The sequence below is a fragment of the Callospermophilus lateralis genome, chromosome 11 (assembly GCF_048772815.1).
Source record: "Callospermophilus lateralis isolate mCalLat2 chromosome 11, mCalLat2.hap1, whole genome shotgun sequence".
Classification (NCBI taxonomy): domain Eukaryota; kingdom Metazoa; phylum Chordata; class Mammalia; order Rodentia; family Sciuridae; genus Callospermophilus; species Callospermophilus lateralis.
This window is the reverse complement of record NC_135315.1, coordinates 37,322,216-37,609,578: the sequence shown is the minus strand read 5'-3', so window position 1 is coordinate 37,609,578 and position 287,363 is coordinate 37,322,216. Positions and strand designations below refer to the sequence as shown.

Here is a 287,363-nt window from a genome sequence, read left to right as displayed (position 1 = left end):
GATCCTGCTAGAGGGTGGGACCAAAACTGCATGTAGATTAGTGAACCCACACTCCATTCCCTCACCCATAGGTAGAGATGGAGATGCCTGACAGGCCCCCATGGACACCTGCTCCCGCGAAGGAGAACTTGAACCTCTAAACTTTACTTTGGGGCAGGGGGTGCTGCCGATCAAACCCAGGACCTTGTGCATGCTGGGCAAGTGCTCAACTGCTCAGCTTTACTCCCAGCCCCAGAATTATCCTATCGGGAATTCTTTTTGACTATTCCTGCCTCCCCACCCCAAAACCGTGCGCTTGTTCTGCTTGTTCCGTACTCTTCACAGGCCCAATGTCCGAGTTCAGCATTTCACATAGAGCTCACAAGTTTCACTGAGCACCAGCTCTGGGCTCTGCATGTGAAGGCTTGGTTAGGGGCAGTTAACTTAAAGCACTGTGCCGCCAGGGATAGAAATGAAAATAAAATATCTCCCCTCTCTTGGGTTGCTCCCAGCAAAGAAGGTAGATTTGTAAACAAAATTTGTCAGTGCCACAGGCATCCAGCAGATGACAATGGGTGCATAATTTCTCCAGGGAAAGTGGCTGTTCTTGCCCAGTGGGTTGTAGGAGTCATCAGATGAGAGGGTTGGAATTTGAAGACAAGATGGGAGACATTCCTGGCCCAGGCTTTTGCTCGTACAAAGACATTTAAGATGATCAGTGTGCCGACTTCCGAAGATTGTTAGCAGACGTGTATTATTGGAGTGTGAAATTCTTACGGTTTTGTTAGAGAAAAGAACGACTGGAAACTCAAAATTCAGGCAAACGCCATCCACGGGAATTTCAGGAGCCAAGCCAAGAGGTTCACATTGCAGGTGTGGGTCACAGAGCACCTGGAGAGCAACAAGATGTGTAACCAATGAGTCACCATAGCTGGGATCATTACTGACATTTACTGAGCGCCTCCTTATGTCTAGACTGGTGTGAGCATTTTATCTAGATAACCTCATTTACGCTCCATCCAATCAGATGGGTGTTTTCGGGTCCCCCCTTTAATAGATGAGGAAACTGACATTCAACTAGCCCAAGGTCGCACAACCAATAGGTGATGGGAGCCAGGATTCTCACCAGAAAAATCTGCCCCAGAGCTCTTGCCCTTATCCGAGACATTCATGCTAAAATTCCTCCTCATTGCTTATGTAATGAGATGTGTAATGAGATACATTGCTTTGCAACTGCGCTTTAGGTCATTCCATATGTGGAGGTGGGAAAGAGGGAGATGCAGGATGTTTTGCACAAAAGACATTTTTCAAGAAATATCTGTGGTCCAAGAGAGAAATTGAAGCCTACGGAAACATGGGATTCTAGATGGCTAAAGCTAAAACGCACGTTAGAGAAAATACCGTCCAGCTCTCTCATATTCTCAGGGAATCCACAGGCTCCGGGGAGGAGGAGGGCGTCATAACGACCGTGGGTGTGGGGTCTCTCCGGAGGCTGACGGATATTTTTCTTACACTATCAGGGAAAAATTAGCAGTTGCCCTGGAGTTAGTCCTCACCCTTCTGCACATGCCGCCGCTGTCTTTCTAGAAGGACTGGCAAATTGTACCCCCTTTCTGGAGGTAAGAAAGCAGCTTTGTTCTTTTTTCTTTTTAAACAGCAGAGGTCCCAGAAACAAAGGCAGAATTGGCTCTGAGACACGCGACAAGCGGAAGTCTGAGCCAGGAGGGAGTCTGGGGAAGAAAAAAAAAACAAAATTTCCCCCAAAGTCATCCTTATGGGGAGGACTTTGGCCGCCAGAGAAAAGCAGATTAACTGGTCAGATAGAGAGCTCTAATTCAAGTCCTCAAATCCCAAAGTGAGATCAAGTGAGCCTGCTCTGAGCAGAAACTGCTTATCGCCCTGGTCAAGGTGAAAGTCAAAGTCAACAGGTGCCCAGGGTTACTACAGGGCAAACTGGGTAAGAACTGTGCACTCACCTAAGGCAGCTTTTCTGTAACTCACACTCACACACACACACACACACACACACACACACACAGTGCCTTCCCTCACAACCCCAGAGGGTGTCCAAGATCTTTCTAGTGTCTCCAAAAAGAAATGTCCTTAAGATGCAAGACATTTAGAAGGATGTGAATAAGAAAGGTTTCTTTTTCTGTCCTTGACTAAGTTAGTCAAATGTCTACTCCATGCTCTGTATGAATGGGTAGCTGGTGGCGCAGTGTACAGGGAAGAGTACTAAACAGAGATCCAGTAGGTTCTGGTCCTCTTAGCATTTGCTATGTGAATTTGGGCTTCTGTTTTCTCCTTTCTGAGCCTCAGTTTGCCAATCTGGAAAGATAAATGAAAGGTCTTGCCAGTTCTAGGATCCTATTATTAAACAAGATGGACCAACCTCTTCACTGTACCCATCTAATAAACATCAATTGTTCCTGCTCTTACTGTTGCCTCTACCAGGCATGCCCCCCTAGCTCCCCTCACCAACCCAAATCAGAGCACCATGTCCTCTAAGAATCTTCTCCAACCATGTGTTCCTACTTTAGAGCACCTCGGCAAAACTGCAATTGCTCACACACATCACCTTAGAATCCTTCATGCATGAGCATATTCTCTCTCGACTGCACGCTCCTTTGAGGCACTAGCCCCGTATCAGTCCCTCTCCCCCTGCAGAACCTATGCCCCCAGGGGTAAAACATCTCATCATACCGCTCTACCCGTCAACCATCTTCTGTTGGCTGAAGTCTAGGCTCTACTTTGTCTATGGGATGACGTCACTCATTTACTCAACAAACATTTGTTGAACACGTACTACATGCTGGACGCTGTGCTGGATACTGAAGATGTCACAGTGAATCCGACACAACCCAACTTCAAGGACCTCTCAGTCTGACACTCAGGGTCCCACCTAGTCACTCCCACCGCCTGCTAGTGATCTCCTCCCAAAGCCTCTCCAGCTCAGGATGCCCCCAGTCCCTTGCCTTCCGCCCCTTTGATTTTATTCATGCTAAATCCCTGGCTGACAATCACCTTCCCAGCTTTGTCACCCTCATAGATCCTAGAGAATAAAGAAGAGGAAGAAAAGGAGAAGAGAGAAGAGGAAGTAGAAGAGGGGAAATCATCTACCAGAAAACAGAAAGCCACTCCAACCTTCAAAGGTGTGGAAAACTCTACCAAATTCTGTCCTGTGGGTGGAGATCTAGACACCCATTGTCCAGTGCTGGGGTCAAGCGATATAATGTGAGTCCAGGCCACCTTGCATTCATCCCAGAGGTGCCTCCTCACCGCCACGTGCCACTTGCCTGCCCTCTGGCTCACCCACCAGCCACCGACTGCCTCCTCTCCCTGCACTTATTGCCTCAGTCAACTGAGGGAGCAGAGCAGGAAGCCCAGGCGCGTGGCGGGCTGAGCCAGTGAGTCACACAGACCTGCCATTTTGCTTAATTGGATTAATAACAAAATGCAGTTCCCCTTCTTTTCCTCCTAATGCACGCTGCAGATCGCTACAGATCCGTGTTCCTAAACAGATCCCTGGGCCTCCCGTGCAGGAGCCCAGGGAGGCCAGAGGGCTGTACCTGGAGGCAGGCCTGGCAGCCCTGGCCCTCTCCCTCTCCCTCCCCAGCCCTGCATCCAGGACCTGGCCTCACAGGAAGGATGAAAGCTCACCCTGCAGGGGACCGAAGAGAGGCATCAGGCTTTCTGTGGGACACTCACTTCCCCTGACCTGTCCCCATGTCCTTGGGCTCTTGGAAGGGAAGACTTTGTGCTGGGACCTACAGACTCCAATAGCTCTTGGCTACAGTGGAGGACGCCATCAACACCCCCTGGAGATTCAAAACTTTCTGTGCCCTAATGCCCAGGTCAAACTTGCCCTAGCTGTCAATCTGCTGTGACAAGAGGGCTGGATCTAAATTCTTCCCCACCTGGTCGGGACTTCCTGGTGGAGGACTGTGCCCATTCCTGGTTGACCATGAGCTCCCACTGGACAGAGGCTGTGACTGACTCCTTTTGCCCTCAGATTGGGGCTTCTGTGAGTTGAGACCTTTTATTCCTTTCCAGACTGAGGTCCACCTCCCCTGTCAGGGAAAGACCCATTTCCCCCCGCAGGCTCCAGACTGCAGCCCACTGGATTGGGTTCATCCGGTATTTACTTACTCCTTGCTATGTGTCTAGTACTTTCCTGAGCAAGATGGAGACCCAGCTCCTGCCAGACCAAAAGGGGAGACCCAACATCCCCCATGAAGCCAGCACTTTCAGTGGAGCCTCAATACTTCTGGTCCTAGCAGCCATCTAATGGAAATAGTTCAGAAATGTGTGTGTGCAGAAGAGGGCAGCAGCATCTGGCCGTTCTGCACTGGCCGGGCAGGTTCTGCACTGGCCGGGCAGGTCCCAAGACCTCAGTTCCTTAAATCACACTATACAAGTAACAGAGCTTGCCTCTTCAGGGTTTTGTGAGGCTCTTGGGATAGCACAGCTGGAGCCGGGATGTTGGGAGCTGATACGAGCACTGGACTTGTAGCATGTGCCCATTTCCTTGATTTCCACACTACCACCCTGGCCCATTCCAACCTAGCAACACGACGTCACTCAGAACAGAGCTGGGAGAAGAGGCGCTGAATCGGCTTTCAGGAGCAGGTAGGAGGCGGTTTCTAGCACGACACCACTTAGGACATGACGCTCAGGAAGTGGGGAGCTCTTATTGGTATATGGTCAGAACACACCCGCTCTCTATCTATTTGAGCTTCACTGTTAAAAGGGACATGGACAAGCTGGGGCATTTTGGAGAAGGTTCACCGAGGGATGGCAAGGGAAAGGCTGCCTAGCTACTCTTGGGCACATCACTAGGTTGTATTCCCAGAATCCCTTGCAGTTAGGGCAGCCATGAATGGATTTCTGTTGAAAAGAGGGTGGGCAACAGTGATATGCACCCCCCCAGCCCCCCAGATTCAATCCAGAAGCCTCCCTGGCAGCCTCCACACTCCCTTTCCCATTCACTGGCCACCTGGGAGGAACAGAGCCAGCCCCCGTGGAAGGGAACAGGGGCGTGGAATTTCCGCAGGGGGCTGCCTGCTGAATATCTGCACCAGACACTAATAGATAGAGAAGTCCAACTCTGGTATGCTAATGAGGCCCCTGAGATTTGGAGATGGCGCGGTATGGCAGTAAGCCCACCCCAGCTGACACAGATGAACTCTAAGCCCTGTGACAAACAGCTGAGGAATGGCTGCCCTGGGGAAGAGGAGTTTCCACAAAGAGCATTACACATTGTCCTCGAATATTTTATGCACCACGATGGGCACATTGGTCCCATGTGACACCAGACAGCAGGATCAACGGGAAGAAAGATCCAGGGATGCAGATCACAGCTCAGCACACGGGCAGGAAGATGTGAACCGAGTTGACAAAAGGCACAATGGGTGACCCTAGGGGACAGCGGGTTCTGCCACTGGGGCACGCAAACATGGAGATGCCGCAGTTCCTGGAGCATCAGCCAGCAGCTAGACCTCAGCAACATACTTGGAAAATACCTCCACTGCCTTAGATTCTGTGATGTTACGGGCGGTCATTCCCAAATAGGATGCTGCCTCCTCCATGAGCCCAGGATGTCCTGCTTCGACTTTTCCATGAGACTGACGCCCTCAGGACGAGTTCCCCTTGAGAAGCCCCCTCAGCCCCTCCTCACCTCAGCATCCATCAGGGCCCATGTTCAAGTGTGGGGACCAGACCCAGTCTCTGGGGAAGACATGATGACTAGGGAAAGCTGAATATGAGCCCCAGAAATCTACATTCCTGAGCAGGGAAGGATGGGGACCCAACAGAGAAGGTCTAAGTGGGAAGAGGTGGGCGGGAGCAATTGAGCTGAGCAGAGAAGGCTGGCTCCGCCCAGTTCCAGCACCGGCAGCCAGGGGTGTCTCAGCTCTGCCCAAGGACAAGGCTCAGCAGGGATCTCAGCAGCAGTATGGGCTTGTGAGGGAGGTCTGGCTTCTAGACAGGAGAGTCTGGAGAGTCTGGAGAGTTCCACCAGCGTACACTTCTGTGCAGGCACATGCACACGCATGCACACCCCTTCCCACCTCCATTCTGGCCTCCCGGGAGAGACCTGCTATCTTTTCAAATATTTCCCAGAGTCACGCTCCAAAAAGCACCCTGGGATTTCCAGGAAATCTGGGGGGCTGGGCCTGGGGGAGTGGCAGGGATATCATAGAGAAAAGGGCTTCAGTCTTTTTCCTGTAAGAGTCATTAAGATGTATTAAATCCTGGTGGCTCCTCCCCTGCCCACTCCCAGCCTGACCTCCACCCGGGGCCTCCCCATCACCACGTACACCACATTAGGGCCAGATTGAATTAGAATAATTAACTTTTGGTCACACTTTTAATTTGGTGCAGGAAATAAGAGCGCTAATGGAGATTAAACAAGGCTTTCACTCCAGAGACCAGCCTGGATACAGCACAGGGAGTCTCCTGGCTCTGGGGGAAAATAAAGAGTCAGGGAAGAGAGGCTGAGACAGATGCGTGTCGTGTGTGAACCGGCACGAATGGAGATGCATGTTGGTGTATGTATTCATGCTTGTGTGCACTTATGATATACAAAAGCATGCTGTGTGTCAAGTAGGCACATACGTGCTCGTGTGTGCATGTAAACATGTTTGAAGGTTTGCACACATGAGTGTCTCTTTGTGTGCGAGGGCCCATGTGCTCTTGGTGTGCACACATTGCTTTAAGTCCTGGGTGGGTAAAGCTACCTGATTTTTACAGCATCCTAGCAGCTCTGACTTAAAAGGGACCTTCATAAATATCTTCAAACCCAGTACCTCCCCACCTGCTGCCTGAATTTCTTCTGCAACATTTTCCCAGGAGAGCACACAGCATCTGCCAGCACTACCCCCACTGACAGCACTCACCATTGCTGAAGGCAGCCCATGGAGCTCTGATGGTTAGTTAGGAAGTGCTTCTGTCCATCATTCAGCCTTAGTCCTCCATCTGCCTGCAAGATCATCCCTCATGACGTCTCTTGAAAGTGGTGATTTGACCCTCTAAGCAGATACTTCTCTGGTTAGAGCACCCCTGATTCTCCTATGGGACTTCACATGACACATAACATTGGCACACAGTACCTAAAAATCAAACACCAAAGCATGAGGGAGTCAGGCCAGGAGAGTGTGTCTTAGTCAGCTTTCTGCTGCTGTGACAAAATACCTAAGGAAAAAAAACAACTTAAAAGAGGAAAGATATATATTGGCTCATGGTTTTAGAGGTTTCAGTCCATGATTAGTTGACCCCCATTGTTTCTGGGCCTGAGGGAAGTCAGAGCAACGTGGCAAAAGCACTTGGTGGAGCAGAACTGCTCACCTCGAGATGGCTGAAAAACGGAGAGGAGGCTAGGGACAAGACACACCCTCTCAGGTCATACCCCAGTGACCTGCTTCCTCCAACTAGGACCCACTTGCTAAAGTCTCCATTGTCTCCCAGTAGCATCACCTGTGAATATTGCTGCGTTAGGGATCAAGTCTTAGACCTTGGGGGACATTTCAGGTCTAAATCATAACAGAATGCTAATGCCAGAGGGTTTCAGGGTCCTCTGCTCCAGCCATGGTCAAGTCCAAGTTCACATGCATCAGAATCCTCTGGCGGGATCCATTCAAACACCGATTCCCAGGCCCTACCAGGAGTGCTGGTTCCAAAGGTCTGTAGAGGGCACAGGTCCTCTACATGTCACACACAGCCAGGTGGTTCCAGTACAGGGTCCGGTGAACCATCAATTGAGAATCCTGACATAGTTCAACTCCTCAACTCACAGATGGGCAGACTGAGGCCCAGAGATGGGGAGAGGAGCTCAGAGTGAGAACTGCAGCCCTGTCTTCCCACCCCTGATGCCATTCCTACCACCTAGGATGAATGCACAGCAGCCCCCAAGCCCGTCGACCCGGAGGGAGCCGGTCCTCCCCCTCCACCACCAAGCAGGCCCCTGCAGGTCTGGAAGAGAAGCACCCTTCCTTGAATCTGGGGTTTGCATCTGTTCCCACACTGATCTGGCCAAGGGGTCAGTAAGAAAGAGGCAGGGATCTCACCTCCCTTCTGCTAAACCGAGTGTCCCCAGCCCTGGAGGAGCTGAGAATCATGGAGGCCGCCGCTAGGCTAGAGGGAAATTCCCATCAACGAGTGAGAAATGGATCAGGGTCAAGACCCCACTAAGGATGCCAAGGCGGAGGAAATGAGCCAGGCGACGGCGGGCCCGCCTGGACTATCCCTGTGTGAGAAGCCCAGACTGGCTGGGCTGGTGGCGCCAGCAGCCTCACACCCACTGAATCCAGAGATGCTGCCCAGGGTGGTTGGTCCCACGCACCCCAGGGCCCCAAGGCCCCTCTGATCAAATGCAGATCTGCAGGCTTGGGGCCAGAGAGGAGTGAGGGCCTGAGACCACCCCATTTTTCCGGCAAGGCTCAGGCTCCCAACTGCTGGCTGGTGTCCCGTCTGCCCTCTGGTGCCTGGCTACAAGAAGCCAGCACCAACGGGAATGGTCGCGACACTACGAAGAGAGAAAAACTACAGGCAGGATGCCCAATGAGGTCAGGCAGAATCCAACTGGCCGATACCAAATCAGGAAAAATTGTCACAACCTTGACCTTCCTCATTACCTGCAACCGATATCAACCTGGCCTGGTGGCCCAGATACTCAGACACCTCCTAGGATGACATGAGAGGAGACAGGTGCCTTCAAAATTCAGAGCCCTGTGGGCACTGAACATAGAAAAAAGAAAAGGAAAAGGGGAATTTCTCTTCTCCTGGGCTGGCTCCCTGACTTCATTGGGCCCAAGTTCTGGTTTTTCCTAAATCAGGGAGACAGTGCCGCGCGGCATTTCAGAGGCTGTTTTGAAGGTGAGATTCCTCCCAGGGGAGGTGGAAACCCCTGCCTGCTTCTCAGTCACTCTGTCACTATCACCATGTGCCACCTCTGCCAGTGACACTACTGCCTCATCGCCTCGGTCCGCCAGACCCCAGGATGACTCAGCCTGGCCCCCCAGCCCTCTGCTGGCACAGTGTCTCCAGCAGGGCTGGGGTCACAGGGAAGATTAGAATAGGGAGGCCAAGGCAGGCCCCTTGCAGAGGAGCAGGACGATGGCCCCTGGGTGTTGAGAGCCACAGCCGAAGGGGCCCCAGCAAACTTTCAGACTGCCAGCTGATGAGCTGAAGGGGCCCCAGCAAACTTTCAGACTGCCAGCTGATGACTGGCTCACAGCGGCCCCAGCAACATCTAGCTGATTGGCTCCTCTGCGGTGAAGCTCATTGGGCTGTTTCCCTGCCCTTTCGGGCCACGGAGCTGCTCATTGGGGGACTTTTTGGCTCCACCCATGCGACCCAGCCAATTGGCCTCAAGAGGAAGAGGATTGTGGGAGGTGAGGAGGCTGGTGGTTGGGGAGTGTGGCTTGTGGGAAGCCGGTGGTGGCAGTTGGGCTCTGAGGGTTTTTTCCTGAGGAGCTGTTTTGTTTGGCTTGTGTGGTTCTAAAAATAAAGTTAGTTTCTTTTGACAAGTGGCTCCTGAATTGTGCCCAGCCAGACTGCGGCACCTGGGCTTCCTCTTGGGGGCTGCTGGGAAGGGTGTGAGTGAAGGGGAACAGGGGCCCAGCCCACCTATGGGAACTGCTGGTGGCTTAGCAGGAGGGGGACGCATCGGGAAGTGGACCCATGTACTGTCATGCAATGGCTTTTCTGCCCAAGACCAGCCCTCGCCACGTGCCTGGGAACAAATATGTCACTTTTCCAAGGCCTCACTCCCAAAGGGAGCCACAAGAAAATAGGAGCTGTCCAGGACACCTCACTGTCCGGAGTCAGGGCGGACCCCAGGTCCTGCCTGCAGCCCACTATGTGTGGCCCCGGATAGGTCCACTTGTCCTGGGAGCCAGCCCTCCCCAAAGTCATCTTGGTGGCCCATTCCTGGCCCGCTGTGCCAATGCCCCATGTCCTGTTGCTCCTTCCACAGACGTTTTCCTTCCCTGCCCTTCCCATCTTGCCCCAGGATGAGCATGGAGGGAAAGTCCTGGAGCCCGAGAAGGCAGAGGGCAACACTGACCTGGACAGGGTCGGGAGACCTCCCCGAAGGTAAAGCCATCTGCTATCTGAGACTGGGAAGGTGGGAAAGGTGACGGGCAAGGAAGAGGTTGCTTAGGCAACACCAGGTAGGGAGACACCCGACCCACTCTCTCCAGGACCAGAGATCCCCCAGGGACCCAGGTGTGCAAGTCCTTGAGCAGGTGGCCAGGTAGGACTTCATCCTGAGTGGCTAGAAGACTGGGGGGTTCCAGACCAGGGTGGGGCAGGACCAGATCCAATCTAGCTGTTGGCTCTGGCTGGGTCCCTGGTAGGAGGCCAGCAGCAATCCCCGAGAGAGAGCGTGTTCCAGTGTAGCCCCTGGCCGTGGCAGGGGACACAAAGACTACGAAGGGACCCAGGATGCTGCATACAGAGCAGCAGCTGTCGGCACCTGTGGTTCTTCTGTGTGGAGTGGGGATCGGTCATCCAGGGCAGGCATTGGGCACCAGGCGGGCTTTGCAGGTAGACACCAAAGCTCCCACTTTCCACCTAAGCTCAGTCAAGCTCCTTAAGTACTGTGAGCCTCGGGGAACTTGTCTATAAAAAGGGAAAAATACCTCATAAGCTGGTGTGCTGATTTCAATTAAACTGTATTGATATGAACCATGCCTAGCACCTGATATGGACTTAACAAAATTGCTTCCTCGCCTTCCCTCCTGAAGGGCCAGCTCAGAAGCTTGCTCTGCCCATGCAGTCCTTTCATCCTTTGGGGGTGCGCAGTGTGGAGGGGAAGGTCCCCTGTCCCCGAGCACCTTCCACCAGGTGCTTCTCAGTGAGAGCAGACCCTGAGCTTTCTCATCTTGTACCCTCGCCGAACCTCGCTGGTGTGGAAAATCAGGGCTCCCTGCATGAGCTCTCCCGCTTCCACACCAGACTTCACCGTCAGAGCGACCCCGGTGACATGTGAGGTCATGGCGCCACTCCACCCTCCAGTGGCTGCTCCACTCCCAGTAAAAGCCCGAGTTGGAGCAATGGTCCGCAAGCCCCAGATACTCTGCCTGCGCTGGAGCTCTGTCCTCCTCATTGACCACTCTGGCCTGTCCTTTCTGCTGCCACCACCCCTGTTCCTGCTGTCCCTCACCTCAGCCAGTCCTGCTCCTGCCTCCAGGTCATGGAACCCTCCTTGTGGTTGACCCTGATGTCATCCGCCAGGTGAGGCTTTCCCCACCTGCCACCTCCAAATTGCCCCACTAACACCTCGAATCTCTCCCCCACGTTGTGCTTTTCTCTCTGTGACACCCACCACATTAATAATGCTCTATATCGGGGGTTTGTCTGTTCTTGTCTCCCTCCTCTAAAACGTCAATTCCTTAAGGGCAGAGATTGGTATCAGTTTTGTAACTAGCTGTGCTCCTTGATACCCAGGATGGTTGCCTGGCACAGACTGAGCAGTGAAAAATGAAGAAGAAAAAGGGAACAATTGAAAAAATAAATAAATAACATTTGTAAAAGGAATTGGAACGGGAGGGAGGGGAGGAGGGAGCTTGCTGTTCTCAGGGGACCCAGTGGGGAGCCCTGAGCTTCTCATTTCACCTGAGGGCTGATGTTGGCTTGCAGCTGGGATTAGGAGGTGCCCAGAAACCCAATGCTCAACAGCGCTCAATGCTCAACAGCAGGGGGCGATCTGACTCACAAAGGGAAAAGGTGGGTTTCCACCTAGGGACAGGCCCCCCTGCAGAAGGCTGGGGAGTCTGGATTCTCTGTGGCCTCCCCAGTGCCCGCTCCACTCCAGAGAAGGTGGGAAGACAGCACCCAGTCCAGCACCCATGCTCCTCATGCTCCTGGCCACTGGGGCCCTGGCAAAAGGTCTGGGCTCTGTGGAAGCTCAGGGTCCTTATCAGGCCCTGGGGTCAAACTCCTCCCGGGCTTTCCAACTGGGGCCCTTCCCCACTTGGAAATGGAGGTGGTAATAGGCCCTGTTCATTCTACCTCACGGGCACCTGGCAAAGCACAAGTGTGAATGAAATGCAGAAAATACTTCTGCAAGTATGTTCCTCATCCCACTCTCCTCCCACCCAGGCCACGAGTATCTGAGAGCTAAGACTTGCCGCCCATCACCTGCCACCCAGTCGACTCTAAGTTTTACGAGAAAGGGAAACTCAGCTTTCTAGATCCCTTTTCTTGCTTTATGTCTGTCTTTGTGTCTCTTTGTTTATAAATTCAATTTCTATATCCTCCTAACTGGGGCCTCCCTTTGGGTTACTGTGGGTCCCCAACTTCCCCTTTTCTCCGTCTCTCCATCTCTTAAGTACCCCTTGGCCTGCTTTCCCCCTGTCAGGGCCTTCAGTCTCTGTTTCTCCCTCTCTCTCTCTCTCTCTCTCTCTCTCTCTCTCTCTCTCTCTCTCTCTCCCCCTCCCCTCCTCCCTCACCTAATTGCTTCTTGTCTCTGCAGATCGCTGGGAGGATTTATGTAACAGGGGGACAGCAGTGGCAGTAGCCAATTTGAAAGGCTGCTGGCAGACATAAGAACTTAATGCTGCGCCAGCTTCAGGAAAATGAGCTGTGATCCTTCCCCAGCTCCTGCGCTTCAGGCAGACTGGGCCGGCTCCTCTCTCCTCCCCAAAGGGCACAGCAACTTTTCACACAGCCCCTTGGGTCCCTGCTGGGCTGGGACCTTCCTATGGCACTTCCGAGCTGTCTTAGGCTCCCAGGGAGGAGGCTCAGGCTGGGCTCCCCTCCGCCCACCACAGTGGAGAAGGCCTGGGTTCTCCCCCACCCCCACGGGGGAGCAGGACTCGGGCAGACCACAGCCCCAGGCTGGCCCTCTGTTTCCCCATCTGGAAAACGGCTCCATGCTCTAGGACTCTAACAAAGCTGGGGCACCCTGCTGTAGGGGACTCCAGTGACCCCACGTCACACCTGGGAAGACCCATCAGAGTTTCATCAGAGGAGGCTGCAGAACTGGAACACCTGGGTGCAGGAAAGGTGCCAAGAGAGCCACCTGGTGACCTTCGTCCACCCATGGCGACACCCACCTGCTTCTTCTCCCCGTGCACCTGGCCAGGTGCCCCACACAGCTGATGGGGTGGGTGCTGGGCAGGGGTGCCGCTGACCCTTTCTCAGGCAGCAGCCAGGGAGAAAGCAGGGCCGGGCGGGCTCTGAAGGAAGGCATTGGTGGGAGAAGTAACTATGGAGCATCTCCACCGCCGCTGGCTCCATACCAGGGCCCAAACTGAGCCTGCTCAGAGGGGTGAAGACGCGTTTGTCCCTCAGGCCCCCACACCCCTGCATTTTCTGTAGCTACAGGGACTTTTAAAGGGGGGAGAAGAACCTCAGCAAAGGAGTGGAGCAGAAGCTGTCCATTTCCCCAGCCGTCCCATCACCTCCAGTGAGGGTGGGCCAGGGGAGGGGGTTTGCTTAGTCTGCAAAAGAGAATCTGGGAAGTATCTTGAGGGAGGAGTTCAGTTCCTCTTCTCAGGTGCTTCCAGAGTTGGCATCAGGGAAGCAGAGAGGTCCGCAGAAACAACAGACTGAGACCACCCCAAGAGAGACTTGGAGCAGAACTGAGGAAGGACTTCCTACCTACTAAAAAACGGATACAAACTTGTGAGTTACTTGAATAAAAGTAAAAGATGCTGGGCATCCTTTGGAAGGATGTCAACGTGCGTGGACACAGGGTTGGGCCTGATGACTTGATGGAGGCTTTATGACCCTGGGGGTCAGCAGGTGCAGGTAAACAAACACACCACCACACGTATCTAGGGACACACAACAGCCTCTTAGAGGCCTGGACACCAGGCTCCTCCCCCCGGCCACCAGGCTTGCCAGTCTGCACCCCGACTCTGCCTGAATGCCAGGGACTGCGTGGGGAGAGACGGGCAGGAAGCCGGCAGAGCAGACAGCGCTATCTCCTCATCACTCCAGCACCTGGAGTCCTCTGCCTCTCAGGAAGCCCAGTCAGGAAATTAACTGGGAGCTGAGAGGCCTCCAGACCCCTGCCTAGAAGTGCAAACCTGGGGGCTGGCGTGGGAGGAGCGGAGTGAGCACCACAGGGGTCCCTGCAGAGGGCAGTGGGCCACACAGGGGGTCCTGGCCTGGGCCCAGCCAGCTGGTCTGGGGAGCCATCAGTCTGCACCCAGCCGCAGAGCTCCTGAGCAGGTCAGCACCACAATAACCCGGCGGCTTCTTCTCCTGCTTCTTTACCTGCGAGCCCCAGGGGATGCAGACCCAGGGATCAAAAGGTGGTAAGCCTTCTCTTAAGACCAGAAGCTACAAAGGCTGTGCTAGGCTAGGGCCAGCCCAGTTCAAAGCCACACCTTGCTGCTTACAAGTGCTACGCCCTGGGTCTCGGTCGCCACGTTGATGACGTTGATGACGTGGGCATCCCCACAGCGAGGTAAGCCCACCATTCTAACACGTGACCCTCAAGAGCTCACCAGGTAGCTCCATCACGCCACGTTGCTTTTCACCGATGACCTAATGGAGAGGAGGTTGTATTCCATGGGGTTATTCGAGGTCACAGGCTCTTCTCTTGAGCCCATCCCAGGGCCTTGGATACACTCCAGACCAGAGTTTCCTGATTTCCACAGTGTTGACATTCCGCTGGGGACTCTGTTGTGGGGGGCTGTCCTGCACGGTTAGTGGCATCACTGGCCTCTACCCACTAGACACCTACAGCACGGTGCAAGTCTTGACAACAAAAACACCTCCAGACATTGCCACAGTCTCCAGGCTGGCAAAGCTGTCCTGGTTGGGGGCGCTCGAGATCCTCTGCAGCTAGCCAGCAGGGGAGGAGAGGACGGGCACCTGAGGCTCCACGGAGGTCTGCAGGGTGGCCTGGAACTGCATCAGCCCATTTTCCTCTGGCCAAATCCCTACCATAGGGAAGGGCAGGAAGGGGTGTCCACTGTATGGGAGAGTGACAGGAAACCGGGGCTGGGAGCTCACGCCCCCCTCGGCCACACCACCTCTCTGCACTGGGGTAATTAACGAGCTGAGGATTTTATGAAAATGAGATGCACCCCCTGTGAGGGTTTGTCATGGGGCCCACACCCTGCAAGGCACTGGGGACTCATGATCTCCTTGACCCCCATTCACTGATGAGGAAACCGAGACACAGGGAAGGAGGGAACCCGTGTGAGGTCATAGAGCCCGCCGGCTCTGGATGCTGGCTCCAGCGCCCACCTCTCCTCCTCTGCCCCCTACTCTGCTGAAGGCCACCGCCTTGCCCAGAACCATCGCTATGTCACACTGTGACATGCCACACAGTCACCCACACCATCCTTCTCTGCACAGAGGAGGAACCAGGGTGCCCAGGAGATGGAGGTCAGGATCACTGCAAAAAAGGGGCGGGGCCAGACTAGAGCGGGGGCGGGGGCTACAGAGCCACTGGAAGCATTTCTTTACCACCTCCTTCCCTCCATAGCACTACTGATAATAATGCTTAAAATTTGTTTTTATTTTACTATTACAATAAAACTTAACATTTAAAATATTGCATATATTTTTCCCAATACCTAGCATTTATTAATAACTGTAATAATACCGTGTACCAGGCATCTAGACTCATCGCATGTCTCGTTTAATTATCGTAAACTATGGACAGTTTTTTTTTATTATTATCATTTATTTATTTCTTTATTGGTAGTAGGGCTTGAACTCAGGGGCACTCAACCACTGAGCCACATCCCCAGCCCTATTTTGTATTTTATTTAGAGACAGGGTCTCACCGAGTTGCTTAGCACCTTGCTTTTGCTGATACTGGCTTTGAACTCTGATCCTCCTGCCTCAGCCTCCGGAGCTGCTGGGATTACAGGCGTGCGCCACCATGCCCATCAGACAGTGGTTTTAAACTGTCCCTTCCCTTTAAATCTGGGCAGGTTTGCAACTATTTCCACCCATACAGTGCAGCGGAAGTGTTGTGACCCGGGTTCTGAGTCTGCTGCTGCCAGGAACAGTGGCACACACCTGTCATCCCAGCAACTTGGGAGGCTGAGGCAAGAGGATTGCAAGTCTGATGTCAGATTCAGCAGGTCAGCAAGACCTGGTATCAAAATAAAAAACTGAAAAGGGTTGAGGACATAGCTCAGTGGTAAAGCACCCTAGTTTCAACCCCCAGTACCAGAAAAAATAAGAAGAAGCCATAAAGCCTCTCAGAACCCTCGCTCTCTGGACATCTCCTCCCAGGATGCTACTCTCAGAACCCACTCGCCACTGTGGGGAAGTCTGAGCTGCACAAAGAAGACAGAGGTACTGTGTGGGGTGCTCCTGAACCCAGCCTTGGAGCTAGACATGAGCGACATGCCTCAAGCCAATCACATCACTTACATACTCACATCTTCCAGAAGCTCCAGATTCTGTGCAAGGACAGGCTATGCGCTATGCCCCTTCCCAGTTCCCAGTGGCTGACCACAGAACCTGTTGATGCATGGTAAATTCATGGTCATTTCATGCCACGGAGTTTGGGTTATTTTATGCCCAGCAAAAATAGTCCCACTGTCTCACTGTTCATCCCATTCTACGGATGAGATGACTGAGGCAATGCATGGTTAAGTAATTTGCATGAGTTCCTGAAACCAAGAAGAAGGAGCCAAGATTAAACTCAGGCAATGGGATTCTAGGGCCAATCCGTGGTCCACTGTCCTCCCGACCAGCATGCCATCATAGTTAACTCCTTGGCTGCATTGCGGGTCTGCACCAGAAGCCTGAATATCTCGAAGCAGGGAGCTCCTGTCTCCTCTCTATTCTCGGTGCTATCACAGAGCCTGGCATGGGACTGATGCTAAGGACAGGTTAACAGAACTGGCATGACCTTATAAGGGGTCCTGTGGCAGGCAGGAATGGTAGGGGGCAGCTCTGGAGCTGAGCTGAGCCTGGCTGCGTCATGATGTCCCCACACAGCCTCTCATGCTGCCCTGCTGACCCCAGGCCTCACCCCACCCGAGCCTCTGACTCATTATCCGGCTACACTGATGGTTTCCTGCCTGGCCGGCTCCCAGAGTCCTGGTGGCCCAGCTGACAGCTTCATTAAGAACGGTTGTGGTCGGCGCCTCTCAGTCCTGCAGAGCTTGTGGGCATGTGTCATCGATGACCCCATATCCCCAGCCACCTCCCCAACCCCCACCAGCAACAGCACAAGACGACTCAGCTTAGCCCTTCAATTTCCTCTAGTCCCAGCCACGGGCTCCTGCAGCTGAGGGTCAGGGCATCCTCCTAAGTCTGTGGTCCCCCAACAGGTGGGTCCAGATCCAGCAGAATCACTGCAGAGCCACTGGGCCCCACCAAGCCTCCCCCTCCTCATAGGCTGGCCTCAAACAAGAGGCTGGATCTCCCTGGGCTTCGTACCACCTGGCAGAGAGGTCATGCAGGCCCCTGGCCAGGGCCCGCTCAGCTGAGGCAGAGATGAGATAATCAGGATAATCAAAGCGGTCACGTTTATGGGCATTTTTCCAGATCCCAGCCACACTTCCGTGGCTTTACCTGCATGGGTCCACTTATTCATCCCAACAGCCCTTGCGGGGGGCAGTTGTCATTCCCATTTCACAGATGAGGAAACTGAGCCACAGAGGGATCGAGTGACTTGACAGGTTCTCACAGCTTCCGGTGGAGGAGGCAGGAGCCCAGCAGAGGCAGGGCAGATCCCAAGCCCATCCCAGCACGCTCACACCAGGTGCGTAGGTGCACAGAGGTGGCACTCACAGCTAGCTACCCTCCCACAGGGCAGGGAGAGGGGCTAGGACACGGGGACCCCAGGAGGAGCCCCAGCCACCTCCAACAGACCTCCCCGCCTGGTGGTGGTCATGCTGAGACCCCAGCACCCTGGCACCTCGAGGATGGTGAAGGTGTGGAGGCCATCTCCAGCCTGGAGTGTCCTTTTGTCCTCCCGCTTGCACGAGAAAGGGATCCAAGAGCTATTTACTGCGGAGATTTCATCGGGATGCTCTCACCCTTACTGTACATCCTTTAAAGGTGAAATAAAAATATCTAAAGGGGAAGAAAAGCCTTTTTATTCAGCATCGTAAAAGCTGTTGGCAGACGTTCCCCAGGAAGGGGAAACAGCATAGAATTCTGCAGTGACATTGTTGTGGGCGAATCTCCGCAGCCAGCCCCAGAATCTGGAGGGGTGACTGGAGGTGGGAGGCTAACAGGGGCCCACGTGGGGCAGGGGTTCCCCAGGACCCTGGGGCTGCATCCCAGAGCTGGCAGCTTGGGGGGTGGGGTGGGTAGGATAAATACCCCAGCGCATTCCCGACAGGCCACACCCTCTCAGGTCCTCTCCTGTCCGGCACCTCTGGCTAGAGGGGTTTCAACTGTGGCCACCAGCCTCCATTTGTCTGTCCAACATCAATTCCTCATTCCCAGTCTTGACCCCTGAGGACCTCCCTCCCCCTCCCCCTCCCCTCTCCTCCCCTCCCCCTCTCCTCCCCTCCCCCTCCCCTCCCCCTCCCCTCCTCCTCCCTCTCCTCCCAGGCCAGGCTCTTGCTCCTCTGGGGCTCTGCACAGTATGTGGTAGGTGCCTGTGTCTGTCTCCTTCAAGCAAACAGGACAGAGACCCCCACTTGGAAATGCTCCACGAGTGTTTCTCAGATGAACCAATGCTGAACACAGGAGCAGCGTTCGCCCAACTCCTGACATTGAACACAGCATTTCTCACTTCTCACGTGCAGCTCCAAGGTCTCCCACCGCACTCCTTCCGTGTGGGAACAATCAATCTCATTTTACAAATAAGAAAAAGAAATTCGGAGAAAACAAGTGGGTCACCTCAGACAATAGGAGCGTGGGTGCTGTGGTCTGAACATCTGCCCCCCTAAAATTCTTAGGTTGGGATCCTCACCCCCAGAACCATGGGAAGAGGTGGTGGGGTGAGGAAATGATGGGGGGCCCCTAGCGGGGAGGGATTAGCACCCTTCCAGTTTGTTTGCCTCTGCCACAGTGTGAGGACACACCCTGAGAAGGTGCCACCTCTAAGCCAGAACTATGGGATGTAAATGTCTGTGGTTGCGGGGGCCACCCAGTTGGGGCATCTGTCATGGTGCCCAAACAGACAAAAAGCAAGGAGTGTCCTTCAATCAGACCTGACCCTAACCCCAGCTCTTCCCACTGTAATGCACTCAAACTCACCCTTGGTCACACAGACCCCCACCATGTGTGTGCACTCCCATCCACAGAGGCACGCAGGCTCATCTACAGATGCAGGCACAACAGACACACACGCTCATGCGTGTATGCAACACAGGTGCACACACGTGAGCAGGCATGATAGTTCTGAAGAGAAAAGCAGGAAGAAGGGGGAGGGGGCGCCCAAGGCCTCCCTCCGCGCTTTCCGACCAGCATCAGTCTTCGCCTTTGATTTTCAACTTTTAATTTTCACATCATCAGTTACTACATCAAAGCAATCTTACTGCAGGTGCCCTGGACTCAGGCTGTTTCTAGCAGCCCTGATTCCAAAGCCTCCTTCCCACTGGGCCTTCATTGCCAATGGCATTTCACTTCTCATTAAATTCCACGTGGGGAGCATGGGGGAGCAGAGGGGGCCGGAGGGAGGCACCTCTCACCTCTGTGGCCAATGCTTGTTCACTTATGCGTAAATGCTGCCCCGGGAGACAGGTTCAGGTTTCTGATTAAACACGGCAGAGAGAAACTTCCTTCTCTGCTCAGGCCACCGGTTGGCAATCCAAGAGGCTGGATCTGGGCGGGCAGTGCAAACACTAAAGTCCCCTGCACTCAGAGGAGCTCAGATTCTATATCCTCCCTTGAAAACAAGAATAGAAGAGGGACTTAGGAAGCCAGAGAAGCTGAGAGGTGGGTGGACTTGAGGGAAGCCCCAGGAACAGACTGGCTCCTAGGACAGAGGCCCAGCAAGTCTCAAGGCAGCTAAAAAGAGAAGGATTGACTGAAAGTCTGCTCAGGAAGCAGGTCCACCCCCCAGATGACACCCCCACTCGCCAGCAGAAGGGAGAAGAGAAATGGGTCTGTAGGACTTCAAAATGCAGAACCCAAAGCAGGCCTGGCTGAGAGGAGGTGCTGGGTGGAAGCAACCACTCCACACCTCCTACTCCACTCAGCCTCCTAGAGGCCTTCCCAGCTCCTACCACCCTGCTGCAAAAGGAGGAGGCCTCTGCAGAAACAGCTCAGACTCAGAGTCAGCCTCCAAGCACCTGGAGCTTCCAGACAGCCCAGGCATACAGCAAGAAAGATGGAGACACAGACATACAAAAAAAAAGGCAGGATCCCGTCACACAGTGGCACATGCCTGTAATCTCAGGGACTGGGGAGGCTGAGGCAGGAGGATCCACAAGTTCAAGGCCAGCCTCAGCAACTTAGAGAAACTCTGTCTCCAAATGAAAATAAAAGGGCTGAGGATGTAGCTCAGTGGTAAAGCACCCCCCCGGTTTCAATCCCCAGTCCAAAAATAAATAAAAATTAAAAGAGCTTGAGGACGTAGCTCAGCAATAAAGCAACTCTAGGTTCCATCCCCAGTACCAGGAAAAAAGTGGAGTTGGTGGGGTGGGCGGGGAGAAGACTCAGATTAAACAGAAGCAAAGCAGGGAACAGCAGGATATTTAAAATCCTAAAATTACCCACCAAGAATTAAAAGAAGATACTGCATTTATGAAAAAAAAAATACCAGGCTTCTATTAAAAAAAAAAATCCAGGGAACAATATAAAAAAATAATTTAAAAGCTCTGGGAATTAAATAAAGGGAGTTGGTGAATAATATTGAGGCCACGACAAAATAAATCCAAAAGAATAACAATGAAAAACAGGAGGAAAATGATTAGAAACTCAGAGCATCAGCCCAGGAAACCTAACAGCTGGCTAACGGAGATTCAGAAAGAGGGGAAGTGGAGGCACCCAAGTATCACCAGAGAAACTTCAGGAAATGGGCCAGCCAGAGGGAGATGGGGTCCAGCCCCGTGGGCCCCTGATAACAAAGGTCTTCACTGGGAATCTGCAGAACACCTTGGATAAAGAAAAGGTCAGAAAGCCACCAAATAAAATCCGGTCCCCTACAAAAGATCACTGAGAGCCAGGGCAAAACCTAAGCTGAACAGCACTGAACTTCTCAGAAGCTGTCTTGGAAAGTTGGTGTCCCAGACTCCAACAAAATAAGGGCATATCCTGAGAAAAAAAAAAAAAGAGATGGAATCCAGGAAACACGATATCCAAATAGGAAAAGAGCAAGAAGGATTTCTGGGGTGGTGGGGAAGGAACCCCAGGTTTGTAGCTCTGCCAGGGTGTGGGAGAGAAGGATGGGGGACCTCCATCCCCGAGAGATGCTTCTGAGAATGAAGCCAGAGGTCCACGGAGGCCATGAGCACCTGGAGAGCAGGTATCCAAGTCAGAAGAAGGGCTCCAAAGTGCCACCCAGCCCCGTGCTGAATTCCCTCCCCTGCCACCCCATCACTAAAGCAGTCTGAGCTTATCCCAAATCTCCGCTGGTTGCTATGGAAATGATCGTACATCTAAACAGAACAGATACCTTGGGCACTCATTTTCTTCCAAAACTGGGCAAGGAAAGCTATTAAGATTTCACTTACTTGGATAAGATGTAGAAGACATTATATTAGGGTTCAGAGAAGATGTTTACTTATTTATTCAGCATTCTCTGCATCAGAGTGAGGCTGCCCAGTGGCGGTGGGAGAAGCCGGGATTGGAGGTTCAGGTGTGAAGCTGTCTCCCAGTGGAGACAGAGAGAGGCCTGGGCTTTAGGATGTTGGCCATTTGTTGTTGTTGTTGTTTTGTTTTTTGTTTTTTGTTTTTCCCCCTTAAGGGATAAAAAAATTCCCACCGTGAAATTTTGAAAAGTCCTTGCTACAAAGAGAAGGTGGAGAATGAGAGATGGTGGTTGCAAGGCTCTCTCTACACAGAGGGATGCAAGTTAGCAGGAAATCCTAAATTAGAACCAGGTCTCTTTACTCTTCTGGCCAAATGCTTCTGGAAACTTCTTTGTGGTCACCTCCCTCTCATTCAAGAACTCTGCAGAATTAGAATCAAGCTCTTGGGAGTACTTAGGTCAAAAGAACAATCTAGAAGTGAGAAAATGCCTAAGCAGAGAAACGGGTGCAGTAAGGGGCCTTGTGGCCTAACTCGGATTCCCTTGGGTGAAGGCAGAGGGCGGAGGCCAGAGGAGCCTCCCAGGGCCTCCAGGGTGGGGAAGTGCCATTCAAATGAGGGCACAGGCTGTCCACAGAGGTAAGACCTGGCCTTCCTTTTCCTTCCCTTGGCGGGAGTAGGAGGTAAGAGGGAGGGTGCAGGCTGCAGAGGCAGGCGGGCCGCTCCGGGTCTGCATTCCCATCTTGCAGAGCCGCAGCTGGGGAGGGATGAGCTGATGGAGACCCAGAAGGAAGGCCGTGGGACCCGTGGAGGGGCAGTCCTGCCTGCTGGACAGGTTTGCCGGATGCCAGGGAGGAAAGGGGGAGCTGGGGAGGGGAGAAGCTTCTCTCAGGCCTTGGGAGAACCCAGAGGGTCTGCTAACCTCTTGCCCCGCCCCAGGTGTTGGCTCCGCCTACCTCTCTTAAGCCCAACCCCCGGGCCACGCCCAGACCACCCAGCCCCAGCCTGCAAGGTAATTATAAAGAAGTTAAACCGAATTACACACGCAGGGTTTATTTTGTGTTTTTTCTGCTGCTGCTGCTGCCAATTATGGTGCAATTAGACTGCCTTCATTAGCAAATGAGATTAGAATTAACATTGTTAATTACTCCTTCTGTTAAATGGGGGAGCCGGTGAGGTGGGGAGGGTAGGAGTGGCAGAGACCCCCAAGGGCTGCTGGGCCCATGGGAACTGGAGGCAGCTTGGATTTATCTAAGGTCAAGACAGGTGGGTGAACAGGGTGGAGTCTGCCTCATGGGAGAGGGGGGGGCTTTGCTTCCCCCTCCCCCTACTGGGGCTGCCTTACCATTGGGCTACACCCTATTTATTAATTTATTTTATTTTATTTTATTCTGAGGCAGGGTCTGGCTGTTGCCCAGCCTGGCCTCAAGCATGTAACCCTCCTGCCTCAGCCTACAGGATCCCTGGGATTAGAGGCACATGGTTCAGTGCCCTTCTCATTGATAACAATCACTAGGTGTCATTAAGGATTCAATGAAGCACTTCACAAGCATTACCCACATTACCTCATGAGAAGCAGGCCTTATCATCCCCATTTAAAAAGGAGAAAACAGATACTCAGAGAAGTTCATTGATTTTCCCAACGTCACACAGCAATGACAAAGGACAGAATCAGGCACCTCTCCTTGCCCAAGCGCCAGGACCCTGTGTACATTATATTTTATGTAGTAATAGTTTTAAATCAATTCCTTTGGTGCTCTAATTTGCCCCGTGAGGTAAACAGAAATTATTAGCCTCATTTTTCAGATGAGGAAGTTGGGAGTTTAATGAGGGGCTGGCACACCGTGGCCTACGGGCTGGATGTGGCCACCACCCGCTTTTGTAAATAAGGTTTATTGGAACCCAGACATGCCATTTATACTTGTGTTATGAATAAATAATACTTACTTGCATATGTGTGTTATGGCTCACCCTCCACTAAAGGACTTTAGCTTATAAACTGTGAACTAAACCAAGTGTCGAGTAGTTATGGCAGTGACCACGTGGCCCATGTCATTGATCACCAGCAAAGGACATAGGATTAGTGAACGTGGCTTAGAAAACTCAGGGTCCACTCCTGGGGCAGACAGGACCCCAGCCTTGCTCCCTGGTGGCCCCAGTTCCTGAGCTCTGACAGCCAGAGGAACGGGGGGCGGGGGGCATGAAGAGAGCTATGGGACCCCCATTCCAACCCCAGGCCTGGGAAGCAGGCAAGGCCCATGTCCGGCATCTCCCTTCTGTGCCCTGCGGCTTCTAACTGCTGGTGGGTGGCGGGTGGGCTCATCTCGCCAGCGCTGTGGGCATGAATCCCCCCCCCCCCCCGGGAGGCTCGGAACCCTGGGTCCTCCCTCCCAGCCCACATCCTGCCCTTGTTCTCTTGCCACAGTGGCCAATGCCCCCATGAGCTGTGAGCCGCCCACCACGGAGCGGAAGCTGGAGTAGCCCAGGGACTGGGCTGGACCCACCAGGCCACCCTTCCCGAAAGGTGCTGGGACCCCGCCCACTTGTGCCACTGAAGTGGCAGCGCTGATGGACTTGGCCTGGTGGTCAGGGAAGGTCCTGCCCAGATTGGCAGCTCAGCCCCTCTGCCTCCAGGTTCCTATTCTCCCCCTCCCCCTCCCCTTCCCTCTCCCTTACATAGACTCACAGCCCCTGGGCATCTGGGTTCATGTACCTGGCCAGGGCTACCTTCCTGCCCTCTGGGCAGGATTTGGGAGGTGGAAAGGGGGTGCCCAGGCATTCAAAGAAGGTTCAGGGAGAAGGCATCAGGCAAGGAGGGTCTCATCTGGGTGCACTCCTCTTGCAAAGGCCCAGGGGCAGGTTCCACAGTCCTGCCTTAAGGCCAAGAGCCGTTGGGGAGCGAGAAAGAGAGGTGAGTGCGGGCCAGCAAGGGAAGGCCCGGCCTCTTCCTGCCAGCCTCCCTGCCATGGGTGCTGTGGCTGGGCTCCCTGCTGGTGGTCAGCCCAGGCTTGGTTGCTGATAAGCCCTGTCTTGAGCGATCCCCACTGTGCAAGGGCGGGAAGCATGCTCCCCACCCCACCCCGCCTCCGGTCACACAGACGCTTGGCTCTGCAGTGCAAGGACCTGTGTTGCGCGTGTGCACGTGAGCACACACACACACACACCCATGCACACCCATGCACACCCACACGCACACCCTGCTGCCTTCGGCTTTTCCCACGGCCTGCACACCAGCAAACACTTCCTCCTCGGGCAGCTCCTCCAGCTTCAGGCCCAGAGCCTCTAGATGGCTCTGAGCATGCCCAGCTTCTCCAGCTGGGTCTGGGGTGGGGATGGGGGTGCCTCTTCCTCCTCTCTCTGGGCCATGAGGACTTGGATTGTTGAGGAGGCCCCCCGAGATCCATGTCCCTCCCTTCCTGCCGACCCTAACCACACAGGAGTCACCATAGGGGGCCATGGAATGCACCCTGGGTGCCTGGCAGGCGGGAACCCCAGAGGGAAAGCCAGACCCCTCCCCAGGGGGAACGGCCAGCCCCGGGGATTGGGCAGATGCTTGACAGATCCCCAAGAACAGGAAAAGCAGAGGTTCAAATGACATCCCCCGCCAGCCCAGTTCAGAGGTGGAGAGGCCAGTTCCCTGCGGAGAGGTCTCTGGGCCTCTGGGGTCAGGGTTGGACTGTGCTGTGGGGAGAGGGTCCCTGGAAAGTGACCCTGGCTTCTTCTTCTTCCCTCGGGGTGGTTGCCCCCGAGCTCGGCTTCCTGAAGGGCTCTTGGCTCCCCACAACCCTCCTCTGACCTGCAACGCCCCACGGGCCCCAGAGACCCCGGAAGCCAGGTAGCCATGTCACAGCCAGCTCCCACGTCCGGACTGCTGGGAGACTTGCAGTGTCCCCTACCAAAGGGTCAGCGATCCTGGGTGGAGGGCAGTGTCTGCAACAGGTCTGCAGACCCACAGCCTGGGCCAGAGGCACGCAACGATGGGGAGGGGGGCCCAGACCCCCCTAGACCCTCCCCGCTCTCCCTGCCCTCTGGCCCCCTAAGTCACCCTTTGTCAAATAGAGCTTTCTCTCAAACGCCACGTGAGACTTGGAGGTCCCAAGCTCCAGGCCCTGGTGCAGGCCACGTGGGCACCCTGAAGACGTTCTGCCTGGCCCAGCAGAGAGGTGGAGGGGCTTGGGAGAAGTGGGGGACAGAAACTTGGAGGTCAACCTGTGTGTCAGATAAAGGGGGACAAGGAACTGAGTGGCCAGGACTTTAGCTGCCTGTTTCTCCATCTGCTAAATGGAAAGAGTAACTGTCAGAAGGCTGAGATGACGGGGTTGGGGGGCCATCACCAAAGCCGAGGAGGGACCCTCGGTACACAGGGAGAGAAACAGGGGAGTCCAGAAAGGTGAACTGGGGCCACACACCACAAGGCCAGGTCAGGGAATTCTGGGCTGATCTGATGGGCAATGGGGAGCCCTCAAAGGTTTCTTGGTGCCTAGACCCTAGCAGAGACATCAAGGGAACACAGGAAACAGATGCAAAAAATAAATAAATAAATAAAACCTCCCAGAAAACAAGAGACAGAAAGAAAACAAAATAAACAAACAGAAAGCAATTTATTCTCTGTCATCTTGGTGAAGAAAATACTCCCGGCCCCAGGCAATGAGCTTCCACGTTCCAAGGCAGGAGCAGGAGTCGGGGAGCGGGGAGCAGATGAGGTGGCGTCTCCCGGCCACTGACAAACGCTCTCCCGTAGGTTGCCTGGATGTAAAATGTCAGCTTCGGGCCACAACCCATCCACCTGACATTCCTGTTAATAAGGAAGCCTAATTAGCATGGCTTTTAAGCATCCATTACATTAATTTAACGCGAAAATCTAATGGAGCTTTATTGGAATTTTTTTTTCCGGCAAAATTAACCCTGCGGGTTTCTTACACATGTTTTCATTAGGGTCTGTGAGCAGGGGAGATAGTCAGAGAATTAGAATGAGCCCCAGTGGCTTTCCCTCTAATCCAGGTCCCCTGTCGCCAAGCCCGCGGGGACGTAGGTGTTCTGTTCAGCAAAGCTTTTACCCACCCACCCCCCCACCGCACCAAATAGTTCTCATAACAGGGGTGGGACATTTGCACCATAGGTGCTGGGGGCGGAGCATGTCTGGTTCAAAGGCACCCCACTCCATCCCACAGGCTGCAATTCTAGGACCCCGAAGAATCTCAGCTCAGGATCTCTAGACAGGAAGACAGTCACCAACGGAGGTTTGACCCAAGCCCGCCTCTCTACTTCCCTTCCCCTGGCTGTCTTCCAGTTACGAATGACCATGCAACTCAGTTCTGACCTAAGACAAAGAAGCCTCTGGGGATAGCATCCTTCCCTCAATAAAAAAGCTGAAGTAGAAGAATAACTTCTACCCTTTCCTCCTTCCCTCTTCTTCCTGCCTGGAACATGGATGTAAGGTACAGAGCAGCAGCAGCCATCTTCTGCCAGGGTCAAAACACCAGGCTAAGGAACAGGAAGAACCTGGGCCACTGAGGCAAGGTCGAGCTGCTGTGGTTCCAGCACTCCCACTGGACACCTGGGCTCCTTGTTGCTCCTTACACCAATCTTTATACCTGGATTCTGGCTGTCGATTCTCCGTGGTGTTGGGCGGGTCCCTGCCCTTCTCCAAGCATCAATTTCCTCACCTGTAAAAACAGGTGAGCGGAGTGAACCATGTTTTTCCAACACTTCTTTTGAACACTGAGCCCCACCCCCTCCAATGACACGGTGTCTCAAGTGAGATTATTGAGACCTAACCCAGGTGGGCATGGTGTCACGTGTCCTGCATTGATAAATGCAGACCCTGATTCAGGTCCCAGGCGATGCCCGCGTTCCTGGTCCCCGGGGCCACACTTTGCCTAGCAATTGTGCTGTCCTGGGCGCTGGGCCATCCATCTCCCCGCAACGCCCCCCACCCCGTAGCGCATCCCTGGCCTGGAGCAGGGAGGAGACCGTGGCTCCAAGCTGCACAGATGGCGCCAGAACGCTGACTCTGCCACTCCACTGTGTCGCTGGGGACAAGTGGCCCAACCTCTCTGAGCTTTTGTTCCTTTAGAAATGACACATCAGAGTCACGGTGCACCGTTCTGGGTGCTACGAAGCTGAGTCACACTCTGAAGCCGGGTGGGGGTGCACCCGAGGCCCAGCAGTGACCCCGGCACACACTCTGCCACCCTCCTGCAGCGAGGCTACCCAGCTGGCTGGATGGGCCAGGGCTGGCACTGCTTGGGGGTGGGACCTGCAAAGCAGGGAGACAGGCAGGGGGAGGAGGAGCCTGGAGGGGGCATGTCAGAACATTCCGGCATCCAAAGAAGTGCCAATTACATGTAAATAGCATCTCTCTCTAAAGAGAATAGAACTCACCAAAGTCGCCTCTCCCTGAGGACTCTCTCCTCTGGGCAACCTGGCTTCGGAAGAGCCGCAGGCCTTGTCTCCCCGCCGCCCTCACAAATGCTGGGCCTCATGATGGGAAGGAAGTCACCCTCGGACCTTTGCCACATCTGCTCCAAACCCCATCCTCGATTTTTTTCAGGTGGAAAAAATGAAGACCCAGAGAGGTTAAGCAACTTGTTCAAAGCTCACACAGCAAGTTGGATGAACCCCCGGGTTGTACTCCAGGTCTCCTGTTCATGGTGACAGGGAGTGGGGGAAGTCCTTGTGTAGTCCTAAGGAGCCAGCCTGAAGGAGGCAAGAAGAGCATGACAAGATACTGTCACCGGGCCAACTCAGACAAAGCCCTTTTGTAGGCCAAGCAGCCAAGACAGGAAATAGGAATGTGGGGGCTCTGGCTCCCCAATGAGTGGCAGCATTCCTCTGTAACCCGCGCCCTGCAGGTGGCCAGCCTGGCTGCCTTGGGGAGCCCCTCCTCACCAGATCCCTGGGGGGTTTTGACCAAACCAACAATGTCGGGCTTGGAGGTGGGGGTAGGAGCCTGCCTGCCACCTCTGCCTGCCACCTCTGCCTGCCTACACGGTACCAGAAAGGTGTCCAGACGGGTGTCACCTGAGCCCAGCTTCCAACGCCATCTCAGCTCCTCCTGGCTGTGTGAGCTTGGGCCAGGGCCTCCCGACTCTGGTCTTTTGGCTCCTTGATTATAAAAGGCGACAGATATTCCACGCGCACCAGGAGCGTTCAACCCCACACAGGTAGAGCTTGTGCCTGGCACGGCCGGTCCTCCACACATGGGGCTCCCTGCCATCTGATGACCAGGGCAGACCTGATGACCAGGGTTCTAGCCTGACGGGGAGAGAAACGTCACCTCTGAATGAGTGCCTCGGGAGCCGTCTGCTCTGGAGCCTGGTATGAGGTTTCCCCAACGCCAAGGGATTTCGGTTTCCAAACTGAATCGCGGTTCGCTCAGGCCGAGATCCAAATGAGCTCACCCCGGAGGACAGTCGGGGAGAGGAACCGCCCGCGATGTAGACTTGGAGATGACCGAGTCAAACTGGCGCTGGTCAGCAGCGGCTCCAGCCACCTCCGTCCAGCGGCGTAGGAAGTGACAGCCAGAAAGCGACCCAGGGAGGCCACTGTCAGAGCCTCCGCAGGCCTCAGAGGCCAACGAGGAAGCACCGGCCAGAGGACCAGGGCCTCCTCCTCCTCCTTGAGCTGGGGGACCTGGGCAGCTGGTGGCAGGTCCATGCCTCCCGGGCTCTCCCTGCCTGGGAACCATTTCTGTGTCCCGCCAACCTGCAAGCACCTGCTCGCGGGCCCCAGGGCCGCAGCATCTGGACCAATCTGCACCAGCCCTCTCTGATCAATGCCTGCCCTGCTCCTCCTCCACCAAGCACGGGAGTCTCCAGAGTGTGGCCTGACTCTTGGTCTTCCTGTGTATACATCGCACGCACACACACACACACACACACACACACACACACACACGCTCGCTGCCCAGACCATGTGGGCCCGTCCACACTCGCGGCTTCCCCTTCCTCTCCATTCCCTAGCTCAGGGCCCATCTGGAAACACCAATCAGGGCAGCCCCCGAGCACGCCCAGCTGAGCCAACAAATGCCCTGCATGGGGGTCGGGAGAGCTGGTCCTCTCCCTGCCCAGCCTTGCTGCCACCCGCTTGCTGTGTGATCTTGGGCTCTCACTGGCCCTCTCTGAGCCTTACCTGTAAAATGTAGGAGTTACACCACGTAGTCCAAGGTCCCTTCTGGCTCTGACATCCCTCACCCCTTACCAAAGAGGGAAACAGAAGAGCCGGCCTGGATGGCCCTGGTCAGTGGGAGGGAAGCGAGCAGAGTGTCCACAGGGCTGTGTCCCTGCTCAGGCCATCTAGGGAGAAACGTGGCCACGGGCGTAGGAGAGGGAAGCACCACACCAGGCTTAATGGCACAGAAGCCGACTGGAAACTGAGAGCCCAGAGTTAGCTGAGAGGAAAGAGGGCTGCTTATCCGGGTGGTTATGCCACTGGTTGCTGCAAAGGGCTCTGGGAGGCCTGACTATCCGCCTGAGAAGTGAAACCCCATGTGCTGCAGTTCCCAGCACACCCCCCTCTGAGGCTGGGTCCTCTGTCCTACCCGCCCTGCAAACCAGAGCATGCTCTTCCCACCTCCAAGGTGGCAGAGACCCGCCCTGCTGTGGACCCAGGAAGCCCTGCCCTGTTAGGCAGGGAGGCCACCTTGGCTCTCGGTCCCACTGCAGGAGGGGGACTGTGGCCTCCAGCTCCCCTGGTGGCCCGCAGCGACCAGCCTCCCGCAGTTCATGCCCCTGCATGATTCTCCCCCAAGATGTGGCACCAAGGGGACCTTGCACGCATGTGACTTCTGGGGCTGGGTCCTTGAGGACTCTGCTGCCTCTGCTCTGTTCCGTCCTGTGCACTCTGGGGAAAGCAGGGGCCATGTTGTGAGGACACTCAAGCAGCCCTAGGAGGCTGGGGCTGCCCCCACGGCAGGGACCCTAGGAGGCCCCTCACCACCCCGGCACCTCCTTGCCAGGCCTGCGCGTGAGGCATCTGGGAGAGCGGCCTCCTGGGGCAGATTCTGCAGCCCTCGGCAGACCCTCAGACGCCTGGGCCAGCACCTGCCGCTCCCCAAGAAACTCCAAGCCGGAGGCTCCCTGCTGGGCTGCCCCAGATGCCTCGCTGGAAGAAGCCGTGAGAGACCGAGCATTGCTGTCATCGTCAACCACCGAGGTCGGAGGGAGACTTGTCAAGTGTCAGTAGGTAACGATACGAGGCAGGATCTCTAGTGACGTGTCGTGATTCTGTGTGGGAGGCCAGGCCACGCGGGGCAGAGGGACCACGGGGGTACCTGTGAGCAGGAGGCTTGATTGTGGTCTGCAGAGGAAGGAGGGGGTGAGGTGTGGGGAGAAGGCTCAGGGCTGGCCAGGGGAGTCATGTCAGTGAGATCTGGGGTGCAGGGTGAGCACGAGTCTTCCAGTGCTGGGGCCTGGGGAGAGGGCGTCCATTGGCTCTGGGCTCTGGACAGGGTGGTCTGCATACAACAGGCCCCCCACCCCCCCAGGTATTGGCAGCTCTAAGAGGGCAGCTTCCCCAAGGTCAGCAAGGCCCAGAGGTCAAAGCATTGGAAATTCAGGAAGGAAAAGAAGTGATGGGTACCGGGGAGAGGCCAGAGCTGCAGGCTCTCTGCACTCCATAGCCCCATAACACAGCTTCCTGTTCTTTAGAGGCCCTGAGGAGGCTGGGGAAGGAGGCTAGGGAGAGAGGCTGGGTCCTCATAGTGGCTCCACCTAGGCCCATCCGCCCCTCCTCAGCCACACCCGATGGCCCTGTAGCCTGAAGACCAGGCCCGCCAGGCCCTCTCTAATCTGTCCAGGCTCTGCCTCTGAGGCCTCATGGCCCTCCCACGGCTGCCATGACCTGCCATCCTCTCCCGGGGCTCAGGCTGCACCCGGAATTGTTGTCACTATCACCCCTCCCGTGGCCAGGCAGTGAGTGGAGCAGAGGGCATGCATGCCGTGCACCCACGAGGGCCCTGCTCAGCTCAGGGGCCTCACGGCATGGCCATTCTGAGTGGCCACTCTGTCCCCCAGCCCAGGTTCCAGGGACCTTCCCAGGCGAAAAATGGCTTCTCTCCCGTTTTCACCTCCGCCCTTCCTTAGAGCGCGTCCCCGCCAGCTCCTCCCCGAGAGGCCCCTCCAGCCGCGACCTTCCCCCTCCCTTCCCTTTCTTCCCCTCTCTCTGTTCAACAGGCAAACTGGAGAAATGGTAAACGTTTTTCCCATTATTCAAATGGCATGGAAATTACCTACTTGGCATTCCTCTTTGACATGGAGCCTTTAATTAGCCACTGGCTGCAGGTCCCTGGGTGTTTCTCTAGCTCCGCAGCCACCCCCCAACCGCCTTCCCCTCCATCCGCATCCTAACCAGGGATGCCCAGGCTTGGAGGAAAGAGAGGGAAGGGCGTGGTTCCCAGAGAGAGCCCCCGGGGGCTGGAGGGAGGCGTCTGGTTCCCATCTCTGCTCGTCTAACCAACTGTCCAGGGGCCTTAGACTTCAGTGGGGTCCCACACAAACTGGGGGGACAGAGCTGGGCTCCCGGGGCTCTGGGCCCATCCAGCTCTCCATCTCCTCCCCTTCACATGTGCCCCTCCCAGACACCTGCCCTGGGCTCCTGCCTCTCCCCGATGGGGGGTTCAGCCCACTCCTCCCTTGGCCATTGCTTAGGGCGAGGCCCTGACCCGTGGGGTCAGCTCTCAGTGAGAGAGGGCTCGGCTCTCTGGCCTCACAAACCGATGACAAAAATCCCAGCTGCCACTCACAGAGCACCTACCTCAACGGGCCCAGACTTGCACAGTCTCTGCTTCTCAAAAACACCCTGGGAAGCAGCTAAGTGTCTTAACAGATGAGAAAACCGAGGTTCAGAGAAAACCTCTTGCCCGAGGGGACTCAGCAGGCAAGTAGCAGAGCCAGGAGCCGGCCCTGTCCCCAAGGGCCTTCCCTTCACTATACTGTTGTCTTCTCCAGCGGATTTGACGGAGGCCCCAGCTCTCCTTATGTTCCGTCCTCCTAGAACTGAAGCCCCCCAGTGGCCCACTCCCCCCTTATCCCCCGCACAGGAGGTGCCTGAATGTGCAGCTGTTCCTATCAACAGCGGCCCACAGAGACAGAATCCAGGTTGCACAGCAAGGAAGGGGCTATAAATCAAATCTGGGTCCAGCCTTAGCTACACAGGTGAGGGCCCCAGTGCCCCCGGTGTCAGGGACCCTTTGGGCTCCATCAACTTTGCAGCTCCATAGCCTCTTTCCTGAGTTCACCTCATGGCCCAAAGCGGCTGCTCCAGTGCACTCATTGCATCCACATTGTACCCAGCAGGAAGCAAAAAACAGAAAGGGAAGAGTCCCTGACCCCTTTCTCTGAGGACACTTCCTGGAAGCTGTGCATACCATTTCTGCTTCTGTCCCATTGCCCAGAGCTTGGTCATATGGCCACACCTCGCTGCAGAGGAATCTGGGAAATAATGTCTTCATTCTGGGTGGTCTGACGCAGGACTCTTACAAAGAACGAAGAAAATGCACATAGGACCTGGAAGTCTCTGTCCCAGAAGCAGTTGGGCTCAGCTCTGGATCTGAGCCCCCAAGGGCCTGAGACAGCCCTGCCGGAGATGGATCTGGCTGTGGGCTTGGTGCAGGCCCTAGATAAGAAAAGAGGGTCCCCTGCTGACTCCTTCCTCTCAGGAGCCCTGGCTGATATTTCTGGAAAGAACTCAGCCCCAGGCTGGTGACTAATCTCCAAGGAGGATTATCTGTGTTCCTTGGGGAGCCAGAGGGCTTGGTCTCTGCACAGAATGTTGAAGAGGCTCACCCCTCCTTCACCAGCTCCCCACAAGCTTCTCGTTGACAGGGTGAAAATGGGATCCACTGGAGGATCAGCAAGTCAGAGTCCTGGTGCCAGCTCCGCCCTCGACTGCGGAGCCGGCCCAGGGCCTGACGCACACAAGTGATTAAGGCGCCTGAGCCTTGGCATCTTGTCTGGGACCCTGGGCCATGAAAACTGTCTTGAGAGGTTGGGGTAAATATTGGATAAGTCAAAGTCCTGGCACGTAGTGGGTGTCAGTCAGGGGCTCCTCCTCCCGGGTTTTTTTCCTTCCCACTGGGTACATGGAGATGTAATGACTAGTACGGGAGCAGCCACTTTGGGCCATGAGGTGAACTTAGGAAAGAGCAGCAAAGTCCATGGGATAAAGCCCAGTGAATTGAAAAGAACAGGCAGTAGCCATATCCCTCTGGCCAAAAGAAATCACCTGGGTTTATTTATTCACAAGCACACCAAGGGACATAAAAATGAATGACCCGCCAGTACCAGCCCAGGGTTTACACATTTCCCAAATACCTTTTCTCTATTTTGCTCCCAGGGGCCCGCTCCCTCCTTAATTCTTGCCCACCTAGAAGCATGGCAGGCTGGGTTTGTTCAGGGCGGCATGCACTCTCCCCCGCCCCACACACCCACCCCAAGGCGATGGTGCCGTCCACCCCTAGAGTTGATCAGGATTCTGTTCTTGCACTTCCCAGGGCTGGTCTGGGACCCAGGTTCTCTGGCTTAAGAGAGAATCGGGAAGAGCCGGAGAGAGGCCAGGCAGGATGCCTTGACCCAGCGCGGTGGAGACTGAGGCTATGCAGGCCTTCAAAACTCGAAGACGCTCTACCCCACTCGGGGGACAGCGCCCAGGAGAGAGGGCTCTGGTCCTGCTGTATCACTGCTACTGGCCAAGGCCTCAGTTCCCTCCCCTGTGACGTAAGGAGGAGAAACTAAGTGACCTTCCCCGTCCCTCCCGGCTGACCATTTACCTCTGCAAGAGGAACATCCAGGCCCACACCCCTGCCTCTCAGCACCCAGCCTTCCTGTTATGAAATCCCTGGGCCTCACCTGGGCCTCACCTGGGCCTCGCCTGGGCCTCACCTGCGTTGGGGCCTCCTGGCCGGCTGCCTCCCCACTCCCCATCCTGCTCTGTGATGGTCCCATTGGCTACTGTTGTCCCCAAAACTCACTTTCCAGCCTCATTTCCTATAGGAGGCGTGGGACCCTTCCACTGAGCCCCCTTTCTGTTAAATGACCCAGAATTGGTTTCCACCACTGGCGGACCAACGCCTGACCCTTCCCACACCCTGAGCATAGGCCATTGTGTGCCCCGAACACAGCTCTCCAATATGGAGCACGCGTCCTGCTGCCCACCTGGAGGCCGTCCTGCCCCTTTCCCCCTATCAGTCACCAGTGCCTCCTCCCTGTCTTTTTTTTTTGGCGGGGGTGGGGGGGCGGAGGTGAGCAGGGATTGAACTCAGGGGCACTCAACCACTGAGCCACATCCCCAGCCCTATTCTGTATTTTATTTAGAGACAGGGTCTCACTGAGTTGCTGAGTGCCTTGCTTTTGCTGAGGCTGGTTTAGAACTTGCCATCTTCCTGCCTCAGCCTCCCAAGCTGCTGGGATTATAGGTGTGAACCACCGTGCCTGGCCCTGTCTTTCCTTTTTAGCACAGGAAAAGCAGGAGTTGCTAACCCAGGATGCACAAAACTATTCAGAGGTACGACCCCCAGGGAGCTCTCCCCCTCCCACATCACAACCAGCCAAACGGCTGCAGGCGGAATCCAGTTCACCCAACAGCCCTCCCTGAGCTGGTGCCAGGCCCTGGGCTAGGCACAGGAGACACACAAGTGAGGACTTCTGTGCAGCCGCTCAGGGTCTAGCCTCCCCAGAGAGACGAAAATGGAAGTTGCTGGGCAATAAGCGTCTCCATGTTTTATGAGACTTTGCATCATGTGAATTTGACACTGTGATATAAAGATATTAATAAAGCCTCACTTTATATGCAAAATTTGAAATAATATGTATCCTCTCACATTTTTTTTTTAAGCATGAAGAATGTTGAAGCTGTCAGCCTGGTGAATTGCAAGCCCTGTCTGCACATTCCCCGCACAGAGACACCACTTTCGCTGATAAACAGAAACACCTACCAAAGTTTGTCAGGATTTGTCCTGAATTATGCAAGTTTTTGAATTATACAAGACCTTCTGGAGCATGCGTCTCACCCATGATCGATCCGACAGGTCAGATGCTCAGAGTGCCGGCTCTGGGATCAGAGCAGGGGGTTTTACTCCTGGATTTTCCACCAGGGGAGGGGGGGACCCCTGGTCAGACAGGAAGCCTTTCGGTGCCTCAGATTCTGCATGCAATGCTCCCTCCAGGGAGCTGCTGTGATGTGGGACACAAGAGGCTGGACACCCAAGGAATTTTCAGGAAGCAGATTGATGGACAGCAGGGTTCAGCTTTCGCCTAAAAATTCTTCCTCTGAACAAAGATTTTGGAAATTCTTTGAACTTTATACCCAGTGGAAGGAGGGGCTCGAAGGTTTACATGACAAGTGCTTTTTGTTTCATTTTTAATTTAGACTGGACAGAGTTGGTTTTATTTTTTTTTTTACAAGTTATTTTTTTACCCCTACAAACCTGGCATTTATAAAAAGAGGAAACTACTCTGAATGTCCTTCTGCAGTTTTTCCTGACATCCTGTGCAAAAAACCAAACTCTGATAAGAAGAGGAACTTACATGCCACAGATACAGTGGGGGTTTCCTGCTTAATTGTGCTAAGGGTCTTCTGGGTGGGGGTCTCTGGCCTGCATCAACCAGGGCAGGTGGGTGCTGACAGCATCTCTCTGAGCTGAGGGGTGGCAGAAAGGGGCCATTGGCATATGGCAGACACACTGTGGATGGCACACACACATGCCACCCATTGCTGTGTAGGTCCCCAGTCCCTGGGTCTAGTCAGCACCCCCTCCTCCACACAGGCAGCGTCCTTCTGCCCTGGGGATAACACTGTCCTTTCATGCAGAAGGGCTGATGACACCCACCCCCCCCACCTTGACCCTGACACTCTCTGAATGCTGCAGAGAATGTTCCCTGACATTCCAGATTCCTAAGGCTAACCCCATGTATTGACAGGGCCACGTCTTCATCCAGAGGAGAATGCGGAGTTGGTGGCCGGGGGGTCCCAGCACCCCAGGGTCCTGGAAGACTGCCTCTCCATCACCCTTCACTTGTCTCTAAGCCAGCCGCCCGTGATAGATGCCATTCTGGAGCTCACCCTGGGCAAGGACTGCCTCATCCAGCCTGGGGGGACCGGGGAAACTCTCTCAGAGGGACAGAGAGGCACCGCACTTCCTCCATACCAAAAGGTGGCAAGGAGCCAGTAGTTGGGGGCAGCAGGCCTGGCCAAGAGGCAGCTGGCACAAAGGTGTGAACTTGGCACATCCCAGGAATTGCCAGCAGCCCTGGACAAAGTAGGAAGAGGGTCAGCCCAGGGCCGAATTTATTGACTTGCAAGTGAAATGTTTTCTGGGGCCAGTGAGCAAGGCCCAGAGAGGCCTCCAGATCAGATCTGTCACCTTCTTTACACCGTGGCCGCCTTCGGCATTCTGGTGACGCCTACGAGATCCTTCTCAGAACCAGGCCTTTAAAAGCTTAAAATATATAGGATTGCAAAGGGAACTCGATTTATCAAAGTATCACCAAAAGAGTTTTTAAATAAATGCCTGTTAGAGTGATAAATGTGCCCATTATGAACGCAGAAGATGACAAGATCGAGTGGCAGGAAGTCGTGATGAGCAAATATTTTTTTTTAAGGTATTAAAACATCTGTAATAGGATACGGAAATGCCTGGGATGTCTATCAGTGATAAACCCCAGTTCTGCTAATTCTGCTGGCGCCGTGCTTTTCCGGCACAGTAAGGAAAGGAGATACTCAAAATCAATGGGAGTTCAAAGAAAATGAAGATGTAACTTCTTCCCAGTCAAGTTCATGGATCCCCTGAATTCCTGCCACATTCCCCTGGGGTCTTCAGGATCCCAGGAGAGAAACCTCTACCTTACACCAAAACCCAGGTGTGTTCTCGTGACTCGGCCGTCAAGAGCCCCGCGGCCAGACTGGCCTGCTCTGTTACTGCAGCAGGACAGAGCCTCACTCAGCCTCAGTTTCCTCAAAATTGTGAGGTCCCAGTGAGTTTCACCAAAAGCAGTTAGGTGTGTGCCTGGCATGCTGTCAGCACCTGCTACATTCTCATTCTCAGCCCCCAAAGACAACTGGAGGAGAGAGCCCCAGACCCGGGCATTATTTACTAACGAGAGTCATGTTAATAAGCACATGGAGCACAATTAGCAGAGTTATTTCAATTCTGAGGTTTGCGGCACGATAAAAGCTTCACATTCCTCCTTCCCTGATTTCTCTGCTAATTACAACTGCCGCCGTCCAGCGCAGCTGCCATGCACGCCCGTGTTGGCCGCAGCTAAAGCAGTTAAGGCGGCATAATGGTGTGCGGGCTAATTGGCCATCATGCCCAGGATGAATGGAGTCAGGCGGCAGAGGCTGGCTAAGACCTGGCCCTGGGATCCTGAGATGTGTGACCCCCAGCAAGCTCCCCACACCCACTGCCCCATAGGACCAGGCCAAGAAAAAGTATAGGGATAAGAAGGCTGAACTGTGAGGTTCTGGGGACCCTGACTGGGCCAGCCCTGCCTTGAACTTGCTGTGTGACCATGAGTTAGCCCCTGAGTCTCTCTGGGCTGCACTTGAATCATCTATAAAATGGGGCAAGGTGGAAATAGATCTAGCTGCTCTCTGGGGTCTTCCAGCTCCCACCTACCATAAATAAGTAGTCTGAATCTTGCAGGGCAGGTTGTCCTTCGAGTTTCTTGGCAGCTATCCCCCAGCTCCCTGGGGCAGCCTTGCTTGCTGAGGGTAAGGCAGGGCAGAAACAGCTGCACTCACCAGATATTCCACGCGTCACCCCACACTTCCCACCCTGTGCAGTCCGCTGAGGCGGCCACTGTCTAGCTCTGACCAGTGAGCCGGGGACAAAAGTGACATGCACCACTTCCGGGCTGCCATATGAAGAGCTAGGATGTGACCACCCTGTAGCTCTTCTCTGTTGTGACCCAGAAGGGCTTGTGGTGGGAGGTGAGATCCAGCTGAACTGAAAGCAGCCCAGATGCCCAACTGCCACCAGCAGGACACTTTGCAGGCCTGTCACACCTATTCTAGCTATGTCCCCAAGAAGGACTCAAAAAAAATGGGATTTTAATTTTGTTTTATTTGTTTATTTGTTTGTTTGTTTGGGGTACCAAGGATTGAACCCAGATGCCACATCCCCAGCCCTTTTATTATTATTATTATTTTTATTTTGACAGGGTCTCACTAAATGGCTGAGGCTGATCTCAATCCTCCTGCCTCAGACTCCCAAGTCGCTGAAATGACAGACATGCACCACCAGCATCCCTGGCCAAAAAAAAAAGGGATTTTAAAATAAAGAGTTTGGGAGGCAATTACTTCATCATCCTACTAAGGAACACAAGAAAGGGTGTGGATTTGGGACAAGGAAGCCAGCTCAATGACAAGATGAGTGGTCTTCCTGAGATCTCTCACCAGAGGCACACAGTTCTTCAAGTGGGGAGTTTAAAATCAAGCCTGATGAGACAGAAACTCATACACAGTGCCCAGGGCCAGGGACCAGGGTCATACATCTCAGGATCCCAGGGAGAGGTCTCAGCCAGCCTCTGCTGCCGGACTCCATTCATCCTGGGCATGATGGCCAATTAGTCCGCACTCCAAGGGAGAGGGAGATCCTGGACATTCTCAGGCATCCAGAGCAGGGCTCTCACACAGCAAGTTACCAAGAGGAAAACAAGTGTGGGGACAAAAGACTCACGCAGTGATTCCAGGATTGGGAAGAGAACTTCTGTGCCGCGGTTCCCTCTATGGAGAGATGTTTGTGAAAAACTAGGTTCTCCTCTTTCCCCACAGCAAATTTTCACCCTTGGACGGTTCTGGCTCCTCTTTCCTCAGGGGCTGCCAGACTGTGGGCAAGAAAAGGATCCCTCCTCATCTCTACAGAGTGGGTGAATCTCACAGAACCCACTGGGGGAGTAGGGCAGGGGACAGGAAATGGAACCCAGGGCCTCGCTCCTGCTAGACAGGCACTCTACCACTGAGCTGCATCCCCAGTCCCCCCACTTTACAAACAAACAAACAAACAAACAAAAAAAAAAAATATATATATATATATATATATATATATATATATATATATATATATTTTATATATATATATATATATATATATATATATATATATATATTTTAAGACAGGGTCTAGTTAAATTACCTTCACTGTCCTCACACCTGTGACCCTCCTGCCTCAGCCTCCTGAGCAGGGGGCGGTGAGTCACAGGCATGCATCACCAGCATGGCTCCCACAGAACAAATCCAGGCTGGGGTTGAGGCTCAGTGGTAGAGTGCTTGACTAGCACGTGCGAGGCCCTGGGTTCGATCCTCCGCACCACATGAGAATGAATGAATGAATGAATGAATGAATGAATGAATAAAATAAAGGTATTGTGTTCAACTATGAAGAAGAAGAAGGAGGAGGAGGAGGAGGAGGAGGAGAGGAAGAAGAAGAAGAAGAATTTATTAAAAAAAATCACAAATCCATGAGTTTGATCCTCTGTCAAAGACCCTGGCATGGATCCTGGAGTGGCTAGCAGCAGGGGATGCCAGCATCCCAAGGGTCAAAAGAACCAAGCAGTCCTGGAAAGAAATGCAAGAGCCAGGCCATCCATCTGCCGGGCCATCCAGACCCAACCCACTGGGGGGCCGTGGGCGGCTTCTTCAGGAAGCCCAGATGAAAGATGCCCAGCCTCCCCTCCTCCAGGCCCCCAGCTTCACGCCCCCACGGGGCAGCTGGGAGCAAGCTGTCCTCCAGCGGCAAATAAATAAATGAAGAGCGTGACTTTGTGTTTGAAGGACGAACGCCGAGTCCCCTCTCTCGGGCCCTCTCCCAAACCTCCGTATATCACCGCCACATGACCAGGTTGTCACGCCTGCCACCCGCGCGCGCTCCGCGGTGATGGACGCCCGAGACCAGGCATCGCCCTCACCCTCGGCCCCCCATCAGGGCGGGGGTGGAAACATCCACCCAAGTCGGTGCAGGATTTATGTTTAAAACTGTTTTCCTTTGTCAGGGGAGAAAACAGGCAGATGTTCCTAAAGGTGAACCCTGTAAATCAGTGCACGTGCGCGGGCGCCCGGTACCCTCGGCGGCAACCCCGCGGGGCTCGGGTTTGCACCAGCATCGGAGCATGCCTCCCGCTGAGTACCCCGCGGGTTATCTCCTTGGGGAACTCAGCGTGGACTCCTCTAGGACGTCCTCCCAGATTTTATTCCGTTTTCCAACTCTTCAACACAAGCTCTTGCCCCTTTTTCAGTCCCCCGTGAATGTAGGTGACTCCTGGAGAGTGCTGGTTGCCCTTCCCCCATCAGGCCAGGCAGTCCCCTAGGGCAGGAACCCTCTTTTCTGTTCACCCCTGGGACAGAAAGCATGCCTCCCCAGCTCTAACCCTGCCTCAAGAAGCAGGGGGAGCAATGTGGCCACACCTTCCCAAGCAGGCGTTCAGCTTGAAAGGGACACTCACAGAGCCTGCAAGTCCACGCAAAGAGTTCCTGGGTAATTGGAATTCCCTGGGAAGTCATCCTCAAGTGATCCTCAGATGGATCTGTTGGGCGGTGGGGAGAAGGACGTGACTTTGAAAGCCCTTAAAAGATTGTGGTTCTGCCCCACCACGCGGAATTCAAGTTAAAAGCAGGGTGGAGCTGTAAACTAGAAGTTTCCATGGTGCATGAATTCATCAGGGCTCAACACCTCACTCTTGCTGATGCCCTTGTGGGTGCTGTCTCCCTAGCACATAGGGAAGCCTGTGCCCTGGCCTGCTGGGAAGGGAAGGGAGAAGGATATTGCAAGGGGAGTTTGGAAGCAAAGCTGGTACCTCACAGAATGGGGGGGGGGGGTGGGAATAAATGTGCTCCCCGCCTTCATCCCGAGGCTCTGAAGGTTACGTCTACCTCTGGAAACTTCTGCTTCTCCAACTGGGGCCGGAGCCAGGGGGCAGGGTTGCCTCTGTTTTTGAACTGGAAAGGGATACCGAGAGAGGGAAATTCCATAGTATGCAGTGGGCTCTGCTGATAGGCAGGGGGACCTCTGGGACCTTCCAACCCCACCCAGGAAGGCCCCTGTGTCAAGTCACTTTTCTGTTACTGTGAAAAATACTTCAGATAGTCAACTTGTAAAAGAAAAGGCTTATTTTGGCTCATGGGTCCAGAGGTTGAGGCTTATGATCATTTCGCCCATTACTTTGGGGCCTGGGGCAGTACATGCAGAGGAAATCCCCTCAGCTCAGGGCTAGAAAGCAAAAGAGAAAAAAGAAGGTGAAGAAGAAGGAGGAGGAGGAAAAGGAAGAGAAGGAGGAGGAGACACCCCTGTGAGCAGAAGACCTCCCCACCTCTCAAATGCTCCACCACCTAAATCCTCCACCACCTTTGAAAAGCCATTGGTGTGGTCGCTCCCACACACCCCAACCCACTCTGCCATGGCCTCACCAAACACACCCCATGCACAGCTCTGGAACCTAAATCACCCATGGCGAGAATCAGGGCTAAGGCTGAGAACTTGCTTCCCAGTCCCCGGGCTTGGAGGTCAATGGGTGCTGCACAGGGGATGCTGGACAATGACTGTGCTCCAGGAGGGGAGGTGAAAACCACTTCCGGTTCCCAGCTCTGCAGGCTGTGCTACCTAAGCACCATCCCTACTCTCCCTCTGCACCTGTACTGTGAGGAGGCGTGGCCACCTGAGCCCGGACTAGGTGTGTCTTGGTTGGAGGTGTACACCCCACAGAGGGCCTGGGCCAGGAGGAGTCACCTCAGGGGATGAGTCTGATCTTTCCACTGTGGGGAGTGGGGGAGTGGGGGCGTTGGCTCTAATCTAGCCTGGTGGGGGGGGGACCTGACTGGTCAAACTTGCTGGGCAGCCTGTCCGCAGCCCTCTGGGAACTTGAGAGTCATTCCTTGGGGTCCTCAGGGATCTCTCTGTGGGCAAGGAAAGAAAGTGCTGTAGGAGAAGAGGATGTGGGAGGAAGCTAAAGATCCGAGGTTTGGCTAGATGCTCGGCCTGTGGATGGCCTTGTAAATGTCACTGTGATCCCCGTCTTACAGGTGAGGAAACTGAGGTGGAGAGAGGCCAGAGGACGTGGCCAAGATCACACAGCTAGGAAACGGCCGGGCCAAAGTCTCCAGCTACAAGTCACCTGGGCTTTCCATGCTCTGGTACTAGGGGCCTCGGGCCCCAGAAGAAAGCCTGGCCCAGGCTCCGCTGGGAGGAACTAGAGAGTAACCACTGCCCTACATCTACTGGGCAGGGTCCTGTCCCTCTGTCACTTCCTGTCCAGCACCAGGAGTTCCTTACAGCCCAGCTTGTCCCTGTTCCCCTCAGCTCCGAGCCAGACACTGGGGAGACCAGCAGTGGACACCTGGCGCCTCCTCCTGGAAGTTCAGTGGCCACGGGGTTGGGCAGCCCCTCCCTGCCCACCCGCTCTGCCTCGCCATGCTGTGCCCACAACCCCGGGGGGCTCCTGGCTCCCAGCTGCCTGACTGGTGCCCACCTGCACAGTGAAGTGAGCACCCCTAAAGACAGTCCTCCACCACCAGGACACAGGTGCAGAGGCGGGAGGGGCACCAGAGCGGGAGTTGGAGAAAGGACAGGGCCTCCTCCCCATTCCTGTACCCGCAGAGGACGGGAACTGGGCCCAGACTGCAGGTTTAAGATCAGGGGGAAGGGGGACAGGAGGGCTGGGGAAGGCCTCTGGCCTCCTGGGACCACAGAGCTGGGATCCTGCAGCCAGCAGATACTTCAGCCAGATATCCAAAAACAGCCCAGTAAAAAGAAGCAGGCCGCCTGTGCAGAGCCAGGTCAGCAGAAGGGCAGGGGCCTGCAAGGCAGGAGCACTGGTCTTGAGGACTGGCACCGCCACCAGCTTACCCTGTCACCCTCATGAGTCATGATCCCTTTCTGGACCTCAATTTCCTTGTTGGGGTTTTATTCAAAATTATTCATAAAATAAACCATGCACACTAACCAGGCACCAGGCCCTGTGCTGGGTCCTAGGGTAGAAAGTGTACTAGAAAGACATTGGGGCCCTGATGGCAGGGAGCCTGCTCCCATACACCCCAAACCCACCCTGCTGTGGCCTCACCAAACACACCCTGTGCACACGTGTCTGGAATCTAAATCACCCCCCAGCGAGATGCAGACAGAGCACATACTGTTTGCCAGGTAAAGTACCATGAGATACATACTAGTATTAGTTCCATTTTACAGATGAAGAAATTGAGACTCAGAGAAGCTCGGTCACTTGTCCTATGACACACAGCTGGTAAATTTCAGAGCTAAGACAATTAGTGCTCTTATCCCCTCTACGGTGCAGTCTCCTTGTGCACAATGAACTCTAATCCACAACCGATTGTGACAAGGCCCATGACTGAGCAAAGATCAAACACCATGGGCATCCAGGCTTCCTGGAGAAGGTGGCTTCTGACCTGAAAGAAGGGGCCACCTTGGACACGCAAACATTTAGGGAAGGAGAGATAAGAAATTCTATTAACTGAAATTCCAGCCGCACTTGACCCTCTCTCCCTGCCAACAACCACGACGGCATCCCCGAGGAGCAGCCGATCCCAGACCTGCCTTGGAACAGCGGCCTGGCGGAGGGGTCAAGGCTGAGAGGCAAAGCAGGAGGGAGGAGGCCCGGGGAACAGAGCGGCAGGCCCAGCCAGGTCCTGGCTCAGCTCCCAGAATGGCTGCGAGGAGAACCCAGGGGGCAGCAGGAGGTGGCAACAGAGCAGGGAGGAGGGCGCGCTGCACCTGCGGGGAGGGAGGGCAGCCCCCCTCGGCAGCCCCAGCGCCCTGAGAGTCAAACCCCAATCCTGACCACACGCAGCAGGGAACGCTGGCGCCGTAAACCACAGCTGGGGAGGATATTTATGGACGTGGGAAAATGCTCCCATATATTCCAAGTGAAAAGACAGGTTGCAAAATAACAAGTCCTGTATGATGCCACTCTCACGGGGAAGAGTGTCTTTCTAGAAGTCTGGAAAGATATACACCCAAGACTTTAGCAGTGGTCACCTCCAGGCGGTGGGTTGCCGAGTTTCATCTTCTGTGCACTTACCTGTATTTTCTAATTATTCTACCGTAACAGGGATTATCCATGTAACTTTTTAAGGCTTTTTTTAAAAATAAAATAGATACATTGAGAATTTTGGCAGGGTGGCTGTGGATAGGAATAAGAATGGGCTAGCCACCTGGATGTAGGAGGTGGGGGAGGTCTCAGCCAGGGTGGGGTGGGGAGGAGGGAGGGGAGGAATCAGCCAGAGAGGGAGGACAGAGGGGAGGACTCAACCAGGGTGGGGTGTGGAGGAGGGAGGGGAGCACGTGGGGTGGGGAGGAGGAGGGGAGGACTCAGCCAGGATGGGGTGGGGAGGAGGGAGGGGAGGACTCATCCAGGTCGGGTGGGGAGAAGGAGGGGAGGACTCAGCCAGGATGGGGTGGGGAGGAGGGAGAGGAGGACTCATCCAGGCAGGGTGGGGAGGAGGAGGGGAGGAGGAGGGAAGGAGGAGGGGAGGACTCAGCCAGGATGGGGTGGGGAGGAGGGAGAGGAGGACTCATCCAGGCGGGGTGGGGAGGAGGAGGGGAGGAGGAGGGGAGGACTCAGCCAGGATGGGGTGGGGAGGAGGGAGGGGAGGGCTCATCCAGGCGGGGTGGGGAGGAGGAGGGGAGGAGGAGGGGAGGAGGAGAGGAGGACTCAGCCAGGATGGGGTGGGGAGGAGGGAGAGGAGGACTCATTCAGGCGGGGTGGGGAGGAGGAGGGGAGGAGGAGGGGAGGACTCAGCCAGGATGGGGTGGGGAGGAGGGAGAGGAGGACTCATCCAGGCGGGGTGGGGAGGAGGAGGGGAGGAGGAGGGGAGGAGGAGGGGAGGAGGAGGGGAGGAGGAGGGGAGGAGGAGGGGAGGACTCAGCCAGGATGGGGTGGGGGTGGAAGTGGGGGGAAGGACTCAGCCAGGGTGAGGTGGGGGGAGGGAGAGAAGGACTCAGCCAGGGTGGGGAGGGGAGGAGGGAGGGGAGGACTCAGCCAGGGTGGGGAGGGGAGGAGTGGGGGAGGACTCAGCCAGGGTGGGGAGAGGAGGAGTGGGGGAGGATTCAGCCAGGGTGGGGTGGGGAGGAAGGAGGGGTCGATTCAATCAGATGGCGGGGAGGAGGGAAGGAAGAAAGCAGCTCCCTAATCAGACAAAGGACTTATGAAGACTGACTTGTGGGGCCTGCCCCCTGCCCCTTCAGCACCCCCAGTCTCCTCAGAACTGAGGGGTCCCATCTGGAAGCCACACCACTCAATAGATGGCAGAGGATGGTGGTACCCCAGTATGGAACCCCTGGGAGAGAGGGCTTGGAGGGCTAAGCTGGGTGTATAAGATGCAAGCAGAAGCCACCGTGGTGACCATGTATCACTTAGGTATTTGTTATTCTTTTTGTCCCCATTTGTTTCTGCTCTGTCATTAGCCATAAAATATTTAAGATGGCCAGGACTCTCCTTAACTGGATAATAGTCAGAGCTCCAAATACATCCATAAGCTGCCTTAGAAGGCAGTGAGCCTCCCATCCCTGGGGGTATTCAAACACTGGGCCACTGACCTGGCCTGTCTTCAAGGGGCGTGCATTGAAAGGAGTCAGACTCAGGTCTTCCATTGCAGTGCTGCCTCGAGTCCATGACAGCAGGCTTCAGAGGCAGTGACCGGAAAAAGGCAGCTGGCCCAAGACAGAGTGGCAGAGGCAGACTTGCCACCCTCTCCAGTCCTCTCAGGCCCCTCTGTCTGTGACTCCCAGGGAGGATGTTGGGCTGTGGGAGAGCAGCCTTGCCCTGGTGCCCACCTGCTGGAATGGAAGTCAGGGTCTCTGGTCCTCCTTACTGGATGTGCCTTCCAGGTTGAAGGACCTGGAAGAGATAAAGCTGGCCATTAAGAGAAGCAGAAGTGGTTCAGCTCCAGGCCATTGGTGGCTTTCGCGAGGTCACAGGGGACTTTGCATAATGCAATCCTGGACCTGTTCTATTAGCCTCAGAGCAAAGTCGAGGGGTGAGGGCACAAAATAGCACTTAGTAGTGCAGAGTCCGGGGGAAACCCCAGCACCACTGTCCTGAGACAGAGGGGACATCAACTCAGTAATGGAGAAAAGAGCTAGCAACTGGGCAGGTCAGGCATGGCTGACCAACACCAAGAGCAGTCCCCAGCTGCCCACTGCTTGCCTCTCTATGGGCCTGATGATCACAGTGTCTGTTGTTAAATGGGAAGGGATCAACAGGGAAGTCGACTTGGGCTTGCTCACGGGAGGCGCTCAGTCCTTAGGGTCACCTAACAGTGCGGTGTGGGACCCAGGGAGGTGCGTGCTACCCGAGGTGACCGGGTCAGGATGGACTGGCTATGATGAGGCCAGCCATCCTCAGTCTGCTGTGGCTTAGACCCCGTAAGGGGCCCTGCTCCCTCTGGCCCTGGTGGGGCTGACCCCTGGGGAGCCATGCCCGGGAATCAGAGAGAGGGGAGGTGCTCCTTCCCCAGGCTCCCCCCCTACAGGGTCACCTTCATTCAACAGGTCACAGGGCCTCGCTGAGCAGCCTTGCCACACTCTGGCTTCCGGTGGTCCCCACTCCCTCCTCTTGCCCCTCACCACCTAAGGAGCCCCCACCCCCCAGCACACCTGTTACTAACCCTGAGGACCTGCCCCCCAATGTGGTGTCCCCATCCCCCGTGTGGTGTCCCCCCCATGTGGGTCCCCACCCCCTGCCCACACCTTGACAAATTGTTCCTCTGTTTAAAACCCCCCCGGAATTCTCCTAATGTGAATGCGCCATCTGGTTCCTGCTGGGATCCTAACTGATACCCGGGGATTCCTAATCAGAAAAAAAAATTAAATGATATGTCCGCTCTCTGTCGCACAATTAAGTCAGTAGTTCCATGAAATGACAGTCAGATCTGCTCTGTCATTGGCTTTATTGCATTACGGTACTCAACTTGATGTTATCAGCCATAATTGGCTGTGGCTTGCAGCTCGTGACTTCCAAAACCATTGCTGCCCAGGTCCGCTGGTCCTACGGAGAGGGAAACTGAGTCCCAGGACCCTAGCCAAGGTCACCATCACCAAACACAGAAGCCAGGAGGTGGGGGGGGGACAGCCAGGTGCCTACCCTGAGCACAGCATCCACTGGGGCCTCGCCATCCCTCCCTGGTCCCCTCCCGCCTCCCCTCCCCTCTCCCCTCCCCTCTCCGCCCCTGGTGGGGGAGGCTCTGGGGAGGATGACGAAGTTTTTACAGCATTCCACGGTAAGTACTTAAGAACTCTCCAGGCATAGATCTGTGCCTCGCATGGGCTGGGGATAATTCACAGTAAAATATGACTTTTCATTTATCACACTGACGGCTAATAAATACTTCCCAGTGAAGCTTGGGCACAAACGCAGGGTGGAGTGAGAGGCTCGGAATTGGGCATCGGGGTTCAGGTCCGTGGCAGGGGGACTCAGGATGAGCAAACTTGAGTCTCAGGGGGATCAGAACCTGGGACCCTGGACCCCCATGACGTACGTAATGGGAAATTCCTTCAGGGCTGTCCACCAGCCCTGTCCGCACCTCAGCTCCCCCACCATTCCTTGAAGATCAAGTGCCTTCCTCCGGGAGCCAAACTCCCCCCAAGGACAGGGGCCTGTGTCCACACGTCCAGGCAGCTGCCCTCCGCCTCCCTGGCAGGTCCAGCACCTTCCCACTGTCTTGACAAGCTCCCTTCACCCCTAACCTTTCTACCTGGCATTGTGCCGGTGATTGGGCCTGCGGGCTGTGTTCAGATTTTCCACAACAGACAATAATCCTAACAGCTGCCATTAACTCAGCATCTGCCCTGGATCAGGAGCGTTTGCTAGTTCAATTCTCAAAGACAGGAATGCTACCTCCAGCTCTCGGGTGGAGACAGTGACATGGGGGGACTGAGTGACTTACCCAAAATCATACTGTGATGGCCAAGTGGCATCCAACTCCTCTGCCAACCTAAATCTGCCAGCTATGGTCCCCTTGTTTCGGTGACCTTGTGTGTCTGATTGGACTCCCCTGGAAGCAGATCCTGAGACAAGGATTTGAAGAGGTTTATTTAGGAGATGACCCCAAGAGGCATCAGGAGGAAAGGAGGCTGTGAGACAGGAACGCGGGAACTGAGGAACTCAGGAAGGTGTGGGACAGACCTCAGCCAGAGGGAGCTGGGGGACGCATTCACTGGTTCCTGTCACTCCCTAGCAGAGGGTTGTTAATCCACTTTGCTGAGATGGCCGAGCAGGATGGCCAGAGAAGGCCTGGGGCCAAGGGTCTCAGGTTGCAAGCTTGCAGTTGGCAGCGGCAGCACCCAGGTGCGTGGAAACCGTGAGTGCCAGGGACCTGGGCAGAGCACTGGCGGGCAGTGTCTGCCTCCCTGCTAGCCCCAGCCTGCTGTCATTCGCCTGCACAGTCTTCTCCTCGCTGGTCTCCCCATCTTGATCCAGTCCCCTTGGATGCCCCCTCTAGCTCAGACAGGAGGCATTTTTCCACCTTAGCCCCAAAGCAAAAAAAAAAAAAAAAGGTGGGAAAGCTCCCCCCTCACCAAGAAGGTGCCCCCTGAGGCCTGGGAAAGTCTCCTTGACCACACCAGGGCTGCGCCCACCCAGCCTGGGTTATGTCTGACTCCTCACGCTGGGTGCAGGGCGGGCTTGATGCACAGCAGGTGTTCGGTGACCTTCACCGCACTAGAAATCAGCCTCCCCAGCTGCGTTTTGAGGGGTGAGGGGTGGGCTCCTTTCTGGGGGACACCCTGATATGTGGTCCAGTCCTGCAGAGACAGAGGTGCTGCGTTCTGAGTGCTGGCCCAGTCCCCTCCACCCCCTGAGTCTGTGAACTCCCAAAGACTAGAGCACAGGGAACACACGTGGGGAACAATCTCACCCAGAAGAGCCACTTGGAAAGCAGGGACAGTGACCAAAGTGACAGAAGCATTGTGCAGCGGGGGGTGTGGAGGCCAGAGTTTCAGTTCTGATGCAGTCACTTGTGCCATGTGGTACAAGGACCCCAGGGGGCTCCTGGAAGGGAGTGTTAGGAGATAAGGGCCAGGTTCCAGATGAAGAGCCCCGCACACAGGATGGGAAGAGTTTGGTCTCACCTCCCAACTCTACAGTATACTTGAAAGATGTGGCCACTTGGTCCTCGCAGTAACTACTCTGTAACAGTTCTGAGAAATCTGTGTACTATGATGATCCTCAAGGCGTCCTGTATGACATGAGGATCCTCTCTAAGCTCTCCCTGATAGCCCTCTCCATCATTTCCAATGAGAATGGACCAGGACCTCCTCAGAAGTCTTGCTCTGTCCAAGGCAGGCTGCCCTGGTGCAGAGTGACCTCCCCTAATTAACCAGGAGGCCCTGGGGGACGGAGTCTGAACCACGTCTCAGCACACATAAGTGGCATGCACGCATGCCACGCACACACACAATGCTCAGAGTCTGACTCAGGTGGGGCTCGCTACCTGATAGGTAGTGCATGTCTCAGTGATTACACTGATGAACTGATTAGTGAGTGGGGCCATAACCTGACTTGAGAAATTCTTTGGACCGGCAACCAGATAAGGTGGCTAGAAGACAGTAGAAGAGCTCAGCTCAGCCAAGTCTGCAGGCCAAGGACCGACCTGCTTATTTCTCGTCCCTCCCTCTGGCCGCTCTGGCTGGCCCAGAAAGTCCCCAGCTACTTCCTGCCATCTAAGCAAGACCCTCTACGGAGATGCTGCCGTGTCTCTCCAGGAGCCCATGCAAGAAGACAGCTAGGAGGGTAGAGGTTAGTCCCGGAAGGGAAGGCTGAGCCTCTGGCTCCCCTGGAAACTCTTGGGACAGGAGCAGCCCCTGCCCATCCTCCTGCTGTGCTCTCTCTTTTTACTCCCCTCCCCCCAGGCCCCCCAGGGCAGAAAGTCAGACAACCCTATCACCAAAGGTATATAACTTTACAATTCAGAAAGTCATCCAGGTCCTCAGCGGTCTTCATAAATCACTGCTCTTACGGGGCAAGATGTATGGGAGCCCATTTCTCAGAAGAGAAAGCTGAGCTCCAAGAAGAGCTCTTCAAAAGCCCTCAGCAGGTTTGAGGGAGTGTGTGGGCCTGAGTCGTGAGACTCTCCTCCTGGCCTCTGAGCCATGAGCCACTCTGCTCCTAACTCAGCCAGATAAAATAGGATCGTTTACACCCAAAGGCCCACAGAGACTTGCCTCCAGCAGCCAGAGACGCTGCCAACCCCTACCTCCCACGCCAGATTCGAAGCAAAGAGCAATAAACAATTTGTGGCATTTCTCGCCCAATGGAGTGGATTTCTTGCTTACAAAAGATATATGGGTTTCTGAATAATTAAGTACGACACTCAGCTTCCAGGACCCAAGACTCCAAAAGCACAGGAAGGATGAAGCAGAAATTTTCCATCAGCAACTAAGAGAGTCCAGGAAGCAGGCGCCTCCTATCCAGGGACCAAAAGACGGGGCTCCAAAGGCCCAGGTTGAGGGAGCTCAGGGCCCAGTGCCTCCATTCCAAGGGCCAGAGAAGGGGCTCACGGGGGTCACCCAGAGACAAATGCCAGGGCTCAGATAGGCTCCCAGGAGCCAGGGTGAGTTTGGCTCTACTTCTTTCTTGCCGTCACCCTGAACAAGTCACTGTATGTCCCCAAGCCTTGATTTACTGTACCATGGAGTGGAAATAATAAAACCTTCCATAGGTAGGTAACCCCCACTCCACAGATGGAGAAAAAAGATGGTGGTGAGTGTGGAAGCGACTGGCGCATTTCAGATAATAATACAGGTGGGTCCTGGAAGCTGGGCTCCTGCCCGGGGCTCCGGCACTGGGCACGGGCTCTCTGGTTTTCTCTGCTTTCCTTTTCTCCTCCTTCTTTCCCTGCTAAGGAAAGACTGAAGGACACATTCTAGAAGCAGCAGCAGAACAAGGTCAAGTTAGAATCAAGCAAGGTGCTGGCTTCCGAGGAGCCGCAGAGGCCACAGAGGTGGCTGGTGGCAAGGTCTCCAGGAAGAAGCTCGGAGTGAAAGGAAGCCAGCTGCATCTCAGGGCCAGGCGTAATCGCCAGCACTAGCACTTCTCGGCTCCTTACCAGCTCAGTGCCGAGCTCCTTCCATTCTCTGTCACCTTCTGTACCTACAGCAACCCCATGAGATAAAACTATTGTCCTCACCTTATAGGATGAGGACGCGGAGGCACAGAGGGGTTAAGGAACTTCACTGAGGTCACAGTGGGTGAGTGGGGAGCCAGGGTTCAAACACAGCGGTCCACCTCCCGGCCCCACTCCTGAGCCCTTTGCCTTTGTGCAAAGCATCATGGGAGGTCTCTCTGAACCTCAGGGAATCCATGCAACTCAAAGACGGCAGAGCACTGGGCAGGTGTCCAAATTCATAATTTATAGAAGATGGTTAAAACACACACACACACACACAAAAGAAAACTACTCGCACGCCTGCCTCCAGTCCCAGGAAAAGGTAAGGGGGAAAGAAGAAGAAAGAAGTTGAATAACTTTTCCCTTTCGGCCTCACAGGACCATAAATGCAACCGCATAAATCGGCCCAAGGCCAGGAACTGCCATAATGTAAGGGAGGCTGGGCCGCTATTCATCACGGTCCCTGAGAAGCCGTGAGTCAGCCGCCCTTCTCCTGCACAGCCCCAGTGCTCTGCTCTGGGAGCAAGGCTTCTGCTCAAGAGGTCTTCTTTCTCTCCACCCACCCAGAGGGGATAGAAGAAGACCCCCAGGAGAGCATGAGTATAGAGGAATTTTAGGGGCCAAGTTAGGACCCTCACCAGCGGCTCAAGTCCCCAAGGCCAACAGGACAGTTTCTGCTCTGCTTTCAATCCCTCCCCATACAGGGGCCTCCTGAAGCAGAGGATCCACCTGGAGCGCAGAGGAGACAGGTAGGAATGAACCTGAGTGGGATCCCCAAACGACACCCCTGTTTCTCACACAGACAGTCAGAGGCCCAGAGTAGGAAGCCTCTCAGAGGTCCCCAGGCTCATTAGGAGCAGAGCTCAGTTGAGAACATGCCTCCCGGCTCCTGGCCTAGCATTCTTCTCTTTGCCATTCATTCCTCCAGCCTCCCGGCTGAGCTATGTCATTGTCCTGAATCCCACATCTGTATCCCCAGGTGCTCCAGGGCCCGCTGACTGCAGAAGCTCTGCCAGGCCAGGGCTGAACAGCACAGGTGGGGAGAGGCAGCTGGCACAGCAGAACCAACCCAGAACCTTAGCACCACACAGGCCTGGCCCCCGAACCCAGCTTGGCACTGTGTCAGTTACCCCCAAATGCAACCTAAAGCAGCACACATCTGTCATCTCAGAGTCTGTGGGCAAGGGATTTGGGTCCAGCCTGGAGGGTCCTCTATAAACTATGGTTTCTCACAGCCCTGGAATCAAGGCGTCGGCCCAGGGTCTGCAGTCTCATCCGATGGTTTGACCAGGGAAGAATTGACTTCAAGCTCATTCACATGACTGTTGGCAGGATTTTGTTTCTTGCAGGCAGTGCAATGAATGAGCCCCAGTTCCCTGTTGCCTGGGCCTCTCTGGCATGGCAGCTGCTTCATCTTAAGTGTGTGGGTCAAGAGGGCAACATAGAGAGCCTGCTAGCAAGACAGAAGTCATCTTCTTTTGTAACCTAATCACAAAAGTGACATCAATCCACATTCTATTGGTTAGAACATGTCACTAGAACTAGCCCAGAGTCAGAGAGGCAGAGTTACACATGGTCATGAATACCCAGTGATCCCAGGGGTCACCGGGAACCCTCTTGTGAGTCCACCTGCTGCAGCCATGGCTACTTGTGCATCATTGGCCACATTCCTTAAACTCTCTGAGCATCAGTTTCCTCTTCTGTGCTCCTGGGGATGCTCAGCATCGGCTGTATAAAGAGAAGCAGTGGGTAATAATAATTCTTCTATTGCTATTAATAGGCTGCAGGCTGGAACAGATGTTTCAGCTGATGAGCAACCAGGCAAGACAGGTGAACCTGAATGCAGTGCATGGGCCTTCCCCGGGCCAGAGAGAAAAGATCTGCTTGAAGATCAGAGGCGTGTGCTTAGTTGGAGTCTAGAGGCAGAGTAACAGGAAGCACTTGGGGTATAGGAAAAAAAAAAAAAAAACAGGAAACCTGCAGGTGCTGGCCCCTCACCCTCATCTGAAAGTGAGCCACCCAGAGCTCCCCAACATCACAGCTACAGGAAGATGGCGAGAATCACCTCCCACAGAGACAGGGCTTGGGGTCCCGGGAGCTGGTCTCCTCCACAGGATGGGAAGGAAAGCAACATCAGGCCTCTGCCATGCTGGCTGGCTCGTCATGCAGGACGCTCCTTGGTGTGACATTAGCCAGCCTGCAGAGCACCTGCAGCACAGCCAGTGCTTGGCCAAAGAGTGGACCCATGGAGAACAGGGACTTCCATAGAGAGCTCTGCTTTACCCTGTTGACCCAGTTACCTGATGAAGACCATAGCCAGTCACTGCAGTCTGTGAGCCATGGAGAAGGAAAAGAACAAAATCCTACAGTACCCAAACCAGAGTGACCCTAGAGGATCACAGATAGGCACCAGGGATCCATGAGCTCTCTGAAACTATGTGCAAAATTGTACGTTTTTGTTGACAGTGAAAAATCTGCCCAACACCCCAAACAGATGAGCTACATGCATCCGGCCAAATTTCCCATTGTATAATCGAAGAGACGGAGGTCCAGGTGTAGCAGGGACTCTCCCAGCCATCTAGCTGTCTTGCATGTGATTGATCCCTGGGCCTCGGACACCTCGGCCAGCCTACTTCCCACCTTTCTTGGGCAGGACTGAGGCCCACCCTTCACCTGCAGAAGCTTAGACTCTGTGTCCTCTTAATAAACAACCATGTCGCCAAACGATGCTTAATTATTTTGCAGAATCGCTTTAATGGCCTGCGTGAAACTTACAGGATTTTTAATAAAATCTCATGAGCTCTGGGGGCCTCCAGCCCCCTCTGCGTGCTCCCCTTTGTTATTTTTCCTGATCCCATGAAGATATAGCATTTGTCACTGTTTCATTAGGCTCTGCGGTGCCCCGTGTTATTGATGAGCTTGCTATTTATTGAAAATTGTATTTTTGAGGGGGAAGAAGGGGGGGGATAAAGTTTATCATAGAAAAGCCTTGGCAAGAAAATTAGTGACATTTCAAAGTACCCAAATCCCTGCTCCTGAAAAGACTGAATGCGTTCACCGTGCCCGGATGTCAAAGCAGGAGCAGAAGCCTTGTTCTGAGGAGCCTCTCCAGGCCTCCGTGTCCTTAGGAAGAAAGGAAGCCTTTCATAATCACCTCCTAGATCTGACCTCTGCTTTTCAGGAGGATCGCAAGTTCAAAGCCAGCCTCAGCAACAGCGAGGTCCTAAGCAACTCAGTGAGACCCTGTCTCTAAATAAAACACAAAATAGGGCTGGGGATGTGGCTCAGTGGTCGAGTGCCCCTGAGTTCAATCCCTGGTACCAAAAAAAAAAAGGCGGGGGAACCCTTTTCATTCCAGGTAACAGATACATAAGATTAAAAACAGTGTCCTGCTAAAGAACCGCCTACCCCCACTCTGTTCCCCTCAAACAGCCACATCCAACTTTTTAAGATGCCTTGTCCTATATTTACCTCCATTTTTCTCAATATTATGCTTCTACAGATATTTCTTGATTCATCAATTTCAGACGCAATCTATTGACTTCCTGCTCTAATAGACAAGGATTTATCTCCCACACGCCACCTCCACTGGGCTCCTGCCATATCTCTATTTTTGGTTCTTCTGCTGGTTGCCTTTGTGATCTTTCATCCTCCAAAGATGCACATGGTTAAAAGAGGATATTAATACACCCACCCTTCCCTTGACACCACCTCTCCCAGTTTCACCTCCTAATTGCTTTATCTATGTTTCATTTGACATTATCAAAATGGAAAATATGTGCTTTTAAGCTACCACCAGAATAGATCCCTCAAGTTGGTTCTAAGAGTTGAAGATCACTGGGAAGTATTTCCATGGTTGTGCCTCGGGAAGGACGGTCACAGCTGAGCCAAGCAGTGTTCTAATAATTTCAGTTTTCTTTGGGGTGTGTGTTGGGGAGTGTGATTGTGTTATAGATTTTGAGTTGTCTTTCTTTATTCTTTTGTCCCAATTTGTCTTTATCACATTCTCAATTCTTTTTAGAAGTCTTTATAAAGTACATTCTCACCAGGTGTGGTGGCACACTTTTGTAATCCCAGCAGCTCTGGAGGCTGAGGCAGGAGGATCTCGAGTTCATCACCAGCCTCAGGAACTGCAAGGGGCTAAGCAATTCAGTGAGACACTGTCTCCAAATAAAACATAAAATAGTGCTGGGGATGTGGCTCAGTGGTTGAGTGCTCCTGAGTTCAATCCCCAGCACACCCCCCAAAAAAGTACATTATCTTTAGGTTCCTTCTTTATCAGGGACCACCACTCCCCAGGGCCCCCCATCCTCCAGCCTCTACCTGAACTGGCTTCTCTTAGGGCTGTGACCAACTCTTGCCCTGAAACTCATCACTGCTCTTCCAAGGTCTATCTACAGCAAGGTTTATTGTTTTATTTCATTCTCAGTCTTCTTTCTTGGTTTACTCCCTCACTTACAGCAACACATTTTCAAGTTACCTCCTTAAAAAAGGATTTATAGGAGATAAATTTTAGGAGTTCTTGCAACTTGAATAATGGGTTGGCTGGATATGGAAATCCTAAGCTGAAAATCATCTCTTTCAGAACTGTGAAGGTATCTGATGTTGCTGAAGAGAGTCTAGCACCAGTCGGATTCTTTGTAAGTGTCCTGATTTCCCTCTTGGAAATCTTTAGAGTATTCTTTTCTCCTGTTTCTCTTCTGACTCATAATGATGTGCAAATTGGTATGGGCTCTTTTCGTTTATTATGTTGGGCACTTAACTGAACCTTTTCTTTTTCAAGTCGGAACTTACATGAAGTTCTGGGACTTACACATTGTGAACTATACAAATGTAGATCAAGATAGAAATTGTTTTAGTCATCTATTTCACTGCTGTGACTTAAAGGACCCAACCAGAACAACTGTAAAGGAAGAAAAGCTTATTTAGGGGCTCACAGTTTCAGAGGTCTTAGTCCATAGAAGGCAGGTTCCATTCCTTGGGGCTCGAGGTGAGGCAGGACATCATGGTGGAAGAGTGTGGCAGAGGGAAGCAGCTCATATGATGATCAGGAAACAGAGAAAGACTCCACTTTCCAGATACAAAATATATACCCAACAGCCACACCCCCAATGAACACCCCACCCGCCTCCAGTTACCACCCAGTTAATCCCATCAGGGATTAATTCTCTGATTAGGTTAGGGCTATGATCCAATCGTTTCTCCTTCCAACGTTATGGTATTGTGTCACACATGAGCATTTGGGGGACACCACACCTAAACCATAACAGAAATCTTTCCAGCACTCCAACAAACCCCCTGATGCCTCCTCCCGGTTGATAGCTTTTCAAAGGAGCCACCACTCTCACCTCTACCATTGCTTAACATGATTTCGGAACATTCACCCAATGTTCCACATAGAGGTTGCTGGTTCTTTTTCATTCGTGAATAATATTTTATTAGATGCATAGACAATGACACAAACGTTATTGGATGTTTGGAATTGTCCCAGTTTTGGGGGGACAATGCTTCTCTAACAATGTTGTGCCTGACTTTCAGTAGAAATAAGTATTCCTTTGGCTTCAGTCTATGTCTCCAGGTAGAATTGTTGGATCAGAGAAGGCATGCATCTAGTGTTTGTAGAAGCTGCCAAACAGCTTTCCAAAGTGGTCGCACAAAAGCTGAGGGTGTATTTCAAGTGGAACTGCACTTGCTTAGCATGCACGAGGTCCTGGGTTTGATCCCTGGCATTGCAAAAGTAAGTAAGTAAATAAATAAATAAATAAATAAGTGATTGTGTGAATTTAGGCTACAGCTAGCAGAGTTGGAGAACTCCCGTTGCTCCCTAACCTTACTTTCAGACCTCTCCTCTCTGCAATTCTAGAGCAGTGTAGTAGTATATTCTGTTGTGGTTTTAATTAACATTTCCCTCATGACCAATAATATTGAGTGCCTTTTAGTATGTTTGTTCACCAATTTGTACTTCTTTTATTGACATATTCTATTAAATGCCTATTCAAATATTTGGTTTATCCTTAAAAGCCAAAAGAGTCTTGTTTTCATGAACTTCTGAAATTGTTTTATATATTCCTCCCCGTGCTCATGGAGACAGAGGTACGATGCTCAGCATCAGGCATGTAGAAGGGGCTCAAGAAGTAGTGGGTATTATTCTTCTAAGGGCTATTCATCAGCTGCAGGCTGGGCTGACGCGTGGGCTGAGGAGCAGCCAGGCCGGCACAGGTCGACAGGTGAACCTGAACATGTGTGCAGGCCTGCCCAAGCAGGGAGAAGAGGTCTACTTGAGAGGCAGAGGAAACCATTTGCCTTTGCTGGGTGTATAGATTGCATTTATTTCCCCGGGTCTCTGACTTTTCTTTTCAATCTTTAATATTATCTCTTACTGAAGAGGAGTTCTGAATTTTAATAGTCTTATTTAGCAATATTTTATTTTATGGTTAGAGGCTTTGTGTTCTTTGTCTATCCCAAAGACTTAAAGGTATCCTTCTGGAATTTCTTTCTCCCTAGAAACTTTATTTTTCCTGTTTAGGTCTATGATCCATCCTAAATGAATTTTTGGCATCTGGCATGCTCTCAGGATTAAGCTTCATCTTTGTCACATGGATGTGCAAGTGCCCTGGGATCAGGCCCTCCCAGACAAGTCATTCAGCCTTAGGGAATCGCCCTCCACCGTGGTCATCTTCACCCCTCTGTTTTGGAATTCTTCTTATTCCAACTTTAAACCTCCTGCTGGACTTCCTCTGAGTCTCTCTCTCTCTCTCTCTCTCTCTCTCTCTCTCTCTCTCTCTCTCTCTCTCTCAACTTTTTCCTTTTGTGTCTTACTTTCTGAGAGATTTTTCTCAACTTGACCTTGAACTTGATTTCAACAGTATTTTGTACTGCGCAGCGTTGTGTCTTTCTCTCCGACTGTTCTTGCTCCACAGCTCTGCCCAGCTGGTGTCTGGGGGACGTCCCCCCCGTGCCCTGCAGAGCCTCCCGCACTGCAGAGGAGGGCTATCATCTGTCCTGGTGGGAGTTCCAGAGAAGCACCCAAGTCCTTGGAGGTTCCATCTCCTTTCCGCCTTTATTCCTGCCTCCCATGTTTCCTTTCTTCTCCTCCCTGTTATCTAAGGTTGGATTCTCTAGGGAAACAGGTTCTGAAACAAGAGTTACATGCAGGAAATCTATGGACGCATCAACCCCAAGGAGAGGGCAGAGCAAGTCCAAGTGGACAGAGGAAGAGCTGAATTGCAATGCGGTTGCTAAAAATAGGCCTCAGTTCACCCAAGAGCGCTCCCTACTTTCTTGCCTAGTCATCGGATCCAGGCTGCCCTGGGCAGGGGTGATCTCAAACCATGAACCCAGGGTCACTTACCCACTGAGCCACATCCCCAGCCCTTTTTTTGTATTGTATTTTGAGAAGAGTTTCCGTTTCACTAAGTTGCTTAGGGCCTTACTTTCGCTGAGGCTGGCTTTGAACTGCTGACCCTCCTGCCTCAGCCTCCTGAGCTGCTGGGATTACAGGCGCGCAACCATCGCACCTCATCTGAAGGCGATTATTCAAGAAGAATTCAACCAAGAACTATGAGCTGCCAATACTCCCAGAGCTGAGGCAATGAGTGTCTCTTGGCCCCTTTGCACCAGCACCCTCAGGATCTGGTCTATCACATTCTCACTTTGCTTCTGCTGAAACGTGTTGCCTGGGTCCCACAGCGTGAGGGTCTACGCAATCCCTTTCCCTTGATAGCAGGCCCAGCACCTTCCCCAGCCAGGTTATGTGTTGAATTAACCCTCGTTATGGGTCTGGTGACCAGAGGAGAGGTCGGGGAGCACCTGATGGGGGTAGTGCATCTCACCCTACTAAGCAGAGGCCTCTGCAGCATCGTCCAGCAAGGGTGGAGCGGGGGAGGTTGTTGGCCTTTAACAGGGAAGAACAGGCCACTTCTTCAGGCCCAAAGGCTCCGTGGGCTTGTGAAGATTCATGAGTTTCAAGTGCATTGACCCTGGCCCCAGCAAAGTCTGGGGTCTCACTCTTTCTCAGCCTTGGTTCTGATCTTGGAGTGACAGGCTGACCTTGATATTCAGGCCTTTCTGCCCCTCAGTTCCAAGATCATTTCCAGTCCTGCCTCCTTGGGCCACTCCAGACACTAGCCTTCTTGGGTTGACTAAGGCCGACTTGGAGACAGAAATCTGTGTTCGGAAAGTTCACTGGGGCCAGGTCTGGTGGCGCACCCCTGTCATCCAGTGATTTAGGAGGTCAAAGCAGGAAGATGGCAAGTTCAAGGCCAGCCTGAACCACAGAGCAAGACCCTGTTTCAAAAAAAAAACAAAGTTGATTGGGGACTTCTTACAGTCACTGCCCATGGGGGACAATCCGTGCTCTCCAAGTCCTTGAGGCCCAACTCTGTGGCTGGGTCTGCTGGGTTTGTTGTTGGCTGTGATGAGGAAGACCAGACACCGTGGGGACCCGGGGAGCACCTTAGTAAGAGGGTGTTAGAAAAGACACATGACATCCGAGCTCATGGCAGGTGATTCAAAGAAGGGTTCAAGGACGTGGTGCTTGGTTCTGCTTTGGGGAACCAAGGGTCAGTCTGTGACTGGGTGTGATAATCACTTATCTAGAAGGAGGGGGACACCACGTAAGGCTAACACTGGGCACGGGAAAGAGGCCCCATCATTCATTTGGGAGAGGGGTGAGGTAAATGACAGGAAGGACAGGACCCAGGGCTGTGGTCCTGACCAGAAATGGCGAGTGGGAAATAGAATGAAAATCCCTTTTACGCCAAAGCCTCCCACCTCAACCCCCAGCTCAGCCGGGTGTCCTCCTTCGGCCTCCTGGGAGCAAAATAATGTAAAAGATCCTTCCAAGAAAGCTAATCTGCACTACAAAGAGAAGCTGGGGGAGAGGCTCTGGCTACAGGAAAAGATTCAAATTGAAAATGCTCAGGGGGCCCCATTAATAAAGCCAACAGTTCAGCTCCTTCCTAAGCAACCCCGGAACAAAGAGGCAAAACTGCTGAGTCCCTAGCTGAGTGAGGAAGAGGGACAGAGAGAGAGGTGAGACAGGGACAGTTTGATTCACGAAGCTAGAACCACAAACGCCCCTGTGAGTTTCTCCAGAAAAACTTACAGATCTGTGATTTCAACAAACCCAAACGGAACTTTTCCCTGGTTTGTTCCTGTGGCAATCCTCCCAGCTGCGATGAAAAACAACAGGCCAGAGCCCTGGATCCAATGGGGGTCACATGCTCTGCCCATGCAAGAGAAGAAGGAGCAGGAACACGGGCATCACCAATTACAAGCCAGGAGCCGTCCGAGCTCCACCGTCCCTTATCTCATATAATCTCCAGGAGTCCACTGATGGTAATAATAAAATAATGAGCATTACCGAGAGCTCATGATGTACTAGATGCTGTGCTTTATCTCATTGACCCTCACAACAAAACCGAGAGATAGAACCTATTTATAACCCCATTTTTCTTTGGTAACAGCTTTGTTGAGATATAAATCACAGACTCTACAGTTCCCCCATGAAAGGGCACGACTTACTGGCTCTCAGGACTGTTATGGGCTTAGATGTGGTGTCCGCCAAAAGTTCACCGGTGAGACGATGCAAGAAGGTTCAGAGAAGAAATGATGGGGTTGTGGGAGCCTAAACCCAATCAGTGACTTTATAACGGAGCGGAGTGCTAGGGTGTGGCTGGGAAGGTGGCAACTGGGGCGTGGCTATAACTGAATCTGGAGGTGGAGTCCTCTCTCTGGTTCCTGATCACTGTGATTGAGATGCTTCCCTCCAACACACTCTCCCCGCTGGCTGTTCAGCCTCACCTCGAGCCCTGAGGAATGGAGCCGGCCTTCTAGGGACTAAGACCTTTGAAACCGTGAGCCACTTACTAACTCTTTTTCCTCTATAATTGTGCTGGTCGGGTCCTTTAGTCTCAGCCGTGAAAAAGCTGACTAAAACAAGCACATTCCCAGAGTTGTGCAACCTGTCGCCATAATTTCAGAACATTTCCATCACCCCCCCCAAAAGAAAACCCGTTCCCTTTATTTATCACTACCCACCCCCAAATTGTCCACCTGCCCAGTCCCATCCTTGACAACAACTTATCCACTTTCTAAGGGATTTGTCTCTCCTGGACATTTCCTGTATGCAGACTTATAGGACATGTGGTCTTCGGTGAGTCACCCATGTCATAGTGTGTCACCAGTTCACTCCTTTTTATGGCCAAATCATGTGTCGTTGTGTGGACACCACATTCTGTTCACCCATTCAACCACTGATGGACATTTTGGGTTGTTTCTATCTTTTGGCTACCAAGAATGAGTCTATGAATTTCTGTGTACAAGCTTTGGCGTGGATGAGTGTTTTCATCATTTGGGGACGTATCCATAGGAGGAGAAGTGCCGGATCCCATGGATAAGTTTGTGTTTGATTTTATGAAGAACTGCCGACTGCTTTCCAAAGTGGCTGCATCATTCTACCCTCTCACCAGCAGTGGAAGGTTCCAGGATCCCCCACATCGTCCCAACACTTCTTATTATCTGTCTGCTTTATTATAGCCACCCTCCTGGATATGAAGAAGTATCTCCCCTGTGGTCTCGATTTGCATTTTCCTAACGGCTAATGATGGTGAGCATCTTTTCATATGCTCGCTGACCATCTGTATGCCTTCTTTGAATAAGTATCTATTCAGCTCCTTTGTCCACTTTTAAATTGGGTTGTCTCTTCATTATTGAGTTGTAAGAGTTCTTTCTATATTCTAAGTAGAAGTCCTTTATCAGATATGTGATTTAAAATATTTTCTCCCATTCAGTGGTTGCCTTTTCACTTTCTAGATAGTATTCTTTTGAAGCACAAAAGTTTTAATTTTGATGAAGTCCAATTTATCTATTTTTTTCTTTTGTTGCTTCTAATAACCCCATTGTATATGTGGGGGGGAAAAAAAGAAAAGCAAGAGATTGAGAAACTTGCCTGAGAACACATCATCGTAACTGATTCAAAACCAGGTCAGCAGATGCCAGAGGAAGGCCTGAGGATGTCACCACCAATGGGGACTGTGCTTCTTGGGAACACAGTCCAAGCCCTGGGAGAATGCTCCTTCTGCACCCAGGAGTCAGGAACGGCCATAAAATAGTGCCACCTGGTCCCAACACTGATCGGCAAGTCTGTCTCAGAGGGTCACGAGGCACAGAGGAGAGACCCTCCCTGATGTTCCAGAGAGCATCTCCTGGGACAAGGAGCGTGGGTAAAGAGGACTCTCAACCTGGGGCCCACTGGCTCACCATAGGCCAGGAGTTCAGCCAATCATGTTAAGAGATTCCTTCCAAGTCCTTTGTGCTCCAGTTGAATGTCCCCCCACCTCACCGCACCATCCTCAATGAACAGTCCGACCTTCAACAGACGTGTATCAGGGTCCCATCTGATGGAGGGCCCTAAGCTGAGACAGTGTGGAGGAGGAAGCGTTCTTCTCTTGAGATCACCCTAGGAAAGGGGAGAGATCGCTACGCTTAACCCAGAGAGGAGGAAAAGAAGCTACCAGAATATTCCAGGACTTGTCCAAGGTGACAAAAACCAAACATCAGACACTTACTAGAGCGTAGACCTCTGGGCCTTGCATCATGATGAACGCCACCAGTGTACGTCCAGCCGACAGGGTCAAACTCAAGATTACCTCTGCCTCGGTTTCCCCCTCTAAGAATGGAACTCACCCGTCAGACAGAAGGTAAAGGCAGGAGCCAAGAGGTCCCGCAGCAAGTTCCTCCTGCCTCTCCACCAGAGACACCATGGCCACAGCTTGCGAGAGGAGCCCCTGCCAGGAGCTGACTCGGCAAGCCGGCCTCCTGCCTGGCAAGATGGGGCCAAACCTATCTTTTGATTATTATTATTTTACGACTAATTTTCCGGGCAAATCTTTCACTTGGTGTAAAAGCCCATCCAGCCTTAAGCACATTCCTCTTGTCTTTGAATTTTATCTCTCTTTTTAATTAAAAAAAAAAAAAAGTTCTCGCATAAGGAGACACAAACTAGGTCACCATCAAAGACTTCTTCCCCCTCTTAAAGAGCAGGTCTGCAGATATTAACCCTCACACTGCTACTGACTCGGGGCTGAACATCCAGGCCACTTCACCTGTCTAGGCTGCTTTATCTCCTCTGCAGGAAGTAGCTTGGGCTCCCCTCTCCCAAGAGCCCCCTCCAGCCCTGCCCTTCTAGGGCGCTCTCTCTCTCTCTCTCTCTCTCTCTCTCTCTCTCTCTCTCTCTCTCTCTCTCTCTCTCGTTTCTAGGACCAAGTCGCAAATACACGGCTCTATCCAGCCAGCATGGAAGGGGAGCCAAGACGCACAGTGACCTCACAGGCAAACCAAGGACACACTCCACCTGTTCCCGAGGATGACAGGCCCATTTGTTGAGCACCTGTTGTATGTCAGAAACCTCATCTTTAATCTTCCGTCGCCAATGTGAGGGAGCAGCCAGAGGAATTCTTTTTAAATATATGTCAGATCATATCAGTTCTCTGCTCAACACCCTCCGGGGCTTCCTTTTCACTTGGAGTCAAAGCCAAGATCTTAACGATGACGTCCAAGGCCATCCGCCATCTGACATCCCTCAATTCCTCTCGTCTCCTCGGCACCCCGCTCGCTCCACTCCAGCCACGTTCCGCCAACACACCAAGGGGGTGCTTCCCTCTTGGGCTTCAGTCCCTCAGCCTAGGATTCTCTTCCCAGTGGCTCTCAACCAGGGTTGCCCCCAAGGGACACGTGACAAAATGTGAGGACATTTTGGTTGTCATAAGTGGGGAGAAGGTGCTAAATAGAGACAAGGGATGCTGCTGAATATCCTCCAATGAAGAGAATCACCTCCTACAGCAAAGAATTGTCCCTTTGGAACGTCGACCCTGATTCTGAAGGCTTCCTTCAGGTTTCTGTCCTCTTCAAAGAAACGAGAAAGCTCCCTGTCTCATCCGTCCCGCCTCCCAGTTATCTGACTTTTCTCTGTAGAAGTGAGAACCCTCTGGCCCTAGTCATCGCTCTTTCCTGTGAAGAGCTAGAAGGCAAGTTCCCTGGGGACAGGGCAGGGGATCTGTTGTCTTTGCTGCCATATGACCCGCCCCCTATGTGGGAGATGTGCTGAAAGAAGCAATCAATCCTCGTTTCACAACTGTGGCAGCTGAGGCTCGCTTCTGCGTCTCATCCACAGTAGCTGTGGGCGGGCTGTGGGTGCTGCCCAGGGACCCCCTGCAGGGCTGAGGCCTTCGCTCCCCAGCCGCCTGGATGGCTGTCCACCAAGGGCTGAGTCCCTCTAAAGCCTTCAGCCCAAATCTGCCAGGTCCTGGCTGAGGCCGCTGCCTTGGGGAGCTCACCTGCAAGGGCGGCTGCATGAGGGATGGGTAGGTAGTGTCCTCTTGCCTTGATCTAGGATGAGTCGGCCTCCCCTAGAACACCCCAGAGGATCCCTGGGGCCTCTGTTGCCAGGGCTTGGATGGGAAATTCCCCCTCACCTCCCCCCCGCACACCGATTCCCTCACTTCCCGTGGGGGTGGTTCCTACTGGGAGCCCTCTAAACCTCCTCGCACCAGCTGTTCACCAAATCAGCTCCCAGGAGACGCAGACCTTCGATGTCACACGGCGTGAAAGTCGTGGAAGTGGGTCCTCACCCAAACCCAGCTGACAAACAGCCTTACTCTTCCTGCTCTTCCATGATGTCTCTGCCTGGACTATGATCAGTCGTGGGTGGCCTGTGGGCCGGTGGTATCCGAGTGACGCTGGCAGATTGCCTCTGTGTGAGACGTCGCAGTCCCCCAGGAAGACAGTTCCCCATCCAGCTTACCAGTGCTTACCCCCACTGGCTCAGGGCCCGTAGCACCACCTGCAAAGGTCAACAAGACACGTCCCCTCTCCCAGACTCGGGCACGGTCACTGCGACCTCCAGCCAGCAGGGACTACAGCAGCCACTGGATATCTCTTGGGGTGAACTTGAACAAAGGACCCCTAAGTGTCTTGTGTTCATGGAAAACGGTCAAGAGTTCTCAGTCCCCGGCCGGGTCTCTCCAGGCAGGCCGAGTCTGGTTCTTGGCCCAGTGAAGACCCTGGGATTCCCTCCCCTGCCTCTCCTGACACTGGGCTCCAATCTGATGACTACCTTGCTTCAGGTAGCTTTGGGGTCACTGTGATCAAAACACCTGACAAGAATAATGTAGAGGAAGGAAAGTTTATTTGGGGTTCACAGTTTTAGAGGGCTCAGTCCACGGTTGGCCAGCTCCATGGCTCTGGGCCCGAGATGAGGTAGAACATCATGGCAGAGGGCTCAAGACATGGCAATCGGGAAGCAGAGAGAGCTCCACTCACCAGGGACAAAGTATACACCCCAAAGTCAAGCCCCAGTGACCACCTCCTGTTGTCACACCAACCTCCCTACAGTTACTGCCCAGTTAATCCATATCCATGATTAACCCACCAACTGGGTTACAACCTTCATAATCTAATTATTTCACCTCTGAATGTTCTTGCATGGACTCACCCATGAGCTTTTGGGGGACCCCATATATCCAACCATAACACACTTCTGCCTCTTCTCCTGTATCCCTCTAGTCTTTGCTGTGCCTCCCCCACTTCCCAAGGCTCTCAAGAAATTCTCCAAATATACTCACCCCTTTCCATGTGATTCTATCGTCCAGACCCACCTCCCTGTTCTCCCTGTTGTAGGTTTTTTTTTTTTTAAAGGTATTAGAGATTGAACCAAGGGGCACTCTGCCACTGAACTGCATGCCCAGCTCTTTAAAAAAAGAAAAAAGCTTTTTTTTTTTTTGAGGCAGAGTCTCACTAAGTTGGTGAGGCTGGCCTCCAACTTGCAATCCTCCTGCCTCAGCCTCCTGAATCATGGGGATTACAGGTGTGTGCCACTGTGCCCAGCCCTGGCTTTTGGTCTCCGATGCTCAACAAGTGTCATGAATGGATGGGGAAAGGGAGGAGAAAAGAGAAGGAGAAGGAAAGGGAAGGGAAGGGAAGAGCACTTGTGAGAAAACTGACAGGATGCCCCACATTTATCTGTTTGAAGGGACTGACAGGTTCCAAAGCGTCACCTAGGGATTTCTGCAACACTCTGACCCCCCGACGTAGGTCCCTTCCCTCTATCTTACAGCTGGAAACACTGAGGCTGGAGAATAAATGAGAAAACTTTCCTGAATACACTGAGAGACAGCAGCGGGAGATTCAGATCTGGAGCGTCCTCAATGCTGGCAGGGCTGAGCCCCGTGTGTGAGACACTGAAGGTCAGCTGTCCCCCAGGGTGACCAGAGGCAGGCCAGAGCCACCTTGGCTGGAGCAGGAGCCACTCCAGGCAGTCTCCACACCCACTGCTGGCTTCAGGTATGGCCGCTGGGCCCCCAAGGTGCACCGGTTCTGGGGACACAGCCCCGGTGCCTTCAAGGCTGTGATACTCCACCTTTGTCCTCTGTCCCCATCACCAGCTTCGGAGGCTGCAGAACCCAGGCCCAGCTTCCACGCTGCCCGCTACTTGCTGTGTAGAATTGGCCACGTCCCTTTGCTTTTCTGACCTCCATTCCCTGCCCATAAGATGGGAAGGCTGGAGGAGATGGTTTCCAAGAGAACGTTCCAGAAGGAAGACCTCCAGGGTCCAGGGCACAGCAGGTAAGAGACATCCAGCACTGGGGCCCCCACATGGACACTAGCTCTACCCAGTCCCCCTTCAAGGGCTTGAACGGTGGCCTCCACCAGCCAGTCCATCAGGGCGGCCGGAGCCCCTCCAGGGAGCACACCCAGCCTCCCTTGCTTTCTTCAGGATTCTGCATCTCAGCCCCTGGTCCTGGGGCTGAGCCCTGAACCTCTCACAGCCGGAGGGGAAGAGGGGAAAGACCAACACTTGCTAAGCCCCTTTTCCAGGCCAGGCCCAGAACCCTGGGCTTTGACCCACACTTCTTGTTAGGATTCTTCCAGTGAGTCATCTTCTCCTTACCTGAGAACCCTAAGGCTCAGAAGTTCAGTCACTTGCTGCACATCCCACAGCTCTTGGTGGCCAAGGCCAGAATTCCATCCTCTGCATCATCAAAGTCACTCCCTTGAGAACCCATCCCCTCCCTCCTCTAGCCAAAGAACATTCCACGCATTTTGTTGCTGTCGGAAGCCAGGTTTCAGGACTCATGTGCCAAGTGACCAGATGTAATGGAAGAAACCCAAAGTCTAACCTTGAGATTGGACTGTGACCTTGTCCCTTGCTAACTGGATGAACTTGAGCACAGTATAACCTCCGTTTTCTGATCTGGAATGAAAGGTATTCATTTTAATCCACCTCATTGTCGCGGGCATTGAACCTGACAGTGGATGTGAAAATACCTGGCATAGCGTACGCCGTGGATCAATACGACAGCCCTGCCCTTTCCTCGCAGCCCTGTTTCTCTTAGGCTCAAGCCCTGCTTCTCTCTCATATGCTAAGTCCTGAAAGATGGACACACATGCATTCACCTTAGCAATCTGCTTCTGTCATAAAGATCTGCTCTCGGGGTGCTTCTTCCCCTGCCCTCACCCACAGAGCTGCATCAAGGAGGCACAGCCCAGGCAGTGGCCACAGCAGCCTGGGGGCCGGGACAGGCTTGGCCTTCCTCCCCTCCAGCCTGGGCGCCTGCCATCCCCCCGCACACCTCTCCAGCTGAATGCTGGCACACAGGCGCCACGAGCCAGATGTTTGAGTTTTGTTAAGAGCAGCTTAAATGAAGCCTTTAAAACAATAATTCTCAGCCATCAAAGGGACCGTTCTCTTCTGGCTTCATCGTTCTGACACACACAGGGTGTTTTTAAAAGAAGCAAAGAGGGAGGAAAAACAAGGGCTCTACAAAGCAGGAATATATTTGAAAAGCACACAGGTTTTGCTCTGGCCCTTCTGATAGCGCCCACGAAAGAAGAATGGAACTTTGAGGAGGGACCAATTTTCTCAGGCTCCCGGTGCACACCTGCGGCTCCAGAAGGTGTCTGGGGAAAGCTGATCAGGTGGTGGCCACTTGACAAGGCCCCAAAGGCAGCGTTCAAAGAGACCTACACTTGGACATCGCTGGCGAGTTGGGGAGTCTGCCTTCTCCCTCCAAGACTGCTTCTCCCAACAGGGACAGTGCCAAGAGAGTGTGTGCTCAAGAGAGGGACAAAGCCCACCTCTCAGCTCCGTGCATGAGGACACCTGGGTGACTTTAGGCTAGATGCCCCAGCAGCCCATGCCTTCTTCCCCAGGAAGGACATTTTGAAGGGGACATCCAAAGGAGGCAGCACCACCCAGAGGGTTGTCATGGACACAGTCACCATGCTTCCAAGAGCCAGTTGGTGACAAAACAGCAGCATCTTGGTGTAAGTACCTATGAATAGGAGTTGGAGACCAGATTTCTTGAGACTCTGCCGGGCCTGTTGTGGTTTTAAGAACTGAGCCCAAGCTGAGTGCAGAGGCACACGCCTGAAATCCCAGTGGCTTGGGAGGCTGAGGCAGGAGGACTGCAATTTCAAAGCCAGCCTCAGCAATTTAATGAGGCTCTAAGCAACTTAGTGAGACCCTGTCTCAAAATAAAACATAAAAAGGGCTGGGGATGTGGCCACCTTGGGTTCAATTCCCAGTTACCAAAAAAACAACAAAACAAAAAAGTAGAAACAAGCGTACCTGCTCAGAGCCATGGAAGGAACTGTCCACTTCAAAGTTGAGCACAGCTTTCAATAATGGCCAAGTAGCTCCTATTAGACCTGTCCTCCCACAGATAACACCATAAACTCTGCGTACGCTGCTCCAAAGGCATTGGTAAAACAAACAGCAGGCAGAAAATCAGAGGGGAATTGATACTTGGAAGAACAGCAGAGGGTGTATTTTATGTTTTAAAAGCTTTTCTCTTGTGGGCAGATGTCATATAAGGTAGGGGAATTTATAGGAACCCACAGTATTAGAAGATTGAAGAACCAGAAAAAAATGTGAGTACATTAGTTGAAGAGTGATGATGGAAATCCCATAAAGAAGAGAGTCGCAGAAACCAAGTCATAACTTCTATATATGAACTTTGCCCAGATCTCTGCCAAGCCTTCGGCATATACTCCCAGGAAGACTGCAGACTCCCCGGCTAAGATGAGATAAACTGAACTGAGATTTCAGCTGGGGTCTGCCAGAGGGGAGATGGAGTTTGAAGTTGAGTTCGGGCAAACCAAAAAAACTAAAAAAAAATCAATACCCTTCAGAGGAATATAATGGAATCCAGATTCTCTCCAACATGCCCTTCATGATGGCCCAGTCACAATCCAGGATTACTAAGCCTGTAAAGAAACAGCAAAGTATCACCACACTCAAGAGAAAGAGGCACTCAATGAAGACCAGTACTGAGATGGTATTGTGGCTTCAATGGATACATAAGTGGGTCTGGAATAAGGAATCACTTCTGGGAAGCTCCCATTCTGAGGACAGATGGCCTGGGTTTATGTCCCTGGTCCACCACTCACAGATGTGTGACCCTTGGCAGTTTAGTCTATTTCTCTGAGCCTCGGTTTTCTCATCTGCAGAAAGAGACCCACACTGTCTTCCTTCATGGAACCAAATGAAGCAATAAATATAAAAGTGCTTACATTGCATTGGGAGCATCATATGAACCCATATAACTTATTTGTTGACTCTCAATGATTCCCCAGGGCATCCCTGTCTCCATCTCAAGAATCTTTAAGCTCCTTGACATTCCATCTCCTTCAGCCTTGAAAATGCAAATGTTTTGCTTTGAATAATAGGAGTTCTGGGACAATCTCTGAGCCTCATTTAGTCATTAGAAGGCATACATCCAGGGCTGGGGTCATGGCTCAGCGGTAGAGCTCTTGCCTAGCACGCGTGAGGCCCTGGGTTCAATCCTCAGCACCAGATGAAAATAAATAAATAAAATAAAGATATTATGTCCCTCTACGACTAAAAAAATATTAAAATCAAAAAGAAGGCACATAGACAATATAAAATATCTTCTTAGTAGAGCCTAGAAGATATTTTCCTCACCCATCACAAGATTCATGGCTGACGTCTCACTAACGAATGATAGATTACTGCCGCAGTCTGGCTGGGCACAATTCAGGAGCCACTTGTCAAAAGAAACTAACTTTATTTTTAGAACCACACACGCCAAAGAAAACAGCTCCTCAGGAAAAAACCCTCAGAGCCCAACTGCCACCACCGGCTTCCTACAAGCCACACTCCCCAACCACCAGCCTCCACACCTCCCACAATCCTCTTCCTCTTGAGGCCGATTGGCTGGGTCGCATGGGTGGAGCCAAAATGTCCCCCAATGAGCAGCTCCGTGGCCTGAAAGGGCAGGGAAACAGCCCAATGAGCTTCACCGCAGAGGAGCCAATCAGCTAGATGTTGCTGGGGCCGCTGTGAGCCAGTCATCAGCTGGCAGTCTGAAAGTTTGCTGGGGCCCCTACGGCTGTGGCTCTCAACAGATTACCAAGAGAGAAGACTTATAAAGTTAATGTAAGTTTTATATGATGAAGAAGCCTTCGTAAAGGAAGACCCAAAGACCCCTGAGAAACCATGTGTTTTTATGATCATGCAGAAGTGCAATTGGAGAACAAGAGGGATATAACTTAATGGTGATAAACTAGGGGGGATTTAGCAAGATCTACTTGCAGATTCTTCTTGACTCCCAGGTATATGGCAGGAACCCTCTGGAATGAGGGTCTCGATGGCCTGCTTTCAAGTGAAATAGGTCACATAAAATTCTTTTATGACAATGCTTCAAACGGGAAAGGTAAGAGAAAGAGAGTCACCTTCTTGTCTCTGTGCTTGTCTCAATTTCCTTCAGTTTAAAGTACCGGGTCTATGAAAATACTGCTATATATGGGGGGGGGGATTATGTCCTGAGCCCCAACACCTCCTGCCTAGAAATCATTTTAGTAAAATGCCTGTCCAAACAAAGCTCTGCCTCTTCCAAAATTCTGCATGTCCCACTCTCAGCAGGAGACATGTCAGTCAGGAACCAAGGTACCAAAATAGTGGTAGGATCAGAAGATGTTTAGAGAGGACAAGGACCAAAAGCTCATTTGTCTTAAGCTCTGGATTTAGACATGGGGACTCTGAAACCAGGAAAAAGCCGTGATTGGAATGGATTCCTGTGGGAAATTAACCAAAGAGTTCATCACGACACAACCCATTACAAGATAACCAGCACGTGATCACGATTTTATTTAATCTATGCTCAAATTTTATTTATGAGATATGAAGACGGCTAATGGAAGAAAATGTTAGTCCCATTTTCCAGGTAAGGAAACTGCAGCCCTAAGAGGTGATGCGACTTACTCAATGCCACCTTAACAAGGAATGTCTACTTGGGGTCCATCCTGGCCTCTCCATCCCCGGTCCTCAGATGCAGCCCTTTCTGTTAGATCGTGTGCCTGAGAACGCTCTTCTGGAGTCCGATCTAGTAGAGGAACCTACGTAGAAGTTGGGACGATCCAGAAGGATCCATGATGGTGAGAAGGTAGGACCAGCTTCTGCGGTTTGTAATGGGAACAAGCCGGTCAGGTGCCCCCACCTCTGCTGGGCCAGGAAGTCTCTGGGGCCTTGACCCTGGGGATGGCCTTTGGCCTTCCATGGAATGTGTCACTACCCTCACACTGACAGTCCCTCTGAGAAGACTGGGGAAGCCTCAGCAGCAGCTGCCTGGGTACGTGGGTCTCTGTCACATACTCACACCTGAAGAAGGGCTGTTTGCCTCCCAGAGGCGCTGCTCTGACAGTCCAGCCAGGCCTCTGGATTCTGTCTAGCCCCCACCCCTAGGCTGAGAATAGCCCTCCGTTCCCACCTCATCTCTCCTCTTGCCCTGCCCAGACCCAGGCCACAGGGGTCACAGCAGGGTTTGCTCTTCCGGGGGCCTGACACACATCCTGGCCCGCTCATTGGACCCTCCTTCCTCATTTTTCCTGAGCACAGACAAATTCCACCAAGCTGGTGGCCTGGGTGATAGAGCCCAGGGTCCCTGTGCTCTCTTCAGCCCCCAGCCCACCTCTGCCTCCCAAACCCCAGGGCAGCCCCCAGCCCTTCAGGCGTCCTCCTCCCTTCCCCTTCCCACCCCAGACTGCTATTTTGAGCTGCTCATAAATTGCCAAGTTCGACTCATTTTTCTTCATAAATCCAGAGCTTCCAGCCTCCTGTTTGATTTGTGTTACTGAATTATCCATGAAATTTTCAATGGCTCAGCAAACCGCCAAGCGGAGGTCCCCCTTGGCCCCGGAGAGAAGCACTGGGGGCCAAGACAAGTGGATGGAGAGGGTGACAAACTGGGGAGAGCTCCAGCCTCTGGAGAGACAATGAACTTCGGGGAGCATGACCAGAAATTTCTGGAAAGTTGTAATGGGAGGCCACTGACCGGGTCTGGAGGAGCCACTTTCTGCCACCACCCAAGGGGGCAGAAGGCAAGAGGGAAAGGGACTTTCCAGAGCTCTACAGTCTGCTTCTGGAGTCCCCTCACCTCTCTTTAAATCCAGGATCATCCTTCCACAGAACAAGACGGGAAGGACACTTCAGATTAAACTGACTTTTAAGAAGGTTTTTTATTTTATTTTTTATTGCACTAAAATATATTTAACATAAAACTTACCACTTTACCCATTTTTAGTCTATAGTTCAATGAGACCAACTCTGTTCACCTTGCGCAGCCATCACCACCCACGGGGGGGTGGGGGGGGCTATACCTGATCCTACAGACGGAGCAACTAAGCCCAGAAAGACAGAGCACCCCACCTCTGCAGCACCTGCCAGGCTAGAACCTGTCCAGCCCAGTGTCACCCACAAGCAGACCCCTGTGGACACCAGCTGAGCCTACACTCCAAGAGAGAAAGGACTCCCCCAAACCCCACCCTGCAGGAGCCCCTCTTCTCCAGCACCTGCTCATCCACTTCCTCTATGAACTTGAGAAATGGCCCCGGCTGCATCTGAGCAGGCAAGTGCAGTGGGGTCCAGGGCCCTGAGGGTTCCAGAGGACATCCATCCCCAGCTGAGAACACAACCACGTAATCAGCTCTCCCTCACCCTCCTGCTGCCACCCGTCTTCCCGAAACCTCTCTGAAGCACTGGTCCTTCTTCTTTTCCCTTTCATTCATTCATATATATATATATATATATATATATATATATATATATATATATATATATATATATATTTTTTTTTTTTTTTAATTGAAAACATAAATGGGCCCAGGGCAGACCAGAAACCCTGCCTGTCACCAGCCCTCTACCCTCCCCTCTGCCAGTGGCAGAGTAGAGTGGCCTCTGTTTAGGCCCAAGTCCCTGGTGTGGCACAGGTGAGTTCAGACACTGGGAGGGGACCAGTAACAGAATCCATCTCCTGAACACACACACACACGCACTCACACACACACACACCACTCCAGGCACCCCGCATACGCCCCAGGGTGAGCACTCCATCATCCCAGGAAATCGCTTCCTGGCAGTGAACACCCCCGGTGTCTCTCTCTGCTCTCGCCAGACACCTTCCACTGGGACACTTGTCCCCATAATAAGCCCTCAGCCTCCATCTGAATAATCCATACCTGGGCAGGGCCGGCTCTTGTAGGGAGGTTTGGGATGAAGCAAGAAGCCAGGGGGAGCCCGAGGGCTGGCAGAGGAGGGGGCTCAGGCCAGTTACCAGCATCCCTCTGAGAAGGTGGCATTTAAACGGAGGCTGAAAGTGTAAGAGCCCCCCCCGCCCGTCATGGGAGGAGGGCACTTCTGGCAGAGGAACCCCAGGCCTGCCCGACGCCTGTCCTGTCCTATCTAGTCCAGGGTGAGCTCCCCTCTGCCCTGCTTCTCTGGGTGAACCCTGAACAGCTCCCCCCAGCTACAGACCCACCACGGGCGTCCTGAGAGTGGGTCAGGGAGACGCTTCAGAGAGGAGGAAAGCCAGGCTTCAGAGGGAGTGGCTGCTCAGGCACACAGAGGCCGGGACAAGCCTGGCATCCTCCCTCCAGAGCCTGTCCTACTTGCTTCCTGCTGGAAGCCCAAAGAAGTGGAGCGGAGCGGTGGGGGCCAATGTGAGTCCCACCTGCTACCTGAGCACTCTTAGTTTTCCCTCCTGCTGATGACAGGGCAGCTTAGCCAGAAGGACACAGGCCGCAGAATCAGACTGACCAGCCTCACACCCCTGTGCCTCCAGCCAGCTCACCCTACCCCTCCAAGCCTCAGTTTCCCCATCTATAAACGAGGTCAGTATGTTTCCTAGCTGGCAAGGTTGCTCTGTGAGCCTTTGCACAGAGCAGGGATTAAATCTGATTAGCATTACTCAGGTTCAAAACCAAGACAAGTTTGGGCTCCTTTATTTGTCTTAAATAAAGGGCCGGGGTACAACTCAGTGGCAGAGCACTTGCCCAGCGTGTGCCAGGCCCTGGGCTTGATTCCCATCTCTGGAACAAAAAAGATAAGGAAAAAAAAAAACATGAAAAAATGAAACGCACACCTCCAGCCCTCCCAAGCACATAGTTTCTCTATAAATCAACAGGCTCTCTCTCCCTTTCCTCCCCACCTGCTACAAAGGGCCTAACTATTGACCTTGGCCCCCACAGCTGGGAAGCACAAGGGTGCTGTCACGGTCTATGAGCACAACGTGTGGCTTTGCCCACTGGAAGGAGCTGCACAAATGGTCTCTGTGGATTCACCTGCTCCTAAAGCACCGACCTCATTATCTGATGCTCCTGGCTCCTGCTGGTCCCCCTACTTCTGTTTTTCTGTTTGTGAGCAAGCAGCCGTCCAGCTGCACCCTACGTCTGGAGCAGACTTTTCTACGTTGTAATCAAATAAAACTTACAACAAAGCTCATCAGCGCAGTGCGTCCTGATGATCCTGCCACTTGGAGATAAGCTCCCAGCGGAAAGCAGCGGCTCAGAGAGGAAGCGTTTGTTCTCCTTTGGGGACGCTTCTGAACTTTGAAATGGGGTGGTGGGAGCTTGAATCCATGTCGCAGACACATAGGCTGAAATGCACACTCGGCAAATTCCAAAGACCCCGGATCCCAGCAGCCAGGGTGTCCTGATGCCCCTCGATCCATCCAGCCACTCCCAGGTGGTCCCAGGTGTCTGAAGTACCCAGTGTCGATCCAGGCAGGTGCAGACTTCCAGTCAGTGTGCTCACCTTCAAGTCCCATCTGTGCCACTCACTAGATACAGGACTGAGGTCGGTACAGGGATGTGTGAAATAGCACGTGTCTTAACGTAGCACCACACCGTGCGGGCTCTGGCACCAGACGGCGTGGGTTCAAATCCCAGTTCCTCCATTTATGAGTAGAGACCTTTGACCTCCCTGAGCTTCAGACTCCTCTTCTGTACAATCGGAATAGAAACGGTCCCTGCTGTATAGGGTTGTCGTGGGGATTGACAAGGACATTACACAGCAAGTGTTTGGAAGAATGCCTGTTTTGCAGCGAGCACGGAACAGATTGTCATGGTGGCTGGGGGCACTGTGACTGTCCTTGTGTTTGGCACATCTTAGGTACTATTATCCAACGCGTATGTTCTCTGCTCACACCCAGAAGGGAGAGACCAGGCGTCATGAGCAACAGTCTTGGAACCCAGAGCCATGGCCGAGTGGCTGCAAGGTGGCTTTACTGGGCTTCACCTGGGGTTAGGTTGGGGCTGGGGTAAGAATCCAGACAGGGAAAGATTGGGGAGGGGTCAGCGGGCTGGATAGGAGACCAGGGCTTAACAAGACAAGTTCCAGAGCTTAGGGCTATGGCTTAACACTATTGATGAGCCTAAAAATGTGGGCCTTCACCCTCAGCAATTCTGGGAAGACATGCCCAGCAGCCGTGGCTTTGAAATGTGCTGCATTCCACGGTGAATGAATAATTTACAGTCTTTGATCTTATATTGCTGAGAAGACCATGAAGGCAATGGGTAACCGAAGATGAGAAAGGAGAGAGGAAATGACTTCACCCTCTCTGGCCTACCTGGACCGTCAGTCTCTGGAGGAGTCAGTTCCGAGCATCTGGAAGTTGGAAGCCTGTGATTCCTGCCTCACCAGGAGCCCATGCAACTCCCAGACCCCATCCCTTTCAAGAGCCACGAGAACATGTTCAGGCTGGCTCGTCACTCAGGCCAGGGGGGGAGAGAAAGGAGAGGTTGCTAACGTGTGAGTCACAAAGGTGGGCACAACTATCAACATTGCCACCGACTCCAGTCTCCCCCACAGAGATGCCTGTCCTGTTGACAAATCGCTTTCTTCGTGCAGAAAACATTGATATGGCCCTTTCTCCACCAGCCGGTGGGTGTGAATGGCACAAACACCCAAATGTCACAGGCGCCAAGCACCTCGCTGCCGACTGGAGATTTGGATCCTTTGCAAAACCTACTCCCATCCTTGAGAGCCCCTGGGTCACCTGGGTCTCAACTTGCTAGACTGCTCTGCGGGGTGGCTTTGTCCTCCCGAGACCCCTGCAAATTGTCCAAGACAAAAGCCGTTCATTGAATGAGCTTTGGGGACTTAATGGGAAGGGAGCATTACTTTAACCAAGAGTGTCTGAGCACCTGCTTTGAAGTGGCTGCTGTAAAGATTAAAGGAAGGAAGAAGGCTCCCTCGGTCCACCTTGGGTTCAGGTCCTGAAGGAGGGGGTCCCCTGCAGCGCTGCTTGGCCCCGGAGGGTTAGAGAGTTGTAGAAACAATTCTTTCAGTCCCCACACAGTTTTTTTTTTTTCTCTCTCTCTCGGGGACACATAGGCCATCAAAGTCATTGGGTTGGGAAGGGTTTGATGACCAGCCACATGCCATTATACCTGGTCCTCTGGTCCTCTGCAGCCACCAAACCCAGGGCCAGACCTCTTCAGGTCCTCATGATGCAATCTCTCCCAGGGACACCACTGTCCCACACCATCCTGGCTCCCACTGGCCCTCCCTCTAAATGCATGACCCCCGTTGTGGTGGACAGAGGGAAGTATTTAGGTCCCCTCCTCCCCAAAGGGTCACTCTCCGAGGAATCAATGAATGCCAACAGGCCCTGGGGGTAAGAGGGGTCATTATGACATATGCCAGCTGGATCAGAGCCTTGGCTCAGGCCTGGCCAGACCCGGAGGCTGCCATCTCCGTCTCTACCATGGGCTCTGTCCTGACTGGCAGCCCCTGGTGCAAAGCAGCCACTGAAGCCCCAGGCTGGAATGAAAGGCCACTTGGCATGGCCTCTCCTGCAGAACTGGGCCTGTTCTTTTCTGAGTCTGGCCACATAGGAGCCTGGGACATAAGTGTCCCTGATATGGACAACTTCTTTTGACCCTTCCAGCTAGGACTCAAGGTAATCGGGAATAAGTGTCAGGAAGAGACTAAAGGAAGAGAGGTGGTGGTCAGCCCCAGCCAGCTCCGTGCACACACCCCAGGAGGACAGCCCACGCAGGCGGGCACCCAACCTGGAGGTTCCAACCCTGACCAACACGCAGGTCCTGACCCATGGTTTACGTGGCCTCCTGCCTCCTTCTGAGGCCAAGTCCCACTCGAGGCTCCCATTCTGATAACTGCAGCCCAAGCCTTGAGCCTGAGACCTTGCCTCGATCGCAAACTAAGAATAACTTCAAGATCAATAAGGATAGCTGATATTTATTGACACTGTGAGTCTTACACCATGGCTCTAGCGCACTCAGCCTTCACACGACCTTGAGAAATAAGTGCCCCGTTTTTCAGATGTTAAAAATGAGGCCCGTCCCCCAAGGGCTGACGGCCTTACCTAGCCCCCCATTCACCTCCAAAAGGGCCTCCCAAGGCTGACACCCTCTCCCTGCATGACATCATCCAGCTAGCTGGTACCTTAAGTCATCTAATTTCGTCCTTAAAGTTCCAGATGGTGAGCTTTCCTGCCCCACTTTGCAGATTCTAATACTGAGGCTCAGAGGCTTGAGGGGCATACCCCAGGTTGGCACAGCTGGGGAGTAGCAGAGCTGGAATGCCTGTCTCATGGCCTCCTGCCACCAGTGCCCCTTCTACACACGCATCCAACATTGGTGGTTGCTGGCAGGTGCCCACCCTTACTTCACCATAGCTCGGTTTCAGGGGAGTGGGGGGTGGTCTCCATTCCAGGGGAGATGAGAGGCAGGAGGAAAAACCAGGCCAAGCACACGCTGCAGGCAAGAGGACCTGGGGAACCCTCTGGGCAGCTGCACCCCTCTTCCCTCAGCCTCTCTTCCCCAAGGAATCTCAGTGAGGAGAGGCACTCAGACCTGGAGGCCTCTTGCAAAGTGATTAAAGGTCCTCCAGCTAGATGAGGGTCCTCCCTGAACACAGCCCCCAGGCTCAGGGCGGCAGGCCCCGCAGCCACCAGGAGTGAGTGTTTCCTCCCACCTTGCTCACCCTCAGCCCAGGGCTGCAGCCCCAGCCAGGTGTGAGGAGTAAGGCCCCTCCACCTCAGCCCAGCCCAGGACAGAGAGAGGGCCAGGTCCTACCTTCCTCCTCGACATGCCCCCCCCACCCCCTGCCCCTCCATTTTACTTTGGTTTTCTTTGTTTAAATCAATCTCTTTCTGCACAGGGAAGAGCTGCCTCCCCACTCCCTGGTTCTGTTGTGGGCCTTATGAAATGTGGCCTCCCGTGCCCCCCCCCACTGCCTTCCCGAACAGCCCCGCCCAGCTCTGTGCCACCCCTCCCCACCCCCAGGATGGGTCCTTTTGCTCCAGTTGGGGTGCACTGAGTGTTCTTGGGAGCTGGAGGAGCTACGCAGCTTCTCTCCCTCCCGGTCTTTGAAATGCTGTTTCTTCTGTGAGAAAACAACCCTACTCAGCTTGCTCTAGAATCTGGCTTTTGCCTCATTGTACGATGCCCATGTCACCTCCTCTGTAAAGCCATCCACAATCATGCCCTGGGATTTATCATCCCCTGAACGATCCTTCCCCGTCACCCTGTCACCTAACCGTGGTCCCAGGAGCCTGAGAGCATCCGAGTCTTACCTAGCTTGCACAGGGTCAGCACATAGTAGGTGCTCAGTAAAGGCTAAGCAGAGAAGCAGCTCTCCCTATCCCTGCGGTGGGCATCCTCGGGAAAGGCAAAGGCAGCTCTCAAATCTTTGCAGATCTTGCACTGCAGCGGGGCCGCGGGCAGGATCCAGCTGGGGCAGGGCTCCTCGGGCCTCAGAGCAAACCAGGATGGCAGATTCTGAGTATAGTGGACATTTAACCGGGCACTCGCAGGTGTTGGGTGCTGTGCTAAGCACTTTACTTTCATTATCGTATTCATTCCTCACCATGACCATGTCTCGTGGACACCATTAGCCCCATCTTCAGGTGGGCATGTGGAAGTCTAGAGGGGTTCATCAAGCTGGCCAGTGACACAGCGCCTAAGAGGTGCAGCCAGAATTCAAATCAGGTCCAATTGCCTGGGTGCCGGCTCTTACCCCCCAGCTGTCCGCCGGCGCCAGGGGCATCTGCACCCCACTCCCGCCAGGCCGCTCAGTGCCCCACCTGCTGTTTGGGCTTCTCTGAAGACAGAAAGGACCAGAGGCTCTGCTGAGACCAACAGTAAACTCCATGCCCCTCCCCGTGTCAGGACTCAGACTGCCCAGGACATCAAAGGGGAACGTCCTGGTCATACAGAGTCACCTCCAACCTGGGAGACCGGCCTCACCTGTCAGATCAGAGGTCCTACCAGGCAGGTGCTCGGCCACCTGCATGTGCTAATTAAAGGGAAGCCGGGGCTCAGATGCAGCTGAGCCAGGAAGCCTGGCAGGCTCCCTCTCCCTGCCCTCCCCTGGCTCCAGCCACCCAGGGCCCCAGCTCCCTTCCGGATCTGGGAACTTTGCAGCAGCCTCCCTGGCTCCACCAAAGGCCCATGCACTGGCCTCCCTCCCCCTGCCCCTGGACAACCTGGGGGAGGAGACGCCAGTCTCAATGGTCAGTGCTGGGGGCTGGCAGGACTCAGGGTCTGGCTGCTGGAGGGCAAGTGGGTCCTCAGGACCATGCACCTGCTGGAAAGAACTTAAGGGTCGCCTTTCAAAGAAGGGACAAAATGATCCTGAGTAGGTCTCCTCATCTTGGGAGCCTCTGGATGCTCATCCATGAACCCAGGAGCCTCCTGCTGAGCCAGTCTTGAGGCAGCACTGGGGGCTTCAGGCAGGTCCTTGGGGATAACTGTAAGGAGCCAGGGCTGGGCAGACATGTGACTGTTGATGGTGACAATGATTCCCACTCTTACAGAATGCGCACATGGGGCAGACACTATTCTAAGCACTTTATGTATATTTTATCATTGGAACCACCCTCTGATGTGGAGCTATTATTGTCCCAATTTTAGAGATGAGAAAAGTGAGGCACAGAGAGGTTAAGTTAATTGCCTAGGACACGCAGCTGGTGTGGGTTCAAGTCCTATCTGGCTCCAGATTGTCTCTAACCATTAGGTATTCCTGCCTCTCTAGAGTTGGGGTTGTGGGTCAGAGACAAGATCAGGGAGTCTGCCCCTTTGGACAAGGTGGCCAGAGGGAGCTGCCCCTTGTGGACACTTCCTATGTGCCAGGCACTTTCCTCGCCTCCTTTATTCAGTAGCTCTGAGGGACAAGCCCCGTCACTACAGGGAGACTGAGATCTCCAGGGGGCAGGATCAACCCACCAGGTCGAATCCTGCTTCCACTGCACCCCAGCTTGTCCTCCTGAGCCCTGCATTCCTGGGCACTGGTGACTGCACACCCTGGGGATGGGCAGTGAGGTGACCAGAGGCTGGACAGGGGTCACACCCAGCCCAGCACATCCCAACAGCACTTGGTCTCTCCCCACCCCGCAGCTCAGCTCCCGCCTGCCCCTTACTGCCACAGCCCCGCCACCTGCCCAGGCGCCCAGCAGAGCCCTGCGGAGGGGGAAAGCCTCAGGGGACAGCACTCGGGCACCAGGGAGCTCCCAGTGCTGGAGGACCCCTCCCCAGGCCAGCCTAACGTGGGTCCCCAAGTCCCCAGATTTCCACCCACGTGCCCAGCAGCCCAGCCTTGCCCTGGCCACCTGGGGCCAAGGTGCCCCTCCTCTCCCCTGGAGGCCCAGCCCTCCTCCCACCTCCTCCTGGAGCCCCTGCCTAACCCTGGAGCCGGCGGCCTGGCAAGCTCCGCAGAGGGTGCGTGGGGCAAGGCTGCCCCCCGCAGGCAGTCAGGGGAGGAGGCTGCTGTGCTCAGAACCAGAAATCCCTTTCCCAGAAGTGGGGGAGGTTGGGCGTAGGGGAGTGGCATCAGAGTCTCTCTGCTGGATTATCTTCCCGATCCTGAACCTCACCCCTAAGACCCAGGCAGAGAGAAATCCATTTAAAAGGGGATCAGAAGCAGATTCAGAGTAGGGGTGGGAGTGGAGGGGTTCTAAACCTAGTGGGACTCAGGGTAGAGAGAGAACTCCAGTGTCAGATCCTTCCCCTAGCATGTGCCCTCTTCCCTCACCTCACCCCCTTCACTGTCTCTACTGCTGGCTCTGGGCTCCCTTCCCACAGCCCTCAACTGTCTGGAAGTACTTCCTCAGATCCAACCAGAATCCCTCTTGTTGCAACAGAAGTGCAGGTCCAAACGCTGCGGTCCTGCTGGGTCCAGCGTTCGGGGTCATGGAGTGGAGGGCAGGCTAAGTGGAGAAGTGGGCAACCCGGTACTGCAAAGGAGCCAGGGAGGGGGAAGGCCAGGGGGAAGCTTCAGGCCCAGGGCAGCAAAGCAGCGCTCAGAGCATCTCATGACGAACTCTGTGCTTCCTTCAGCCCCATTTCCATAAAGACAGTGTGCGTCCCGCTCCTCCACTTAATTGGAGCGTGTCTGCAGCGCGGAGCTTGCCCACACCAGCTGCGGGGGGAGAACTGACTTCAAAGCCAGCTGAAGAGGGGCTGCAGAGGGTGCGCCCACTGCCAGGCCAGCGGGGACTCTCGAAGGGGCAGTTTCTTCTTGGCTTTGGCCTGGGTGTGACTCTCAGCCCTACCATCCCCTCTCTTTGCCCCCTCGGGGTTTCCTCCTCTGTAAAGGAGGGAGGCCATTCTGACCCCGGGGGGTATTTGGGAAGACCTGGGAGGTCGTTTCCAAAGCCAGTGCTTGCTCCGTGCTCCAAACATTCAAAAGCAAGTCCTTCAGAAACGACGGGCCTGCCTGGGTGCCAAACCCACCTCGCCCCATTTCTGCAAGGACTCTCGGGTGACGTGCAGGAACTCTGGTCTGTGCCGGGCCAGAATTATTGGTAACCAAATGCCACCAGCGAATCACTGGTCGAGGCAGAGACAGGAACAGGTCAGAGGGATCTGGAAGCCACCTGCAGGGTGTCCTGCTGGCCCCTCCTCGGCTGGGTTTCCCATCTGAACGGTCAAGCTCAGGGCACTCAACACCAGGGCCACAGCCCGTGGCCCTCATCAGGAGCCGCAGGACTGCTGGGTAGATGATGGGGACCACCTTCTCGCCCCAGAGCACAGAAGTCAGCTCCCTTATTGCCCCTCAGCTCCACCACCAGAGCGGGGTCGCCCTGAGGGCCAGCTCGGAGACCCCCTCGCATCCAGAACTCGCTAAATCCTCTGCCTGAGCTCAGGAACCATCAAGAGGACAAACGGCCTGGGCTTCTTCCTGTCCTGTCCTGGGGACCCCCAGCACTGTCCTGCCCTTGGCCCGGGAGGCCTCTCAGAGCCCCATATCTACAGCAGTAGGGCTACGGCTGGGGAGGGGGCGGGGGACACACAGGCCTCGGCTGGACAGGGTTAGGACAGGGAGGCTCAGAGAAGGGGAGGCTGGCCCCAAGTCAAAGGGAGAGTCATCAGGGACAAGGCTGAGATGGACTTCAGGCCAGCTGAGCCCTGGCCAGGATACTGTCCCTGAGCCCATCTTTGTCCTGGGGCCAGCAGTGGCTTCACCACACCAAGGCAGGCTACCTCCACAGGACAGTGCTGGAGCAAAGGGCCCGAGTTCCAGGTCCTGCTGTCCCACCTCCTGGCTGGGAGGACTCAGGCTCCAACTCACAGCCCTCTGATGGAGATGGGTCCTTGGTGGCCCATGAAGAGCGTCTGATACAGGGGAGCTGTTGCCCACGCCACCACTGCGAGCTCTCTACCTACACGCACACATGTGTGCACACATGCAAACACACCCACTGACACACACACAACACATGCTGCAAATATCAATAAAAGGAACAAAATAGAAGCCTCGTGCCACAACCTGGGACATCTTCCCCTCTCTGCACACACCTGGCCTCGAGGCACTACATGAAGCCAGACGGGGAAGGGACAAGAGGCAGTGGCACAGGGCCCACCAGGACGCAGGGATTTACCCAGAAGCTAATGAGGAAAGAGCCCAGGTTTTCTACCTCTCCTCACGGCCCCTGCTGGTCACCTAGCAACAGCATCTCCCAGGTCCTTCCTAAATTGCCAAGAGCCTCCTCTTCTGCAGGCACCTGGAAACCCACCCCTCACACATCCTCCACGGTCACCTCCCAAGCAGGAGAAGCATTGCTGGGAGCCACGAGGACAAGGTGCTTGGTGTCTGACATCTGGATATTGGTGACAGGAGAGGCAGCCAGCCTGGGATGGACGAGGGTGTCTTTGAAGCCATTAGGCACATTCCAATGGCCTGTGAGAGACCCTGGGACTTGAAGGAATCCTTGTCCCCTTTGGGAACACTGGGGAAGCCAGTCACCCCGTGACTCAGCCCTGGGCCACTTCAGGTTCCTCGCAGGGACCTCTGCACATGGCCACAGCTGGCAGCGTGGCTGGTGGCTGGGGGCTGCACAGAGAGGTGGCCATGGTGTTGCGGTGGAAACTGATCAATCAAATCAGTAAGAGTGCAAGTTACAGATTATAGATTTAGTAAAAATATATAGATTATTGATATGATTTTGATAAGTGAGATGAGACCATTATAAAGCAAGAACTGTCGTAGACACGCCTAAGACTCCATTTTGCTGCCTCCTATAAAAAACTGTTACAAGAGTGTTTCTGAGAAACTGAAATGAAAGCTGCTTTGTCATATTGTTTTCTATACTTTGTACCCCACAAAATGGACTCGACCCAGGAGATGGTGGTCTTGGTGACCCAAGACTTTGAAGACTCACCCCCACTAATCACCTGCTCGAACTCAGGACACGGCTGCTGTCTAACACCTGCTCAGACCTAAGATGCAACTGTAAGTTGCTGTGCTAAGGAAAGCTCCTGAGCTGTGGTTTTCAGCTTGAAGTTCCCAGGACACAGGCCAAGAAGTTGCTGTTCTCCCACAGGGGCTTCAGTGGCTACGGGTGGGTGACAGTCTCTGTCCAGGTAATTAAAGCTGTCTTTGATTTGAATTCAGACTTAGAGTGCTCTCTGAAGCAGCTCCCAGGACAACGGGAACAGAAGTATCAGCAGAACCTGCCCCTTAGCAAGGCAGCCAGCTCCTAGGACAGGTGTTAGGCATGAGGGGGGGGTCCTCCATGCCTGACACCTGTCCTAGGTGGACCCCCTGCCCAGGATAGCAGGACCTGGGTGTGGGGTGTGTGCCTGATCCACTGCCCTGGTGGGAAATTTCCATCAATGGCTCCGGGTGGCCAGGCAGCAGTACTTTTCTTAAAAAGCCCCCAAAGAAATAGAACCTAGGGAACTTGAGGACCTCTGGGGGAAGGACTGATCATAAAATGTCAGCTCAGAAGTCACCCCTCCCAGGAAGCCTTCCCTGACCACCCCTCCAACCCCTTCCACTGTGCTCCTGGGACTCCTGGCACCTCCAATGAGCCCTTGTCACAGAATGCTATCATCGACTTCGTTTCCAGTCTGTCTTCTAAGGACTGAGCAACTCCAGGGCCAAGACGGAGGCTCATTTATTTCTGCACCCACAGCACCCAGCACGGGCCTGCCATGGAGAGGAACTTCGCAAACACCTAGTGAGTGAAGGAACCCAGTACTAGCACCTGGCCGCTGATGTCTCCTCCCCTCTTCTTCAGACGAGGCTCCCTGACTGCAAAGATGCCCAAATCCCCTCTCTCTTGTCATCTCAGACCAGCTTGCTAGCCCTTGTCCATGGAGAGTCAAGCGTCCAAGTTGTCCCTGCACTAACCTGGGCAAGCCTCGCAGGTCATTCTGGCAGTTCCAGGAAGCCCCTCAAGATCAACCAGATGGACCCCAACAATTCTTGGCTCAGAACACTCTTGGTTACTTTCCCACCATATCCTCCCTCCAGGGGTGGGGGGATCTGGGAGTCTCAACACTAAACTGGCCACAGATGAGACCTGGGGACAAAGAGTCAAGAGGTTTGGGTTCCTGCACCAATTTTCTGGGTGACCTTAGGCCAGTCACTTAATCTCTCTGTGCCTATGATGTCCCATCTAGGAAAGAGAGGAAATAATAGAACACCTCTCACAGACTGGCTGCAAGAATCACAGGAACCCGTGGGCCTCAGCTGGGCCAGGCACTGGGGACTTCTGTCCTGGGCGTGTTCACCAGCTTCTCTCATCCAGGGAAGGAGAATCTCTGGGCTGGAGCCTTTCAGCTCCACATTTTACCCTAGCATCTAGCCAAGGCCCCAACCATGGGCAAGGCCACCAGCAAGGGACGGTGACAGGCCCCTGGGTCCAAGTCTGCTGAGGTTTTTGTTTCTGTGAACACAGTCATGGCCCGGCTGACACCAGAGCTGGAGGAGGACCCCACAACATGGCGGATCTCAGCCTGGGAGTGCAGATCTGCCCAGCGAGGCTCAGAAAAGGACCTTTGCAAAATGCTGAGGCCACAGCAGTGAGAGCTTGTTTTTCCTACTCACTTCCAGCCTTCCTCTCCCCTGATCAGGCCCAGTTCGATTCCTCTCGTTCCCTCTCCCCTCTCCTTAAACAGACGGAAGCATCAAAGCGCGAATAACAGCGAAATTGCCAAATGCAATTTCTCTCCAGAGACGACGAATTTGCTGCAATTTGTATCTCCAAACAGGAACTTCGGCTCCTGAGCTGAGCGGCTCCCAGGCAGGTGCCCTGCCCCCACCCACTGTGTCCTCAGGTGGGCTCCCCCCACTCCCTCCACCCATGCAGAGGAGGGGGTGCCCACCCCATCTTTGCTCCAAGGGCAGGGGCCCTCCTGAATCTTGGGGAGGGTTGTCTGGGCAAGGGCAAGAGGCGGGAGAAACAGCCACCCCTGTGTGCACAACTCAGAGAGAACCCCCAAGAATCCCAAGACCAGCTCTGCCTCCAACAGAGAATGACAGTCCCCGAGCATCACCAGCTGTACCAATCCTGTCACTTAGAAATCCTCCTGTGGCCACCCTGACAGCCAGTGGTTTTTCCCCATTTTTATCTGAGGGGAAACCCTTAAGAGGTGTCATGGGGCTGGACCAGATTTGAAACCCCAATTCTTCCCATCACCTGGGGACCTCACCCCTCTCTACACTTCAGTTTTCTCATCTGCAAATTAAAGAGATTGAACAATGACTCTCTTTTTTAACCTACGCCTTTTGAGTCTGATCATTAATTTTAATAAGTCAACTTTGACAGGGCCCTAGGGTGCTCAGATATTAGATCAGACATAACTCTGGGTGTTTCTGTGAGACTGTTTCTGAATGAGCTTATCAGTGAAGTCAGTAGACTGAGAAAAGCATTTTGTTCTATCATGGGTGGGCCTTGTCCCATCAGTTGAAGACCTGGCCAGCACTAAAAGCTGACCCGTCCCTGCTGAGTAAGAGAGAATCCCTCCTGCCTATCTGCTATCAAACTGGGATCTGGGCTCCTTCCTGCCTTTGGACTCCAAAGAAACATGGACTCTCCCTGGGTCGGCTGCCTTCTGATGGAACTATCCCATCAGTCTCCTCCTTCCTGATAGAGAACCTGAGCCTGCAGACTCAGACTGCAAGGAAACCATTGGCTTTCCAGGGGTCTCCAGCTGCCAGACACACCCTGCCAGGCTGGGGCCTGCCTGTCTCCATAATTGCATGAACCAATCAATTCCTTACGATAAATCCCCATGATCAGGCAATGTGTACTGGGGAGCTGTTGCCCACCCACCACTGCGAGCACATCCTGTGCTTCTCTCTAGAGAACCCTCATACCCTAACATTAAAATCCCATCCCCCTTCTGTGATCTGTCTTATGAAAAGCAGGGTTGTTGTTTTTTTTTTCTTTTCCAAAACAAAATTCTGTTATCCAAAGGGAAAGGGAAGATTGATCTCCAGAGATGCTAACGCTGCCCCCCCCCCACCCCGTGTTTGTTCACCTGCTGCCCCTCTCCGCTGCGGGAGGTCCCGGAAGTGGGGGGGAGGTGGGGGGGAGGTGGAGGTAGAGGGGAGGTAGAGGGGAGGGGGAGGGGAGGGGAGGGGAGGGGGAGGGGAGGGGAGGGGAGGGGGAGGGGAGGGGAGGGGAGGGGAGGGGGAGGGGAGGGGAGGGGAGGGGGAGGGGGAGGGCGGGGCTGGAGGCTCCGTTGCCAGCTGCGCACAGCACCTGGTTGAGTTCTGGGCTCCAGCTCCCGGTGCTGTGGCATCTCCCACGTTGTCGGAGGCCGAGGAGCCCCAGAGCCCCACTCTGCAATGAGAGCCTGTGCGGGGACCTCTCTGCTCCTTAGTTTGTAACCTGGGAATAATAACAGTTCCTAGCGGTGGCGTGAGGACGCCACGAGCTAAACCTGCAGCGCAGTGAGAGCGCGGCGGGAAGCGCTCGGGGAGGGCTCACCATCCTTGTGCTTGACGGATGCTTAATTCCCAGAGCCCCTTCATTTGCTTGCACCCCTAGAAACCCCTGGAGCCGCTGCCCGTCCCCTGGCTGGGTCCCGGGAAGTCACTGTGGACCTGTGTGATTCCGGGCGTGATTCGGCTGCAGCTTCCTGGCGCTCCAGGCTTATTGTGGGCCTGAGGATCTGCAGGGACCCAAACAAGTCAGCCTCTCTCCAGATTTTTCGTATTTGAGGAACTAGCCATCTGGGGGAAATTCGAAGTTAGATCTTTACCTCACCGCATACACCAAAATAAATTCCAGATGGATCTCAAATTTAAACATAAACAATGAAAGCAAAAATGTACTTAAAAAAAGAAAGCGAAAGCTAAAAGAGAGCAAAATCCTTTTCTAAGTAGGGCACAAACCAGAAACCATAAAAGGAAAAGAAGGATAAATTCAGTTCCATCATTGTTTTTTTCTTACTTTATGTGAAAAACAATTATAAACAAAATGAGGAGGGAAATGGTAAGTTCAAGGAAATACACCTTAGTTCATATTTCATAAATAAGGCTAATTTCTTAAAGGAGAACTGCAAGTTAATGAGAAAACGAAAAGATCCCATTTAAAAATGGACAAAGAACAGCTTAGATGATTCCCAGAGATAAAAATGGCTCCCAGACATGTGATCAGGTGGCTAATCTCATTAACCAGGAAAACACAAATGCTGGGATAGGTTACCTATGGCTTTTCATCTGTCATTGAAAAAAAATTCAGATTTGCTAATACTCTGTTGGGAAACAGGAAGCCTCAAGCTCTGCTGGTGGAGGTGGTAATGGACAAAATTTCGGGGTGGGGGGGTCGGAATTTGGCAGAATTTGATCCCAGCACTCCCACCTCTAGCAACCTGTCCTTTCCACACATGCAAAAGGACCTAAGTACAAGGATATCATTGCTACATAATAAACCCCACACCCATGAGCATCATCAGCCAGGCATAGGCCCTTCTCTGGGCCTCAGTTTCCTTGTTTGTAAAATGGGATACCCAGGGAGCTGACCTGAGATTGTTGTGTCATGTGTGTATATAAAATTCCTAACACAGTGGCTGGCATGTGGTATAGGAAGAACTCAGTGACTGTCACCATTCGTATTATTACTATTGATTTTGCTGTCATCAGTGGGACCCCATCCAGAGACGACTCCAACCGTGTAAGTGAGGGGCTTGGGAACAGCCACTTGCCTGTCATCCTCCCTTAAGAAGGAGGAACCTGTGAGGCCAGGCAAGATTGCAGCTACACCTGAGCAGATAGAGACCTGGTCATTGTCCCTCTTGCCTGCAGAGCAATGTAAACAGCAAATGGCTTTTCCAGAAATAAATCTTGACAGTGCCTCTGCTCCAGCTGGGAAAGAGCATTTTGGTTGAGGAGACTGGACCCTTCCTTTCTTCCTTTCTTAGCAGCTGTACCCAAGTGAAAGCTCAGCTTAAGTAAGACCCTCCTTAATGGTTCCTGATCATCACACTAAGAGCCAACATTTTGCGATGTGTTTTCTGAATGCCAGACTTCCCCACGCCCTCAGCACACAGCAGTTCATTATTCCTGACTACAGCCCAGTTGGGCAGGTACCATTTTTCTTCCCATTTTTACGGAAGGGGAAATCGAGGTTCCAAGTTGCAGGGGTTTGCACAGCAGGTAAGTGGCAGAGCCCACATTTGGACCTAGATCTCTTGTGGCATCACTGGCCAAGGTGAGCATTCCCTCCACTTGGGCAACTGTATGTCTCTTGATAAACCATAGCATAACTGGGCATGATGGTGCCTGCCTGTGATCCCAGCTACTCAAGCAAGAAGTGGAGGCAGGAGGATCGCAAGTTGGAGGCCAGCCTGAGCAATGTAGCAAGACCCTATCTCCAAACAGGAAGTCTGCAGGAAGGGGGTTAGGAAGGCCCATAAATAGGGCCAGCAAAGCATTCCTGCATCCCATAATGAGGTCCCTAGAAGAACCAGAATCCCATTCAAGGCCATCAAGCCCCCTCCCCTCCTGCAGGAAGGGTGGCTGAGGTGTATGCTGCCAGCTGTCGTGGCCTCCCAAATAAAGGAGAGGTGGGCTCTGGGGAAGAGGTGGCAGTCAGCATCTCCCGCAGGGCTTCCAGGAAACTTTGTAGTCCCTTTTGCACAAGATAAATTGTTGCTTCAGATTCAATTTCTTTCTCCCTCACCCCTGCCCCCTGCAGTTTCCTTAAACAATAAGAAAACACATTCTTCATCCCCCACGTTTAATCCTTCAGGCCTGGAACACCAGCCACACATCCTGTTCTGAACATCAAATAAAGTGGGAGGGAGAGGCCATGGGAGGGCTCGGGGAAGGCAGCTCGCTGGCAGTTCTTGAGCAGATAGGGTGAAGCTCGCCTTCCTGTGATCATAGTGAGATCCTCATGTTGTATGCTGGAGAGGGAAAGAGGAGAAAGACAGACCAGCTGGGCACGGTGGCGCATGCCTGTAATCCTAGCAGCTCGGGAGGCTGAGGCAGGAGGATCGAAAGTTCAAAGCCAGTTTCAGGAAAAGCGAGGCACTAAGCAACTCAATGAGACCCTGTCTCTAAATAAAACACAAAATATGGCTGGGATGTGGCTCAGTGGTCAAGTGCCCTCAAATTCAATCCTTGGTACCCCAAGAAGAAATAAGAGACACAGGCCAGGGTCCATGTAGTGAGGGCAACTGAACTGGAAGCCACTAACTAGATTAGAGCATCACACAATCTGATAGGGGAATGTGCTGGGTCCTCTGGGAATATGAGGGGAGGCTTCACTTTGCCTGTGGAGGTTTTGCAGAGGGTGGGGCATTTGTGTTTCCCGCCCACCCTCACCCCCAACTCTGCCAGGCAAACGACCCGGGGAGAAAAAAACGCCATTTCAGTAATAGCACCTACTACTACAGTTCCCTACAGCGAACACGCGTACAGGGCCTCACAGCTGGCCAGGTGCTCTTGCACACGTCAGTGGGATTTCCTCATGCCTCATCCCTGTGAAGCAGGGACTGCCCTGTGGTGCCCATTCTGCAGAGACCCAGGTGGGTTGTCTGACTCTCCACAGCCAGTGAGTGGCAGAGCTGGAGTTCCAACTCAGTTTTGTGTGACTGTCAAAACCATGACACCATGTTCTTTCTACATCCTTAGAGATGCCAGTCTGTCCTCTGGCAAAGGGTTTGCTGGGGAGGCATCGAAGGTGGAGTGGGCCCAAGGTGGGGTTCAAGAGGCCTGGTGCCCATGGAGGACAGATGGCCAGGAATCCCTGAAGCCAGGCAGCTGCCAACCCCGGAATACAATCCATTGCACACAACTTCCTAGGTCTGAGGTGAGAGGACTCTGGTGCTCAGGGTGACAATTCTCACCCAACCACAAAGTCACGGTGGACCTGCATGTGGGTAGTTTTTGTTTTTGTTTGTTCATTTGTTTTTTAAGGAAAGATGTCTGGTCTGTTGGCGTGGATTTGCTCTTGCCTATAATATGGAGATATATATGTCCAGGTTGAGTGTGTGTGTGTGTGTTTGTGTGTGGTGTGTGATCAGCTGCTATTTTGAAAATGGACTGAAGGAACAAGAACACGACTTTTCTTAGCACCTAAAATGTGCTAGGTGCTGTGCTAGGCTATCTATCTGTCTCACCAGGCCACCCTGTCAACCCTGTCGAGGAAAATACTAAAATACTGCAATCCCACCATAGAAATCAGGAAATTGAGTCTCTGGTGAAAGTGTTTGCCCAGAGTCTCTGACCTGAGTCTGGGCAGAGGCTAATTCCTCTGCACCCTAAATCTCAGAAAAGGAGCAGCCAGACTTTCTCAGAGCCTGAAGAGCCCTGAGGGCCACCAGGTGGCTTCCCCCTGGATTTCCCAGGGGCCTTCCAATAATCCCCTCACCTTCATTTTAAGATGATCAATGTCAGTAACAGGAATTCCCAGTGCTACCATTTGTTTATCAGAGCAGGCTCCTGAGAGTTTTGACTACAAGTTAACTAAAGCAGAAGAGAGCACCAGAATTCCAATGGAGACTGTTTTAATATCTAGGAAGCGCCACCCTGAGAAATGGAAAGAGCAAGCAGAACCTCAGCGTCCCCTCAAAGCCAAAGGCTTCGGCGCCTGGAGACAAGAAGCCATCGAATGGCAAATCTAGCCATGAGTGGCAGTGGCCTCGGAGAAGGTCACCTGTACCTGGGACTGGCCTGAAGAATTGCATAACAAAGGAACAGGATTAGGACAGAGCAGCTGCTCCTTCTTTAGTTTATGGAGCCCCTGAGAGAGCTCCAGCAGAGCTTAGCGGGTGCCATCAATGTCGCTGTAGGAATCCTGTCGAGTTGCGATGGATATGCTGAAGATTTTGCAACCGCAACTGTCTGAGGAGATGACCCCCCAAAACAACTTGGGAAAGTGTAATTATCTCCTCAGTGGGTAAGGGTTTTCATCCTTAAATGTGGAAATGTTTGAGATACTTAAAGCCACAGGATGAACATTTTTAGATGTTAAAGAATCTGGGCATATTTGGTGCCCTAAGAATTTGTAATGAATAAGAATTGGACCTATTTCAGCAGCAGATCAGCTTCTAATTCCAATCTGAAATATAATTGAATAATAAAATTAGATTTATGATCTTATGTTTTTAAAAAAGCCATACTGATTTCATATTAACTGTAAGGTTCTCTAAGATTTCTAAGAATTATTCTTAACTTCTTGGGAAGGTTTAATCACTCAGGAAGTAGAGAACTTAAAAAATGAAATCTTAAATTTATCAAATGGTATTTTAAATATTTGAAGATGTGCAAGTTTTTGAATGGGACAGACACCATCCAAAAGCCCCTTTAAAGTGACTGCTAAAATTTAGTAGATGATTGACATGTGGAATAAGAAAAACTAGGGGCTAGGGACATAGCTGAGTTGGTAGAGTGCCTGCTTCACATGCACAAGGCCCTGGGTTCAATTCCCAGCCCCCCCCCCAAAAAAAAAAAAAAAAAGAAAAAGGAAAAGAAAAACCATGGGGCTCAATTTCAAAAGAGAAGAACTAGATCATTACAAAATGCATCACTTAGATCAATTAAACATTCCTTTCAAAATATTTTTTCTCTGCATTAAAAAGCTATCTCTGAAAACAGAAAATACCTCACGCCTACATAGAAGATTTAGCACAAGCTAAGAGCTAATGCTTCACATGAATGATCTCATTTAATCCCTGCAACCATTCTAGAAGTAGGCACTATTCTCATCATCCACTGGGGACCAAGTGCCGGAGATGGGGTTCTGACTAGACAGCTAGAATTTCAGAGTCATCTGTCTTTTTTTCTGCTTCTTTTTTTGGGGAAGATACCAAGGATTGAACTCAAGGGCACTCAACCGTTGAGCCCCATCCCCAGCCCTATTTTGTATTTCATTTAGAGATAGAATCTCACTGAGTTGCTTAGCGCTTTGCAGTTACTGAGGCTGGTTTTTCCTCCTGCTTTAGCCTCCCAGTCTGCTGGGATTAAAGGCATGCGCTGGCACCTGGCTTCAGAGCCATCTATCTGTCTTAATCCCTAGTCTAATTCTTGCCCCCCCCCCCCCCCCCCCCCGCCGTTGGACTGGCTTGGAGCACTTTTCAAACAGCCTGGTCACTGGCCTCTTCTTTCCCTCTGATGAAACTAGATGAGTCCACACTCTTCATGAGCACTGGGCCACAGCTCCTGTCCTCACCGCTGGACTTATTTCCACAGCTTTGCTCCTCGCTGTGTGGTTCAAGAATTCACAGCATGGGTGTCACCTGGGATCTTATCAACAAATGTGGCATCTCAGCCACCCCAGGCCTTTCTACATCAGAGTCTGCAGTTCTGGGTTGCCCAGGTGACGGGCGTGAGTCTGGAGAAGGCGTGCTCAGGGGCCTTCGTTTAGACCTGCCTTGCCCTACCTGGCCAAGCAAGTTGCTGTGCTGCTGTTCCTGTGCACTTTTCCCAGGAAGTCACCAGCCTCCTGGGGGAGCAGAGAGTTAATGAGAAAGGTGGCAGAGCCGGCTGGCCCAGCCTGGGGCACATGAGTCCATTTCCACAATTTGAGTTTCCTCTAAAACCAGCTGCCAAGAGAGGTAAATTTTGTTGAACTGCCCAAGGCCACACTAGTCTTTAATTATCCGGATTATGTCCATCTCCCTCCAGGTCGTTGTGACACCTGCAGTTACTGTGTTGCTCTGGCTTGAAACAGCTTGCAGATTTCCTGACAGTATTAATGGAAGTTTCACAAATTGATTTGGGGAGATTAGGTAGAAAGAGCCTGGCTTGACTGGATGTGAAGCCCATTCTAAGCAGATCAGAGCCCCATGTCCTTGGTCCCTGCCCAGGGCAAGAGGAAAGAGCAGGCATCAGGGATGAGGATTCCAGGCTTGGCTCTCTTCAAGTGTGTGACCTTGGGCCTGCCACTTCCTTCTGTGCTTCTTCTTCAAAATGAGCACTTTGGACTCCTTTAGATTCACTAGAGGGCTCTCCTGGCTTCCGCTGCTCTGATGGCTAATTCTTAGAGGCTGGCAGAAGGGCTCCCCTTAGAGAGGACCAGCCGCCTCCTCTTCTCCCCATTCACCCAGCCCCCAACACACATGACTGAGGACAGGGCTCCGTGAGGTTCTGCAGGTGGGCCAGCCTGGCACCCAGGTGCTGCTCCAAGACTCAGAGGAAGGCAAGGACCAGGACCAGCAGCGCAATGGGGCAGAAACATAAGTGGCCTTGGTGCCAGAGGCCTGGCTGCTCCCACCAGGGCTGTGTCATATCACCCCATGGCCTTGAGGAAGTCATCTTCTATTTATGGCCATCATTGCCGTCTATGCAAAATGGGGAAATGGGCACAATAATCCCGTCATGCCCTGCCTTGCTACAGGAAAAACCACAGTTAGTGAGTCCTTTAGGCCTTTTGTCTTCAGATGAGGGGAGAAGGACCTCATCTTTCAGTTGCCCAGGAGCTGACATACCTACTTCCAAAAAATCCCTCATGATAGGGTATCTGGAGGCCAGGCCTTTACTGAAATCTCACTGCCCTGTGCTCCTGTCTCATAAGTGACAGTGGCCTCAACACTTTTTATTTTTAATATATTTTTTAGTTACACATGGACGCAATATCTTTGTTTTGTTTATTTATTTCTATGTGGTGCTGAGGATCAAACCCAGTGCCTCACATGTGTGAGGCAAGTGCTCTGCCACTGAGCCACAACCCAGCCCTGAACACTGTTTAAAACATTCCCATGAAGACAGGCAGGGCAGGAACAATGGAAAAGTGACCCAGAGCAGGGGAAGCAGAGTCAGAGCCAGAATAAAGGCCAGGGGTGTGACCTGCTCCCTAAGAGGGTCCTCAGTGGGGGACCCGGACACTGAATCCACATCATAAAACCATTCCATTGCAGATGGCCAGAGACCCATGTCCCACCCCAGTATCCCAAAGACTAGGGGAAGTGTCCCTAGTTCCACATCCAGTGAGGTGGAGTTAAGGCTCAGGCCTCCAGATTCCCCAGGCCCAAGGCCTATCCCTCTAAGCTGGGCAACCTCTGTGTCTCTGCCCTTGTCTGCCAGCTTCGGTCTCAGCTCCCTCTCCACCAGCAGGCATCTGCATCTTCTAACAGGCTGGCTACCTCCAGCCTCCGGATTTCTGCCAACACCACGTCCCTGACTCCAGAGCCTCTGTCAGCTCTGGCTGACAGACTCACCCCTGTCACCATCACAGCCAGCAACAGCAAGAAGGGCTTATGGACCTGGGGTTTATTCTAAAATTAAGTTTTCAGTTGAAGTATGAGAAGTATGAGAAAACGCTGCCTCAGGCAGGCAGCCCCCCTCCCTGGCTTCCTCAAACAGATGGTTTGTAGCATTTTTAATTAATGCGTGATGGTGCAGATGGGGGCCCCTTAATATCCTGCAGCAGAATGTAGAAGCTGGGGATGGGTGGACGGGGCGGCCCTAGGCAGGCTCTGGACTGGGGCTGGTGCCAGGGCAGGGGAGGGGTACTGCCCTTCAGCCCTGTCTCCTTCAGGGCAGACCTGGTGTTTATGGTAGCACCTTGCCAGGCGTGGCCAGCTCTGAAGATGGGAGAGCCACACACCTTAGGTTCTCTGCCCTGTCCCAGCACGTGGGAAAGGAAGGAAGCAGAAGGGCAAGCTACTCTGAACAGAGCAGAGGGTCCTGGAGGGCCAAGCAGACCTGGCCCTAGACGGTCCTCTGCCTGTCTCTCCCCAGATCTCTGACTTGAGCAAATCATATAATTTATATCTCTGAGGAAGATGAGGATGGGAGACTCACACCCACAGGCCTGAAAGGATCATGAAGTCTCTGCAGGCCACCATCAGGGCTGGCACACTACCAAGACTCCCCTTCCAAGAGGGGGCCCAGGCCGGGGACTTCACCACCTCCCAGAGTCACACCCAAATCACTTTACCTGTGGTCAACTCTTAATTTGTCTTTAGGTACACTCTGCTTCCCTGAGTAGATTTTGATTATGAAAATTAAGAGAAGATGATACTTTAAAGCTGCTTTGAAAATGGAGTGAAACTACCTTGAATTACTGGCGCAGGCAATTGGGGGCCAGGAGAGGAGAATACAGGGGTCAGCCAGGAGAAAGCTGAGGATCAACACAGGATCCTAACACTTGCCACTGAAGCCCACCAGGTGACAACCAGCTCCCCTCCCCTATCCCAGCCTCATACTATCCCCACCCCTTGGAGTTTTTGCTCTTCCCTCTAAAATGGGAAACAAGACCAGAGAACGTGGCCCTCAGTGGGTATCAAGCAGCCATTCATTCCATTAGCTAAAGCCCAGAAACCCCACTACATGCCAGAGACTGCCTAGGCACCAAGGATCCCTCCAGGGATAGGAAGCAGTCTGGTTGAAAACGAGAGGAACAAAACTAAGTCCAGCATTTTATTTCGTTAAATATCAGATAGTGATGAGTGATCTGAAGAAAAAGCAGAGGACAGAAAACGTGTCAGGGGGAGAAGCATTTTTTTTTTCTCTAAAGTGTAACTAAATTAAATGAGGGTCTGAGCCATGCAAGGGTCTGTCTAGGCTGAGGGAAAAGCCAGGGCCAAGTCCCCAAGACAGAATTAAGCTTGGCAGGAGGAACAACAGGGAGGCTGATGAGGCTGGAGAGAGTGAGCAGGGGTGGGGGAGGGAGAGAGAGAGAGAGAGAGAGAGAGAGAGAGAGAGAGAGAGAGAGAGAGCAGGAAGCAGGAAGCCACTGTGATGGGGGCGGGTCCAGGAGCTCCTTCCTAGATGAAGCCATCTCTCACTTCCTGCCACAACAGCAACCCCATTTCCATGATCTGTGGCTGCCCACGGTTCTGTGAGGACAGGGAGGCCCCAAAGTATTTGTCACCCACTGAGGCATCCCAGATGTGAGTTGGCAAGGGAGGGTTGAGTGGCTATGGGGACAGAGGAAGAAGTACTTCATTATTCATAAGAGAAAAGAGATGTGAATCTCTATGGAAAGGGGGGGCACCATGAAATGTAGACAAATCAGGCAGAGAGAAGGAAGGCAACAAATAATAATATTAGTGGGTACAATCTACACCAGGCACTATTCCTAAAACTTTATAGTATCTCTTCATCTTCCATCAACCCTATGGGGTGGCTACTATCGTGATGTCCATTTTACAGATGAAGAAACTGAGAGGTGCAGAACAGTTAACTTCAAAAGTCAACCAGTGAAGTGGCAGGGCTGGGGTTCTACCCGGTGGGCTGATCTGAGTTTGTGCCTATAGTTAGGTAGGATGCTCGGGGCAGGAACCTGGCTCAACAGAAGCAGCCTGAGTGCTGACAGGGGAAGCTTAGGGAATGAATGTGGCCTGTCCTACTATTTTCTCCCCATAAAATTCAAAGGTGGTGCTATCCATTCAGTGCCCGGGAAGTTCACACAGCGTCCTCCCAGTGGGTCCTTTCAATGACTCTGTGCAGTAGGTGTTATCCCCAATTTGAACATGAGGACACTGAGACTCAAGAGGTGAAGTGAACTTACTAGGGAGGAGGAAAGATTTCAAATACAAGGTTGCCTACCTCCAAATCCTGTGCTTTTTCATTCATTCAAAAGGCATATATGGGATCTTGAGTGGCAGGCACTAAGTATTCAAACATGGCAAAGAGACTGCCTTGGAAGAATCCCTGGGTTAGTGCCCGTGTCACCCACAATCTGTATACAGCTGAAGCACGTGAGCTGGGGCAGGGGTTTCATCAGCCTCTGCTCGGTGATTGGCATGATGTCACTCACTGCTCCTTTCCATCAGCTCAGCAGGGTGGGTGCTTTACCTATCCAGTGACACTCTCCCCTACCTCCACAGCATGAGAACTCTGGTTTTATCACCAACGCACTTAACTAAGCACTACATTTTAAAACCTCTATTACAATTAACTAGCCATAGGGCCAAGTTCTAGCTAATGAAATACAAGAGGTAGTCACCGTGTGGGACTTCTGGAAAAGCTCCTTAAAAGGAGTTAGACTGTTGAGGTGGGCCCTTTCTCCTTGTGTCCTGCTCCCCACCTGTGATAATGGCTGGAGTTCCCACAGACATTATGGATCATAAAAGCAATCTTTAGGTCGGAAATCATATCCTGGAACAAAATAATTAAGGCCCTGGGCCCCAGATGATGGGAAACCCCACGTCCTGATCTCTGTGTCTCTGAAAATGAGTAACCTTCTGCATTGCTTATTTTAATATTATTCCTGATCTCAGTCACTGGCATGAGTTTGTTTGTTTTGCAGGGGGGTCTGTTTTAATTTTTTTTGTACTGAGGATTGAACCCAGGGGTGCTTTACCAGTGAGCTAAGTCCCCAGCCTCTTTTCTTTTTTTATTTTGAGACAGGATCTCACTAAGTTGCTTAGGGCCTCTCTAAACTGCTGAGGCTGGCCTCAAACTTTCGAGCCTCCTGACTTAGCCTTCAGAGCAAATGCATGTCAGAAACTAATACAATTGTTTTACCATCATCCCACTTAATTGAGGCTGACATGTTGCCCCAAATCTCTGTTGAGAGAACAGAATTCAAACTTGAGTCTTTCTGGTTTCCAAATCATTGGTAAGAAGCCTGTGGAAAATTCAGTCTCAGGATTCATGTGGGCACAGGCACTGCAGTGGGGTTTAAAGCAGCTGACAACTGCTACATCCCCTGCTTGCCTTAGAAATGCACATCACAGCAGATGACCTTCCCCTGTCTCTATGCACTCTCAGGAAGCAGACTGTTCATTTCTCATTTAACATCCTCTCTGCCTCCAAGTTTCAAGTTGCCAGATTCTTTTCAGGGGGCCCAGAAGAAAGACCTATGAATTAATTATCATGCAAACTTGGTGATGTACTTTCACAGGAATACCTGTATTTATGAATTCCTTGTAATTTCTGAAGACTAGCTCATGTTGTCTAAAAACAGGTTTACTTCCTTTCTTGCCTGGAGACACTAAGACCTCTAGTGCCATGTTGAATTGAGCATCTTTGGTCCTGATCTTGGGTGGAAGGCTTTCAGGCTTTTGTCCTTACATACGGTGGTGTTTCCTTTAGTTTTCTCTGGATGCCTTTTCATCAGATTGAGAAAGAAAACTATTATTGAGTTTTTATCATGAATTTTTTCATTTTTTTTTTTTTGGTGTATATATTGGGACAATTTGTGATCTTTGTCCTTTATTCTATTAGTGTGGTATATTATATTGATTTTGAACATTTTAGACATAAACCAACCTTGCATTCCTGGGATAAATCCCACTTGGTCATAGTGTATAATCTTTATATGAATGTTAGATTTGGTTTGATATTTTGTTTATGATTTTTTCTCAGATATTGTTATGCAATATTCCTGTGATGTCAAGAATACTAATCATACTAATCATTGAACCCCCTCAGGTTCAATGTTTCACTAGGAAGACTCAGGACTCAGCACAGGGTCACATTCATGGCTGTTGTTTGTTGTTAGAGTCTGTAAACAAGTCAGGATGGTGCCTGGCATTTTGCCAGAGAAATGTTAGTCTGTAAACAAGTCTGGATGGTGCCTGACAAAATGCCAGAGGGAGTGGTTTGTGAAGTAACCCCAGTGAGCCATTAAGTGTGGAGACTCCTTATTGGTTGACTGCTGTTTATGCTAATTAAGATAAGCTGTGTGGAATGTATAAATAGCTCTGTTGTCCTACAATAAACGGCTCCTACTCCTGCTGTTATCAATCTACACAAGTTGTTCGTCACCCCCCCACCCCACCCCCCACCCCCAGGTTATTTTGCCCAGCCAGCCGGGCTGCAGCAGTTTGTTTCAGAAATAATATAATAGAAAATCAGCAAAGGAAAAGGCACATGGGATGAGCCCAGAGGAAACTTAGTACAAGCTTCCGAGGGTCCTCTCAGTATAGTCAAAATGTTCTTAGTTCTTCCAGCAATAAATTGGAACATGTTGAAATGTTGTAACCAGTTAAACTCTATTAAGAGATAGTACCCAGGATCTTATTAGCCTTGATTCACATTATGCCCTACATGTACCCAAATTCCAAATGCCCAAAAGGAAAATAGGTGTTCGGCATAAACTGTTTTTTAAGTTTCAACACAATGAGATACTCTTATGAGGGCAATGGGAACACTTCCCAAATCCAAGTTTCCAGACGCCAAGCAAGGACGTACTTGATAACTTGAAACATTCCCTTGCCTTTCCCACTTATCTGTGTAAAGGTTAACCCTGCTTCTCTAGAAAGTTTAATTTGGAATGACAGAAAAGGGCTCTCAGTTCATGTCATACAGTGCATAGGCAAATCTTTTCCCTGCACTGTAGAGAAAATGACTTTAAGGGCCTGTGGTCTTTCAGCAACATGAGGCCCCCCCAGCGCTACAGGAGTTTTACCAGTCAGTCACAATTCTGGGGCACAGATTGGGAGAATACCAAAGGGGAACGCAGCAAAGCAAACACTCATTTGGCACACCCCTGGCATGCTCTCCAGGCTGCTTCCAGTCAGCTGCATCCTGTTCTGCCTCCAAAAACACTTCTTCACTGCTACAGCCAGAGCCGGCAGAGTTGTTGTCACTAGTTAACTTTGTTTTTTTATATATTAAAAACCGCAGAGCCAACCCTCCCTCTGATGCACACAATTAATGATAATAAAAACAATAACAGCTCAACAGTTAAGCACAAAGAAGAGATCAAGCACTGTGATGCAGTTTACACATACCAACTTATTCTCACAACAATCTAAAATAGATAGGTTATTAGTTTTCTTTAAAGAAAGGGGAGGAGGAAACTGAGGTGCAATAACTGGCCAAGGTTGCACAATGAATCCACAGCAGAGATGGAAAAGGATCCCATGTCTCACACACTGTGGTCCCAGAGCTGGCATTCTAAGCCACCAGCACAACCACACCACAAAGACAACCCCCCAAGACAGAAGAGGTTTCTGTCACTGGCCTCCTCATAGAATAGTCCCTCACCTTCTCTGATCTGGATTAGTGAATAAGGTAAAAAAAGAGTACTTTTGGGCTGGGGATACAGCTCAAAAGTACTCTTTTTTCACCTGTGCTTGCCTCACATGCACAAAGCCTTGGTTCAATCCCCAGCACCACAAATAAATAAATTAAACTAAGGTATTGTGTTTATCTACAACGAAAAAAAAAATTTAAAAAGAGTACTTTTGAGATTGAAGTTTAGTGAAGACAAAACACAAAACAAACAAACAAAAAGAACAAGTAATCCAAACAATGATACACAAATGGGTAAACCTCTAAACAAAATTCCCTTCAGTAGTTAGCATCCTCCAGAAGACATGTAGAAATACAGGGGCCTTTTTTGCTGTCTCAAAAAATGGGAGTTACTATTGGCCTTAACGCCTGGACACCAGGATGTAAAACCTCCTAACAGTCAAGCATAATGAGCCATGCTAATAAACAGCACTCCTGCTAAAAAATGCTGTCCTTATATATATATATCTCCAGAGCTATAGAAGGAGGCAACAGGAAAGATCCCTTTAAGCTCACTGCTTTCAGAGCCTTACTTTATCTTGAGCTTTTGTGAAATACATGCTAGGCAAGCATATGGCCCAAACCTTCCCTAACCTCTGCATATAGATTTATTTCCAAGGCATGGACAGGAGCCAGATTTAGGCCCACAGGCTATTTGTCCAACAAGACATTTGGCTCCTTCCTGGCCCAGGCAGTGAACAGACATAGGGCTACACCAGCTGATTCTTGGACTAAGCAATTGGAAAACAATAAGAGTCTCAGAAGAAAGCAAACTGTGGTCATTGCTCATCAAGACTGTCATCAGCTCAGTTCTGTACTGGCAAGGACTCTGTTGAGCATGGAGAAGGTCTTGGCGAGTCAGGCCAATGGGAAAACCATTCCTTACCATCTGTGGGTTCTAGGGAAATGCCAGCACCCCATCTGGTACTTCCCTTCTCTCTGTCCTTGACCACAACATCCCTCAGTAGAAGCCCAACTTAGGTCCCCAAGTTTCCTCTTTTAAGAAGGGCTAATATTTATGAAATAATTAAAGAGCAGAATAATCAGGAATGTATGATCAATTCCATATTATAAGTCATTTAGCAGTATGTTTTCCACTAGAGTCAAACAAAACTGATCTTCCAGTTTCCCATCCCTATCCCTTTGCTATATAGATGTTTCTTGACTTACAATAGGTCACATCCTGATGAACCCATCATAAGTTGAAAATATCATAAGTCAAAATGCACTGAATACACTGGATACACCAAACGTCCTAGCTTAGCAATGCAGTACATTATGAAGTACGGGTTATTTGCCCTCGTGATTGGGTGGCTGGTTGAGAGCTGTGGATCCCTGCTGCTGTCCAGCAACCAGAGAGCATCACACTGAATATTGTCAGTCTGGGAGACGATCAAAAATTAAAATCCAAAGTACTGTTGCTACTGAATGCATTTCACTTTTACACAATCTTAAAGTCAAAAACTCCTAGGTTGAACATTATATGGAAGGGACCATCTGTATAGCGAAACATCTGACCAGGAAAGGTATGATTGAAAATTAAATCTAATTGATGGGGCATTTGATTTCCTCGTTGGTAATCCTAAAGACCTCTATCTAGAATAGAATAAGGAAAGCAAGACTATTAAGAGAGTCACTGGGGATGCCCTTAATGATTGTATCCTTGTTCCCTAGATCTCTTTGACAATTATATAGGCAGCTGTAAAGGAAGAGTGAATGGATTGTTACGAGGCCTTAATACCTACAGATATTAAACTGAATTATGTTCAAGAGCCAAACCCCTGGGATAGCAGTGGTACTGTGGGAGGCTAGGAGAGCAGTGTTATATGACTATGAGACAAGATCAAAACATAAAGCAATAGTGATGGCACCAATAAAGTGACTGCAAAGTAATAGTTATTGTTACAGAAAGGACTGTTAAAAAAAAAAGGTAACAAACAGTTAAGAGAATGGCAGAGGGGGGATAACAATTTTTGGCTCATGATATTTTAACTGAAACCAGGAGATTTATGAAACAATCTAAGGATAAAGTCTTTTTTATTTTTAAGGGAACTGTCATAAATTTTTATGGACTTACAAGTTGGATACTCTCCAAAAGACAGAAAAATCAAACAATTTGCATAGATAGGTCTGGCAGTTCTAGCACACTGCAGACTTCCTAATGTGGACCACCTTCTACCTTGCCCTAATTTACAAACAAAAATGCTGGAGAACATATATGGCCCACAATAAGATACCATTCCACACCTCTTAAGGAGGCCATTATCAAAAGATAACAACAGAGAAGATAATGCTGAGTAAAGTTAGCCAATCCCAAAAATCCAAATGCCAAATGTTTTCTTTGATATAAGGAGGCAGATTCATAGTGGGCTAGGGAGAGGGAGCATGGGAGGAGTAGATGATAGATAGGACAGGGGGGTAGAAGGGGAAGGGAGGCATGGAGTAATTAATGATGATTGAATGTGATGATCATTGTTATCCAAAGTACAGGTATGAAGATACAAATTGGTGTGAATATACTTTGTATACAACCGGAGATATGAAAAATTGTGCTCTAAATGTGTAATAAAAATCATAATGCATTCCTCTGTCATATATAAAGAAAGAAGAAAAAATAAAGTGATATGTACCAGTAAAAAAATAAATAAATAAAAATGTTTGCTTAAAGAAAAAAAAGATAACAGTGGAGATGAACATAAACTGAATCCTTATATATTGCTGGTGGGTACGTAAAATGTGTGGTAATTCCCCCCAATATTAAAAACAGAAATTACCATATGATTCATCAATTCCACTTGTGGGCATATATTCAAAAGAACCGAAAGCAGAAAATGTGCTCTGCTCAGGGATGCTATATGAAAATGAAACCCTAGGTCTACACCATGCTTAAGTTTGGATGATAAAATTATAATAGCTGAAGTTTAAAAAAAAAAAAGGTGAAAGTAAGTGCTATGCTTTATAAACTGCCAATGAGAGTGCAGAAAACAATGGACTAATTTTTGAAAAGTGCGGAGAAAAAAACAACAGAATTCAGAATTCTCTGCGCAGGTAAATTAGCAATGAAAATAGTAAGGCACAATAAAGAATTTTTTGAGGGAAACAGACCTACACGAGAAGGACTAAAGATACATACGTGAGGGTGTGTGTATGTGTGTGTGTGTGTGTGTGTATATATATATATATATATATATATATATATATATATATATATATACTTACATACACACACACAAATATATTATATATACATATATATGTATATATATTATATATTATATGTTATCTTTTTATAATAATATATATCTTACATATATATGTAAGATATATAATGTATATATCTAGAGAAAGTGAAAAATAAAGTGTTATGTTTGGGTTGTGAGGATTCCCCCAAGAGCTCATGTGTGAGACAATGCAAGAGGATTTAAAGGAGAAATGACTGGATTATGAGAGCCTTAACCCAATCAGTGAATTAACCCCTATTGGGGATGAACTGAGTGGTAACCAAAGGCAGGTAGGGTATGGCTGGAGGAGGTGGGTCACTGGGGGGCGTGCCTTTGGAGTATTCATTTTGTATCTGCTCAGTGGAGTTTCTCTCCCCCTTCCTGATCATCATGCTTCCATCCACTACACTCTTCCTCCCAGATGTCCTGCCGCACCTTGAACCCCAAGGAATGGGGCTGGCTGTCTATGGACTGAGACCTCTGAAACCATGAGCCCCCAAGTAAAGTTGTCCTCTGCTAAAATTGTTCTTGTCAGGTCTTCTAGTCACAGCAGCGAAAAAGCTGACAAAAGCAGAAAGTGAGCCCAAAAAGAAGAAAATAGCTGCAAGAAAGGTACTATTGAACAAAGAAATTAATAAACATGAAAAACCCAATAGGAACTGACTTTATAAAACAATAATTATTATTATAAGACTAATTTAGGGAATTTAAAAACAAAATGGAACTAAAATACTGAATAAGAAAACACAAACCAGGCACATACATGCCTGTAATCCCAGGTACTAGGGAGGCTGAAGCAGGAGGATTGTGAGTTCAAACCTAGCCTCAGCAACTCAGTGAGACCTTGTCTCAAAATTAAAAATAAAAAGAGCTGGGGATGTAACTCAGTGGTAGAGTGACCCGGGTTCAACCCCTAATGGAATTAAGTGGAAAATAAAAGCAGCAAAACCATATCTACAGGATAACTACTTACACTTTTCAAGCCAAAAAAGAGTATTTTACACTGTCCCAGATATTTGCACATATATTAAAAACAAACCAAAAAAAAAAAAAATGCACAGGGGTCAAAGATTACCTCTAGGGGTAAAGGATAGGAAAAGCAAATGATGGGGTATGAGTGGTTAAAGATGATGCTTTAATTAACATTCACACCTTAATTTCTTAAAAAGAAAATCAAAAACAAATATGGCAAAATGTTACTATTGATTAAAGCTAGGTAAAGGGTACAAAAGTGTTTATTATTTGCTCTCCTTTTTCTACATTTTAAATATTTCCTAATTTAAACATTTTACATAGAAAAGGTCCAGCAATATGCATGGTATGTCCATTTTAAAAGTCCTATACTACAGAATAAGGCATAGGGTTTAAAAAGGAGATCTTTGTTTATAATTTTAAAAAGTTAAAAATAGAATTATATTATTTATAAATATAAAATTTATAATAGAAATAGGATATTGTTTGATTTATTTTCAAAATAAATTGAAGTGTAACCATACAATGAAATGCCATGTAAGACAGTTCAGAAGTATAATTATTGACTTGGAAAGATATTGACAACGTTTCAAGTGAAAAAAAAATTACTCTAAAATTATAGGTGTTAAATTAGGGGAAACCTACATGCACAAATAGATCAAAGATCCATTAATGTACCTACCATATTTTAATCCCTTAGACCCATGAAAAGTTAACCAAAAGTAACCTAATAACAATTTAAAAGTATAATAGATTAATTCTAGAGTTTGGAACATGAAAGGTATTACTGTAATACCTATATAAGGGGAATGAAGGGAATGGAGGGGAATGGGAGGAAAGATAGTAGAGTGAATCAGACATAACTTTCCTATATTCATATATGAATACATGATCAGTGTAACTCCACGTCATGTACAACTACAAGAATGGGAAGTTATGGGCTGAGGTTGTGGCTCAGTGGTATAGCGCTTGCCTAGTATGTGTGAGGCACTGGGTTTGATTCTCAATCCCACATATAAATAAATAAAAAATAAAGGTCCACGAATAACTAAAAAATAACTTAAAAAAAGAATGGGAAGTTATTATACTCAATGTATGTGTAATATGTCAAAATACATTCTACTGTCATGCACAACTAAAAAGAAAAAAAGAAAAAAAACAGTGGCATTCAAAGCCCAAAACAATTATTTTAAAGAATTGATGCTAACAATATCCACCTTTTCAGGTGAAAGTACTTCATTATACATTCAGATCTGAATTAGCACAGTAACCTAAGTTGTTGATCACACATAAAATCAAATACACAAAAGAGCCAGGTAAAATATAAGATATCTATTAAATAAATATCAGGTAATGAAAATCAATGCAATCCATAAAGTGATGCCATATTTATAAAAAGGAAAGAGTGGCAACAAGAATTTACTGAAGGACTTTCAAGACAGTAAAACAGTTTGTCTTACTACGTTTATACCCTCTTTTAAATGGGGAATTGATTTAGATTCTAAAACCTGTGCTGCATTTTTGAATAATTAAAAGTTATCCCAAAATATCTAACAATCATAATAGATTCTTTTTTATAAAAATTGCAATAGCTTACAAAACACAGAGTAAGGAGTTAGGACTCTGAAAAAAAAATTTCCATTATATCCTTTTACTGTGAAAACATTTCTTGGGCTCTTTATAACTTGATGATCTTTGAGACGATTTAAACCATAATATATAAGCTACATTTATTTTGTAAAAATTAAGAATGGCCCAGGCTATCCCACAACAGTTGAATGTCAGATGCCCTGAATTGTCTTCCAGAAGAGTTGGATTTCATTTCATCACCCTTTGAGAGAAGACATCCCAGCTCGCATAATTTCATCAACCAGGAGAATGTTGGTGGCAATCACTGTGCTAAGGGAAGAAATGAGAGTGAGTAAAGCCTCTACCCTGTGCTTATCCTTCCCCAGAAACCTGCAGCTATGAAGCACTTTTTCCTTCAATTATGTTAGTGTGAGATTTTACAAGGCAAAGCTATTATAAATACAAATCATGCTTTGTATCATAATTCAACTCCTTCGCTGATAAGGTGAAAGACTGATTTATATTCCTGTAAAACTAGGCTATTGTTAAGCACATGGTTTGATTTTCCACACAATGCAGATGGTACTATTTCAGAGAAGTTTGCTCTTTCCTTTCCCCCTCAGACAGTGAGATTAACCTTTCCTACAGCTAATACTGCTACAACCAAAATATAAAAGGGAATGTAAAATTATAGAAGCTAGTTTTAATAACTAGGTCATACCTTCTCAAATGCTTGACAATTTTTCCACTGTATGGTCACAAAAATAATAGAAATATTTTAATGTTATCAATTATACACTTAATGATATTTCTCTTTATGTTACTACCAACTTACCAAGAGTGAAGAAGTTGTTTTTTCACACAATAATTATCCCAAACTCCTGTATCTGCTGGTACCATTGACTCCCCTGCAAAGTAAACATACACACACACACACACACACACACACACACACACACACATATATATATATATATATATATTTATTTATTTATTTATTTTTTTTTTTTTAAACAGTGCTGGGGATTGAACTCAGAGCCTTGCTCATGGTTCAGTGTAGGCAAGTGATAGGCAAGTGCTCTACCACTGAGCTACAACCCCAGCTTCAAATAAAACATTTAAATACTATGCTGTACTCAATCAGTGTTGATTGGTATGTCTGACAATATTTAATTCTACTTTTGTCAGAGTCATCAATGACCTCCATGTTGTTAAATCCAGTGGTCAATTTCCAGGCCTCATCCAGCAGCAGAATTTAACACAGCTGATAACACCCTCTTGTATTTTGTCCTCCAGGACACCACACTCTCCTATTTTTCTTTCTTTTGTACTAATGGTTCCTTTTCCCTGAGCTCTTAATGTTGGAGTACTCAAAGGTTCAATCCATTATTCTTCTCTTCTTTCTCTGCACTTACCCCCAAGGTGACCTCATCCAGTTTCCTAGATTTAAACGGTACACCCTCATGACTCTGGATGTTTTAAGAGATCTAAAAGTAAACTAGAGGCATCCAATATTTAAGTAATAAATTCACCCAAACACCCACCCCTTACTATAAGATCTGGGTCAATGAAGAATATCTTCTTTATTAAGCAATTAATTTTTCTTCAGTTTCTTACCTGTATTCAAATCTATGCCAACCAGTTGCTTTGATTCTGAATGCTCAGCCTGAATTTTTACTAGTGTTTCCTGCAAGTCATAACCAGAATTCTGAGCCAGAACCTTTATGAATAAAAATAATAATAAATACATGTGTTAAATACCTTTACATATATATTTTAACACCAAATATAAAAGTAATTCACTACTAATCTTTTGAAAATATATCCACAATACAGTAATAATTTCCTTTTGAAGAACTCCATCCTTAAACTACATCAAAATATTGTCTCTTTAGTAGTGTTTTTATTTATTTAAGCATTTCCCCTATACACCTCACACTAAATTCTGAGGACACTCGAGTTCCCTCACCCCATTAATTTCCTTTCTTGAAAAATTCTTTTAAATGTGGAAAAAAGGAGAATAGTATTCTTTCTCTAGTCCTCTAACCACATGTCCCTCAATTTCTCCTAGCCATTTGCCAAAGAAAGCATATTTGCAGCCCCTTTTTGCCCCTCATCTTCAGGAAGACAGCCATGACCTGTGGTAAAAGGGAGAGAGACATCCACACTCCAAAACAGGCTCATGTCAAGGTGGTTCCCAACAAATGGCTGATAAAGCTACCAAGAGAATAATCTGGCTATTTCATGAAACTCCTAAAAGGATCTGAGCTATTATCCCAAAAGTTTCCCTGCTTGAGTGTAAAATATATAAAACTGTGTGAGGATTTACAAATCAGCACCTGTCTTTCTCCTCTGCTAACTGTTCAACAGTATAGACAATATGCAATTAAACATCTTTATATCTAACGAGTTATTATTTGGCCAGTAGAATAGTTGTACCTTGGGAATAATGAGTAAGGCATCAGCAAAAGCTTGGACTCCAAGACGAGCTCTTCCCTTTACACTATGCTTATGCTTAACAAGAGCTTCAGCTATTGCCACTTCAACTGCACCAGCCCCTGGAACCACACAACCTATCCAAGGAAAAAATGATTGGCAAGATACACCATATAGGAAAAGAGAGGAAGAGGAAAATGCAATCAGCCATGCAAACATGATCTATTACCTTGCCTACCCCTACAATATTTTTAAGTATATACAGAAGTCAAATAAATCACACAGCTGAGTAATTAGTTGCCCTACACAAAGCATTATGAAGTTAAATAATTAAGCATGGTAGCGCTGGAGTTGTGGCTTAGTGGTAGAGCACTTGCCTAGCATGGGTGAGCACTGGATTTGATTCTAAGGACCACATATAAATAAATAAAATAAAGGTCCATCAATAACTAATAAAAATATTTTTAAAAAATAATAATTAAGCATGGTATAGATAAATGGCTATAAACATCTAATTTCATTTTTTATTTTCTGGCAAATAAATTGTAGATTTTTTTTCACTTTCACCTTCATCTTATTCTTCTATGACTACATGGAAAAGGTAGCTATTCATAATTTATAGTAGCAGGTAATTATAATATCTGATTTGAAAACTTTTTAGGCCAAGATACTTTGGGCAGAGTTTTTGGGTTGAAATTCTTGAGACTCAATGAAGTATTTGTTTTTTGCGTTAGAGCAGAACCCAAACTGCTATTGTCTCCAGAGGGGTACTTCAGCTTGGAGCCATCCATGCTCTTAACATTTGTCACAGAAAAAAATGGCTGGATGAGTCAATAAGTGAGGCACTAAGGATTTCTTTATGGACAACAAAGAAATTCACATTCAGAGGAACTGTGGGCAATCCTCACCTCTCAGGAGTTTAACACCAAATATAAAAGTAATTCACTATTAGTCTTGTGAAAATACAACCATAATACAGGTGATGTGGCCAGATTTGACTCTCTGATTATATATATAATTTGGGGGGCAGCAGTGGGGTGGCATCCTAAGTAGATGAACCACAATTAAAATTTTGTTGATTTGGAAAATGTTTTAAAATATTTTTGGAGATTAAATCTATGGCAACCAAGTTTCATGGTGACTACTCTGTATCTGGAGGTCAGAATATTCTTCTTTGATCAAATATCCTTAAACATAATCACCTGTGGGAAAAATGTACAAGTTCCTCATTTGGGTGGCATTTTAATTAATAATATGTATAATCTTTTAGAAGTATACATTCAGTGTTGCTTATCCTTAACCAAAGAAGCAAGTTTGACATAACTTGTCTCCATAATGAGGTCTCCATTACTATGGGTCTCTCCTCATTGGACTGTTTTAGTTTACCTGTCTCACTACCTGAGGAAAAAATTAGATGGTCTTACTCTTCTAAGGCAAGAACTTTGCTTAAACATATCAATTTTCAAACCAGGTTATTACTTTTACATCTTCTTGTATAGTTTTATACGACTTATGACTTATTTGAATCACAAACTTGCTTTAAAACCACCTATCTTTAAACAATACAAACACAATTGCTTCCTTTATTTCATATCCTTTTTTAAATTACTATGTCTTTTCTCCACTTCACTTTCCACATAACCACTGAAAGAATTGTTTACCCACAATGTGATTATATCCTTATATCCTGCTCACTTTTTTAAAAGGTTCCTTGCTAAATTCAGAATATACTCAAAAGAATATTTGTATGTATAAGGTATAAAGAATAAATGTACAAATAAACAAATGAACCCAGGTACCTAACTACCCAGTTCAAGAGATTACTAGTACCTTTTGAAAATGTCCCTGATCCCACCCCGCCCCCCTGTGAAAACAGCATATCAAAAATTGTGGAATGCTGCTAAAACAGTAGAGAGACATCTGTACCACTAAACACCTGCATTAGAAAAGAAGAAAGTCAGGTGTGGTGGCACATGCCTGTAATCCCAGCTACTCAGGAAGCAGAGGCAGGAGGATTGCCAAATTCAAGGCTAGTCTGGACAACTTAATGAGACTCTGTTCTCAAAATTTTCAAAAAGGTGGGGCTGAGGGTGTATCTCAGTGGTAGAACATTCCCATAGCTTTGGTGATAACATCCTGAGTTCAATCCCCAGTATTATAAAAAAAAAAAAAAAAAAGAAAAGAAAGAAAGAAAAGAAAGCTCTTCAAACTGATGAACTCAGCTTACACCTTAAGAAATAAGAAAGGGAACAGCAAATGAAACCTAATGTAAGCAAAGGAAAGGAAACAATAAAGATCATAGTGGAAATTAATGAAATAAAGATGATAAATGTGAAAAGTGACATCAATACATATTATACCAATATTAAGATTAATAATAAAAGAATATTGTGAGCAACTTTATACCAATAAAATTAAAAACTTAGATCAGAAGTTGGAAAACTTTCTGCAAAAGGCAAGTTAATAAATATTTTAGGCTATGTAGATGATATCACCTCTTTTCCAACTATTTAACTCTACTACTGTAACACAAAAATAGCCACAGACAATACATGAACAAATGGGATGTCTGTGTTCCGATAAAACTTTACCAAAAACAGATAGCAAGTCAGATTTAGTTCATGGGAAGAAATTTGATGGTCCCAACTTAGATGAAATGGACAAATTCTTGCAAGACACAGACTACTAAAGTCCAATAAAAAAAGAGGAAACTATAATATCCTTGTATCTATTAACAATGAGATTGAATTTGTAGTTAAAAGCTGTCCCATAAAGAAAACTCCAGTTTCAGATGGTTTCACTGACAGATTCTAACAAACATTTAAGGAAGAAGTAATACCAATCCTACACACTTCAAATTTTTAAAAACCTTGAACAGGAAGAAAGACTTTCCAACTCATTCTATAAAGAGAACACTATTCTAACACCAAAAAAAATAAAAATAAATAAATAAATAAAGGCATTACAAGAAAAAATATATAGAGACCTATACCCCTTATATAGACGTGAAAATTCTTACAGAATTTTGGTCATTCAAGTCCAACAATATATAAAAAGGCTAATACATTTAACAGCATTATTCACAAAAGCCAAAAGGTAGCTGTGGCACAAGTTTCCACCAACAGATGAATAGATGAATAAAATGTGGTATGTACATACAATATAATAATCAATTATATTTCAACCTTAAAAAGGGAGGAAATTCTAGCTTATCCTACAACATGGATGAACTTTGATGCCATTATGTTAAGTGAAAGAAGCCAAACACAAAAGGACCAGTTGTATTATTTCATTCCCATAAGGTACATGGTGTGGTAAAATTCATAGAGAAAGAAAGTAGAATTGTGGGGGCAGCAAGCCTAGTACTCTGGGTTCAATCCCCAAAACTGCAAATACATCAATTAATTAAATTTCCATTTTCAAAAAAAAAGAGTATAGAATGGTGGTTGCAAGGGGATAGAGTAGGAATGGGAAGTTATTATTTAATGGTACAGTTTTATTTTACAAAATGAAAAATGTGTGGGTAGATCATGTAGTGGTTGTACAATAGTGTGAATGCACTTATTACTGCTGGAACTATACACTCAAAAACTGTCAAACCATAGATTTTATTATACATATTTATCATAATTTAAGAATAATTTTAAGTTTTAAAATTTAAGAACAATTTATTTTTAAAAAATATAAATGCATTATAACTAAGTAGTTTATCCCAAGAATGTAAACTTGATTGAATGTTTGAATCAGTATAATTTACCACTTTAAAAAACTAAAAGAAAAATAATATGATCATCTCAATAGATGCAGAAAAAGCACATGACAAATCCAGTATCTATTCTTGATTTAAAAAAAAAAAAAAACTGCAGTGCACAGTGACACAATCCTGTAATACCCACTACTCAGGAGACTGAGGAAAGGGGAATCATAAGTTCAAGGCCAGCCTTGGCAATTTTGTGAGATCCTGTCTGAAATTAAAAAAAAAAAAAAAAAAAAAAAAACTAAAGGCTTGGAATGTAGCTCAGTGATAGAGCTTAGCATGCACAAGTCTTTAGGTTCAATCTCCTAACACTACAACAACAATAACAACAACAACAATAATAATAACCATAATAATAAATAATAAAAACTCTCATTCAACTAGATATAGAAGACAACTTCCTCAGCCTGATTAGAAAAAAAAATCTACAGCTGATAAAATATATAATGGCAAAAAATGGAATGCTTTCTATCTGTGTTAATGAGCTTTTCTTTCCTTTTACAAAATACCTGAGGAAACAACTTAAAGGAAGAATGATCTATCGTTTGTATCACAGTTTCAGCAGTCTTAGTGCATGGTGTGGTGGCTCCACTGCTGTGGGCTGGAGTAGGGCAGAACATCCTGGCAGAGAAGTCATGGTACAGCAGAGCTGCTCATTATACAGAGGCCAAGAAGCCTAGGAGGAGGGGAGCTGGGGAGAAGGGCAGGCCTCAGGGACCCACTTCCTTCAACTGGGTTCCACCTCTCATATTTTCCATCAATGATTAATCTGTTGATAGGCTCAGAGCCCTCATGATCCAATTACTTCCTAAAAGCTCCACCTCTGAACATTGCTGCACTGGAAATCAAGCCTTCAACAAGTGAGGCTTTGAGAGAAATTCCAGATCCAAAATATAATGACATCTACGATCAGGAGTAAGTAAAGGATGTCCACTCTCATCATTTCTATTCAATGTTGTATTAAAGTTCTAGCCCATGAAATTAAAAAAAGAAATGATAGTCATCCAGATCAGAAAGGAAGAAGATAAATTGTCTTTATTAGTAGACTACATGACCATTTATACAGAAAGTTCAATGAAATTTATATTTAAAAAGGCTATTCAAACTAACAAGTGAGTTTAGCAGGCTATAGAATTCAAGATCAATACACATTAATCAACTGTATTTCTTCTATATGTTAGTGACTAACAGCCCGAAATTGAAATTTTAAAATATAATAGCAATCGAACTATCTGAAACACCTAGGGCTAAATCTAAAAAAATAAATAAATAAATAAATTGAGAAACTCATACTAAAAACTATAAAAAATACTGATGAGATAAATTCAAGAAGACCCAAATAAAAGGAGAGAAATACTCTGCATATGAGGTGGAACACTCAATATTGTTATAAAGTATCTCCAAAATGATCTACAGAGGTAATGAAATTCCAACCAAAACCCCAACAGTCTTTTTTGAAAAAAAAAAAACTTGACAAGCTGATTCTAAAATTAATATGCGAAGGACTTCGATAACAAAATAACTTGAAAAAGAACAAAATGTGAGGCTTAACACTAATGATATAAAGACATATATAGCCATTAAGACAGTATAATATTAACATTAAGACAAATAAATAAATCCATGAAACAGAATAAAGAACACAGAAATAGAATCACAAAAAAATGGACAACTGATTTTTTTTTTTTTTTTAGTATGGGGGATTGAACCCTGGAGCACTTAACCACTAAGCCACATCCCAAGCCTTTTTCTATTTTTTTTTTTTACTTTGAGGCCTCTAACTCGAGATCCCCCTACCTCAACCTCCCCAGTCACTGGGATTACAGATCACTTCACCCAGCTGGACAACTGATTTTTAATAAAGATGCAAAGGGAATTTGGTGGTGAAACATGTTCTTTTCAAGAAATGGGGCTAAAACAATTTAACACTTATACGTGAAAAAAATGAGCACGGATCCATATCCTGAACTATATACAAAAATTAACTTGAAATGAATCATAGACCTACTGCTTCCTGATTGTCGTGTCCTGAACTGCTTTCCTCTACTATACCCTTCCACCACAATGTGCTGTACCTCATCTCTGGCCCACAGCAATGGAGTTGGCCACCTAGGACTGACACCTCTGAAATGAAAGCCACTCTGACATAGACAGATGGATAGATTGATATATAGATAGATAGATTGATTGATTGATAATATTTTAGTCCTGATGAAGACTTACAATTTGTCATCAAAAGGCAGCCATGGAGGGCTGGGGTTGGGGCTCAGCGGTAAAGCACTTGCCTAGCACGTGCAAGGCCCTGGGTTCCATCCTCAGCACCATGTAACAATAAATAAATAAAAGTACTGTGTCCAACTACAACTAAAAATTAATGTTGTTGTTTTTTTTTTTTTTTAAAAAAAGGCAGCCATGGATCTCTGCTACAAAGCAGTGTCTGTTAAACACCTTTCACTGCCATTAGGAATGCAGCAGAGCTATTCTCTGAAATGAATAACTCCACATTCAAAAGAGGTTTTCAAAAGATGCTGGGAACTAAACAGATTAAGATGAACTGAAGACACAGAAAACCGTTATGTTTACAGAATAAGTACTTTTAGTCATTTAATGTTATAATAAATGTATTTGGCTGTGACGTGCTGTTCTCCCATGAAGCACCATGAAAGAAAGAAATCAAGCAAGTAAGCAAGCAAAGACCTAAATGTAAACCTTAAGACAATAACACTTTAAAAAGAAAAAAATAAGAGAAATTTTGTGACCCTAGGTTAGGTAAACATTTCTTAGATACCATACCACAAGTATAATCTGTGAAAGAAAGAAAACTGATCTTAGACCTCCTCAAAATTAAGAACTTCCGTTTGAAACACACTCTTTAGAGAATAACAAGCTATGGGCAGAGAAGGATAAAACTCTACAGATCATATATCTGACAAAGTACTTGAATCTATAACATAAAAGAACTTTTAAACTCAACAATAAGAAAACAATCTAATTTTCAAAAAGGACAAAAAATTGAATAGAAACCTTATAAAGGATACATGGATAACAAGCACATAAAAAGATGTTCAACATCAATAATCATTGGGAAATGCACATTAAAACCCTAATTTGTTTGTTTGTTTAATATTCAAAAGGCTAAAACAGCCTATCATATCAAGTATTGATGAGAATAACAGGAATGTTCATACACTGATGATGGGTGTAATGTAAAGGTTACAAAACAGTTTGTCAATTTCTGAAAAATTAAATATATACCTATCATAGCCATTGAATTCCTAGGCATTTATCCAATAAATAAATATCCGTAAAAGACTTATTCATGGCAGCTATATTTGTAATAGCCAAGAACTGGAACTAACTAAATTCCATTAACAGGTGAATGGATAAATTATAGTATATTCACACAAAGGAATCCTATTTAACAATAAAACAGAATCAACCACAGAAAGATAAAATATTTCAAAAAAATTAATCAGTATCAAAGAAGTTATACAAAGGGCTGGGGTTGTAGCTCAGTGGTAGATCATTTGCTAGCATGTGTGAGGCACTGGGTTCGATTCTCAGCACCGCATATAAATAAATGAATAAAATTAAGGCCCATCAACATCTAAAAAAATATTTTAAAAAAGAAGGTATACTAAAACAAGAGAACAGGGGCTGGGGTTGTGTCTCAGTGGTACAGCACCTGCCTTGCATATGGAGGCACTGGTTTCGATTCTCAGCACTGCATGTAAATAAATGAATAAAATAAAAGTCTATCAATAACTAAAAAAAATTTTTTAAAAAATAAATAAAACAAGAGAACATACTATATTATTGCATTCATATAAAGTATTACTGAAGGCAAACTCATCTGTAATGACAGAAAGCAGACCAGTGAATGCCTGGAGATGGGGTGGCATAGGGAGAAGCAGAGGGAGGAATTATCAATAGGCACTGAGGAACCTTTTTGGGGTGATGGATATGTTTATTATCTCAATTGAGATGAGGGTCAGGGGTGTTCACTTTAAATATGTGCGATTCCTTATGTCAATTATATCAATAAAATTCTTTAAAAAATAAGTGGTTGAAGTGATAAAGAAAAATAGTAGTTTATTCATCCATCTATGTATTCTGAATTCTAAGAATTGAGTGTAACTATCAAAGGCTTCAAGAGTCTGTCAAAAGTAACTACAAAAATTTGGTATGCTGGTGCATGCCTGTAATCCTAGTGACTTCAGAGGCTAAGGCAGGAGTATCTCCACATTTGATGTCAGCCTGGGCAACTTAGTAAGACCCTGTCTTAAACTAAAATAATAAAAAGGGTTATAGATGTAGCTCAGTGCTAAAGTGCCCCTGGGTTCAATCCCCAAAATAGCAACAATATTTTTCTGACTATAAAAAGCAGACAGTGACCCATAAATAAAGTCCCATATTATTTCCAATTAGGAACTAATATATTTTCTCTTTTTTTTGGTAATGAAATCTATGTATATTCTGGTAACTTAAATATTAATAGTGATTCATAGTGGTTAAATATTAGTATTGATTATTATATTTGCTATTATTTATATTCTTTTCTCTAGGTTTTAACTTTCCACTTTAACTTTAATTTTACATTATTTCATATCTGTTTCTGCTTATCAAACAAATCTAACCATTATTTATGTTTCTTATCTTTCTCACATGCCATAAAATTCAACCTCTTAGAGTGTACTTTTCGGTATTTTAAAAAATATATTGCCAGGCATGGTGGCGCATGCCTAAATCCCAGCAGCTTGGGAAGCTGAGGCAGAAGATGACAGCCTCACCAACTTAGCAAGGCCCAAAGCAACTCAGTGAGACCCTGTCTCTAAATAAAATACAAAAAAGGGCTGAAGATGTGGCTCAGTGGTTAAGTGCCCCTGAGTTCAATCCCTGGTGCCAAAAAAAAATTATATATATATATTATATATATAATTTATATATATATATATATTATATATATAAAATATATATAAATAAAATATATATATATAAATATATTATATATATAAAATATATAATATGAAATATTTATATAATATATATTATATATATTATATATTTATATTTATATATATATATATTTACAACACATTGCAATCAGATCAGGCTGGGGTGGTGGCTCAGTGGTAAAGCATTTGCCTAGCATGTGTGAGGCACTGGATTCGTTTCTCAGCACCACATATAAATAAATAAAATAAAGGTCCATTGACAACTAAAAAATATTAAAAAAAAAAAAAGACTGCAATCATCACCACTAATTTCAGAACATTTCAGCATCCCTCCCCCCGCCAAAAAAATCCCTGTGCCCATTAGCAATCACTCTTCTCCCCTTCCCAAGTCCTTGGCAATCATTAATCTCCTTTTTGTCTATGTGCATTTGTCTTTCTTGGACATTTCACATAAATGAAAGCATATAGGAGGACTTTTGTGTCTGGATTCTTTGACCTAGCAATGTTTTCAAGGTTCATCCATGTTGTAATGTATACCAGTACTTTATAATACTCTTATCATGAAAATACCACATTTTTTATTCATTTATCAGCCAACGCACATTTGGACTGTTTCCATGTTTAGCTATTTTGAATAATGCTGCCTGAACATTTGTGTGCAAGTTTTTGTGTGAACATGTTTTAAACCCTCTTACATATATCCCTAAGACTTGTTCGGTCATTCAGTAACTACATATTTAATTTTTTGAGGAACTACATGTCTTCCAACACTTTCCATTAGCAATGCATTCAGTTTCCAGTTTCTCTACATTCTGTCTACATTCTGTTGTCCAGCTTTTTTATTATAGCCATCTTAGAGGTTGAGAAAGAGTACCTCTTTGTGGTTTTGATTTTCATCTTCCTAATGACTGGTGATGTTGAACATCTTTTCATGTGCCTATCATCCTACTTTAAATAAGTTATCTACCCCAAATCCTTTTCAGAAGAAAGTTGGTTATAAATTATTAATAAATAATAAATGCTAATATTCCTTCCTAATTTTTTCATAAAATAATACTGCACCTGAGGTAACAGAATGAATTCTAGCTATAAAAATTTTCATGCTTTTAAAAATAAACTTCTAAGGCTGGGGCTGTAGGTCAGTAGCAGAGCACTTGCCTAGCACTTGTGAGGCACTGGGTTTGATTCTCAGCACCACATAAAAATAAATAAAGGCATACTTTCCAGGTATAACTACAAAAAATTAATAAAATACAAATAGACTTCTAAAACTAAATAGTGACATTATATCATTAAGTCAAGTACTTTTTCATTTCATAAACTAATTAGGGAGGACAGCAGAATATTAAGAACATTTCAAAGGAAAAATCTGTGGGTTTTTTTTTGGGGGGTTGCATACTGGGGATTGAACTCAGGGGCACTCAACCACTGAGCCATATCCCCAGCTCTATTTTGTATTTTATTTAGAGACAGGGTCTCACTGAGTTGCTTAGCACCTCACTTTTGCTGAAGCTGGCTTTGAACTCATGATCCTCCTGCCTCAGCCTCCTGAGCTGCTGGGATTACAGGCATGCACCACTGTGCCCAGCAGGAAAAATATTTACAACCCAAACAACACACGGTCCAAAGTGAAATGAAAAAATACTAACAACTCTTATCTTTTGAAATACCATATATATCATGACAGATTATTACTAATTAAAAAATATGTGAGGTACATATCCATCACAAAAAGACCTTACCATCTTCAATGGCATTTTTGATGGCACGAAGTCCATCTCTTAGGGCATCCTTGATTTGTGTAAGAGTATGCTTATTTGGTCCTTTGACCAACAAGGTGACAGAGAGAGGGTTAACACAGTCCTCAATAAAAGTGAACTTTTCTTCACCCTAAAGAATGACACAAGAATTTCAGGCTGGGGATGTAGCTCAGGGGTAGAATGCTTGTGGAGCATGTGTGAGACCCTAGGTTCCATCCTCAGCACCCTCCTGCCCCCGACACACACACGGATATAACTTTAATATTCAATGTCATTATGAAATCAAGACTTATTTTATATTAGAATCTATTCTTCATGTGAATTTTTCTTAAGCATAACTAAAAATATATTTAAAAGTAAGTTGTGGCCAAGCGCGGTGGCGCACGCCTGTAATCCCTGGGGCTTGGAGGCTGAGACAGGAGAACTGCGAGTTCAAAGCCAGTCTTAGCAACTGCGAGGCACTAACCAACTGTGTGAGAACCTATCTCTAAATAAAATATACAAAACAGGGATGGGGATGTGGTTCAGTAGTCGAGTACCCCCGAGTTCAATTCACAGTACCTCCCAAAAAATAAATAAATGAATAAATTGTATTTGAACTCTTAAAAATATTTAGGTAAATAAACTGCAAAGTCTGTCCTATAGACTTCAAAATGCAAAATATGAATTAAAAAGTTAGTATTTTTAAAAAAGGCTTAGTATTCACTTTATAACAACTATTTTTAAATATTATTTTAGTTGTAGATGGACACAATACCTTTATTTTACTTATTTATTGGTGCTGAGGATTGAACCCAGTGCCTCACACATGCTAGGCAAGCGCTCCACCATTGAGCTACAACCCCAGCCTTATAACAATTATTCAAAAAATACTCACTAGTGTGTGCTCATATACAAGACCAGCATGTCCCAAGCATTCTGCATTTAGGTCTTCAAGAGAATTCACAGCCACTCCACCACAAGCAAGAGAGAGTCTGAAATTACATAGTTTTGGTTATGGAAAACATAAAGGCTAATTTCTTAAAGATGAAAGGATCTAACATAGAAGATTATATAGTTGCTGTGTTATATTATTTGGGGGCAGTTTGTTTACTTTTTAGTTGACAAATAAATATATTTAAAACATACAACATGATATTTTGAAATTTTACACACACACACACACACACACACAGCAAAAGGGCTAAATCTAGCTAATTAACAGATGCATTAACTTTCATAGTTATCATTTTTATGGTGACAACACTTAAAAATCTAGTCTTAGCATTTTCAACAATACGTATATTATTAACTACAGTCACTATGTTGTACAATAGATCCTTGAATTTATTCTTCCTAACAGAAATTTGTATACTTTGACCTACATCTTCTAAACCCCCAAACTTCCCAGCCTCTGGTAAACTACCATTCTCCTATCTACCCCACCCTACCATACTGGGGATTTAATCCAGGGGTGCTTTATCACTGAGTTACCATCCCCAGCCCTTTCAATTCTTTATTTTGAAACAGGTCTCACTAAGTTGCTTAAGACCTCACTAAGTCGCTGAGATTGGCCTCGAACTTGAAATTCTTCTACCTTAAACTCCTGAGTTGCTAGGATTACAGGTGTATGCCTTTGTTATGATTTTCTCTCTACTTCTATGACTGCAACATTATTAGACTCCACGTATAAGTGAGATCACATCCCATTACATTGCATTGTTTTTAAAATCTCTCTTAAAAATATGAAAACCTTCCTTGTACTTGACTCTAATTTTACGATTTCAACTGCTTATTAAAATTAAGAACAAAATTTGGAATTCATACACTACTATTTTGTTCAACAATGTTTACTTATAAACTAAAAGGATTAAACATGGAATAACTTCAGTTTGTTTAAAGAAGTTGGGATGTATAATGCACAAGCTTACCTTTCCATATTTCTTCTTTTGGCTCTACGAAGAGCTACTATTCCATGTTTTGCAAGAACATCTAAGGAAAATGGATCAATTCCCTATAATTAAATAACACAAAAATTGTAAACTTTTTTCTGTGCTGTATATCAAACCCATGTTAGGTAAGCACTCTACCACTGAGCTACTCTCCTAGGCATAAACATATTTTAAACGAGCATTTCTCAAACTTTTTCATCTCAGTATCATTTTATACTCTTAAAAATTAAGAACCCAAAGAGCTTTTGTTTATATGAGCTATATCTGTTTATCATAAGTTAAAATTAAGAAATTTAAAAATATTTGTTAACCATTAAAATAATATATCTATTTTATGTTAACATAAATAATACTTTTTTTATAAAAATTTACTATACTTTCCAAAATGATTTACATGAGAATGATTTACATTTTTGCAAATCTCTTTAATGTCTGTCTAAATAAAAGGCAGGTAGATTCTCATATTTGTTTCTGCTTTCGGTTTGGTATAATATGCTGTTTTTTTTTTTTTTAATTACATTTATAATTTTTTTTTTTGAGAGAGAGAGAGAGAGAGAGAGAGAGAGAGAATTTTATTATTTATTTCTTAGTTCTCGGCGGACACAACATCTTTGTTTGTATGTGGTGCTGAGGATCAAACCTGGGCCGCACGCATGCCAGGCAAGCGCGCTACCGCTTGAGCCACATCCCCAGCCCCTAATACGCTGTTTTGGTTCAGATACATAAAGAACTCTGGCCCCACCACATAGATAAAAATTGGAAAGAGAAATATTTTTAAAGACTTTTCAGCTGGGTGTGGAAATATTTTTAAAGACTTTTCAGCTGCACATGCCTGTTATCCTAGTGACTCAAGAGGCTGAGGCAGGAGGATCACAAGTTTAAGGCCAATATCAGCAACACAGGGAGGCCCTAAGTAATTTAGTGAGGCTCTAAGCAACTTAGTGAGACCTTGTCTCAATCAATCAATCAATAAAAGGGGATGGGGATGGAAATATGGCTCAGTACTTATATGCCCTTGGGTTCAATCCCTAAAAGCCTTTTCAGACAACTGGGTATTCTTCTCTGATACTGTATGTGTTATGGTTTAGATGTGAGATATCCCCCAAAAGCTCACATATGACACAATGCAAGTGTTTAGAGCTGAATTGATTAGGGGATTAACTAAGTGGTAAGTGAACGCAATAGAGTGTGGTTAGAGGAAGTGGGTCATTGGGGGTCTTCTTTTGAGGTACATATTTCTTATCTGGTGAGTTGAGTTGAGTTTCTCTCTACTTTCTGGTGTGAGGTCTTGAGCTGCTTTCCTCCACCATAATCATCTGCTATGATGCTGTGCGTCATCTCAGGCCCTGAGGAATAGAATGGGCCATCTATAAACTGAGACCTCTGAAATTATGAGGCCTCAAATAAACTTTTCTTCCTCTAATTGTTCTTTTCAGGTATTTTGGTCACAGCAGTGAAAAAACTGACTAAAACAACATATATACATAAACTCAACACGTAATAGTATCTGAAAGTTTGGTTTCAATATGGAATAAAGGAACCACTATGAATATGAACTTTTCAGACTCTCTCACATTAAAATCCATTGGTCTTTTTTTTTTTTTTTTTTTTGATATGGGAGATTGAACCCACAGGTGTTCTCCCTCAAAACTACATCCCCAATCTTTTTTTTTTTTTTCTCTTAAGAGAGAGTGAGAGAGAGGGGGAGAGAGAGAGAGAGAGAGAGAGAATCTTAATATTTATTTTTTAGTTATCGGCGGACACAACATCCTTGTTTTGTATGTGGTGCTGAGGATCGAACCCGGGCCGCACGCATGCCAGGCGAGCGCACTACCGCTTGAGCCACATCCCCAGCCCCATCCCCAATCTTTTTAATTTTTATTTTGAGACACAGTCTCACTATGTTGCCAAGGCTGGCCTCAAATTTGCAATCCTCCTGCCTCAGCCTCCTAAGTCACTGGAATTACAGGCCTGCATCACTATGCTCAAACATTGGTCTTATACTTTAAAATGCATTATTTATCTATGTGTGATTTTGAAAAATCCTGCATGTTTAGTCATTTATTAAATATTGATTAACTTGGGGCTGGGGTTGTGGCTCAGCGGTAGAGCACTCGTCTGGTGTGCACGGGACCCTGGGTTCGATCCTCAGTACCACGTAAAAAAATGAATGAGTGAAATAAAGGTATTGTGTCCAACTATAAAATAAATATTAAAAAAATATACTGATTAACTACATTAGACTCATATGTTACCTCTGGCAACAAACACTGTCAGGTATTTTCCTTGAAGTGATAGAATTGCTTCATTCATTTCTCAGAAAAATCTTCCAAATACCCAAATCTAAATAATATATAGTTTGTCTATCAGTCATTCTTTCAAGTAAAAATGAATAAAAGTAACTAGTTTAGCTCACAGATCAATCATTCAAGGGTTTCCTTCAAGACAGCCATCCCATTTCGGTATTTTAGTAGAAGTTCTCTTTGTTTATTTCGTATTTTATCACACAAGATTTATAAAAGAATGCATTAAGGATCAAAATTTAATAAACTTACTAGTGTTACTGTTGGATCAAAACATTCATAAATGAAACTGCCTTTCTTTTTTCTGCAAGTGTGTGGTGATGTGGCATAAAGACGATGAGGACTGCCAGGATGGTTGGGGCTGTTGCCTTCATTTGTACTAAGGTGCTGGCAGTTTTATCTACCATTGCTTTTGCACTATCATTGCAAATGTCAACACAATGTGAAAGGATTATTAATATGAAAATAGTTTTAACATCAGAGTCCCTGTAAGGGTCCTTGGAACCCTCAGGGTCCATAAAGCACACTTTGAGACATACTGAAGAAAACTTACAAATAATTAAAATCTAAATGTTTTTTTCTCACCTTTTGATTAATGACAACAAATCCTTTATTGGTCTCAGAACAGACTTTCTCTTTCAGGTCTATTATTTTTTGTACTCTATCTTCAATAAATTTCCTTTCAGCTTTTACCAATTTCTCTTTCTCTTCTGCAGTCTTGTAAAAGAAACCAGAGTTCACCTCTCTAAAAGATTAATAAAAACAAGATAAAGACAGAGGGAAAGAAGGAAACAGAAGAAATCTGGGAGGGAAGAGATTTTAAAACACTTTTAGAAAAAATGGTTTAAAAATTTATAAAGAGAAATTATCACTTACGTTTTCTCATATTCTAGTGACACATTGCAAGTAAGAATAAATGCATCTCTTACTTGCTTCTTCATATCTGGATGACGGGCACCATGATCCAAAACTAATCCTCGGATCAACCTATTAAAACATGCAGTTTCTTACTTTGAATATACGCTCTAAAATTTGACATAAATTATACTCAAATTTATAACAAAACAGCCAAGGCACACATTGTTTCTTTGTGAAAACTTCAAAATCTAACATGTAATTAGTAAAATCAGAAAAGAGAATCTATTTTAACATAGTATGACTGTGAACTCACAATGAAAAGTCAAACCAGAATTATTCTCTAAGTTCTACAGCTCAAAAACATGACACCACTGATCAAGTAATGAAAGGAAGGTATAAAATGAAGCTCTTAGGAAAAATCTGTTCAAAATAATTACATGAAACAACTAAAACTGTTAACCTAAATATCTAACAATAGGATATTGCTCAGCAAATAATGACCCAACTATTTGATGGTCACAAATACTATGTAACAGAGTTGGGCATAGTGATGCACACCTTAATCCCAATTACTCAGGAGGCTGAAACGGGAGGATCTCAAGTTTGAGGCCAGCTTGGGCAACACAGAGAGAACCTATCTCAAAATAAAAACTTAAAAATGGCTGGGGATGTAGCTCGGAGGTAAAGGGTCCATAGATTCAATCCCCAGCACCAAAATAATAATAAGGTGGAAAAATATTTACAGGATAGTTGATAATCACTGAATGACAATTTGCATTTAAAGCATGAGTGTAACTATACTTATAAAGAAATAAGAATCTTGACATTAAAAAGGAAAAATATAACCCCCTAGGCTTTCATGGTAAGTAATTTAGTGGGGCACTTTTTTTCTGTTTGCCAAATATTCTTTCTAAAGTATACATTTTTATAACTTGTAAAACTGATTTACACACACTTAGGGGATGGCATTTCTACTTAAGAATATTTTAGAAAACCAATATTTGTCACACCATAAAGAAATTATTTTTAAATAATTCAAAGTACTTATAAGGAAGTTTTCAAATGTTTAATACAACTAGATTACTACAACTCCTGAGAAGATGTTTTATTTAGGAAGAAACTAAATATTCAATGTTCTCCACTTTTTAAGCCTCCTTCATGCTTCCTGTCTCATCACTCTCATCAAGTGACCTTGTTTCTTTGAGAAAACAGAAACATTGTCCCATCACTACCTTTAGCAATCCTACTGCTATGAATGAAGTATTCATCCTCCTCTGTAAGGTTAATCTCTCTGCTTATTTACTAAACTGTATTCCCCTCTCTGTTGTGGCATTGTCTCCTATATCAATTCTTCTTTCCTATCAGAACATCCTTATCAGCATACAAATTTGCTATGATAAAGCCCATCTTTAAAACAAAACAAAAGCTTCTCCATGAGCCCCATTCCAGTATTTTCTTCTATTTCTTTGTTCCACTTTGAAGCTAAACTCTGGTTGGTCCACATCTGCATTTCCACTTCTTCCCAAACTCTTCTCTCTCAAGCCCACCTTCAATCTGACTTTCATCTCTACCTCTTTAGAAGCAGCTCTCATTAAAGAAACCAAAAACTGTTTTTCAAATATAACAATCAATTTTCAGTTTATAACATTATACTTAAACTTTCAGCAACATACAACAAAGCTGCTCTTTCTCTCCTTAACATACCTTCTGCTTTTGGTTTCTGGGGCACTACTCTCTTGGGTATCCCACTTCAGTGACCACTGCTTCTCAGCTCCTTTATGAATCTTCATCTTTTCAAACTCTGGGCATTAGAATTCCCAAGCTTCAATCTTTAAACTTCCTCTTTTCTCTATTTTTATTCATCTCCCAGGTGATCTCATTTACTCTCATGGCTTTAAGTCATCTATATATTGATGATTCTCAAATACATATTTCCAGTCTAATCCTGAACTCCAAACATCATACCAACTGCCTACTCAACATCTCCACAGGATACTTAACAGGCATCTCAAACATAACATTCCCCAAAATGAACTCATTTATTTCCCCAAACTTGTTCCTCTCACTCTTCTCCATCCCAAGATACAGTGTATCTACTTTTTCAGCTGATCATGCAAAAACCCCTTGACTTTTACTTCTATCTCATTCCACTCAGAACCATTGCCAAATCCTATTGCCTCTTCCTTCTAAAATATGCCCTGATCTAAACCATCTTCATTTTTAACCTGAACTATATTAACAAATTCCTAATTGCTCTCCTGTTTCTTCCCCTCCCCCACCTTCCAACTTGCTTTAAAGTGTATTCTCCACACAAAACAACTACAGATATCCTTCTGAAATATAAATCAAGAACTTGCTATCTTCAGTAACAGTAGGCTAATTTGGACCAACCCTATGACCAACCTTATGACCAAAAACTAATTTGGACCAACCCTATGACCAAATAATGCTATATTACAAACCAAAACTTAACAACACTGAACATGTACAAGATGGATTACAAGACCAAAACTAAAAACAAAACAGGAACTGCAGGTATTTTTATTCTAAAGTTATTTGACATGCCAGACAAATATAAACTTTAGTTCCAATAACTTCACAATGAAAATGGGACAAAATTAAACGCCCAGTGATCATCCAAAGTGGTGAGTCTAATAGGAGATCTTCATATTGAGCTTAGATCCCAAAAGGCTACATACTCAGGGTCATACAGAAGGATGAGCTAGAAATAATCAGTCCTCACATGAACTGGCATTAAGAATTCATATCAAATGAATATGCCAAAAAAGTCTCAAGCTGTAAATTTTAAGTAGTCCCTGGGCTCCCGACATAAGCGAATGCAAATCCTCTCTCCAGAAAGGCACCTTCATCCTAGGTCTCAAATTCTTTCTTTTTTTTGGTACTGGGAATTGAACTCAGTGGCACTCAACCATTGAGCCACATCCCCAGCCCTGTTTTGTATTTTATTTAGAGACAGAGTCTCACTGACTTGCTTAGTGCCTCGCCATTGCTGAGGCTGGCTTTGAACCCGAGATCCCCGTCTCAGCCTTCGAGCTGCTGGGATTAAAAGCATGCACCACTGCTCCCAGCCTCTGAAATTATTTTTACAAATACTTCTTTCAAGCGCAATGAATGGCACATATGGAAACAAAGCATGATGAGCAAGAACTAGAAAAATATAATTAACACCTGAAACAAGCCAAAATTTAAGATATTATCAGATATAAATTCTATGCTTTAAGGAGTTTATTTAAAGGTAATTTTGGAAAGATCTGCAGGGAACAGAAAATCATAAGAAAGTGACAAGCAGATTCAAGGAAGAACAAAATATAACTTCTATCAGTAAGTATATAAAGAAATACACACATGTACACACCACCGTTAAATTTTTTACAAACAAGCTGGGCACAGTGGCACATGCCTACAATTCCAACACTCAGAAAGTGCAAGCTGGAGGAACACTTGAGTTCATGAGTTCAAGATTAGCCTGGGTAACAAAGCAAGACCTCGGCTCAAAAAAAAAAAAAAACATTTTTTTTCCCCCAAGGGAGCAACAGACATGAATCCATATGTCTAACAAAAGGATGTTATAATGTTTACAGAAGCACTATTCATAAAGGTCAAAATTGAAAACTACCTAACTATTCATCAATAGCAGAATGAATGGATTGCAAGAGTAACAATAAAATACTACAGAGAAATGAGAATGAATGATCTACTATACATGGAACAGTTCAGATGAGTGAAAACAATAGTCAGATACAAAAAAGCACCTGCTATATGATTCCCCTTAGACAAGTATAAAACAAGTAATATTAATCTATGTCATAGAAATTCAGGTTACTCTTGACAAATAAAGGCTGAAAGGGAACATACCAAGGGAAGGTTCTTGGAGATCTGTTTCTTTTATGAATGCTAATTATACAGATATATTAGAAAATTCATCAAGCTATACCATTATGATGGGAACACTTTTCATTGTGTTACTTTTCAGTGATTATACTTCATCTAAAATTTCTCCTAATCAAAAGATTGATTTAAAGATTAGCCACTGCTCAACAGAAAATAATTGACTAAGTCACTACAAAATAAATAACTACAAATTAGCCAAATACTGGATATGTAATGTAACACAAAAGAGAGAAAGTAAATGGAAGACAGAGTAAGAACATCAAGCATATGTTTAACTGAAGAAAAATAACAGGTAACAGGGCAGAATAAATATTCCAGGAGGTAATGGATGTGAACCAAATAAAATACATCAATTCATAAACTCAAGAAGCCCAGAAAATACCAAGCAGAATAAACAAAAAGAAATTCACATGTACGCACATCATAGTAAAAGTGTAGAATACCAAAGAGAAATATTTCTGTATCATCTAGGCAATTAAAAATTTCATTAAAAACAGCTAATTTCTTAAGAACAATCATGGAAGTCAGAATACAGCATAACAATCCTTCAATCAGCTCAAAGAAAATGCTCCTCAACTTACAACAAAGTTTTATCTCAATAAAATCATCAAAGTTGAAATCATTGTAAGACAAAAATGACATTTACTTTTCCCAACCTTCTCAACATCATAGTTTACTCCACAGTACACTGTAGAGCATCGGTCCTTTACTCTCCTAAATGTTCACTGGTGGGGAGCTGTGACTACTCTCACTGCCCATCAATGACAGAGGGTATCACACCGCAGATTACTAGGAAAAAATCAAAATTCAAAGTAGAGTTACTACCGAATTCACATCACTTTCACAGCATTGTAAATTTAAAAAATCATAAGTTGAACTGTTAGGGACCATCTGTACCTGTGAATCTAGTTCGATATACAAAAGAGTAAAATACAAAGAATGAAGATGAAATAAAGGCATTTTCTGGAAAAAAAAAACTGACAATACGCCTCCAGCAAACTTTCACTAAAGGAAATCTATACAGAATGAAATTTAAGCAGAAGTGAAGTACAGTAGTCCCCTTGTCTGAAGTTTCACTTTCCTCATTTTTTTTGTTTCAATTACCCATGGCCTCAGTTACCTGCTGTCAACCACTGTTTAGCATTAACAAATGAGGGATTAGAAGAGTTTATTGAGTCATCTACAAAGAAAGAGGAAGACAAAGAAGCTGAGTCAGATGTGGTGGCCATGCCTGTAGTTTCAGCTACTGAGGAGGATGAGGCAGGAGGATCACTTAAGTCCAAAAATTTGAGGCCAGCTTGGACAATGAGAAGGAGAAAGTGGAGGAAGAAGAGGAAGAAGTGAAGAGAAAGAGGAGGGTGGTGAGGGTGAGGAAGAGAAAGTAGAGGAGGAAGAAGGAGGAGGAGAAAGGGAAGCAGAATCACCAATGTGGACATTACCCAAATTGGCCAGTGTGTTAAATGGCACAGACATTGAAGGACAAAATTATGGAATACAGTCCTCAGCTGGAATGCAACATTAAAGCTACTTATTTGGTCACTGAAGTATTAGCTTCTGCAGCAATACCTTGATGAGACAAAAAGAAAGAAACAACAACTTTTGATTATAATGTTCTTCCAAAAAATTTCAGCAAAAGTTCTTTTAGTTGTCAAGGATCACTGACCATTGACATTGTCATGGCTCTATGATCTACCAGAAGAAGATGATCCTCCTTCTCAAGTATCATCAGAAGGTATAGTAGCTTATATGTAGCTTAATACTACATCACAATGCCTAAATCATTCATTTCTCTTCATCTCATCATGTAGACACTGTATTATATCACATCATTATAAGAAGTAAAAATTGTACAAAATCATGTAGAATATAACAGAGAAAGATTGAAAGTAAAACATTAAAAAATGACAGGCAAATACTAATTAAAAAAAAGCTGGTGTGACAGCTATATCAATATCAGATAAATTACACTTTTAAGCCATTACTAGAGAGAAGATGGTCATTTCATATTGTTAAAAATGTTCAATGCACTGCAAAAATATAATGCTTTAAAAACTGTATGCATCTAATAAGACAGTCTTTTGTTTTGGTTTGGTTTGGTTCTTTTGGCCAGGGATCAAACCCAGGGCCTTACACATACTAGGCAAGTATTATACTACTGAATGACATTCCCAAGCCAAGATAAGTCTCAAAATATACAAAGCAAAACTGTCAAAACTAAAAATACAGGATTGGGGTTGTAGCTCGGTGGTAGAAAGCTTGCCTAGCATGTGTGAGGCATTGGTTTTAATCCTCAGCACCACATAAAAATAAAAACATAAGATATTGTCTCCCTCTACAACAACCAAAAAATTTTAAAAAACTAAAAATACAAACAAATCTACAGTAACATTGAAAGATACTAACATATGTCTTTTAGTAATTGACAGAGTAAGCAGATAAATACCAATAAGGATAAGAAGGTCTAAATGAAAGTATTAACAAACTTGATTCCCTTGATCTAACTGGACATACATAAACTTATACCTAACAACTGCAGCATACATTTTTTTCAAGTACATGTAACATTAACAAAAATTGACTATCTATACACTCAGCCATAATGCATAGTCAAACAAATTTCAAAGCAATGAAATTGGGCAGTGGCAAATGCTTATAATCCCAGCAGCTCAGGAGGCTGAAACAGGAAGATCGACAGTTCAAAGCCAGCCTCAGCAACAGTGAGGTGCTAAGCAACTCAGTGAGACCCTGTCTCTAAATAAAATACAAAATAGGACTGGGGATGTGGCTCAATGGTTGAGTACCCCTGAGTTCAATCCTTAGAACCCTGCCCCCCCAAAAGCAGTAAAATCTCATAGAACATAGTTTCTGACCATAATATAGTTAATCTAGAAATCAATTAAAAAAATGTCTCTAATATTTTGAAATTAAGAATCACAGTGCCAGATGCAATGGTTCATGCCTGTAATCCCAGCTACTCAAGAGGCTGAGGCAGGAGGATAGAGAATTTGAGGTCAGTCTAAGCAACTTTATGAGACCTTGTCTCCAAATCAAATTAAAAAAGAAGGTTGGAGATGTAGCTCAGTGGTAGAGCACATGCAAAGCCCTGTGTTCAATCCCCAATACTGAAACACACACACACACACACACACACACACACACACCCCTCATGGACATTAGAAAATATTTTAAATAGAATAAAAATCATAAAACCACATATCAAAATTTAAGGAATGCAGCTAAATAATACTTTCAGGACAATTTAACACCTTAAATACTACATTATAAGAATAGAAAGCTGAAAATTAATAACCTAAGTAGCTATCTCAATAAAAGAAAAGCAAGAACTGGGTGTAGTGGCAAGCACCTGAAGTCCCAGCTACTCAGGAGGATGAGGCAGAAGAAATTACTGAGCCCAGGAGTTCTGGACCACTCTGGAAAACATAGTGAGACACTGTCTCCAAAAAAAAAAAAAAAAAAAAAAAGAAAGAAGAGGCAGGGAGGAAAAATACATAGTATAGAAGAAGAAAATCTCTCCAAAAAAGTAAAAGAAATTAAATAATGAGAAAGATACTATGAAGCAAAACCCAAACCAATCCCTGGAAAAAAATACCAAAAAGGAAAAATAAAACAACACCAGGAAAAATATCACTATAGATCTTGCAAATAGGATTTTTATGAACATTTATGTCAAATATTTAAAGATTTAGACAAAATGGATGAATTCCTGGAAAAATATTACTTAATAAAGTGGTTCAAAAAGAAGTAGAAAAACCTAACTTGTCCCAAGAAAACTGCATGAATAATCAAGACTCTTTCCACAAAAAATGTGCAAGACGAATAACCAAATAATTATCAAAGTAAAAAGTAACTGGCTCATGGTAGTGAAAGGCATGAACCAGTTAATGTTTGTTGAATGAATAGACTAATGTTGAGGTAAAACAACTAGTGAAATTAATGAAAGAACATTTGAAGAAAACCAAATATTCTAAATCTATGTACTGTCAAAATTTACTGTGTATCTGTTCCTGCTTTATGCTTCATCTCCACTATTTCCACCATAAAGAGATCAATAGGGTAACCTGGTCTTCTAACAGCCAATACGGAATCCACCACAGCCTGAAAGAGAAGTGAATGAGGATAGTTGATTATTTGGACTATTAAAAAAAAAAACAAAAAAACCCTGGCCCCCATAATCAATCACCAAACACAGAAAGGGCTTCAGGTTTCAAAATATAAGGCAAAGCCAACAAATAGCACTTTATTGTAGACACTGACAAAAAAATAATATCCATGGATGGATACTTTAGAGTCTAAAGGAACTACAGAGATCATCAGGTCCAAATCCTTTATTACATAGATAAGGAGACTGAGAGAACCTAAGAAATTACAGTTTTAAAATAAGATCTAATAGTGCAGAGCCAGGACTAGAATTCAGGTCTCTGTTTATGTCAAGCCACTGCTATTTCTGCCTCACTAACACTATTAACCTCTTCCACCAAAGGGTACCTTAATACAAAAGGAGGAAATGCAATCTAAGAGCTCAAATTTGCTGCCTATAATAATATGTCATTTTTCAGTCTCATGTTTTTCCATGAAAAGTTTCCAGGTCATGCCACACATTTATTTCAATGTGAAAATAATGTTTCCACCCAAATGGTAAAGTAAAATTGACATGCCAGGAAAACTTGTCTCATTTATTTTGCTATATTTCCCCAGGGCTGTGCAATTTTAAAAACAGAACACAACATATCTTTTTTTAAAAAAATATTTATTTTTTTAGTTGTAGCTGGACACAATACCTTTATTTTATTTATTTTTAGGTGCTGCTGAGGATCGAACCCAGGGCCTCACACGTGCTAGGCAAGCACTCTACCACTCAGCCACAACCCCAGCTCCAAAACACAACATATATTATGGTTAGCTCAGAAATAATATGAAAAAAACTGATTATGAAAATTAAGAGCTAAGGTATAACCACCCTAAAATAAAACAAAAACCCACTATATCTTAGAAAATTTTACCTGCAGTAACATAATACTTAATTGTGGCACTTACTAGAGAATAAGACAAAGGTCACTGGGTAATAAGAACCTAAGTGGTTTTATATCTCCAAAAGAAAATGGTGCTTCTGCACAGCAAAGGAAACTATTAAGAATGAGAAGAGAGAACTTCTAGAATGACTGAAAATCTTTGCTCGCTACTCTTCTGACAGAGAATTAATATCTAGAATATATTTATTTTTAAAACATTTATTTTTTAGTTTGAAGTGGACACAATATCTTTATTTTTATGTGGTGTTGAGGATCAAACTCAGCACCCCGCACATTCCAGGTGAGTGTGCCACCCCTTGAGCCACATCCCCAGCCCTAGAATATATTTAAAAACTCAAAAACTTAACAATCTCCCCCCAAAATAACCCAATTAATAAATGGGTAAATGAATTAAACAAACACTTCTCAAAAGAAGAAATACAAATGATCAACAAATATATGAAAAAATGTTCAACATCATTAGCAATTAGGGAAATGGAAATCAAAACTCCACTGAGATTTCATCTTTTGCCAGTCAGAATGGCAGTCATCAAGAATACAAATAATAATAAATGAAGGAGAGGATGTGGAGACAAATGAACACTTTTGCACTGTTAATGGGATTGTAAATTAGTACAATCGCTATGAAAATCAGTATGGAGTTTCCTCAAAAAAAACTAGACATAGAAGTACCACACGACCCAACTATACCACTCCTTGGTATTTATCCTAAAGAATTAAAGTCAGCATACTATAGTGAGACATGAATACCCATGTGTAGAGCAGCAAAATTCACAACAGCTACAGTGTTCATCAACAGATGTATGAATAAAGAAAATGTGGAAATATACTAATGGAGTTTTATTCAGCCATAAAGAAAAATGAAATTATATCATTTGCAGGAAAATGAATGAAACTAGATACTGTTTCACAAAGCAACATAGGTTAAACTGAAGTCAAGGATCATGTTTTCTCTCATATGTGGAAGCTAGAGAGGAAAAAGAAAAAGATGGGGGCGGGGATCTCATGAAAATCAAAGGGAGATCAATAGAGGAAAGGGAAGAAGGGATGAGAGGAAGGTGGGAGGAAAGGAGGAAGGAAGAAGTGCTGGGGAGTGATATTGGCCAATTATATCATTGTGTGCATGTACAAATATGTAACAATAAATTCCATCATTATATACAACTATAATGCACCAATAAAAAATGTGGAAAGAGGAAAAAAGAAAGAAAGAAAGAAAATGACTGCCCTAAATAGCAGAGATCTTGAACCACTTGAGTATTCCAACAGCAGAAAATGTAGCTGCTTCTTCTGACTCTGTTTAGCAAGAAATTGTCTGATTTTAATCCAATTTCCCACACTTTTCCTATTGGGAAGGAAAATTAAGCAGAGGCAACTCAGGTGTTTCAGTCCATTTGGCATTTGTATTTCTCAAATTAGTAAGATAGTATTCTGCTTTCTATTTCCTTTGCTGTGAAGAAGCACCATTTTCTTTTGGAGATATAAATATGAGTTTGGTTACTATGAATTCATCATTTCTGATACATTTAATACGGTCAAGTTTTAGAAATTGCAAAGCTGGGGAACAATAATGATGTCATCAAATGATAACCACCTGATAAAAGCCTTCTTAAAATATCCAACCAATCTTGTCTGTATATTACATATGCTCCTCCTTTAGAAGAAAAGAAAACAAACACACATTTCCCAAATGTGAATATTATATATCAGCTCAATCATGCTTCATAAAAGTAGTAACCTTAACTATAAGGCACACTGCAAAAGCAACTTCCTCATGTGTCACTCTATAACAAAATATGGACCTCTAGGTTTAGACTAGTATACTACCCATAGGAGATAATCTACAGGAGGCCAACTCCCTCCAACTTTCAAGTCACATAAGTGTTAATATGACACTTTTGGAAAACTACAAATACTATTCTGACCAATTAATGTCTATACATAAGCCTGTAAGTGCTTATCTCCTTATTTTGTTGTACATTCAAAAGAATCACATGCAAATCTTGGCTGTCTTCTAGGAAAAAGAAAATATCATCATGTGTTAGACTATACTCATTCTCAATACACAAATTTTAATCACATACCTCTGTTAACACATCAGCCAGTTCTGCATGAACTTTCGTCCGTAGAGATGTTCTAGCCACATCTAAGAGGATTTCTCTTTTCATCTCCTTTTTTACTTTAACTTCCTCCAAAACATCAAGTGCTTTTATCTTTGCAGCTTCAAATCCTTCTGCTATTATTCTAGGGTGCAGGCCCTATTATATCAACATGAAATTTAAAATTATGACATAAATCATTGAAAGTCAAAAGTAACTATCCTCTCCTATTAATATATTCCAAAAAAGTAATGTTAGCCACATTAATGCCACTAAATGTAAATGAGCAATTTATAAAAGATAAAAGTCGCTCTATTTCCAAAAATTATGACTACATTGTCATGTGGTGCCCTTCTAAATGAGCTCCAACAACAGCAACAACAAAAACGGCTCCTTTTAATGCTAAGCATTTAGAAAAAAGTGCTAAACAACACCTACTGTTAACATCACAGTAATGATAGATAGACATCATGCGCCTTCTGATAGGATGCATTCAGAAGAGCACAACAGTACTTCTGTGATTTTCCTGCCAAAAATTAATAACCTGAGTATAATTGTGAGGAAAGAGACAAATCCAATTAAGGGACTTTGTATAAAATAACTGGCCTATAGTACTTAAAAGTAGCAATGTCATGAAGCATAAAAGGAAGCTCAAGAATTATTTCAGCTTACAAGAGACTAAAGGAACATGACAACTAAATGCAATGCATGATCCTAGATTTTCTTTTTCTATAAAGGTCACTATTGGAAGCAGTGGTGAAATTTGAATAAAATCTGCAGATTAGATAATAGTACTACTTGAATGAGTCAATGTTAATATTAATTTCCTGTTTTATGTAATTACACTGTGGTTATATATGAGAATCCTTGATTATTAAAATGTACACCGACTAATTCTGAAATAGATCATATCTGCAGCTTACTCTCAAATCATTTAGAAAAAGATACATACAATGATATATATTATTTCCTCTGATATATAGTACAATATGATATGTATGATATGTACAGTGATATATATGATTTCCTCTATTATAATGTTATATATAATTATATATACAAAATTATATATTATATATATGTGTGTGTGTGTGTGTGTGTGTGTGTGTTATATTATATCTCAGAGCAAGGCCAAGAATGGAGAAATTATAACAATTGGAGAATATGGGTAAAACATATGTAGGAATTCTTGGTTAACATTCTTGCAACTTTTCTGTAGATCTGAAATTCTGACAAAACAATTTTAAACAGTACTATTTACTCTGAAAAATAATAAATAGGGGCTGGGGTTGCAGCTCAGTAGTAGAACACCTGCCTATAGCATGTATAAGGCACCAGATTTGATCCTTAGCACCACATATAAAATAAATAAATAAATAAAGGTATTGCATCCATCTATAACAAAAATATTTTTTAAAAAATAATAGTTAACAAATTTTGTGAAGGCTGATACAATTTCTAATTTATTCCCACCATTCCTTTATGTCACTCCTATAATATTTAAAAGTTGACATTTAATTGAACATTTGTGCTGGGCACTATCTAAGAGCTTTACATGAATTAATTAGTTTAACCCTCTCAACAACAGTATGAAGTGGATATTTATTACTCCCACTATACACAGGTGAGTGACCAAATTTTAAGGGAATAATGTAATTTGCCTTAGATTAGCAAACTAGTTAAGTGGAGCAATGTACCAGGGAATGAAATTGACCAAATTACGTGTATGTATGTGTGAATGAATATATAATAGCAAATCCCACTAACATGTAAAACTACAGTGTACCAATAAAGATTTCTTTATAAAAGTGGAGCCAGGATTTAAACCCAAGAGACTTGACTCTAGAGCCTCGCTATTACCATTTTCAAAAATTTCCTCAGTCCAGGACATCATAATTGCTCATCTGGACCACTAGAACCTCTCTTGTCATGACTCCCTTAAAATTGTCCCCAAACATTTAAAATGCCAATATGACCACATCAGACGTTACTATGTTGACATGTTTAGTCTATTCAACACAGAATAAAGTGCAAGTTTCCTGGTTAACGTACCACACACCCTCTGTGATCTGGCTCCCACCTCCTCCAGCCTCTTCTCTGCTACCATCCAAATCATTATAAACTCCAGCAACACCAAACTGCTTGCTGCTCTATAAAACACTATGTTGTTCCTTCTGTCTGGAATGCCATTCTCCTTGCTCCTCACTCTTTCATCTGGCTCATTCCATCCTGAAAATTTAGCTCAGGACTTACTTCCTCCAGTGAGTTGCTTTCTGACTACAACAGTTTAGTTTGGGAACTCCTTTCCTCCTCAGTGTTTCTGCCATATCCTGTGCCTAGCTCTATCACCATCTGCCAGTTTCATTATTATGTCATTATCTACCAATCTCTCCAAATAAACCAAACCTTATATTGTTTGGGTGTCCCTCTTCCCAGGTCAAGGAGTGGATCCTGATTAATTTAAGTCAATTCCCCTTAAAATGGTTATTGGTTTAGAATGAGCATAAGACTAAAGTTGGCCCAACCACAAAAAAAGAAGTTGTGTCCCCTATTGAGTATTACCAAGAAGCAAGTAACCCTGATTTCCTTTGACAGTCTTACACTCAAGATAAAAACAAGCCTTAGGATGAACAGTACCATGAATGGAAGAGCTAAGAGACAGAAAAGTCCCAGGTTCTTGATGACTGAATAAACTTTTTAATCAACTCAACTTGGATCTGTCCTTATCCCTTATTGTTCTATTATGGGATCTTAATAATTTCTTCATTGTTTAAGTGAGTTTTAGTCAATTTCTACTGCTTACAGGCCAAAGCATCCTAACTGAGATAAGTTGCAGGTACTGAATTAATAGACAATTCTCAATACTGAATAAAACACAAAGAAGCAATAATTTCAGCACTTTAACCGGGTAATGCTTTGCTGAATGGTCTCTGAATAAGAGAAAAATTTCAAATAATTATAGGAAACAGGAAGGTAATACTAAGAAAAGAATAGAGATCAACCAAAGACACAGAGCTAGAAATGTGCATGATGTTTCTGAGGCTAGTTAATGGAGGAATCTGAGTAGATGGTTTATAAAGGAAAATAAATCTAAAAAGGTAGGTAAATTCACAAGATGGGAAACTTTCAATAAGGTTTTCCCTCCAGTTTTTTTTTTTTTAAAGAGAGAGTGAGAAAGACAGAGAGGGAGAGAGAGAGAGAATTTCAATATTTTATTTATTTTTTTAGTTCTCGGCGGACACAACATCTTTGTTTGTATGTGGTGCTGAGGATCGAACCCGGGCGGCACGCATGCCAGGCGAGTGCGCTACCGCTTGAGCCACATCCCCAGCCCTCCAGTTATTTTTTTAAAGGTGTGTAATTTGGTTTCAACTTTTATTAGTGGCATTTTCTTTCTTAAGCCATTACTCTTGGGTACATGGGTAATTTTTTATCTTTCTATAGATCTTACCATTTCATTTTTTAAAAGAGGCATTTATTTATTGGGGGGGTGAAGTTCATTGCTATTTCCATTTATAATTATCCAAGAATATCTTGATTAAAATTAACCTGTACCCTCTCTAAAATTAAACCATTTTATTTTTTATAAACTTCATTCAAAATAGTGAATTCTGTGAAATAGTAATACCTCAGAAATGTAAAGATCAGCTTGTTTTAATAACTCTCCAATAATTAGAACATTTGAAGTAGTACCATCTCCTGTGATGTCATCCTGTGCTGTTGCAACTTTTGCTATCAAGGAAGCTGTTGGGTGTTGAATTTGCTGGAAAAAGTAAGCAACAGATTTTAAAAGAAGGGGAATGAGATAGAGAAGGCCACAAAAAGATAACCCAAGGGTCAACAGTATAATTAAGAAATAAGCTTGATCCTACAAGTGTACAAGTTTTATATTATCAAATACTTTGATAAATGTCAAGTCCAAAATTTAAAAATTGAGAACTAATGAGGTTTGAACACTCCTTTTTTCAGAATGCGATGATATTTACAAAAGAAGATTAAATCCTTCAATCTCAAAGAAGAATATTTATGAAAATTGCAAAGGAATTTTTATTCTTCCATGATTACAAAGAATATAACACAGTGCCTTAAGTTTGTTATTAATTTGTAAATATCCCTAAGTTATTGCTTGAAACAGCAAAAAAAAATTATTGAGGTTTAATCCAACAGGCATACCTCAAGACTGCAGTATTTAGCTGACAGCCTTGGCTTAAATGTATACAAATTGTACCATGTTCTTACTTAAGGCTTATTTAAGGTTTATTAAAGTCAACAGCATCAGCTCACCATCTCATGAAGCAGTACATTGCCATCTTTGGTGAGTTTGATGTCACCGGCACCAGAAACAAGCCTGTTCAAAGAACAATAATAATATTAACTTCACATGTCAAGAGTCAAACACGGCATTCCCAGTACTTGTCGTTCCACTTTCCTTAATAAAGGAAACAGGGCTTTGAAAACTCCATTATGCCATGGGGGAATACCACAGTAACTATCACCACTTGCTGCTCACAGGATCCTTTCTCCCAAGATGAACTTATGGTGAATTCAGACCAAATGGAATATTCGGCGAGTACTTGAGGATTTAGAAACTTGGGTCAAAGAGTATGAGAAACAAAGCACATGTTTGCAAACTTTCCTGCAGGTTTTTATTTTTGGTAAATGTCATCAATCATTCACTCCTTCAACTTAGTTCCCCTCATTCATCACCAAGTTAGATCACCAAGTTCTGTCAATTCTATGATCTAAATAGCTCTGAGTCATAACCCCCCTCCCCATTTCCACTGTCATTATCATTCTACTCTGGACTGCTTAAACAGCATCCTGATTACCTCCAAATTTGAATTTACCTTCCATGCTATACATTTATTTTCCTAAAAGGCAATGTGACTCAAAAACCCCTCAGTAATTTGTATGTTCTCCATCACCTTCAAGGTAAAATCCAAACTAATTTAGCAATGACATACTTGACCTTTCCCAATCTGGCTTGTCTATCTTTCTTCCTCATCTACCACCTACCTACAGACTAAGTCTTTACTTCCCCTTAAATTGTTTTTGTTTTGTTTGTTATGTTTACATTGTTGGGCTTTCTTATTCCTGAAATTATTCTACTTAGGAGGACTTGTACTCCCTTCTCCAACTGGTGAACTCATTCTTCTTTCAGATGATCAAACACCATCTGTTATTTTTTTAAAATATTTTAGTTTTAGGTGGACACAATACCTTTATTGATTTTATTTTTATGTGATGCTGAGGATCCAACCCAGTGCCTCACGCATGCTAGGCAAACCTCGCTACCACTTGAGCCACAACCCCAGCCACATCATCTGTTATTTGAGAGGCTTTTTTCCTTCTGCCATCAGTAATTAGTCCCTTTCCTCAGTATAATCATATGCATCTATATATAATTAGCACATCTGTCTCTACCAGATTTCCTTAAGAACTAAAACTATCTTTGTCATCTGTTTTCCCAGCATCTAGTGCATAAGTGCCTTCTTCTACTATTAATATTAGTTTTCTCCTTGCTGTCAGGATGTTTCTCTTACACCCTTTTGCTCTCACCAGTCTCTTCTCCACTTGTGTAAAGAAAAAAAAAATGATGCTAAATAAATACTAAAATAATGAACAATTATAGGCACAGAGCATTCAAGGAACTTGCCTAAGTACTCAGAGCTAGAAGATTATCTTTGGATTTGAACCTATGCCTGCCTGGCTCCACATCGTGTACCCTTTCCATGACAACACATTGCTTGCCATGCAAAAAGACTATCTGTCCTGGGGCTAAAAATTTAGCTCCGTGGTAGAGCCTGTGCCAAGCATGCACAAGACCCCTGCACCACGAAGCGGGGCTGGCAGTGGGGGGTGGAGTCGAATTTATAGACTAAGGGCATACAGTTTTAAAAAGCAGAGGAGTTGGGGCTGAAGATGTAACTCTGTGACAGAGGATTTGCCTAGGTACACCAGCTCTGGGTTCGATCCCCAGCACGCGAGGAAGGAAGAAAGAGGTGTTAAACGCCTTCCATTTACAATGAGACAAATGAACTGGCTTTCTAATCCCACAGAAACCTTAATGAAAATGGGAGAGCGGTGTCACGGCTTCACTCGGGGGGCTCTTTCCTCGGGGGAGGCTTTTCTCCTCCTGATCACCAGGCTAGAGATATTCTCAGGGCAGAAATGACAAAAAGGAAGCCAGGCCTACAAGCTGATCGCTCCAGTGTCTTCGCGGAACTTATGCATCAGAGGACGCCCCATCACCCCAAAACCGCCTGGTGCCCTAACCGCCGTCTCACATTTTCATGGTGCCCTTAGGACCCAAGTTGGTCCGCAGCACATCCTGCAGCCCTCGGGCGGCGCATATGTTGACAGCCAAGGCCGCCTGAGCCCGCGCCACCTCAGCCTTGGAGTTTATGGCCTTGATCGCTGCCATAGCCTAACGGTTGAGCGGGGAAAAACAGCCTTCGTGCTAGTTCTGAGGTAAAATTCTGGCGCCACGCCCTCTCCTGCGCTGTGACCAATCGTCGCTCCATCAGGAAGTGACGCAATCAAGCCTCGCCGGGACGGAAGCCAGAATCGCCAGGGATCTGGTCGCAAAGATGGCGTCCTCCGCCTCCACTCGGCCTCCGGCCGGGAAGCGAGTAGTAAATCAAGAAGAACTCAGACGATTGATGAAGGAGAAGCAGCGTCTGAGCACTAACCGGAAAAGGATAGAATCTCCGTTCGCGAAGTACAACCGCTTGGGGCAGTTGAGCTGTGCCCTTTGTAACACTCCGGTAAAGAGCGAGCTCCTGTGGCAGACTCACGTCTTGGGAAAGCAGCACCGAGAGAAAGTGGCCGAGCTGAAAGGCGCGAAGGGAGCCGCCCAGGGTCCATCTGCAAACGCTGCGTCTCTTTCCGTCAAAAGGAAAGCGTCGGATGCGGATAATCAAGACGCCAAGAGAGCGAAGGCCTCGGTTCCTCAGGTACAGCCCTCCACGTCCGCTTTGTCCACTAACTTTGACAAAACAGGAAAAGAGTCCGCTAGATCGACACCAAGTAAACCTTCCGGACTCGGTTTACTCCCTGATTATGAAGATGAGGAGGAGGAGGAGGAGGAGGAGGAGGAAGAGGAGGGAGGCGGAGAAGGAAAAAGAGGAGATAGCAAGCTGCCACCTAGCACACACGGCAAAGAACACTCACTTTCTTCCTCGCGGGAAGCAACAAGTAGTGTGCTACCAAACGATTCCTTTAATACCAATCCTCCCAAGGCCCCCTTAATTCCTCATTCAGGGTCAATTGAGAAAGCAGAAATACATGAAAAAGTGGTGGAAAGGAGAGAGAACACCGCGGAAGCATTACCGGAAGGATTTTTTGACGACCCTGAAGTAGATGCAAAGGTACGAAAGGTTGATGCTCCAAAGGATCAAATGGACAAAGAGTGGGACGAATTTCAAAAAGCCATGAGGCAGGTCAACACTATTTCCGAAGCTATAGTCGCTGAAGAGGATGAGGAGGGACGGTTGGACCGCCAGATTGGGGAGATTGATGAGCAGATAGAATGTTACCGTCGGGTGGAAAAGCTTCGGAATCGCCAGGATGAGATTAAAAATAAACTTAAAGAGGTTTTGACTATAAAAGAACTGCAAAAAAAGGAAGAGGAGAATGCTGACAGCGACGATGAGGGAGAACTACAGGATTTGTTATCTCAGGATTGGAGGGTGAAAGGGGCTTTGTTATAAGGTTTCTTGTTGTTTTGTTTCTTACCTTACTGGGAATTGGATCCGGTGAAGCTCTACAGTTAAGCCCCAGCTCCCTGCCCCCTCTTTTTTTTTTTTTTTTTTTTTTTTTTGTAATTTGAGACAGGGTCTCCCTGACTGGCCTCGAACTTGGAGATCCTCCTGCCTCAGCCTGCGGAGTAGCTGGGATTCTATAGGCTTGCTCCACTATTGTTGTAGCTATTGTAAAGTTTTTTTCAACAGTAAAAATGCTTTCAGTATAACAATACATCTGTTACTCCTTTCCTAGAGATTTGGATACTCGTGTCCATTTTTGAGATAAAATGAGCCAGGAACAGTAGCACTTTGGAAGGTTGGTGTAATGTATTTTTGAGGTAAAGTTGCTTTTGAAATTTTTGAAGTGTTATATAACAAAGTGCCAACTTTTTCATACATTTTAAGGCTTAAGTGTTTACTTTTGAGTTGAAAATCTGTAAGTTGTAAATATTGTGTACAGTTAAATATATATTTACCTACGTAATTATTTTGAAATTTATGTTGATATAATCTGATAAACAGACAAGTGTTTACATGAGTACTCTGCTATTTGAGATGTATATATTTTTCTGAATCCTATATCAAAGGGTTGGAATTTTTTATTTTGTCTTGTTTTAAGAACACTACTCAAACACATAAGGTATTCTCGGTTACTCAGTTCTCTGAATATTCTATTTTCAAAAAAGTTTTAGAAGAACATTGAGAAAAATATATACCAAACATGTTCAACCTCTTAAAGCAAAGTTTCCCTTTGATTATACCAGTCATTGTCATATGTGGATGTATATGAGAATCACCTTTGATACTTTTAAAAGTGTACACATGAATCACCTATAAAGCTTAAAAAAAGAAAGTTAAATATCTGAGTAAACCTGGGTGGGATAGGGTCCAGACAACTATTTTTCTTCTTCTTCTTTTTGCGTGAGTAGGGATCAAACCTAATGCCTATTAGACAAAACACTTTAACCCCAGCAGAGACAACTGTATTTTTGAAGTTCCTAAGTTATTCTAATAATATGCCAAAATTGGAGAGTGCCCTTAATCTAGAATCCATTTATGTTGTTTTCAGAATTACTTTTGCTCTAAAACATTCCATAAATTTCCTGTTTCTTGAATGAAAGAAATACTTATTACCTTTATTTCCTTCTTATCCAGTCTGAATTTTGATTTTGTGATAAATTAGGATTCATTTTTACAGGTTTTGTTAATTATGGAGAGGACATTTAAAGTTTTTTTTATTATTATTTTTTAAGTTTTCCTAATAGTAACAATTACCCTTGTTGATCTTTAATAGATTTAGTTATTCCTTCCTTTGGAGACAGAGGTATTTAAATAGGAAAAGGGAATCAGTGTTCTGGAGTCAGAAATGCATACTCAGACAGCATATTCAAATAATATGTAAGACTTAACAGTTCTTAGCACAGGCCAGGCAGGATTCTAAGTGCTTTACATATATTAACTCAGTATATGAGTTTCCCTAAAGCGAAGATCTTATAGATAGAAGTACAAAGAAAGTTTGCAAAGCCTTAAATTCTAAAGAATTCTTCCTGTTGGCAATGTGGAAATCATTGGAGGTATTTTAAGCAAAGAATTAATCTGCAAAGAAATATCAGATGTCATTCTAGTTGCAGTATATAGAATGAAATGAACATGGAAGAAAGAAGCTGGGAGACTACTTGAAAAATGCATCTTCAAAAGCAAGGTAATAACTAAGACTGATTAGATATGGACTGAAAAAAATAGAATTAAAAGAAATTTACAAGAAGAGTTGTTTTAGTGACTAGATGTAGAAGAAGAGAGAAAGATGGATTCAAAGGATAGATTTTTTTTATTAGTGTGGATGCCTAGAAGTTGTTGTCTAACACTTATTGAGCAGAAGCACAAGTTATTAGTACTCTTTCCATCTCTAGCACAAAAATCTTTGCATCAGTTTGACTAAGGGTACCCCTGCCTCAAATCTATGAACCCACACTTAGACTTTTCTGTCATTCATCACTTTTTTTTGAAATTTTTATTTTTTAGTTGTAGTTGGACACAATACCTTTATTTCACTTATTACTTTTATGTGGTGGCTGAGGATCAAACCTCACGTGCAAGGCGAGTGCTCTGCCGCTGAGCCACAATCTCAGCCCTCATTCATCACTTTATTATTTCAGCATGAAAGAAGTACAGAAATGGGTTGAATTGTGAGCCCACTTCTACCTTGGTTAATTAATAGAGTAATGCCCAATAAATAATGCGAGCCACATATATTTTAACTTTTACAATAGCCAATTTAAAAGGAAACAAGTGGATTTAGTTTTAATGATTTATTTGATTTATCAAAAATATTAACATTCGGGGCTGGGGATGTGGCTCAAGCGGTAGTGTGCCTGCCTGGCATGCGTACGGTTTTGGGTTCGATCCTCAGCACCACATACAAATAAAGATGTTGTGTCTGCCGAAAACTAAAAAATAAATATTAAAAAATTCTTTCTCTCTAAAAAAAATTAACATTTCAATATGTAATCAGTATTTAAAGGTTACTAATGTTACTTTTTCTTTCTTTCTTTTTTCTTTTTTTTCCAAGCAAAAAGTGGGTTTACTGCAAAAGAGAGACTTCTTCAAAGAGAAGGGGCCCCAAAGCTGGGAATCCCTCTTTGCTTGTTTTCTAAAATCTGAGTGTTATCAGCAATCACAGTTTAGACTGGCCACTTTCAAGTATTGAGTAGCCATTATGTGACAGCACAGATTAAAGAGAATGTTATCCAAGTAAAAAAAAATAAAACGGGAGGTAATAAGCATACTGATATAATTGGAGCAGAGGGTTCATTCCTGGCAACAGTGAGTTAGCACTGGAAATGTAGTTTGTGAACAGTGTGGAAGGCCTTCAATGACATCTATAAAGAATTTGTACTTTTCTCTCTAAGTTAACGTTTTATCCTTAAATGCTATCCCCCACCCCCATGGGGGCATTGAACCAAGGGATGCTTTGTCACTGAGCCACATCTCCAGTCCTTTTTAAAGTTTTATTTATGAGACAAATCTCACTGAATTACTCAGGCTGACGTTGAACTTTCATTCCCCCTATCTTAGCCTCCTGAAATGCTGGGATTAATAGGTACACCCAGTGAATGTTGAGTCCTTAATTGTTACACAAAGAAGGCCTTAAGGAATACCAGGTGTGTGTTACTATGTATTTGAACCCCACCTGGCACTTTTAGAAAAAGTCCTCAAAATTTGATCCCAGTGTTCTGAATCCTAGACTAGTCAGAACGTGCCCTGACCATCATTAGTGCCCTGGTGAATCCTTGTTGAATTTGCTGAGGCTGGCCTCAAACTTGGAATCCTCCTACCCCAGCTTCCCAAATCTGGGGCAGGAGGCTTGTGCCACCAAGCCTAGCTCCAACCAGATTGTTTTTAATACTAAATGTTTTATTAGCCTGTGTGACCTCAGGAATTTAGAAGAGTTAAATCTAAATAGGAAAAAAAGATCCCAGAATTGACTACATTCTATTTTCTACCTACATTTCCACCCTCAGTGATCTCATCCATTTCTATGAGTGCAGGTATCACCTATGTACTGAAGACTCCCAGTTTTCTCCCCAAAGTGATCTTCCTCTCCTAACCTCCTGGCTCATTTAACTGCCTATCTAACATTCCACTCAGATGTTTAATAGTTTTTCTTAATTTAGTAAACCACAGACAGCTTTGATTTTCTTTCCCAAACTATTCTCTCTAGTCCTCTGACTCAGAAAAATGGTGCCACTACCCACCCAGATGCTCAAGGCAAACCCTTAAAGTCATCCATTCCTTTTCTTTATCCCCCAAATCTGTCAGCTCTACCACTGAAATATATACAGAATCTGTCCATTTCTGCTCCACTGGCTCTAGTCACTTGCCTCATTCATTATTGCCCTGTCTTCCCACCTTTAGCAACAATCTTTTTTGACAAATTAGGATTGTTTTAAGAACCGAGATTAAGTCACTCCAAGTCATCATATGCTTCCATCACTGAGAAGGAAAAAAAAAATTAATCCTTCATTAAACCTACATGGTACTCCAGGATTGGTAAATATCATTTCCAAATTAATAATAGCCCCATTGAGGACAGAAGAAGACAGAACATAATTGTTCTACATTGAAGCAAATGTTCCCATCCCAGAACATTGGTATGACTAAGTTTGTTTGTTGTTTTTTTAATTTTCAAAGAAATTGCAAGTCAAGAATGTTTTTTGTTTTTAGTGAAATCTCAAAAACACCATGTGGGCTGAAGGTGCTCTGTGGCCCTCACTTTGTGCTGCCTCTCCAACTGGATCTGCTGTACTCTTCCTCTTTATTCTCATTGGCTAGCTTTCTAGTCCTCTAATGTGCCATTTCGGATCTTGTGTCATTATCCTTCTCTACTTGGAACCTGACTTCAGGTAGCATGACAGTCTTTGTCCCAATGTCCCTTTCTGAAATAAACAGTCATCCCCCACCTCCTGTCAGTACCATATTATAAGTTCATTAAACTGATTACTATCTTAAATTAGCTTATTTGTACATGAGTTAATGTCTTTCCCCACAAGAATGTAAACTCCCACAAGGACAGGGAGCTTGTCTGTCCTAGTCACAACCTAAAATTATTCCAGGCACATAATGGGGCTCAATAAATATCTGTTGAATGAATAATACCCACATAGCTGGATGTTGCTTGGTAAAGTGGTGAGAAGACCAACCTGACTCACAGAAGTGGCAACCAAAATAAAAGAGGCTTGTGTTTAAGAAGCCTCTTCCGGCTCTGTGTCTCCCTTACTTGCTTGACAAATGAAATCTTTACCTCTTCTGAGCACATGAGCAGCTCAAGGAGGTTTACACAACAACCTCTAGAGTGCAGTGGGCCACCTCTGCAGTTAGCAGCTAATAGGAATTCCTCTTGACACCAAACAAGCAAAAGGGGATGTCCATATGTCAGCGGGATCTGTGGGCAGCCCTGATTGCCTAGAGGACTCTTAAGTGGAGAATAGAGGAATAAAATGTTTCAGAAGCAGGGAAAGATCAAAGAGTCTGCAAGTATACACTGCCTCCCAGCTGCTCTCAGCCTTCCCATTGCATTTGGCTTCCTCCTTCCATCACTTGGCAGTCAAAGCCATTTCAGTGAATCTGCACTCAGCCATCCTTCATAAAGCACTCCCCATCTCAGAGGAGGAACCGAGTTCCATCTGGCTGCACCACCATTTTACTAACAGCATTTGGCAGGATTTGTGCACACTGGGGAGTCAGCAGTCACCTTTAGGGAATGGTAAGGACCACACTGGGTGGTTGATTATTTTCTTTTTCTTTCTCCTACCCCACTACACCATAATGGGGATTGAGCCTCGGGGCACCCTACCATTGAGATACACCCCCAATCATTTTTTTTTTTTTTTTTTGAGACAGGGTCTTGCTGAGTTGTTCAGGCTGGCCTTGAATTTGCAATCCTTCTGCCTAAGCCTCCTGAGTTCCCAGAATTACAAGTGTGTGTTTCTGCACCTGGCATTGTTCTCCCTGTGTGTGTAGATTGTTGTCAGTTGTTTTGTAAATTGTGAGGCAATTTCAATCAAGCCTGGTGGTCAGATTATTAATAATAGCTACCATTTGTGAGATATCTACCATGTGTCTGTCCTTATGCTAAGGCTTGACCTATGCCATCTCTAATCTTACAACAACCTGTAAAGTACTTCTCTTCATTTTACAGATGAGGAAACTGAGGCTAAGAAGTGAAGCAAATTGCTAAAGGAAACAATCCAAAAGCTCCTATACTTCCCACTCTCACCATGCATCCTTATTATTTAATATTAATGTGTTTGCATAGTGAGAATACTTTTTCCTTCACTTCAGTTTTGAAGTCTCAACATACCCCAAAGAAGCAACTTTTACCACCTAATGATTATTCTAGATGTCTATGATTTGTCCAAGTTCACTTAGCAAATTAATTGCTAAAAGACTAGACGTAGCTTAATTCCCAGTTATAGCTTTTTGTTTGTTTGCAGTACTAGGAATCAAACCCAGGGCTTCTTGCTCCACAATTGAGCTATATCCCCAGCTTCCCAGAGACATCTTTCTTTTTTTTTTTTTTTTTTTTTTAATCGCTACTTTTTTTTTTTTTTTTTTTAGAGAGAGAGAGAAAGAACTGTTTAATATTTATTTTTTAGTTTTCGGTGGACACAACATCTTTATTTTATTTTTATGTGGTGCTGAGGATCGAACCCAGCGCCCCGCGCATGCCAGGTGAGCGTGCTACTGCTTGAGCCACATCCCCAGCCCCCAGACATCTTTCTATATTTAAAAATGAAATGTATAAAATGGAAGATGATCCTCCAAAATAGCAAGAATTAAAATTACAGAAGCCAGGCATGGTAGCATATAATGCCTATAATCACAGCTACTTGGGAGGCTAAGGCAGGAAGATAGAAAGTTCAAGGCCAGCCAGGGGAATTTAGTGAAACCCTGTCTCAAAAATAAAAAGGACTGGGGATGTAACTCTGATAAGGTGCTTGCTTAGCATGTGCAAAGCCCTGGGTTCAATCCCCTGGTACTGGGGGGGGGGGGGGGGGCGGGGGGAAGGAAGTTGTTTCCCTTAGCAAGTTGCTAAAGTTTAAGGGAACTCAGTGCTTCTCAGAAACCGTGGCTGGGCTAGGAAGCCATATTTTTAAAAGTTTCTTATCCACACTGATTCTCTCCACGCACTCTTATCCTGCCTTACCTCCATTTCAACAACAATAAAGTTTACTCCTTTGTCCTCTGATGGGAGGAAGAATGGTAACTTCAGTTCCCAGACATTCCAATGAGGAACAATCATTACACAGTGCCCATGATCCACCACTGCTATGGTTCAGATATGCTTTGTCCCCCAAAGGTTGAGACCTTGGTCTTCAGTGTGGTGATGATGGGAGGTAGGGCTTGGTGGGAGTCCTCAGGTCACTGGGGCCTACCCTGTGAAGGGACTAAGGTAGTTCTTATGGAACCCCTGTGTTAGTTCTTTGAAGATAAGCTATTTTAAAAGCCTGAGCCTGAACCTTGAGTCATTCTCTGGCTTTCTGTTCTGCAATGTGGTCTGTCACTTCTGCACGTGCTCCTGTAATGCCATCCTTCCCAAAGCCAAGCTATTCCCCAGACCATGCCTTTGAACTCCAAAACTGTGAGCTAAGTAAACCTCCCTTCTTTATAAAGTTACCCAGCTTCAGGTATTTCATTATAATAATGGAAAATGGACTAATACAACCACTTTTTATTTATTTATTTATTTTTTGATATTTTTCAGTTTTCGGTGGACACAATATCTTTATTTTATTTTTATGTGGTGCTGAGGATCCAACCCAGTGCCCCACGCATGCCAGGCGAGCCACATCCCCAGCCCCAAACCACTTTTTAACAAGGCAACCTTAGGTCACCCTGGTTTTGAGAACACCATATTCGCTTAAGGAAAAGACTCTGAAAAAAGAAAATGCCTAAGGCTGGAGGCCCACTTCGGCCACTTACTATGTATGCAATAGCCACCTGTCCAGGTTATACTAAGAGCCTGAATATTACGCTGTCTGGGCGCTCCCTAAGGATCCTCCCACGTGGGTGATATCAAGGCCAAGTGTAGGCAGGTGAGGGAGACACAAAGAGCTGCCTGGGTCAGTAGCCTTAAGCAAGAGGGCGTGAGCCGGACTGCCCAACAAAGGAGAGAGGAGGGAAGGGGTTTTGGAATAAGAAAGGGGTCAGAGGAACAAGAGTGGCAGAAAGGGCGTGGTGGTGCACACCTGTAATCCCAGCGATTAGGGAAGCTGAGGCAGGAGGATCACAAGTTGAGACCAGCCTTAGCAAAAAATGAAAAGGGATGGGGGTTGTGGGGACATGGAGAGGAGGCTGGATCTGAGCCTATCTCAAAAAATGAAAAGGGATGGGGGTTGTGGGGACATGGAGAGGAGGCTGGATCTGAGTTCTTGAGCAGCACCTGTTGCAATGGTGATTTTTAGCATGTATGGGATGAACAAAGCTGGTGGCCTGATTTACCAACTGGACAACTGTTAGCCACGGGCTGAGCTACATTCAGGTACCCTCTGGATCTGCTATCAAGCTACACAAGAGCATGTGCTGGTTGCCTTCAGACAGCAAGTCAGCATCCAGGTGGGCTGTAAGGAAAGAAATGAAGGAAATCAAGAGAGAGGAGAGGCAGCTCAACAGTAACAGGTTTATAAGGGACAAACCTGCAGAGGGGGCCTAGAGACTGAGCCCCTTCTTCTGCTTACAGCCTGGGGTAGTTATAGATGGATGAGGAAGTGGGTAAATTTTTGTGGTTAGGCTGTTGGAAGGGGGTTGTCAGGGAAGGGAAGGGTCCTTATGGTCAACTCCATTATTTGAGGTGGTCACTGTTCCATGTCAAACCAGGTGTTTTCAGAATTCCAGTCCGAGATAGCAATTTCCTTTCTTTGCATCATGATCAAGTATTGCCTGCGGTTGAAGGTCAAGCTGACTCATAGTGATTGTGAGGTGGCTCTTGTTCTAAGATGAAGGATATGTTTCAAAATGGCCTTGCCTTTTTCAAATCTTCCTAACATGGGCCAAACAGCGCTGGCCTTCTGAAGTGTGGACGTGAAGGGGAGGGAGTACATGGCCAATGAAAAAAAGGTGCTGGAGCATCGGGCTAACCCTGCTAATTAGCTGGTGTCTCTTCAATTTGGTCAGCCTGGCCCCACCTCCAATCAGAGAAGCTCATGCTGGCCTCCATATTCCACTTGCTCCTTGCCACTATCTCCCAGCTGTCTCCTGAACAGGGAAGCTCAGGCACATTCAAACTGCACTTCTTCTAGACACTGAGAGGGATCAAGGTTGTGGCAGAACCTGGGCAAACTGGAATAGATTCTGTTCTTTGAAAAATTTATGAAATTTACAGAGATTTTGCCCTCAATAATCCATTCTACTTCCTGGAAGTGTGCATCAGGGGTGAGCTGTTTGATCAGAACCTGAAGCTAGCTTTGGAGGTGGCAGAGAAGCCTGGGACTTTTGGAACTGGATCATAGGCTAAACCTTCCTGGGACCCCCAAATTCTGATAGATCCTGCAGCACGAGTTCTACTGTTTCCATTCCATTGGGGATCCCAGGAGCCTTGAGTGTACTTGGGAGGATGCCACACCTGATGGTGTGTACTATCCCTGAGCCTGAATGCCATGCTGTCTTCCTTTCTGTGTATAACATGGTCCTAATTCCCAACTCTGTATGGATTTATTTATGGAGAAGGTAGACTCATAAATCCCTTTGATTCCAAAAAAAGGGGTCAGGGGCGATGAGGATGTAGCTCAGTGGTAAAGCACCCCTAGATTCAATCCCTAGTTTCTTTAAAAAAAAAAAAAAAAGCTATCTTAAAAGAAAAAAAGCTGTCTTCAACCTCTGCCTCCAAAACCAAAGCTGGAAAACTGACAATCACCAATACTACCTGTCAACCAGCTCTGTGTCCTATGCAAGATACAGAACTGAAATTTGCTTCCCAAATAGGCTCAACTCTTTATAAAAACCACATTGTCCTCTGAAAAGCATTAACTTTCTTCTTCACACTAGAAAACCCAATTCAGGAGCTCAAGGAAAGTGACAACAACACCTTCCCCACACCTTAACTCTCCTCTCAGTCCTGCCCCCAAACTGCGCCCCCTCCCAGCTCTGCCATGCACCAGCTACTCCCAAAGCTTTGCTCCTTCCTACCTGAGCCTGGCAGCTGTAGCACAAGGTTTTCAAAGGAGAGGCCAGGAAACACCTCTGATTAAGAACCAACCTCTGCAGCCTGTACTAAGATGAAAAACCAGATTTTAATTATTATATCTTCCTACAGTTATTCCCTTTTAAATATTTATCCTGGCAAACACCACCACCATTTTTTACAACTTACTTTAATTGTGCGACTATTAAGCAAACCAAACCGTAAAATTGGCTTTCACTGCTGAGATTTATGTGATTCATGGAGCAGAGCTTATTAAAGAAGGGAATCCACTGAGAGGAAACTAACATCACGAGTGCCCATCCTCTCTAGGAAGGTAAGAAACCTTTCCCCTATTCCTGCCTGTGGCTTCCCAGCTTCCAGCTTCTAGCATAGAAAATATAGAGAATCTACCCATCTCCCAGTGATTTTTATTTCTTCTTAACTCTAACGAATCTAAACTGGAAGTCAGGAATGATAGTCTTAAGAGTGGTGTTAGCGCTGAGACACTCACAAACAATATCAATGCCCTGGAGAATTTATGACCATGGTCTGAAGAAAGGAGCTGATCATGGATTTTTGTTTCATTTTGTTTTTTGTGGTGCTGGGGATTGAACCGAGGGCCTTGTGCATGCAAGGCAGGCACTCTGCCAAAGGAGCTTTATCCCCTGCCCTGTGATTTTTGAATAGCTAGAAATAGGCATGGGGTGTCCTGATTATTCACCACCATAGTTTTGCTTTGAGACTCCAATAGAAGTTTTCCCCTCCAAAATGCATATGTACACATTTGTATAAAAATTCAGTGGGTTCCAGGACACCCCAGACCCCCTAGTATGGGTCCATAAGCCTCAGTTATTTCTCACTACTTTCACTCCTGCCACCAAAGCTGCCCTCATTTCTCCCAAAGCTGTCCTCATTTTTCACAGTAGCTACCTAACTCGTCTCCCGATTTCTGGATACAGCAGCCAGAGTGATAGTGATCCCGTTACTAAGCCAGATCATATCATTTATCAGTGCAGTGCAGTCCATTAGCTTCCCATTTCACCTGGAGTAAAAGCTAGTGTCTTTATAATGGTTTAGGGCTCTGCAGGAGCTATCTCTTTGTTGACCTCATCCTCTGCTCTTCTCAATCTTAACTTGAGCCACTTTAGTTGTTCTCCCAATGTGACAAGCACATTCTGGCCTCCTAGTCTTTCCTTGATACTCCCGCTACCCTAGATCTGCATATGGCTCTCACTTTCATTCACTTTTTTTTTTTTGTACTGGGGATTAGACCCAGGGGCACTCTACCACTGAGCTACATACCCTATCCTTTTTATTCTTTTTTTAATTAAATTATTTATTTACTCTAATTCGTTATACATGATGGCAGAATGTAACTCATTTCATATTACACAGAGCATAATTTTTCGAGTCACTGATTGTACACAAAGTATACACAGATCTAAATGTAAAATGTAAAACTATCACCATTTGTGCCCTTTTTATTCTTTATTTTGAGATAAATAAGGTCTTTCTAAATTGCTGAGGCTGGTTTCAAACTTGTGATGCTCCTGCCTCAGCTTCCCAAGTTGCTGGTATTACAGGCATGCACCACCACTCCCAGTTTTTTTCATTAATTCTCTTCTGAGTTTAGTTGGTGACCTTCCTGATCTTTATTTAAAACTGCAACTCTCCCCTCATTGTCCCACACCTCTGATCCTCTTCAGCTCCCTTCTTCTGCTTAGTACCCAACCATACCTTACAGTCTATGTACTTTACTTATTTGTTTGCTATGTCCCAAACTAGCCTGTTAACTTCATCAGGATAGGAATTTTTGCTGTATTCCAGGTTGGAGAATTGTGCCCAATACAAAGTAGGCATTAAATGAACACTTGACTGATTAATCCACAAAAGAGAGTAAACTCTGAGTGGGACGAATGTACCCAGACTGGAAGGTGGAGGAGAATGTACATTTACTATAATATCTCTATGGGCTAAACAGTTTGCAAGTCAATATTAGTCATCTCATTTAACTGTCATAAACAACCACAAAGGTTATTTTATCCTTATTTCACTCCACCCAAAATGAAATATTTAAGTATAAATCTAGCAAAATATGTACAAGATCTATATAAAGAATACTACAAAACCTTGAAGAAATCAAAGAACAAAATAAACGGAGATATTCAATGTTTATAAATAGAAGACTCAATACAAAACTGTCAAGATGTCAGTTCTTCCTCACTTGAGCTGAGGATTCAGTGCAATCACAAGAAAAATCCCAGCAAGTTATTTGTGAATATTAGCTTTAGGAAATGATCGTATGCTGGGAGCCATCAGCCAAGTAGGTATGACAATTTCCTTGCCAGCGTACTCCCATGCTGTCTAGTGGAAGGACTCCTGAAAGGTGACCTTGCTCAAGGACCAGGGCAGATCCGTGTTTAGGGTGTTCCCAGTTTAGGATAATAGGAGATTAGGGTGTTCCCCGTTTAGAATAGGGCGTATCCTGCTGCCTGAGTTCCTCTTGAGTTCTCACGGGATTCAGAATATATTTGGGAGACAGAAGCCCAGTGGAAGTGTGGATTTGGGCAAAGAATGTGGATTTCCCCAGAGCGTGTTTGTAGAAAGCCGGTGTGAGATCGGGAATAAAGAATTGCTGTTTGAATCTACAAGCTGTGTGGTGGCTCGTGATTTTGTGCCCAGCCAGAGACTGCGGCAATCATATAGTTTATATGAAAAGACTCATAATAGTCAACACTGAAGAATAACAATGTTGGTAGATCAAACACCACCTTATATAAAGATTTATTATAAAGCTGAAGTGATCAAAATAATGTGGTACTGATGAAACAAATAGATCAGTGGGGGAAAAAAACAGAGCCCAAGCTGGGTGCAGTAGTGCTGTGATCCCAGCAACTTGGCAAGCAGAGGCAGGAAGATCACAACGTTCAAGGCCAGCCTGGGCAATTTAGTGAGGTCCTAAGCAACTGAGTAAAACCTTGTCTCAAAATAAAAAGGGCTGGGGATGTAACTCAGGGGTTAAGCACCCCTGGGTTCAATTCCCAGTATCAAAAAAAAACCCATCAAAATACATTAGAAAAAAAAAAAACAGATCCCAGAAGTAGACCCATAAATATACTAAAATGATCTTTGACAAAGGAACAAAAAAGCATGAGTTTTTCAAAAATTGGTGTTTGTAGCCATGCGTGGTGGCACACGCAGCACCTCAGGAGACTGAGACTGGAGAATCCTGAGTTCAAAGCCAACCTCAGCAATGATGAAGTGCTGAGCAACTCAGTGAGACCCTGTCTCTAAATAAAATACAAAATAGGGCTGGGGATGTGGCTCAGTGGCTGGGTGGCCCTGAGTTTAATCTCGGGTACCCTCAACCTCAAAAATGGTGCTTGAATAACAGACATACACATGCAAAAAAAGAAAAGAATCAAAATAGCAGACTATACACTCTAAGCAAAAAATAACTCAAAATGGATCACAGACCTAAATGTAAAATGTAAAACTATCGCCACTTCATCAAGAAAACTAAAGGCTCAGAGAACAAGACAGATGAAGGTCACACAAGTTGAGGTAGAATGTGAATCTGTAACTACAAAGCTATAAAGCTGTTTTCCCCATCACACTTGACATTCTCCTTGGGAGAGCAATTCCCACCTTTTTTTTTTTAGTACCAGGGATTGAACTCAGGGGTACTAGACCACTGAGCCACATCCCCAGCCCTATTTTGTATTTTATTTAGAGACAGGGTTTCACTGAGTTGCTTAGCGCCTCGCAGTTGCTGAGGTTAGCTTTGAACTCAGGATCCTCCTGTCTCAGCCTCCCAAGCTGCTGGGATTTCAGGCATGTGCCACCACACCCAGTCAGTTCCCATCTTTCTAAAGAGATGCAATTGCCAGCCTTCACACCTAGTTCCATTTCATAGGAGGGGACCTGAGTCAGAGATCATTGGGGTGCCATGGAGCTCTAATGAAGCAAAACAATACTAAGAAGCCAAGTCTGCAATTATTGTCAAAGATACAACTTAATAAACATCTTTGTAAGGGATCTTTTTACTTTCTGTGTACTATGTGCCTGGCACCATCAGGGATGCTAAAAAGAAGCACAAGGCACAGATGCCACCCTCTGCAAATAGGTTTTAAATGTAGGGCTTTGCCATCTAATAGGAAAATAGTGCATGCAGTTTCATATTTTCTAGTTGCCACATTGTCAAAAAAAGTAAAACAGCTGAGATTAATTTTAATAATATATTTTATTTAACCCAACATTTCAAAAATTATTTCAACATGTAATTAGCATACAGATATTATTAGTGAGATCTGACATTCTTGTGGGGGGTATTTATTTATTGGTGTGTAGCTTTCACTTAATAGCCTCTCAAGTTGCATTAGCCACATTTCAAGTGTTCAAAAGCCATACGTGGCTAGTCATTATTACAGTATTGGATAGCACAGGATTAGGGGAAAAGATGGATACCAGTTAAGTGTTTCAAATCAAAATGTAGTCAATGCAGTGGTAGAGACATTCAGGATCACTGGAGTTAGGATGTAAGCCTCTGAGGCCTTCCAATTCTGAAGACTCTTATTCTGCCACATATCATAGAAAAGACAGAGAAGCTTTAGTCCACTTTGCACACTGGAATCAACATTAGCCTTGGTTAACCAAATTTAATACACCCAAAACAAAACTGATCCCTTTATTGGATGTACCTCCTCCTCCTCTCTTAATTTTTTAGTTCAGGTGATGGCCTCTATATGGTCACTCAAGTCATCCTTATTTCATAACAGATATATGAGCACTTCATCAGGGTACTCTCATCTCTTACATGGATTACCACAAGGGCCTCTGGGAGGATGACCTTAGGCCTGAGCCTAAGCAACTCCATTTTAAAAACTCCAGTTTAAAGCCAGCAGTCTCACCAGGCACTCCCATAGAGCCCTCCAGTATGACCTCAAACAAGTTACTTCCCCTCACCCCGGTGAAGCCTCTGGCAGGCTGTCCTTGCCTGATAAAAGGGAAAGGCGAGAGGATCAGGGTGGAGACCACCAGATCAGATGTTTCTGACCCCTGGGGTAAATGATGTCATGGAAAAATTCAGTGGACTGAAAGGGGGGTCAAAAGTCCCAGAATTTAGTATAAATAATAGAGCTGATGAACAGGGATTCAGCCAGCTGAAACAAGAATGCACTGGAGAGTCTGGTGAGAACCTAACATCCCATCAATTGACATAGTTTCCTGATCCTCTGCATGATCCTCACCCACTCTCAAACTCTACTGCCTGGTCTGGACCCTGGTGAGAGCCACCACAACTTCTCCCTACAACCCTCTCCTCAACCAGTCCTCAATTCCATGCCAGGGACAGCCTGCCTTGGTTCCAAAGCTGGTCACCCCGGTCTAAAATGAGTGTGCTGGACATAAAGCCTAAGGCTTGAGATTTTTGAACTTAGCATGCAGAAGAAATGTCTAGCCTATCATGATTAAGTGTTTTGCAGTGCTTAAAATTAACCTAGAATTGTTTGTTGTGAATTGATTATGTCTATTGCAGTGCCTAGCATTAAAGATTGTTGTTTTCTTGATTAAGAACCTATAGAGTGAAATTGTATTGAGTAATTTGAGTGAAGAAAGCACTGAAAAGGGCAGAAGCGCGTGTACATTCTTTATTTCTCCCCTTAACTGCATACATTGCAATTTTGCCCCCCCCCATAACCTTCTATTTGGTTCCCTTGCCTCAGTCACTCCCCGACTAACAGCAATTAGTACTCCCTAGGTTCATTCATGGTTCACCTTCTCCAACAGAATGAAGGTCAAACTGTCACAAAGCAAAGAATCCTCTTGGGTGGTGGTGCATGCCAATAATCCCAGAGACTTGGGAGGCTGAGGCAGGAGGATCACAAGCTGGATGTCAGTCCCACCAACTTAATGAGACCCCCTGTCTTAAAAAATTAAACGGGTTGGGGTATAGCTCAATTGTAGGAAGCCCCTGGGTTCAACTACCACTACCAAAAAGAGAAAAAATAAAGAATCCCCTTAGATATCTGTTCTTTGTTTATGTAATAAGATCCAGCTATTTGCCCTTTCTGGACCCTGAACAAGTTTACTTGCCTTCTCTGTCGCTCTTTTGTAAAAATAGCCATGTCAAGCTGTCATAAAGCGGACTTGAGGTTTAGAAGTGAAAGTACACTTTGAGGGCTGGGGTTGTAGCTCAGTGGTGGAGTGTGAGGCACCGGGTTCGATTCTCAGCACCACATATAAATAGACTAAAAAATAATAAAGATCCATTGACAACTAAAATATATTAAAAAAAAAAAATACACTTTGAACCACACCTAACCAAAGGGCTACTCTCCCCCACCGCTTCTTCACACGACAGCTACCTTCCACCTATCTGGTGTCTCTTTTCAATCCAGGAAGTTACTGCACTGTGGTAGGGCGTGACACGGCACAGAGGCAATACGGAAAAAGCCTGGATGACGCCACCTTTGCCAAGCTCACTGCAGTACAGTTTCTCAACCAGTACCTTTAAGGACTAGACGATCCCTGGCAATCTGGGGGCGTCCTCGCGGGGCTGGGGATCCCACTACCTCTACTTGTCACCAAACCCGACCGAGCAGAATCCACACCAAGCACGTGGCGGGACCGGGGGCGGGGCCGGGTCACGTAGCTACGGCCTCGGTCGTTGCGCCTGCGTACTGCCGCCAGCTCAAGGACCCGTATTTAAAGAGACAGGCTCTCCAACCGCCAGTGGGCTGCCTGCGGCCTGTGGGTGCCTGGTCCGGAGGCGAGTGGTGGTCGCTGGAGCCGGGGAGGCAGGTGAGGGGCGGCGCGGCTGGGCGCGCTGTGGGGAGGGAAGCGGGCCGGGGCCAGAGCCGGGGCCCCAGCGCAGTGCGGCCCGGGAGCCGCCACCGGCTCCTCCCCCGCCCGCCCGCCTGCGGAGCCTGGGGGCACACCCTCCGTGACGTGGCGCCCCCCCGGGAGCCCACGGGAGCCCGCGGCGCCCCGGGACCCCCAGGGGCCGCCCACTGCCCGCGCCAGGATGGATTTGGGAGCCTCTCGCGGCCGGTGGCCGCCCTGCCCGGAGAGCTCCGCAGAGGCCCCGGACGGCGGCTGCGGCCAGGCCTCGGCGCTCCGATCCGGTTCCGGATCGGGCCCTTTCATTATTCTCCTTTGCTTCCCCTGGGGGCCGCGGGCTGCTCTTGTAAGGATCGCGTGGAGGTCCAGCTTTCCTGAGCTGCTCCTATGAGCCTCTTGGCCTTGCTCACCTCCGCGACGGTTCTTCAACTTCGGGGGGTTATGCAGTTCTTTGTGAATTTCACGAAACTTACTGATGTTCTCGCTCCAAAAACGCACATTGTCAAATATACATATTTTGTATGCATTTTCAGAGAGTTAAGAACTCCACCATTACCATCAGCCCGTCCATGGATTCTTTGTAATTTCCCCAACCACCCTTCGAGGTAGGTCTTATTTTCCGTTTTAGAAGTAAGAAAATTAAGTCTCAGAAGTTCAGAGATTCCAGAAGTTCAGAGATTCCGCCAGGGTAACCGTTCTAAGCTGGACGGACTGGCCCTCCCATCCCTGATTCCTCAGTCCACCTGCTTTTCTCTGCACCGTGTTGCACTGCTGTAAGGCCCGCTTTTATTATAATGCAGTAGTAATTTCACTTCATAGCGCTGTGCAGACTGAAAATAATTCCAAGTGTATTTAAAATTAGAACAATAAAGTTATTTAAGTACAAGTATAAAAATGTCTGAATGAATCACAGTTGATAAACCACATGGCTTGACTTATCAGTTCCTTCGATTCTGACCATCTAGTTGCTGCAGCATTCCCTGATTCAAGTTGCTGAATTAAACAGGTTAATTGCACATAGGGATCCTCAGTTTAAAGATTAACTTAACTGCTGCACTGACTAGTAGGAGCCAACATTATTGAATCCTTGCTGTGTGCCCTATTCTAAAGGCTTTACTCTTGGAACAAAAACCCCTTCATTTAGTTACTATTATTAGACATGTTTTGTAAGTAAGAAAACAGGTACAGAGAGGTTAAGTAATCCACCAAGAACATACAGCTAATAAGTGGCTTAGCTAGGATTTGAACCTGAACCGTCTGGTTCTGGGCTCTGCTAAATTCTTAGCCTCTCAAAAGAGGGCTTCTGTTTAGAAAACGAATCTATATAGTGGTTTTGTTTTGTGGGGATGGCATATGTGTTACACTTCTAATTAAAACTTCATGAACATCATTTCATTTTTCTTGGTGATTAAAAAGAAACTTAAGGATTTTGTAATGCTTAAAGGTCATCATCCATTATGAGTATCAGATTGTTGATGGTCTGAGAAAAAAAAATTTGTTATTTAGATTCTCTTCATTGTGATTTACTAGATGTATTTATGTACATTAGATAATTGAACACCTTTTTGGAAACTGGATTTTCCCGTACTGGAACTCTACTTCACTTAGGCAATGAGTCTTTAATCCTTTGGAAAGTGATTAGTCAGCATGGACTGTATGAGATTGTGGTCTTTGGGAAATTAGAAGCCTGGCTTCTTGTTTACATCTCACATTTTGTTGTCTCCTGTCCTTTCATGTAGCTATATGACTTTGGCCTTTAAGATCCTCTTCCCCCAAAACTTGTGTGCACTTGGCCGAAGAGAACTGTGCCTGTTCCGAGAACAATATCACTGGCCTGACATAAGGAAATTCAGCCAGTGCTTGGAAACAGATCTGCTACGTGGGTGTTGCCTCCTCCAGCGAAGAAAGCCTGTTCTGTCATTCCAGGGAGCCCATCTAAGACCACGTGCCACCTGCCTTGTTTTCTTGCCAGAGTCGCATGTGGGACTCTGCAGTAGCCCCTGTGAGATGGCCGAGCAACGGTTCTGTGTGGACTACGCCAAGCGCAGCACAGCCGGCTGCAAAAAATGCAAGGAGAAGATTGTGAAGGGCGTGTGCCGCATAGGCAAGGTGGTGCCCAATCCCTTCTCTGAGTCTGGGGGTGACATGAAAGAATGGTACCACATTAAGTGCATGTTTGAGAAGCTGGAGCGGGCTCGGGCCACCACAAAAAAAATTGAAGACCTCACAGAGCTGGAAGGCTGGGAAGAGCTGGAAGACAACGAGAAGGAACAGATCACCCAGCACATTGCAGGTGGGATGGGGAGTAGGGCTTTCTCATCACACTGGGGCTGATGGAAAAAGGGAGGGGAGGAGAGCCCAGTTTTTTGTTTTCCTTGGAGAGGGGCACTGTGGCTTGAACTCAAGGGCACTCAACCACTGAGCCACATCCCCAGCTCTGTTTTGTATATTATTTAGAGACAGTCTCACTGAGTTGCTTTGTGCCTCGCTTTTGGCTGAGGCTGGCTTTGAACTCAGATCCTCCTGCCTCAGCCTCCCAAGCTGCTGGGATTACAGGTGTGTGCCACCACACCTGGCAAGCCCTTTTTTTGTTCCTTTTTTTCTTTAAGCTTTTAAACATTTTATTTGAAAATAATTTCAAACTCACAAGAGTATAAGAATAAAAATAGTGCAAAGAACACTTACCCTCTGTAACCAGGTTTACCTACTGCTGAGTTTATTTCCTTTATCATTTGTGTTCATGTCCTCTCTTTACACATGCACATTTTTTAGTTTTTATCCACCCTCACCCCCAACCATTTAAGTAAGTTGCATACATAATGACCTTTTACCTTTGTGTGTGTGTGTGTGTGTTACTGGAGATTGCAGGCAGGGATGCTCTACCACTGAGTTGGATGTATTTATGACAAGTAAATTGCTGAGGCTGACATGAAATTGGTGATCCTCTTGCCTCAGCCTCCTAAATTGCTGGGATTACAGGCAGGTGCTGCCACACTTTTAAATATTTTAGTTCATGTATCTTAAGAACAGAAATATTATCTTCCAGGACCATAATATTTTTTCCCTGTGACTTATAATTCATTGTTGTACTTAATTTTGTCACTTAACAGCCCCTTCCAGCTGCTTTCTGTATCCTGTTCACCTTCATGTTTTTTTCTTTTTACTTGTTTTAAATATTTCATTCTCAGCATAATAAGAAACCCTTTGTCTTCTCTTGTGTGTGTCCTACCCCAGTCACAAAATCTTGTATGTATCTTATGCCGTTTCTCTTAAGAGTCCAGGTTCCTGTTAGTGGAGAATGATATTAGAAACTCAAATCTAAAGCTGGGTATGGTAGCTCACACCTGTAATCCCATCAACATGGGAGACTGATGCAGGAGTTTGAGGCCAGACTTGGCAATTTAATGAGCCCTGATTCAAAATTTAAAAACTAGGTTAAGGGCACTGGGGATGTAGCTCAGTGGTAGAGCTCTGCCTGGCCAAGAGGTTTGGGGATGTGCCTCTAGAGCACCCCGGGTTCAATCCCCGGTACCTCCCACACACAAAAATCTGGATGCTACATGTTCTCATCATCATGGGGTAGTTTATCTTTTAAGCCCTTGGGACAGATAGAGCTAGAAAATACCTATGTGTACATACAGGTAAACACACAGGTATTTATAGATACATGTGCCTATTCACATGTACACACATTCATGCATATGTGCATATTGCATATTTAGAAATCTTACACCAGTACTTTCAAGTTCAATTAGTCAGTCCTCTTTGGTCTTCAGCATCTATAAAGTGATCCCATTTTTTTTTTGGCAGTATTGGGTATTGAACCCATTGGTATTCTGAACACTGAGTTACACCCCTGGCCCCACCCCATCCCCCTTTTTTTTAAATATTAAGACAGGTTCTCGCTAAGTTACCCAGGCTGATATCAAACTTGGTATGCTCCTGCCTCGGCCTCCTAAATTGCTGAGATTGCAGGTCTGTGTCACTCTGCCCAGTTTAATATTCATATCTTCAGTTAATCACAGTTCTTGTTGCTGTAGGAAGACTTGTAAATGGCTTTAAAAAGAGAATCTATCCTTGTTGAGAGGAAAAATAAAGGACTTATAGGAGAGGAAACTGTCTCCCACATGCTTCATTCTCAAGTTCCCCATCCACTCTGCCCTGTGTCAGCCATTGGCCTCAGCCTTTGTTACCTTTACCCATCTCTCATTTAGAAGAAAAGAAACACAGGTAAACCATCAGCTGACCTCAGATGAGCCAACAGCTGGAAATTTCCTACCTATGCCAAACCAGCATGCTCTGATCTGTCTTCATTGTACTTTTTTATTCATCTGTAAATTGGGGCTATTCCATGGAGCTGTCCCCCGGTTTTGTCTATCAAAATGCAACTGCTTGGCTGGGGATATAGCTCAGTTGGTTGAGTGCTTGTCTTGCATGCACAGGGCCCTGGGTTCATTTAAAAAAAAAAAATGCAACTGTTGATTCTCTCAAGTCCTCTTAGTTCTGAAGATTATTATATGTGGGATAAGAGGTGAAGAAAGTTGATGAAAATTTTAAGTTACTCGGGGCTGGGGATATAGCTCAGTTGGTAGAGGGCTTGCCTCACTTGCATAAGACCCTGGGTTCAATCCCCAGCACCACAAAAAAAAAAAAAAAAAAAAAAAAAATTAAGTTACTCATAGAGGTAAATGGTTAGTGGGTCTTTTGTCCCTAGAATCCTCTCCCTTTCCTTTCCCTTCACCTGGTATCTTACCACCTCCATTCAAGAAGACCTGCCTGCCACTAGGCCATGTTGGGGCTCATGGGAGTGGCTTACCAAGCAAGCCTCTAAAAGAAGTTAATAATTTGGAATTTTTATGAGACCTTTCACTGGAGGATATTTTTCCTTTTTTGGCGGGGGGGTCTATAGATCTGTCTTCTAAGGCAGCAGGCACACCAAAGAAGAAAGCTGTTGTGCAAGCTAAGTTGACAACAACTGGCCAGGTGGCATCCCCAGGGAAAGGAGCGTCACTTGTCACCAACACCAATCCCCGAAAGTTTTCTGGCTTTTCAGGTAAGATAAGTTAAGGTCCTCTTATTTGATTTGTTGAAAATTTTGCTTTTTTGTCTCAATAATTTGCTTCCCTTGGGGCTCCACGTGTGTGGCCTGTCTTTGTATACTTTAATCTCTTATGTCAGGAAGAGGTTTGTTTTGTTAAAACTTTTTCTATGTGAAGTTATTTCCTGGGTCAGGCAGATTTTTATAACCGCCCCTTTACTTCCTTATATTTTTGTAATGAAAAGACTTTGAGAAATTATCTTCCTAAACTTGCCTGAACTGGAGAGGAAAGTATGGTAGAAGAAGGGAGATACCCTGCACGGACCATATCCCTTAATTTCTCTCATTTCTTACAACTCTTTGTCAAAGGGTTGAAATGTTTGTGGTACGAGGAGCAAGAAGGAACAAAGGATCTAAGGGTATTAGCTTCTGTTTGGAAGCTGCAGCCTCGTCAGGAGGCATGTGCTCTCTGGAATCAGAGGGCTCTGTGTTCAAATCCCATCTCCCAAGGGTTGGATTATAGCAGGACAGGTGAACAGTAAAGTGTTTATTTATTTTTTCTTTCTCTTTACCCTATATACACATATAATCACATACATGTGGTTTCTTTATATAACATAGAAGTACTGTTTCCTGGACCAAGGATTCAGGAAGATCTTGCTAGAATGAGAAGATCAGGATTGTTTGTTGGCCTTCAAAAACAGGTAGCTTTGGCGTAGGGGCTTTTATCTCGTCTTCAGTTAATTGTAGGAAATGTTCTTATAAGGCCTACTTTATGAACGAGAAAGCTGAAGTTTAGGTTCATGATAGAGTTTGTGCATTGGAGTCTGGCTGTAGTCCCAGTGTTCTTTCACTCAAATCCTATACCTTTTTTTATTGTTTTGAGACATTTTTGTAATTGACTCAGTTAGAGAAAATAATAAAGCTGTTTGGGAATTAAAAGAAGCTTGATGTGATTGAAAGAAGCCTGGACCTGAAGCCGGAGTGTTGGAGCCTGGTCCCAGCCCTGTTGCTTGACAGCTTGGAGCCCTGAGCGAGTCTTTACCTATCTGAGCTTCTGTGAATTGAGAGTGGCAGCATCTGCCTGATCTACTCCAGTGTTCTCCTGAGGACTATAGGAGATAACGTTGTAAAAATGGTGCCTGACTGTAGGATTTTTAGTATTTTAAAACCTTAGATTTGTACTAGGCCAAAGACAGAAATGGAGAAGAATCCAGGTGAAGATAAGGACAACATGAACCTGGAAGGGCCCTGGGGTTTTTTTGGAATTTGGAAGGAGTTGAGAGGAATGGGGTGTCCTTTTGCTTGCAACCTTGCTGAACATCAATGCTTTTGAGATTTTGTTCTCTAAAATCCGATTTAGAGTCCAGGTCAGAGACAATGACAGATTTATAATTTACAAGCCCAGACAAGAAGCTTATGTCAGCAGGCAGCTTGCTGATGGCCTTGCTTTTGCTTTGTAAATGAGCACAAGGAAGTGAGAAGGAATCACTAAAGAGTTGTTCAGCATTATTTTTTGGTATCTGGAGGAAAGTCCTGCTCATAACCTACCTTTTAATTTGACAAACAGAAAGAACAGGCTGGAGTGATGAGGGGAGGGAATGTTGGGAGTACACCACTGGGACCTGACTTTCTTGGTGGCATCCTTGTCCTGGCTCTGCCACCATGGAGGTAGGAGATCCTGGAAGTCATCTGCTCTTCTTGGGCCTGGGTCCTCTCATCAGTAAGAGGATTTGCACTAGATAATCTTGAAGGTTCCTTCTAGCTCTGATAATCTATGAGAGCAGTAACTTCACATTGACTAACATGTCCCTTGATTTCCTCCCCCTTTCTCAACCCAACTTTTCTTTTTTCGTCTTTACAGTTGATGAGATCCTCCTGGTCAGTCTTGGCACAGCCTGTGTTCCTCTCTGAAGCATTCACAGCTCCGGAGGGAGGGTGCCATTGCTCCTTGACCATTAATAGCTCTGAGATTTGGGGAAATGACCTTTAGTGGATAACAGTGATGTCTACCCCAGGGAGCTCTTTGAAGGGACTGAGTGAAACTGTGTATAAAGCACCAACAGAATACCTGTGAGTTTCCTCCTTTCCCAGAAAGGCAAAATGAATCATCTTTATTGTTTCTTCAACAGCCAAGCCCAACAACTCTAATCAAGCCCCCTCAAGCCCCACCCGCAAGACAAGTCTGTCCTCAAGCAAATGTGACCCCAAGCACAAGGATTGTCTGCTACGGGAGTTCAGGAAGCTGTGTGCCATGGTGGCTGATAATCCTAGCTACAACACGAAGACCCAGATCATCCAGGACTTCTTGCGGAAAGGCTCAGCAGGAGGTGGGGCCAGGAGCATCCTGAATGGGCTTTTCCCTGGAAAGCTCAGAGCCTTGGCTGGCTCTGCCATACAATGGTTGCACAGGGTCCCATGCTTGGTTTAGTACTCTGCTACTACTGTCTTAAAATTCCTAAAATTTTGGCTAGGTGCAGTGGTGCATACCTGTAATCCCAGGGATCGGGAGGCTGATACAGGAGGACCGCAAGTTCAAAGCCAGTTTCAGCAAAAGCGAGGCACTAAGCAACTCAGTGAGACCCTGTCTCTAAATAAAATACAAAAATGGGCTGGGGATGTGGCTCAGTGGTCGAGTGCCCCTGAGTTCAATCCCCAGTACAAAAAAAAAAAAATTCTTAACAGTTTTGAACAACGGACCTCACATTTGCATTTGCCACCAGACCCCTCAAATTTTGTAGCCAATTTTCAGAGACTGGCATCTTTCTTCTGCTGCTCTTATCCTGTCCCTAGGAAGGCAGAAAAATTCATCTCATTCAACCAGTAGGAAAATTTACTATCCTGCATATTTTTTTTTTAAAGAGAGAGAGAGAGAATTTTTTTTTTTTTTAATATTTATTTTTTTTAGTTTTCGGCAGACACAACATCTTTGTTTGTATGTGGTCCTGAGGATCGAACCCGGACCGCACGCATGCCAGGCGAGCGCGCTACCGCTTGAGCCACGTCCCAGCCCCTATCCTGCATATTTAATTAAGTTTTTGTGAACTACATGCACAGCTTGGAATAGAATCTTCCAACTCTGTTTCTTTCATTCATGTAACATTCATGTCACTGAGCATCTGTAAGTGTGCTCGTCACTGGGGACATGAAGTCAAAGTCATGGCTCTGCCCTGTGAGAATTCATCCATGAGCTAAAGATGGGACAGGTGCAAAAACAGCCAACCACTGAATTCTGGCCTCTGAACTAGTGATCTGCACAGGGTACTATGGGAGCACAGTGATAGATAGATCTTTTTAAACCTCTGCTTCCTTGAGTTCATCCATTGTTTTAAGCTCTATTTCTCAAGAAGGGTTCCTTTTTTTCTCTCCAGATGGTTTCCGTGGTGATGTGTACCTAACAGTGAAGCTGCTGCTGCCGGGTGTCATTAAGAGTGTTTACAACTTGAATGATAAGCAGATTGTGAAGCTTTTCAGCCGCATTTTTAACTGTAACCCGGATGATATGGCACGAGACCTGGAGCAGGTCAGAGGGAGGGGGAGGGAGACTGTATTCCAGGTGGAGTTCACCAAGCCAGGCACCTGCAGCCATTTTTTTTAAATGGGTAGGCACATACTGTTTTAGGAAACTGAAATGTATTTGAGCAAGCTTCCGGTACAGGGGAAGCTGAATGTGAGGCTGCAGCTGTTAATGTCATAAGTTTCTGAGGACTGAACCCATACCACTGCTTAGCCACAAAATGCCTTATCTCAGAAGTCAGGACTTGAGACTGTGCTCTGTCTCTTGTGGGGCCCTCATTCTGGACTCTTTTTGCTTTCTTCCCCCACGGGCTTATCATTCACCATTGATCAGTTCATGACTCCAGCCCCAGCTGCCAATTCACATATGTAAACTTCCAAGAATCCTCACTATATGATGACTGCATTTCCTCTTAGCTCAAATTCATAAGCAGGAATCAAATTGACTGGACTTGGAATAGTGCTATCTCTTCTCAGCTAAGCCAGGTGGGCATATTTTATGTGGAGAGATTCGCCCCTTTTAGAACTGTTGATGAGATAGTCTTTGAGAAGTGAGGTAAATATGTTGAGTTGGGGACAGGAACTGTGACTGAAATCTCTTGACTCCTCTTTAGTCCTGAGGTTTTAGGGGATACACCTGGCCACCCTGGGGTTGTAGCAGTGGCATTTTGGTTTTTGGAGACAGGGTGACGTGTCAGAGACGATCAGAGTCTTCTTTGAGCAGAGCAAGTCTTTCCCTCCAGCTGCCAAGAGCCTCCTCACCATCCAGGAAGTGGATGAATTCCTCCTGCGGCTCTCGAAGCTCACCAAGGAGGATGAGCAGCAGCAGGCCCTGCAGGACATCGCCTCCAGGTGGGGGAGCTGACCCAAGCAAGTCAGACCCAATGGGGATGAGCTCAGGGAGAGGGAGTTACTTGGGAAAAAAGGTTTGGGGGTGCAGAGCTCTTCAGAGACCAAACTGAATAGGCCTCATTCCCTTAGGTGTACGGCCAATGACCTTAAGTGCATCATCAGGTTGATCAAACATGATCTGAAGATGAACTCAGGTGCAAAACATGTGTAAGTATCGTCTCCTGGGACAGCCTAAGCTTCCTTTGTTCCCAGCTGGTATCAGGACTCTGGAGTCCTCCTCTGGATTTGAATCCTCATTCCACTTTGTTGCCTCCTAGGTTACCTAATCCTGTCTCCACCTCCATTTTCTTATGTGAAGTGGAGGTAACAATACCTTTTGCAGAGAGTTGTTTTGATTGAAAGTATGGAGCATGTTTAGTAAGCACAGAATGCAGCTTTTGCCCATTCCAGCCCCCTCTTCTGCTAAGACTGCATCCTGATAGATAAAGGTCTCAAAAGACTGAATTGTCAGATTTTTCTCCTACTGTGAATCCTCAAGATACTTGAACACAACTGCATATTGAGAGATGAGGGTCTCTCCCCTCTGAGAACAGACTGCTATCCAAAGCCATAGTGTCAAATGCAGACGTCTTGGTTCCTTACTCCCTTGACAGGTTAGATGCCCTCGACCCCAATGCCTATGAAGCCTTCAAAGCTTCACGTAACCTGCAGGATGTAGTGGAGCGGGTCCTTCGCAACGAGCAGGAGGTGGAGAAGGATCCAGGACAGAGACGGGCTCTGAGTGTCCAGGCCTCCCTGATGACACCTGTGCAGCCCATGCTGGTGAGGAGTGTTGCCCTGCCCTGCTGTGCACGTTGTACATCCCTTGGGGTGGGATCTGGTAGGGATGACTGTTGAGACTGGTTGCAGGGTGAGAAGATTTGGGGAAGGAAGAGAGGAGAGGCAGCAGAGTGTTGCTCTCTAGAAGTGAAGGCACGGGAGGAGACAGGTGATGGGATGTAATGGCCAGAACCCAGTTCCCACTCTACTACCAAGCAGCTGTGGAGTGTTCAGCGAGTTACTTAGTCTCTCTTGGTTTTCAGTTTCTTTGTGGGAATGACATGTGAGACTTGAAGTACCTACCTAAAATAGCTTATCTGTCATACTTGAACATGGGGCTGTGTTCAGGAACCCTGAGGTCCTTTGACCTGATGCAGGGTGGCTTGGAGTGGGCAGCAGAACCAGGCTCCCTATGATAGGGTAACTTGGGAAGGGAGAGGAAGTCTTTCTTCCTTAAGCTAACTCCAACAAAGATCAGCTTGCACGTTTGCTCCTATCCTGAGAATGGGGATCTCCTCTGTGGCATTGGTTTTCCTGTGCAGCAGGACCCCGCGAGGTCCTTTGGGTCTTCCAGCAGTGTATGGTGCTTTTTTGGGAACTCTCTTATGTGTGATTTTTGCCTTAGGGTTCTTTGTTTAGAATAGAGAAATGTCCTCTCCCTACTAGGAGTGTGGAACAGCTGGCACTCCAATAGTGACATCTCCACAGGGACCTCCAGTCACCTGAAGTAGTGGCCTTTTGACTTCTGTAGGAATTCTTCTGGAGTGTGTTGTACAGCCTGTCATTTGAAGAATGGCATGAGTTATATAGCTTACTGGCTGAACACACAAGCTTTGGAATTGAGCCTAAATTAAAATCTCACTCCTGCTGTCTACTAGCTGTGTAACCTTAAATGACTACTTAACCTCTTTGACCTTTAATTTTCTCATCCATAAAATGAAAATGCTATCTGTCATGTAAGATGCCACATCAAAGATGAAGTGAGATTATGTATGTGACCTGACAAGAATCCCCAAAACAGTAACTGTTGTTTGGGTTAGGCTGGTACAGGTGTGAGAGTAAGCACACCTCTGTCTGGATGGTCCTGTACTAGGGATCCCTGATCACTATCACCCTGCCAGCCTCATTGGCACCTACAGTCTCTACTCAGACCTCTGCCTGCCTCCTGTGCTGAGATAACTGATGTATTAACAAGCTAGAGGCCCTGCAGGAGCCTCAATTATTGATTTAAAAAATATTATTTCAGCGGAATTTTGTCTGCAATAAATAGCATTCATCTTCCTCGAAACGCAAGCTCCTATGTCAATACTGGTAATGATTTGATGCTCAGAATACAGTATTGCCCAGCCTTTTTTTTTTTTTTAAACAGTTCTATAGAATAAGTATTGTTCCTTTCTTTATTCTTAATTTTTTTTTTAAGTTGTAGTTGGACACAAACCTTTATTCCATTCATTTATTTTTATGTGGTGCTGAGGATCGAACCCAGGGCCCTGCACATGCTAAGCGAGCACTCTGCCACTGAGCCACAATCCCAGCCCCTGCCCAGCCTTTTTTATTCTCAGCTCTGTCCTTGCCCTGAGCGTGCACCATGGACAGTCAGTCCTAGAACCCAGATCCTGGCTGACAGCCTTATTCTGGGCTCTCTGGCTGTCTTCCTAAGCTGCACATCATTGAAAATCTCCAGGCTTTGTTTTTCCCACCCCAAGGCCGAAGCCTGCAAGTCCATCGAGTATGCAATGAAGAAGTGTCCCAACGGCATGTTCTCTGAGATCAAGTATGATGGTGAGCGAGTCCAGGTGCATAAGAATGGAGACTACTTCAGCTACTTTAGCCGAAGTCTCAAGCCCGTCCTGCCTCACAAGGTATTGATTGCTTTCTGTTGGGACTGTCTTTCCCTTTCCTGCTGCTAAGAATCTCAAGGCCAGCTTTCCATAGTCTCCCAGCTAGAGTTCACAATAAAGACTTTTTGTTTGTTTAATGAGTGGATAAATTCATTTTTGGAGTCTCAATAATGAAGGACTGCTCAGCAGGGACAGCCAGAGTCCAGACATTGGTTAGTCAAGACAGAGCTCCCTGGGACAGTGATAACTCTCTCCCATGATGTTGTGATATAGAGCTTATTTGCTCAGTGGCTGTGCAAGTCTTTTGCATTTTTTTGAATCCTGTGTGCTTCAAGCTAAATTAAAGTTCATGTATAACATTCATTCTTTCAACAAATATTTACCAAATGCATCTGTATTGTTGTAGTTACTATGCAAATATCAGTGACAAAAAAGCGGATAAAAGCTTTGGCCTTCATGAAGCTTACATTCTGCTATAATCATAATACCATGGGGACAGCTGGGAGCCCAGATGCCTGCCCTAATTGGGGGAGGCGAGAAAATCTCATTCCTGAGCCCTTTTCAGTTCCTAGGGGCAAGTCATTGTAGGAGTCTCTAGGGAAAAGCAGCTGGAGTGACCTGACCTTGCTACCCTCTTCTTTCGAGCTTTGACTCAGTTTTCCAGAGCCCCAGGGGTCAAGGGGATGCGTTCTGCACTCCATGTACTCCCTTTAGCCCTGCCTTTCTGCTGGAGCACTGGAACCAAGCAATCAGGCTACTTGTTTTAGGTGTTTGAAAGGAAAGCTGAGCAGTGGCCTCATGTGACACTTTAGTGCAGGGTCACATGTCCTGTGGGATTCTGTGCAGGTGCTCAGGAAGTGCCCTGGTGAGGTTGGTGTAAGATAGACACCTCATGTGACCCAGGAAGACAACTGAGCATCGCTTTCCAGCCCTTTCCCATACCAGATTCACTCATCCTTTGCTTTTCCTGTGTTGTGGGTTCTTAAAGGGCTGGATTATTGACAGGGAGTGGGACAGATGGGCAAGCCTTTCCTGATCCTGCTCCAAGCATTCTGGGTAGGGGCAGCCATGTGCCCTGCCCAGGTGGGGAGCAGAGCCAGAGATGTGCTTTCTGGTTCCCATTGCTGTAATCACTTGACAGAAAATACCTTGATGGCACTTCTCTCTGACTAGAGTTGTTGAAGATTAAGGTTCTGCCTTTATCAAGACAAATCCAATTCCAGGCATACTCTCTTAATCTCTAGATGGCTCTGGGAGCAGAGCTCCTACTTAGGGAAGATTCTGCTCACATTTTCCTTCCTGCTCTGGAGGGAGTTCATTTCTTTCTAACCAGTCTGTTCTCCCCATCCCAATTCTAAGCCTAATAACCATCTGTCTTCTAAAATAGGCTCTAATCTCTGCCCACCTGTTTTTCTTTCCTCACCCACCCCCCACATTTGTCTACTTCCACCTCCTCCCCCAAATGCTCATTTTGTTTCTTCCAAATCTGAGCCTTCTCTACAGCCCATAGACAGTGTCAGCATGGGCTGACTTCTGCCCGGGTCTGGACAGAGGTACTAAAGCAGCCACATCTTGTCCAGGTGGCTGACAGTTTTGCACATTAGCTGTTTTGCACAGAGCATGTTGCTCTGTGTTCCTTCTGAGGTCTGGCTTTGATCTCTATGGCTTGGCTTCGGGGTTTTGCTGCCTGTTCATCCCTCATCAAAGATACTTTTCTACTTCCAGGTGGCCCACTTTAAGGACTACATCCCCAAGGCTTTTCCTGGAGGCCACAGCATGATTTTGGACTCTGAGGTGCTCCTGATTGACAACAAGACAGGCAAACCACTGCCCTTTGGAACCCTAGGAGTACACAAGGTACTGGGTTAAGTCATTTGTGCAAAAATGTATGTGCTGTCTGTCTCCAAAGGGAGTAATAAGTTACTTAGGATAGGGCTTATTTTTTGCTTCTGAACTGTGTCTGAATTTATTTAGTCTTGGGTTTGGTATTTCTTACTCCATAAAAAGACTCTATTAGGAACTAATTTGTAATTGATTTTCATTCAGTTCCGTCATTCAGCTTTCCATATCTGTAATAAAATACTTGAGCTAATTTATAAAGAGAAAACTTTTATTTTGGCTCATTGTTTCTGAGGTTCCAGGCCAAGATCTGAGGAGCCCATTGCTTTGGACCTCTTCATGATAGAGCAAAACCACTTGGATCACAAGCCAGGGAACAAAGAGAGAAGAAGGGGCCAGAGTCTCATGATCCCCCTTGGGGGACATACCCCAATGATCAAAGCACCTCCCACAAAATTCTACTGTCTCTTACTAATACCTTCCTGGGACCAAGCCTTTATCACATGGGCTTCTGGTGAACATTTACAATCCCAAGTATAGCAATCCCCGTCTGCTGTTTGCCCTTATGGCCCAGGTTCTTCTGGGCAGAAATAAAATTATCAGGTGCTTCAGGAAGCCTTCAGAAGTGGATTGGTACTCCCCATCTCCCCATTTTTTATGCCCTCTTTTTGTCTTTACAGAAAGCTGCTTTCCAAGATGCTAATGTCTGCCTGTTTGTTTTTGATTGTATCTACTTTAATGATGTCAGCTTGATGGACAGGTGAGTTAACTGCTTTCAGTTTTTTTTGTTTGTTTGTTTGGTGCTGAGGATCTAACACAGTTTCTTGTGCATGCTAAGCATGTACTCTGCTACTAAAGTACACCCCGAGGCCTGGCTAGCATCCTTAAACCCAGGAACCTATTTTAATTTCCTAGGTAAGAATGTAGGGGGTTCATTGGGAAGGAGGAGATGGGAAGTGGCTAGCATATGTGCCCTTGTATCCATGAGCTTGGTAGGGGCAAGAGCAGGAGGGAACTGAGAGGTAGCATACTTGCTACAAATCAATTCCCCATCCATTGTAAAGAAGACTTACCTCTGTGAGCTGAAATCTCAGAGGAAACCCAAATCCCAAAGAAATCTCAGTCTGCTAAAGCAAGATGGACTGTTGAGAGACAGAGATGGTGAACATAGCAGAGTTTCAGTTTATTCTCCAGTGACACCCCTCAGGGCATAATGCAAGTGCTTTTCTGCTCAGAGGTTTTGATTTCAGGAGAGACTGGCAGTAGGAAACTCCCTATTGATGGTAGGGGTGGCTGTGGGTGGGACTGTCTTGGGAAGAGCTAGCAGTCCTGACTTAGCTGCCTTTAAAGGCTTGGGCCCAAGAAACCAGCATCCTGAGGCCCGACAGCCTGCTGACCCAAGGACCTGCCAGCCTTGGGGTTAGGGTGAAGCAAGGCAAAAAAACACCCAAGTGGGAGTCATTTTTCAAATGAGACCATATTTTATATAATCTGGGCTAGAGGCCAGATCTCCCTTGGCTCCATAAAGTAGAAACAGGAACTACAGCTATGAACTGGCTAACTGGCTCCATACCCCAGCTCACAGTTGTCCATCTTCGGTCAGGATGGAGCCCTGCAGCTATGGCAGCAGAACTGTCACACATGAGGGCTTTAGTTCACGTCAGACCCTCTCATGCAGCAGCAATTTTATCATTGTGCTCCTTCCCTCCTTAGAACGGCTGCTAGGGGTGGGAAGATCCCTCCCTCAGCTTTCCTGTCCCCTTTAGGCCTCTGTGTGAGCGGCGGAAGTTTCTTCATGACAACATGGTTGAAATTCCCAACCGGATCATGTTCTCAGAAATGAAGCAAGTCACAGTAAGTGAAGAACCTACTCTAGACAGGGTCATGTGGCTTAAAAGCAGGACACAGAACCCCTTGCACAACAAGTGTGACAGCCTGAGTCTTACTTGTCCTTCTGGGGGTGGCTGATGTGTTTGCCCTTATGTCTATTGTCTGTTCGTTACCCAGGAGGACAGGGCATGGAAGTCCTTCCTAGGTAAGTACCCTGTGCCTCCAAGCCACTGCCGCTCTCCGGTTGAGAGGCTCCCTGGTTTACAAATCCCTTGTCCCTAGTATTCAAGTTAGGGCGTTTCCAGTGGGTACTCGACTAGCATGCCGTCACTGCACTCTGTGCCATCCTCTTCTCACACCATCTTCATCTTTCCTGCTGTCCCTCAGAAAGCTTCAGACTTGGCTGACATGATAACCCGGGTGATCCGGGAGGGCTTGGAAGGGCTGGTGCTGAAGGATGTGAAGGTAAGGTCATCACACCTGTTGCTTTCCCCTGAGCCTTTCCTGTCCTGGACAGATGGCAGTGCCATCTGAAGAGGTGGGGGTGGAAGCTGAGGGGGATCCTTTCTGGGGCTTGACAGGTCTGTTCTGGATTAGAAGGATGGGTTTTATACATCTCCTGAGGAGCCTGGAGTCCAGGGCCCTTCCGGTGTGGGCTGGTGTGCAGCAGTGAAGAGCTAAACCCTGCCTCAGGGAGTTTCCATTGTACTTTGTGTTCTCTTTCGTGTCCCTTCAGGGTACATATGAGCCTGGAAAGCGGCACTGGCTGAAAGTGAAGAAAGACTATTTGAATGAGGGGGCCATGGCTGACACAGCTGACCTGGTGGTTCTTGGGGCCTTCTATGGACAAGGAAGCAAAGGTCAGGGTGGCTGCTGGTCCCTGTAGTGGTACTCTTGGGAAGTGCCATGTCAGAGAGGCTGGCCTTTTTCCTGGCTTGATCTGCCAGCATGGGCCTGGGAGCTATGGACTTGGCACAGTGAACTCTAACAAGAATCCCTTGAGCTGTCCTGGCACAAGGAGGCTTACCACAAGCTATTTCATCAGGGCCAGTTTTTCCTTTTCAAGGAAAATCTCTCCTAATTGGAAGGAAGCTGGCATCTAAGGGATTAATACTTTTTAGGTGATTTACTGTATGAAAGGCACTATTCAGTTTGCTAGGGCCCAGCAAGTTGGGTGTGATTACCCCTAATTTTTTATAGAGGAAATTTGAGTTCATACAGATTGAAAAATCACACACTTAGAGCAGGTAGCTCAGTGGTGGAACACTTGCCTAGGAAACTCAGGGCCCTGGGTTCAATTACACAGCTAAGAAGAGGTGAACTCTGGCACCCTGATACCAAGGGGACCGCTTCCTCTCCACAAGGTTGCCTCTCATGAGATTTGTGGGGTTGGCAGAGGTGGTTTTCTGCTATTCACACTCAGCCCATATTCCCTACCCTTACCCTGCAGGTGGCATGATGTCGATCTTCCTCATGGGCTGCTATGACCCTAGCAGCCAGAAGTGGTGCACAGTCACCAAGTGTGCAGGAGGCCATGACGATGCAACCCTTGCCCGCCTACAGAAGGAACTGGACATGGTGAAGATCAGCAAGGTGAGCAAGGGACCCTGTTTATCCTGGCTTCTGATGGGCCGTTATGAGGCAGACGCTGCGCTTTGAGGACTGCAGATATCATTCATCTCCTCCCCAGTAAGGAGAGTGCTGTTTGGAGTGCCTGCCTTGTAGACAGTGGCCTGCATGTCCTGGAGGCCTCACTCCCTTTGAGCAGGGAGGATCACATGGGTGAGGAGTTGGTCACATCTCACAATTTCATTACCAAAAAAGATGTCAAAGCCTTGTTGCAGCTTAGGAACAGCCCAGAACAGCATCTTTCTTCCTCCAGGATCCCAGCAAAATACCCTCCTGGCTGAAGATAAACAAGATCTACTATCCTGACTTCATCGTTCCAGACCCAAAGGTATCAGCCCAGTGGCTTGGGGTCTTCTAGCCTACAGAATCAGTTTGCAAGTTAGTTCTCTAGGGCCACAGAGAAGTTATCCGAACCTCACAGAAAGTCACCTTGAGATGGGAATCTGGATTATTCAGCCAAGTGAGAAGCCTAGGGATGACCGGCCACTGCTGAGGAATTGTCTTCAGTGGAGGAAGATAATAGAATACCTACCCCCTCGTCACAGAGGGTCTGTTCTAATGGGACCTGGCCTAATCTCTAAATAATGGATTCACAGAAGAGGCAGGACTAGCATCCAGGTCTCCTAGCTGCGAGCCAGAGCCTCTGTGTTTTGACTCATTCTGTTTTGCTTCTGGCTGATGGGAGGTGTTTCCTTCTCAACTAGAGATGACCTGACCTTCCTGCCTTGCTCTTGACAGAGAGCTGCTGTATGGGAGATCACAGGGGCAGAATTCTCCAAATCTGAGGCTCACACTGCTGATGGGATATCCATCCGATTTCCCCGCTGTACCCGAATCCGAGATGACAAGGACTGGAAATCTGCCACTAACCTCCCCCAACTCAAGGTGCCAGCTCTCAGGCTGCATGTTTGTCCTCCAACCCCATCTCAGTCTTAGAACCTTGGGCATCTGGCTTATTGACATGTCCTGTCTTCCTCTTGACCCCATTCCACTGATATAGCAAGGAGGGCAAGTAAAGGGAGACCAAACTGGCATGAGGGCCCTTCCCACCAGCTCCAAGTAGATGGTCTTACTTTCTTCAGGATCCCCTGAAAAGCCCTTGGGTCTAGCTGCCTCATGAGGCCTTTCCCAAGTCCTTTGCTGATTAAGAGCTGGAGTCAAGAGAACAGGGATTTGTACAAGTTACTCGGGTGAAGGCTCCATGTTGGAAAAGCACCAAGGAAGCCACGTCCTTTTCTCCTTGCTCTTTTGTCTTTCTTACCTGTTTCCCCAGCCATGCATGCCTAAAACAGACCACACAGCACCCTCTGAGGCGTGTCTGGGGAAGGGAGTGATAGCACCTGACCTTCTCCTTCTCAGGAACTATATCAGCTGTCCAAGGAGAAGGCCGACTTCACTGTGGTGGCTGGAGATGAGGGAAGCTCCACTACAGGAGGCAGCAATGGCGAGAACGAGGGCACTTCTGGGTCTGCTGCATCCCGCAAGGTCCCCAGAGCCTCCCCCAACAAACCCTTTCCCAGTGCCCAGAAGGCTGAAGGGAAGCTGAGGATCCCCAACAGCAAAGGTAGCCAGGATAAAGAAGGGGGTCCAGGGGGCACAGGGGCAGGGACCCAATCTCACATTCCAGCTCTGAGAACGTGATCATGTATCCACTGCAGCTGACAATGACCACATTCCTGGTGTGTGTCCAGCCATGGGTCAGAAGCTGCTCTGCTAGGCACCCCTTATCAGCTCAGCAAGCCTGAATGATGGTGCACCAGAGAGCTGGTGTGACTGGGGACTAAGCCACTTTTGAGCTAAAGCGTTGGGCTGATAACTCTTCCCTCTCACCCATGCTCATGGCAGGGGAAGGATCTGGCCCAACTTTAGGAACCATGATCAGCAGTTCTTACTCTCCTAATTCTCATCCACAACTTTGTCCTGCAGGGAATAAGCCTACCACAAAGTCTTCAGTGAAAGTTGGGGAGAAAAGGAAAGCTACTGATGAGATGCCATACCAAGCAAAGGTGAGTGCAATGACAATGCAGAGAGGCAGGCCAGTTTGGCCAGGGCCCAGTGTTTCCAGCCTTGTGCACATGAACTTTGAAAGATGAGCAGAGGAGTTGGGGGAGGCTTGTTAAGTCCTTCCCCTCCCACAGCTGCTCCTCCCTCAGGCAGGCCAGCGTGCTGCTACTCCACCCTGTGCCCTCTTGTTACCTTGCAGAGGCGGCCAGCCAGCCGGCAGAGAGGAAGGAGAGCTGTGCCAGCAGGCAGGAGATAGAGCCCAGCTGCCAGTCCCCAGTCAAATTTACATTAAAGGGGAGAAAGCCCAGTCTGGGTGTGGGGTGCAGCGTGAGTCTGTGGTTGGGGGAGCAGGTCCAGCCAGCAAGGAGGGAGAGTGCACTGCCTTGATGACTCTCCTCCAGTGGAGGAGCCTTTTCCCTTTATGCTGTCAGTCTTGTTTGGCAACATCTATTGAGTGCCTGCTGAGGCCAGAAGCTGGGTTAGCATTGGCTCAACCCCGAGGAACTGCTGGCCCAAGGGGTGGAGGGAGAAGTAAAGTTAATCCCTAGAATGATTGTGCCCCACCCAAGAGAAGCACAGAAGTCTTGACAACTCATAGCCTGAACCCAGTTCCCAGCAGACAAGTAGAAACTATTTCCTTCTCTTCTCCCTTCCTTGAAGCCCTTGAACCTATGCATAGTAATGAGCAAGACTACTGACCCTGCAGTCTACCCACCTGTGCAGTGGACTGTGATCTTAATTAAGGGGAGGTCATTGAGTCACAGCCACTGGTTGGCTCCTGGAGACACATCCTTTTCCCATATCTAGGTCCCAAATGTTGGAACCCATCTCCTCCTCATCATCACCTGGCAGGGAAGGGAGGAATGTCAGGCCTGTGTCATCCAGAGTGACTGGAGTATGGGGGGGATTGGCACCAGTGTCTTTTCTCCAGGACGCACTTTCTACCTAAGTCCTAAACTCTAGGCTTCCTCCATCTCTGGCTCTTGTCCTAAGTGAACTGTATTATACTAAACTGGGTAAAGACCCACCTGCACGCCAACCCCTCCCTGACCCCTCTGTGTTTGCAGGTGCTGCTGGACATCTTCACTGGGGTGCGGCTCCACTTGCCACCCTCCACCCCAGACTTCAGCCGTCTCAGACGCTATTTTGTGGCATTTGATGGGGACCTAGTGCAGGAATTTGACATTGCCTCAGCCACACACGTGCTGGGTAGCAGGGACAAGAACCCTGAGGCCCAGCTGGTCTCCCCAGAGTGGATTTGGGCATGTATACGAAAACGGAGGCTGGTAGCTCCCTGCTAGGACTCAGGTCTTCCTGCCCCCTTGGGACATCCCTCTCCCTTACCACACTACTCTACCAGCCTTAGCCTGGAGGCAGGTAGGTGGAGGAACAGGGGGTTGTCCTTTGTCTTCAGGCAGCAGTCTTCCAAAATCTGCCAAGTCTTCATGGTCTCTTCTGGAGCAGGAATTATTTGCTGTGGGCACAAGTCAGTTTCTCTTGCTGTTTAAGCAGATCTCAAATCTGGGTGCTGGCTTTGTCATTTTTGTTTTCTTCAAAAAGCTGAGTTATTTTTATAAATGAAACATCCTGCAGCATCTGTCCTTCCCCCACCATTCCCTTAGTTTCCTTAGTGGTCAAGGAGTGAAGGCTGGGCTACTAAAGCTGGCGGCAGACTTCTCGCTGCCTCATTTTACTTCCATTCCTTTTAAAGCTGTATTTAAAAGACCACCCCAAGAAATGCATCTTACATTTGGCAAAACTTAACTATCTTTTGAAAGAGAACAAAATTAATTTTGATGACTTTATTCTCTGTGTTCTCTATTACAGGGGAGGGACTAGGATTGGGTGGAAATGAGGCCTGTGTATGGGGAGGGAGGTTATTTGGGCTACTAGGGTGGGGTTATAGAAGCTCCAAAAAGATCAACCTGCCTTCTCAAAATCTGGACATAAATGCCTTTTAAGAATACAAATCCACACCTCAGTACAAGTCTACATGCCCTGCTTACAAAGACCTGCCAGCTCCTGTGCCACCTGTGACTGATTTGTTTGAAGAACAAAAGGAAAACAGTTTGTATAGAAGAGTGGTACCAGTAGCTGTTTTCGCAGCAATGGATAAAATGGAAATATCCTCTGAATCTACATATGATTGTTAAACATTTGAAATGTGACAAGTGTTGGGTGCAGTGGTGCACACCTAAAATCCTAGTGACTCAGAAGGCTAAGGCAGGAGAATCACAAGTTCAAGGCCAGCCTTAACGCAGGTCCTAACTTAGTGAGACCTTGTCTCAAAAAATAAAAAGGGTCATGATGTGGCTCAGTGGTAAAGCATCTTCAATCCCCAGTACCCACCCTCCAAAAAAGTGGCTAGCATAACTTAGGAACTGAAGTTCTTTTCTTAATTCAAATGGCCACAAGTCAGTAGTGACCACCACAATGGACAGGTATAGACAGTCCTGAAATTTAATAGCTATAACCTTAGCAAGTTAACCATCTGAGCATCAATTCCTATAGAATGGGGAAATTCATTGCTCCTAAATCACAGGGTGGCTGTCAGTGACCTTAGATACATGTCACAACGTGGCACACAATATGTAGAGTTGGGAATGTCACCTTTGGTTTGTGTGGCCAGGAGGGCTTTTAACTGCAGAACCCACAACTATGCCTGCCTGTTTAAACTCTCCTTGCTCTGACTGCAGGCTCATCAGGATTCTGTGTGGTTATAGACTGGCTTCTGTCTCAGTCTTGCCACCTCATGAGAATGAGCTCTTTTTCCTTATTGCATTAGCAGGCTTGTTGTCTACCTCCTGAATTGGGTTTACCCTTTTAAACACGTGAGCATCTGAACTTGTAAGATAGAGGGCCACACCCCCCTGCCCCACGTACTCAGCTAAGGTCTGGGAGGCTGCCAGTCAGGCCACTTACAGGCCAGCTTGGATCTGACCTTGGTTTACACCTGGAAGGCAGGGAGGTGGTGCAGGTGCTGTCCTTGCTAGGAAAGGACACTTCATGTTTTTGAACTGGCACCCTTCAGTCTGGCTTCAGTATTGGGACTAAGACATCCTAGTCTGTCCTATGGACACAAAGCTGCTCCTCTGAGCAATGGCCTGCATAGATTTCCAGCCTCAGGCCAAGCAAGTAGGCAAGGACAGAACAAGGCTTGCCTCAGAGTTCTGCCAAAGGCATTGACTTTTCATCCTTGGGGCAGCCTCCCAGCCACAGGCCATGATCTTAGCATCTTTTTCTTTGCTGCACAGATTAGATTGTATATACAATCTTATATCCTTTATTTCTACCTGACCCTAATCATCACCATGTTAAACCTCCCCAGGCCACTGGCCACCTGCCCCCTTTTCAGCTGTTCTTTACATGCTGCTGGCTGGCAACAGGTAGAAGTCACCACTGGGTACCGTCCACAGCACTGATAACCAAATGATGTGCCTCAGCCTCAAACCTTCCTCTGGGCCAGTCTCCCTCCTCTTCTGTCTTCAACCACAGGACATGTACCCACATCACCCTACTCTCCCAAGGGCTGCACTCTCCTCCCCCTGGGCAGCTGGTTAGGAAAGAATGTGCAGGGCTATGCACACGCAGTCTACCCTTGAAGCTGGGCCCATCTTTTCTGAGCCGTTTCAGCCATACCACGACTGTACCCCAAAGCTACCATACACGTGCCAGGGTAACCTGAAGACTTTTACTGGCTGTCCTCGATTCCTTTCTACCTAGATCTTGAATGCTTAGCAATACTAACTAGATTACTGTAAATATCTGAACTCATTTGGTGCTTCACGTTTGGTCTAGGGATTCATCCTTTCCCTACCACAGCTTCTTCTCCTTTCCCAGCTGTTTTATGGCCTCTTCCACATACTGCTTCTGAGCAGGGATACTGACCAAGGTCCCATGGCCCAATCTCTCAAGAGCATACCCTTGTGCACATAGCCTTGGATTTACCTGTAGTTTGTCAGTTTGTCAATAATCTAGCAGACCTCTGGCATCCTCACACCAGATCCAACAGGCATCTATGTTGAAACTTTATTACAAAATTATAAAGCAGAGCTCTGTAACAAAAAATACACATTTGGGTTTGATTTAACACCCAAGTGAGTCTGAGAATCTTAATATAAGCCACTTGAAGTAACACATTCACATCCAAGAGATTTCAACGAATTTATACAATATATATTGAGCACTAATTCCTGTACAGCTTATTCTTATTAGTTTGGATCCAACTATTCCAAGGTATTATGAACCAGTCAGCTGTCCAAGTCTTTTAAAACAAGTCTCAACTGAAATCTCAGCAATCACAGCAAAATCCACAGAATAACTAGAGGAATTAGATGTTGCTGTGATAATTAAGACCAAGGATCCATGAGGGACAAAAGGGGAGGCTCAAGGATAAAACAGCAGGTTTTCTACCTGGGTTAAATATGAACTGGAATGGGATCTTAGAATTCCCAACTTTTATTTGGTGTAATAATAAAGACAATACAAAAACAAATCGGTTGTTTGACATCTTTTTTCCCCAATGGAAACCTTCACCAAAAGATGAGATTTAAAGGCAAGTTCTTATTTTTTAAAACTGAGTGGCACCAGTTCCAATTCTTACTGAGGTCACCAACCAGCCACCAGTATGTTATTTTCAGTTCCTATCTATCTAGGAGGAAAGTTGGGAGGTAGGAGAGATGAGGCCTCAGCAGACAAAGGAGGGAGAGCCTTGAAGTTATTGCTAGATCTAACTGAGTTGCATACACACAGACCTGTTTCACAGTGGAATTGAGGAAGCTGAATCAATCCCTTTGATAAACTGGTAGGCATTATAAACTACAGTACTAACTATTCAGCAGAAAGGTGAAAGGCAGTGTCTTGACAGGAAAATCTGATCCCAACTGTGGCCCAGATTATTCTGACTTGGTATAAGGTTGAGTCGAGTGGCCCAGAATAACATTGCCAACTACACCTCTTAAGGTGTTTAGTGGTTGATGATAAAAAAAACTTTCTAAGATAATAGGTCCCCTTAGAAGTTTTCCTCTGCCTTCCAGAAGCACAATTGATTGGTTCTAGTCTCGGACCTCAGCTGCAGCATGTTGGGAGAGGGGAGATTCTGCCAAGGCCCTTGGGTATTTCGAGTGTGTTGGTAATGGGCGCACACAGTTCTGACAGCAGGTGTGTTCTGTGCTCTTTTGTGCTTCTCCAGCTCATTCAGGGGTATAAAAAACAGTAGGAGGGCTCAAAAACATTACCTACTCATTACATGGCCCTTCATAAATGGTCCAGAGAATGCTGTTCCCAAATCTACAGAATGAGAAAGGAAATTAAAGCAGGGACTTCCAGCTGTTTAGTTAGGTGCTCTTACATGTATTTTTCCAGGAACTTCATGAGAAGTCTGGCTAGAGGAGAGCAATGCTCTTTGCCTGAGCCTGTCTATGCCTTGGGTGAGACCAAGTTTAAAACCTCAGTGGGAAAGGGAGAGATTTCACTGAAATGGTTAACAGTCCTGTTTGTAGGAAGAGGATCAGAAGCCAAAGTTAAGAAGAAAGCCACTGCCTCCACCAAATGCGTCCCCTTCCTCATAATCTGAAGTTCAGGATGTTGCAAGGTCAAGCCCCAAAAGAGGAAGCAGTAGAGTATCCATGCACCATCCCTTGCACACACAGACTAGACTAGATTTCCCAGCTGTTTGGGAGTCAGATGTTTTGTTGGCTCCCTAGATCAGGTTAGGAGATTGATAGCTCCCAATCCCAACTCTTAAGGAAGTGACTTCACAAATCGAAAAATTTCTATAACATTTTCCTATAGAATTTTCTCACCAGAAGTAAGTTTACTGATCCAAATTCTGTCCTAAGTACCACTGTTGGTCTTAACCACATAAACCAACACATTTTTGGTCCAAAGAAACAAACGGATTTTAGGCAGTATAGCAAGAGACAGGTATGTTAAAGCACAGAAAGTCAGAGAGACCAGAAGTTTAAATCCAAATGTGCTGGGTCTAGGAGGACTTCTGACTGGTGGGATACAGGAGGAAGGGTGAAAATGTGTCCAGGTTCTCAGAGGAAGGAAGACATGGTCCAAGTTCTGGAAAGTCCTCTGTTCATCAGTTAACTACCATCACCCAAGATCACTAATGCAGGCACTCACCCATGTGATTTGTACCAGTTCCCACTGGCCTCGGGGGCTCTGCCAGCCAAGAGGTGCACCCCTATGGCAAGACAGGCATGCCGAGGTATGACATGGCATCTTTGTTTGCCCTGGTCTTGGGAACACTACAAAATTTCCTGTTAGCCTGCCCCTCTGCAAGCTGACCAACCCTGAGCCCAGATACCCTGGGCTATATCCCTGTAAGGCACTGAAGAAGCCGGTGCCAGCCCTTAGGACCGGAAGACGTGAACAGCTCGGATCACATACTGCCGGCAGATGGGACATTCATTCATGCGCTTGCCACATTTGGTACAGGTTACCATGTGACCACACTCCAGCAGAACACAGTCAATGGGTGAGTCCATGCAGATCTTACACAGGTTCTCCTCCAGTCCAGACGGCATTGCTCCCCCTGTACAAACACACAGTGCAGGAAATGGGTAGAGGACAAAGTGAACAGAGTATCCATTGTCTCAGATTGTCTCAAAAATTATTTCAGTGTGTTTGGGAAGTCAGAGGACAGAGGTGGGAGAAAATTGGCAAAATGAAATCCCCCAAATTCACACACTTCCCTCAAAATAGAGCTCCTTCCAGAAAACTTAGCAACTAATCCCAGTTGCTTGTTTAAACCATACCTCCTCCCAAGACTATAGATTTGAAGATAGTACTGTGGAAAAAATACAGCCAGAGCATGGAAACTAGGGCAAAGTCCTCAAAGCTTAAAAGAAATTAGATAAGCCAGGCTGGTGGCACATGCCTGTAATCCCATTAGCTCAGGAGGCTGAGATAGGAGGATCACAAATTCAAAGCCAGCCTCAGCAAAAGTGAGGCACTAAGCAACTCAGTGAGACGCTGTCTCTAAATAAAATACAAAACAGGTCTAGGGATGTGACTCAGTGGTCAAGTGACTCTGAGTTCAATCCCTGGTATCCCCCACCCAGATCCCCCCACCCCACAAAATGAGACAACTGAGGGTGTAATATGGTGAGTGAGGGGTACTTGGACTCATTATCCCCTGAGGTAGAATATGCATAAAAGACAAAACTGGTTCAGGAAGTTTAGACATAAGCAGAACTGTAATGAATGGTGCATTAGGAACCATGAGGCTTATAAACACATTCCCAATTTAAGGAAGTTAAAGATCATGGGGGCCTCCTGTGCTATCCCATAAACTAGCTTTCTGAGGAGAATTCCTGATGCAGGAGCTCAGCAGTTTACCACTCCCCACTCTGTGCCAGTCCCACAAAATTTTTTCTGGCCCCCTGACTGCTATTCACATTGTATTCTATTTTTGGTTTGCCTACTTATCAGTCTCCCCCTAGGAGACTTAAGTAGATTTAATTTAACATACTCAATTTCCACAATCATATAGTTAGAATTTGCTATGTGCTGAGGCTTCGTATTCATCTTTGAAACCCCAAATCACAATTCACTCAGTAGATATTCTCGAAATATCTTATAATAAATGTCTCCCAAGGGAATCGAAGAAGCTCACCTTGACCAAATGTCTAATGTGCAACAGGCTCCAAAGAACTTTGCATGTATTAACCCACTGAATCCTCACAGGAACTATGAAGTAGGTAAACTTTTTTTTCTCATTTGATACATAAGGCAACTGAGGCTAGAGTTAAGTGACTGCCCAAGAGCACACAGCTACTAAGTGGACGAGCCAAGATTCAAACCCAGGCAGGCGGGTCCCACAGCTGCTCATTGGCAGTACAGCCTTCTGGATAAGTGCTCTGTGGGTAGAGACTACTGAGACAGTATTAACTGCCCAGTGCACAGAGTTCTCAGCAAATGCTAACTGCCTTGTGCCAGTGGTAGGATATGGTAAGCATGTCCAGTATCCTACTTCAGCTGCATAAACAAAAAAATCTTCATGTTCAAAACTCCGGCTATTTCTAGCATGTCTTAAACTGCACCTGAACTGGGTCACCATAAACAGAGAAGTAGTTTCATACCAGTCACTGCTATATGGGGTTTCACCATTCCACAGGGGCAGTCTCTCAATTTATTGCTTCTAAAGTTTCTTTTTCTCTTCTCTGAACAAGTCATAAAGTCAAGAAAGACCTCCCCTAGGAGGTGGGTAGCTGTGAATGGGAGTAAAACCTATTTACTTCTCTTGAGGGGCTGTTACCCTAACAGGGAAGGTTTGGAAGGCCTACAAATCTCAAGATCTACAAGATCACTTTGTAGAACTTCAGTTACTTTTTCCTTTTTTCAGGAGCAACAATAAATTCATCAACCCAGTCCTCAGCATTCTCCCAGGGAACAGGGGAAAAAAAGCAGGCACCAAGTGAGGGATGAACCCAGCCTCCAGACAGTTTCACTTAACAGAAAAGCTCAACTCCCTGCTCCATTCTGAGCAAAAGGCCATTTTACTAATTAACAAATTTGGGCAGTGCTCTGAAAAAGGTTTAAAATGCTTTGCAGATCACAACACTACTCTGAGACTGTTTTCTTGGGAAGAAACTCACAACCCTAGACCTTGAGGCTTTCAAAATGATGTAACACAGTTTAGAATACTTCCTGGATTGTCAACAGTGTATCCTGGAGCTCTACCACTGGTGGACCTCAACACACCGGTAGGTTACAGCAGTTGAGGTGGGAGATGCACCTTGTGCTCAGAGAACACTCCAGGTGACTCCTATCCTGCTCTTTCCACAGCAGCTGACTACTGCTCAGCCCCGTACAAATAGTTCCTTCAGTTCACCACCCTTTCTCTTTGGTTGGTACCAGAAGCTGGTATACATCTCAAGTGACTTTCCCATCTAGACCACAACTGAGTGGAAACACAGAATTAGGAAAAAACAAACTGAGCAGGACTTGTGGCAAAAAGGCAGCCCAGAGCTGTGAAGATCAATCTGCCCCTGGGCACGCTGCCACTCTGCTTTTTTCCCAGAGGACAGGAGGATGAATTTCCACATACCCTCTCTTTGGAAACCCATATGCTCATAATTTTTAAGAATGTCAAAAGGGATTAGGGTTGAAGATGGGAGGAGGACAGAATCAGTTGGAGCCTAAGCCCATTTCCAAAAAGAAACAACTACATACCGTTTTGGTCCTCAGCACCACACACTGAAAAGGAAAGAGAAAGATGTCTAAATATGTGATGGTGTGATGGCACAAGGGAAGTCGCCCACCACCCTCATGTCATTTCTGACTCTAGCCACTTCCCTGCTGGGAACCAGGCCTGTCAAAAGTCTGCACAGACATTTGCCCTCCTCCTTCACTGCATGCTGAGAACTCCCACAGAGCTCCTACTGGTGCATCTGCTCTACTCTTAGAAGAAGGTCCTCCATTAGTCTGCAGGAACAAAACCACCTGAAGGACACTCTAAATATGCCACATCCTTTCCTATTGCCTTTGAATTCAGCATTCAAGTAAAAAAAAAAAAAAAAAAAAAAAAAGAATGAAGAATCTGGCTGTTTTATTCAGTCATGGGTGTTCTGGATAAAGTTCTCACATGCAGTCATTATTCCACTCCCCAGGTCCTTGCAACTCTAGGGAGACTTGAGAGAATCTCAGAGAACACTGAGACACCATGTCAGTAGGTCTCAGTCTGCAACCAGGTGAGTACTTGGATGTCTCTTAACTCTGATGAATTTTTGCCATTTGAATTTATTAGGAGAGAGCCTGACATCTGGCTCTCTTCTAATAAATTCTCACATCATTCAACCACTGTTATTCAAGGAATCAAAGCTTTGTAGGAACTGTATCAGCTGGGAATGGGAAGGAAGGTGAGGGTTTGATGGTAAAAAATTTTGGGGAAATATTGACTTCAAAACAGCCAAACACCTTTCTCCTCTGTAGGTAGGTATTAAAAAAATACCTACCATGAAATCAGTGTGGCATTAAATATTTCCCCAGACTCAACCACATATTGTACTAGATAACTCCTGAAAATGATGTCATGTCAAATGCTTTGGGAAATGAACAAAAGGTATGGCCCAAGTGCTGGCAGAACAGATATGTTCTCCCACTGTGGTTGCTGAGATTCACTTCCTAATCTCCCAAATATGCATGTGTTGCTGGAGTAGGGGTGAGTATGGAGGAGGCAGCGTATGGCAGGAAAGGCATGGGCTTAGACTAGAAAATCCTCCATTCAAACCTGAGCTCCACAATAAGAGGGTAATGACCATAATCCCCCTCCCTGCTCAGGTTGCTTTGAGGATGAAACAAGTGTGTACAAAATGAACCAAGTCTTGGCACTTAACCACAAGTGACAGCTATGATTAGATGGTACAAATATAAGTGGCCTTCCTCCTCAGCTTAAAAGCATGCAGCTGAATCAGGTCATGCCATCATGTTTTGGGGTGATAGCAAACACCCTAGAGCTCTGTGTAGCTGCCACCCAGACAGCCCTCACCCAAGTGCTGGAGTCCTTTCTGATCCTTGTACAGTCGTGTCACTCTCTCCATCAGCTCCCACTTCTCACAGCAGCCCTTGTAGTTGACAAAGTTGCGAGCCAGGATCTCTTTCAGCTGCCGCACCGTCAGGCTTTCAATGTCTTCCAGGTGGGTCAGGTCAGACAGAGAGGCCCGCCGGCCTGGGACAAAGCTGTCCTCAGAGTCAATGGACTGAAATGGCAAAGATGAGATGGGGGGGTTCAGCTCTTACTTCTCTGAGCACCTTTCTTCAAGGACCCCAACTCACTCATTGCACTGCATTTTGGTGATGGACCTCAAGAAGAGTAGGAACAACAGACACAAAGGAATGCCTGGCATGGGCCTTTGCACTGCAAACTGGACTAGAGTCTCTTCCTGACTCACAGATCTGTGCCCAGGTGCAGGTAGCCCCAAAACAACCATCAAGTATAACATATACAGGGAGCACGGTCTTGAATCAGATGGCCCTAATTCTGACCTGACCCCTCTGCTATCTAAATGTTAAATAATTCCTGGCAAGCTGCTTCTCTCCTCTGGGCCTGTATGCCCCTCCACAAAGTAGATAAAGCAGTGCTACCATATAAGGTTCCTATGAAGATCAAATGTAGCAGCACATGAAACCCCCAAGCATGGTGCTCGCCTGTCTCTCTACCTGGGAGAGTACTGCTTGCCCCTGGAAGAGGCCATACACATCCTCAATCATGGTTCTTGGCCTTGACAGCTGTGCTGTCTGGACTGGCCTTGGCCTTAACTCCTCATTATCTGACCCTCTCCTCCTGACAATGGCTACTGTGTGAGAACGCAAAAGAAAAGAACAACTAGGTTTTTACAGTAGCACCCATAGCCTACCCTCTGGCAGCTCTTAGAAAGTCAAAACACAGGAACATAATGGGCCACAAGGCTCCAGTCTCCACTGTGACCTCATCCCTGCTTACTCACACACTGACAGCACCAAAGGTTCATATGGAATGCTAGCACTAAACTCCCCTGAGAACAAAACCTCAGGACCATCATATCACAGACTGGTTTCTTCTCTCTCCACCTCGGAGTCGGCTAAGAGGCTCCTAAGAGCATCCCAAGAATACCAGTGAAAGAGCAAAAGCAAAGGCGCAGACCGGAGTAGAGGCCCCACCTGGGTCTCATCCTCGGTAGGTGCTCTGGCTGTGCTCTCCAGGTAGACAGGCTCCTCTTGGTCCTGAGACACATGGCCATTGGCCTGTGGGAAGAGAAAGGTGCCATCACATCCACAGAGATGTCCAGGAAATTTGCATAGCATGAGACTCTTTCCAGCTCACATGTCCAAAATGTATTCCCATATCCCCCAGAGACCAAACTTCCCACAACAGTGTCACAAATGCCTGTTCTCTACACCAAACCTGTCACTCAGAGAAAACTATACAGATTTCAGTAGACACACAGATGCCCTCCAGAATAAGAATATGTTAGTGAATTCTACCCACGACCAAGATGGCAATGGCCCCCACTCACAGTTTACTATCAGCCTGAACATAATCACTGTGTCCATCCCACTGCTGAACTGCTCTCTCCCTACCACCAAGTTTGCTCCTGACACTGATCCAAAATTTCCCTCTCCCCAACTTTCACCCAATGCCCCTTGTTCTGTCCCTCAGAACAATGGCCACTGTTTTTCCAAATGGCACATAAAATCTCTTCCTCCTTCATACTGAATCTCCCTGGCTTCCTCAATGGAACCTGAGGGAATAGTCCCTAGATCCTCACCACTCTAGTCCTCGTCTCCAGCCTGGTCACTGCTCTCACATCTTCAAAATGTGCTTCAACCAGCAGGGCATACTAAAAGTGTCTCAAAACCTGTTCAAACATCGTTTAATGAATCTACAAATCTACCAACCTAAGACTACAGAAGACAAATGCCTAGGCTTGCAGAGTTTCATAATACTCACAATTCTAGCTTCCCAAAAAGAGCCTCCTAGATGCTACTCTAGGGGAGGGTTTGCCAAACAGTAGTTTCAGCTCTGAGCTTTCTGTTCCATCACTATTTATACCAAAATCCCTAACTAGATCCTCTTCACTCCCTGCTGCTTCCAGGAAATGGGTCTGGTATGAGCTCAGAGCCTTTCAACCAGACCCTCAGAGTACCAACAAAGGGATAACTTGGGAAACCAAATTCACCTACTGGCCTAGCCACTCATCAAAAGAGTCAAACTACTGTGGAAATGAAAACAAAGACAATATGCCAGGTGACAACAAGAACATACATGTGTATAGGGATGAATCCCAAACAACATCCACAGCTCCAGTTTTCTTTTTTTGGTTACTGAATTCAGGGGCACTTGGCCCCTGAGCCACATCCCCAGTCCTACTTTGTATTTTATTTAGAGACAGTGTCTCACTGAGTTGCTTAGCAACTTACTAAGTGCTGAGGCTGGCTTTGAACTTCGATCCTCCTGCCTCAGCCACTGCATTTACAGGTGTGTGCTACCATGCCTGGCTACATCTCCAGCTCTCTTAACTTATGTAGACATGGTGTCCATCATTCTCTTGAGTCTTTCAGAGTCTAGCCTATTTCTTGGTGGACAGCTTTTGTATGTCCTTTGTTTCCTAGAAAGAGAAACTGGACCTCATGCCACAAAGCATGCTCCTGTATTGCCGGTTTGCCCACTGGCTAAATCAAAATCCACGACTCATATCTGTCCACTGTTTATTGCAGACTTTTCCTTCCCTAGCAACTGTCACTACGGCACTAAATGTAAAGGACAGAACCCTAGTGGAGCAAAGAATATGAGAAGATTTGCATTCTGAGCACAGCTCACTTGTAGACTCAACTAATAGCCTTGCATAGGGTGCCTAACTTGGCCATGCCTGTCTGCCCTGCTTGCTAAATGTAGAATGTAGACTTCATCAGGACAAGGAAAGTGAGTTGACACTCAGGTCCTCTGGAAAAGTACTCAATAACAACGAGTATGCAGTTGTGACCTGTGGATGCCATCTGGAAATTTCTGGTTAATGACAAAAACCTTATAATATTTCATTTAAAAAATCTACCAAAGTAACTAACTCTGGGGATTTGTTCAGTGGTTGAGTGCCCCTGGGTTTCAATTCCTGATATCAAAAAATAATAATAAAATAAAATTTTAAAAAATAGAAATCCACCTGAAGCTGGGTGTAGTGGTGCCACCTGTAATTCCAGCCACTCAAGAGGCTGAGACATGAGGATCTGAAGTTCAAAGCCAGTCTCAGCAATCTACTGAGGCCCTAAGCAACTCAGCAAGACCCTGTCTCAAAATAAAAAATAAAAAAATGTTGGAGATGTGGCTCAATGGTTAAATACCCATGGGTTCAATCCCCAGTATCTCCCCACCCTCACTAAAAAAATAATTCCTCAAGTTCCTCTCCTTGTTTCCCTTAAACAGAGAGAGGTGCTCCAAAACCTGAGCAAAAAGAGGAACATATTGCAAGAGATGCAACCTGTCTAGCATAACAAAAGCTTTGGAGAGAGTTAAAGTCCAGCTGGGGAGAAAAACATGCTCAAGCCAACTAGAGAGTTAAATGATTTTACTGCAGTTAAATTATGCAATCACATTGGCCTTTATGCCTCAGTGCCTGTCAAGAGCTGAAAAAGAGTGTCCAGTCTTGGCAAAGGAGGTGATCATAACAAGAGGCAACTTTATGTCACATGTGAGAAAGGACAGTGCTAGCACCATACCAGCCCTGAAGCTCAAAGCTCTTTAGACATGGTATCACACTACTCAAGCCTTCCTCCATCCTGGCAAAATCAAAAGGGGATTGGGATTGCTGATCCCATGTCACTGTTGCAAGTTTTTCCAAGGTGACCAAGGAGTCAGGAACAAAAGTGGATAGGGGGCTGGGGGATACTTCAGTGATAGAGTACATGCTTAGCAAACACAAGACCCTGGGTTCAATACCTAGCAATCCCCAGCCAAAATAATAATAATAATAATAATGTGGAAGCCAGATTTAAGTTCTGATCTCCCACTGCCCATATAGATACCAGGGTCACTAAAGTACTTCTGTAGATCTGTGTGACACCACTGCTCCTGACACTAGGATTAATTAAGTCGACTGGCCGCACTAGAATCCAAGAATTGGTCTATCCTCCTCTCTCTTTCAGGGGCTGGTTGAGGATAGAGATCACTCATTTCTACACTCCCCATGCCCTGCTCACAGTTCAGTCAATGTGCTACCCTTAACTTACCATTTCCAGGCCCATGAGATAAGGACACCACAGTGACCAGGAAAGTAGCAAGGAAACTCCTCCTTCCCTGCTTAGAGTCCTTTTCTCCTATATGCCTTGTGATGGTTACCATGGAATGAGTCCCCAATCTGGCTATAGAAGACCAAAGGTAAATTGGAGCGCAAATATGAATAGAACTAAATTTACAGAGCTAATGGTGAACTAATGAATAGTTCTTCAAAATATCTGTGGAACAATAATTTTTTTAAATGTCTGACTAGGATAATATCTATTAAAAACAAAAGCCACAAAACATGGTGCCATGCACATCATCCCTAAAGAAACCCCAAACACAAGTCTGATGTCCAGAAATCAATATTTCCTGCATCAGTAAGCAGAGAGGCAGGACCATACATGGGCTCATACCTGCTGACTTTCCTGAGCAGGAGGAACAGAGGTGGCTTGTGCAGGTGAAGAAGGGAGGCTGGGTGAGGTAGGAGGTACTGTGCTGGCATGAGGCTGGGTCAGGAAGGCCTGCTGCTCAGGAAAGTCCGGGGACAAGGTTGGGACATGAGTCCTGTCCTCCTCGGAGATTACAGGCTGCTGGCCAAGCACCAAGAATACCAGCTCTTCTTTCTCCCGGCACATTTCAGTAGAGATGTCATGGAGGCTGAGGTAGTCCCTCAGGTCCTTCACCTTCATCTTCATGAGCTCTTCCCGCTGAAAGGCTGTGGCTCGGAACCGTTGGCAGAGAAGGCAGAGGCGGGGCCCATTCCCCTCTTGGCTTGAACAGGTCATGCAGAAATTTTTCTTACAGTCCAAACAGGTCTGCTGCTTAGAGCAAGAGGCAGAGGAAAATGTGTCAGCTTGAGGCAATAAGACAGATCTGGCAGGACCACCACACCTGGCAGGATCCTTCAAGTCACTTTGTTACAAGCTGTCTCCTATATCCAAGGGCACAAGCTACTTTGCAGAACCCAGATGAAAAGCCACTCAAAGATACCTGTATATATCTATGTATTCATGTACAGGACACTTGGCATTTAGAATTTTATTTAAAGCTTCCTAATTAGTTTTACTGACAGGGTACCTGAAGCTATTAATTAAAACTACCACCTTTGGAATTCAAATACTCTGCATTTTTATTAAACCTCCTTCCCCATTTTTCATGATTATCACCTTGGGTATATAACTTTGCCTCTCTGGCACTTAGTTTCCACATCTATAAAATGGGGTAATATCAGTACTTATTGCATTTAAGTATATCTGACATGTAATGAGTTCCCATTAAGTGCTAGTGATTTTAGTTATTATTTCTAGGAAATACTGGCTAATGATAAAAGCCAGGATTCAAGTCCTAAACTGTCATTCTTTCTACTTTATTGCTAAGGAAAGAAGGTAAATGTGTGAAAGTTAAGGTGGCAGATGTTGCTAATTAGTATTAATTCAATTTATGGAGGTGCTATTATGTGCTAGAGCTATACCTAGCTTGTCATTGAATTCTCAAAGCACCCCGCAAAGTAGGTATCAGGGTTCTTTCCTGATTTGCAAAACAACAAGAAGGGAAACTGTATTCTGTTTAAGGTCAGGCAGGAAAGGCAGAGCTGAGGTTCACAGTTGAGGTCTGAGTCCAGTGCCCATGATTATGCCCCTCTCACCCTGCCCTGCTGCCACACTCAGAACCATCCAGACAGCCAGCAGTACTGAGTCATGAGCCTGGCTTTCCACCTCCAAACGCCCAAGCCAGCGCCCCATCCAGAGGCTGGTGCCAGCTTCCACTAATCTAGCAAGGCCACTCAGAGTGCTGGGAGGTAGGTGGTGTATAAGGTCACTTCCAAGACAAATATTTAGACACAATGAGAGGCCCCAGACACTAGGGCACTCTCCTTTGTGAAAACACAGAGTGTCTTGGCGACAGCACCTGACAAACAAGCTGGCACAGCCTGGCGGCAGCTCCTCCCACAACCACAAACAGCCCGCCAGAGTTTGCTGGACCCACAGGAAGTAAAGCCTTGCTGCTCAAGCTTCAGGCTGCGCCAGCACAGTGACACCTGGCTGAGCTCAGTTCCAGCCAAGGGCAGGTCATCCTCCCAGGAGAGGAAATTCCCTCCCAGCACCCTGGGTTTGTCCTCTTGGGCACCCTCACTGATCCTCTATAGAAGTTAAACACTTTCATTCTGTGATGACTTAAGCATTAACCGGCATGTTTCTGCTTCCTCTTTTCTAAATATAGGAAGCTGTGCAACACATGTAAGAATGCCCAAGAGACTTAAGAATCTCATAATCAAGGTCATAGGAATCTTATGTGGGGCTGAAGCTAGTCCACATAGTTAAGGCAGCTGCAGCTAGTGTTTGTGCAAGCATCATTCCTACCGTAAAGGGAAAAGGACATATTAATCATCCAGTTTGGGCTATTAAGACTTAGAAGGTGTTGCAAAAGGACACACACCAGCTCCTTTATTCTCCTCACAGTTATAACCAGACGATGAACTGCAGAAAGTGGCAGAAAAGAACACATGGCTGTGCTAACATCATAATGTTTTTACAGGACCAGCAGTCATGCAGGTGGAGTATGTGGGGTTCATTCATATCTAAAATTTTCCCATGGAAAAATGGAATGTTTAGGATGGCTAAAATGAAGAGGCGTCAATGTCTTAAAGCTGTGGTCCTGACATGAATATTACTTAAGTCAGTGCAGTCTGACAAGCTCTAGCTTGACACAATTATATAGCCTATGTGGCTCAATCACCCAGATCCAAAGAATTCTATTCTTCAAATGTGTGTGGCTTGTTGGATGAAAGATCAAAATGGAAAGATAGCAACTTGGCTTCTTTGTACCCCTGCCACCAGGGACTCTGAAGTAAGTGAACATCTGCTCAATACTCTAGAGGAGGAGGATAACGCTCAAGGCTAAATTCCCAGAGTTGAGTGTGGTGGCAGAGAGAGCAAAGGCAGAGGGGGAAAAAGCTATAAACCAATGTGGGCAGAACAGCAAAGGAATCCCTATATGTAAATTCTAGCAAATGGTTCAAACCAGTCAATTAACAAGTTAGCGGGAAAGATGAATGAGGGACAGCAACATGCCTGCAGAAATGCCCAGAGAACACTCAGACACCCAGCATCAAGAGCTGGCAGTGGCACCTCAGGTGGGCACTACCCTTCAGGGATACCAAGTAGGGTACTTTGCTTTCTCATCCTCAACAATCAATCTGCTTCCCTTCTCTATCTCCTCCTTGCCTGTGTTTCCTGGCACTGCTCAGGCCCACTTTTTCACTCTACCAGTCTAAGGACCACTGGGACATTATATGTGAGATAATTCACATAAAGCTAAAGGTACAGAGTCATCTTTTGTTCTCTTTCCCTTCTGCCTCATCTCAGCTCTTCCCAACACTTAAGAACCACTTCTCTTTCCACTCTTGAGATATGTATACCACTTCTGTGTTTCCAAGCACAACTTCTCCCTCCTCTTCAAAATGGTACAACTAAAGAGGCTAGGTGCCAAAACACAATCCAAAATTGCCAGGGCCATTGCTAACTATAGGCAGGTGTTGTATGCTGATGGGATAAATGGCTTATGAAAAAATTACAGCCTGCCACTTCTTTCAAAGACTGGGAATTTGGGAATGCAGGGAGTTCTTCTTACTTATATTTTCTTAAAAAGTCCTAAATGTCATCTATACTTTGCACCCAATAGGCATGCAGAAAATACTGACCGTAATGGGGGAAAAAAAAAAGACACCAGGATCCATGTAATCAATGCAATTCAACCATTTCTAGAAAAGACATTTTAAAAGCCTCTGGCTATTAAATGCCAAGCACTTAAGAATGCTGATCCACTTAAGCATGAAATTACAAATGAAAAATTCTCGTAGGAGAAAACATCCTTACTATCCACAAAATTCATTGTGAATTGCACAAAATTAATTTGTACTTTTGCAGCAAGAAAACAACTTACCAATAATCATCTTTCATCATCCAAATTGGGATTCGTCTCCTCCCACAAAGCTTTTCTTGCCATAGTGGCTTTTCTCTGGCAGGTCTCATTGTGTGGTATTTGTTGCCCCAACTTCCCTGTCCATCTGCAAGCTCCCTGGTGAGCAGGGATAGCCTCTATTTGTCTGTCTCCCTAGCGGAGGTCTGTCACTTATCATCAACTCATGCTAAATGTCTCCTGAGAGGGAGCTTTGGAATCCAGGACCTGTGTTTGAATCAGCTCTGCCACTTAATAGTCATGTGCTCTTGGGTACTGGCTAAATAAAGAAAAAAGTTTTTTTTTTTTTTTTTGTGTGTGTGTGTGTGTGTGTGTGTGTGTGTGTGTGTGTGTGTGTGTTTTCTCTTTGGCTATTTGTCAGAAAGTTGACAGGTACAGTTTTAATATTTTGAACTGTAAGCCTTAGTTTATCATATATAATATGAGACTTGGTGGACTCCAAAACCTATATATAGTTACTATGAGGATTAAATGAAACCAACAATCTAAATTTAAAAACACCTAAAAATCTAAAGGAAATTAAAAATCTAAATCTTAAAACTAACTCTTACACACACTGGGTAGTTTCAAAAATAATATTTCTCTCATTTCCCATTACCACCATTTTAACTTCATACCCTATCACCCTCTCTGGGCTGCAAATCTCTCATTCTGCAGAAGAAAAAATTTGTTACTGCTGGGCACTGGAAAAGGGACAGCCCACACCCACACCTTCACACAGCCAATGATTCCATTTCCTGCTTGCTGATCTGGGAAGCACGGCTCCCAAGTATTTCAAAAGAAAATCTGTTACAGTAAACAAGCTCCAGCCTCTGTCTACTATGGTCTGGATGCACCTGAGACATCCTTGACATTTCCTTTGATAAAAAGAACAGGTTAACCTGCAGTCAGGCCTTGTACAATCGCAGCTAATGGAGCAAACAACACTGGGGCCTGTTATATTCCGAGCATCATGCTGGGGGCTCTTCATAGCTTATTTTATTCTAACTCTAGGACATGGCTACCATTGTCATCCCCATTTCACAGAAGGGGAAACCAAATCTCAAGAGAGGTTAAGTCATACAATTAGTTAATTGACAAAGCTCTTATCTGAATTCAAGTCAATTGGTTCCAAATCTATGCTGAGATGCTTGGCTTTTACTTGAGTAGTCGTTCTTGAACATCCTTAAAAAAGGGATGGGCCAGGGTCCCTAGCACCACATTAGTAGAGGTCAGGTGGCAGGCATTCAGAGCAAGGCCAATGGCCTTGCCTGTGGTCCTAAGGCTGTGGACAGAGCATATTGAGAAGGCAGCACTCACCTTCCTGGCTGTGTTTGCAAAGTGGGCCCCACAGGCCTTGCAGCTTGGTTCCAAGCCTGTTGGGGATGGGAAGGAGCTGTACCCAGGGTTGGAATAGGCTTGTGTCCTGGCTCCGGGGGCTGGTGGGACCTCCTCAGGCTGTCCATCCAGGCAGAACCAGTTGCAGCAGGTTGCCCACATGATAAAATCTGGTGCAAGGGAGGAAGGGAGGAAAGGTCCAGGTTAAGACCCACCAGTACTGCAGATTCCATCCCCAAGAGTACAGGTGAGCAGGGACGCTGGAGCCACACCTTCCAAGTAGAAGACAGGATGTGTCCCAGGAATTGAACCCAGGCATGCTTAACCACTAAGCCACTTCCCTGGCACTTTTTATTTTTTATTTGGAGACAGGATCTTACTGTTGCTCAGAACCTCGCTAAATTGCTGAGATTGGCCTTGAACTTGTGATGCTTCTGCCTCAGCCTCCCAGGTAAGTGGGATTATAGGTATATGCCACTACACTCAGCTCTACTGTTAATTCCTATTATGTACATGAGGCAAGGGCATGGTGGCACATACCTCTCTAGTCCCAGCTACTTAGGAGGCTGAGAGAGGAGGACTGCTTGAACCCAGAACAGCCTGATAAACAGCAAGACCCTGTCTCAAAAAAAAAAACGATGCAGTGGCACATGCCTGTAATCTCAATAGGTTGGGAGGCTGAGGCAAAAGGATCTAAGTTCAAAGCCAGCCTCAGCAACTTAGCGAGGCCCTAAGCAACTTAGTGAGACCATGTCTCAAGAAAAAAATAAAGGGTTGGGGGCAGGAGATATGGCTCAGTGGCTTTCAATCCCTGGGTAACAAAAAGAAAATGAAAAAAATACATAGATAAAGCAACTCAGGCTCAAAGAATCAAATACAGAGAGCTAAATCAGAGAGAAAGCTAATCTGTAGAGTGCTTAGATTCTAAAACCCTAGGTTTTCTGACTCTAAATCTCAGGTCCTCTTCTTTACGCCATGTTGTCCTCTCATTTCCCCTCTTGCCAGTCTGTAAAACCAGCTACTCTTACATATGTGCCCCTAATTCCAGGTAAACTACTAGGACAGCACTTATGACAGTTTCTTACACAGGTGATTTCTTCTCTACCCCGAAGTCATAAATTCTTTAAGGGCAGGGACTACTTCTCATTCCCGTCTGTACTGTACCCTACCAGCCCTGTGCCTGAAGCAGATGTTCAACGAATGTTTGCTTCCTTGCTGAATCAGTGCCTCTGAGGGTTTAAGAAGTTTTGGATTATTATTCCTGCTTTACACATCAGATACTGGTACTGGGGGCAAGAGGATTGATGATTTTTATGATCAAAAAGAGAATCCAATCTCTCAAATATCAGATCACCTATAAAGATACTAAGAGAGCCCACTAGAATACGAAGCATAGCTGTGACCTATGGGTATTTTCCACAGCAGAGGAAGACAGTCATTATGGACATTCTGAGCCTGAACTCTCTGCTTACAGAGATAATAAATGAAACATTTAGCCTTATTATTGAATAATTAGTTCACATAAAAGAATAATACTTTCTGTTCTGTTGCCTGACTCATGGTTTTAACAAAGGCACCTTCATAGCAAAAGACATGATAAGCTGGAAGGAACTAGGAGGTATCCCTTGGTCGACTTGTAGAAGAAAGAACAAGGCCAGTTAGAGGAAGTAACCTCTAGGTCCCCAGGTTAACCTTAGGCCTCAATACACCTGCAATACAAGTCATTCTCTTTGGTAGACATGTCTTATTAATACCTGTCTATGACTACTTGCCTGCAACCCTTATGAGAAAAGGGAATGTAACAATCTTGCAGTTCTTAGTCAGACAGGTGGCTCAACAAGGACTGCTGAACAAATGAGTCACATACAATATTTAAATCTTCACTAACCACATACTCATTCAATTTCCTGCACATCAAAAACATTTCTCTCAGATTCAGTATTGCTTGTCTGCAGATTCTAAGTTCCCAGAAGACAAAGACCTCATCTGCCTTCCTTGAATTATGAGTTCACACGGAATAATGAAGCAAAAAGTTCATCACACTGTGTGTGCCTGTGTGTGTGTGATAAAATAAATGAACTCTTTGTTGACAAGAGAATGAGGACAATGGAGGAGAGTATCCCTCTGAAAAAGGAACTTTGTTAATTCTTTAAATCACATGTTGGTAGACACATTGGAGACAGTATGTAATGATAAGAACACAGGCTCTGGAATCAGAAGGTCTGGGGCCCAAGCCCTGCTTGACTGCTCATGGGCTGTAGTCTTCCTCTAGTAGGCTGCACCCTTCCCTACTTCATGTTTCTCCTCTGGACATTCCACAGGACATAAAGCGCTAAATAAACATTAGTTGTTGTTATCTGCATTATAACTATTCCTTTAATTACAACTTATCTGGGAAGGTAAGATATAAAGTAAATCTTGAGGTTTCACCACAATTACCTCTTGGCTTTCTGGGCTTATCTCCTGAAAGGGAACAAGATTGTAGGTGATTCGTCAATTTTTACTAAAAGCTCTTCACATTCACATATGCCTGTAACCTTTACTGAAGCAAACCACCTACCCTTCCCAGTGTTAGGTGAGTAAGGCTTAATTAGTACCTATGCTCAAGAAGCCCATAGCTGGGTCAGAGAATTAAAACTGCAAAACCAAAAATTGAAATTTCAGGGTGGTCCCTGCTTTTTAAGGGAGGCTTATACCTGAGGGTGGAGGGCTACAATGATGGAAGGATAGCTCTATAGGGGCAGAGGCAAGACCAGAGAGACTTCTCAAGTGAGGTACCACATCTTGATGTGAGAATAGGCAGGAATTTACCAGGAAGTAAGGAATAGAAGAAAAAAGGCATGCACCATGTCATTAGAGAAACTACAAAATGCTTGATTGGTCAAGCGTGGGAGTAAGATGGGGTGGGACAGATAAGGGCACACAAGTTAAATAAACAGGGAAGACCTCATATTCCAAGGTAAGGAATCTGGTCTTTACCTTATATGTAATGGGATACAGCTGGGGTCTTTAGGCAGCGAGGTTTTATGATGGTATTTGCACATGAGAGTGCACGTATAGTACTAATCAGTGTAGAGGACAGATCAGCAAGGAGAAGGTTAGGAGCAGGAAACTGCTAGAGTAGTACGGGCAAGATATGAGAATGCAGACTTAAAAGAAAGGGACAGACAGATCTCTGACAGAATTAGCAGGATGTGTCAATTAACTGAATGACATAGGAAAAGGAGAGAAAAAGGAGTATAGGACAAATGCAAGGGCCTCTTAATTCACAACAAGAAAACTAGTGAATTCATTTACTGGGATAATGCTCTCAGGAGGAGGCATCTGTCGTGTGGAGGACAGCAGGTACGAGGCTGAGATGATGAGCTGAGGTATTGTGTCCAACTATAACTCAAAAATAAAATAAAAAAAGAAAAAAAATAAAAAATAAAATAAAATGGACTGGGAATGTGAGAGGCGCCCTCCCAGCAGCTCAGGAGGCTAAGGCAGAAGGATCGCGAGTTCAAAGCCAGCTTTAGGAAAAGCAACTCAGTGAGGCCCTGTCTCCAAATAAAATATGAAATAGGGCTGGGGATGTGGCTCAGTGGTTGAGTGCCCCCGAATTCAATCCCAAGTAACAGCTCCCAACAAAAAATAAATTAAATAAAATGGACTGGGTATGTAGCTCACTAATACAGCAACCCTGCATTCACTTCCCAGTAGCAAAAAGAAAAGAAAACCAACTGATAATCACAGACTGGAAAGGAAGTGAGAAGTGAGACTTGCAAGATTCTAAAAATAAATTATTCTTTCAAGAAACTTGATCATGAGAGAAGGCAGTTAACTAAAGAGCACTGAAGATCACCAAGATAAATGTAGACATATTCAGAGACTGCAGAGGAAACCCACAAGACAAAGAGACTGTAAAGAAGGGAAGCTGGGAATCAATGAAGGGCTAAAGGGCCAAGAGAAGGAAGAAAAGCAATCAGGTGATTAGACTAAGAGGTAGACTACTCTTGGGCAGGAGAAGGGTTACCTCTTTCACCAGAGAGGAGCAGAGAGGTAAAGGCAGATGAAACCAAAGAGAAGTTCACAGCATCATCGACAGAAAGATAAAAGAATGAAATAAAAAGGAAAGAGGAAATACACTTAGCTATAGAAGAAAATAAACTCTTTGGTTATAGTTCAGTGGTAGAGCTCTCTCCTAGCAAGCACAAAGCCCTGGGTTTGATCCACACCAAAAAAAAAAAGACAAGAAGAAGAAAGAAAAGATGTTTCTTCTACATAGGAAAATTACAATGTGTAGATTCCTTAAGAAGTAAACGCTCTGCCACAAAATGAGCAGACACATTTGGTAAAGCACAAACAGTAGGGTGGGGGCAACCTGAAGGCTGTTATGTTATTGAAATCCACATGCTTTAGCAAGCACTTGGGAAGCACCAACATCAAGGATACAAAAAGCAATTGAACAAGATCTTACCCAAGAGGTCTGTAGCCCCAGAAAGATACTGTAGCTTCACTGTGCCATCCTGATGGCACCCCCCAGCCAAAAAAAAAATCCATCAGCCTGTCCAGATATCTGGTTACTGGGTTCTGTGAGAAGACGTGAAATCTGGGGGCAGGGTTTATGGCTCAGTGGTAGAGCGTTTGCCTAGCATGTGTGAGGCACTGAGTTTGATTCTCAGCACCACATATAACTAAATAAAATAAACATCCATTGATAACTAAACAATATTTAAAAAAAGAAGACATGAAATTTGCCTTTCTGTGATCCCAAAGGTCCCATGTTCGGGTGGAGAACAAAGTCTCTTAATCTAGGTATGTATATGTGGGAAAGGGGATGACTACAGGAAGGAGGAGGCTGATGTCAAGAGTCTCAGTGCTAAAAATACCTCAGACCACCTAGGTCTAATAGAACAGGGTCACTGAAGTCAGCAGACAAGGCTTTTACTCTTTTTGACAGATATTTGAATACCAAAAAAGAAACATTTGCTAATGTGATCATATACAAGTACTCTCCTGCCAAATTGGCAAGCTCTAAGCCTAAATAACAACAGCATTCAGGATAATTTCAGGGCACAGGAGGTTGTAATGTAGACAGTGACACACAAGCTAAACACTTTTTTCTTGGGAATATTCTTTTCACCCCTCAGCACTAAATAGACATGCACACAGCATCTGCTATAGCTAAAGGACTGAAGTGGAGACAACAGTGAGGTGTGGTAAGTGCTACACTTTGATTCAAACTTCACTCTCTGACCTGCAAAGCTCTTCCTGATCTTAAAAGAAAATCAGTATCATGTCTTCACTGAGTGCTTGAAAATTCCTTCCCAGGCTTTCTTCCCCCTCTTCTGAAAAGATGGACTTGGTAATTTAATCCTCAAGAACAGTTTGACTACTCTCCTGCTGTCCTTGTCTGAAATTTCAAGTTCTCCTCTTCCACTCTGCCTAATGGGAGAAAGACAGGAGTTGTAGGATCAGATGCAGGGCGGGGGGCGGTGGGGGTGGGGGAGATAAGAAAAATTTACTATTCCTTGTGGAAGAACCCCGTGTTGAGAGGCAAGAATGGCTAGCCAGTACATAGGATTTTGACGATTTGATAGGTATGCTGGTATTTCTTGGGAGACTTAGCCCTGCTAAATGGGAAAATTATACTTAATAACAGAGTAAGATAAATGACCTCTTGCAGGCAGGTTCAGTTAGAGGCAAAAGGGTAGATAATGTGATTGCTTCCTATTAAGTCCCAGATCCCTAAATAATTTTAAAACACTTCTCTACTTGTTCACCTGCCCATGGCCAATAATTTAAAGTGGATCAGTGGCTATTACTGGCTTTCCTAAGGGAGAAGAGAATAGAAGGGTCGTCCTAGTTTGCAATGTAACTCCAAACCACCTTTCTAACCATCAAAAACTAAGGCAATAAAGTCCCCAAAAGTAGTTCTGCAAACAAAAGGTGTTACACAGATGCAAAGTCAGCTAAATCCTGGAACTAACAGATGTACAGTAAACACAGCATGTAAGACTATACCAAAATCCCTGAAAAATAACTAAAATGCCCCCAAACCTCAAAGAAATATTCTTTGACATGTAAAGTCAGAAATGGCTGGACAACAAATCTTACAGAAGCATCACCAGTTTATTGAGGATGGCACACCTATTTATTGTCACTAATGTATTTCTGGAATGTTTAAAAGCATCTATGCTATAAGTATATAAAGGAAAGTATCCCACCTTACAGATCATTAATTCAGAATGGGCTTAGCTTCATCTTATATATTATCCTTAAAAAGCAATTAAAGTACAATTGCAAAGGCTTTGAACAGAAATGCTGTGAAAGGCCTATTAATATGGCTTAGCTAAGCCTCCCTGAAATAATTGATAAGTAATTACATATTTTGAGAAGGAGAAAGTATTCACTAGAAGAATGCTTCTTATCTGCCAGGCACTGAGCTAGGTCCTTTACCTAGTGTTCTCATGTGATTCTGACAAGGTTGATTAGTTCTTGCTTTCAGGTAAAGCCAAGGCTTAGAGAACTTGTTAAATGTCACAGCCAGAAGTTAGCCAAGCTAAGATCTAAACTTAGGTCCCATAGACCCTGAAGCCTATGCTAAATAGGCTACAAGGGAAATACTTTGATTAAAAAAAAAAAAAAAGCTAACCAGGCATGGTGGCATACACCTATGACTCAGGAGGGTGAGGTAGGAGGATCATAAGTTCAAAGCTAGCTTCAGCAATTTAGCAAGGCCCTGGGTACCTTAGTGAGACCCTGTCGCAAAATAAAAAAGGTTGGGGATATGGCTCAGTGGTTAAGCACCCCTGCGTTCATTCCCCTTAGTACCCCCAAAAAAAGTCATCTGTCTACCCTACAACCCATCCCCCTCTGGGATCTGGCTCTCCGGCTCTACTAGAGCTTTCCTATCAGCATACAGGCATGCTCCAGGATCTGCTGTGTTTTAAAAACTCTTCCTTATCATAAGACAAGTACAAATTACATCCAGTATACGTTACCACCACCCATAAAAATGGGTGAAAAGAAGAGAGATTCCAGCAAGCAATGGTAAGGATGTAGGGCAGCTAGAACTCAAACACTGCTGATAGAAGTGTAAATTTAATACCATCAACTTGGGTGTTCCAACTCTGTCCTCAAATGTTGGCAACTGCCTTGGGTGCCCACATTCCACCTCAGGTGGCTTTCGATACCTTTCTAAAGCTCGAGATTTGGATTCCTCTTTTCATCTCCCCACCGTGCAGTGGGCTAACTCATGTTTCATCTGCTACTTACTTATGTTTCATTCCTTAGGGCCTTTGGGTTTGCTGTTATTCTTTCTGCCTGGACTATTTTCCCCAGAACTCTACCTGCTTGGCTCCTTCTTGTCATCCAACCCTCAGCTTCAATGTCACTTTCTAATCTCATGTATTGCAAACACTTGGTACTAGTTGGCATTATCCACTTGCTTGCTAACTGCCTTTTCTCACTAGACTAGAAACTCCCTGAGAGCAGGGACTTTGTGTCCTATTACATTTCCAGATTCTAGAGTGGCTTCTAGGAGGAAAGAATAGTCTCTCAAGTAGCTTCAATTCCTTTTGCTCTCCAGTTCTTTCTCCATAAGGCATCATCCTCTCCCTTCCTTCCCACATAGATACTTGCAGTTCTCTAATAGAACCCTGTTGCATTTTAGAATGAAAAGCCCCACTCCTCACATGGTTAAGACTTTGCCCCTTCTCCAATTCATGCTGTGCTCCTTTTCTCACAAAGCTTCCAGCCATAGTGAATCTTCAGCTCCTCGAGCTGTGGGTGGGTCTCTATGCTTTCTTTCCTGCCTCTACTGCTCCTTCCCATGCTCTGATCTCAACTCAAGCACCATGTCTCTTGGGAAGTCCTCTCCAGTTCCACATACTTGCTCATGTCTATTGCTTTCCTTCAGAACTATCATAATCTGTAATCATATTTTTGGTTCACAGTCTACCTCCCAGGGCAAGAACCTTGTTTATCATCATCATTTTTTTTTTTTTTTTTAAACCTGGGGCAACCAGCCCCGTGCCACTTTATTGTAAGCACCCAAATAATTTGTGGAATGAACAGACTAAGGTCTAAGAACATTCAAGTACTAGTTCTTTCCTTGGGATCAAAAGCATTTTCTCAATATAGTTATAAAATGACTGTAAGAAGGAAAAATTCTTAATGAAAAATGAAGGGGAGCTAACCTTAGGTTACCTAACTTTTTGCATCTGTTTCCTCACCTATATACGTGTGTGTGTGTGTGTGTATAGAATATATACATATACCTCACCTCATCTCTATACCCAACTAGGAGGATAACTGTAAGAATAAGAAATAACATAAAATACTTCAACATTAGTAAACATTTGATAAATAGTACATCAAAAAATTATTAAACCACAAGTTATAATTTTAAAATGGCAACTTCCCATATATTTAAAAGTGATTCGCCTGGAAAGCCCACAGTCTCTCTCTCTGGTCACGAAGAGCGGAGGTGGGGGGAGGGTGAGAAGGGTCCTGACAAAGGTGATGACATGCTGCGCATGATGACACACACCCATAATCCCAGTGACTTCTGAGGCTGAGCTAGGAGGATCACAAATTTGAGGTTAGCCTGGGCAACTTAACAAGGCCCTATCTCAAGATAAAAATAAAGGACTCAAGGTGTAGTTCAGTGGTTGAGTGGCCCTGTACCAAAAAAAAAAAAATTCAATCACAAGTACCAAAAAAAAAAAAAAAAGCTCATGCCACCTACATGATATAGAATCATCTGTTTCTGGAGAACTCACCTGAAATTTAAAATCATCTCTCAACTTGGAAGGCTGTCTGCCTTTAAAAATAAGTTGGTCAGGCAAGAAACTTGAACTCCCTTGACACTGTTAAATTTAAAACAGAATCTCAGAGTTGCAACTAGAATTTTCCAGTAAACCCACCTGCAGTGGCCACCCCAACTGGGGAAGATTTAAAATACTGGTGACAATACAATAAGCATAAAGTAGGGTGACTACTGTTGTACTTGTAAGTAAGCAACCTGCAGAGTGAACCATATTACCAACTGGTCTCATTGGCTGGGTGTGGGACAATGTAGCATGTTCTCTCTGATACTGAGATTCTTTCTGAAATATTTATTTAGGAATAAAGAATTCAGAACACCTAAGTCACAGAGGAGACAAGTGGACAGTGGAACTTTAGAACCCAAAGCTCAATCAAAATAAACAGCCCTGCTGAAGTGGTACCTGGGCCAGACATAAACAAAGCATGTTTCAGAAGGCTGGAACTTAGCAGAGGAAAACACTTCCAAGGACTTTAAATCCTAACAGATGTCTTCCATCCTCCAAGGCAGTCCTATGGATGTGGGTAATGGATAGTACATATTTCCTAGATAAGAATTTTATTTGAAGGATAAATTTTTAGAAGACAAAACAGTTTGGAGGTGAAAAGTTGTTCCCAAAATGTTTTACTTTGGTTTTAGAACCAGTCAGACTTTACCTTAAATCCTGGCTTTCATGCTGAGTGAGACAACTTGAATGAGTTCTCTCTCTAAGCTTCAGAATAACAGGAATAGATTTCCCTACACCTGGCAGCACATCTTCTGTAAGAGGTGCTGAGTACAGTGATGATCATACTTTTACTGGGTTTTTCAATCTTCCATTAAAGAGAGGACAGTGACGAAAATGCAGGCATTCTAATAAGGCCCAAAGTTTATATGAATTAATGTCTGCCTCTCTCCAAGCCAGCTTCCAGAACCTCCATGAACATCAATGTCAATGACTTTAAAGACACTAGGCCTAGGGGCTCCTCTTATCCACTCCTCAAATTATATTTTAATATAAAGTACTGAATCTGTAGGAGTGAGATAATCTTCTGTGCTGTTCCTTCAAGCAGCAAAGGGAAAATTAAAGGAGCTATTCATATTTAAGGTTCCTTAAACTTCTCTTTTCAGATGATCCTAGAAAATTTTATTTTGTAAGAACAAAGTGAAAACACTCCAAAACATCTAATATATGCCAAATGAGTTATGTCTGCATCTAACATCTCATTTAACATAATAATCCTACAAAAATCAGAATTAAAATGCTTATTTTGTGAACACTGACTTGGGGCCCTGAGGTTTATTAACTGGATCAGAGTCACAAAGCTAGAGGTTGAAGATGGTGAGTACAAGGTCTTTGACTATTTGGGAATCATATAGAAAGAGTAAGCTACTTGCACTTTCCATACTGCCCACAATTAGCAATAGTAATTCAAGGGCTTTGCTGTGAGAGAAGATAATGAAAATCACCTAATATGGCTTGCTTACAGGGAGCAAGTATTTAATACTAGTTCCTCCCCCCTTCTAAAGACACCAAAAAGGGGTACCTACTCACCAAGCCAAGCATTCCACACTTGAGCACTTTATAAAGTGCACTAGATAACTGTAATCCCTCCGATTTGTGAAGCTAAAGCAGAAGGATCACAAGTTCAAGGCCAGCCTCAGCAACTTATCGAGATCCTGTTTCAAAATGGAAAAAAAAAAAAAAAAGACTGGGGATGGAGTTCAGTGGTAGAGTGCCCATGGGCTCAATCCCCAAGTACTGCAAAGAATTTAAAAAAAGTATAATAGTGTAATAAACAGAAAAACCATCCTTAGAAAGCTAAAATTTTCATTTATACATCTGTGGATCATCTGCATTTCTTTCTTTCTACAACTTAATAATAAGCAGGGCGCAGTGGTACACACCTGTAATCCCAGTGGCTCAGGAGGCTGAGGCAGGAGGATCACAAGTTCAAAGTCAGCCTCAGCAAAAAGTGAGGCAAAAAGCAACTCAGTGAGACCCTGTCTCTAAATAAAATACAAAAATGGGCCGGGATGTGGCTCAGTGGTAAGTGTCTCTGAGTTTAATCCCTGGTACCAAAATTAATTAATTAATTAATAAGACAATTTTCAACTTCATAGCTAAGATGCATCTCAGTTTCTATTCTTGCCCATCTTTATTCTAGTTGTGTAGGTTTTTATAGTTTGTTTTTTTGCTTTGCTGGAGATCAAACCCAGTGCCTTGTGCATACTCAAGGGTAAGTGCTCTACCACTGAACTAATCACATCCCCAGCCAAGGGGTCTTTTTAAAATTGTCTCAACTGTACTGAGAGTAACTACTAAATTACAATGAAAGTAAATCTTCAGCACTCAGGGCCTTAGTTTCCCTGCCTTACATTGAGCTATACCCCATTCTTTCAGTACCTCAGATGCCAAGCTTATTTTGGCCTTAGGAATCCCCTTCAAGTATACTCATCCTGGAGCACTAGCTCAAGGAGACCTTCTCTGACCCATATGTGCTCTCATAGCATCCCACACATCTCCCTGTAACTCTAATTCACTCCCTGAAGTATCAGCTCAGCACTATGCTCTGCCAACACTACTGCAAATCCAGGAGGACCAACAATTAGCAAGTGCTACATCTCTCACGGTGATTACAGTCTGGGGGAAGAGCATTCTAGCAGCACTACATCTAACCATAGCTAATGATCTATATATTCTTTTTGAAATATTTTTCTCCTAGAGTTACACTGTGGAAGGTGAAATAGGAAGTAAGAATGAGTATTTATTCTCAGCCTTAATGGCAGCTAAGTGTAATCACCATGTATTCACTGAACTAAATAAAGGTAACAGCAATAGAGTGAAGAGTGGGTGTGGAGGAGCAGAAATTCATGCTTGAAAACTCCACAATATGATTCTAAAATGATTAGCAAACTAAGGGTTTTAAATACATATAACCATAGCAACGCCTTTAAGTAAAGACCTAAGAGTATGTAACATTCCCACTTCAGGCATACTGACAATAATTTTGAAAATGTCTGCTAAGATTACTGGATAACAATAAAAGAATGGCAAGTTTGGCCTAAAATGTAACAGAAAAATGTTAAAGTTGTCAGTTATTACAACAGTAGAAAACCAGAAAGGAAAAGCCTAGAAGAAGAACTGGCCATCATTTCTTCCATCCCTTTCTTGCATCAAAAGGCACAGCTGGTTTCAATGCCTTCCCAATCATATTGTCCTGACACTGTGATGGAAATCACAAAGAATACAAATGAATATGAAAACATCAGAGAAAAGAAATGCTAGAAATCACAGAAACCAACCCTACTAAATACACCAGGTCAGGGTGGAGCTTAGCCTATCTGTCATTCCTGACTCACCAAGACAGAGGGAGAAGCAACCAAAGGATATAAGAAATACGATACCAGAGGCCTTGGAGCATGAAGTGTTAAAATAACATTATAAATAAAGGAAAAGGCAATGGATGTGTAACTGATGTGAGTCTGCAATCTGTATACGGGGTAAAAATGGGAGTTCATAACCCACTTGAATCAAAGTGTGAAATATGATATATCAAGAAACTATGTAATGTTTTGAACAACCAACAATAAAAATTAAAAATAAATAAATAAATAAAGGAAAAGGAAAGAGACTACATTTTCTACTAGCAGTAAGTGAGCTCTTTTCCTGAAGTGGGAACTGCTGTAAACAACTGAAAAACATACATAATAATCACAAGTTATAAATGTTCTTGGAAACTCCCTGGTTTCAACTAGTCCATGACAAATATCTGCAGAGGGAGCTCAGCATCTGCTATGAAGTTCAGGGAAAAGTAATTCTAACCAATGGAGTTGTGCCAAAATATCACCCCCGGGGTCTGACCAATTAAATGGCTGCTTCTTAGTGTGGCATTTAGGAAAGATGACAGATTGAACACTGCAGCAGAGAAACCTACACATTTATTTCAGCCCAGTCATTCTATCCCAAAGGGCAAAGTCAATCAGTAAAGAAAGCAGTTCGAGTAAAATCTCCTACCAATGCTGAAAACAGAATAAACAAACCTGCAGTTTAATTACCACAGAATCCTTTTTCTATTAGAATACTCTTTCCATCAAAACGGACAACAAAATTCTTTGAGAACAGAGACTCTGATCCCCCCAGTAGTCCTGTGCAAGAAAAAGGATGCATCAAACATGCCTGTCAGAACCTTCTGCCTGAAGAAGCTACTTTCACAAGATAATATCACAGTGACTAATGGGCAACTAGGATTTTTCTAAAAAGCAGCCACTGCCAGAGACTACAGCAGAGGGTTTAGCCTTCCCGTGCCCTGGGAAAAGGCAGCACTTCAGGACCAGGATCAAGTAGGATCAAAGTTAAGCAATCTGCCTTTCCAAAATGAACTGCACAAAAGTTAACGAGGTCAAACACTGTAATGAAGAATGAACAGGACTCTAAATCCTAGTGTTTACTAAACCTCAGTATAACTTAAATTTTCTTAAAACAATAGAACCTGTTATATTTCAATTATAAATGAAAAGAATAAAATACTGGGCTGGGGTTGTGGCTCAAGTAGTAGAGGACTTGCCTAGCACATCTGAGGCACTGGGTTTGATCCTCAGCACCACATAAAAAAATAAAGAGACTGTAACCACCTAAAAGCTAAAAAATAAATTTTTTTAAAAGAATAAAATACTGCATCCTGGGGTTGTGTCTCAGTGGTACAGTGCTTGCTTGGATGTATGAGGCAGTGGGTTCGATTTTTTTTTAAAAATAAAAATTTTTAAAAATACTGCATGTCAAGTATTTACCCCACAGTCTAAGACTTAACAAGTGTTCAATATAAGTTAACTATAAATAATTTTAAAAGAAAGTACTTTTTAAGGTTCTTAAAATTTACCTGCTCTATCTGTACCTTTTTTCTTTAAACACACCAATATTTTTAATCATATTCAATTTGGTTCTCCAACCATCCTCCAAGAACTAAATGACTAATCCCAGGCCTTTCCCACTAGCTCAAAATTACACACACACACACACACACACACACACACACAAACTTATATTCACTTGAAGAATGTCTCTCAGAAGTGGTGAGAAGTGGTTTATCCTCCTCATAGAATTTCCTCCCAAGTCTACCTCACTGCTAACGAGTTTCAGTTTGTCATCCACCTCCCAGGCAGTCTACACAATTCAGAATTTCTCCCTTAGCTCCTCAACCCTTCTTCTCCGCCACATCCAAAGAATGGACTGTACACCTTTGGCCCCCACCTGGTGCACCATAACTGCTCACACTGCACTGAGGCCAAAATGGGATTCTGTGATAAATGGAGGATGAATTCAGATGAAGTACCACCTTCTCCCACAGACCTTTAGCTTGGTTCGATATTTAATCTCAATCTGAAAAAATAATGCTGACTTCCTGAACATTTTCTGCTCCTGCCAGGATGTAATATGCCCAATATTTATCCCAAGAAGCAGAAATAAATGGATTTCAATTTCATAGAATGCCACCAAAACCACAACAAACCTTTGCATTCTCATTGTATTCTCTCCTTGCAAAGAAAACCTGTGCTTAATTTGGGCTTCAGTTTTCCTCTTTGCCTCTGTCCTACAACAAAGTGTAAAATATTGTATATTTTTACCACTTCTCCATAGATTCAAGGAAAAAACACCCATGTAAATATCAAGCAGTTTCTTGCTATTTTCACTTGCAAAGTCCCCAGACCATTCCTGCTGATCAGATGTGCCTTTTTTTTTTTTCACCCATTTTCTTTATCCCTTTGCTCCTGGATTTACAAACTGGAAGGATAGGCAATTTTCTTTGTGACATGGCTGGGATATGAAATGCACAAAAAACATTATCAATACCTATACCTGCAGCAAGTATGGTTAGAGACCAGAGAATGAACCAGTTCAGAAATAACTCACAGGACTGCAATAATCCGCCAAGATCCCAAGGTGACTCCCTGCAGGTGGTTATCCCTTAGCCAACTTAGTCTCCTAATGAAGGTAATAAAGCAGATTTCAAAATAAAAAGCAACAAGAATTTGGAAAAACAAAAGTCTCTGAGATTGTTTACCAACAGAGTGACCCTAAACAAATTACTTATTTAACTGCTTCTCCAGAGACTTGCCAACTGAGCAGCTAGCATTTGATCCAGCCTCCAGTATTCAATGAAATTTTTAATTCAAAGATTAATAAAACCTTCACAACCCCCATTCTGTAATTTGTAAAATAATTTGTAAACTACCATGGTCAGAAAACACTCAAAAAGGTGTGCTAGAAATCCTGGAACCTAACAAAATTAAACTATTATTTAAAAGGTTGGTGAATTGCAGGCTAAAATTTCCTATTGTTATTAAAAGAATAAATAGCTAAGCACAGATTGAGTCCTACACCTACCCAAAGTAACAAACCAGCAGTCAATTTTCTGCTTCCAGTTCATAAACCACATGAGTGTGGTGTAAGCTGGGAAAAACAATCATGCCCCAGGAAGAAAGAATAACCTGGTCCCTAGAATTAAGATGTGCACATGCATCAAGGCAAAGGCCATAAAGAACTATTATGTTAGTTTCTTCACAAACCAAAAACAGATTTATTCAGTCAAGCACCAATATTAACAGCCTGACTTTTTTAACCACAGCAAGTTTCAAAACACAGGCATACAAGTTACAGTAAAGAAAAGCACATCCTTGGGGCTGGGGTGGTGGCTCAGTGGTAGAGTGCTCCCCTAGCATGCATGAGGCACTGGGTTAGATCCTCTGCACCACATAAAAACAAACCAATGTATCCATCTAAAGATACATAAATAAATAAATATTAAAAAAAAAAAAAAAAGAAAAGCACATCCTGGTTTGCACTGAACTTCCTGTTTGGGGCTGTCTGATCTCTTTACACCACTGCTCCTAGGCCAAGAGTGTTAGATCTTCGACAAACAGGTAACCTATTCATATGTGCTGACAAATGGCTTACTGGACAGTATTTCAATTGATAATAAAATCCATTACTCTACAAATTAGGTAAAAGATTCACCTAACAAACATCAAAAACAAGCACGAGCCTCTAAGACACTTTCTGGATCTCCCATATTTCATACTGACATTTGTCCTAAAGTAAACAATAAAAACTTAGCACAAGCCTGACTCTAATCCCAGCCACTCAGGAGGCCGAGGCAGGAGATGAGGCCAGCCTAGACAATCTAGCAAGACTCTTGTCTCAAAAAAAAATCAAAGGGCTGTGAACATAGCTCAGCGCACCACTGGTTCAATTACCGACACCACCCAAAGTAGGGGAAAACGAATATAAATAGTGCTGAAATAAGGAAATGAAGTCTGAAATAAAATTTGGAATACAAGGGCTGGGAAAAGGAGCAAAAAAGTTGGAAATGCTTTTATAATTAAATACTGGCCCCTTTCCAAATGCAGAAGGAATAGATTTCTATCAGCTGGTCATCACTGAACAGACCCCAGAAGGGAGAAACTGAGAATCTTCAAAGGGTCCTCCTGGTATGCACTAGCCCAAATCTACCAGCTACTCCGCTAACAGATTGCTTTTGGTATTTCTGCGGTCCTCAGCAGCTTCAAGGCTGAAGCCTCTCACTTTAAGCCTAACTTCCACTGCTCTCAAAGAGTTTCCCAGCCACATTCAGTATTAGGAATAAACACTCATCAACAAATATCCCAGTTTTTATGGACAAGTCATATTGCCTGTTTTCTCTAGAAGAGGAAGGTTGGACTACACTAACCTCTAATGTTTTTTTCCAGCTGTAGAAAAAATTTCAGGATTCAATATTAACAATCTCTGGTCAAATAGATGCCTCTGACATCCCACAGTGCAAATATTATATGCCTTTATCTACTATGCAAGAATTTTTTCCCCTTTCCCTTGAAACACAGAATCAGAAAATTCCCCGCTTGAAAGCAATATACTATTAAACCATAAGGGCTGTGCTTCATACATGGTCTTTTTATTAAGGTCTTACTGTAATCATCACTCAATTCCCACGCTAGTCATATGATTCACAGGGAGAAGAGAAAGGTACAAGAGAACACAGGAGATCTGATCAGCAACATGTGGCACACCCACACAGTGGCTGTTAATGGGAAAAGAATGAGGCAAAATCTGGGTAAAGAAAGGGGAGGAAAGAAGTGCAGTGAGTCAGTGCATGGGAAAACATAGCAAGTTTAATAGAAAACAAGGAAAAGGGAATGAGAGAGAAAGAAAAAGAGGGAAAATCTGAATCACAGAAATTTAAATCTGAAATTCTGTTCATCCATCCTTCATTCATCTGACAAATACTGAATGCCTACTATGTGAAGGAAACTGAACTATATACACTAGGGCAAATACAAAGGTCAACACACAGTTCTTACTCAATGAGGTTATGGTCTTGTAGGAGAAATAAAGGCAAGTACACAAACCACTGAAATACATGGCAGAAAGTGTACTGTGCTATAAAGGCAGCTTAAGTAGAATCCTCTGTTATAAGATATTGAGGATGTGATTACTCCCAGTGATGGATCAGACAAAGGAGGCTTCATACCAAGAGTGAACTGTAAGACAAAAGCAAAACGGAAACAAAGGCACCCAAGGAGGAAATCAAGGATGTGTAAGTACAATGAGTAACTGGATTTGATTTGAGACATAGGCAAACATGAAAGGAGGGATGGTATTAATAATTGCTAGCAATTCAGAGTCATAGCTAAATCAGAGAGCTGGACTGGAGCCAGAGAGAATTCAGAAACCAGCCTAAGAATCTGAACTTTAATCCAGTGGAAGAGGAATGGGAGAAGCTAACATGATAGAAAAAACTAAAAAAAAAACTTGGCCCCTAACTGGCACAGTGGCTCACACCTGAGGCAGAAGGATCACCTGTTATAGGCCAGTCATGGCAACTTAGGGAGACCTTGTCTCAAAATAAAAAATACAAAGGGCTGGAGATATAGCTCAGATTGACCCCTGAGGTCAATCCACAGTATTTAAAAAAACAAAAACACTTGACCGGAAAAAGATAATGAAATCAACATAAAATTAATGTGTGCAGATACATAAAGTCTCTCCAAAGAGAAAAGATGATCAAACTAAAAGAAAAAACAAAAAGGCTTGAATAACAGTATTAATACATTTAAGCAAAGAATGTCGCTATATCAAAGAGTAGTCAACCAAAAACTTTGGAAAAATCTAGGAAAAAGCCGTGGTGTATCTTTGGACTCTGGAACTGCCCGAGGCAAAGAAATACTAGAGTTAGGTGGCACATCATTATCTCTGGAGTAGAACAAGTTTATTTCATGAAGCTTAAATGGAAACAGCAAAATAGCACATAGTGATAACTAGGAGTATGAGCTCTTAGACAGGAACTTGGTTCAAATCTTGGTTCAGCCTCTTACCAGTTTGAACAGAGGCTTAGTTTCCTCACTTTAAGTTAAGAATGATTGAGCCTACTTTTCAGGAGGGTCACTGGGAAAATTAAATGTTCTACTGTACCCAAAATACTTATAATACCCAGCATATAGTAAGCAATCAACAATCTGAGCTTTTTTGTAACTGCCCCACAAATCATCTTATTTTATTAATCCATGCTTACCAAGCGAGCTTAATGTTATTAAATTTGATTTCCCAGATCTCTTGATATCGAAGAGCAATATCCTAGCAAACCCTAGAATCCTGTTAACAGAAAAGGAAATTTTCACTTTAAAATAATAAATTGGCATTCTGTTCTGAGCTCAATCACTCAACCCCAAATGCAATGCTGCCTCCAAGACTCATCATTCCCAGACACCCAACAAAATACATTTTATATATAACCCAAGAACAAATCTGAACATACTGACCAAAACTGAGTCCTCCTGAGAACCTCGTTTGGCATCCCTCTAGCCAGCCCCACCTAAATGCCACTCCCCTAGTTTGTATTCTTTCCCATACTCCTCCATCCTCCACCTCTCCCTTTCTAACCTTCTAGAGGTCAAAGATTTCATCTTACACATTTTTTCGTTCCTTCCCCTCCATATTCCAATATACCTTTCAGCAAACCAAAATACAATAAATATTTATTACAAGAACAAATTTCAAACACAACTTTCATTTAACAACACAATCCCACTGCAATTCACCATTCCTGCACTGAACTCTCTGAACTTTTTCAGATTACTTAACTCTTCTCTACTCCTCCCACCTTTATATTCCTGCATATTACAGAAAATTCAGAAACTTTATTTAACTGGGTTCTCAAGTAAATTATATAATTGGGGGCAAGCCATCACTAGCTCTGAAAAACTTTTATCCATCTCTGGTTGATGTCCCATAGAACTTTTCAAAGAGCAATTCTATGCAGGGTTAGGAAGTATGAGGCCTAGAGTCAGAGTTCATAGTCTTTTCATTCATGCAAATGCTTAATAACAGATTAAGTGGCCCAAATGGGAACTAATACGATGTTCTACTCTAAGTAACCTCCAACCACTATATTCTCCTCTTTCATCCTTCTGTGTCATAAAACTAGAAATCCCCTCACTTTACCAAAACAATTCAATTTGATTCCATCTACTTTTTTCTTTTTTTTTTTTTTTAAGTTGTAGGTGGACACAATACCTTTATTTATTTTCATGTGGTGCTGAGGATTGAACCCAGTGCCTCACATATGCTAGGCCAGCACTCTACTTCTGAGCTACAACCCCAGCCCCCTGATTCCACCTACTTTTGAGAAGCACTATGGTAAAGTGAAAAAAGAACAAATCAGAAGTCCATCTGGTGCCATAGAATAGTAATCATTTTGTCTGTGCCTCAGATTCCTCAATTGCAAAATGGGTATTTTAATATGTTTCTTACAGAATCATTGAGAATTAAATGGAAAAATATAAGAAAGCATTTAAGAAAATGAAGAAGGAAAAGGGTAAGGTGGTAAATTTTTTGAGTGAAACAGACCTGGAGTCAAATTCTAGTTGTATCACTTAACTAGTTGTGTGATCTCAGGTAAATTAAAAATTTCTAGTCCTATTTCTTATCTGTAAAGTAGGATGAGAGGTGTGTAGACAGACTACAGGATGCCTGGCTTATTTTGCGAATTTTTTAAAGACAAAAAATAAACACAATAGACTGGGTACAGCATCTAGCACAGTGACAGGCATAGAGAGCTGCTGAAGTAAATGTTGGCGCCCTGGTTTTTAAAAACTAACCTTCACACTCAGACCTCTTTGTACAAGTTTATGCAAAGTGAGCTCTGTTGTGTCCCTTTTACTTCATTCCCAGTCTCTAAGAAGGCAGCTGGCACTCTGCCTTCACTTCCTCTTCATACACTCATTCATTAACTCCACTTCACTCTACAGAAGCTCTTCTCCAGGTCATCAATGAACAGATGGAGAAATGCATAGCTTTTCCTAAGTCCTCAAACTTCATGACCTCCTCCTCATGATGATGACCTACTGATATTTCTTCCTGAATCTCTTACTGGATCCTTCTTCTGTCTTCCACAGAAAATGCAGTAGTTGGACTATCCTTTGACTTCAAGGACTAATCTTTCTCCCTGTCCTCCTTTCCTGGCTTCTCCTTTTGCTCCCTAAATATGCTCTAGGGTTCTGTCTCCCCACTCTTCCTTTCCTTCTCTAGTGAATTTTACTGGTTTTAGTCTTTAAATATATCCATCATCTATTCTATGTCCACTGCCATACCCTAACCTATCTGCCTCCATCTTTTAAGAAGGAAAGTAAGCACTTCTTCATTGGTTCCTCCTTTGCCACTCTCTATCCTCCAGACAGTAGCTATGATAAACTTTTATTTTAAAAAATAAATTTCTGCTTGTTACTTTCCTGTTTCAAAGTTTTCTATGGTTTCAAAGTCTATCATTCTTTTGAGTAAATACTAGGCTATATGGTCCACAAAAGCTCCACATGATGTGGCCTCCCCTGCCTCACCACTTACTTCACGCCGCTCTCCCTCTCTTTAACCTCACTCAGTCTTCTGTCATGTCTTTATTATTCCTCAAAAAAAAAAAAAAAAAAAAAAGGTATTTATTATCCTCAAGGCCTCACACTTGTGGTTCCTATTAGAAGGAGGGCTCCTTAAGTCAGTCAGCCTTTGATTCACCTTCCCTATAACATAATTGTCTGGCACACAGTGAGGGAACACTTTATTTGTTGGAAGAATAGATTTCTTAGTATTCAGTCAGGTAACTCCCAAATCTAAATCTCTGGCATCAGTCTCTCCCTTCAGTTTCAGTACCTTATTTCTAAATGCCTGCTAGATATTCACCCCTCAACTTTAGCAATACCAAGTGTACTCAAAACCAGACACTTTTTCAAAACCAGTTCCTCCAATCTTCTGAAAGTATATGAGCAATATGATTCCCACTTTCCAGTTCAAAACACTGAATTCCTCATTCATTTGTTCTGTCTGTCCAAAACTCTAATCACTCTTTGAAAGTAAATTCAAATACCACTTCATTCATTCATGCATTCAATCATCTACTTATTCATTCAACAAATACTGAGTACCTTTTATAAGGCAAAGATACAGGAAAGCAAAGCAGTCATACTTTTGTCAATTATGTGTGAGTCAATCACACAAATATTTAATTATAGACTAAAAAAGGCTACGAAGAAAAATCATTAGGAGCCATGAGAAAAAAAAGTGAGGCATCAAGAAACACTACTCAACCAAGCACAGGGGTACACACCTGTAATCCCAGTAACTCAGGAGTCTGAGGCAGGAGGATTGCAAGTTTGAGACCAGCCTCAGCAACTTAGCAAGGCCCTAAGCAACTCAGCGAAACCCTGTCTCAAAAAAAAAAGGGCTGGGATATGGCTCAGTGGTTAAATGCCCTGGGTTCAATCACTGGAACCAAAAAGAAATACTGCTCTGATGATGTGCTGAGAGAGATATGACTTCTAATAGGCAGCCTGGAGGGAAGAGCAGGCCAGGCAGAGGGATCAACCAAGTCCCGAAAGCAGGAGACCAGCAGGCCTATTTAAGGCACCTACCATTTCTGCCATACGTAACATATCTATCCGGACCTGTCCCCTACCTCCATACTCATTTCACTGGTGGTTACCTGAGAGAAAGGACAGAGAGTCTCTCTCATGAGCCAAAAGCCCCAGGAGATGCTGAGTCACATGTCTGGTTGTAAAAAGTTCCCACATGACTCTGATATGCAGCCAAATTTGCAAATCGTATGCCCAATGACCCATTCAAAAGACATATATGTGTGGGAAATAGTTTCTAAAATTGGCAACAATAATCCCAACCATAATTTGTCCCAAAAGGACAACCAAGTCCTTTTGTGGGGTGACTTAAACGTTCTACCCTTACAGAAGTAAAGTTCATGGCCCCATCTCTTGAATCTGGGCTATACTTGTGACCGACTTTGACCAAAGAATGGTTCAGAAGTGATAATGAATGGCTCCCAGACTAGAAAAAGACCCTGCAGCTTCCATTATGGCCCAGTCACTATGTACAAGGAGCCTGATCTAGATTAATAAACAATGGGAGGCCATGAAAGAGACAGACTGCATGGAGAACCAAGAGGTCCCCGCCAAAAGCTAGCATCAAGGCCCCAAACATGTGAGTGAAGCCGTGGACTAAATCCTCCAGTCCAATCATCATCACTTGGAGGAAAGCAATGTGTCCTCCTTCCCTGAACTAGTAACCCACAGAATCATGAAAAACAAAATGGTTGTCATTTTACTCCAACAAAAATTCTGGGGCTGGGGATGTAGAGCACTTTCCTAGCATGTGCATGCGCGCACCCACACTTTGGGTAATTTTTTACTAGATAACTGTAACAGTCAGAAATTCAAAACTCTCTCTAGCAGTCATTCAAATGTTTCCTAACTTTGATGACCAAAAACATCTTCCTTATATTCATCAAAATTACTCCTCCTTCAATTAAAGCCCATTTCTTCTTACATCTTTGAAGTTGATGAAGAATAATTAATCAAAATCCCTCTGGCAACTATTCTCATGCTTGAAAATGATAATCAAGCTATCCCTTAGCTTCTTCTCTAGGCTAAAATCTTTCTCCTCTTTTAAACTTACACTGATAGGGCCTATTTCCCAACCTTTGATTATCCTCTCAACTATAAAAGAACCAAAATTGAGTGTCAAAATGTTTCTAACAGAGATTATTTCCTAGCCCCGATTGTTCATCTTTTTATAATCTCGTTTCACATAGTCCCAAATATGGCAACACCCCCAAAGTTATGAAGTGTTCTACAAACTTAATCACTCACTAGAATTGCTATGAGCCCTTTTCTGCTCTTAACAATTTACTTTTTTTTTCATTCTGACTCCCTTCACTCATCAAGCTGATGTGACACTGCAGAACAGCAGTCAGTTTTTACATATTCCAAATATTGTAAGTACAATAGAAGTCCAATGAGATAGGAGTATGACTCAGTGGTAGAGCACTTGAGTAGCACTTGAGGCCCAAGATTCAATCCTTAGCACTGTCAACTTAAGGGGGGAAAAAAGGGGAAAAAAAGAAGGGAGAGAAAAGCCTGAGAGGTTGGAGTAGGCACACCATTAATTTCAATCAAGGTCTCTAATTATAACTGGGGCCTTTCCATAGGTCAGGTAAACTCTGGTACCTCCTCCATCTACCTTGATAATAAGGTGGCCTTGTAAAAGGCAAGATCTGTAGCACTTGCCTCTTCAGCAAAGGTTCCATTTATGTAGAACCAGATAGGGTGTATTTAACTACAAAGAAACCAACTGGTTATGTAATGCATTGCAAGAATACATTTTTTCCTGAGTCTTACCTCAACATATGCTTCTAAATAGAATTAGACACTGGTAAAATAGGGATAATAAAGCCTACCTTAACATAATATATGGAAATAATTTTTGTAAAGCACTATAAAAATGTTAGGATAACACTTCAGCAAGTCCCTTAAATCTTCACACTAACTTAAAATTGTTACCTGAGGGTTTCAGGTAACACATATTGTTATGGTTTGGATGTGAAGTGTCCCCCAAAAGCCTTTTTGCATGTGAGACAATGCAAAAATGTTCAGAGATGAAATGACTGGGTTATAAGAGCCTTAACCCAATCAGTGAATTAATCACCTGATAGGATTAATTGAGTGGCAAGTGGAGTATCTCTCTGCTTTCTGATAATCATATGAGCTGCTTCCCTCTGCCACACTCTTCTGCCATGATGTTCTGCCTGACCTCCAGCCCTGAGGCTGAGGAAAGGAGTCTGCTGTCTGTGGATTGAGACCTCTGAAACTGTGAGCCCCTACATAAACTTTTCCTCTCCTAAAATGGTTCTGATCAGATCTTTGAGTCATAGTAGTGAAAAAGCTGACTAAAACACAAACTGAATAGGTAGCCATGGGCTCAAAGTCACCAACGGGAGCCAAAACCATCCGTCTAAGCAGAGTATATGAATTTTTCAACCTTTCAAAATCTAGAACAGTGGTTTGACCTTGGTAACCCACTTCAGGCACTGTTTCTGATGGTGCCAGTCTCCACACTCAGAACCAAATTCAGTCAAGGAACTCAACAATCTAAAGCAAAAGAGACAGTGCTGTTGGAGTCAAATCAGGAAGAATAACTATACTTGGGAGGTCGGAGCTCACTTCATGTATTAACTATGACTTCTAGGGGATAAGAATTTCTCAATCAGAGAAAGGGAGACCATTAGGAAAAGGCAGGGAGTGCTGAAGAGATATCTAGGAATGGGATAAGAGAAGTTTAGTGAAGGCAGAGAGGAGAGCATTGGCTGAGAGAAGGAGAGACAGAACAGTGACTGGCAGGACAGGGTCAAATTTGAAGCGTTTTACAAATAAAGCTACACAGAAAACTGAGAACCAATGGCATCCTGAAAAGAAAAGAGTAAAGATTAGATTTGGCCTTTAGGAAGATAACTTGGGCAACAATATGAAGAAGATAGGAGCAGAGAAAGATTTAAAGTGGAGTAACCAAAGTACATTTGATAAGAGTCTGAACCAAGAGTTGCAAACATCAAATTCCTGGAGGCAAAATAAATAAAATGTGAAATCTTTGGTCTATAAGATCTTGGAGAACTGTAGTCTCTGTGATCTTTGAAGAGTACAGGGCCTGACAAAATGTTCACAAAAATTTTAAGCCACTGAGCTGTTTAAACAAAATGTCCAGTTTTTTGATCTCAGGTAAACTGAAGCAATGACAGTGAAGATGAAGAAAAGCCACACATCAAACCAATATCAACAAGGTTTAGCAATCATGGGTTTATCATATTTAGAGGATGTGAACATAAAAGGAGCGAACAGGAAGACTCGGTTCATATAATTAACAGAGTTCAAACCTACAGCAATATCCACAGAGCATGTGAGGCAGCAGGTGAGAAAATGCGTTCAGGTGTGTGCATGCTGAATTTAAGATGCCTTTTGAACATCCTGGTAGTTGTCAGACTGAACAAAGCTTGTCGAGATTGCCCAGTTGGCAATAAGAATCCAGACGGATAACAGGGATCGCTGGGCTACTAAAACATACTAGGGGTAGCTGAAGTTATAGGCATCTTTGAGATTCTTGGAGGGAAGACAGAAGGGCAAAGACTTGGAGCATCTCAATATTCGCTGGATTATCAAAAGAGAATGAGAAAAAATAACAGAAAGACACTGGAAAACTCAGGAGAGGAAAAATGAAAAGGACTGTTGAGGTAAAATAGTTCAACAGTGTTAAATGCTAGGCAGAAATTAAGATGGAGGCTGAAACAGGGACAATGGTTTGATAATTAGTTCACTGATGATCTGCAAAAAAGCCACAGTAGGGTGCTTATGGTGGAAACAAAAAGGACAAAAAGCTCATTGAGAAAGAGAGGAGCTCTTCCTCTCTCCGTCCTCACTGAGAACCTAATATGTGCAGAGTACCGGTGAATACAATTCTAAAACAAACCCTCATTCCCAGCATCCCTACCCTGTGCCTGAAGTAAAAACCAGATTCTCCTGGTACTCAACAGACCCGGTAAATAAGCAGCAGCTTTGTGGAAGTGACTTCTAGGCCAAAACCAGCTGGCCAGGTTCCCTGGGGAAAGATGTTTCAGAGAAGGCCCACAGGTGCAAAGGTGAGAGTACACAGACCACTTCGAGTAACTAACTATAAGGACGAGTGCCTCAAAGATATGAGAGTTTTGATTCTAGCTGAAGAGTTTAAAGGTGAAAACAGGAGGGAAAAGGGCAGGAACCTGAACAGAATATAAGGGGAGGCTCTTCACAATCCCTCACAAAGGAAGATGGGCACAAACTCACAGGTAACAGAGTTCAGTATTCCATCAATTCAACATTCACAGTTAGGAGGAAGGTACTCAAATGTGTACCTGTCTTCTATTCACAATGGTTTAGTCTGACCAAACTGTTTCTCACAAGATACAAAAATAACAGAAAAAAATTTAAAAAATAAGAGCAAAAGATGGATGAAGTTGCAAACCTAACATAGTTTCTCAAAGGCTTACATAAACAATGTAAAACCACATCCAGATCCCAAATGAAAGGAAATGTTTCCTCTCAAGGACCCCTTCAAAGAGTTTGAAGGGCTAACTGTAACACACCCAAATTGATAAAGCATTGACTCACTTCTGAAGACTAAGGACTTCCCCAGTTTCTTCCCCCAGCTTAGTCTAGCTTAAAGAAACCAAGAAAACAATCTAGGGTTACCTGATTTTTCCTGTTTCAAAATACTGCCACGGCACACAGCAAGCTGCCTCCAATTCCTGCCACCGAGGTTGCTGGAGCCATGTTCAGATGAGATCATCTCAGGAACCAACAGCAGCAGCTTTCAGGCAGAGTGAATGGTGCCGCCTGGGGACGTATCTTTGGTAAGCAAGATTGCAACAGAGCAGGCAGTTTACCCAGGGCAGTGCTGACTCACGCTAGGCAAAACTCCTATTACCCAAACAACTCAGCCTGAGCCAACTGCAATCAACTGCAACCTAGAAAAGAAAAGGCACCCCACTGATTGTTTTAAATCAAGGGCTGATTATTGGGGGCAGGTAAACCTCATTCCCCTACTGCTGGTAGTAACCCGGCAGCTCCTGGAGCCCTTACTATGAAAGAAAGCCTCCAAGGCCGTTTCTGAAATTTCATCTGAACACAGCCTTGAACTGGGCACAGCAAGATTGCCGCAGGTGGGAGGTTCACAGCTCTAAAGATTTCCCTAGGAAGGTAAAGAAGTCACTTTGCATTTACAAACTGAATCACCTGGGCTGGTGGCTTCAGAGGAAATGGCCCAGCCATTTCACCACTCGCTGGTCAAGTCATTAGGGTGAATTTTTGTCAGCTCTACCCAGGCTCACTATTCTTTTTTCCATCTAGGCCTGCTCTGGTCTGTTTCCTTAGACAACTCGACTCTCATTAAGACAGAACTACAGCAGGATTCCTCCTTTTTTTTTTAATTAGCTGCACATTCTCTGTGCTAAAATGAAATATAGGAGGCTGTGAAAATCACTTAACCAACTTGCTCTTAAGAGAAAAATCCCTAAATATATGTCAATTCTTATTTATTAGCCTACTTATTAAAAAATTAATCCTAGAATGACTGACTCATCATTATTATTGAATTTGCCCTGATAGGTTGGAACTAGCACTGGTGTTATGCAAAGAAAACAAAAGATCAAGTCCTTGCTGTTTTAACTTGAAAGGAGAAAAAGTAAAGTTCATATCATATCCTTCTGTCCCCTGTTTAAAAAATGCAAGAGTTCCATGTCCCATCAGCTATTTCTTAGCCAGGGCATTTGAGGCTGCTAGCTTCTTGTCTTTCACAGTAGGTCTCACAGGACATGAACTCTGGATGTAGCTGCCAAGCCAACTTGTCATTCAATGAAAGTTAGGTTAATTAAAATGTTTAAGCAGATACTTTCATTTTTTTTCATGGGACTAAGTTTAAAAAAAAAAAAAAGTCTTTTATCCAACTCATAGAATTCTCCTTAACTACATTATTCAAGTAGGATAACCACTCTGGGCTTTTATAAAATATTATAAAACGTTTCCCCCCTTTTTTCCCCTCAACTTCAGTGCTTCCTATTCAGAAAATGGCTGTTTAAAGAAACTTTGTCTTCAGTGTGTTAATTAGTCCTTTTCAAAGGATAAAAACATCTTTATAGCAGCTGACAACAATTATCTCATGAACCACCTTTTAAAAATATTTCTGTAGTTGATGATAAGTCACAAACATTCTAATATGAAACAACTCTTAAGATACAAATACAGAACCTCATTTGGAAAAAACATGGTATTGTTAGAAAAGCTTCTGGCCCATTCAACATTAGTTAACTCTAAATAAGGGAGAGAATATCCAGATTGTAGAGTGTCCAAGAAGTAATATGAAATAGGAGGAAAGCAATCAAGAACCAGAAGCATCAGAACTCCATACTGATAAGACAAATACCATTCAGCAGGTGAGGAGAGCCTCTGAAGCTCTGGAATTCTGATAGTTTTTATCAGTTTCCCCAAAATACAGCTATACTCCATCCTAGTTCCTTCTTTTAGACCGGAAAGGTTGAAGATACACATCTGGAGCTTATGAAAGACGCTAAATTTGAACTATGGCTTCAGACGCTTCAAGTTTTATGAGGTTATATGAAAATTATGAGAATATGAGATTATGTAAAAATAAGAAAAATAACTGCAGTATGTGATTAAGTTCTTTCAAAACATTATTTTAGGGTTGGGGCTGCAGCTCAGTGATAGAGTGCCTGCCTCGCATGTGTGCGGCACTGGGTTCAATCCTCAGCACCACATAAAAATAAATTAAATAAAGATATTGTGTCCATCTACAACTAAAAAGAAAAAAAAAATTTAAACTCAAGTAATTTATACCCAAAATTATTAATAGGGTTTGGTAGTATAAACTCTACCACTGAGCTACTACATTCCTAGCCCTACGTTTATTTATTTATAAATAAGTGGCGCGCGGGTACACACACATACCACGTACATAAAATTTCACCACAATAAAATTTGTATGTATCCACACCCACTGTTTTACTTGAATAGAAAAATGTAACATAATTTATAGCCCACATTTATTTTTTTCCTCTGATAGATCTTAGCATTATAAACAATAAGCAAGTGTCAAAAAGAAGTATTCATTTCTCAGGATTCTGTAACTTTCAAATCCTCAGAAAATTAACAAATATACAAAAAGAACAGAGGATAACACAACCAGGCGGAACTGCAATGGGGACAAGGATCAAGGAGCTGTGTTTAGCCTTCCTGGTATTTGAACTTTTCTTAAACAACAAGGATATATTCAAATATGACTCTGTTATTTAAAATTCAGTAAATTTTCACAATTTTTATTATTTACATACTACTTTATTACTGGTTCTTATCTTCTATCACGTGTTAACAAACAACAAATGGAAATGTACAAAAAGCATAGATCAACTAAAAGAATGGATCTACAATTTCTTACAAATTGTATGCAGTTTATTTTTATGTTGGAATGTAGAAATCTATATTGATAATATTTTCTGATAGTAAAATTGTACCTAATTAACAGATTTCAAGTAAATCAAGAGCTCATGTCATTCTACCTCTTGGCTTCCGCTGAGCTTTACAATCTGTTTCAGTTTGAGAATGACTAGTAATAAGCACACAAAGTCCAACAAATGTTTTCCATCATGTCAAGAAAACTCAAATATCACAGTGAAAGTGGTGAAAAGAAATCTTTTCTCCTTTATATTCTTTCCTCTCCATACCTTCTGTCTACTTTCCACCCCCTTCATCTTAAATGATACTGAGCATTTCTTCTTTTTATCAAAATTAATCTTAAGTCCACTTCCTTTTTCTGATCAAGAAAGTTAATTAGTAAATCTAAATTTCCAGGAATCAGTGGCTGTCTCACACTATTGCTAATTAAAGACACTGCCAAAATCTAATCTTTTGTGTTCAGGAATCATATTACTTTTTTTTTTTTTTTTTTTTTTTTAAACTGAAGTACCTACTATTTAAGAAAAATAATATGGGTGCCAACCAAACATCTATCATCTAATAAATCATAAAAACTTAAACACGAAAAATGAAGTAAATTTTAGGATAGTCAAAAATCAACTGTAGGGTACTTAGAAATCAAAAGGGTGCTTAGTGAAAATGATCGCTTACCATCTCAGTCCTTCAGATGCTCTGAATTAACAGAAGTGGAAAGAGACCCCAGAATCTGAATTTTAAATAAGCGTCTCTCCCCCACACAGGATTCTGATGCAGAAAAGAGCCTTGGAGTGTACTTTGAGAGACAGGTGACAGCTATTTTCCCTAAGTGCTACTCAGGGCAAAATCACTTTTTTTCCCAAAGACCACCAAAGCAGAACAGTAGTCACACTGAGCAGGTCCTAGACATCAGTCCCCTCATCCACAAGAACCACAAAGAATATAATAATTGAACTGTTATTTTGTTGGTTGGACCATTATTTTCTTCAAGTCTCCAGAGGCAATTATCCTAACTACTATTAAGGACTTCAGCTGTCACCCACAATCTTGTTACACAGAGACATTTTCATACCTGGGATGCAATACAAGGGGCTTAATGGAATTTTTATAGCTGTGAAAATTAAAGTTCACTTGATTCAACAGAACAGTCAAATGAAACAAAGGCAAAAACCTCCCCCAAAGGTACAGGTTGAAAGTTGAGGCTTTTGACTTCCTGATGAGGAAGTTTTGCCAGAAATTCAAACCATGGATGCTCTATAGCTCATGTGTCTCGAGAGTGCCCAAATGTCAACTTATCACCACAGCATCAGCCAGCACAGGCTCACTGTAACGTTTGGAAGCACAAACCTGCTGTATAAAATGGCCTCTCCTGGGAGACAAAGGCTGTCGCCATGGCAGAGATCATTCCATCTTGGGGCCAGAAGGACCAGGCAGTCCCTTTAATCTTTAACGAGCCATTTCCACGTTCAGATATGGGAACTGGCGATGCTCAACCTGTTTCACAGCATTCTGCTGCAAAACAACCCCCAAGTGGCATGATGGTATGCCAACCAAGTCTGTCCCCACTGGTACAGTTACCAGAATATGTTCTATAATGTAATTGTGAGCACTTTATTATCCACTATGGTATAATACTTCATATCTCAAGAAAGGTATCCAATATCAAGAGCCTAGCGATTGCCTACCTCAGGCACAATGAAATAGTAGGTTCCTGTATGTCAGTAATTGAAAAAGTAGCAAGCAGGCAGGAAAGGGAGGAATCCAAAACTGTCAAGACAGAGCCTGAAGACCAGATGACAAGGCTGAGAGAAAGGAAGTCAGTGATGTGATCAAATTGCTATCTTGCTATTTATTTCAGAAAACTGGCAAGGGAAATCTTGGAACTATTTGATGGGTGTAATTTTCTACCCAAGGCTATTTCTTAGTTTTCTTCCTGAGCTGTTAATACAGAGAAAGGGCAGGGAAAAGGCCCCCATCATCAAACTCCATCACCTAAACAACTCTTAACAGCTTCAAATGAAGTGACGTAGGCTCGTGTCCTATTACTTACCTGCCCCAGTCACCTTCCTCTCAGAATAAAGATTCTGTAATTCAGCTTTGAAGTTTTCCTGAATTCTTAATAATTCTTTACTATATACCTCTGGATTCTTCTCCTCCTTCTTACACACATGCCTTGCTTCCAATAAGTCAAACATTCCATACGTTCACCCTGATTTCCACTAAAAATGTCATAGGATTAAGTTACCTTTGTCTCATCCCCCAAATCTAGGGGGCCTTTGTCAACATTGTGAAGGGTGATTTCTAGCCAAGTAGAGAAGATTACCTGTTCACCCACAGTTCATCTTCAAACTGACTTCTGTAGGCTATGGAAATAAAAGGATAAGACTGCAGAACTTGAATGTCCCATCAAGGTAATTAAAGAAATGAAAGAGGGAAAGACAATAGAAGGAGAGAATTCAAAATAAAGACTGAACTATGCATTTCAGTAGCACTTAAGAAAACACTCCATCTGACTAAGCAGCTGATGAGTAGACAAATACCCAAAGGCCTGCACATTCTCTAGAGACCACCGTGCTCACAATGCCTGTTTGCTCCACGATTCTGCAAGAGATCACTTCATAACCTCAGACTCATTATGTATGATAAAGCGGATGAACACATTTCAACATCCAGAATTCTACTGATCTACTTGCAAATAAAGTTACAGACTTACTTCATCCCAAACCCATGAAACAAGGAATACAACATTTTTTTTTCAGGTCTTTCAAGGGTAGAGAGAGGGAGAGAGTTATGGAGAGAGAGGATGATCACTGGGTACTCAAGTATAATTTGATAGAAATAAGAAAGCCAAGGATGGGGCTATAGCTCAGTGGTAGAGCACTTGCCTTGCACGTGTGAGGCACTGGGTTCGATCCTCAGCACCACATAAAAATAAATAAAGATAATGTGTCCATCTAAACTAAAAAAAAAGAAAGAAAGAAAGAAGAGAGCTAGGCACAGTAGTACACATAATCCCAGCCACTGGGGAGGCTGAGGTAGGAGAACTGCAAGTTCGAGGCCAGCCTCAGTAACTTAGTGAATCCTATGTCAGATTTTTTTCTTTTTTAATATTTTCATTTTAGTTGTAGTTGGACACAATATGTGGTGCTGAGGATTGAACCCAGGGCCTTGCATGTGTTAGGCGAGCACTCTACCACTGAGCCACAACCCCAGCCTCTATCTCAAAATTTTAAAAATTCAAAAGATCAAGGACTAGAGATATAGCTCATTGATAAAGCACGCCTGGAACCAGGGGGGTAAAAAACGAAGGAGGAGGAGAAGGAGAAGAAAAGAGGAGGAAGAGATAGGACTGAAGAGATTTTGCTATTTGATTGCAAGTAGGGTGATTACAGATAATGAGATTGCACTGTGTGTGTTTTGCAGTACTGGAGTTCAAACCCAGAGCCTCACACATGCTAAGCAAATGCTCTCCCAGGTCCTTTTAAAATCTTATTTTGACAGGGTCTCACTAAATTTCTAAAGCTGGCCTCAAACTTGTGATCCTTCTCTACTTCAGTAACTTAGTGAACCCTAGGTCAGAGTGGCAGGGATTACAAGCGTGCACCACCATGCCATACTGTACTGTGTATTTCAGAAGCTGGAATAAAAGAGTTTGAATGTTTTCACCACAAAGAAATGGTAATTGGGGCTGGGGATGTGGCTCAAGCGGTAACACGCTCACATGGCATGTGCGGGGAGCTGGGTTTGATCCTCAGCACCACATAAAAATAAAATAAAGATGTGTCCACCGAAAACTAAAAAATAAATATTTAAAAATTCTCTCTCTCTAAAAAAAATTCTTTCTCTCTTTAAAAAAAAAAAAAAAAAAGGAAAAAGAAATGGTAATTGGGGAGATCAAGATGTATGTTTAGGGGCTGGGGATGTGGCTCAAGCGGTAGCACGCTTGCCTGGCATGTGTGTGGCCCAGGTTCCCATCCTCAGCACCACATACAAACAAAAGATGTTGTGTCCGCCAAAAACTAAAAAATAAATATTAAAAAAAAATTCTCTCTCTCTCTTTAAAAAAAAAATGTATGCTTATATGTATGTATGTATGTATTTATTTATTTATACTGGGGATTGAACAGGGGCACTTTGCTATTGAGCTACACTGCCAGTCCATTTTGTAATTTTTTATTTTGAGGCAGGGTCTAAGTTACTGAGGCTAGCCTCAAACTAGCAATCCTCCTGCCTCAACCTCCCCAGTTGCTTGGATTATTACAGAAGCTTACCACCAGGTCTACAAGAAGACAGACATATTTAAGCTGATTTAAACATTACACAGTATGTTGAAAACTCACATGGCATCCTATACATATGTATAACTTTTATGTTTTTATGTAAAAGTTTAAAAATAAATTTAAAATTCAAATTAACAAAAAAAAAAAAAAAAAGAGATACTTCACACATCCCTTTTCTAAAAGAACAAACCACAACAGTTAAAGGGAAGAACCATAATGCACAAGGCCCTAGATTCAATCCCCAGCACCACCAAAAAAAAAAAAAAAAAAATACAAGCAATAATAAATGTTATCGAGGATATGGGGGGAAAGGTATACTCATACACTGCTGGTGGGACTGCAAATTGGTGCAACCACTCTGGAAAGCAGTGGGAATGGAGCCACCCTTTGATCTAGCTATTTCACTCCTCAGTTTATATCCAAAGGACTTAAAATCAGCATACTACAATGACACAGCCACATCAATGTTTATAGCAGCTCAATTCACAACAGCTAAACTATGGAATCCACCTAGGTGCCTTTTACAGATAAATGGATAAAGAAAATGTGGTACATATACACAATGGAATATTACACAGCCTTAAAGAAAAATGAAATTATGGCATTTGCAGGTAAATGGATGGAACTAGAGAATATCATGATGGGCTGGGGTTGTGGCTCAGAGGTAGAGCGCACACCTACCATGCATGAGGCACTGGGTTTGATCCTCAGCACCACATAAAAACAAAATAAAGATATTGTGTCCACCTATTACTAAAAAATAAATATAAAAACAAGAGAGAATATCATGCTAAGTGAAATAAGCCAATCCCAAAAAACCAAAGGCCAAATGTTTTCTCTGTTAAGTGGATACTGATCCACAGTGGGAGAGCGGGGAGGAAGTATAGAGGAACTCTGGATTGTGCAGAAGGGAGTGAGGGGAGAGATGGGGAGTTGGAGATGGGAAGGATGGCAGAATGAAACAGACATTATTACCCAATATACCTGGATGATTACACTATTGGTGTGCCTCAGCATTATGTACTGAGGCATACATAATGAAAAGTTGTGCTCCATTTGTGTACACTGTGTCAAAATGTATTCTACTGGGGCTGGGGTTGAGGCTCAGCAGTAGAGAGCTTGCTTAGCACGTTCAAGGACCTGGGTTCAAGGACCTGAGTTCGATCCTCAGCATCACATAAAAATGGATAAATAAAGGTATTGTGGGGCTGGGGATATAGCTCAGTTGGTAGAGTGCTTGCCTTGCATGCACAAGGCCCTGGGTTTGATCCCCAGCATCAAAAAAAAAAAAAAAAAAAAAGATATTGTGTCCAACTAAAAAAATAAATATTTTTAATAAATGCATTCTACTGTCATTTATAACTAAATAGAACAAACTAAAAAACAGGGCTAATAATGTGGCTCAGTGATCGAGTGATCCTGAGTTCAATCCCTGGTCCCGCCCCCTCCAATTAAACAAATAAATCAAATAAAATTTTAAAATTCACATGGAAAATTTCCCAATACATTTTTAGGGAAAAAAAGCACTGTGAATAGGTGGGGAATATACATTTATATACATACATATGATAGATACAAACACTGACATGCATATTTACACATATATGACACAAGCAAAAATACAAAATATATATAATTAAAAGTCTAGCTGGGGCTGGGGCTCAGAGGTAGAGCACTTGCTAAAGTCTAACAACTACAAAAAATATTTTTTAAAAATTTTAATAGTAGTTACTTCTGGGACAGATGAGGGTTTACCTTTTGCTACATATGTACATTCTTGTGCTATCCTGGTATTTTTCCCCCAAAGACCTAGACAGAGGTTTATTTAGGAAATAGATACAAATTCAAGGGAGAATGGGGGCAATCTCAAGAGAGATGCCTCTGGGGTAAAGCAAGGAATATTCCTTCCAGGGAGAATGTGAGCCATCCCCAGAGATAGCCTATTTTAGTATTTTTAAATGAGCAGTGTAAGCTATCAATATTGTCAGGAATAAGGTTCCAAAGACCACTTGACAAATACAATAATTTGAACAAGACGTTATGGTCATGGTTGCAAATCTGTAAGGAATTAAGACATGCAAAGCAGGAAATCACAGCTTACTGGCATAACTGTGCTGTCTGCAGTGCTATGCTAGGTACTATTGGGTAGACTTAGCCCCTACTCTCCAGGAAGCCACTGGTCTAAAAAGCAAGATAACAGACCCCTGGCCACACTGCAGAGGCAGAACCACACTCAAAATCCACCTTTGTTGGCCAACCCAAAAATAGATATAACCTATTAGAACAGCTAAAAACTTAAAAATAACAATACCAAAAGTGAGAATACAAAGAAACCAGATCTCATCCATTGCTGGTGGGACTGTAAAATAGTACAGCCTCTCAAAAAGAGTTTGTTAATTTCTTGAGAAATCTGAAAACATGCACTTACCATAGACCCAGGAACTACATTCCTGACACTTAACCCAGGGAAATTAAAACGTGTGACCATACACTCACCTGTACACAAACCTTTCACAATGACTTTATTTCTAATAGTTCCAAAGTGGCAATAAACCCATAATGCTCTTCAAGGACTGTGGTATGCGCAGATAGCCAAGTTTTACTTTCTATACTGATCAGGGCTTCCTACTGAAAATGGTCTAGCACCATTTATTCCACTAACATCCCTTACAACATGAGGTCCTGTGGGTCACTAACACTATGGATCTTACAGAGTCATTGATTCCTTAGGAAAGCCTGTTGACAAACAGGAAGACACAACACTGTTACTCAGAAAAATGAAAACAAAATACCAATGAACTATTCTCTAACCCAAAGCTTTAGATAGTCAGATATGATTTTAAAGGTGGCTGGCTTATGTATCAAATACATTTATAATTTTAGAATTATGAATAAACTACAAAACAATTCTTCAGAACTAACAGAACTAGTGTAAGAAACCGATATTGCTAATATTTTAAAATCCCATTCCACATAAGGAGGCTCATGTAAAAGCATAGCTTTAAGCCTACATTATATAAAAAAGAACTTATTCAAAAAGACCTCCTCCAAAAAAAAAATCCTATGAGATGAGAAGATGGAACAGGAGGCAACTGTAGCCTCATGACTGAGAGCTTAGCCTTTAATAGAAGGACTTTTGGGTTTCTTTTTTTGTTTTTTTAAAGAGAGAGTGAGAGAGGAGAGAGAGAGAGAATTTTTTTAATATTTATTTTTTAGTTATCGGCGGATACAACATCTTTCTTTGTATGTGGTACTGAGGATCGAACCCGGGCCGCACGCATGCCAGGCGAGCGCGCTACCGCTTGAGCCACATCCCCAACCCGGACTTTTGGGTTTCAATGCTGTACTGCCTTAGGCCTGCTCTGTGCAGCACTTTCACATCTGTGGAACACAAATAATAGTACCTACATTAACAATCATTAGGTTGTTGAGAGAATTAAATGGGTTAATACAGTATAAACCCCTGGCACACAAAAAGCACACAATAATATTAGTACCGTATGTACATGGTACCATAGATTGAATCTAGGGCCTTGTGCATGCTGGGTAAGCTCTCTACCACTGAGCCACAGTTCCAGTCCAATGTATTCACACTGTTTATAGAGGTAAAGGATACACAAAGAAATATCAAATACCAACAGAAATGTCAGTCTTTTGAAGAGTCTTACACAAAATTCTTACTTTTATACAAGACTGTGCCTTCCCCTAACTCCTACTAAAGAATGCACACAATTTCGTTCTCATTTTACCCAATGGAATGAGTAAAGTAAATCCTGCTGAGCATGCCCAACACTGCCCAAGCAAAGGGGACTGTTTAAAGACAATTTTATAACATTCACCACTGAATTTTCACCAGTGAAAATTCAAGATTTCTTGTGGCAGGCAGAGACTTTCAAAAACATCTGTGCCCTCACTCGTGCCCCACCCTTCTTTCCTAATCAAGGTTATGGTAACCAAAGCCCTCTACAGGCTGGCACCGGATCTGACCACAAGCTCTCCCACTGACTAGTCATTAACTAGGAAAGAAAGGCCCCAGGGGCCAACAGTCCATAAACAGCCCCTTCTTTGGTATGAGAGGGTTTATTGTAGAAATGCTTAAAGAAAAAAACACTTGACTTGAATAACCTAGATACACCCAATGCCTTTCTCCCGCTTCTAGTTTCCTAATCTACTTAGGGAAGAACCATAGAAATTGTTGTGATCAGAAACATAAATTGTTTCCAGAAGTGTTAAACAATGCTTGTCCAAAGGCCCCAATATAGCCAGGGGTTTAGACAGCTGTGTTAGGAGCCACAGAAGCTGCATTTTCTAACCAGCATTGCTTCTGGACAATTGAAACTTTCTCTGGTGCAAAGTCCAGACACAGGAAGCAGTGTTCCCTGCAAATGTCCAAACAGCTTCATTATTGTTTAACTACCAAAATAACACTCCAATAATCTATCAAGTTTGACATTTCATCCAACCAAGCAATCAAACCAGGATGAAAAACATGCATGGAGAAATTATTTTCTCCCCTAGTCCCAAATCAACAAGAGTTTTGATGTCACAGACATAAATTAATAATGCTTCTTCCTAGACTACTTATAAAAGACCTCTGGAAAACAAATAGAAACCAAAGTGCCTCAGTTGGGTGTGCTGGCACATGCCCCAGTGACTCAGGAGACAGGAGGATCACAGGTTCCAGGCTAACTTCATTAACTTAGCATGGCCCTAAGACTCTGTCTCAAAATAAAAAAGGGCAGGGGAGGGGCTGGGGTTGTGGCTCAGCCGCTGGCACGTGCAAGACCCTAGGTTCCATCCTCAGCACTACATAAAAATAAATGAATAAAAAAAGGTATTGTGTCCAACTACAACTAAAAACTTTTTTTTTTTTTTAAGGGCAGGGGATATGGCTCAGTGGTTGAATGTTCCTGGGTTCAATCCCCCATACCAAAAAAAAAAAAAGTGATGCTTGACTAAGAAGACCAAATAATACTAAAACACACATCAACACTGAATTACATACTATGGCATCAAAAACTGCTTTCTTGACATCATGTTCAGAACTCTTGAATTTTGTGCTAATCCTTTCCAAACAAAACTAGAGGGCTTTTTGAGGTGCTGGGATCAAACTCAGGCTTCCCACAGGGTGAGCAAGAGCTCTGCCACTGAGTTAATATCCCCCAAACCTAGAGGTTTATCTGTGTGTTATTTCTAAAAAAAAAAAAAAATTGAGAAAAAAAATATTTCAGACTGCTATTTGCAAGCATTTTCACAAATAACACTGTAGCCTAAATCGCATATAAAAACCAAATTAGATATAATTGTCAACATATTTTCATTCTTAATATTAATTTTGGGTAATACAAGAGATATGCTGGTATTCTCTATAAAATATTTTAACAAGTAAGTGCAATTTAGGAATCTGATAAAGACCATCTGGAAGAGAAATAGAACTACTTTCATTTTTATGTTCCCCATTAATCGGTGGGTTCACAGTCACTATTCCTTAAGCTGTCGGTCTACAACAGTCCCAAGAGTTGAAAAACACTGAGGATGATGGTTCAGTGTCATCTGGAGGACTCAGTCCAACCACATGGCCAAGGGTGGACTGGGAAGGCAGAAGGCCCTTTGTCAAGCTCTCCAGGAATATTCTGATACAGCCCTCTCCTCCCCCACTCGGTAAACACTGGCTAAGGTACACTTCAGCTCTGTCTAGAATGATTATGTAAACTCTTCCATGGTATATGATGAAATGACCAAGAATGGTACCTGAATCTAGTCTTAACCCAAACACAGAAATAGCTTAGTTTCTGTTCCACTCTAATATTACTTTTTCAGTGCAGGTGGGATGGCACCCAGAACCTTGCAAGCACTGTACCACTGAGCTACATCTCCAGCCTCTCTTGATTATCTCTGAGAACAAGGTGCTCGAAGGTCAGAAGTCCCTCTTCAGGTGGGCTAGAAAAAACCAATTAGCTCTAAAATGACTCCAGAGTGACAACAAACAACCTTTAACTTCACTCAGTGAAGTGGACAAAGATTGGAAAGAACCATAAAAGGAGGGAAGAGAAGTGGCACCTGAATTCCAGAATAATCTCCACCTATTCTCAGAAAACACCTGAATATTCCTCCCCTTATTATTATTTTCTATCCTTTATCTATACCCTCCCAACCCCCAATAGATTGAGAAACTAATCTGTGGAGCCCCTCTTCCTGCTTGGCTAGAAAACCTACCTTCCAGGCTCAATCTGTGCTGTCATGTTACAGGTTTCACAATTCAGAGGGGAAAAGGACCCAGTTTGGGGTCAAAATGGTAACACCTGAAAGACTTAAGAATCTTCCATTGTGGACTGGGAAATTACTTATCCCTCAAATTATTCCTTTTTATCCCCCTTTGCATATAATTTTAGTCCTTTCCATTTGCCCAAACAATGACGGCTTATCTTCAAAAACAATTCTACCTTTGACTAAATAATCCTCAAACTAGCTAAACTTCAGTAGATCGCCCTTGCTATCCCCCTAGTAAACACTGTCCTCTTTCCCTAAATTAGAGCACCCCTTTGTTCAGAATTTTCAAATAAAGATTATGCATTAGTTAATCTTCCACACTGTGTAAAATAATAATTAGCATGGTTAAAGATAGTAATAATCCAATCTAATGGCAATTGGCTATGTACTCACTGACCCAAGACCTAGAAGATGGGAAGCCAAAAGAGGACAAAGGAGCTGGGGTTGTAGCTCAATGGTAGAGCACTTGTCTAGCATATGTGAGACGCTGGGTTCCATCCTCAGCACCACATTAAAATAAAGGTACTATGTCCATCTACAACTAAAATTTTAAAAAGAGAGAGAGAGAGAGAACACAAGCTTGGTTATTTCTAAAACAGAAATATTATTATGAAAGTGAAAAAGCATGAGAAGATTTGCAGAGAAATACAGTGGCAGACACATGCTTTCCTATACGTTTTAGGATAAAATATATTAATTCATGTGCCACCAAGTCTGTGTTGTAAGTACCAAGACTCAAGAGATTTTGTAAAGCAATGAAGAGTAAAAGAAGGAGGTGGAAGAGGAGGACATTCCATTTACTTAAGAAAATACTTTTTTCCTTTGGAATCTTTTAACATAATCCAGCAGTTGCAAATAAACAATGGTGCTGATTACTAATGAATTGCATTTAACCACTCAGAAGCCTGTGCCAGCAGAGCCTCCAGTTGGCCTAACTTCCGGTAAATTTCAGAATGACTAGGCAGCATTTCTTTAAAGAGGATGGATACTGTTAAAATGTTTCAGCAAATTATACTGGCTCCTAGTAGTTCAAGTGGGGGTGGGCTTTCCCTACTCTTAAAACTAGTAACAAATGGCTGTGCTGGAGATCCCTGATTATTCCCTATCTTTAGTTGTAATTTTAGAAAAGCTATGTGAATGTTAAACTAGGAGACTAAGGCTTAACCAACCTGTCTGTAGCTGCAGAGAGAAGCAGCTTTAAAAAGTAAAGTAACACCAGCTCAACAAAATAAAAAATGCAAATGTGCTCAAGCACATGTAGAGTAGCAGTTGAAAAAAGTTGCAGAGAGAGCTGGGAGGTTTTGCCTGTACTTCTTCATGGAAAGCACCAAGGAGAAATTACCAGACCAAGGTCACTTTCATTTAAAAAAGAAAAAAAAAAAAAAAAAAGGTTAGTAACCTTAACAGAAATATTAAAAAAAAAAAAAAACTGTATAGGTCATAACCATGAAAGTAGCAGCCTGCTGAGAAGCCCTCCAAGAATCCTGTAGGAAATTAAGTGGAGATTAGAATAATTAAATGTAAAGTCTCCTTGAGAACAAGTTCTGCTGCTGAAGACTAAAGTCATTTTTATGAAACATACAGAAAAATTATGAAAGGATTTACCAAGCATCACAGCCTTTCTACTTTCACATCAGGTTTGTAAATGCTATGATCTACCAAAAAAAGACCAACTATTTGGGGAGGGAATTAAATAATACAGCTTATCAGGGAAAACCACCCCAGTCTTTGCAAAAGTTCACTTGCTCATGGAACTGTAATGTACTTAGGAGTTGCCAAAAATTACACACATTTCCTCAAAAGAGATGGAGGAAAAAATATAATCGCGGGGTAAAAGGCCAAACATTGTCTCTTCTGAATGCTTAAACAGCCAATTACGTGGCTTAATATATTAATTCTATAGAAAGAAAGAGACTATTACAGGAAAGTTGAATAAGACATCTTAAAAAATGTACCCTGGGGCCTAAGTCCATTCAACTGACAGTAAAATCACCCCTCAAAAAAGCACTTTTATGCAACATCTAGTATTTTAATTTTCCAGCTGCCAACAGGAATATATAAAGGAGAAGAAATTAAACTAATTATGTCAGCAGCACAGTGAACAAAACTTTAATTGTATTACACACTAGACATTTACTGAACAATACAAAGGCCCTTAAGGGTAGAAACTTCTTTAGAATATAAATGATTCCCAATCAATATGACAGAAATTAGTCTGTTTAGGCAATAAACAGATTCATAGTTTAGGTGCAAAAATTCGACTGACAATCCAATATAAAAAATAAATAAACGGTATAAAGAAACTAATTTTTAAAATGGCTTTAAATCACTCCATGATTTACATATGCTGTATCATTATTAGGCCCTTAAAGCCAGTATTGTACTAATCAGCTTCTTTAACATCCTGCACACAAAAGAGCCTATTCATTTAGCTGGAAGACAGGTGTTAGCAACCAGCAACCTCTTTTAGCCTCAAGTTCCAGGGGCCCAGCCTATATTATTATGGCGTGATTGGCAAGTCAGGAAGGACACCTTGAAAGAGAGAGAGACAGAAGGAAAGAATAAAAAAGAAGACCAAAAAGGGAGAAAGGAAGATAAGGCAAGAAATTGATGTCAGGTACTACTTAATAGGGCCATCCTCAAAGCCTCACAGCCTAATCAGAGCTCCTGGGCTACCATCCAAATACATACAGCAGAATTTGGATAACGTTATTAATTTATTCTTGCAGATAGTAAATCTGGGCACGTGCCAACACTCCACTCATTCTGGAAAAAAAAAAATTTTAAACATTGCTAATTGTCCTATGACTCATTTTTCTTACCCATATTTTCTAGTTCCTTAGTGCTCACACTCTAGTACACTTTCTACAAGAGCTGAGTAGATATTCCTGGAAAGAGTTATAAAGGCTAGATTTAGAAAGACATCTTAAACCTACAAAATAAAAATCCTACAGAAAAAGTGGAAGAGAAACTGAGTTGCCTACAATGTACGAAAAACATCTGCTATCTTAACTTTAGTATGCATATTTTTCTTCATTTGGTTGGCTTATTTTAAATTCTTACATAGAGAATTCCCAGGCATCTCCCATCATTGATCAAAACTAGATTCGGCTACCAATTCAGACCTCCAGTTGTTTCCACATTATCACTCATTTGTCCACTCATGAGATAAAGAAAGCTACTTTCACCAGAAACTCTCCCTCATGACTCCTGACAGATAATACAGCAGAGATGCTTTGCTGTAAAGCAATTAACATAAAAGTTATAAAAGCTCTTTGTTATCTGTCATGACTAGGAAATAGGTTATTCTAGCAAATCAAACATCATGGACAGCATGATGCTATTAGAGGAACTACCAATTTAAAAAGAGTTTCAGAGCATACAATTTCAATAATTATAAAAAACAGAAGTGAACCCCAATTTTCAAAGTTCCATAAGGCTTGTTGCACAGGAAATACAGTTAAAAAGAAAATGCAACAGTTCCCAAACTAGGCTGCATTTGAAAAGCACTAGGAGCTTTTTGGAAATAATGCGAGGGAAGTTTTTTAAATAGAGATTCCTGTTCATCACTTACCTACTCAACCAAAAATGACCAGGAGGTGGGGCTGGGAAATCTGCATTTTAAAAGAACGCCTGGGTGACTCAGTTCCAAAATGCCAGGTAGAGAATCTTGCAAGGAGTGGCTGGCCTTAGGTAACTCCTTGCAATAAAAGCTAAAAATCTAAAGCTGCTCTAAATACAATGTGACCTTCCTTTGATGAATCAGGAAACTTCAGGATCTTCCTATGCCACTGGGTCATAATTCACTACTAGTGACTAGTTGGTGTACTGGCAAAACCAGAAAGTAAGAAAAAGTAAATGAAGACTTCCTATTGGTAGAAAGCTGGAAAAACCAGCTCTTTTTTTACTATCAGATTTAAAGAGCTGGTCCTCTCCCAGAAGAAAGAAGGTTTTTTTATGCTTGCTTTAAAAGAAGAAAATGTTTCAAAACATGTAGTACATGTAGTATTCTTAACTGCTTAGCTCCACTTCAGATGTAAACAGACTCAAATGCATCAAAAATGTGGGATATTCAGCCTGAATAAGAAAAGTAAAGGAGGAACTTCATGGCAATCTAATAAAGAGAAAGGATCATGGGTTTAGACTGGCATAACAGGATTAGATAAGACCAATGTCCCAATCGTGGCAGCTGTTAAATCCTGGGAGCATGAAGAAAGGAGGTATATTTACACCTGAGGCCAATGATTACTTACCTGAGATGGCTTTTATCTGAGATATAAAAGGATATTCTACTAAGGGCTCAACTATTTTTAGGATTTTAAAACTCCAGGACTATAAGGTCACAAAATAAAATGAACTTTTCCCTATATCAGAACTTTTTCTCTATTTAAGAATGGGAGACTGTGTGTTTGTATATGAAAAAACTGTCCTTATAATTGAAAAATCTTTTATATACAAACATCAAATAACATTGTCAATAACCAGTAACCAAACATGGAGCTGCAGATATCTCTCAGTGGTAGAATGTGTTCATTATGAAGGAGGCCCTGGTTTAGATCCCCAGTACCACAATAATAACAATAACCACCATCAATCAGTAACTACACCAAACTAGTAGTCATTACCAAACAAAATAATAAAAACAAAGCAGCTCTTCCCTTGAGACTTCACCAAAGGCAATCTAAACCATCTGTTCTCGTTAAACTCTAAATTACACCTTAACTCTGTATTGCAGAGGTTATGAATTTCCAAAGTACAGAGGTTAAATCTTGTGCTCTCCAAACAAACATTACTGTCAGTACAAGTTTGGTATAAAAGTCTCTGTCATTAAAACAGCAACAGTATTAAAAATTCTATTACAAGAATAAAAATCAAGGTGGAATTAGTCCAATATTCCTTAAGTTTCTGTAGGTGTTTTCACAAAGTACTGGGTGACACCAATATAGACAGGAGTGGCTGGCTGTATTAAACATCACAGTGCACATGTAATTAGAAAAGGTGTCCTTTTCTTTGTTTTTGTTGATGTTTCCTCATCTTACACACTGGTCAATGAAAATGCCTTTTGCACTAATAGGAACAGTATTCTTATTAAATGGCACTAGGCAGAGTTATGTCAACTGACTGGGCCAAGAGAAAGTTTGAAAACAAATTGTTGAGCTTTCTGAGAACAGCTCTCTCTTTGTGCTCATTATTTTAACAGTTGGCTAAAGTGGTCAATTTAGAGGATTTATAATCCTCGATCCCAATGTAAACAGGATAACAGCTGATCAATATGAGAAGTTTTGGTGGGCTGTTCTTCATAATTAGGTAGACATTAAAATGTGTGTATATCCTAAATGACTTATATTCATGCACAATCAAGTTATTAGTCCTGACACATCAATCTGCAACTGTTATGCCCAATATACAAACATTTTCAAACTTAAGAAAATAATACCTCTAAATAAACCCTAACTTATGAATTGTACTCTGAAGTCCAGAATTAAGAAATATGCAATAAAATTTACGAAATGCTTTTCATCATATGTTTCCTTGAATGTGAAAGAGAATGCAATCAGGGAAAAGGGTAAAGTTGTCAAACCTGAAATCCCCTTACCAGAAAAAGAAATATGGCCAGCTTTCAATTCTAGATCTCTGTATACAAACTCTGCCTAGGCCCATGTCCCCTGACTATTTGAGTTCCTAGAAAAATGGTACAATACATGAACAGCCTTGCCTTCATTTCAATACACTAACCATCACTGAGAGAACTACAGGGCTCTCAGTTGTAGTAACAGTGGTAACAGGAAGTCTCTGCTCTTTAAACCACCAGTCCAAAGGATGTAAAGGAACTTACTACTTTCTTAAAAAGCTATATGCACCCTACAATGTTTGTTCATCTGTCACTCTGCCCTGTAACCAGGGTGCAAAGTGACAGTTATAGGCAAAGCCCTATTTCCAAGCTAACAATAATTCTTTCCTGTAGTAGTCTGGGAAGAGTGTGGTACTTTTTGTTTTTTGGGGGTTTTTTGGTTCTGGAGATTGGACCCAGGGACACTTTATCACTGAGGTACATTCTCAGCCCTTTTAATTTTTTTGAGACAGGGTCTCACTAAGCTGCTGAGGCTGGCCTCAAACTTGCCATCCTCCTGCCTCTGCCTCCTAAACAGCTGAGATTACAGGCGTGCACCACGCACTCTTCCTTGACTACACAGTTTTCCCCCCTATAACAAATGACAGACCAACAAGAAGAAGAAAATATGCTGTTGTCTCTTCTGCCAGCCTAAAATCAAGCTCTGAGCAGGCAGATCCGCGGAGGCTCTGGGCTCCCCTGGTCCAGCCAGACTTCCCCATGCCAAGTCAAATGAGTCCCGGGCAGCCAGCTGGAGAGAGGCCCCACTTCCCTCTCTGCCTTGCCAGTGCCGCACAGTGGCGACCTTTCACACATCCTGGAGAGGACGACTCCCAGGAGAAGGAACTGCGGACCCTGTGGGATAAGAGCTGCATTCCCAAACTTCTCCATCATACCTCCAAACTCCAAGCCTCTCTCCTTCAGCCTCCTCCCTCATCCAAGCAGCCCGCGGGGCTCCTCAACTAGGAAGGGGACAAGCTAGCTCTTATAGAGGGGACAGCAGGCCGCCGAAAACCTGCCTCAGTTTCCTCTGCCTTACAAAGAGGCGTCCTGCCCCACAAGCCAGCTGGACCTGCCAGTCTCTAAGGAGCTTGGGTATAGCGGAGGACACACCGCCCCGTGGGTGAAATGCTTTGAGGGCACTTTCAATGGGACAGGTGTGGGCTACCCTGAACGCAGAGATTTCCAGCGATGAAGGTGCTTCCCCACCCCTGGAGGGCAGGGAGGGCCCCAGACCGCGCCCCACACGGAGGAGGCGACCCCAGCCCACACTCTAGGGTACCGGAGGCCATGGAGCGGCCCCCGTCCTCCCGCCAGACCCCACCCCAGGCCCGGCGTCCCGAGGACCCCAGCGCCGCCGCCGCCTCCTCACCTGCCGCGGCCGCCTGCCCGGCCCGCACCTGGGTTAAGGAGGGGAGGGGAGAGGCCGGATCCGGGCCCAGACACCTCAGACAGGGGGGGTGCGGGCTTCGCCGCGGCGGCGTCTCCGGGGCTGAGGGGCACAGGGGGGCGGTCGCGACATCCTCACGGGCGGCCCCAGGAAGTCGCCCCCCCCAACCCATCCCCTGGCGGCTCCGCACGGCCGCTCCCGCCCCTCGCGCGGCTCCGCCCCCGGATCGCCCCGCCCCCGCCCGGGAGCGCGCCTCCGCCCTGCCGCTCCACCATAGAGAGGAGCGAGGCGCGCGGCGGCTAGAGCGCGCTCTCCGCGCGCGCCCCCTGGCGGAGCCGAGGCTCGGGAGGCGGGGCCGGCAGGAGCCGGTGAAGCTTGGGTACGCAGAAAGCAGGGCGTCTGGGGCGCCTTGTTACCTGAGCCACACAGCTCTGATGCCCGAGCGAAGGGTCAGGTCTGAGTCTCGGCTGGGCCTAGTCCCGGTGTGATGACCTTGAGCGAGTCCCTTAACTTCTTTGAATTCGTTTCATAGAGTTTGGAAGTTGCCTCACTTTGGTAGCTTGGCGTTCCGCACCCAGTGCTTTGGGCGGGCGATGATTCCCCAGTCCCCCGCGGAAGAAACCCGGCCCGGTCGAGGTCCCACAGTTGGGAGATGTGGGAAGCCCGAGCTCTGGGACATCAGGACCCGTCCTTGTCCGCTCGCGCTCTGGCACCTCCCTCCTGTAGCATCTCCCAGTCTAAACCCCTGGGATTAGTGCTTTCGCCTTGGGAAGGTTGCGAAACTGCTGAGAAAGGCTGTGGTAGACTGCAGATGACCCGGCCAAGGAACCTCCTGGGCCATTCATCCGCTGAGTACCTTTCAGCAAGGCACTTAACCTTTCTGAACTCTTCCCCATCCCAGGAATGCAGGTTGCCCTGCGAATTAAATGACCTGATGCCCTAGCATTCAGTAAACTATAATGCACCAGGATAGCATAGGGGGTCCTTAGCCAACCTGAGCTAAAAAGATGCCTAGGTATGAAAATAAATAAATGCTAATCCTTCTTTTGACTGGTGTCTAATTACACAATTTCCTTGTATTTATTTATTCATTTATTTATTTATTTTTGTTGTGTTGGGGATCAAACCCAGAGCCTTGCCACTTCTAAACTATATCCCCAGGTCCTTGTATTTTAAAATAAGGAATATCATAAGAAAAATTGAGATAAAATATATATGCATCAGGCTTTGTCATTTTATAAATATCTTTATTTCCAAACCTCAAAACAGCCCAGGAAACCCAGCGTGGTGGCTCTTATATGCAATCCCAGCTACTCCACGGGCTGAGGCAGAATTGCAAATTCGAAACCAACTTGGGCAACTAGTGAGACCCTTTCTCAAAATAAAAAATAAAAGGGGCTGGAGATGTCGCTCAGTGGTAAAGCATCCCTGCGTTCAACTCCCAGTACAAAAAAAAAAAAAAATTAAAAAAAAAATAAACTGAGTGCTATCATTTCATGTTATCATATTAAGTAATTTACCCAAAACCATACAGATAAGCTGGAATGTGAAACCACTTCTTTTCCTTCACCTGGAATGCACAGAAAGATCTAGAAGTTTTCTATACCTGAATTAAATGTGCCTGTATTTTTTCCTACCTGGCTATTTTTGTAACTTTCCTTGATGCAATTCCTGTCTTCTCTGTTTCTTTCCAGGGGTTTATTCTTCCCCACAAAAAGAGAATAAAGTCCCTCTTTTCCCTCTCTGGTTCCTTTTCCCTTGAGATATCGACATTGTCCATCCTCTCGTTTCTGAAATGGAATCCTGAGCAGTGACAGAGGTGTAGTGTTCTCCACTACATCTCTTCTCTGCATATGAATCATACCCAGAGAAAATATAATAGGTCCAAAATAAGGGTAAAATGAGAGTCAGGGATATCCTTTTTGTAAACTTGGTTTATAAACTGAGTGCTGAGTTCTGAAAGGGAGTGCATTTAATCCACTAATTGGACCCAGTAATTTGGAGTCTGGATTCATGACATCCCATGGAAATCTTTCTCTGGGCCCTCTGGTCCATATTATGGCTAAATCATTGGAATTCTGCTAAATAATGTGCATATCATTGAAGCGATGAGGCCTCGGGGCTGCATTTACCCATACTCCTCTTTTCTCCACCTTAGGCATTATCACCATCACTATTTTTCATCTTTATCGTGCCTTTCCACAGAGGCACTCCATAATGTACCCATTGTGCAAGTAATCTGAAATTCTTTTCTGTGAGCAATAGTATTTAGTAGTAATAAAACACTAATTTGTCTACCAAGTGACATATTTATAGGAGCTGTTTACTTTGACATATTTTTATTATTTCTACTCATTTGCTAAGTACTTTCCAATACATATTTATGAAGCACATGCTTTCCCCAAACAGTAGTAAAAAAATAAATCTTATTATTTCTTTTATAAGTAGCAAAAAGGCGTGTAAGTCCTAGTGCCCTGATTTTTGTTAGTTCTGGCAAGAACTGGAAGAATTAATAGTGATTGAACACCTACTATGTGCCAGATTCTCTGCTGAAATGTCACTTTACATAAATTACCTGTTTAATTTCCCTGAGATATATATTTTACCAATAAGGAAAATGTAATTCCCCTGCAACATAGATTTTACCAGTAGGACAGAGACATTATCTTGTCCAAGGAACTCAGCCAGGAAGGGCTTAGCAGGGTTTTGAACCTAGATCTTTCCCTGATTCCTAAATCCTGTATCATCGTTCTACTTCACTAGGCACCCCAGTGGAATTTCTCAGGACCTCATATATTCTGTAAAATACAGAGTATCCCTTTCTAGACGGGCTGCAGAGGTTGTGCCAGAATGGAACACTTAAACATACACAGGATGCTAGCCCTAATTTATTTATGGGTAAATTATGTATTAATTCCAAGGGAGTTATTCCCTAGGAAATCAGTGGTAGTATAGCTCCCAAAAAGAAGGACCCAAACTGAAGCCATTCCTGAAAACAAGACTGGCCACATTGTTTGCAAGCACAGTATAAAATGAGGACCCTTGGTCAGAAATTCAAAATTACAAGATGGCCATAACACAGCTTTAAACTAAGTGCTGGGCCCTTCTGAGCAAGGTGTCCGGGATGACTGCACCGGTCACACCACCATGAAACTGCCCTTCCTGGACAGAAGCTCTCACCAGTATCTCTAAGGCATCATGAACCTCCCAATGATATGAGATTGAGTGCCTATGATACACCTGGTAATATGATATTACCTATGATATTTGGCACTTTACATAAGCTACATGACCCTAAAACAAGTCTATGAAATAGGCATTATTTTTCCCATTCCTCAGTGGATGAAACTGTCTTCAAAAGGCCAAGTCACTCATCCACTGTCATAAAACAAGTAAATATCAGAGCTAAGACCAACTTAGTTGAAATGTTAAAAATCCTGCTCCTTAGCTGGGCATGGTGGCACACACCAATAATCCCAATGACTCAGGAGTCTGAGGCAGAAGGACTGCCAAGTTCAAGGCCAGCCTCAACACTTTAGTGAGACCCTCAAAAACTGAATGAGACCCTGTCTCAAAATTTTAAAAAAGGTTAGGGATGTTGCTTAGTAGTAAAGCACCCCTGGGTTTAATTCCCATTACCAAAAAGGAAAAAAAAAAAAAAAATGTTCCTTGACTTTGTATCCTTTTCAGCACCGGTCCTTTGTCTTCTGGCAAAACATAAACATAAACTGAGGCTATAATGTCCAGAAACTATGAAGGATCCAGGGAAGCTTGGCACAGCATGGTGGCACATGCCTGTAATCCTAGCTGCTCAGGAGGCTAAGGCAGGAGGGTTGTGAATTCAAAGCCAGCCTTAGCAATTTAACGAGGCCCTAAGCAACTAAGTGAGACTCTGTCTCTAAATAAAATACAAAAAAAGGGACTGGGGATGTGGATCAGTGGTTAAGTGCCCCTGAGCTCAATCCCCTGTGCCCCTGTGCCCCTCACTGTGCCCATAAATAAAAGACGCCAGGGAAGAAAAGGGACTTGAGCGTTACTCAAGGAGTCCATATGTGCTGCAGCCAAAGCACCTGTTCCAAGATTGGTGAGAAATACTAGAGGTGTTTGGGTTTTGTTTAGTTTTATGGGGGTAGGGGGTTTGGGGGGTGGTATGGTGCCAGGGAGGGAACCCAGGGCCTCATGCATTCTGGGCAAGAATTTTACCAGAGCCACCTACCCTCCAAGTTCTAACTCAATGATAAAATATTGGAAAGGGCCTTCTAAAGTCAGGAACAAGACAAGGATGATAGCTATTGTTGCTTCTACCTACAGAATACTGGAAGTTAATCTAACCAGTGCAGTAGATAAGAAAAAGTGTTGAAAAGCATTCAGAAAACTTTTTTTTTTAATTTGTCCTGCTGTGTTGAGAATTGAACCAAAGGCCTTATACATGCTAGGCAAGCACTCTACCACAGAGCTTCATCCTCAGCCCCCAGGGTCCCCTTTGATTCATTATATACCTAACTCTAAAAGAAAATAAAGGGCGAGGGGCTGGGGATACAGCTCAGTGGTAGACTGCTTACCTAGCATGAATGAGGCCCTGGATTTAACCCTCAGTACCACAACAGCCTCCTCTAATACCCATTTTCCACACACAAAATCACAGTTGTAACTCTACCCAGACAGTTCCATGTTAGAACACAGCAAAAACCTAGAGGGATATGCATCTAAATCCCTTATCTCCTCCTGGCTCATGTCTCAGGGATGCAAAGCCCCGTTGTTTCTCATTCAGCTTTATTTCCCCCTAAACCTCCACTTCTCTTTAATACTAATGATATCTGCCTTCTCCAAGTGTTTGTCACTCTCTCTTCCCTAGGGAAAATCAGAAAAAGCTGATAAAGTAGATCTCTGATCCAGAGTTTTATGGTGAGCTAAGCTGAAAGAGGTTGGGATATATGCAGCCTTTGCTGCTACCATGGCAAAATATGAAAAAGAATTTTGTTAAAACACTTGCATATTTATAGCTCAAGGCAATGTGAAGTTGGGAAGAAGTGGGTTAGGCATTAGATTCAAGTTTGGAGTCCTGTGCTATCACTTATTGGCTTTACGTCACTGAGCTCTCATTTACCATCTGTAAGATAGAAAGATTCCCTGTGTCACACAGCTGTTCTAATGTCACCATGAGTCACATGTACAGGGCCTGAACAAACATAAGGGAACCTGGATGAACTTGCCCTCTAGACTATGGCAGGCCCACCCAATGTCTGATTCCTCTACACTCTCCCTCCTTTCCAGTAGGCCACAGCATTTGCTTCAGGAAAACCCACCCCCAGCCCCCTGGGGATAGCAACAGTCCTGACCTATGAACTAAGAGTCCCTGTGCAAGTCCTTGTTCTGCCCTGGGACTGCCACTTTTTCTTTAAGCCCCAAGTTCTTTATAAATGACACAATGGGCCAGGTGATCTTTATATGCCCCTCAAACTGCACTTTTCGAGGGTTCTCAGTTAGGTAGGAAGTACCTAAACTCACACAGGGAACAGGACAGAAGGGGCAACCAGCCACCTCAAATGCCAGCTTCAACTGACAAGTAGCAGCTGTCTGTAGTGCTGATTTTGTCCTAGGGTCTTCTGTGGGATCAAGAATCAGGATTTAGACTCACCAACCCTGTCCTCACTCAGACACCCCTGTGCAGGCGTGCCACTCATTGCTCATTCTCCCGGGTTGTTTCTACCCGTTTCAATCATCACCCATAAATGTCATATCTTCTAAGTGTAACTCTGACCCCCTTTTCCTGCAACCAGGACACAACTGATTACACAACAAGTTCTCTAATCAAGAAGAGTAACCTTAAAAAAAAAAAATGTGATCAGTACACAATCCAGATCATTTCTCTACTTCATCTTTTATTTTCCATTCCCTGGCATGACCCTCCCCTCCCAGACAGAGGTATAGCTTTCAGATGAATGGCCATGGTGGTGGTATCAGATGGGGGGGGCAGCTTTACTTCATACACTAAGGCACAAGGCTGTGGTACAGCTGGCAGGAAGAAGTGTAATTATATTGCATCTTGGAGCCACCAGCAATGAATTTCTGCATAAAGGACTAGGTTTGCCATGTATTATTTACACTAGCATCAATTTTCCCAGCTGGCTGTATTTATTGTGCAAATTCTCCTGTCTGTTTGTGGGCAAGGCCACGGTTCAGCACCTCTGGTTACTCTATACTGTGGAAGGGCCCCACAGGGCACCATGCATATTAAACAAGTGGCTGGATTCACCAGGAGCAGGTCATTGCCTTCCTTCTGTTAAATTATATCCCTGGGACAGCAGCAAGCTCACATTCTAGTCATGGTGATGCATGCAGGTATGTGAAACCAAATCAACAAGAGCAAAGGAATAATCATTCTTTGGGGCACGAGGGCTTTACTGTGAGAAACTGAAAAACAACCTTGGTGGGGGGGTGGTTCTGGAGCTCAGGGAATTGTCTTTTTACATATACTTTTAAGAGCAGGACCTAGATGAAGAATTGTTTTTGCATTTATGAGGTTATTTCCATCCAGTAACTCAGAGGCAGCTGAGGGGAAAGGAAACCCATCCTACAGATGGAAAAACAGAGGCAAAAAAAAAAGAGAGGAAGGGAGGGAGCAAGCTAGTGGCTCCCTGGCCCCATCATTGTGCTAGGACTGAGCATAAGATCTGATGGCGATACACAGGAGTATTCTTCCATTTAATGGAAGAATAGTATGGCCTCTGCAGTGATGCCCAGGTTGAACTCAGCTTCCATTGGAAATATAGAAAGTGAATGCAAAGGGAGGAAATGTGGCACCAGCATGGACCTGTGCATCCTTCACGGCAGCTTCCTCTTGGCCTGTGGCTCTAAGAGCCTCCATAGAGAATGAAGCTCAGGAAACTGAGCCGGTTCTTTGTGCCAGTCTGAGAACTTCTGCAGTCCCAGGTGCAGGCTGGCAGTGAACAGCAACATTACTAAGAAGGAAAGGTAGGGGGCTGTGATGCCTCCTCCTGTCCCAATCAACAGCATCAGTCATGTCTGCTCTCCCTGAAACACTGGGCTCTGCTCTGGAGTCTCCCAGGTCCCAATGTCCATCACTTCCTGGAACCCTGTTGGCTGGAAGAGGAGACAGAGGGAAGGGTAAGTTGAGTTAAGCAACCCACGTGGGTAGACCTATTCCACAGTTTCAGCATCAGAGAATTCAGTAAGACACTTGTGGGCATGGAAACCTCCCTCCAGGGCCCAAGATCACTGGCACTCCCCTGGGGCTGGCTCACCTGACGTGGAGACTTGGTCAGACACACTGTGCGCTGGCTGCTGCCTGATGTTCCTGTACCCTCAATGATGTCCAGAAGAATTCGGGTGCTGGGCACAAAGCTCCAGGAACGTCCAAGAGCAGGTTTGAACTTACCACTATCCCTGTCCCGGGTCACGTGGTTGGTCACCTGCAGAAAGGCTTATAGATACATAATGCTAGTACAGAGGACATCTGCTCCTACTTTTTCAATTTATAGATGGGAAAAGTGAGGCCTGGTGTAGACAGATGACTCCCCCAAGGCTCTATAACTTCATGGCAGGTCTGGGACTAGATCATAGGGCTCCTGACCTGGACCCAGCTCTCTCTGCTAAAACCTTCAAGCCTCAAGCCTAACCCCCAGCTAGAAGGCAATTTGACACCTGTTTGGGAAAAAGCAGTGCTAGTCACACTTTCCCATAGGGAAGTTACTGGTGGGCTTGCAGCCACTATACCCCCAACCCAGCATCCAGAGACCATGTCCACCCAGCCCTTTGTAATATACCTGTGTATTTATGGGGGCAAGAGGAGTTTTGTCCTTTTTTTTTTTTTTTTTTTTTGTGGTACCGGGTATTGAATCCAGGGCATCAGGCATGCTAGGCAAGCATTCTACCATTGAGCTATGTCCCCTGCCCTGAGAGAGTTGTCTGGTTTGATACCAGGGGCACTTAATCACTGAGTCACATCACATTTCCAGCCCCTTTTTTAAATGTTAATGTGCAAATATATTTCATACCCAAATTCATACAAGATGATTCAAATACTAGATGTACAATGATCTGTGACTGACTAAACAGACACACAAACAAGAAAGTTACAAGCATGATGCAAGCATGAAAAAGCTGTTGAATTCCTGTTTTAAAACAGACTTTTCACCTAAACTACAGTTTCTGCGGCCAAAGCAAAGTCTAAATGTATTTGTATATGTTTGGGAAATAAATAGTTTAACCTGTATTGGTCACTTATGCTCTGATGGGGGACAGAAACCCTGTTTATCCACAGAAATATTTATAATATTCTTTTTTTTTATTAATTTTTATTGTTGGTTGTTCAAAACATTACATAGTACTTGATATATCATATTTCACACTTTGATTCAAGTGGGATATGAACTCCCATTTTTACCCCGTATACAGATTTCAGAATCACATCAGTTGCACATCCATTGATTTACATATTCCATACTAGTGTCTGTTGTATTCTGCTGCCTTTCCTATCTTCTACTATCCCCCCTCCCCCCCTCCCATCCCCTCTTCTCTCTCTACCCACTCTACTGTAATTCATTTCTCCCCCTTATATTTTCCCCCTTTCCCCTCACTTCCTCTTTTATGTAATTTTGTGTACCCCTGAGGGTCTCCTTCCATTTACATGCAATTTCCCTTCTCTCTCCCTTTCCCTCCCACCTCTCATCCCTGTTTAATGTTAATCTTCTTCTCATGCTCTTCGTCCCTACTCTGTTCTTAGTTACTCTCCTTATATCAAAGAAGACATTTGGCATTTGTTTTTAAGGGATTGGCTAGCTTCACTTAGCATAATCTGCTCAAATGCCATCCATTTCCCTGCAAATTCTATGATTTTGTCATTTTTTAATGCAGAGTAATACTCCATTGTGTATAAATGCCACATTTTTTTTATCCATTCGTCTATTGAAGGGCATCTAGGTTGGTTCCACAGTCTTGCTATTGTGAATTGTGCTGCTATGAACATGGATGTAGCAGTGTCCCTATAGTGTGCTTTTTTTAGGTCTTTAGGGAATAGACCGAGTAGGGGAATAGCTGGGTCAAATGGTGGTTCCATTCCGAGCTTTCCAAGAAATCTCCATACTGCTTTCCAAATTGGCCCCACCAATTTGCAGTCCTACCAGCAATGTACAAGTGAACCCTTTTCCCCACATCCTTATAATATTCTTGATATTATTCATTTATATCTAAGTGGGGATCATAAGCAAATATTTACATGCTAAATCATACCTTTCTTATCATTAACAATCAAGCCTTTAAAATGTGACCTCAGAAATACTTTTGAATAACATGAAGAACAGCTAAAAGGACTGACATGAAAACAAGGTGTAGTGGTCCACATCTGTAATTCCAGTTACTTGTGAGGCTGAGGCAGGAGGATCAGAAGTTCCAGCCTAGCCTAGACAACTTAATGAGACCTTATCTCACAATAAAATTTAAAAAGGACTGGACATGGGGCAGGGGTTGTGGCTCAGTGATAGAGCGCTTGCATAACATGTTGGAGGCACTGGGTTCTATCCTCAGTACCACATAAAAAAAACAAATATAAATAAAATAAAATTATTTTAAAAAGGGGGGGTTCAGCATTTTTTATTTTGAGATAGGATCTCAATAAGTTGCTTAGGGCCTCACCAAGTTGCTGAGGCTGGCCTCAAACTTGCAATCCTCCTTCCTTAGCCTCCCAAGTCACTGAAATTATAGGAATGCACAGCACAAGTTTTTGAATAGGAGTCCTAATCTGGTGGATCGGCTCCCATAGAGGCATGCAAGTGTGACAGCCCCTAGAGGCTAGGGCTTGTTCATCACTGAATCCCTACTGCCTATTCTGGAGTCTGGCACATATAAGGTGCTTACAGACATCCAAAAGCCAAGAAAGCAAGGCCCCAAGAACTTGTGTTTGAATAAAAAGATAGGAAAACAGATCCTTCTGCACTGCCAGTGAGAATACAAATTAGTATAACCTTCCACAAAATGTGGAAATGTTGCCTCTAGACATTTATTTATTTATTTGGTGGGGGGTACTGTAGAGTGAACACAGAGGTACTTAACCACTGAGCCATATCCCCAAGCTTTTTAAAAATTTTATTTAGAGACAGGGTATCACTAGGTTGCTTAGGGCCTCGCTAAGTGGCTGAGGCTAGCCTGGAACTTGTGACCTCCTTGCCTCAGCCTCCCAAGTCACTGGGATTACAGGTGTGTGCCACCATGCCTGGCCCATGAGTTATTTTTCATGGACACAGATTTCAGTTTTATAAGATGAAAACAGCCATGGAGATGGACAGTGATAAGGGTACATTACAAATGTATTTTATACCACTTATCTTAACATATTTTTAAAAACTGGGAAAAACATGCATAGCTCCTAGGAAGAATGTGAGTTGAAGGCCACCACAGTGAGAATCCATCTCAAAAAAAAAAAGAAAAAACCTGCTAAAGGGCTGGGGATGTGGCTCAAGTGGTAGTGCGCTCGCCTGGCATGCGTGCAGCCCGGGTTCGATTCTCAGCACCACGTACAAACAAAGATGTTGTGTCTGCCGATAACTAAAAAATAAATATTAAGAAAAAAAAAACCTGCTAAAAATGACAGTCTTAAAGATCTATGTAAGAATAAGGGAGATGGACTGAAATGGTTATTTTTTATGGATTCTTAAACAAGTTTACTTTAGTTAGAAGGTTAGTTAAAAGTATAACTATAGCCAGGAGCAGTGCACACTTGTAATCCCAGTAGCTTGGGAGGCTGAGACAGGAAGATGGTGAGTTCAAAGCCAGCCTTGGCAAGGGTGAGGCGCTCAGCAACTTAATGAGACCCTGTCTCTAATAAAATACACAATTGGGCTGAGGATGTGGCTCAGTGGTTGAATGCCCCTAAGTTCAATTCCTGGTAACCCCTCACCCCCAAAAAAGTATAAGTATATATGCAAAGAAAAAAGATTTTAGGAGATAAAATATAATTAAGTTTCTGTGGATATGGAGATTGAATACACAATTGAATTTTATATTTAATTACTTTTTAAATCTTCCTATGAGAAGCATGAAGACTTTAAAAATTGCTTCTAGCCAGGCATAATGGTGTATGCCTGTAATACCAGTGACCTGGGAGGCTGAGGCAGAAGGATAGCAAGTTTGAGGCCAGCCTCAATAATTTATCAAGACCCTAATCTCAAAAAATAAATAAATAAAACAGAAAAAGGGATGGGATGTGCCTCAGTGGTAGAGTGCCCCTGGGATCAATTCCCAGTAATAAAAAAAAAAAAGAAAAGAAAAAAAAAAGAATGAAAACAAAAAACAAACTGCTTCCTAAGCAGAAAAAGTTACTTTAACAACAAAATGATCCATTTATAGGGAAAACCATAGGGACAGAAAAATTACGAGGTTATCTGGGATCAAGGGACCTTTTGGTAGGATAACAAGATTGGATACAACTGTATTTATTAGTCAAACTTCAAACAAGGAAGAGCTACTCTATGTAAATTAAACCTCAATAAACATGACTTAAAAAGAGAAAAAGAAAAACAAATTGGTTCCTAATCCTCTTGGCTACTAATGGTCCAGTTTCTTCCCTTTCAGTCCAGAGCTCCAGCTGACCTGGGGAAATTGGGCTATATCCCTTTCCTAAAGGGTTTACTCTGGGTTCAGAGCTGCCATTTAAGGGAAATGAAGAGTTAGCTGTAACTGGAAATTAAGTTTGTAGGCTGATTATGAAGTCAAATAACAACAAGTGCTGGCGAGGATGTGGGGAAAAGAGTACTCTTGTACATTGCTGGTGGGACTGCAAATTGGTGCGGCCAATTTGGAAAGCAGTATGGAGATTCCTGGGAAAGCTGGGAATGGAACCACCATTTGACCCAGCTATTGCCCTTCTCGGACTATTCCCTGAAGACCTTAAAAGAGCGCACTACAGGGATACTGCTACATCGATGTTCATAGCAGCACAATTCACAATAGCTAGACTGTGGAACCAACCCCGATGCCCCTCAATAGATGAATGGATAAAAAAAATGTGGCATTTATACACAATGGAGTACTACGCAGCACTAAGAAATGACAAAATCATGGAATTTGCAGGGAAATGGATGGCATTAGAGCAGATTATGCTAAGTGAAGCTAGCCAATCCCTAAAAAACAAATGCCAAATGTCTTCTTTGATATAATGAGAGCAACTAAGAACAGAACAGGAAGGAAGAGCAGGAGGAAAAGATTAACATTTAACAGAGTCATGAGGTGGGAGGGAAAGGGAGAGAAAAGAGAAATTCCATGGAAATGGAAGGAGACCCTCATTGTTATACAAAATTACATATAAGAGGTTGTGAGGGGAATGGGAAAAAAATAAGGAGAGAAATGAATTACAGTAGATGGGGTAGAGAGAGAAGATGGGAGGGGAGGGGAGGGGGGATAGTAGAGGATAGGAAAGGTAGCAGAATACAACAGTTACTATTATGGTATTGTGTAAAAATGTGGATGTGTAACCGATGTAATTCTGCAATATTTGTAATGTTTTGAATAACCAATAATAAAAAAAAAATCCCTCCATAAAAAAAAAAAAAAAAAAAAAAAAGTTTGTAGGCTGAGCCTCTTGCTCACCACCACTGCCATGCTGAGCTCCCGGGCCAGGGTCTTCAGCTCTCGGGCCAGCTGCATCATCAAGGCCAAGCCTGAGGGAGGAGAAGCAGAGGACAAGGGATAGGGCTGGCCTGGGGCCAGACTCCAGAGCCAGGAGATGAGGGTCCGTCCGCTCCCCTCAGGCTCTGCCACAGCACTCACCATCTCTCTGCTGACCTCCCAGAAGTGGGGAGACCACTGCAGTGACCGAGTCCACAATCACCACCTTCACAGTCCCCGAAGAACACCTCACCTAGAGGGATTTGGGGGAAGCAGCCACCATGAACCAGTGGCCTCTTGGGCAGGGCACCCGTTGCAGGACAAGCTTGCACATCCATCAGAAGCTAGTCAGAAACAAGCTCTCCATTCCAAGTAAGCTGCACGGGCAACACAGAATTCCAGCAATGCTTTCCCCAACCCAGCGGGGTGCCTAACAGACTTCACTGAAGACTTGGGTGGGCAGAGGGGGTTTAAATCACAGGATGTGGCAAATGCTCCTTCATAAATTCCCATTCAGAGGACTGTGGTCAGCTCTGGGTTCTCTCATGTCCTGTCTCCCACCAACCATCCTCTTAGGACCTTCTCCTTTTCTGACTCACTCCTCATCTCTCTCCTTCTCACTTCCACCCCAAATTCCCAACTTCTTTCACTGAAGAGTTTGCTTTCTCTTTATTTCACTGCCTCTTTCTAAATCATTCCTCCAAAGCCTCTTTTCCATAGCTAAAGTGGTTCCAAATAAAGACAACTCTTTAAGAAGAGCTCTGATGCCATCTTTCAAACCACAAGCATTAACATCCTCCTGGTTCCTTGGGCCTACGTTGTGTTCCAGGATTCCTTTCTCTTCTCCCTTACTTCTTATATTCTGATTCTGTTTCTACAACACAGGCCTGAATGTGGATGTGGATGTGTGAAGAAAAGACACTTGAGGGTATAGCAGCCACTTAGCAATCATGAGGGGACAAACAAGAGAATCAGACACACAGCCTCGTGCCCTCATGTTCTGGAGTGGCCAACCTTCATAACTCATGTGAGATAATTAGTTGTCCTCAAAGTTCAAGTCTGTCAAAAAATCTGTATTACTCGCAGCTGAAATCATTCCTAATTGGTGTTAGGAGGAATGCAGAGATGAAGAGACGAATACAACATAATCCTTGCATTCAAGGAAATTATTGTTTAGCAGGGATGGGGAATATGTAAACAATAAAGCATATAAAATAAGTACTAAGGAATTCCACTTTGGGAGTGGCACACACAGCTGACATCATCAGATTGTACATATGCATTCCCAAAGTGAGTCTGTAGTAGGACACCTGCCCACATACAGATGGCTCCTGAGAGCTGAGTAAAGCAGGGAAGGGCAGGACAGAAGCCTTACCTGTTGGGTCACAGTGCCTCGGAGATCCTGCAGCACATCCAGCATCTGAAAGATGTCAAATGCATGCACCACCTGGATCCTCTGGAGAGCTCTTGCCTATAGGGGTGGGAGAGAAATGTAGAGGCTTGGGATAAGATGGATCAGGGGGCTGAGGAAGGTGATGAAGAGGAATTATAAGGCTGAGAAGGGGAAGAGGCACTCGGACACAAACACTCAGGTCCAGAATGGCAACTGGGTTTTGTCCAAGGGGCTAGATCTGCCTGGGTATTGAACTATAACATATTTGCAACTTGGTGGGAAAAAGATACAACTGATTGATGATATCTGCCATGGGCAAGAAATGGGCTGGAAACAGATGTTGGGTGATTACCAGCTCTGATTAGAATATGCAAGGAGCTGGGAGGGATTCCTGGAAGAACTGTCCCAGTGGCATGCAAGCTGGGAAAATGACACTATCGGGGCAGGCTTGAGGGACACAGGAAGCTATCAACAGAACCTCAAATTTCAAAGCAAGAAATGACTGTTCACTGAAACAGCCCACATTTTTGCAGTGTAAGGGACATTAGGGTCTTCTAGTCAAGAGTCTCACAGGAACCCAACTGTACTGCCCCTTACCTGTTCCTCTTCATCCTGGGTCCTAGGCTGAAGTAGCTGGAGGAGGCGGGAAGCTGTCAGCCCTCCATTAGAATCAATGTATAGGACATTCTGCTGCAGGCCATGGGCCACATTTGCAGCCACACAAAGACATACCTTAGAGAGAATGGCCCATCAGGTGAACCTGAGCCCTCAGAGAGGGAAGGTCTAGAAACAAAGCTCATTTTGTCCAGATTTCAGAGGCACAAACCACCTAAGTCCAAGCCCACCTCTCATCACCCATCTTGCCACTTTTGACTCCTGAACCCATGAAGACACTGGTGGAAGCTCCACACAGATCCAGGACTAGACACCCACCTCTACCAGTCTTCCTGGCTGCTGCCTCACACATACCTGGGTTTTGCCACTACCTGGGCCTCCTACAATTTCAGTCACTTCTCCTGTATACAGACCAGCATCAAGCAGTTTGTCCAAGCTGATGGCAGAAGAGAAATCAATCATGAGGTTGGGGGGAAAAAAGAGAAGAAAAGACCTTCCTTCCAAGTACTGGTTCTGTTCAGAGATGTCCCAGTCATCTCTGGCTAGGAGCTCCTCTCTCTAGCAGAGCAAAAGCTTTTAATTGTTATTAGGTCCAATTTATCATTTTTTTTTTGACAGTGCTGTGTGAAATTTTTTAATGGATCATACTTCTAGTGTCAAGTCTAAGGCTTTTGCCTAGCCTCAGATCCCCAAGATTTTTCTAAAAGCTAAATAAATTTATGTTTTACATTTAAGTTCATGATCCATCTTTAGTCTTTTTTTTTTTCCCCTCCTTTTTTCTTTTTTGGTACCAGGGACTGAACCCAAGGATGCTTAATCAAGGAACCATATCCACAGCCCTTTTTATTTAGATGGGGTCTTGCTAGGTTGCTTAGAGCCTCTCTAAGTTGCTGAGGCTGGCTTTGAACTCATAATCCTCCTGCCTCAGCCTCCCGAGTCACTGGGATTACAGTTGTCTGCCACCATGCCTGGCTCATTTTTAGTCAATTTTTATATCAAGTGTGAAATTTAGATTTTTTTATGTCCAATAGCTCTAGTATCATTTGTTTAAAAGGCTATCTTTCCTTCTTGCTTCTGTATCTTTGTCAAAAACAATTTAAAAAAAATTTTTTTTAAGTTGGCGATGGATCTCCATTTCATTTACTTATATGTGGTTCCGAGAATGGAACCCAGTGCCCCACACATGCCAGGCAAGTGCTCTACCTGAGTCACAACCCCAACTTGAGTCATTCATTTTTTATCTCTTTCATCAGCAATTTTTAATTTCTCACAGGCAAATCCTACACAATCTTTAGACTCATACCTAAGTGTTTCATTTTCTTTGGTGCAACTCTAAATGGTATTGTTTTAATTTCAGTTTCCACATGTTCATTGAGAATATAAAGAAACGCAATTGATTTTTATGTGATGTTGTACTCCACAACCTTGCTGAACTCGATTATTTGTTCTAGGAGTTTGTAATTATCTGCTTGTTTGTCTGTCTCCCTTATCTGGTAAGAGCACCCTGGGGCAAGGACCAGGCCTTGTGCCTGCTACATCACCAACATTAGCACATGCCCCAGACCTGAGAGGCACACAATAAAGGTTACTAGAGAAATTATAATAGAACAAGGCTGTTGTTTTATTTAGTTCCTGTATAGTCAACACTCAGGCTCTGAAAGCCTTGGGATAAACTTCAAGAAGCAGACAATTCCTAAGCCAGGTTGTCCTTGTACCACCATAAAACAGATCACCCTCCATGCCCTGCCTGGTATGGGGCTGAAGCTTCATCTGAGCCACAGCCTGTACCACATGCATCCCTTTTCTGATGCTGCAATCATCGTCACAGACTCCAGGCCTCTGAAAATGGTTCTTAAAGACCTCCCATGACCTACCTGTGACCTGCAACCTGCAACGTGTCAGGCAGCACTCTAGTAATTGTCCCTTCTATTTCAAACCCAGGGACCACAGGTTTCTGCCAGTCAAAATCCTTCTGGTTAACACTCCAGCCTTATGGCTTCTTGGAATAACTGTGCTCACACCGTCTCTGTTTAACAATCACCTGTTTAATACACATCCAAGCTCCACCACTCCTGGATCCCATCCCTCCCACTAAGACCTGGGAAGCTCCAGTTTCATTCCAGTGTGGTCACCAGATCAGCAGTATCTGCCACACTCCAGAATGGCTAGAAATGCAAGATCCCGTTTCCCCTATCTTGACCTACTGATCAAATATTCTGGCAGTGGACCCACATCTAGGTTTCAATAAGAACTCTAGGTGAGGGCTGGGGATGTGGCTCAAGCGGTAGCACGCTTGCCTGGCATGCATGCGGCCCGGGTTCGATCCTCAGCACCACATACAAACAAAGATGCTGTGTCTGCAGATAACTAAAAAATAATAAATATTAAAAATTCTCTCTCTCTTTCTCTAAGAAAAAAAAATTCTAGGTGATTTTGATGCATTTTACTAGTCATTCTCAAAGGTTTTGTTTTTGTTTGAGATGGGGTCTTGCCATGTTGCTTACGGGTCTCAAAGTTGGGGGCTCAAGCAATCTTACTACCTAAGCCTCTGGGGTAGCTGGGACTACAGGGGCATACCACCACACTTATCTTCCAGGGAAGTGTTATGTTGTGGGTTTTTTTTTTTTCCCTTCCCCCCCCCTTTTTTTTTGGTGGTGCTAGGAATTGAACCCAGGGCCATGCACATGCTAGGCAAGCACTCTACCAACTTAGCTATATTCCCCAGCCCGGGTTTTTTTTTTTTTTTTTTTCCATTATTGGTTGTTTGTTTTCTTTTTTTGGTGGGGGGCGGGTAACAGGGGATTGAATATGGGCACTTAACCACTGAGCTACACGCCCAGCCCTTTTTTGTTTTTTGACATGCCAGGCAGCACTCTTGTAATTGTCCCACTTTAGCAAGACATTTGCTAAAGTTGCTTTAGGGCCATGCTAAATTTCTGAGGCTGGCCTCAAACTCGTCATCCTCCTGCCTCAGCCTTCCAAATCACTGGGACTACATTATGTGCCACCATACCTGGCTCCAGGGAAGTTTTTAAAAAGATGCCTCTATCAGCAGTTCCTCAAACTTATCGGCCCACTAGAGTCAGATGGGAGTTTCAAAAACAAAAATAAAAACACTGATGCCTGTGTCCCACCCCTAGGGAATGCTACTGGTCTGGGAGGAGGCTTGTGCTTTGGGGTGTTGAGAAGTTCCCCCAGGGGATTCTAATGCACAGACAAGTTTAGGAATCACTGGCTTAGATCAATTAAGTTAGAATTTGTAGAAGTGAGACCTAAGCATGAGTTTCTTTTTGAGTCACCCAGGCAATTCTAATGTGCAGCCAGGATTCAATCAGTGGGCTTAACTCTAGTCAAGAACCAACCCCATCCTTGGTTGCCTGTTCAGCCTACATGAGCTATTCCCAAATCCACCTGTGTTCCTTTCCGTGTTTCCTCCAATTATATAGAGGACCTTCCTACCAATATATCACCTCCAGCAGCACAGCAGCATGAAAAGGGACCCCTGGCCATCACTGCCTAGAATGCCGGTGATTGCTGGGGTTTATCCTCTATCTTTTCCTCTGAACTACCTTTCAATCACTCTTTCAATTATTCATTCAAAATCACCCGAATCCCTCATATTTCCTGAAGGCCTTATTATAAAATGAGGGGGTACAGAGACGAACAGACAAAGCTCTTGCTTGAATGGAACCACCTTCTCTCTGATGAATCTAGTTTTTCCAAGGTACATTACCTTCTCTATTACTCTGCCAAGAATTCACACTGCCCACAGCACAAAGGCTCTGAGAACACTTACAACAAAGAAACCTGCTTAACGGGAGTCAATCAGGCATTTCTTAAACTTCTGACATAGGAATTCTCTCCCTGCAGCCAAGTTTTAAAGTTATATCCATTAACTGCCCACGGTGCACTGGGAGGAGGTCATCTTTGATTCTTCATACCTGTATCCTACCTGCTAGTATGACTTGTCATATTTCTTCTTCAGTATATTGCCAAATCTCACCTGTCCTGGATCAGACTCACACACCCCGCGTCGGCACCACCAGACCACCCCGCCTTGGTCTTTCTCAGTTCATCTACTCTGCACAGCTTTACCCCACTGCCTGGAACTCTCCTTTCACAATGGCCTCCCACCTTCAAGGAGGCAACACAGTAGATCAGTTAGGCTGTTAGGACCTCAAGTGCCCAGTCTGCTGAAGTAAGATCTTCAGCAAATCATTTAACCTGAGTCACAGTTTATATATCAAGAAAATGATTTTTTTTGGTACTGGGGATTAAACCCAGGGGCTCTTTACCACAGAGCTACACCCCTTTTTATTTTTTATTTTTTTTAAAGAGAGAGTGAGAGAGGGAGAGAGAGAGAAAGAATTTTAATATTTATTTTTCAGTTATCGGTGGACACAACATCTTTGTTTGTATGTGGTGCTGAGGATCGAACCCGGGCCGCACGCATGCCAGGCGAGCGCGCTACCGCTTGAGCCACATCCCCAGCCCCCCTTTTTATTTTGAAAGAGGGTCTCCCTAAGTTGCCAGGCTGACTTTGAGCTTGCAATTTTCCTGCCTCAGCCTCCCAAGTAGCTGGGATTACTGATGTGCATTACTGAGCCCAGCTAAAATGATGATTTTAAAGGCAATGCACTCACTCAATAGTGGTTGTGAAGAACAAATGACATAATGTATCAGGAATTGCTAAGCACTCGGGGAAAGTCTATTCCTCAAGGCCAAGACCCTGCTTCTCCAGGGTCTTCCTGCACTCTGATCTGCACCTGCCAGTGACCTATCAGCTTGCCATTCTACTGCTCCCTCTGTGTATGTTGGTTTAAAAGCTTCTGAAGCCCAGAGGCCAATCTGCTTCCTGTTAATCACTCCCTCTGTGGAGCTGCTTCCCTGTGTGCATCCACATGTCTTCTATTCATGTTTTCCTCCTATACACACTATATGCCATACTCCTAAGAGCAGGAGCCTTTCCTCCCTCGCATATGTATTCTCTGCATGTGTCTGGCACCCACTAGTTTGGATTACAAACTCATACCCCAAACCAGTAAGAGCAAGCACCATGCTGTATGAACCTTGCCAACAGAATGTGTTATGGAAACAGTAAGGGCCAGCCAGACCAATCCAAAAGCCTTTGTGGTGGCAGAGCTATTCATCAAGCTCTGCACAAACAGGCCAGAAGCGAGATCAGACTTACTTGGCCAGAAAGCGCCTGTTGTCTTCCAAGTCTTTCCTAACTTAAAAGACATGGCACAATGTAACTGCTCCTTCTGGTGAGCTCCCCTGTTCTCTATGACTGCAGAGTGTGGCAAAGGCACCAGGTTCTGGGTCAGATACCCGTGGACTTGAGCCTTATCTCTGCTACTTGCTCTTCTTAGGCTAATGCAAGGGGAACTAACAATTTCTAACTTGCAGTTTCACTGGAGAGATATCCTATAGGCAGCGACTACATGCACAAGCTCTATGTAAATGTTAATCCTGCTCTGTTCTCTCTTGCCCTACCTTTAAGTGACATGGAAGGTAGGGTGGATTCTAATCTGCTGAATAAAATGAGAGGCTAGGGACATCCTACCCGCCCTCCTTCACTAGCAATTGAAATAAGGGGCACTCCATCTCTGAGCTAAATCCTCAGACCTTTTTATTTTTTTATTTTGAGACAGGGTCTGGCTAAGTTGCCCAGCTGGCCTTGAACTTGTGAATCTTCCACCTCTGCCTCCCAAGTAGCTGGGATTACAAACCTGGGCCACTGTGCCCGGCTAATACTGCAGACATCTTGTATTGTTTGACAGCAGTTCTCAGCAGGGGCAATTTTCCATGCAAGGGACATTTAGCCATGTCTGGAGACATTTTTGATTGTCACAACTGTGGGGAGGGAAGGTACTACTGGCATCTGGTGGGTAGAGGTCAGGCATACTGCTAGACCTATTCCAATGCACAGCACAGCCCCCACCCCAATAAATAATTACATGTCCTAGAGTGTCAATAGTGTTAAGGCTGAGAAACCCTATAACCTTGTTCTAAGATAAAAAAATCAAGAAGTCCCAATGCCTCTCCTACTCCTCTGTCTATACTGCTCCCACTCCAGCCTTCAAAAACCCTGCTCTCTCTTGATCCAAGCACTGAACGTTCTTCTGTCTCTCGCTTTCTTATCCAAACACATGTACAAACCTTCCAATGCCGGTGGACAGGATGGCAGTGGAGGTCTTCATTTCCTCATAGAGATCCGCGCCATTGGAGGGGAAAGCAGAGAACTGAGCCAGCAACACCCGCCTCAGGGCAACCAGGGCCTGCCAAAGGGGCGGGCACTCAGACCACTCAGTACCGAGCCACCCACGGGGCTTCCCAGGTCCTCACTGGAACTCACTGCTCCGGAGGCTTAAGGGGCGTGGAGATCTCGAGCTCACCTTGTATGACAAGCCACACTTCTGAGCTACCTCCTCCAGGTCTGCGGCAGCCAGGTCCACCACTAAAAACAAAACACGTGCAGGTGATTGTCGCCCGGGCAGCCCCGACGTCCCGCGTTGGTTTCCCTGCTCTGTGATTCGGGGGTGCACTCTGCCTCCGCGCAGGCAGTCTCGGGAGGCCCGCGTGAAGTCACAGCCATTGGGCCTGGCACACAGTAGGGCTCCTCCCCTGGGCTCGGGTTTGGCTCCCGCACTCCCAGCCTTTCCAGAAGTGTATGGGGAGTGGCCCTTCAGTGAGAGGGCAGGGCCCTGCGGGTATGGCAGGGGGCGGGGGCGCGGGCCCACACGGTCACCTGTCTTGATGCCGCGACTCTTCAGAAGCTGGACCATCTCCTGGGTGAGGCCCGGGCACAGTCCAGCTCTGAGCACGCCCATGTCCCTGCAGGCCGGGAACAGTCCGACGGGCTCCGGCACTGGTCGTCACGTGGGTACTGCGGGACCCTCTCCAGACGCCGCTTCGCACCCGCTTTCGGGAGAAGGCCCTGGCGCGCCGGCTGCGCAAGGAGGAGGCTGCAGGAAAGCAGGGGGAGGCCCACCTGCCCTCCGGGATAGTCCGGGACTCCCGGCGCCCTGGGCCCGCTCTCCTCCGCTTCCGGGTTCCGGGCTCGCGCGCGACGGGAGCCTGGCCTGCAGCGCCATCTGCTGGCAGCACGGGCAAACCGCGGCGGCGAACCTAGCCGGACCCGGGCGCCCGGTTCCTGCTCCCAAGAGCTACAGACTGGAGCGGGACTCTGCGTGCCACCCGACCCTAGGCGCTACGAGCCACCCGCATTCAGCTGCATTCGGCCCCCAACTTCTTCCAAATACACACTCCAACCTTCTAAAGAAGGTTGAACGCCAGCTTCTGTTTCAGACGCTGGGGACACAGAAGTTAAGAAGACAGACAATCCCATCCCCTCAAGGAGTTTACATATCATTGAGGGAGGCCGATAAGGAAAAGGAATCAAAGACATCAATCAGATCCTTACAGATTACATAACAGGTGCTAAGATGCAGCAAAGTGCATCGAAGTCACTGCTTCTCTGTATGTTCCCAAAATTCTTTCTTGTGTGTGGGGGGGTGGAAGGGGTGGGTTGTCTGTGGAATCTCAAGTACATATGAGACACAAAAATATAATTTGGTATTTTGAAATGGCCTTTGGTTTGCCACATCCACTGGAAGAAATAAAACAATTTCACAAATCTATGAGGGAGGTGTTATTTGTATCCACATTTTATAGGTGAGGAAACTGAGGCTCAGAAAGGTCACTTAGCAAAGGTTACACAGCTAGTTGGTACAGGGCTGGACTCACACTAAGTGTACATCTAGATGCAAAGCCAGTGCTGTTTTTAAGAGCCCTGCCCCCTGCCCCCAGAAGTGACAGAAATGTTTTCCTACTGTAGAGGTGGTTTTCTTGAGAGTGGAGCTAATGTCTGGCTTTGTTTTGGAATCCCTCTGCAATGGCTACCATTGTCACTCAACACAAAGTCACTTGAAAGTGAGGGTGTAGCGCATTTGGCAGTAAACCAGGTTATGCGTGAGTTCTAAGCCCTTAGAAAGCACCTGGGCTTTCCCTTGTGTTTATGCAACATCCTGCTTGGCCTGTGTGTCAGGATATAGATTGGGCCTCAGCACCTATAGGTAAAGTCTCCCACCCTGGTGGCCCTCCTGGGTGCTGCCTCCTCCTGTGCCCAGGTGCCTTTCTCTCACCATCCTTTTTCTCCTTCCACAGAAGCTCTGAAAGGCACTGGTGTTAAACACATTGAGGTTCTCAGAGGCCAGGGCTACTGTGACTACGGTGTGTTAGAGAGCTTTGTTCCTAACTACCCCACTCCTGACGCAGGCTCTAGGTCTGGCCAGCTGTAGTGGGACCTCAGATCAAGGGCAAGGCTGGCCCCTAATTGTTACACTCCGTGATGATTGTGAAGTCAGCTCACTGCAGCCCCATCCCACTCAAACTAAGGGTGGGCCTACTGTCCTCCAGTTTCTCTCTACTTCCTATTAGCTGGGCTATCCTGCATACTGATGGCTGTGGTTCCCCCAAACCAGATGGCATCAGAGACACTTTTTAAAGTGGGGGATGGGGAGGAAGCCCTACTGAAGAAGGAAAACCTCAACGTGATGAATGCGCTCGATCAACTACCGAAGCCTTTTCCAAACCCCAATTTTATGAACAGGGCTGTTGCTACCAAAGGACTCCCACTTTCTTCAAAAGGCAGTTTGGCTAACTTCTTGGAGTCAGATAACAATCTCATGTAAGATACCAGTCTGGTCCTCCCTTCTTCTTCTTCTTTTTTTTTTTTTTTTTTGGTCCTGGGGATTTAACCCAGGGGCACTTAATCACTAAGCCATATCTCCAGCCCTTTTTTTTTTTTTTTTTTTTTTTGTATTTTATTTAGAGACAGGGTCTTGCTGAGTTGCTTAGGGCCTCGCCAAGTTGCTGAGGCTGGCTTTGAACTCTCAATCCTCCTGCCTCAGTCTCCTGAGCCACTGGGATTACAGGTGTGCGCCACCGTGCCCGCTCTTCCCTTCTAAGGCTGGAGCTGCAGGTGGGAAGAGAGATGTGAAGAAACCTGACTTCTTTGACCTGTCTCAACCCTCCTTGGACTCTCAGGGAAGAGCATGTGTGCAGGTTGGACCTGTCTGTGTGTTCTTCTGCCCCCAGGTCTGTTCTCAGAGCATGTGGGCTGCCCCCTCTAGGAGGCCTTCCAGGATTAGACAAGAGTTTTGTTGATGGTCCTTCTCATCCTGCTTTGTCTGGATAGAGTCTTTACCCCCCCCAATGCACCCCATGGCCTAATCTTCCCCCCTCTGATGCCTCCATCTGCCTGATGATACTCCCCATAGCCTTCCTTCCTTACATTAAGGTTCACTATTACTCTCAGAGTCTGATTTTCCTCTACTTCATGCCACGAAACTCTTTCTGCTGGCAGGACGTCTGGCCCAATATTAAGTTCTGGGAATGTAGAGCAGAATTCCCTGCATTCAAGGAGCAGCTAGCTTGGTATGTGGCAGGGTGGGTAGAGTGCAGTAGCCTCAGACAATAATGAGAATGATATAGCACTGTCTGGTGCTAGGACAGGACACCTAGAGGAACCAAAGGTATCACCCTCTTGGGAGACAGAGAAGGGAGGCTTCTTGGAGAAAGTGGTATTTGAGCAGAATCTCCAGGGAAGGGGTGTTGGTGCAGGGTGATGTGGGCTAAGGGAACTGTATGTAAGGCAGTTTCATGGATATGACCTATCAGGTCACATGCAGCCCCACTTCAGAAGAGGGTTGTACTTAGTTCAATGCTTTGCTGTCATGGTCTAAAAATCCTTAGTAATTTTTTGGACGAGGGGCTCCACACTTCAATTTGCACACACTATGTAGTTGGTCTTAATGATATGGGAGGGATGTGGTATCCATTACTTAAGGTCCTGTAAGTAAGATCTGGTTAAAGTACCCAATGCTTGGAGAAAATTAATGGTGTAGAGGAAAAAGGTCTTGGGCAAGGAGCTTGAGTTGAAATCCAAACTCTACAACTTAGATATATGGCTTCAGATAAGTTCATTAATATCAGAGACACTTGGGCTCTCAAATGTAAAATGGGGCTAACACCCATGCAGCCGGACTGTTGTGAAAAGACGACACATCCAGCATGACATGGTCATGTGGGCCTTCTCTGCTCATGTTACCACCAACATTTCCAATAAATAAATCTGAAATACATATTAGGACAATCTGAAGTATAAATGATATCGGTATCTAGACTCTTCAGCCTACCTTGTTGGGGGAATCTTTTATTCCAAATGTTTATCAAGAAATAGAAAGGGTGAGGGTGTTGGCCTAATCACAGTTTCTCAGGGGTTTGATAAATTGGAGCTCAGGGAGGAAAAATATGGCCAATCAATCTCCATCAAGTAGGAGACTGACCTGGAGTCAAGGACACATAACCTATGAGTTATGACCCATTAACAGCTCCGGAAGTCATTCTAGTTGGTGGAGACCAGTATGATAAAAATGAATTCAAATGCAACCAGGGATTCCAGAGCACATCACACATGGAGTAAGTACTGCTCTGTGAAACGTCTTAGTTATGTGTATGTATACTAAGTGGCCATTTAATATGTATTTTTTTTTTTTTTTTTTTACTTTGGGTTAAGGTAAAAAAAATATTTGAAAGCCAATGTTTTTGGATTGGTGCCCTTTTTTAGTAGAAAACTGAATCGTGTATAAAGTTGGTTGTTTAGTAATAGCAAAAAACTATCAATGATACAAATGTCCATGTTATGGAAAACCATAAAAGTTAAAATGACTGAAGCGGAGCTGCATGTATCAAAAGACATGAATCAAAACAGAACATTGAGTGAAAAAAAAAGCTGCAGATATGTTCTGAATAATATGTTTAATCTACATAAAGCTGAAAACATGAAAATTAATAGATCTTGCTGAGGGATAATATCTATATGTGATGGACCCATAAAGGCATGTAGTAAACAATAGAAAACTTTTAAAATGTACTCCATAAGTTATGTCTGAGAGGGAATATAAATGTGGTGTAAGGGGGAATCATCTGGGGGCTTTAATAATTCTGATAGTTTTATTTGCTTATTGTGGTGCTAGGGATCAAATCCAGGACCTTGCACATGGGAGCTCTCTACCACTGAGCTATAGACAAGGCAAAATGCTGCAGGTTTTATTTCTGAGGCTGGGTGAGGGGTAAATGAAAGTTCAATATGTTATTTATTGTATATATCTAAAATATTCCTTTTTCTTTTTCTGATACTGAGTACTGAGCCTAGAGGTAATTTACCACTGAGCTATATCATCTGCTCTTTTTATTTTGAGACAGGATCTGGCTAAGCTATTCAGGGTCTTGCTACGTTGCTGAGGTTGGCTTTGAACTTGTGATTCTCCTGCCTCAGCCTCCTAAGTTGTTGAGGTTACAGGCGTGTACCACCGTACACAGCAATACTCCATAATTTAAAAAAAAATCAGAATAGAAAACGCTTTTGAGCATTCACTCAATGTGTATTGAACATAATGAAGACTTAATTTACATGATAAATATCATTAGATGTTACTAAATGTAAATTACTTTGAATATTAAACAATATTAAATAAATACTATTAAAACTTTTTTTTTTTTTTGGTACCAGGGATTGAATCCAGAGTTGTTTAACCACTGATTCACCTTCCTAGCCCATTTTACTTTTAATTATTATTTTTCCTCCTTTTTTTGGTGGGGGGGAGTACCAGGGATTGAACTCAGCGGTACTTGACTACTGAGCCACATCCCCAGCCTTATTTTGTGTTTTCTTTAGAGACAGGGACTCACTGAGCCACTTAGGCACCTTACTTTTGCTAACTTGGGATCCTCCTGCCTCAGCTTTCTGAGCCGCTGGATTACAGGCATGTGCCACCATGCCCAGCTTATTTTAAAATTTGACACAGGGTCTTGCTAATGCTCAGGGCTTCACTATGTTGCTGAGACTGGCTTGGAACTTGTGATGTTCCTGCCTTAGCCTCCCAAGCCACTGGTATTGCAGGCCTGTGCCAATACATGCACCAAAACTCTATTTTTTATTAGATATTTGTGGATTTTTCCCCACTCCAGTAGATCGCTGTTGTCATTCCCTGGGGTTCTTGTCCTCACTTTGAAGGGAGGACTTCAAGTTTTAGCAGTTTCTCAAATTGTGGTTTTCACAACACCTGCATGAGAATCCTCTAAATATCTTTTTGTTTGTTTCTTTCAGTCTAGGGATTAAACTCAGGGGCACTTAAACACTGAGCTATATCCTCAATCCTGTTATTTTGAGATGGGGGAGCTCACTAAGTTACTGAGGTTGGCCTTGAATTTGCAATTCTCCTGCCTCAGCCTCCCGAGTGGCTGCTATTACAGGTGTGCCTGACTGAACCGAGTTAAAGATCTTATTAAAGATGCAGCTTTCCCTATTGCATCCCAAATGGGGGGCCAGACATTTTTAGTGGAAGAAACTGGATCTGATCATCTGATCACCTGTCTCCTTCTTGCTCTAGGAAGCCTCTGACAGTGGAAGAATCTGAATACAGCTCTGATGACACCAGCATAACCCCCATCTCATCCAGTTCCTTGAACCCCGTCAAACTGGCTGTGACCCAGCCCAACAGCAGCTTCTTTGCAGGAATGCTGGAGGGTGAGCTGAACAAACTCAGCTTTTCCTCACTGGTCAAGAACCCAGAAAAGGGGGACCTGGCCCTCTGCCCCCATGCATCTAAGACTCAAATGGCTCCTGGTGGTCTGTTGGACCTTGACAACCCCGCACTGGACACAGACACCTCCTCAACACGTTCGGAATCCTCTGTGATCATGAACCTGCCGGAGGCCCCTTTCATCTGTGAACACACAGTCAGCGATTCCACAGCCGTGGTATGTTCTCTGAGTCCATGCCTGTGGCAGAGGCTTGCTATGCTGGTGCTGAGTTCAGCTTCGTGTGGTTTGGGAAGCTGCCTACCACCTGTGTCCTGACCTCAAGTTCATGGTTTAGGGAGCAAGGGAGGGGCTTTTCTGTATAGAACTTCAGTGAAAGGCAGAAGGGGCTCAGGACTGCAGGGAAGATTCAGATCAAGTGCCACCAGAAATTCAGAGGGAAAGAAACATTACTTCCAGCTGCAGGAATAAGCTTGGTGGCTTTTGGTAACACTTGGGCTGGGAGGTAGAGCTTGAGCATCTAGAGGTTGAGAAGAGGCATTCCACAGAGGGACTAACCCAAGCAAAGGCTGCAGGTGGGAAAGTATGGGAGGAATGAGCAGCTGCTTCTGTTGATCCCAGCTCCTAAGTCAGGGCTTCTCACCGGTGTTCCTACAGAACACTATCAACTTATCAAAACCAAGATTCTGGTCTCATCCCTACAGGGGCTGGGAGGGGCCTGGGAATCTGCACCATTGACAAATCCCAGGCGATGCTGATGCTGCAGTTCACAGACCACAAGCTGAGCAGCACTGTCCGGGAGTGTGCAAGAAAAATGGAGTGCAACGCTGGGGGAAATGAGCATGGGCTCATTTTCTGGAGGTTTTCCAACATTAGGCTAGTTTATATATTTTTCTGTAAGCAATTTAGAAAATAAGTCTGGAAGCCTCATGGCTTACAGCAGCATTTTTCAAAGTGTGGCTAGCCTCAGCCTCACATGGTGATTTGACAGAAATTTAAATTCTCATCTTCACTTGAATCAGAACCAGTGTGGCCTACTGAACCAGTAACAGTGGGGATGAAGGCCAGCAGTCTGTTATAATAAGTCCTCCAGGGTATTCTAATGCACACCTAAGTTTAAGAACCACTGGCCTAGATGAAGAAATTGGAATTGGGAGACCAGAAAGGAGACAGCAGGCTCTGGAACGTGAAGTGTTAGCAAACTCCATGAGATGCCGACCTGGGCTTGGCAACCATTGCTGTAGTGAAGTGTATGGGTTCTGGAGCAAAAGATTTGAATCTTGGCTGTCATTTAATTACTGTGTGACCATGGGCCCAGTAACTTGTCCTCTCTGGACCTGTAATGCCACCTGCAATGCATGAGGTGGGCAAGATGATTTCTGAGGTATCTCTCAACTCACATAGACAGTCTAGAAATATGGAATAAGGTGGGTGAGGCTGCCCAGGGAGAGTGGCCCATGCTGTAGGGCCACATGCAGTGTTGTGCACCTCACACCTTCCTTCAGACCTGCCTGAACTCCAGCAGGAACCGGGGATGGGAAGAAGACTTCTGATCCAAGGAAGCTCAGGCCAGGTCTAAGGGAGCTTCGGGTTTTCTTTCCCCTAGATTTCCTGGACCTATACTTTGGGCAAGCAGCAGGTCAGTTTCTACCAGGTCCTGTTACAGGAGGTGAGCAAGAAAAAAGACGATGAGCCACCCAAGGCAAAGAATCGTCCCTGGATCTTCAATAAGATCTTGGGCACCACTGTCAAGCTGATGGAGCTGAAGCCTAACACGAGTTACTGCCTCACCGTCCGCGCAGCCAACACGGCTGGGGTGGGGAAATGGTGCAAGCCCTACAAAGTGAGCCCTGGGAAGAGGGGCCTAGGGCTGAACCAGGGCTGTGGAGGTTGCCCCCGCCCCCATGTCCTTGCTAGTTTTTCTTCTGCCTGGAAAAAATGCCAGAGAGTGTTCTTCTGGGAGCTGTCAGGGATTAAGCCTGCTAGGAATGCAAATGAATGCATTCCCCACAATGTTCCTTTTCCAAAGCCTTTGGCTTTTGGATTCCTTAACTTAGTCCAGGAACTGCAGGAAGGAGAGGGAAGGCCTGGGGTGGGCATGGGTCCAGGGGTGGAACAGACAGACCACAGCTGGGGGAGGTACACCTTGGTGTCACACCTCTTTGGACCTGTGTCGTATGTTGTGACTGGGTTGGATGAGGCTAAGATCACACTTAGCAGGCAAAAAGGGAGCAGAGAGAGGAAGCCAAAGGGAGAGGAAGCCAGGCTAAGGTCTGGGAAGGAATCTGAGGGACTTTCTTGTTTCACTTTAGTTTGCAACCGTGGCCAGTGACTTTAACAGCTTTCCTGAGAACAACCCCATCCAGATCACTGTGCAGCGCAAGGAACCCCAGCGGAGAACTGTGTCCATTGGGCTGGAGGACATGCGGAGGCTGGAGGATTTGGAATACCTATTTCCCTACTAGTAGAGGGCCCCGGACACCCCTCACTGGGGATCAGCCTCAGCCCAGGGCCCTCAGGAACCAGACCATGAGATGTACCGTACCACCATCACCATGCCAGAGAACCACTGACTACCCTGCCGGCCAGGGCCTGGAGGCAGTGGTACTGGAACCCTACCCCTGGGCTACGGCCAAGCCTAGGGGAGCCCCATTCACCTGGAGACATCTCAGGCCAAGCTAAGCCAGGCCAGGCTCAGCCACTGCCCACAGCTGCTAGGCTCCCTCCTTCCCCAGATCTGGGCTGGGTCCAGATTCCTCATTAAAGAACTGCAGGTCATCCAGCACCCCTAAGTTTTTCTTCATGCTGCAGACAGCCTCAGCTGGGCTGGCTGCCACCTACCCTCAAGCTTTTGTTAGGACCAAGAATCCAGATAGGTTGGGGGGGAGGTGGAAAACAGGACAGCCATCCCTTGTGGTTTGGTTCTGCCACTGCCTGTGGTGGGGGAGGAGGGAGGACTGGTACTCAAAAACTAAAACATCTTCACAGACAGAGTCACCCTGGACAGGTGCAGTGGCAGCCCATGGACCATGTGCTAGATATGAGCTCTGGAGGGACACAGTGCAAAGAACACAGGCTTTGGAGCAGGGTCTGATTGAACCATGGCTCTTCTCCTTATTTGATGTGAGGGCAGGGCCGAATCGTGTAAGCTTCCTGGACTCGGTAGCTCATTCAAAGTATAAGGAAGAGAGAACCTTTCAGATACAGGTGCAGGATTACTTGGAACACAGCAGAACAAGTGTCTGCACCAGGAAGGAGCGCAGCAACTGGCAGCTCTTTCTGCCCTCATGTGGAGGGAGAGATTTGCAAGGTGCAGGCTGAGATCCAGTTAGGTGCTGTGCAGTCTCAAAAGCACAGGCAGGGCTGGGGCAGGGGTGGGGTGGAATGAGGTATTAGAAATGGAGGCAGGATGCATGCTGGGCAAGGTCTTGGTCAAGGTCCTAAGGAGGTCTTGGTGTGGATTCCTTTCATATTTGAAGGTTCTCACAGGGCAGAATCATCCTAACACCTATGCCCACAAATGTTAAGAGTGTTCTCAGTACGGCCCCACTGCCACCCTGTCAGAGGGGGAGTCCTCTCGCTTGCCCATGGCCTTCTGTAGCACAGAGCTCAGCACCTAGCAGGGCCAAGTGTGCTGCAGGAGAAGCAAGAGGCAACTGCTTTCTAGCTGTACTCTACCCTGGCCAGTGCACACAGACACATGTGGCCAGTGTCTGCCATGGACAGCACTGCTTTAACCTGTCTTCTGGCCACGGTCACACTGGCCTCTCCCTTATGCATGGGGGAGAAGAAGGGCAATTCCTGGTCAGAATGGTTTTGCTATCACCCAGAATAAGGAAGGGGGTCAAAGAGATTTAGCAGGTCCACGGCTGAGCCCTAGGATTCTAGGACAAGGAACTGTAACCTGAACACACAATATATAAATTATTTATTTGGTCATAGAATCTGGGGTCTGACCCTGAACATAGCTGATACTTGGAAAAGGAGGCGGGGGCAACAACGGAGGCCTCACATACAGCCTGGCCTCCCCACTGCTGCCAGCACCAGCAAGGGACCGAAGAGTGCCCAGAGCAGGCAAAGGACCAGTGGGGAGACCCCACCAGGGTCTGTCAAGGACAGGAGGCCTCTGCTGGTGAGGAGGGGGTGTGCACTCCCATCCTGGTCTTTGTTTTCTGGCAGGGCAGGCAGCAGGCAGAAGCCAAGTTCAGGTGGGAGTCAGAACTGTGAGACTTCATCTTCTCCATCTGTGGGGAAGGGAAGGAATCAGGCTGGGATGCCTCTGTACAATCCCAGGAGCCCACTGTAGGGGATGATCTTTTTTTTTTTTTTTTTAACTTTATTATTTGTACGTGGTGCTGAGGATCAAACCCAGGGCCTTGCATGTGCGAGGCGTGCGCTCTACCACTGAACCACAATCCCAGCCCATGAACCACAACCCCAGCCCAGGATGATCTTTTGATGACCTGAGAGTCATCAAAACCTGGCACTGTACCTGCTCTAGCCATGCAAACCCAGGCTATGTGCCCTCTGCCTGCCTCAGCCAGGACTCCACCTAGGACCTGGACTCTGATGTCCACTACCAGTGACAATCCTTTGCAAGTGCTTCAGTGTCAGAGTGTGTTCGCCCTCCTCCATGATCCTCTATGAAGGTTCAAAAATTCCCAAGAGCCAGATTGTTTCCTGTGATTTCACACCAAAAAGCAGAACCAGGATCTGCACTCAGGTCTCAGGACTCTAACAAAGACTGAGTGCCTTGTGCTGGCGACCTGCACACACTGCTAGAGAGCAGCCTGAGTGCGGTCAGGGCCTCACAAATTCCCTAACTCCTGCAGCCCTCCACGTGCCCACTGAGGACCTGGCTTCATACACCACCGCAAACTCTGAGTACCAGGATGGTCCCTGAGAATGCCATGCCACAAGGGAAAGAATGCAAAGAGGGACCAACCCACTCAAGGGTAAGAGGAACACCTCAACCACCACCTCCCCACACTCACATCCGGAGGCACTTGTCCTTCCCGCCACTTGCCACTCTCTGGCCATCTGGACTCCAGTCAACAGCATAAACCTAAACATGAAGAGGAGGGGAAGGACAGTGGAATGGTGAGGGGAGAAGGGCCAGGGTGCAATCCCAGCCCCCTCCTGCCTGAAGTGGCAGCCCACCTCATCAGCATGGCCTGGCAGGTCTGTGGCCAGCTTCTGGGCCTTCACGTCCCACACCTTCAGGGTGCTGTCACTGCTACCACTGACCAGCAAGCGGCTGTCAGCTGACCATGCAATCTGATAAACAGCAGCCACATGGCCACGCAGGGAAGCCAGGTACCTGGGCCAGGGGAAGATAATGATGGAGATTATGAAACAGGTATGAAGTGTCCCCCATTCCCACAGCAGTGGTTCTCAGCCTTGGCTGTCTGCTAGAATTACCTGGGAATTTTTATAGAACTGTGCTGCCTGGCCTAGGTGCCAGCCCATTTTAATCATTGCAGGTCATTACTATTTTGTAAAACTTCCCTAAATGAATTGCTCTGGGGTGTCTGGTGCCAGGCTTCCTACCTGCATGGCTTCACGTGCCTTAGAATCCAATGTGGCCACCTGCCTAGCCCATCTGTTTGACATCCCCCAGCATAGCAGCTGCTCGCTGACAGGTGGCCTGGAGTAACTGTGGGCCAGGCCCACCTGGAACTTTCAAGTCAATATAGTCTATCTGTGACAGTGTGGACAAGCAATTAGGCCTGAGACTCAGTTTCTTTATTTGAAAAAGGAATTAAACAACTTATTACACAGAGCTGCTGTGTGAAAATACACAATAACTGACAGTTTCCCTTCAGCCCCAACAAGGGTTCCCCTTTTTCTTGTCCCTGATGCATGTCTTTGCCTTGCCTCTGACCTAGTTAACCCCAAGACATTACAACCCCTTACACTAGGGCTTCTGACACTTTTAACTGGTAGCAGTATCACCTGATGAGTCTGCATTTTCCATTATGCTCCCGGGAGACGCCAATGCCACTGGCCCAGGGTTCACACTTCGAGGGCAACGTAACGACTGCACCACAGCCCTACTTAGGGTTCCACTTTCTCGAGGGCTGCCACACCCCTGGTCCTCTGGCAAGCTCTAAGGTCATTTCTTTACTTTGATGTGAAGGGATCTAGCATTTTTAGTGCCCACTTAGTGCTGGTCCCAAATTTACTATCTCACTGATCCTTGTAACAATACTGAAAGAGGCAGAAACACAGAAATCTAGACAATTGCTGAGGCAACATCAAATGCCTTTTATAGCTATTGCGTCCAGAGGCACACTGCCCCAACTCACCTGCCAGTCCTACCGTCCCACAGCTTGATGGACTTGTCGAAGGAGGCACTGGCCACAATGCGGGAGTCAGGAGAAAAGAGCACCTGGTTGATGAGGGCTTGGTGTCCCGTCATCCGTGCGAGGGGCTTCTTATCCTCTGCTGGGGACCACAGGAATAAGGTGAAGTCGTCTGAGCCAGACACCAGCCTCTCTGGGCCCTGGCCCTGGGGAGGGGGGCAGAAAGTACACCATATTGGATATGGTCAGACACTGACCGCACACACCAGGGACACAGGCTAGGGCTAACTAGGAGAAATGAGGCTACTTGTTCACACGTGACTCTAGGCAAGTCAATTCACCCAAAAGGAAAATGAAATCCTGTATGTTCACGGAATCATTTCTATGATATAAAATTATATGACAAAGCAGGTACAGATTGGTATATTAAAAAAAGGAACGGGCTGGGGTTGTGGCTCAGCAGTAGAGCACTTGCCTCGCAGTGTGAGGCACTGGGTTTGATTCTTAGCACCACATGAAGGTATTTGTCCACCTACAACTAAATATATACACACACACACACATATGTATGTGTGTGTGTGTGTGTGTGTGTGTGTATATAAATAAAAATCAAATACAAGACACTGGTAGCAATGGATGCTTCCATAAGGAATGGTTGGATGTGCAAGAGATGAGTGATGTTTTACAAAATACCTTTTTATAAACTTTGAACCTTAGACCATGTGAATGTGGCCCTTAAACACACACACACAAAATAAAATGATCCCCAGTGCATTTAAGATTTAAGGATCACAAATGAGAATTATTACGAACAGGTTTTCAGTGGTGCAGGTCTATTCCCAGCTATCCAGAAGGGAGACTGAAGCAGGAAGATTGCAAATTCAAAGCCGGCCTGTGCAACCTGGAGAGTCCTTGTCTCAAAAAACTTAACAAAAAACTTTTCAGAATAGGTACTCTGTGAACTGGGGATAGAAGAGACTAGAAGGGAACAGAGGCCCAAGTGTCTGAGAGAGTGTTTCAGTGACCAGCTGAGAAAAATACACAGAGCTGGGGAAGCACGAGGCTGGCACACACTCACCCGCACGAGGTTGTACCGGCTCAGGGCCCTTTCCTTCAGCTCCTGCACTGTGTCCAGGTACCACAGGAGAAAGAAGATGGGGAATAAGGCTGATTAGAAAATCCAGTACAAACAGCAACATCCCCATGATGCTGGAGAACTGCCTCCTTCTCCGGCAGCCCTCTCCCCTCCTCCTCTCACTCACAGGACCCCTGCAGGTCTTGGGCATTAACTGTGGCCTCGGCAGGCTCAAAGGCTCCTGTGCGCAGGGCATAGTCAGTGCTGAGTGCCATGGTATTCACCCAGTGGCCATGGCCTTGAAGAGTCCGGCACAGCACACCCTAGGGTGGAGGGAGATGGATCAGACACACATATAACCCACTTCCACCTTGGAAGATCAGCCCCAGGAGACCAGCATGGGATAGGAATCCAGACCCTGAGACTTCAGCACCCATTCACTATGATCTTAATCAAACCACCCATGGGTTCAAGTTTCTGTTTATATATGAAATGAGAGGACTGGCCTGTTTCATGGAAGAGAAGTCCACCAGAATAAAAGGGCTCCAGTCAAATAGCTTTGGGATATGGTAGGTTTTAAAAAGCTAACCAGGCTTCGCACATCAGGACTTTCCAGAGCTAGACTAGGCTAATGGGGGGAAAGGAGGTGCTGGAATCCCCATAATAAAGCAGCACCAACCTCAGAGCCCCTTGTTGCAGCAGCACCCTCCTGACTGGACTCTCAGCACATTCGGGAAACGCTGGACTTGCTGAGGCCAAGGGTGCTCCCAGTTCCAGCACTGTGTGCGCCCAAATTTGCCAGAATGGCTTCTGTACCCTCCCAGTTCTTACATCATGGGCCCTCCAGACTTTGATGGTACGGTCCTGGGAAGCAGAGTACAGAAGCCCATCTCCTCCCCACCGGAGACAGGTGACTGACTGCGTGTGCCCGGTGAGGATTCTCTCACAGCGGCCTGCAGTTGTGTCCCAGACCCTCACACTGCCATCCTTGGAGCTACTGGCCACGTAGCGGCATTCAGGGTTCCTGCCAAGGGGAAGGGAAATGTGCTCTTATTTCTGACCTGGCAATGCCGTTCGGCTCACAGCACCTCCCATTCCCAACTCAAAGGCCAGGGACAATCTCCTGATAGCTTCCTGACCCCAAGATCTGGCTGCTCTGCAAGATAGTTCCCAAGCCCAACCATGAGCAGCCTCCCTGCAAGTGGCAGGGTAGGTCTAGATCTAGAGGCCCCACCCCCTGTCAAGCCATTACTGACGTCCAGATGCCCATCATACCCTTCAGGAAAGTGTCTCTGCATCAAACAGGAAAGGGGGCAGCTTTGATCCTGGCTAATTTGTCCCAGCTCAGTTAGTGTCACTTACACATGGAGGGGCTCCCAGCTCAAGCCCGTAATCCACTTGCTGTGGCCGGCAAGGGTCCTGCCCACCTGCTTCCCTGTGCTTGGGTCCCAGAGGAGAAGCTGAAGAACAGAAACTCACTGAATAATCCTTTCCAACCTATCCCAAAGGTCCCCTGGTTACCTACTACCCTTATACCTAACACTTCCTGAAGATCCCAGGACCCTATTCTGAACTGGCCCTAAGTCCTTAGTTTTTTTTTTTTTTTGTACTGGAAATTTAACCCAGGGGTGCTTTACTACTGAGGTACATCCCCAGCCAGCCCTTTTTGTTTTTTGAGGCAAGATCTCACTAAGTTGCTAAGGCTGGCCTTGATCTTTTGATACTTCTGCCTCAGTCTCCCAAAGCTGCTAGGATTACAGGTGTGGACTACCTCACCACACCTGGCTGCTTAGTTATCTTGACACCACCTACCTGGCCATTCTTGCAGCCTGAGGCTAGCTTCTTGCCATCTGGGGACCAGGATATGCTAAGGACCCAGTGTCTGTGTCCTAAGAAAGCAAGGGAGAGAGAAAGGGGGGCCCACATCCATCTTCATCCTCAGTGCCTAACAATGCACGGCACATTGCAAGCACTCCTAAACCAACTGCCCAAAAAAACGAATGCCAAGAAAAGGGGAGACGAGGATCCTAGGCTGAGGGAGAACGCAGCCCAAGTGCTGGAGCTGTGCATATTGCTGCGCATATCACACCATCACTTTCTAATAATTCCTTATGGGACACGTGGTATAAAGGGTTTCCACACACAACATCCCTTTTAATTCTAATATAGGGAGCAAGACAAGAATTATCCTTTTCCAGATGTGAAGACAGAAGCTTAGGCAGGCAGCATGACCTGCAACATATAAAATCATCCCAGTATATTCCTAGCACATAACATATAAAATCATATAAAATCATCCTAGTATATAGTACAGCACTCACTCTCCTAGTGTGGTTCCCAGACTAGCACCATCAGCATCATCTGGAACTTGTTGGGAATGCAAATTCACAGGCCTTACCCCAGATCTACCAAAACAAAAACTCAGCAATCTGTATTTCAACAAGCCCTGGAGGTGATTCTAATGTATGCTAAAGTCTAAGAACAACTATGGCAGAGGTTGGATTTAAGCCAGGCTCTCCTTGCTAAGGGGTAGTCAGCTCCTCTCCACAAGGCCATGTTGATTTTGGTCCAGTCTCTACCTGTTTTAAGTGGCTGGCTAGTCTCAAGGACACAGTCTCTATCTAGGAATAGGGACCCAGAAATTGGATGGTAGGGGGGTTAGAATTGGCTCTGAGCTTCCCCACAAACTAAAAAGAGCTGGGCAAGTCAGCCACCTTAAGACCCCAAGTGGCTACATACATACTGACCTTTGCATGTGAAATGTGGTGTCTCTGTGCTGAGATCCCAGAAGCGCACAGTGGTGTCTCCGGAGCCACTGGCCAAGTACCTGGGGAAGAGAAGAGGCCCCTAGACTGTGGCAGTGCACCCCAGATGCTGCACATGTGCATTTCTGTTGCCTATCCAACCATCTGTGAACAAAATCTGGGATAGGACTCCTTCCTCTCCCTGAGGAGGAGAAATATGGCAATGATGCCATTTGGGAGAAGACCCCAGGAGGCCACTTCACCTCCTTCCTGATAGGAAGGACCACAGTGATAACCTGCCCTTTCTTTCCCCCTTCTTAGTGCTGGGGTCAAACCCAGGGCATTCAGCGTGCTAGGTGAGCATTCTACTACTGAGCTACATTCCAAGCCCTTTTTAAAATTTTGAGCAGTCTCAGTTGTTGAGGCTGGCCTTGAACGTGCAATTTTCCTGCCTCAGCCTCCAACATTGCTAGGATTAAAGGCATGAGCCATTACACCTGGCTGTAACTAGCTTTGGAAGCTTTTCATATCCTCAGAGGGCTCTGAGAAGAAATGAATCCCAGTTTCATGGGAAATAAATGAATTCAGAAAGGTGAAGTGACTCATTCAAGTCACATAGCTCAGAAGGGATGAACCTGAAGCTCCCATGCTCTGACATCAAGTCCATGAAAGACTCTTCCAAGGCAGGTATCCTTAGCCCTTGGAAAACAAACCTCAATAGGGAAGTCCCTTACTTGCAAACTGGGTCCAGAGCTCAAGTCTATGGTAGGCAACATTAATCTTAACTCTGGGACACTCTCCCCACCCCAGTTAGAGACGGCATCCCCAGACCCCAACCACAATTCTACAGCTATCCTTACTTTCCCGTGGGGCTAAAGGCCACAGAAATGACTGCTTCACTGTGACCCTCCAAGGAGCTGGTGCAGCGGGTCACGGCTCGGACCCTGAAGATGGCTTGTGGCTGGTAGATGATGTCTAGGATCTTCTCTGTCTCCACTGCCTGGGACTCCAGTGTCTTCCCCAGTGAGGAGGTGATTTCAGCATCATGGACAAAGAAAGCCAGGGGCAGGGGATCCTCCTGCAAAACAATGGTGAAGGGCAACTCTACTATGCAGGACATACAGGGTCCACCTCTGCCCTGGACACTCCCCAGTGAGCGGTGGGAGGTAAGGTTGCCTTCTTTACAGCCACTCTTCTTGGGATACCCCTATCAGTCCCCATATAGCAGGATGTTTTAATCCTTGAAGAGCAATCTTAGGACATTCACATAATCTGCATATCACAACTATCCTGGGAAACAGACATTACTATTCCCATTTGATGGATTAAAAAAATAGGCTCAGAGCAACTAAATAATTAGTTCAATGTCCTATTGCTAGTGACTAATTCAGGTTATCTGGTGTTCTGCAAAAAGAACAGCAAGATTCAGGGTTAGGGTCACCACATAGCATTATTTGGTATCTTCCAAACCATCCCACTAGTCTATACCTGTGTTAGAAGCATCTGAAAAGCGGATTTAAAATGCGGACGGACTGTTTGCCTGGTCTGGTTTAGTAAGTGGGGTAGGGGCCAAGAACTGCATTTTTAGGCACTACCCCTCCCCAGCAGAGAGCAGCACTTCATAAACACTGATTGAAAGGTTAAGAACACTGGTTTGGAGTCTGTCAGACTTGCATTCCAATTCCATATCTATCACCTGGGGATATTAATATGTCCCTTCTTAAGGGGCTGTGACATGGAATCAAGGAGATTTGGCACCCAACGCGTTCAAAATGTGGCCTCTGCGCAGGTGAACACGATGTGAAAGGGGTAAAGCGCTTTCACACGGATCCCACCTTCTGCCCTCACAGGGAGGCGGGTGGGGACCCTCGCAAGGCAGGCCACCCACTGTCGGCTAGCGGAGGGGCCCCTGAGATCCTCGATCTCCTGGTCCTCCACTGGGTCCACCCTGGGGAGGAGAAGCCGGGCCGCTCACCTGCGCCAGCAGCGCGTTGCACACCAGCTGCAGCTTGTCGGGAGTGATGTCCACGGGCACGTCGAACGGGGAGCCCAGCAGCTGCCCGCCCTCATCCTGGAACTGCACTAGCAGCCGCTGCACATCGGGCGCCGCCGTCTCGTCCTGCGCGAACAAGCGGGGTGTCGGTGAGCTTCGCAGCCCGATCGCTGGCCCCGGCTTTGCCTCCCACCGGCCTCGGGGACCCCGCCCGGCGCCGAGCCACGGAGCCCCCGCCCCATCTGAGCACACCCACCACCACTGCGGCCGCCATCCTGCGTCCCCACGTGGAGGAGAAAGATTCCGGCAGGGACAGAGCGCCGTCGCCGTGCCGCGCGTGGCCGCCGACGGCCACAGCGCCCTCTGGGGTTCGGAGGAGAAGAGTCGGGCCGTCCCTAGCCGGGACTCTGGATTTCCTCTGATCAACAGCCTTTCCATATTTGTCCCCGCGGTGCCTTCCTGGGTATAGGCAACCTTTTTAGACTCTTCGCGACAGGGATTCTTGCCCTGTTTTATAAATGAGCAAACCGAGGAGTTGGGAAGTTAGTGACTTACCTCCAAATCACAGAGACAGAAAACTGCAAAGGCTGAGTGGGCTAAGTTCCAGTCAGCGCACCTGGCAGGGGTGGCTTACGAAGTCAGAAACTATTATTCTTTTTAAAAATGGGTGGAGTCAATTAATATTTGATGATCACAAAAGCAAATAATCTCAGCTGGACATGATGGTGCAAACCTACAATTCCAACTACTTGAAAGGCTGAGGCAGGAGGATGACAGTTTGGGGCTAGCCTTGGGCACTTAGCTAGATCCATACTCGAAATAAAAAATAAAAAGGGCTGGGATGTAGCTCAGTGATGGAGTGACCTGTCTCGCACACTATGAGGCCCTGAGTTTGATCTCCAGCACTGCAAAGAATTGGGGGTGGGGAGGGGGATGAGGTGGGGGGTGGGGATGGGGGCGCAAACCATCTACAGTTACCAGGGCTGTACAGCAATAATAATAACAGTAATGATAGCACTGTGTCAGGCATTGTTCAAAGTGCTTTATATATATAACTCATTTAATCTTCACAACAGCCCTTTTCTCTTACATTTCTGATGAGGAGTCTAAGCAAAGAATAATGAACATGAGCTCTCTTATTGGTCACTTGGGGTCTTCTCCAGCCACTCTCCTGTCCCTGGCTCTTCTGGCAGT

General features: G+C 45.6%; 7 protein-coding genes and 1 pseudogene across 12 annotated transcripts; 4 read left to right on the top strand and 4 right to left on the bottom strand.

Moving 5' to 3' along the window:
- Positions 1 to 107,535: 107,535 nt before the first annotated feature.
- On the bottom strand, positions 107,536 to 160,787 carry Cct6b (chaperonin containing TCP1 subunit 6B). Of its 3 annotated transcripts, none has more exons than XM_076870534.1 (14): positions 160,395 to 160,787; positions 140,747 to 140,810; positions 140,091 to 140,225; positions 136,448 to 136,621; positions 133,325 to 133,428; positions 125,419 to 125,529; positions 125,128 to 125,287; positions 122,219 to 122,301; positions 121,186 to 121,282; positions 120,291 to 120,438; positions 109,840 to 109,973; positions 109,018 to 109,120; positions 108,236 to 108,308; positions 107,536 to 107,730 (listed from the first exon to the last, which is right to left on the bottom strand). In XM_076870534.1, the coding sequence occupies exons 2-14, from the start codon at positions 140,747 to 140,749 to the stop codon at positions 107,658 to 107,660; spliced, it is 1,398 nt and encodes a 465-aa protein (XP_076726649.1). In that variant the 5' UTR covers positions 140,750 to 140,810; positions 160,395 to 160,787; the 3' UTR covers positions 107,536 to 107,657. The 3 variants fall into 3 exon arrangements, with proteins under 3 accessions (XP_076726649.1, XP_076726648.1, XP_076726651.1); XM_076870533.1 differs by lacking the exon at positions 160,395 to 160,787 and adding an exon at positions 142,750 to 142,888; XM_076870536.1 differs by lacking the exons at positions 109,840 to 109,973; positions 120,291 to 120,438; positions 160,395 to 160,787 and adding an exon at positions 142,750 to 142,888.
- On the top strand, positions 143,042 to 146,234 carry Znf830 (zinc finger protein 830). Its single transcript, XM_076870222.1, has one exon. It carries the CDS (start codon positions 143,053 to 143,055, stop codon positions 144,172 to 144,174), a length of 1,122 nt encoding a protein of 373 aa, XP_076726337.1. The 5' UTR covers positions 143,042 to 143,052; the 3' UTR covers positions 144,175 to 146,234.
- LOC143410300 (trafficking protein particle complex subunit 4-like) lies at positions 152,158 to 153,215 on the top strand (annotated as a pseudogene).
- Positions 160,570 to 184,581, top strand: Lig3 (DNA ligase 3). Of its 3 annotated transcripts, none has more exons than XM_076870530.1 (21): positions 160,570 to 160,687; positions 161,260 to 161,331; positions 162,466 to 163,019; positions 165,636 to 165,779; positions 167,897 to 168,094; positions 169,136 to 169,287; positions 169,966 to 170,132; positions 170,262 to 170,339; positions 170,786 to 170,954; positions 172,658 to 172,813; positions 174,518 to 174,649; positions 175,312 to 175,391; positions 176,398 to 176,485; positions 176,849 to 176,926; positions 177,198 to 177,321; positions 177,912 to 178,054; positions 178,344 to 178,418; positions 178,829 to 178,975; positions 179,450 to 179,654; positions 180,017 to 180,096; positions 181,162 to 184,581. In XM_076870530.1, the coding sequence occupies exons 3-21, from the start codon at positions 162,470 to 162,472 to the stop codon at positions 181,393 to 181,395; spliced, it is 3,000 nt and encodes a 999-aa protein (XP_076726645.1). In that variant the 5' UTR covers positions 160,570 to 160,687; positions 161,260 to 161,331; positions 162,466 to 162,469; the 3' UTR covers positions 181,396 to 184,581. The 3 variants fall into 3 exon arrangements, with proteins under 3 accessions (XP_076726645.1, XP_076726647.1, XP_076726646.1); XM_076870532.1 differs by lacking the exon at positions 181,162 to 184,581 and adding an exon at positions 180,294 to 181,152; XM_076870531.1 differs by lacking the exon at positions 161,260 to 161,331.
- On the bottom strand, positions 184,109 to 246,830 carry Rffl (ring finger and FYVE like domain containing E3 ubiquitin protein ligase). The gene is made up of 8 exons (XM_076870537.1): positions 246,797 to 246,830; positions 226,492 to 226,635; positions 200,079 to 200,266; positions 195,215 to 195,619; positions 191,747 to 191,830; positions 190,596 to 190,806; positions 189,281 to 189,304; positions 184,109 to 186,638 (listed from the first exon to the last, which is right to left on the bottom strand). Exons 2-8 carry the CDS (start codon positions 226,586 to 226,588, stop codon positions 186,457 to 186,459), a joined length of 1,191 nt encoding a protein of 396 aa, XP_076726652.1. The 5' UTR covers positions 226,589 to 226,635; positions 246,797 to 246,830; the 3' UTR covers positions 184,109 to 186,456.
- A 5,859-nt stretch (positions 246,831 to 252,689) lies between these two features.
- On the bottom strand, positions 252,690 to 268,490 carry Rad51d (RAD51 paralog D). 2 transcript variants are annotated; one of them, XM_076869589.1, is made up of 10 exons: positions 268,195 to 268,490; positions 267,842 to 267,903; positions 267,606 to 267,724; positions 261,798 to 261,879; positions 261,426 to 261,560; positions 260,811 to 260,906; positions 259,598 to 259,688; positions 259,418 to 259,488; positions 254,080 to 254,247; positions 252,690 to 253,918 (listed from the first exon to the last, which is right to left on the bottom strand). In XM_076869589.1, exons 1-10 carry the CDS (start codon positions 268,274 to 268,276, stop codon positions 253,835 to 253,837), a joined length of 990 nt encoding a protein of 329 aa, XP_076725704.1. In that variant the 5' UTR covers positions 268,277 to 268,490; the 3' UTR covers positions 252,690 to 253,834. The 2 variants fall into 2 exon arrangements, with proteins under 2 accessions (XP_076725704.1, XP_076725705.1); XM_076869590.1 differs by lacking the exon at positions 261,426 to 261,560.
- Positions 268,491 to 269,929: 1,439 nt separating this feature from the next.
- Fndc8 (fibronectin type III domain containing 8) lies at positions 269,930 to 276,517 on the top strand. The gene is made up of 4 exons (XM_076869114.1): positions 269,930 to 270,135; positions 273,902 to 274,271; positions 275,659 to 275,895; positions 276,365 to 276,517. The coding sequence occupies exons 1-4, from the start codon at positions 269,930 to 269,932 to the stop codon at positions 276,515 to 276,517; spliced, it is 966 nt and encodes a 321-aa protein (XP_076725229.1).
- Positions 276,518 to 277,994: 1,477 nt separating this feature from the next.
- Positions 277,995 to 286,467, bottom strand: Nle1 (notchless homolog 1). Its single transcript, XM_076870347.1, has 13 exons — positions 286,426 to 286,467; positions 286,152 to 286,295; positions 285,037 to 285,254; positions 284,180 to 284,259; positions 283,245 to 283,321; positions 282,795 to 282,892; positions 282,264 to 282,456; positions 281,620 to 281,755; positions 281,436 to 281,482; positions 280,361 to 280,563; positions 279,213 to 279,372; positions 279,047 to 279,117; positions 277,995 to 278,296 (listed from the first exon to the last, which is right to left on the bottom strand). Exons 1-13 carry the CDS (start codon positions 286,441 to 286,443, stop codon positions 278,284 to 278,286), a joined length of 1,458 nt encoding a protein of 485 aa, XP_076726462.1. The 5' UTR covers positions 286,444 to 286,467; the 3' UTR covers positions 277,995 to 278,283.
- Positions 286,468 to 287,363: the final 896 nt, after the last annotated feature.

What these genes read in the sequence shown, in the direction of transcription:
- Cct6b (XM_076870533.1), bottom strand. Translation starts at nt 142,886, where the DNA reads ATGGCAGCGATCAAGGCCATAAACTCCAAGGCTGAGGTGGCGCGGGCT. An exon ending in TGGCTGATGTGTTAACAGAG is followed by an intron (nt 133,429 to 136,447) that starts GTATGTGATTAA and finishes CTTCTCTTTCAG; the next exon opens with GCTGTGGTGGATTCCGTATT. An exon ending in TGGCATAGATTTGAATACAG is followed by an intron (nt 108,309 to 109,017) that starts GTAAGAAACTGA and finishes TTTACTTTGCAG; the next exon opens with GGGAGTCAATGGTACCAGCA.
- Znf830 (XM_076870222.1), top strand. Translation starts at nt 143,053, where the DNA reads ATGGCGTCCTCCGCCTCCACTCGGCCTCCGGCCGGGAAGCGAGTAGTA.
- Lig3 (XM_076870531.1), top strand. Translation starts at nt 162,470, where the DNA reads ATGACTTTGGCCTTTAAGATCCTCTTCCCCCAAAACTTGTGTGCACTT. An exon ending in ACATGGTGAAGATCAGCAAG is followed by an intron (nt 178,055 to 178,343) that starts GTGAGCAAGGGA and finishes TTCTTCCTCCAG; the next exon opens with GATCCCAGCAAAATACCCTC. An exon ending in CTAACCTCCCCCAACTCAAG is followed by an intron (nt 178,976 to 179,449) that starts GTGCCAGCTCTC and finishes TCTCCTTCTCAG; the next exon opens with GAACTATATCAGCTGTCCAA.
- Rffl (XM_076870537.1), bottom strand. Translation starts at nt 226,588, where the DNA reads ATGATCTCATCTGAACATGGCTCCAGCAACCTCGGTGGCAGGAATTGG. An exon ending in TTGCAAACACAGCCAGGAAG is followed by an intron (nt 195,620 to 200,078) that starts GTGAGTGCTGCC and finishes TGCTCTAAGCAG; the next exon opens with CAGACCTGTTTGGACTGTAA. An exon ending in CTACCGAGGATGAGACCCAG is followed by an intron (nt 190,807 to 191,746) that starts GTGGGGCCTCTA and finishes TTGCCATTTCAG; the next exon opens with TCCATTGACTCTGAGGACAG.
- Rad51d (XM_076869589.1), bottom strand. Translation starts at nt 268,276, where the DNA reads ATGGGCGTGCTCAGAGCTGGACTGTGCCCGGGCCTCACCCAGGAGATG. An exon ending in CCCAGGATGAAGAGGAACAG is followed by an intron (nt 260,907 to 261,425) that starts GTAAGGGGCAGT and finishes CCACCCCTATAG; the next exon opens with GCAAGAGCTCTCCAGAGGAT. An exon ending in AGCTCAGCATGGCAGTGGTG is followed by an intron (nt 254,248 to 259,417) that starts GTGAGCAAGAGG and finishes GCCTTTCTGCAG; the next exon opens with GTGACCAACCACGTGACCCG.
- Fndc8 (XM_076869114.1), top strand. Translation starts at nt 269,930, where the DNA reads ATGGCATCAGAGACACTTTTTAAAGTGGGGGATGGGGAGGAAGCCCTA. An exon ending in GAGTCAGATAACAATCTCAT is followed by an intron (nt 270,136 to 273,901) that starts GTAAGATACCAG and finishes TTCTTGCTCTAG; the next exon opens with GAAGCCTCTGACAGTGGAAG. An exon ending in TCAGCGATTCCACAGCCGTG is followed by an intron (nt 274,272 to 275,658) that starts GTATGTTCTCTG and finishes TCTTTCCCCTAG; the next exon opens with ATTTCCTGGACCTATACTTT.
- Nle1 (XM_076870347.1), bottom strand. An exon ending in GCCTTTAGCCCCACGGGAAA is followed by an intron (nt 284,260 to 285,036) that starts GTAAGGATAGCT and finishes TCTCTTCCCCAG; the next exon opens with GTACTTGGCCAGTGGCTCCG. An exon ending in CAGGCTGCAAGAATGGCCAG is followed by an intron (nt 282,893 to 283,244) that starts GTAGGTGGTGTC and finishes TCTGTTCTTCAG; the next exon opens with CTTCTCCTCTGGGACCCAAG.